This window comes from Temnothorax nylanderi, unplaced genomic scaffold (assembly GCF_030848795.1).
Source record: "Temnothorax nylanderi isolate EJ_2023f unplaced genomic scaffold, tnyl_v1.0 TNYL_tig0024_pilon, whole genome shotgun sequence".
NCBI lineage: Eukaryota > Metazoa > Arthropoda > Insecta > Hymenoptera > Formicidae > Temnothorax > Temnothorax nylanderi.
The window spans coordinates 1-245,789 of NW_027249086.1; the positions used below are offsets into that span (position 1 = coordinate 1).

Here is a 245,789-nt window from a genome sequence, read left to right on the forward strand (position 1 = left end):
CCGCCTCCGGTTCGCGAATTCGGGTTCCGCCGGTCGGATCGTCTCGAAACTCGGCTGGGTGACTCACTTTCACCTCCCTGACGCGTTCCTAGCGCGGCTTCGCGATCGGACTTCCGGTTCGTGGATTCGGGTTCCGCCGGTCGGATCGACTCGAAACTCGGCTGGGTGTCTCACTTTCACCTCCCTGACGCGTTCCTAGCGCGGCTTCGAGATCGGCCCTCCGGTTCGCGAATTCGGGTTCCGCCGGTCGGATCGACTCGAAACTCGGCTGGGTGACTCACTTTCACCATCCTGACGCGTTCCTAGAGCGGCTTCGCGATCGGCCCTCCGGTTCGCGAATTCGGGTTCCGCCGGTCGGATCGACTCGAAACTCGGCTGAGTGACTCACTTTCACCATCCCTGACGCGTTCCTAGCGCGGCTTCGCGATCGGCCCTACGGTTCGCGAATTCGGGTTCCGCCGGTCGGATCGACTCGAAACTCGGCTGGGTGACTCACTTTGACCTCCCTGACGCGTTCCTAGCGCGGCTTCGCGATCGGCCCTCCGGTTCGCGAATTCGGGTTCCGCCGGTCGGATCGACTCGAAACTCGGCTGGGTGACTCACTTTCACCTCCCTGACGCGTTCCTAGCGCGGCTTCGCGATCGGCCCTCCGGTTCGCGAATTCGGGTTCCGCCGGTCGGATCGACTCGAAACTCGGCTGGGTGACTCACTTTCACCTCCCTGACGCGTTCCTAGCGCGGCTTCGCGATCCGCCCTTCCGGTTCGCGAATTCGGGTTCCGCCGGTCGGATCGACTCGAAACTCGGCTGGGTGACTCACTTTCACCTCCCTGACGCGTTCCTAGCGCGGCTTCGCGATCGGCCCTCCGGTTCGCGAATTCGGGTTCCGCCGGTCGGATCGACTCGAAACTCGGCTGGGTGACTCACTTTCACCTCCCTGACGCGTTCCTAGCGCGGCTTCGCGATCGGCCCTACGGTTCGCGAATTCGGGTTCCGCCGGTCGGATCGACTCGAAACTCGGCTGGGTGACTCACTTTCACCTCCCTGACGCGTTCCTAGCGCGGCTTCGCGATCGGCCCTACGGTTCGCGAATTCGGGTTCCGCCGGTCGGATCGACTCGAAACTCGGCTGGGTGACTCACTTTGACCTCCCTGACGCGTTCCTAGCGCGGCTTCGAGATCGGCCCTCCGGTTCGCGAATTCGGGTTCCGCCGGTCGGATCGACTCGAAACTCGGCTGGGTGTCTCACTTTCACCTCCCTGACGCGTTCCTAGCGCGGCTTCGAGATCGGCCCTCCGGTTCGCGAATTCGGGTTCCGCCGGTCGGATCGACTCGAAACTCGGCTGGGTGACTCACTTTCACCTCCCTGACGCGTTCCTAGCGCGGCTTCGAGATCGGCCCTCCGGTTCGCGAATTCGGGTTCCGCCGGTCGGATCGTCTCGATACTCGGCTGGGTGACTCACTTTGACCATCCTGACGCGTTCCTAGCGCGGCTTCGCGATCGGACTTACGGCTTGCGGTTTCGGGTTCCGCCGGTCGGATCGACTCGATACTCGGCTGGGTGACTTCCTTTCACCATCCTGACGCGTTCCTAGCGCGGCTTCGCGATCGGACTTCCGGTTCGCGGATTCGGGTTCCGCCGGTCGGATCGACTCGAAACTCGGCTGGGTGACTCACTTTCACCTCCCTGACGCGTTCCTAGCGCGGCTTCGCGATCGGCCCTACGGTTCGCGAATTCGGGTTCCGCCGGTCGGATCGACTCGAAACTCGGCTGGGTGACTCACTTTCACCTCCCTGACGCGTTCCTAGCGCGGCTTCGCGATCGGCCCTACGGTTCGCGAATTCGGGTTCCGCCGGTCGGATCGACTCGAAACTCGGCTGGGTGACTCACTTTGACCATCCTGACGCGTTCCTAGCGCGGCTTCGCGATCGGACTTCCGGTTCGCGAATTCGGGTTCCTGCCGGTCGGATCGACTCGAAACTCGGCTGGGTGACTCACTTTCACCTCCCTGACGCGTTCCTAGCGCGGCTTCGCGATCGGCCCTCCGGTTCGCGAATTCGGGTTCCGCCGGTCGGATCGACTCGAAACTCGGCTGGGTGACTCACTTTCACCTCCCTGACGCGTTCCTAGCGCGGCTTCGCGATCGGCCCTACGGTTCGCGAATTCGGGTTCCGCCGGTCGGATCGACTCGAAACTCGGCTGGGTGACTCACTTTGACCTCCCTGACGCGTTCCTAGCGCGGCTTCGAGATCGGCCCTCCGGTTCGCGAATTCGGGTTCCGCCGGTCGGATCGACTCGAAACTCGGCTGGGTGTCTCACTTTCACCTCCCTGACGCGTTCCTAGCGCGGCTTCGCGATCGGACTTACGGCTTGCGGTTTCGGGTTCCGCCGGTCGGATCGACTCGATACTCGGCTGGGTGACTCACTTTCACCATCCTGACGCGTTCCTAGCGCGGCTTCGCGATCGGACTTCCGGCTTGCGGATTCGGGTTCCGCCGGTCGGATCGACTCGATACTCGGCTGGGTGACTTCCTTTCACCATCCTGACGCGTTCCTAGCGCGGCTTCGCGATCGGACCTCCGGTTCGCGAATTCGGGTTCCGCCGGTCGGATCGACTCGAAACTCGGCTGGGTGACTCACTTTCACCTCCCTGACGCGTTCCTAGCGCGGCTTCGCGATCGGCCCTACGGTTCGCGAATTCGGGTTCCGCCGGTCGGATCGACTCGAAACTCGGCTGGGTGACTCACTTTGACCTCCCTGACGCGTTCCTAGCGCGGCTTCGAGATCGGCCCTCCGGTTCGCGAATTCGGGTTCCGCCGGTCGGATCGACCCGAAACTCGGCTGGGTGTCTCACTTTCACCTCCCTGACGCGTTCCTAGCGCGGCTTCGCGATCGGCCCTCCGGTTCGCGAATTCGGGTTCCGCCGGTCGGATCGACTCGAAACTCGGCTGGGTGACTCACTTTCACCTCCCTGACGCGTTCCTAGCGCGGCTTCGCGATCGGCCTTCCGGTTCGCGAATTCGGGTTCCGCCGGTCGGATCGACTCGAAACTCGGCTGGGTGACTCACTTTGACCTCCCTGACGCGTTCCTAGCGCGGCTTCGAGATCGGCCCTCCGGTTCGCGAATTCGGGTTCCGCCGGTCGGATCGACTCGAAACTCGGCTGGGTGACTCACTTTCACCTCCCTGACGCGTTCCTAGCGCGGCTTCGAGATCGGCCCTCCGGTTCGCGAATTCGGGTTCCGCCGGTCGGATCGTCTCGAAACTCGGCTGGGTGACTCACTTTCACCTCCCTGACGCGTTCCTAGCGCGGCTTCGCGATCGGCCCTCCGGTTCGCGAATTCGGGTTCCGCCGGTCGGATCGACTCGAAACTCGGCTGGGTGACTCACTTTCACCATCCTGACGCGTTCCTAGCGCGGCTTCGCGATCGGCCTTCCGGTTCGCGAATTCGGGTTCCGCCGGTCGGATCGACTCGATACTCGGCTGGGTGACTCACTTTCACCATCCTGACGCGTTCCTAGCGCGGCTTCGCGATCGGACTTCCGGTTCGCGGATTCGGGTTCCGCCGGTCGGATCGACTCGAAACTCGGCTGGGTGACTCACTTTCACCTCCCTGACGCGTTCCTAGCGCGGCTTCGCGATCGGCCCTACGGTTCGCGAATTCGGGTTCCGCCGGTCGGATCGACTCGAAACTCGGCTGGGTGACTCACTTTCACCTCCCTGACGCGTTCCTAGCGCGGCTTCGCGATCGGCCCTACGGTTCGCGAATTCGGGTTCCGCCGGTCGGATCGACTCGAAACTCGGCTGGGTGACTCACTTTGACCATCCTGACGCGTTCCTAGCGCGGCTTCGCGATCGGACTTCCGGTTCGCGAATTCGGGTTCCTGCCGGTCGGATCGACTCGAAACTCGGCTGGGTGACTCACTTTCACCTCCCTGACGCGTTCCTAGCGCGGCTTCGCGATCGGCCCTCCGGTTCGCGAATTCGGGTTCCGCCGGTCGGATCGACTCGAAACTCGGCTGGGTGACTCACTTTCACCTCCCTGACGCGTTCCTAGCGCGGCTTCGCGATCGGCCCTACGGTTCGCGAATTCGGGTTCCGCCGGTCGGATCGACTCGAAACTCGGCTGGGTGACTCACTTTCACCTCCCTGACGCGTTCCTAGCGCGGCTTCGAGATCGGCCCTCCGGTTCGCGAATTCGGGTTCCGCCGGTCGGATCGACTCGATACTCGGCTGGGTGACTCACTTTCACCATCCTGACGCGTTCCTAGCGCGGCTTCGCGATCGGACTTCCGGTTCGCGGATTCGGGTTCCGCCGGTCGGATCGACTCGAAACTCGGCTGGGTTGCTCACTTTCACCATCCCTGACGCGTTCCTAGAGCGGCTTCGCGATCGGACTTCCGGTTCGCGAATTCGGGTTCCGCCGGTCGGATCGACTCGAAACTCGGCTGGGTTACTCACTTTCACAAAGGTAAAGGTAAAGGTAAAGGTAAAGATAAAGGTAAAGGTAGAGGTAGAGGTAGAGGTAGAGGTAGAGGTAGAGGTAGAGGTAGAGGTAAAGGTAAAGGTAAAGGTAAAGGAAAAGGCAAAGGAAAAGGCAAAGGCAAAGGCAAAGGCAAAGGAAAAGGAAAAGGAAAAGGAAAACTAGAAGGAAAAGGAAAAGGAAAAGGAAAAGGAAAAGGGAAAGGTAAAGGTAAAGGTAAAGGTAAAGGAAAAGGAAAAGGAAAAGGAAAAAGAAAAGGAAAAGGAAAAGGAAAAGGAAAAGGAAAAGGAAAAGGAAAAGGAAAAGGAAAAAAAAAAGGAAAAGGAAAAGGAAAAGGAAAAGGAAAAGGTAAAGGTAAAGGTAAAGGTAAAGGTAAAGGAAAAGGAAAAGTGTGTGAGATCGTGATAATTCGGTTGCATGTCAGCGCATGTCACGCTTTCTATAAAATAATCGCCTAAATAATTTCGCGTTAAGGGAATACCTCGCGGCACGTTATAGCATGGATCTTTCGTTACTTTCCGAAAGTTCGCTAATTGTTAGCAACAACACAGCCACGGTCGACCGGTCGCATAAACAAAGTCGAACGACGACGCTCTCACAAAAGAAAGATCCCTGCTATAAACAAAACAGTTGAAACCATGTAACGACCCCGCCGGGGCGTCACGTGAAAACGGTGACGTCGGTTCTATGACGTAGGGCTCCGATGGCCAATCACCCTCCCGAAACTGGTGGTACCCAGCCTGGAGGGAGTTTCGCCTCGGAGGTGATAAAGGGATCGCCGCTGCGCCGCGGAATCGATTTCGCTCGCAGATCACCGCTAGTACACCGCTTTTCTAAACCGCCTTGCTATACCGCCGCCGTTTCGCACTCGCTTGCTGAACCGCTTCTCGCTGCGCTCGCCGTGCTCAACTCTGTGCGCGCTCACGGCACTTGCCTAAAAGTAACCTGTGTTAACTGTACATATTTGACATTATAAACGCTATTTTCTCTGTACTTGCTGTGTCTTCTCTTGTGGTTGTCTTTACCTCGCGCCATCCCGCGCTAACGCGTGCCCCCGAACATTCTGGTCCTTCGAGCCGGATCATCGCCGGCAACCGCGATCGGGAGTGCCTAAAACAGAAGACACCATGAGTCTTGACCATAGCGCCATGCTGAACAGCCAACACGAACTCTTCGTACGCATCTCCAACGCAGTCGAAAACCTGAAGAAGATGGGTCAGGCGAATATCACCCTCTCTGCCGTCGAGACTCGCATTCGCCTCCTCGACGACCACTGGGCGAAGTTCGAGAGCCAGCATGACCTTGTTCGGGCCTGCTACAAGGACCGCTACGCTGAGAGTGAGTACGCAAAATTAGACTTACTCGACCAAGCCGAGAGCGCTTACGTGCTCCAGCGTAGCATCCTGTCCGAACAGGCGAAGCTCTTCAAGGCCGCGTCGGCTTCCGCGTCCGTCACGGCGTCAGATCAGGGGGGCGAACACGCGCCTCGCGTCTCGCTGCCCCGTATCAACTTGCCGCAATTTTCGGGCGCCTACGAGGACTGGCCATCTTTCCGCGATCTCTTTCGGTCGGTCATCGGCGACAAGCCGGCGATTCCGCCAGTCGAACGGCTGCACTACCTCCGCTCGTGTCTCAAAGGGCCGGCTGAAAAATTAATAAGATCGTTAACCATTACGGGCGAAAATTACGATCGCGCGTGGGCGCTACTCTGCCAGCATTACGAGAACAAGAGGGAGCTGATACGCTCCAACTTCGCCACGTTTACCGCCGTATCCCGTGTAATAAACTTAATTCTACGCAACTATATCCTATGGGGTATGTGTGGGTGTTTGTGTTTACTTTATTTACAGTGTGTGTGTGTCTGTGTGTGTGTGGATGTAGACGCTCACGTCTTTACTCCTACGTCGCTCACTCCTTCTCGTCCGAGCTCGTCGGAATCGCCAGCGCCTCCGCCGTTGTCGCTGCCGGTTTCTTCTTGTCGCCGCCTTGCGGCGCTTCTCCGGCGTTCGGGCGTTCGCTCGGCGAACGCATTGGCGACGAGTCGCCGATCGTCTGGATCCCCGGGATTGGCATCGGTCTCAGTGAGCCCTCGGCTCGTCGCATCCTTAGTTCTTGGTGGATCGCCGCCTTGATCCTCGGCGAGAGGGCTCGCAGATAAGCCGCGGGGTTGATTTTAGCAGACGGCTGCAGCGTTACCACCCCCATCGATGTTTTTTTTCTTTCAGAGTCCAACGCCACCGGTCGCGATGCCGCCATTTGCGGTAGTTCCCGAGGTATTGCATTTTTTGAAAACCCAACTCCCATCACCGAGTTACTTGGGGCGGTGCGAACTCGGTCCTAGGGTTATTTCCCCGTGATTCCCAAGAGGTTACCTGGGATCGAACTGTCAAAATTTAAAAGCCACCCAGTACCGGTAGCACTTGGATATAATTTTGGTAATTTTATAAAAGTTACCCGGTATTGTTAAAAGCGATTTCGGTAATTTACAAGACACCCGGTACATGTTATGAATAATTCCAAGTATTTAGAAACCACCCAGTATTATTTGAAACGATTTTGGTAATTTAAAAGCCACCCAGTATATATTACAACTATTTTCAAGTATTTAAAAGCCACCCGGTATTATTTCGAGCAATTTTGGTAATTTAGAAGCCACCTGGTATCGTAAAAAACGACGTTGATAATTTAAAAGCCACCCAATACATGTTGGAATTAATTCCAATTATTTAAAAGCCACCCGGTATTATTTCAAGTGGTTTTGGTAATTTGGAAGCCGCCCCCGGTAGCTTTGGTAATTTTTGAATTTTTGAAGCCTTCGAGAAACCCTTTGATATATTTTGTCGTACGCTACCAAGTCGATTTACCAAGTTGACTTACCGCTCTACAATCTCTGTCATTTTTCTTCTTCTTCGTCCACTTCGTGTAAAGGCTACCGACGTATAGTTGGCAAACAAATTTAAAATTATTGAAAATTATCTTATCCAATCGTTTAGAAATCATTTGGAGATGATTGGAAAAAACTTTTCAGAGTTTGAAAAACCATACAATAATCACAATTAATTAAAATCAATTAAGCGTATAATTAACGTGTCTAAAAAATATTTTTTTTAAATCCAATCGCTCCAGAATCATTTGGATTAAGTGTCGATATAATTTTTATTATTTCGAAAACAACTCTATTCTAATAAAAATTAATTAAAGGCTGGCCAACGGCGGGTATGCTTCAAGGGCTTGGAAAAATTAGCGGAAAAAGAAGACCCTGTTGAGATTGACTCTAGTCTGGCCACTGTAAGGAGACATGAGTAGGTGTAGCATAAGTGGGAGACCGGCAACATCGCCGGTGAAATACCACTACTTTCATCGTTTCCTTACTCGGTTAGGAGGAGCGCGTGCCCCGAGGGCTTCGTGCCCCGGCGGTTACGGTGTTCTAGAGCCAAGCGTGTCAGAGTGGCGTGAGGCCTCGGGGCCGATCGCCGTTAATACTCCCGCGTGATCCGATTCGAGGGACGCCAGGTACTACGTTTACGCGAGCGTTACTTCTGTAGTAACTTAAGATAATTCACCCGTTTAAATTATCGTATGTTACTACAAAATCCAGTTTACGCGAAGGAAAATCCCGTTTACGCGAAGGAATTATCGTAAGTAACTACAGAAGTAACGCTCGCGTAAACGTAGTAAGGGTTTCGTTTTAATGTTTGCACTATAGTGTAGACATTTATTTAATCCTGCCCTTCCCGGCCGGGACTTCGGGCATCTTTATTTAATCCTGCCCTTCCCGGCTGGACTTCGGGCATCTTTATTTAATCCCGCCCTTCCCGGCTGGACTTTGGCATCTTTATTTAATCCCGCCCGGACTTCTTGCATCTTTATTTAATCCCGCCCTTCCCGACTGGACTTCGGGCATCTTTATTTAATCTTGCCCTCCCCGGCTGGACTTCGGGCATCTTTATTTAATCCTGCCCTTCCCGGCTGGACTTTGGCATCTTTATTTAATCCCGCCCGGACTTCTTGCATCTTTATTTAATCCCGCCCTTCCCGACTGGACTTCGGGCATCTTTATTTAATCCTGCCCTTCCCGGCTGGACTTTGGCATCTTTATTTAATCCCGCCCGGACTTCTTGCATCTTTATTTAATCCCGCTGGGAGCGAGGGAGCGAGGGAGCGAGGGAGCGAGGGAGCGAGGGAGCGAGGGAGCGAGGGAGCGAGGGAGCGAGGGAGCGAGGGAGCGAGGGAGCGAGGGAGCGAGGGAGAGAAATAGCGAGGGAGCGAGGGAGCAAGGGAGCGAGGGAACGAGGGAGCGAGGGAGCGAGGGAGCGAGGGAGCGAGGGAGCGAGGACGCGAGGGAGCGAGGGAGCAAGGGAGCGAGGGAGAGAGGGAGCGAGGGAGCGAGGGAGCGAGGGAGCGAGGGAGCGAGGGAGCGAGGGAGCGAGGGAGAGAAATAGCGAGGGAGCGAGGGAGCGTAGGAGCGAGGGAGCGAGGGAGCGAGGGAGCGAGGGAGCGAGGAAGCGAGGGAGCGAGGGAGCGAGGGAGCGAGGGAGAGAGGGAGCGAGGGAGCGAGGGAGCGAGGGAGCGAGGGAGCGAGGGAGCGAGGGAGAGAAATAGCGAGGGAGCGAGGGAGCGTAGGAGCGAGGGAGCGTGGGAGCAAGGGAGCGAGGGAGCGAGGTATAGAAATAGCGAGGGAGCGAGGGAGAGAAATAGCGAGGGAGCGAGGGAGCGAGGGAGCGAGGAAACGAGGGAACTAGGGAACGAGGGAGCGAGGAAGCGAGGGAACGAGGGAACGAGGGAGCGAGGGAGCGAGGGAGCGAGGAAGCGAGGGAGCGAGGGAGCGAGGGAGCGAGGGAGCGAGGGAGCGAGGGAGCGAGGGAGCGAGGGAGCGAGGGAGCGAGGGAGCGAGGGAGCGAGGGAGCGAGGGAGCGAGGGAGCGAGGGAGCGAGGGAGCGAGGGAGCGAGGGAGCGAGGGAGCGTGGGAGCGAGGGAGCGAGGGAGCGAGGAAGCGAGGGAGCGAGGGAGCGAGGGAGCGAGGGAGCGAGGGAGCGAGGGAGCGAGGGAGCGTGGGAGCGAGGGAGCGAGGGAGCGAGGGAGCGAGGGAGCGAGGGAACGAGGGAACGAGGGAGCGAGGGAGCGAGGGAACGAGGGAACGAGGGAGCGAGGGAGCGAGGGTAAAAATAGCGAGGGAGCGAGGAAGAGAAATAGCGAGGGTGCGAGGGAGCCAGGGAGCGAGGGAGCGAGGGAGCAAGGGATCGAGGGAGCGAGGGAGCGAGGGAGCGAGGGAGCGAGGGAGCGAGGGAGCGAGGGAGCGAGGGAGCGAGGGAGCGAGGGAGCGAGGGAGCGAGGGAGCGAGGGAGCGAGAATGCGAGGGAGCGAGGGAGCGAGGGAGCGAGGGAGCGTGGGAGCGAGGGAGCGAGGGAGCGAGGGAGCGAGGGAGAGAAATAGCGAGGGAGCGAGGGAGCGAGGGAGCGAGGGAGCGAGGAAGCGAGGGAGCGAGGGAGCGAGGGAGCGAGGGAGCGAGGGAGCGTGGGAGCGAGGGAGCGAGGGAGCGAGGGAGCGAGGGAGCGAGGGAGCGAGGGAGCGAGGGAGCGAGGGAGCGAGGGAGCGAGGGAGCGAGGGAGCGAGGGAGCGAGGGAGCGAGGGAGCGAGGGAGCGTGGGAGCGAGGGAGCGAGGGAGCGTGGGAGCGAGGGAGCGAGGGAGCGAGGGAGCGAGGGAACGAGGGAACGAGGGAACGAGGGAGCGAGGGAGCGAGGGAACGAGGGAACGAGGGAGCGAGGGAGCGAGGGTAAAATAGCGAGGGAGCGAGGAAGAGAAATAGCGAGGGTGCGAGGGAGCCAGGGAGCGAGGGAGCGAGGGAGCGAGGGAGCAAGGGATCGAGGGAGCGAGGGAGCGAGGGAGCGAGGGAGCGAGGGAGCGTGGGAGCGAGGGAGCGAGGGAGCGAGGGAGCGAGGGAGCGAGGGAGCGAGGGAGCGAGGGAGCGAGGGAGCGAGGGAGCGAGAGAGCGAGGGAGCGAGGGAGCGAGGGAGCGAGGGAGCGAGGGAGCGGGGGAGCGAGGGAGCGAGGGAGCGAGGGAGCGAGGGAGAGAAATAGCGAGGGAGCGAGGGAGCGTGGAGCGAGGGAGCGTGGGAGCGAGGGAGCGTGGGAGCGAGGGAGCGAGGGAGCGAGGGAGAGAAATAGCGAGGGAGCGAGGGAGCGAGGGAGCGATGGAGCAAGGGAACGAGGGAGCGAGGGAGCGAGGGAGCGAGGGAGCGAGGGAGCGAGGGAGCGAGGGAGCGAGGGAGCGAGGTAGCGAGGGAGCGAGGGAGCGAGGGTGCGAGGGAGCGAGGGAGCGAGGGTAGAAATAGCGAGGGAGCGAGGGAGAGAAATAGCGAGGGTGCGAGGGAGCGTGGGAGCGAGGGAGCGAGGGAACGAGTTAGCGAGGGAGCTCATACTCAGCTCTCGACCCCACATTTTTCGACTATAACGCTATCTAGAATCATCAAAGTACAACTACTTCTATTCGATAACTTGAATCGAGGACTTGGACCGATTTCTAGCATCGTGTACACAAGGCTTAAAGCCCGTATCAGACTACGGATTGGGATTGAGATTGGATTGAAATTTAATCAATCAGAATAAAGAAAACTAACTTCAAGTTTAGTGAAATATGCTCTAATTGGTCAAATTTCAATCCAATCTCAATCCCAATCCGTAGTCTGATACGGGCATAAGGCTGAATTTCCACTGAGCGCGTCACGCGTCGCGTCTTCCGAATTAACCAATCAAAATATCCCATTTTATAACATTAAAGGTGCCTTTTCATGCTGACGCTCGACGCTCATTTTCAGCGGCAAGAAGGTCGCATGACCACAATTGACGCCGGCGTCAATAGAAATTCATGAAAAGGAAAACAGCGTCAAAATTTCGGCGTCTTCGCGCTGCTTTGGCTTTGACGCTTAAAGCTGAGAAAATCCAGCTTTCTTTGCTTGACGCTAGCGTTAGATCGAAATCACGTGATCTCGCGATACGCTGAAACGAGCGTCCCATGAATTCGCACCTTTAAGGTGCGATTTCACGATGACGCTCGACGCTGGATTCGAGCGTCAAAAAGCTAAACTGTGTTTAGCTTTGACACTCGACGCTCATTTCAGCCAATCCAGTGGTTAGGTTATATTTCGCGTCCCTCTGAATCTATCACGTGACCAGATTTGACGCTCGAATCCAGCGTCGAGCGTCAAAAAGCTAAACTGTGTTTAGCTTTAACACTCGACGCCAGGGCCGGTAAACTCCTATTGTTTCGCGTTGCCAGTGTTTGTAGCGCCTCTACAAATCTTGCCCCACCTTTGAGGAACTAAAATTCAATATGGCTGTCGACTGTTGTCAGCTGCTGTTGGTTGCTGCCGTGAACTTTTAGCAACGTGGTTCGCATTCAGTTCGCATTGTCTGTCGTGGTTTGTCGTCGTGCATTGTATAAACGTAAAACGTTTAAATATATTTTTAAAACATTGCCAAAGGTAATTAGAAGTAGTGTGAAATAGAAAAATATGGCAAGATCGTGCTGTGTACAAGGATGCAATTCGGGCAAGAGAGTGCCGTCATATGGGATTCCTACCAATAAAGAACGCCGCAAACGATGGTTACAGATTTTGAAGCTTAATATTACAGATGAAGACGTTATAAAATGGTTACGAGTGTGTCATAAACATTTTCATGAGAATGATTACTCTTGCAGTCCAAGATATCGAAGATTAATAAATACTGCTGTCCCATGCATGGAATTAGTATGTCCAGAAGAGGCGGGTACACAACTCCAGCAAGAAGAAGTATTCCAGCAACAGACAGAAATGACAATACCTCAAAAGAGAGAAGAAATTCAAGAGAGAATGGAAGTGCTGCATCAGCAACAAGAGAGAATGGAAGTGTTGTCTCAAAAGCGAGAAGAAATTCAAGAGAGGATGGAAATGTTGCATCACGAGCAAGAAGAGAGAATGGAAATGTTGTCCAAAGAGCAAGACAAAATTCAAGAGAGAATGGAAATGTTGCATCACGAGCAAGAAGAGAGAATGGAAATGGTGTCCCAAGAGCAAGACAAAATTCAAGAGAGAATGGAAATGTTGCATCACGAGCAAGAAAAGAGAATGGAAATGGTGTCCCAAGAGCAAGAAATTCAAGAAAAAATGGACATGTTGTATCACGAGCGAGAAAAGAGAATGGAAATGTCTCAAAAGCAAGAAGAAATTCAAGAGAGAATGGAAATGTTGCATTACCAACAACAAGAGAAAATAGAAGTATTGTCTCAAAAGCAAGAGAAAATAGAAAAGCAATTAAATAAAGACAATAAACATACTTTATCTGCAAGAAGAAGACCTAATCTTTTGAAAATTACAAGACAAAGTACATTAAATTCACAAGCCCGATTGTTTTATCAGAAAGTAATAAAATTACAAAAAGATCAAAGACGATTAAAGCAAATAATTCGGAAAATGAAACAAAAACGTACATCTAACAGAATAACACTTAGCACTACAGATCACAGAGGCAGAAAGGATAAAACTTCCTTAATACGACAACAAATACTAGATCTAATAATAAAACATGATAAAGTGGCACCTCAGGTACATTAATATCAATATTGTATATCCTTCGTCTATATCATTCTTCAATCATGTTTGCAAACTTATTAACAATATTTTTTTTATTGTTTTAGTTAATACTTTATTTTTTCATGCTATTTAATAATATTGTTTGCAATTGTATTTATTTTATTGGAAAATTATTAAAAATTGTATATATAAAATTAGACTTAAAATTAAAATTTTGATGCATATATTTTGTATTATTGCATTCTATGGATGATATTTATACAATCGGTTCTTTTATTTAAGACCGTCTTAAGTACAATTTTAAGACGGTCTTAAAATAAGAACGGACTATAAATATTGGCTTATGATTTTTTTCTTATATATGTTTATTATGTTATTTTCAACAGGGTAGACGTTATACTCTTGAAGAAAAAATGTTTTGCTTAAGTCTCTTTAAAAGATCTCGTACATCATATAATTTTCTTTCTACATATCTACACCTTCCTTCTCATGTCACTTTAAAGAAACAATTACGAAATATTCCTATTGATACCGGGTGTAATAAAAGTGTTCTACAATATTTATGTTTAATTAAGGAAGAGATTGATTGATGGCAATAAGATATGTTAAGAAAGGTAAAAAGGGGAAGTATTATGTTTACACTCGCAAATAAGGGAACATAGAATGCGTTATTTATTGAAACAATTATGTTTTTTTCTTGCAGGTACTTTATCCAGCAGGATTCGTACACTCGTTTAAATACTGAAAATGAAAAAAAGTGCAGCTGAAATAAGCGAACCTGGAGCCCTATTCTCGAATCGTTTTCATGAAATTCGCATGCGAAATTAAATGCTTTTCAAATAGAAAGTCGCATACGAAAATCATTAGGGCAGGCTCGAGAATACGGTCCCTGATTCGGAGTCTACGTAATGCACTTTGCAGGATCAGGAAGCGCCGGAGTAAGAAAAGTGCAACCGAGACGAATGGATCCAGGGGCGATTGACCCCAGCGAACGTTCAACCGATGTTTCTCTCTATCTTAAATACGCAGTACAATACAAGATTTGTCATGCCTCAACAACAATCACGCCCTTTCCGCAATTCTACATGGCTGTATACGCACCTAAATTGAAATATGTTTATACAAACACACATACATATACACACATATACACCGTACATACATATAAACACATACACATATGTACACATTCTATATCTATTTTATTATTTTTTATATTTTTCTTATTTCGAAATATTTACAATAAAACTTGTAATAATTAAATTGTAACAATAGCAGTGTAGCTTAATTTTTGCTTCCTAGCCATTTTTCTATCATAATTTTTATAAATAGCAATAATAATAATATGAAAAAATCAGCTATTATGTATTTAAATCGAGCGGTTCGACAGCCATATTGAATTTTAGTTCCTCAAAGGAGGGGCAAGATTTGTAGAGGCGCTACAAACACTGGCAACGCGAAACAATGGGAGTTTACCGGCCCTGCTCGACGCTCATTTCAGCCAATCCAGTGGTTAGGTTATATTTCGCGTCCCTCTGAATCTATCACGTGACCAGATTTGACGCTCGAATCCCCAGCGTCGGAGCGTCATCGTGAAATCCCACCTTTATTTGTAATGTAATAAAATTAAACGTTTTGATTGGATAACGTGACGCGTGACGCGCTCAGTGGAAACTCAGCCTAAGAATGTGGAAATAGACCAAGTTCCTGTAGAAAGATCGAAACGCGTTTGATTTTTGAGGTGCGTTCGGGGAGACGCTATTAGCGCTGACAACGTCATTCTATCTCTGGGAGCTTTCCAGCAAGCGACACAAGTCGACACAAACGTCGTTCTATCTTTCTATTTTAGCAATGAGTAACAAAGACAAAACGACACTTGTGTCGACTTGTGTCGCTTGCTGGAAAGCTCCCTCTGTTACTTACTGAAAGTTGAACAAGGACAGAGCACGCTCATAGCGCTAAAAGCGCGCTCCGCGAACCCAGCCTTTTGATAGGATCATTTGGAGTTTGGAGTCACTTCTTGGTGGATTTATCGATGTTTTTGACTTTTTTTACGGTAAGGGTTAATATATATTATATTACATTGCTTCTTTTCAAATTCTTTATAGGATTGAGACAAACTATTTCCATTAACGACATACACATCGCAATAGCGTTGATATTTATTTCGGTAACATTTCGAATTTGTCATTTACGATTTGAGGTTAGAAGTCGCATGGGATTACCAGCTTTCACGATTGCGATAATTAAAATTCGGTCAGTATGACAATTTAATGCATTTTTTTGCTTTTCTAGGTTTTTTGTTTGTTTGTTTGCTTAGTCCTCATTCTTTTTTACTTGTTCTAGTTTACTCCAGATGTTACAAGATGTACAATGATTATAATGTGAATTATCAACTAAACAGCTTATAAATGTTCAACTAAAATATGTCAGCTAGGACATGTTTATAAATTATTCTCTAATTTGTTTCATATGTTTTATCTGTTTTTGTCATCTTATTATTTTACCTCATATTATTTTTCAAGATTTTGTTGTATGCTTTTTGTCTTACCTTATGATATATTCATGATGTACTTTATATTTTAATTTGTCTATTATACAGTCACAAAGCTATATTTTTTCCCTAAATTAGCATATTGTCGTCATCATGCCACCAAAAAAATCAATGGAGCAGACGGATCGTTTGACCAGTATAGCGATTGTGAATTCAGATAAGTGTAAACCTAAACGATGTAGTCAAGAATGCAAGAGATCTTGTCCCGTAGTACAAATGGGAAAACTTTGTATAGAAGTTAATCCAAACAGCAAAATAGCAGCCGTCTCGGAGGAACTATGCGTTGGATGTGGTATCTGTGTCAAGGTGATTTTATTATATAATATAATTATATAACAATTTTGTATAATGACATCTTTGATAAAATTAATATATCTTATTATACTTGTTATTAAGTATTGAAACGTTCTTTAGAATGATAATAAACCAAATTATTTTTTGCAGAAATGTCCATTTGAAGCGATTTCTATTATCAATCTTCCTAGTAATTTAGAGAAGGAAACGCATCGTTATTCTAAGAACTCATTTAAACTACACAGACTTCCTATTCCACGTCCCGGTGAAGTTCTAGGACTCGTAGGAACTAATGGAATTGGCTAATCGACTGCCCTTAAAATTTTAGCTGGCAAACAAAAACCAAACTTGGGGAGATATTTTGTATGTAGTTGCTGTCTCGCGATACACGCAACATATATGTATATACATTTATACATATGCAAACTACTAAATGGATAGCACAGAAAATATGTATATATTTTTTTTTTAATTTTACTAATCTTTTGTTTTATATTTTTGCTAATGTATATTTTTCTTAGATCTGTTACATATACGTGATCGAAGTATTGAAGCACTTTCCGGTGGTGAGCTTCAGCGATTTGCTTGTGCAATGGTATGCATTCAGAATGGAGATATTTTCATGTTCGACGAGCCTTCTTCCTATCTAGATGTCAAACAGCGTTTCAATGCTGCTGTGACATCTCTAATTCATCCTGACAACCACCGCTCACAGTCCTCAATCTTTGTTAAACGGTATCAACAGATTTCTGGAACTATTGGGCATCACTTTCAGAAGAGATCCCAACAACTTTAGACCAAGGATCAATAAGAATCAATCGGTAAAAGTACGTATAACTTTTGTTGATATAACTTGATCTAAACAACGTAAAATTTATTAAAAATGTTCAATTGCTAATATATTTTTGATAATAAAGCATTAATAGCTAAGCTAGCTATCACAATTTGATTGGATAATATAAAATATTTGTTCATATAACTCTGTGCACTTTATATATATATATATATATATATATATATATATATATATATATATATATATAGGTATACATACAGCTGGTAATTTTTTTAATTATGTCTCAAAATCTCTTTTTTTATTTATAAAACATACGTATGCGCATTTTCTCTGTATTTTAAGGATAAAATTCTAATCAATTACTTTTCTTATAGGACTTGAATCAGAAAAGAGCTGGACAGTATTTCTTTTTGGAAGAATAAGATACACAGTGTCATAATGGTGCAAGTCAAATGCACGTATAAGATATTATTAAAGACATTTTTTTATCTTTATACTTTTTAAATGCCAGGAATATGAACAGACAATGTATTTCGTATTAAGATATTAATGCTATACGTTCTATGTAATTATTTGGAATATTATTCAATGAAAATGTCACTTTAGCAAGAGAAATAATTATTTTATTTTCCAAATAACGCAGAATATATAATTACGTATACAGCTACGGGATACTTAATTTATAAGAGGATGCAGAATGGATTATTTGAAGATAAAATTGAGAATGTATTGTAAAAACGAATTTCTCATATGTAAATTCGTCAAACTATATAATTTGCACATATCTAATATAGAATAAGATTCTAATATTCCCTGAGCATATTTACATGTACGTCCGTTATAAGAACGAAATAATATTAAATTGCAAACGATATATAAACAATCTCTTCAATTGTTTTTTTTTTTTTCTAAAATAAGATACAATTATCAGAAGTGTAAAGGCTCTTGCACAATGCTAGGTGCTAGGCAACAGGCAATAGAACAGGAGCTCGATTCTTGATTTCATTCGCAAGAGAAACGTATGCGAAAATTCTGCTCTTGCAGAAACGTTGCAAATTGATTGGTTAAAAGCTATGCGATAGCCTAGGCAATAATTTTTCAACCTATCGGAAGCCGTGTAGGCCATTCTACGATACGTCACAAACGATGGCAACTGCTATAGTTGAAGGTCGGTATTCGTAGTCGGATCTTACGGCTCTGTGATTGGCTTATGACATCTTAAGATAGTACTTAAGATGGTCTAAAGCCTTGTGTACATGGTGTTAGAAGACAGGTGTAACAGTTTCGAGGATGCGCAGTCGTCATTTTCTTTGACCAATCAGAACTTTATCCAAGATGCCAAAAGCAATATGGCTCCTTCAATATTATTGTGAAGTATATTATAGTTAAAGGTTATATATATATTGTGTTTAGATATTAGATATTCTATTTTTGGGGAGAAGCTATGCCAACGTGCTGTCGTCGTCATTCACAGTCCTCGTCATCATTGTCTTCCCGTTGACTGTTGTAATTTTCACTTCGTTTCAAGATACATAACCGACCTCCAGATGTACGCGGCGGTTTATTTTACCGAAAATGTACAAAATGTAAAATAAAAACATGTTCTGGAAAAATTGCATTTCTTTATTTATAATTGTTTTAATATAATATCACTCCTACACTTTCTTTTATATTACAATCAATTACACGTCTCTACAACTTAGAACGGTGCTCATAGTTCAATCTTAGATTTCAGATTACAGAAAAGCTTATCTTAAGATGCTGCAAAGGCTATTTTATTATAGCATTTTATAATAAACTTAAGACGATTTTAAATATAACATTGTGTCAGGAATATTGTTCTTACAGTTTGCAATACGAGTAATCATTTCTGTATACTTCCTTATTAATAACGTTTTCTAATTCCTTATTTGCAATATTTATTCTTTATTTACTTATTAATGTAGAAATTGTTTTTTTATCATTAGTATATTATGTATTATATTTTTTTAATTAATTTGTGAGGTTTCGTATTATATTTACAAATTTTTTATTTTTGTTTGCATTTTTGTCACTGTGACTAATGCTGCATTTAAATGTGGCGCCACATTTTGGATAAACATTTGATTGGTTGTCGTATTCTCCGGCCGCCATTATGCGCAATGTTACACCTGTTTTCTAACACCATGCTTGTGTACACGATACTAGAAACTCGGACCGATTTCTAGTATCGTGTACACAAGGCTTTAAATATAAGAATCGACTATAAATACCGGCCGAAAAGTGTTATTTCCATGTTGCGCTTGTCAATTGCAGTTATCAAAAGAGAGTTGGCGAACTTTTAACTTTTTTGGCGACAGTCGGGAAACAGTTGACGTCGAATCGACATTGGACGCCGATAAGACAAAATTGTTAATAGGCCTGTTTGTTTTAGCTGCACTTCTGAACTATTGCAATAAGTTAGAATGAAAGAAGATATATTTGTTTTATTCTAACTTATTGCACTAATTCAGAAGTGCAGCGAAAACAAACAGGCCTTTTCATTTCCCTCGTAATCACGTTCCTGTCGGTGAGTCACGCTTCCTCTGGCGGCTCTGGCTTCCGTGTAAAAAAGAATCCACCAGCCCGTCTATACCCGTTTAATCTATGGACAACTCGTGGGCGGAAAGGTTTTTACGGCGTAGGCGACGAGGAAGGGGGTGACAGGAGGCGTGACTCGAGATAGAGTTATCAAATCACGGCTGATCGCAGCGGACATTTGTCAGGGGAGCGCACAAACGAACCTTCAAACGGTAGCCTTGCGTGGAGTAAGGCCCTCCCCCCCCGTGATCGTCCCTGCGACCTGCGACTCGTCTCCCGTGAAGCGTCGTCGTCGGCAAGCGCGATGGAGACGTACGAGAGCGTTCTCCTGGTCAAGTCCGAGGTGTTTGTCTTCAAAATTCCGCCAAGGTCGACCAACAGGGGTTATCGGTAAGCGCGCGTGAGACGCGCCTGTCCAACGCGACGTTTCGCGACGCTGTTCAATATGTTATGAACGACGGATCCGTAGTTTCTCGTTGAGACGACCGTACGAGTCGTTTGAGTAAAGTAAAGCTAGAGTAAGGCGGGTGGACGGTACGTTTATTCCGTTTTCTCGAACCTGTTCGCTCACCGTCTCCTCCTTGATCTGTCACAGAGCAGCCGATTGGAACCTGCAGGAACCCTCCTGGACCGGTCGCATGCGATTGGTGTCACAGGGCGACAGCATCACGCTAAAGCTAGAGGACAAGATCACGGGCGAACTGTTCGCCAAGTGTCCCATCGAAACTTATCCTGGGATAGCGGTAGAACCGGTCACCGACTCGTCCCGATATTTCGTCCTGAGGATCCAAGACGATAATGGACGGTCAGCGTTCATAGGTGTCGGTTTCTTAGACAGGTCTGACAGTTTTGATCTGAATGTCGCTCTTCAGGATCACTTTAAATGGTTGAAGAATCGGGAGCAGATCGAGAAGGAGAAGGAGAAGCCAAAGCAGGAGTTGGATCTCAGATTTAAGGAGGGCGAAACTATCAAGATTAACATGAAGATTACCGTAAGGACCTTTTCGTCACGTGGTTGTTTCGCGACGAATGTACTGCCCGTTAAAATCTAAAGAATTAATATTTATTTAAATTGAGATTAAGAAAATATTGTTCCAAGATAATTAAAAGAAGAAACATATTAATTGTACGTCTGTTCAATGATTCTTTCTCAATTTTGAATGATTTTATAGAAATATCCTTGCTTTTGTCATCTATTAATATCCTTTTTAAATTTCTTTTAGAGCTGCATGTGTGTGATATGATTCGATATGGAAAGTCAGACTGTCCTGACAACAAGTATCTAGACGACGTGTCTTTTTATATGGTCCGATCTTTAAATAATTTTTCTACATATTTGTTACTTAGAAAAAGGATGGCAGCGAGGTTGCGTCCAAGTCCAGACAACGTAATCCGGCCGTAGGTCTACCGCCTCCCCCAGGTGGTGTCAAGATTGCTCCACCACCGGCAAAAACTCCTACTTCCTCACCGGCGCACAAGCCACCGCAAAGTCAAAATCAAGATGGTACGAGTTCAGAGTGGGGCGAATTTGCTAGTGCTTCTCAGTCAGCATCGGCATCAGCACCGGCATCAGGACCGGCACCAACACCCACAGTGGCCAATGCCAGTTGGGTGCAATTCTAACTTTTAGAATATATGTATATAATGTTATACATAGATATTTGCTTCGGTATATACACATAGTGATTTTGATATGGATGGTCAAGCTTTGGAAACATGTTCTACTCATTTTGAAAACTCCTGAAAATGGAGTTTTGCTGTAATGATGACTTCTCAAATCAAAACGTTCATTGGATACTAAAATCATTGAAAATTTTTTGACGTTAATATTATCTTAATTTTCCAATGTCTAAAGGGACTGATAATTTGTTTAAATATTGCTAACATACAATGCCAACATATAATACAATATTAGAAACGTATATCTATGTAAACTTTCAAAGCATTTTTGTACAACTTCATGACGAGGAGAGAGTGTTTATAAATTGAAAAGAAAGCGACTTCAAATCTATGCTAATACGATTCTTTTTCTTAGAATGGATAGAATATCTAAAATTTGGCCATTTATGCTGAAATCATTCTTGTATATTTAAGTAAATGAAATAATTGATTATACACGCATATGACATGATAAACGTATTAAGCTAGAGATTTTAAGGTGACTATTGGAAGTCTTTATGAATAATGGAAAAAGAGAGTCTGATGTATATTTTCCAATACTATATAGCGTGTGGTGAAAAATATAGTAACATTCGTGAGAGGGGTGATATTTTTCCAGTCAAAAAAGACGTTTTAAAGCAGTATTAAATCTTAAGGAAACCTAAAGCCTTCTAAGGAAGCCTTTCGTTATATTTGTTTTGTAATAAAACTATTTTTTAAATAATTTATTGTTTTTATTTCTGAACTTTTCAAGGAAAGAATTTTGCAAGGTCTTAAAAAAACTTTTATTCCAAACTTATGTAAAAAAAAATGTTTTAAAAAATAAATATACCGGTTATCATATCGATTAAAAGAGATGCGGTGTAATGTAATAATTCAATTCTTATGTTTAAAATTTTTAAGGATATAACAGTACGGAAAACTCCAAGTTAGCTACGAAAAGCAATATGAAAACATTTTACTTTGCAAATTGATATTTGTTTTTTGTTCTTCAATAGATTGCCCTCTTCTCGATTGTTGCATGATTCCCCAGCACTCTATATAATAGTATTGTACTTATAAATACCATTCAAAAACTCATCTCAATCGCTTTTGGACATTCAATGTATTTGGAGATAGCATAACGTAATTTTTTGTATGTGTAAATGTCGATATATATCAGATGCATTTAGTGCCTTGTACAGACTAGACCAATAATTTAGAAGCAAATTCGAGGCAGATTACAATAGTTAATTACATGTTTAGTATTTACAGAGGCACAGTACGACATTCGAGATTCATCTATTTTCTTTTTAACTTTTTCAAATATGAAATACTGAATGACTTTGACCTGGTTTACAAAACAACATTTTTCTTTTTAACATTCAAAATGAAATCTTTTCATTGTGGTTAAATGCTTTATTGTTTATATAATTTGATTCATAAACATTGTATATTAGGTAATGTCATCCAATATACATCTTATTTATTCATTATTATATTAATTAATAACTGTTGAGAAGCGATATTAAATCCTAAGGAAACTAAAAGGACTTCTAAGGAAGTCTCGTTATTTTTTTTAAATAATAAAACTATTTTTTTTTATGAATTAATTGTATTTATTTCGGAATTTTTTAAGGAAAGAATTTTGCGAGGTATTAAGGTATCGCTGATTTGCGATAATCGAGCAATTGGATATAAAGAGAGAATAATTTTCTTTCAATTAAAATCGACATTTTAATATATTTTATTATAAATTAAAAATTATAATAAAATATTAAATTATAAAATTATAAATTTTATAACAAAAATTTAATAATATTTAGTTAATTTTTCCAATATCAACTTGTTAGTTGTTCTTCCAGTATTTTCTATTGCACAGGCATTTTTTAATTCATTATTCAGTCAAGTGTATAACACATAACATATCCAATATATAATAACAATATAATGTTTGGCCTCGACCGTTAGCTTGCAACATTTGTAAATATTACGAGGCCTATTGTAAAAGAAGGCCTAATTCCCTCGTACACTGAGTGTCCACAAAGTTATTCATTCAATTTTAATACATTTGAGCCGAGCTAGGTTTTTCATTAAAGAAATAGCTGCAAAGTCGTCGTATCTTATTTTAAATTCATTATTCTCTTCTCTACTTGTTCGTTTTTCATCTCGCGTGTGCTAATTGATAAATTCTTGCCGAGAATAAGCTTAAATCAAGGAAAAAATATTCTACGATATTACAAAAGAAGTATTTTTATATTTTTGTGAGTTTCAAGATATGTTTTTAATCCCGATTGGGAAAACCAAATGATTCCAGAAACTAAGTCTTGAAATTTATAAATCCTATATTAGATTCTATAATTGAATAACAAAACGTATCTGAATAATAAGCACCGGAAATAGACATACATTTTTTTATGTTCCATTTAAACTTCTCTTTCAAATCTCTAAGAGATACTTCTTAAGCCTTGTGTACACGATACTAGAAATCGATCCGAGTTTCGGTTTAAGCCAATGAAACTGCTGTTTTTCCGATAAGAGCTGCAAGTTGATTGGCTTAAACTGAAACTCGGACCGATTTCTAGTATCGTGTACACAAGGCTTAAGAGAAGTATTCGCAAACAATTATTTTACATCTACATATCTCACGAGTATTATGTATAAGTTATTAGAAGAGGATGTTATACTAGAAATGTTTAAACACACGTCTGAGGAGTATATGTAAAAATTTCGACGTAATGAGAAACAATTGTGTCTCCGGTGAAAAGTAGAATCCTACTATATCTATGACTCGTTAATTAGATAAATTGTACAATGTTATTTACATCCCGTGCTAAATTTTTATGTAAAATGTAGAATAACCTTGTTAAACATATTGTTAGTGTGAATCTTGTTGAATGCGTGTTTAAATGCAATTTCATATTACATATATTATTTCTTTTTATTTATAGGAAACTGTCTTAAGCCTTGTGTCCACGATGCTAGAACTGCGTCCGAGTTTCGGTTTAAGCCAATGAAACTGCTGCTTTTCTGTAAGAGCTGCTAGTTGATTGGCTTAAACCGAAACTCGGACACAGTTCTAGCATCGTGGACACCGGGCTTTAAAAAGGTGCGAAGTGATAGCGGAGAATGTCACAAATTATACAGATGTTAGCAGCGAATCAGAGTTATTTTTATGTTTAACGTTGAACGTTAAAGAAGAAGGAAAACTTTTATATCATATATAAGAATTACCTCCTTCGAATAATAATAGTTATATGTGTGTATGTAATAAATGTTATTTTTAACAACTAGATGCAGATGTTAATGCAAATTTTGTTGCAGAATCAAGTATTAAGATATCTCAAATTATTCAATATTACAAACAAAATATAATTATGAGTAAAAGATACTTCATCTATATTTCACAAATAATTTTTTTTAGATTCCCTTAAAAATTATCAACAATTTAAACAAACATTTGCTGGTTCCAACGCCGCAGAAATAGCAACAATGCCGACTTACGAATATCCAAATGATTTTTGCGTCGACAGACGTATTTTTTCCAATAAAACAAAAATTTTCAGAATAAACGGTAGAAGAAAAAGTCCAGCATTTCGTTTAAAAATTTTTGTGTGTATAGCTTTACATCTTTCTGCTTCAAAAATCGTAATTCGAATTGGTTATTATTAAGGTATTATTAAGAACTTAAAAAATAGTATTCTGCTGCTATTTCACATCTTTCTTGGGACATCCTGTATGTTAAAAAGCTAATCTTCAGCTCTAATGAGGTACTAATATCACTTACAAGCACAATCGTATTATTAAGTGATATACGCGGAAAGCAAATTAAAAGTATATCACTTGTATCTATTCTAGTTTCGTGCATATGGCAATTGAAAGAAATTGTTACAATGTACTGTATTATATGTGTGATAGCAACTAAAAGAGAGAGAGAATTGTAATCCTGGTATATATATATATATATATATATATATATATATATAAAACATTCCATATTTTTTATTTTCTGTAAACACGTTGATAAGATAAAAATAAATATTGGATGGAAGTTGAGAATCTAATCTCGAAATTATGTTTGATAACGCCTAGGATCTCCGGTCTGAATAAAGTGGCGATGAAAAATTCTCGTATATTTCTTCATATATTTTTCTCCGGAGATATATAATAAACAGTTAGTGCATCCCGAGAATTATTGCGAGTTATCGTGTTACGAATAACTTTGCAGGGAGATAAGTCGTTATGGCATGACAAGTTATTCCATCACATGTACGAACGACTGATTCGTCAATAATGAGTCATCGTCCGCATCGTCATCATCAACAGCGTTTATTGCGTGCAACGTTAAGCCGTAAGCTGCGCATGGCCATAGCACGACTGAAATGTCGCTGTACTGGACGCTGAAGCTGTCCATTGACTAGAGTTGACTCCTCGTCACATTCTACGCTGGTCAATACAACAAAGAGTACACCGAGCACCTACGAGAACAGGCGATTATATCGGTAACAATTTCCAATCTGTTGGATGTCTCCGGAAGGAAACAAAAAAGATTTGTCTTTTCATAAAACCGTTTAGATATAAACTTGATTTAAAAAAGATATAAGAAAATACTAGAAACTTTATATTTAATTGTATCCCATAAAAATTGCGACCGTTTATCTGTTCTATTAGAAATTAGATTACATACCAAACCGACGATTATCAGCAACGTATACACGTGTATACTTGCAAGCGGTAGTGACTCGACCTCTTTCAATGCATCGGCAGCATCGGAAAGATCTGGTTTTAATTCCAGTGCGTGACGCAGGTGTACAGCTGCCTCTTGAAAGTGTCCATATGCCTATAACGAGAAGGTGCATTTAATATTAATTTTTTCATTTGCCACATCTTTTTCGACACGTTACCGGTTCAATGAAATTGCGCGCAACACCACCACGGGAAAAAGCTATCAAATTGCGTTAAATTTCACATAATGGATGAACAGCAACGGAAACGGTAAATGATGAAATAATAATTTGAACTGAGTTTAGTTTCTAAGAAACTAATCAAATCTATAGTCATCGTATATCATATAAATTCAATATCGAACAATTATTATTAATTATTTAATAAATCATATCAATAAAATGTTTAATTTTGATAATTTCAATTTTATCTTTCGTGCGAGTAATTTATAAAATATTTTGCACACACAGATGTTTATTAAGAATCTCACGAATATATTTTACACACAGCTATAACGCTATTAAATTATTGTTCGTATACCTTGAATATTTGTCCAAGCGTAAGATATTGCTCCCATGCATTGCGATCTGGAGGTTGCAACTCCAAGGATCGCCTGGCCAAGTATGTCGCGTCATCCAAGTAATGTTGTACCAGCAATACTCTAGCCAAATTCAAGAGCACTTCCGCGTTGTGCGGTGACACAGCGAGCGCTCTGCGAAAGCACTCGATTGATCTTTGCGCATCACCCTTTATACGCCAGAAATTTCCTATCTGGTTATATAGCTGGACAGATTTTGGTTTCTAGAAATGGAAATTTATTTCTCAAGAGAAATCACACGGAAGAGACTTGAGCTACATAAAACTTTTATTGCATTTGAGATATATATAAAAAGAGATAGTAAATCTGGAAGATGTAAATATTATGATTGCAATAATCTGTTTTTGTTTTGCAAAAAAGTGCTTTAGACTTAAAGACTGTAGCCCTTTAAGACTAAGAGAAAATAAAAATGCTAGAATCTTTGGCAATTTTGTGCACATATTTCTTCCGCTTCTCATCTAGAATTAACAGGTAAATGCTAGGCTTTGAAATAGGTACCTCTCGCTTCGCTTTCTTCAAACGTCTCTCTAGCAGGTCAATGTCGACGTCGATGGTTTTGCCGCCGTTCTTCTTGAACATGAGCGCCACATTGGGCTCCGGGACCAACGGATGCTTGTTTCTGTTCGCCACGCCGATCAGATTGTCGTAGTAGGTAAAGTTCACCGGCTTGCCACAGTCCAATATTATGTTGTCGCATTGCTGGCCGGAAGCGCATGTCACTTGCTCGCTCGACACTTGTGAGTCAAGTGGGAAGGACTCGCTGATATTTTGCGTGTCCTTCAGCACGTACGACGAGAGTCGTCTGCCAAGGGGACCAAAGTTAGGGCTGTTTTAATACTGAATCAACAGCAAGCCACACACAAAACGCTAACTACAGAAAGAAAAAGAAAATTATGTCACATAAATGGCACATCACTTGTTTACACTATAGAAACATTAACGGAAAAGAAATCTATGCATGCAGGTGGACTATAATGGTACAAGAGTTGCGGAAAGACTAAGATTCTTAGCTTTATATGATTTAAACAATTAACATGACCGTGCTCACTTTTACTTAGCTTATGAGAGCGCTCTACTTTATATTGAACGAGTGGTATTCGCAATGCGCGCGACATGGAAGAAAAGGAAAAACCAAAGGAGAGGAACTGAGGGCACAAGCTGAGCCACTTTATAACCTAATAGCGTGACCCTGAGCGACGAGATAGGTGCACGGCCGGTTCCTCACCTCTCCTGGCTGGCGAAGCCCTTGCACTCCTGACAGTATATCTGCACCTTCTCGTGCTTCTCGGACGTCGCGGTCCTGCTCCAGGCCTGGCCATTGCCGGCGACCACGCTGCCCGCGAGGATGTCGAAGATCGGATCGTCCTCGATCGCGCTCACCAAGTCGGTCGTCTTCACGACCTTGTCGGCGGCGGCGTTCAGGCGCCAGGACGTCCGCGAGTTCGTCAGTCTTATTTGCAGGATCAGCAGGCAGAGCGCGTATCTCCCCTCGGTCCACGTCAGTCGCATCCTTCCCGCGAGCCAGGGTCAGCCACAGGAGCCTTCCTCCACGCGCGCCGTTCGAATTGTTTACAATCTCGCGATCGGGAGCGAGAGCGAGAGAGAGAGAGAGAGAGAGAGAGAGAGAGAGAGAGAGAGAGAGAGAGAGAGAGAGAGAGAGAGAGAGAGAGAGAAGGAGAGGAGGCGCGACCAGCGCCGACGCAGCGCTGGAGCTGGAGAGGGAAGGACATGGCCACACGGCGACGGACGAAGCGGCAGGAGGAGCGAGAAGATCGGATACATGCTGCGCTCTCATTGGCCGCGTTCAGACACACAACTGTTGAGTTCGTCTTATCAACACTCTGCGTTGATTGGTTGGTTCTAAAAGTAAGAGCCAATCACGTTCGACTGCTACTGAGCGGCATGGTCTGCCGAACGCGGCCATTGAATATAAGAGTAGGAAGTGAGCGGGATATTATAAAGAAAAAGTCCAAATATAGTCTAGAATTTTAGCGATAAAACCTAACCGATTAAATACAACTATAACCAGTTGTACAGCAATTATTAAATATCTACGATAAAATTTAATAATTAATCATTATAATTTATTTGTCAACCGAATAAAATGTTGCGTATACGTGATTTTTCGCGTTCGTGTCTTTATTGACGTAAAAGATTATTTTTCGTTGTCTTTAATATGAAATCGTCGCAGTTGCATCCTACGCTTTCTTTCTCTCTAATAACTAGCGATAATTATTCGATACGTTCTCGGATGCCTCACGGCAGGATCACGTTAGGATTATTAGATATTTCTCAACAGTCCTCCCTTTTTCTTGATCCGTATAATATATTATTGCCACTAGATTACATTATTTAGTAAAAATCTTATTCGTTCCTCGTAGAGTTTCGAGGACGCTTAAAAAATATTTATATAATCATATTTAATATTTACAAAAAGTAGATAAATTTTAAATACTGCGCTTCATACGGAAACAAAATGACAAATGCGTTTGGTCATATCACAATTCAAATGTAACGTTATTAAGCGTTTGGATTCCTCGACATTAATTCCAAGTCAGAATCCATCATATCTTTTACAAGTTCCTGCAATATGAGTCAATTAATAGAATTATATATGATATTTAAAGACACAGAGTGTTAGCGCTTGAGAATTACTTTTTTTTAAATGGATATAAAAAATTACCTTAAACGTAACAGTCGGTTTCCATCCGAATTTATTTCTTGCTTTTGACGAATCGCCCAAAAGTACATCCTGTAAAAAAAAAAGAAAGAAACAATCAAACGTAAATAAAATGTAAAATTAGAGCATAAAATAAATCTCTTTTAATTTTCTAGTTTATATATACCGGATATAATAATGACTCACCACTTCAGTTGGACGGAAGTATTTCGGATTCACGCGAACTAATACTTGACCAGTTTGTGCGTCTTGTCCCGTCTCATTCATCCCCTCGCCTTGCCACTTAATTGTACGACCTACATATTGGAATGCCATTTCTACAAATTCTCTCACGCTGTGTGTTTCCCCCGTTGCTATGACGTAATCGTCCGGCTGCGTTTGTTGGAGCATCAACCACATTGCCTGCACGTTATACGTGGCGCAAATTATATCAAGAAATTTCGAGTGTCTAATTAATTTATTTAAGCGTCGCAAACTTTTTCTCCAAGTCATGAATTGTTACCTACTTCTACATAATCTTTCGCATGGCCCCAATCTCGCTTCGCATCCAAGTTTCCCAATTCGAGCACGTCCTGTAGGCCCAAGTGTATTTTCGCTATGGATCTCGTCACCTTTCTCGTGACAAAATTCTCTCCTCTTCGCGGGCTTTCGTGATTGAATAATATGCCGTTGCACGCAAACATGTTATACGCTTCTCTATAATTTACGACAATCCAGAAGCTGTATAACTTCGCACAAGCTAAAAAATTGGAAAAAGATGTATAAAACTATTTAACATGAAAATATGGAAAAATATTAATATAAAGAGATGATTTAATACAAAGATATCTCTTTCTCTCAATTACCATATGGGGAGCGTGGATAAAATGGTGTTTTTTCATTTTGCGGAACTTCCATAACTTTGCCGTAAAGTTCGGACGTCGATGCGTGATAAAATTTTACAGATTTTTCTAAACCGCACGTACGTATCGCGTCCAGTAATCTTACCGTTCCAACCGCGTCCACTTCCGCGGTATATTCGCTCACCTCAAAGCTTACCTTGCAACATAAAAAAACCACATATAATTACACAGAGCTCTCAATCTATTTAATACAAAGATTTTATACATATTTAATACATACCATGACGTGACTTTGCGCCGCGAGATTATAAATTTCCGTCGGCTGTATCGCGCTAATGACTTTGATCAAGCTACTGGAGTCTGTCATGTCGCCGTAGTGCAGCTTCATTTTACCCTGCCGATGGCACTTTGGATCCTCGTAAAGATGCTGAATACGCGCGGTGTTGAACGAACTGGCCCGCCTGATGATGCCATGCACATCGTATCCTTTCTCCAGTAAGAATTCCGCCAGGTAAGAGCCATCCTACAATAGCGACAAAAGACTGAGGACTGGTATAAACTTCTCTGTCACCTCACACAGGTAGTTCTGTAGTGAATACGTGTGGCAAATAGAATAACATCTTGGATATTTAAATCAATGTTTTCCCTGTTAAAATTTAACGCTGCGGTTTTAATTTGAATACTACTGCTACTACTGTTTGTGGAATCCACGTATTCTCTGTGACAGCGTCAAGATCTGAAAATTAAATTCATAAAAAGAAAAAAATAAATAATCAAGTACTCACCTGCCCAGTGATACCAGTTATTAGAGCGACACGTCTACTATCGCCAGTTGCCATGTCGCTTGTAGGTCGAGTTTACCTCTCAAATTTATTGAGTTACTATCTAATGCCACGCCAGAGCCATTAATATACTGATAACGTTTATCAACAGAAAAATCTCAGTGTTACTTTTTTCCTTATATAGATTATTTGTCACGTCTTCCTATTTCTTTTAACCGTGTCTCTTTAATTGTTCCTCTTCCTTTTTAATTATATCCTCTTAAATATAAATATCCCTCGCGTTGAACTCAAGTCTCCTTATCGCTTTCTACTGTGATTGTGAGACAAGAGGAGGAGGGGAACGTCAAAAATTAATATAGCATTGGAGAGATATTTTTCCGCGTCCTCCTTCCATCATCGTTCAAACACATTTCCAAGTTTTCTGTCTAAATTGATATAACGATCCGAATACCACCGAATATTCAGAATTTTTTCGGATTTCCCGTACGGTTTCCAGGTCGCGAACGTCGTGAAAACCGCCATGACGTTCTCCGTCAAGGAGTAACCAGGAGAGTAACCTCTCCCCGCGATGATTGGATACCGCTCTTGACGCGAGGCGCTATCTATGTCCGTGTAAAATTGTCTCAACTACATAGCCGCGAATTTTCTCGATGGCTAATTATGTTTTTCTTACCGGTGCAGGTTCCGCTTGTTGTTAGTGAAGATTCGAACCTTAGCTTCGAATAAGTTCCGAACTTACTATATCGGCGCTATCGGCGATTAATTCAACGGATTCAACCGGTGCACGGTGCAGTGGAATCTGTGGAATCATTGAAATCATTCACCGCTAAATTTTTAACTTATTCATCCGAGACAAGTCCGAGAGTGGGTTATGTAAATGGAACTCGTCTATTGGGTCGCCTCTGGGTCTGTATTGCACAAAACGTGTACATTGAACAACGCAGCCATGCACGTCCACGAATATTTCTCCAGGTAAAACGTCCACGGTCTTTGGTTCTGGTCCCGGATGGCGTCCTGAATTTTTCATTTTCTATTACTATGTTTACGCGAGCGTTAAGTACTTATACTTCTGACGATAATTCCTCCGCGTACATGGGGTTCTGTAGTAACGCTCGTTTAAACGTAGTATATGAGAAACCAACAATTAAAAAATTAAACAGAATGATAAATTTTCTTTCGCCCGTACATAGAATAACAATTAAAGTAATTTAAATCGACCTGCCAGTCAGGTCGATTTAAATTAAAAAATTAAATATGTTAGGATTGTTATGGCGACCGGGACACACTACTTGACACTAGAGCTGTTATATGTTCTCGAAATATTTAGCGGTTTATGAAATGATTTTTTTATAGGTCTTTACATGTAAGAAAACGCTTTCGTTCGATAGCCCTCTTTTTCTCGCGTTCTTTTGAATATATATATTTTACATGATCGTGCATATAATTAATGTGATAATTTATATGCGCGAAACTTTGCACGATTTTGCTCTAATCGAGCACTTCATTATTATGTTTTTTATGCGCAAGATGATGCGCAAGCAGTTTTATTTTTTGAAACGTGCGGCGCTATTCTATCTTTATCGGATGCCTATTTATCGCTACGATTAGATATGCTGTTCAATATATTTGACCTGATATCGAAGATATTAAACAGGGTGTATCCTCGGGTGTATCCTATCTCTCGCGAGGAAGGGATACGTATTATAGATAAACTACATCCGTAATAATCACACCACGCGATTTTTTTCGTGGTATATGATCTCACACGAGTGAAGAGAATCTTATCAGCTATATAGATTGCTGAGCAGCCCCTTTACCCCGCGTCAAGATAATTGTCACGAAGGAGTGAAAGTGTAGATGGGAGGGAATCTGGATTAGGTATGTATAATATATACATCTATATACAATCATTCTTACATCATTAATGGATCCAGACCAAGTTAACAGAGACGAACGATGAGCCAAAATATTTAATTATTTACGAGAGTTTCTTTTCCTTTGACGTATTGATAAGAGACGAAACCCAAGCGGAACAAAAAGTCACGATGACTCCAAACGTCAAAATGACTCCAGAGTGATTATTAATAATCACGTATAACGCCACTTCGTCACTTTGACATTTATCACGGCCCCCCTTGTGTTCTGCTTGGAAACACAATTTTTGTTTAAAAAAATTTGGAGACCTTTATCGTTGAGACTCTCGTGAGTTCGCCACCGTCACTCTCGAAACAAACTCGTTCGTACTCTTCGCTTGGTCCAGCTTGACGGGAGCTGACGGCTTCTTTTCTTTCTTCTCTGAAAGCGTGCAATAATATTTATGTTCGATTGCTTCGCATCGCAGATGTTCAAATGACGTATCATTAGCATGATACAAATAGCATGTCTTGTACTATTTGACTCGTAGAATCGAAATGGTGACGATATTATAAATGCAAATTTGTTATAAGGAAAGAATTTAAATATACATGTATGCGAAATGTTTGCGTGTGTGTGCGAAACCAAATTAGCATTCCGCAATTTATTTACCAAGTCATTCGAGAAATATTATCTCCTGTTTTCTTCAGTTTTAATTTTAATCAATAATAGCGGAAATTTTATACAGAAAAGTTTACAGATAGATATATCGATGCGGATCCGCATATATCCGAAATGAATAATTACGAATCAACTGATAAAGAAAAAAAAAAGAAAAGTTGTTGAAAGAGCACCTCAGCGCAAGCTTTTTTTTCTCAAGTTAATTTTTCAAGGATATCTATTTCTTTCTATTGTTTATCTGATTATATTATATTATAGTGCCTGTGTGTGACGCTTTGATGAAAATAACTGAGTTGGTTGTACTCTAAACTTTATTAACAAGTAAAAAATGAAAGTTTACAATTACTTCATGAATATGAAAAATACAATAATTATTGTGAATTAATTCACGCTTTTCACTGCGGCGCAATTATAAAATGAAGTAGATATATCTAAAAGAGAGAGGACACGTGTAGAGACACTGTGCAGAACCATTTCGTCTGTGAAGAAATGCTGCAAAGTGTAATTAAACAGTAGAATGTGTTTAATATATTCTAAAATATCGCATTAATTTGAATTCACGAATTGAAAACAGTGCTACGGCTGTTCTTTTGTCGACGGGACTTTTTGGAAATCTTAGCGGATGCGCTTTTGCGCTTTTCACTTTGGCGAGTAGAAGAAATTACATTAAACGCGCGTATTAGTCTCCTCAACTTCCGGTTATAGTGTTACACATTAGGGTACTCTTTATGCTAGAACGATAAAACATTTCACAATAAATAAAACTACTTATAATTCTGAATATATAGCACGTATAACGTCAGGACGCGTTCAGGATTTTCGGCTTTAAAACGGATCTTCTTGTTTAACATTGCCGATCAATGTTGTCGTTACGATGTCACCGAGGCACCTTCTAAAATAAGCGTAAAACTATATTTGCGACTCTCGCGTGGACTTCCGTAAGATGTTGTCGATGCTAAACATCGTCATTTTGGCGATACGTCCCGAGGAATCGGTACATTCGGTTTCGGTATCTCTCGCCACGACGTTCTCTTCGTTCGTTTCAACGACCTCACGTCGTTGCTCCTCTTGATGTCTCATTGAATTGGATAACAGTTCGGTCGATACCTGCAATCAGAGCCGTGCTTCAGCGGTGTTATCAGAAATTCTTCATTAACTTGCTTCCCAACTCGAGTGTTAGCTAGGTCAACGACACTACGACGTGTTCGAGCTGGGAAACCAGCATCGGATGTCGAGGGCATATAGGCACCGTCGCGTTTCAAAGAGCTAAGAGATAATCGCGCGCAGAATCCCTCATCCCTCGCGAAGGGGTTAAAGCTGTACCGGTAATCCTACGAGCTCCGGTCTCCCCTGAGCGATCACCCGTCGCCGTCTCGTCCTTCTGCGCCTGTAATTGCCGTGCTCGAACATCTCGCTGGCGGACGGGTCTAGGGTCCAGTAGCTTCCCTTCCCGGCCGTCTGATCCTCGTCGTCGTCCGCGCTCGTCCGGTCCCGCGGTACCTTCACGAAGCAGTCGTTCAGGCTGAGATTGTGCCGTATGCTGTTCTGCCAGCCCTGCCGGTTCTCCCTGTAGTAGGGGAACCGGTCCATGATGAACTTGTAGATCCCGGCGAGCGTCAGCCGTCGCCTCGGCGACGAGTTGATCGCCATCGCGATCAGGGCGATGTAGGAGTACGGTGGTTTCTCGTGTTGCGGCGCGGTCTTGTAGCCGATCGGAGGTCTCGCTAGGACCGGCCAGGACGTTAACGACGCTTGGCAAAGGGCCGGCCACGCGATATCCGCGCGCAGCATCTCCGGGACCAGGCTGGTGAGCTCGTACGCACGTTTCGCGGGAAACATCTTGTCGATCGGGAGGATGCACCAATACTCCTGGCATCGAGCGCGCAGACCGCACGATTGATCGTCCGCGAGGAGACCGTGAACCTCGGGACAACTGTTCGGCTGCATCGAGAATTCCTTTCGCGAACGTCTTCAATAACAAACTTTTTTTTCCGACGACGCGCGGTTGTCCTGTCGGGATGTTCTGTTCGCGACGCACCCAGGGAACCGTGAAATAAAAGTTACATCACGTTCTCTCTCTCTCTCTCTCTCTCTCTCTCTCTCTCTCTCTCTCTCTCTCTCTCTCTCTCTGCCTCTTTTTCTTCACGCGACGAAAACCAAGAGGCACCGTTGAATTCCACCGTGTATTCCCGCGGGAAACGGAGTCGCGGATCGCACTGATGGGGTAATCATCGAGGGACAGGACGCGACGAGGCAAACCCTGCCGATCAGGGGCGCGGACTCGCCCGGGACTCCCAGTTGCCCTAACGAAGGAGACTCGTTTAATTTAACACGTGGGGAATCATAGAGGTTGGCTCAACCCCGCCCATCGGTGGTTTTCCAGGGAACTCTCGTTTACGCTCTCGTGGGGAGGAGATTACCTATCCGGGACCGCACTACGTGTTTTATTGCTGTTTACACATATGCTGTTTCAACACCCACGCCGGCAGTAACCGCGCCAATATATAAACAGTGTTGCGATAATTATATCGAGGCCGAACGGCTTCTCGGAACGGTCTCTTCCTCCTAGCCGGTCCTCCTTTTCACGATCGACGCGAAGACGCGCACGTATACGGGGTGTTGAGAGAAATAGAGAAAAAAGAGCACAAGTCACCGAAAGTCGCTTCTAACTTTCTCACAAGACCGATTTTTCGATCCACGTCGGTTGAATGTTATTTAGTAATGTCTACATTCCTCCCTGGATAAGTTAATATATATGTAAATCGGGCAAGAATGAGTGTGACTACATTAAAGTGTAAAATGTAAATAATGTAGGCTGTATGATATTTTTAATCTAACATGTGATTATGATAATGTGATTGGAATCATTTCTGAATGAAGAGATAAATATGATGATTATTAATTTCTTCTCTTTCTTAAAAATTTTATAGAGAAAGGATTGTACAGAATCGTATATAAATTACATTTATTTCAGTATATAAAACGAGGGGTCTATCGCACTTCAAAAAAGTTCACACCTATTGCCGAAAACAGCGATAATGTTCCACATTTCTGCAGTTATTATTTTTATTTCCTATATTGCCTAAATATTGCCTTTATTTTACCATTATTTATATATATAGATATCTAATAATTTATATTTATATATATATATATACATATATATATATATATATATATATAATTTATATATATATATATATATGCATAATGAAATTTGGAACAAATCTACTATGGTACTTAATTTTGTTTACGTTAGATACAGTTAAAGCGCGATATCAGTAAATGCACATACATTTATTACTAGTCACAGATCAACGCATGGACGTAGGAATATTTGGACGGAGCGTAAGATATTTTCTTAGAGGGGAGTGAAGCCTAAGGGGGTAGGGAAAATCCATTGCGTCCATCTTGGTTGATCAGATTTTGCGTACATATAGCACACGATATATCTATTTTCATGTCCCGTTAACGTGATTTTACGCCCAAGTATCCCTGCGATTTAAGGTTACATATTCTGTAAATGAATATGGAATACGCGTAATCTTATCGTTGACTGATTATTTCGTGTAATTAATTATGATCATATTTTTCCTTTCCCCTTTGGTTTCAACCCCGTGGGAAATATGCTCTGTCCAGATATTTCAACGTCCATGAGTTCAAAGCATACATATATTACGGATCTAAAATAACCTACTTAACATAAAATGTTAAATAACTTAAAACAATACCTGAATTATTGCATTAGGTTCATTATTTTAGATTTGTATTTTGTGTAAGATGCTTTGACTAGTAAATGTATATATTCACGGAGATCAGATACCTTTACCGTGACATTTATATTACATAGCCGTAAAAAAGTTGAAAATATTAAAATATAAACTGATTATTTACCCATTTTTACCCTCTGATACACGACGGAATACTAAAATTCTCGCTAAAACTAGTTAAATTATCAAGAAAATGATTAATTACAGTTATTGCCGACAAGTAGCAAGCACAAGAACGATTTTGATGGCGAGATATTACGTCTATTTTCTATTTCTGCACTAGTTTAGCTATTCCCGTTGTATTGCTTATTTATTTTCTGTTTATTTCTTCTATTGCTGCTTTATAAAACTGTTACTTTTTATTTCCGCCTATTGCCGTGTACTGCCTACTGTTGCCGCTTATTTTCCAATATTGCCTATTTCCTTGTTTTTGCCGTTTATTGCCTAAAATTTGTACATCTATTGCCGAGTGCGATGGACCCCTCGGTATGAAAGCGTCAGATTTTAATTTTCTTCACTTGTCTGCATTGCTCGTCAAATCCCGTAGTATCATCTCCTGGGCTGCTGGATTGTCCTTCGGTACCTATGCATGTTAATTTTTTAAACAAATGTCAACGAGACATTATATAGTAATCAAGTAAAACATATACCGCACATATATATGTAAGTTTTATCAATTTATCAATCAATAAATATAATTTAAAATAATTTTGAATAAAACGAGAAAGAGAAGATTAATAATAATTGTTAACAACATTCTGGAATATTTTAATTGGAATATTTGCGTTCGTGTAGCGCTGAAAAGAGCCTCGCGAATTTCACGCGATAATTAATGACACTTAATTAGTCGTACGTCACTTTACAATCGCGACGGATGTAAAAAAAAAAACTTGCTACTGTGACGAAATTTTTTTTGCATAAGTTACGGGAGCGAACAAGAACAAATCGAACGGCATAACGAGGCAGCGGATGTAAGATCTTGCGTTATAGTCGCGTCGGTTTAGGATTCTCCTTGTAGCAAATTAATCCCGGGCTTACCGCTTTCGTATAATAAATACGAAAGCTACGAGGGAAGAGAGAAAGTGCCTTGTATGTGCGTACCATATGTCCGGCTCTGTTGACCCAATACATCCCGAAGTTATCTTGAGCCTTGAAATAGCCCTCGACGATGTTCTCAACGACGAGCGGACGTCTAGCGGAGTTTTTCCAGGTGTCGGCGTTTTTCCATTTTAGTTTTTCGACCCAGAGAAGAGTGCCTGAAATATATGATATATGATAAGGACTTACAAGCAGAGAGCAGTGTGAGAACATGAGAAGAACGATGTAATAGCTCACAACGTGTAATCTAAACACATCAAATGAACTGGATAGTGACGGTATAATCGGATATAATTGTAGATTCCACGAAAAAGATGATAAAAAGCAGAATACAATTTTTCAATACGCGCAAGTTTATTTTCAAAATAAAAAAATTAATGATAGCTTTTAAGCTCAAAACTTGAGTAATTTTCCAACTATTAAAATGTCATTAAAATGCGAATAAAAATATTCAGCCTGTTTAAAGAAACCGTTTAAAGTTGCCGAGTAATTTGATTTTCCCAAATTTATATTCTCAAACGTGAATCAGAAAATAAAGCAACGACTTACCCGGTGTATCGACAATTAAATCCATATGTCCAGTGTACACAAATACGTTCAATTCGGTTTCGTTAAGTAACATTTCCACTGAAACAAGATTTTATATTTATTAGTAACCATATTATATTATAAAATGCAATTATTATGCAGAATAATTATCTTTTATATCATAAATAAAGTCGATTTAAGAATAAAGCGAATGTATTTAATCGCAGCAGTTGACAGTTTATACATCTAAGCAAATTATTTTGTATTTCATGAATTCATATGCTCATCGAAACTGATTCAACAATTTTTTTTAAGCCTGCAAGTTGTCGAGCTTACATATTGCCGAGCTCTCCATGGAAATAACACACAACTATTTCTATCAATTAATTTACATCAATTTCATTCTTTCGCTTTCGATGCAATGACGTTCTTTCAATACACCTGACTAATACCTATGTTAATGACAGGCTTCATAAAATCTTCTCTCAAGTAGGCGAAAACAGAGCCGGATTGGTTGCCATGAGTGGCTTTGATATCTAGCGCTTTCCTTACCGGACCGTTCATCAAATTTTCGAGTGAGACATCGTCAGATTGACCGAGATATCGATACATGCCACCTGCAATTATACAAAGAAAAAAAATGCATAGTAATATATAATAATTATGATAATCCGAAAACAGAAATCTTGTGACATTTTGAGTGTCCTCTGTATTTTTATGTTAATATTAAAAATGAAATCAAAATTTCGTTATCTTTAATCTTATGAAATTATAAATTATTCACTTGTATATACCTTTAAATAATGAGGGCGATGCATTTAACGAATTCGGATTCGTCTTTGTAAGAATATTGTAAAAGTCAACATTGTAAGTCTCCTGTAAAACGACCTGTTGCGTATTAGCCCACTCTGTAGTCGCTCGTGCCCATCTTCCACGTTCGACGTTGGCTCTCGTCATTTCTGCTGCACTGGCAATTCTGTTGAAACCTTCCGTGTCAACCATACCCTGCGAAGCACAGTTTTCCAAGAGTTTGATAAAAGTGCTTTGTGTAATCAAGATGGGGAAATTTCCATGCAAGATCAATGAAGAAAGAATGAGAAATGAGGGAGGAATTTAACATTATTGGATCTCGTGGCCTGATTACGTTGCGTATGTTTTTTTCTCTCGGTGGGGTATTATTTATTATCGCGATTGCTTTTTTAAATTTAATCTGTTGTGAAATAAATTTATTTTGTTAATCTCGTATGATCTCGTACAGGTGTTACACAATGGCGATAAATAATCGAATTTACCGTGCTGAGTAGAAATGGTGCCCACGTCAATACGGAGTCGATAGGAGAGATCCAAGCGTCCCCGAGAGCGACTCCCTTTAGATTACTCTTGATGGTGCCAGCTTTCTGAGCCTGCGGAACATTCATAATACTTGGATACGTGAATTTCAATTGACAGTCTCTTTCCAAGAAATTAGAGTTATTTCATCGTATTTGCCACGATGCCATTACCGCCACGATTTCGACATTATCTGCAATTTTCTCAACTATTAGATGACAACGTATATAAATATTATGGTTGTACATGTACGGAATGTTTTTCTCGTCGTCATCATCTTAAATGTTTCTGTCGTTTTTGGCAGTACGAAAATGTGTCACGGAAAGAAACTCCTCGTTTTAAAGGAACGAATTTTACGATTAATAAGAATTTCTTCTTATCACACTTTTCGAGATTTTAATATCGCCGATTTAATAGAACAAATTCTTTCCTTTTGTTATTATTATTTTTTTTAATTAGTGTTTGTGTTTGCTTACTCGATCCCAGGCTAACGCAAACTCCGCCCCCATTTTTCCGCCGTACGATTCGGTCGTGATGTACGTCGGGACATTCTCGAATTTCGGCAATTTCTTGTAGAATCCTCGCATGCATTCTACAAGATCCTTCGCGATCTCTGTGTTTGTCTTTGTGAATGCCGATCTGGTTTCGACGTAACTGTAGCCAGTACCGACAGGATTATCGATGAAGAGAACATTATAGTCCTTGACCTTCAAGTAAATTATCTACTGAATTATAAATCTTCAAGTTTAGTCGAGTGAATCTATGTACAAATTTTAAAAAGTTTACATCTTATTCTACATTTGCTATATTTTTTGCGTGTAGAATTGCTTTTTCTCTCTTTGGTTGTATCAACAACCAACTGTGATCTAAATATTTTAACGAGTTGACTCAACAATTAAATATTTATAAATTACGACTGGCTATTACGCTAAATCGCCGAACAAAATCTACTTCTGTATAATTTCTTACCCAAGTGTAATTCCTTGGATTCAGTTTCACATCGAGCGGCCCTAATTCCTCGAAATTTCCAAAACTGGTCGAAGATCCGCCCGGTCCACCTTGCAACCAGATGACTAACGGCCTATTGTAATATGAATTAACGTTTGCCGTAGTATAATAGAGCCACCAGAACATGTTCGCCTGGGGACGCACTTGAACGTAATCCCATTCTTGTTCCCCTGGGCCGAACCCCTTTCTTCCTTTAAAAAAATTTTTAATTACTACTTTAGATTTAGATAAATAATTGTGTATAGCGCGACGCGACATCGCTGTTAATCCTTGGATATGTTTGTCCCTACTGTTTTTATAACAACAAAATACTTCTTCTTTTATTTTTCTTTTTTTACTTCTTTATTTATTTAGATCAAGGGACACGGTCGCGCCAAGTACACGCGAAGCGAGACCGCACCGTGATTATTTACAACATCGGAAAAGAATTCAAAAATTAAAGGCATATAATATAGCATATATCGGCAAGTCATTTCAGGAACTGCACACAAACGTGAGAGAATATTTTTTCTACAATTTAAATAAATAGCGTAATATTTGTGATATATTAGATTGGAATTACATTATCTCCTGCACCGAGCTTCGAGGCGAGGAAGCGTCTCAGCTATTAACAATGATTCGAAAGTCGGTGACGTAAAGACGAGTAGCTGAAACGTGTGTTTGCCAAGCAAAGACCTAGGTAAATTTGCCAAGTCTTAAAAGAAATCGCAGAGTAAACGTTTCCCGCGTCGCTATGGTAAAAGCTAGGAATGCAACGGTCCGACACTTTGTCATTTACCTGCACTAAAATTCGGCAAACTCGCGGCAAGTAAAAATGTGTGCGTGAAGCGTGGCAGGTGGCTTAAAATTTAACGGCCCAATCTGTGCTACTGCGTTCTACGAGTTGAAGAGAGAAGAGAATATTACACAAACATTACGCGTTATTGTAACATTCCAAAAATATCTTATCAAAAAGATAACAGCGAGTTGGGGAAACACAGCTTTATTAATGCAAGCCTGACGTCGATACTCTGACCAAGCTCGATCGATTCTTTATCTTTCAAGATCACTGGACTTTACGCTATTACATTTTTATTTATAGAGAGCTACGCGAGAGTATATATCCAAATAATCAAGTATATATACAAACAAGACATGTACATACGTGACAATTTGTATAATTTCTCATCAGCGAGACATTTTTTGACATGTTTATACTGTTTATAGACGTAACATGTTATTTCTACACAGGAACTGTCGGCAGCACTTTGTCAAATTTTGATGACTGTCTAAATTTCTATAAACCTAGAATGTAGGTCTATGCGTAATTAATGTATTTCATACACTCTTATATTTCCACTTATCCTAAATCCACTTTCGAAAGTTTCAACTGTTACGAAATCTATCATTGACATAACGTACGTTTACCTTGCCATTTGTGTGTTTGTATTGCATTATCGCATGACGAATGTGACTATATGTCAAAATTTATTGCACCGATGATTGTCTCATCTTACCAATACTGCCGGAAACAAGGCACAACGCGGCGAAAGTGTAAACAAGTGGACCCCGCATTGTCTCGTCTCTCTTGCAACCTTTCGGAAACTAATTGCCGCGAGAATCTTCATATATATATATATATATATATATATATATGTATGATTTTATTGTCTTTTATCTGTCATGATCGTAGATTAGATATACGTACACGTGATAATCATCATACAATTTATATCAGTTGCATTCCATTGCTTCGATTTCAATGTTTTGTCTCGTCCGGCTTTGTCATCTTCGGTTAATCTTTAAAAGTTATTCAGCCAGACAATCTATTTCTTTACCATATTTATCGATTTGATAATGGAGATAGATAATGGATTGCAATCGTGATTTCTTTATTTGCAATATCGAATACTACGCAGTTTTATACAGAGTATCTCTATTTCTCGCTAAGCATAATTTTTTAAAAACACTACCGAAGAAGAATTTGTCATTATTTATTACTTTTGCGTTATAATTAATTTATTTGTTTCCGCTAAAAAAATCGTACGGTTAATTTTTGAAGAACTTTTATTAAACTAAAAATCTGCTGAAAAGAAACGTCATAAAATTAAACATTAAACTGTTCAGGTTTTTTTCTCTACTATACATTACCAAGTATGTGACAAATTGTGTGACTCATAAAATTTTACTTTTTTTTTTAATTTTGATTATTCATTTAGATATTGCTATGTTTCAAAGTTGTCGTACAAAGCCTCAAATATATATTGAATGCATTTTATTGTTCTCAATATCATTCGTATTTGACTGCATTAAGCTTTTAAGTAAAACGCATTCGCGATTCTTACAAGTGTTACTCCACTTTAGCGATATCTGGGTATTGAGAGATTTTCACACACATTATATCTATGTATATGCATTAAACTTAATTCTATCTCTAAATAGCTACCAGTGCGTAACAGCGACGATTCAGAAGACCGATAGAAGGATTTAACATTCCGCGTGTGGTACATAGGCGCATCGACCGCGGGAAATAGTTACGAAGGAGAAAGTAGCGCCGTCATCGTTCAAGCATTCGGCCGTACGCGACGATATAAAAAGAAAAGAAGAAAAAATGAGAAAGATTGCGAAGAAAAAAAACCAAGGCATCAAGACGCGCGACGAAACGAGGAGAGTAGGAGACGCGGGACGAGCGAGAAAGAGAGAGGACGCGTTCTATCCTCCTTTTATTAATTTGATTGTCCCGTTACCGTTCGCGAAATCGTCGACCCAAATTGACTTTCCATGCTCGGGCTTTAACGACGTCCGACGGGAAAACGGGAGGACGATCAAGTCGACTTCCTGCCGCCGGCGCCGATTTCAGGGATAATCGGCCGCGTCGCGTCCGAGAAGAAAGCTCGCAACAACGGCACCAACTCGTTAGTCGTTACGTCATTACGAAGGAAAAAAAAAGGGTAGAGAGGAAGTGTTATCGAAGCGATTTTACAATGAATTTCCGCTCGAATTTGGCAGGAAGTGAAAAAATCTCTCGTCGCGAAATTCTCTTCCGTTCTCAGAGGGATTTTTGCGAAAGAGAGGCGCGATCCATTCGCACGTTTTCACGTGCGCATACACACGCGCGCTCGTCAAATGCCGCTAATTGACATTCGTGTCATGTGCTACGCAAAAAAAAGCACGCGCTCCTCAAGCCCGGTACGGTATTCCTGACAGGTTTTTCAGTCTATTGCTACTCCGGAAATTATCGGCGAGGCATGAAAAGGCCGCGTAGACTCTCTCGATGCTGTCGAAATCGAGAACGCGCGGCCTGTAGCACCGCGAGCGCCTTGCGTATAGTCCATCTGTTTATTCAGAACGACCGTTTAAACGTTCGCGGTTACGTGATAGCGTACAAGTAAAACGCGAATGAAATCTGTACGTCGCGCGCGTACGTGATTTTTTTCATTTGTCCGCGGCGAGGAAAGGATCTATTCGAGGGAATCGATCCAAGTCGGAGGAGAGCCTCGCGGATCTCCCGGCGCAATAAAATTGACTCGTTAGCGACCTAATTGAGCATCGACAAGCGGTATCCGAGCAATTAGACAGATCCATCAACTCCGTGGATGTTCCGTATGGCCGAATCCGTGTAATAAAGAGATAACAGAAATAATAGCCGGCAGCAGGATGCGCTTATATGAGAGACGTTAATGAGCGGCTCGATCAACGATCGCTCGTTCCTCGCGGTCCTCAAAGTCGGCGAATCGTTACGGGAAACGCTCGTAGCTTCCTATTATGCAAATTTATCGCGGATAACGCTAATTAATACACCGCCGTTGACGGTGTTGACGTATCGTTCCGTGTCCCACGCGGCTCTGTTTGCGGCTGGCGACTTCGCGCGTCTCTCGGCGTACCGTCTCGACTTGCCAGAAGGCGTGCTTTTCGCGAAGACACGTATCCGGCCCAATCTGTATCCGACTTGCGCGCGTAAACAAACCATTAAAATTCGCCAGAAATATACGTTTGCTCGGTGCGGCGCGACGGCCTGTTGGACGTGTCTGTTTTAGGCCCGGTCTACAATGGATGTCGTAACTGTCGTAAGTCGTGAGTCGTAAGAAATTGACCAATCATTAGTTGATTATTCTCCTCAAATTCGACTGTGATTGGTCAATTTCTTACGATTAACGACTCACGACAGTTACGACACCCATTGTAGACCGGGCCTTACGCCTCGAGAATAAAAGGGGTGGAGCCCTCGCGACGCGAAAGTCGCGAAGCATCTTATATAAAGTATACATTGTGTTAAATATATGTTATTATATATATATATATATATATATATATATATATATATGTATATAGATAATGTAAGTTATACATATCATACATGTCTATTTTCCTAGGTTTCTTAGATTATAGATTAGACTAAATATTAGCCGTATCGCATGCACGAGTGAGTGCGCGAAACGCACGACGTCGAAGGCGAATCGCCGGAAGAGAAGATTCCGCTTCCTCTATCATTATGATGAGAGAAATGGTCGCAAATAACGCGATCGTATCTTGTTTTATCGCCTGGAAAAGCCTTAATGCGAGCCGGTTAATGATCGTTAATATAACCCGTTGGGACACGGTTCGGTGACGATAACGTCCTTCCGATATGACCCGCGTAACTTTCCTTTTGACATAACGCGATTGCGATTTATTGGCAGAGAGATGGGATACGCGATCGCGCAATTGTTAATTCGCTTCACGATCGTCGTCCATCTATCCTGCCTGAAATATTGCGGCAATCGGCTGTCACGGGTCAGCCAAGTCTGAAAGTCTCTCGATCTAGCCCGCGAGCAATTCAATCCGCGCACACAATCGACGATCCAATACACAATACGCTCTATATGATATCGCGAATATGCGAAACGTTTCGCGTTTATACGTAACGACGCGGATGACCGAGTTGTGTAACGTGCCAGCAGAATCGCCCGCAGGAGAACCGTTAATGGATTTCGAATGAGACAAAGTGCCTAAGCCAGACTTCCTGGTGGGAAAGTATATAGTTTTTTTTTTCTTGTTATTTTTACAAATAATGGCATTGGGTGCGCGGCACAATTTGTTTTCATCGCCGCATAAAAAAAGGAGGACGAGTGGATTCTAATATTGATAAATTACACGCGAGTATCGACAAATTACGCGTGAGAAGACCTCTGTCAATGCCTGGGTAATAATAATATTTTACGTTTCTACGCATGTAAAATGACGTTTTTACGCGAAGCTTCGCCGGCACGAGCAGCGCGGAGGTGAAATCTTTGACTCCAGGAACGTCGACTTCTTTGTCAGTCTTAGTGAAAATTCATTACTCCGAGGATGATCTCGGAGTAAATCTCAATTAATACAAGTCGGCTGCTACCTCATCCGTAGTAATGAATACAACCTTATATTAAATCCTCTCTACCGTGCAATGGTTCGCAATGATTACTACTTTGTATATAAATGCGGAAAGAAAGCGGGCTCTCCGTGACGCCGGTTTTCGCAAATCTTCTTGATAGTGTATCGCGAAATTGTATCGCAACTAATCTTCAATTTGTCGTTTAATTATTTTAATTATTTTAATACCACTCAGACCGAAAGTTTTTTATACTCGGCGTATCTTCCTTTTTCCAAGTTTTTCGGAGAGATTCGGAGATGTCGGCAACTCAAACTACTATGTATTTAACGAGGAATTACCGTCCAATATTTGTGCTCGCCTAGCGGGCGATGTTTTATCTGTTTTAACAAGCTTTAAACGAATTGAACACACAACACACGCGAGTCTTGTCCCGATCGTGTGGCGGTAACAGAAATTGCACATTCTCGAGACACAGTGAAAGTAACCGATTCGATTATCTCCTTGAAGACAAAAAAATCGAAAAGGCAGCTGCCGCTGACATCGTATCGGAAGAAAGTCAAAGTAATTCCATCGTGAGGCCCGGGTATAACGACTCTCGCAGTTTCACGCTTCTTCGCGTCTCTCCTGCACGACAAAAAAAAAGTCAAAAATATTCTTCGCGTGCGACAAGTTGCCAAATTAAAATTAACGTGACGAGATTGTACTTGCAGGAGGAAAAGAATATTTCTGTCAGTTTTGCAATTGTCTAAATCAATTTTCTTAGGGCCACTTCGACCAAACTCCGATTAACGTAATCGTTGATTAAATGGTTGCCAAAATGACAAAATAATTAGTATGACCACTTGTATTTCTGGCGATATAATCGTTCTAACCCAATCTTTCGTTACATATCTTGTGTATTGTAGAAAAGAAGTGATTAAATCAACGATTACGTTAATCGGAGTTTGGTCGAAGTGGCCCTTAAGTGTGCCAGCCTCGAAAAAGATGCTTTCCCATTGCATTTTTTATTTGTTTTTTCACGCGAAATTATCGCGGTTTATACAACCGTTTATACAACGTTATAACGATTACGGAACACTCTGTACGTGACGGACGATAATCGCGGTTTTTGCTTCCCGATCGTCTAGCGTCGATGCAACCGGTGCATCTCCCCTGCGTCGGGGCATGCCATACGGTGAAAGGCAACCGCGTTGCATGCACTTCGCAGGAGCGACAGTAACCCTGAGGAAGAAAGTCAGAGTGAGAACCACGCAGGTGGCGAATGCGAGCGCAAGCGCGCGTGGCGAATCGGGTTTCGCGCGCGGCGAAATTGTTCTCACGTGCATTACGAAACCGCGCTTTTCCGCGTTGCTGCATCGTGAGACGCGCGACGCGCCGATATGAGATGAGAAAGGCATTTCTCCGTTCCCACCTCTCGTTCGCGAGATCTGAGAACGGAGATGGTCGTTTTTGTGTAGAGTTACCGGCGTTAATTCATCTCCACGCAGACGGCTGGCACGAGTATCGTTTATCGTTGATTACGTTGCTCTGCAGCGGACTCTTTCTCGCGAAACTTTTTAGCCGTGCGGTAGACTTATTCTCGTGATTGCAGTTACACTTGTTGAAATAATAGATATCTATTATCCCAAGATGTGTTCCAGCTGATGAGAATGAATTGTTTCTCGGGGAAATTGTTTTAATATACATGTAGAATTAATATTATCCTTTTTGAGACAACAATGTACGTAACGAGCAGCGGTATAGAAAGTTTATTCTCCTTGCGGTAGAGCGTTTAAAAGACCCTGATAATAATTACCGAGAAAGTTATCAGTAGTACATCGCGTGTCATCGGACACTGGCTGGTTTCATATAAGCTTCTACGTTCGCCAATGCTGTCATCATGGATTTTTTATGTCACACCTGTATTTAAATCAACAATTTTATTCTCTTAGTTACAGAAGTCAAGTTTTGTTGGATTAATCAGCCTTATTAGCATTAAAAATCTTGCAAGCGTTCCTTCGTATAAAAATGTATACAAAAACTTTTTCGTAGAAATTTTATGTTAATTATATTAAATTGATGAAGGAAGTAAAAGCGACGTTTATATTCCGCAGGAAGGTTATTTCAGGTTTGCCTCATATGTTAAAATTCATTGAATTGCATTACGTTTCGTGCTACTCCTTGTCGCCCCGCATTCGCTATGAAGCATGAATCCCCTCCCAATCCCAACTGAAGATGGTACACGCAGAGTTGGGACCCCCGTATGGCACCGTGGCACTCTTTTGTACCCCTCCTCGAAATATCTCTATGTCTAGAGTATCTAGGCGTCTAGGCAGAGAAGCACTCGCTATAAAAGCCCGGCATGTCACGATGAACCCGTCAGAAGAGTGACGAACCGTAAAAAAAACACGGTGGTCGTTGCCATCCTTTTCACACGGTGGGCCACACGGTACCCTCGTCGAGAGAATGCGATTTATTCTGGTCAGTGTTCATCGTCGCTCATTGCACCGTGCGCTCGTCCTTCGCGTTTTAATCTATGTGCCAGTGCTAGTCTGTGATATATGTGAGATTCCTTTTTGGACGGAAAGTGATAACATTATCGGTATAAGATCTTTCGCAGAAATCGTTCGTACATCACTTTAGATTCGCGGTCGACGATACGTATCGCGCGACACGCGATACGTCTTGTGCCCATTATCTCCTTAGTTGTAGCTTCGTCCAGTGAAATGTGCAAGTACAGTGCTTTCTTTAGAATACGTATCGCTGATCAAAAATCTTTTATGATCTTTGATAAAGTCGGGAGATTTTCTTAGATTCCCCCACGTTCCTTCTTATATTTTCACATAATAATATCGATAGGATTTTTCCAAATATTGACAATTTATCTTTCTAAATATAGGTATACGTACAATACTTGGCAAATTTATAATATTACGTGGAACGTTACGCTTATTTTAACATTAGAATAATTATGTGGACGAAAATACACAACGTTTTTTTTTTATTAACGAGCAACCGATTTTGCATCATTGCAACTAAGATTACGTCGCAAGGCTAATATTGGATAATCATTGTAGAAAATTGTAAAATTTTATATGTTTCATGGAAGCGACATTTATACCGATAACGCCACGTAGCAGTTTATTTATGCCAACGCCGAATGAATATAGAAAGAGAGAGCATATTCGACGCTATGACCTTTTAGCCATCGAGACAGTAGCGCGGTCATGTTAACGCAAATGGTTACAAACGAGTCGGTAAATCACTGCCATTTTCCAATGGCAACTGCTGTAAGTGGGCACTCTTGTCACTTTTCACTCCGCGGAATGGAAAGTTGCGCAAATAGGAGCCGTATACTGGGGATACGGGGGCATCGAATGTCGCGTGCGAAATTCGACAGGGTCAATGTTACAAAGTCGAGTAATCGAGTCAATGTCATCGGCATTCTATCTGGAGCGTCCCATTCTCTCGCTCTTTTAATTTAGCTCTCTCGCTACAGCTGTTGCATGATATATCGCTTCCTTAAAACCGTATTCAGATATCTTATATAATAAGTATTCGGGGTATCGTATCTTGGGCATTCACACGAGATACCACCATTTAGATAATGTAAGTGATAATATTATGCAACATCTTTTACAAACAACGTTTTTATTTTCGTCATTGAGGTCGTATCTTATTGAAGAAATGAAGCTAAAATCTTGTCGATATCTTCATGTTTCGCTATTAAAAAGATATACCGGTATTGAATTAGAGTATCGATGTACGGATAACGTTTATCTGATTTCTCTCGTAGACAAGCGGAAACGTGGTTACAACGGCTACTAACTAGATAAAGACAATAAAGATAAAATGAATTAATCAGCGAGTAATTTCGCATGCCAATGTCAACGTGAAATAATATAATATGTATGGTATGCAAAGTCGGATCGTGTAAAGTCGGATTGAAACGAAAGTGAGCCAAGGTTCTTATTACTATGTATGTAGATAATATGCGAACAATTATTATTGTTATGTTAATCTGAGAAAAGGCAGAATCTGTGACGTTTGATCGGTATATAATGACGCGTAATTAATGAAATTTCTGTTGAAACGTTACCGGGCAATATCCGGCGCAACAAAACGAAGCAAAAAAAAGCGCAGCAAAGACTCGCGATTTTTTATCTTTGACACATTTCATGACCCGGGTTTCAATGAATATTCGACCACTTGGACACTTTCTAATATCGTTGTTTAGATATCTAAATATCTAGATGGAAAAATATTCGGCCACTCAACACCCAATTATCCTAGTGAGCAACTATATAAATGCATAATAATATCAATTAAGATTCATATCAAATCGAATATCCAAGTAATTGGATTTCTTACGCAAAAATTCTTTTCTTACGCAAAAATTTTTTCTTAGCTATAATATCGAGAAAAATCGAGCAAGCTTTCCGACTTTTAAATGATATATCTTTGCAACTAATTCCCAAGTTGTCACGAGTTTATTCAAGTTTTTATATTTCACTTAATGATTTAATAAAAGAAACAAATTTTTTAAGTTGTATTTCTGATGCCAAGTTCCTTGCACTCGACCGTTTATAATTTAACAACTTTCCATGTTTTTACTGAGATAAGGTCGATTTAAAATACGGAAATCGAGAAATTTGTAGATGAAAGTACGTTTGGGACATTCCGTATATCTGAGTGTGCGTAGATAGTCAAACGGATCCAGAAATCTTGTGAAAGAGCGAGAGGAGAGAGCGACAGAGAGAGAGAGAGAGAGAGAGAGAGAGAGAGAGAGAGAGAGAGAGAGAGAGAGACAAGTGGGACGACTAAAACACTTGATATCCTGTTGCCGCAGGGCTAGCTACAGGTGACAGGTACCGCCTAAGGGTAATGCTTCGCGAAAAAAGAAAAGAGGAATCTCGAAGCCCACTTTCCTTTAATTTAACCACCGGTACAGGTTTTACGGTCTCGGTGGCCCCTTCTGGAAATACGTGGACAACGGTAGGGAGGAGGATAAGGGGGGGTCGACCCAATTCGCGCCGGTGTTTACGTCGGCCGTGTGTTCACACGGTGGCGGACACTTTCATTTTTGAGAGACGCGCTCGTCAACGCGTAGAAATCTGTCCGCAGGATTTCCGACGCGCGCGCGATGAAAAGACTATAAGAGAACCGGCGGGAAGCTGATGGCGGGTGATCGCGAAGACAAGATAATTGTGCTACTGTGACGCGCTTGAGAGAATGAAGACTAATTACCCGGCGGCGGGGCATCCCTTTTTCACACGGTCGATCGCACAATTAGCGTATCTTTGCTCTTTTACGTGTAGATGTTTATCACTCATTTATCTTTGCATCATGCCTGCAAAGAAAAACTACAATGTATCCCTTACACAAAGAATTAATTTTCTTTTAAAAATATTTAATTATTTCATTCATTTTTTGACTCGACGTATTAATGTCAAAGTTCGTCATTATCAGTGATTACTAGATAACGAATTAAACTATTTATGTAGACTCTTGTTCGTAAAACTAATGAAGAAAAATTCTTTCAGACAATATTATGCGGCCTCTTTGTTATCTCCGCGCTTGGAGACCCGATTAGAACAAAGAGAGAGTGAGTATATAAATAAATTATTAAATACTTACATGAGATGATAAAAAATTCGCTTAGAACTTTATATATTAATTATCTGCAAAAATGTCTCAATTTGCGCAACGTAATATTAAATGGCATTAGAATCGTTCAAGTTTTAATTTTATCTTACAATGTGCGGTGCTCTAATGGAAAAAATACCGTAGGCCTCCCGTAAGCTCACAGTATGGCGCACCACCAGCGACGTCTTACGGATTACCGGACGTAGGACCGTCTGATTCTTATGGTCCACCACCACCTTCGAGCTCCTACGGTGCACCCTCTGATTCGTATGGTGCACCACCTCCGCCGCCGTCGTCGTCTTACGGCGCCCCGTCCGGGCCCTCGTCATCTTATGGCGCGCCTCCTTCGTCATCCTACGGTGCGCCTTCCCCGAGTTACGGGGCACCGTCAGGCGGTGACCACGGAGGATCCTTCGGGGGTGATCACGGTGGAGGATCATTTGATCTCGGCGGTGGTGATCACGGAGGATCCTTCGGCGGCGGTCACGGCGGAGCATCATTTGGCGGTGGCCACGGATCCTTCGGTGACGATCACGGTTCCACCGGAGGTGGATCGTTCGATGATCATCACGGATCGGGCGGTTTCGGAGGAGGTGACGGCGGTTTCGGCGGGGGTGGCGGTCACGGCGGTGGTGACGGTGGTTACGGCGGGGGTGGCGGTCACGGCGGTGGTGACGGTGGTTACGGCGGCGGCGGCGGCGGCGGCGGCGGCGGCGGCGGCGGCGGCGGCGGCGGCGGCGGTGGTTACGGCGGCGGCGACGGCGGCGGCGGTCACGGAGGCGGTGGGGGGTTCGGAATCTCTGATTCCTACGGTCCACCGTCGCCACCCTCCGGATCCTATGGACCTCCGGCGCACGATCACGGGCCGAAAGGCGTGTGGAAGAAGAAACTAGTATGGAAGCCCGAGTGGAAGCAGATCTGGAAAACGCAGTCGAAGATGATCTGGAAGCAGGAGTGGAAGAAGGTACAGGTACCGGTTTGGAAGGAGATTCAAGTGCCCGCCTGGAAGGAGATCAAAGTACCCGTCTGGAAAAAGGTCCAGAAGCCTGTTTGGAAGGAGATTCAAGTGCCGGCTTGGAAGGAGGTCCAGGTGCCAGCTTGGAAGAAGGTATGGAAACCCGTTTGGAAGGAAGTCAAAGTTCCTGTGTGGAAAGAAGTCCAGGTGCCCGATTGGAAGAAGGTCTGGGTGCCGGAATGGATTAAAATCGGCATACCGGGAGAGCAGTATGTGGGCAAGGATCACCACGGTTGGCAGTATACCAGTCACGATCTCTGGAAGAAGAAGCTGATATGGAAGCCGGTCTGGAAGAAGATCTGGAGAACGGAAAAGAAGCAGATTTGGGTAAGCGACAAAAAATTAGAATGGAAGGCCGAATGGAAACAAATCTGGAAGACGGAGAAGAAGCAAATCTGGGTGACGGACAAGAAGCTGGTCTGGAAGGAAGAATCGGTGCAAGTATGGGTGCCTGAAAAGAAGCAGATCTGGGTCACGCAGAAGAAACAGGTGTGGAAAGACGAATGGAAGAGCAAGTGGGTACCGGCTTGGAAGGACGTGCAGGTACCGGCTTGGAAGAAGATCTGGAAGCCCGTCTGGGAGAAAGTTTGGGTTCCCATCGAGTCCCACCACGACGACGGTCATCACGGTTACAAGTAGACCGTCGTCGAGAGTCACGCTCGGCCGGCTCGATCTTGCCTCTGCGACTGTCTCGTGACATCCCAAGGTCGAAAGGTCGACTCGGAAAATTGTCGAAGAATCGCGTCAAGAAAGTCGGTCGGATCTTATAATGCCTTGTGATAATGGATTATTCGCCTAAATATATATAGGTATGTCTCGAAAGGAGAAAAGGGAAGGTCGACTAGTAGACGTGTACCGCACGAACAAGAGGAAAGCCTATAACTAACAGTTAGAAAGCATCGCAACTATGAGATATGCACGAAAGTGGATGATGAAAATTGATCATCTCGACGACGGAGCGACTATAGGTAGCCATCCAAAGTCGCCCGGTTCTTCGTTAAGTATCGCACGAGAAACCAGAATAATTGATCAACGAGATATCATCGTGACGGATGTGAAGATAGCACTATTTACACAGTATATTCTCCGAGAAAGCGAGATGCGTACTAATAACTGATCTTTATCGATTAAATCTCTAACGACGCACCTTTCTAGAGATTTATACGATTTGCTAAATTAAACATTAAGCAGATCGTCGCCAAGGAAAATGACGTTTCTCAATTTATTCATTGGAAAATAATATCGTAACCTACTTATCATTGGAGAAAACATTTGTCCCTTAAATCTATATCTACATTATTTGTTTACAACAAATTACTTTAGCTATTTGATTTCGGATTAAATGTCATAATCAGAATGAAAAATACACAAGAAAAATTACATTTCTTTCTCGTTCATCTTGTTCTGGTGGATAATCCATAGCTTCGGTATGGCTACGTGCGTATCTATTATGTGTAATTAATAACTTACTTTGTAAATATCGTTTGATTATTGGGATGCGTACATGTGAATATTTTTTATACGTAATAAATATAATTTTGTACTACGCTACGAATTAATTTAATTTCCTTCATATTTAGACGAATATTTTCTTTTTGTTGTTGAAACAAAATTTCAATTTTTAACTGTAAAAAGTGCTTTAACAAAATATTTAGATAGATGTAATGAAGTAATAATTATATGAATTGTTCGTCAAGTTTTTACTGATGGAAGCTCTGCATAATCTTTTAAATAAAAAAAATACAATTTTAATTTCAAGTAAGATTTGTTTACGGTGCATGATTGGTAAAACACGATAATAGATTCAGCACAATTAAATCAAGTTTGTTCGAAAACAATAAAACCAACTGTAAATTACGTTTTTTTGAGTGTAAAAAGCGTAATGTACTGTTTTCAAAAATAATATTGCAAAATATAAAATATGTATGGTATTACTTTCATATTTTTATAAATTATTATTGACATTACGTTTAATTATACTTTATAGATATGCATGCAATGAATATGTAAATGTAATGAATAAGGTTTAGGAAGCATTTAATCTTTGATTGAAATTATGAAAAGCAATTAAAACATTGAAATTATGAAAGGCGATTAAAACACTGAAATTTATTCCGAACGATTAAACTTACAGACGTATTTTCGGAAACGGTTAATAAAATTATGTTTTTTTTATTCATTTAAAATTGTCTATACGTTTTGCGGAACAAAAGACAAAAAAGAGCATGAGACCTCTAAAGAAAAATAATTGCGTAGACTTTGAGAAATGAGACTTTTAATCATGACTGTGATTCTTTTTAAAATATTTATCGATCGTGATAATCGTACGTTTGAAAGTATTCCGTGTCTTCCGCAACATTTATTAAGATATTTATTATAAGACCCGTGAATACGATCCCCGGTCGTCCGTGAAGCCATTAATTCACATTAGCTTATATGAAAGTACGGTGGCTTTCATACGGAGGATGCGCTATGCAACACGTAGAAGGTAATCAGAAGGATGACGAAGCGGAAGAACGAGGGGAGGCACGATGCTTTCTAAGGATAAGATGAGAATCGAGTGAGCAAGCGTGTCTCTCAGGGTCTTCAGGGTCGCGAGACGAACCCACGACCTTTACTTTCTCCATGATCGTGCTGCAACAACGTGCTGTGGGGGCGAGCAGGGCGAGCTTCGTGAGGATGCAATCGGAGTGGTAGGGAGGGCACCGACCGGAAGTGGTACACGGCTGGTAAATCTCCCATGGCAGTTTAATGAGGACGTATACAAACCCGAAACGGGGGTATCGAGAGTATGCCAAAACTACTTTCGATTCAGACCCGAGAGTAATCGATCAATCGGCCATGCACTTTCATCTTTCGGCACGGCCGATGATTTCGACGGATCGTCCGAAATTATTGCGAAATTAGAGGCGAAACGCAACAACTCTATCAAGTCTCTATAACTACTTCGTGCCATTTATATAACATAATTGTAAATAGTACAATAGCCATTTTAAACTGCAAATAAGAAACCTCTTAAAAATTGAATACCGGCCTAAGACTCTTTAAAAATCGAAAAAAAACCAAGTAAATAATAAATTAATATATTTCGGCGAATTTCGTGTGCATTTTACAGTCGATAGTAAATTTTAATTCCAGGGGCTTAATTGCAAGGATGTATAAGGTTGAAAATCGACGTTGCGATAAATGAGCTGCTTCGACTGCTTGGAGGAAAACTTACGAATCGTCCAAGGAATTCACGGTTGAAAGGAAACAAGCTTAACGCGCGGGTCATCCTGCGCTTTTCGCCAAATTTCTGCTACTCATTCCACGACGGCGCGGCGCCGCGTAGCGAAAGTGCAATGCAGTATCGTCCAATAAAAAGTAAAAGTAAGACGTTATTGCATTGCCGAGACAATGTCGAAATCGGTCGCGAAGATGCGCGTACGAGTACTACAAGCCTCGGCGGATGATCCTGCCTTCCTCATTACCACGACCTTAATTACAAACGTTCCGGCATTTCTCTCTTTCTTCCACCCGCCCGAGGGGGGGAAGGACGGCATTAAAATCGCTTTCGTGCCTTTCGCCCGCAGCGAGCCGCGCGGCAAAAGCCTCGAGCGGATTCTCACAGAGGCCCGGCCGCATTAGCATATAATGACGCGAGTATATAAACTTGAGGAAAAGCTCCGGTTAACGGATTCGTAAGATCCGTCCGGAGAGTGAAAGTAACTTGTGCGAGTACTCTCTCGGGACTAGCGAGCAGGTATATATATCGCGGCGCGCGATCATCGTACACGTTTATAGTGTCGGACTCGCCGAGGCGAGCAAAGATCTCGATTTTTCCACATCCTTTCTCCGGCGAACGAGTCTAGACATCTATTTATCACCCTCGAGTCAAAGCCGCAGTAGCTGGAAACTGGTCCACCGACCAATAATCGGATAATGACCTACGCATAATCTCTCTAAATCTCATTAAAGTCGTCGATAATCTTCGATAAAATTGTCGTGACGTGTCCACCCTCGGTCATGCGTCATGCTGATCGCGCTAAACTAACAAACCATAAATCAGCGACAATCACTTGGACGGAAAGCTGTAGCTGAATTGTAAATTAATCGATGAATGCGTGACGATCTTTTGCAATTAAAATTCCTTGCAGCTCATAAAACGGCGATGGTCCGCTGGAAACAACTCTCGTTGACAACTCGCATCTCCCGCGAGGACCCCGGCAAGATTTACGTCGCTTTAATGAATCCATAAATTTGATTACATCAAAACATCGAGCGTGTCCGTATTAATCAACCGCGCATAATGAACCGAAATAAATATCCGTGTGTCGGGAAGCGTAACGGAGAGCGTTTCTTCGAATGTATTTCCGGACCACGTGCCCCGTTCCCACCCAATTGGGAGCGGTTCGGTTAAAAGTCTCGGCTGCGGTCCACTCGCTTTAAGATTTATCTCGCGGATGGTCTTAAATCTATTGACCTTGACCCTTGTCTCATTTCTGCCGATAACGTACCACGACGACAAGGCGAATCTTATCCGCAAAATATGACATAAATCGAATCAACGAACTTTGCAACAATATTACCCGCTTTCGCGTAACGGGTAATCGCGCGGACCGTTTCCCCGCGCGAGAGAGACGTATCTGATCCCGCTTGGAAAGTGAAATTCGTTCGGATTGCTGTGATCAGCGAAGCGTTATCTGGGTGAAATTACACGCCCGATGATCAATGTCGTAAGCAACAATCATTATTCCGCGCGCGTCTCTTTCATTCGTAATATCGTTTCTGTTTCTTTAATGCGCGACGCAGGTATACTTGTGAATTTTATACCAACAATCTTAAGAGTCATTCATCATTGAGAATGCCGGCGGATGTAAGCACATTATACATAAAGGACTTGCGATAAAAAATATTTTTTAAGATATTCTAATTATCAGAAAGTGACACTTTTTCTCTGTACACAGTGATGGCTTATAAAGTAAAATAATGTTTCTTCTTTTCTACAAGGACAGAACTCTATTTGACATGTTTTGCCTTTTGTAAAATTATATATGTTCTTCTCTCGTCCCGCTTTGAACAAGATCAATTCTCATTGTTTCATTTTGTTGAAACAATGTTTTCCGTTATCATTTACAACTATCGTCATGCTGCCATCTGGTAATATTGTCGCAAAGTTGGTTGATTCTCCCATTTGTCAAGTATGCGTTTGGAATCGCCTTTCTCCTCTAGGATAAAATGCCAACTGATTTTCAAACATTTCTTCGGCAATGCGTGTGCAGAAGTAATTGCGCTGTACTTTACTCGCAGCAATTTTATTTTAGTTATTTATTTTATTTATTATAAGAAATGCTTGTATAAATAAAAGTGCGCGTAAAAATAAAAATATTAGTTATAACGAATGATTCAAACAAATTGGAAGAAAAAGTAATTCAAAGGTAAAGAAAGAATTTATAAAGCTAATTAAATTTTAAAAAATTACAAAAAACATTTCTACATATTTTAAATATAGTACATGCCTCTGTAAAATCTTCACCTCTCAATGATCTTTCTTCAGCACTTTCATATCTATAATAACAAAAAAATTAATTTGTAAAAAAAGGAAATTTATGAAGAAAAAGGAAATTGAGTAACTTTTTGAATACTTGGCTAAAAAAATTTATCTAAAAGTGTAAATGTACCCAAGAGTGGATTCCTTCCAGTTTTTATTTTCAGCACTTTAATTAACGGATGCGCAAAGGACTATACGTTTCGCAGGTTGATCCAACACACACACGTACGCAGATTTCACCTAGATAGGGCGCATCGCCGATCATCGAGTCAGGACGAATTTCACTTTCGAACCAGGCTCGTCTCGAACGCATCGCTCGCGCTCGAGCGAACGATGCACCCGTAGCTCTCTACTCATCCGTCGAGTACCGCGGAAGGTCGTTCCGCGGGTCGGAAACCTGCTCTCGCGGCCACGTTTCTCTGGTTCCGCTGGCGGCAGGGCCGCAAGAGTCACCACGCATCGTAACAGGTGCACGCGACACAACGACCCGCGTACCGATACTCCGTTTTCCGAATTAACGCGCATTAAGAAAAAAAAATTAACAGAAAAAACCAACTTTCTCGATTCGTCTTCGCCGATTGAATTCAAGCGCGAACGTATACGCATCGGAATAGAAATTGAGTATCAAGGTCAGATCTGACAGAGCCGTCGTTTTACGCAAGGAACGTCTGCGGAATGCAGCGTGGCGGAATGTACGTCGCCGGGCGGCGCGGCGCGGCGCATCCATCCCTGACGGAAAAACCGCTGGATCCCATGCGGCTAGAAGTTGTCTTACGACGATCGTTTCGTCGACCGGAGCTCTGTGGCATCGTCAATCGCGGATAAAGCGAAAATATATATGCGTTTTACGATCGTGGGGCCCGCGACCACTTTCCCGCCGTGGAAACTCGACTCAAGTACCTCACCGCCGCGCCGCGCGCCGCCGCGGCCGTCGATCGAGAGACGCGAGATCGCACGGGATATCGAAGCGCGGCGTGGAAAACAGAAACAGCCAAACTCGGTTGAGCAACCTCGCAGCTATATGCCCGTCGTTTTCGAAAGCAAGTCTCTTCCGGAATTAAATTATGTACACGGATCTGTAAAATCACCGCGGAGACGCGTGCGTAGCTGAAAAGGAATTTCAGGAAGAATCTCGTTATTGTGCAATGAATATTTTAAATACGTTTTATACGAGTATTTTATACGCGCTTTATACGCGCAGCTTAAATTATAACATTCGCAATGTCCGAAGAACAGATTAGAATTTTAATACTTACCAGCGATTTGTGTGCCAATGTTGCAAAATAACGCAACATTGAGAGAAAGATGAAACTCCTGATATCAATGTAAATGCCTTCTCACTCGTGTGTGGGAAGAATATATATTTTATCGTCTCTTACTTCGTCGGAATCGTGCTTCTTCTGCAATCGTTTGCAATTTATAAATTTCTTATGCCTCAGTATTTCCGCAAAGAAAAGAAGTCAATTTTAAATTTATTGAAGAATCCATCATTCTCAGTATAATCATGAATTGTCAAACACATTCTTTTCCCATTAATTGCAACGTTTGTCATGCAAACTTTCGCGATTGCCTCATGAATAAATCTATTCAGAATAATTAATCAGAATGAATAATTGTTCGGAAGGACACGTGACGTTATCTATAATAAAAGCAATTCGGTGTCGGTCTTTTTTTTATCAACGTGTATTATGCCCGATCAAATAACCACACGCGTACGTGCACAAATGCAATTAGATTCACGTCTATAAATCGAACATCCGGCCGTGACAACGTGGGCGTAGGAGAGTTCGGTGAAAGTGTTAAATGGCCGAGTATGTGTGATGTAAGAGACGGACTTCGCAATTTGTCATGATCCGTCTAGTCATTGCTACATGCTCCCTTATAGATCGCGCTCTAATCCCCTCGGATATTGTAATAAATTGTGATTAATGACAATTTAGTGACATGAATATTCCCATATCTTTCATTCCTCTAAAGTCTAATCTGCCCAAGTATTCAAAATTGTTTGCATTACCGATTGCATAAACGCCGCGCCGCTCCCAAGTTGAAAATATTTTTCTAAACATGTACGAAATATATGGAATAAATAAATCCTCATCAACGATAGTTCAGAGGTGATATTTTTTTAAATCTTTGCACACATTCATATACGGAGTGTGAGTATTTTCATTCTTGTTCGCGTGGGAATATGTTTCTGATTCCTGAATGAAAAGTATTTACATCGCGTGCAGCGTAAAAACTGATTGCGTGACTAAGGCGATTATACCTGTTTAGAGAGCTGTTTGAAAAACCGGAAAGAATTTGCGTATCTCGTATCACGAGCATCTCGTGGGACTTGCGATTTTTTCGTCCTGCAAAGAAAGCTGTCCGAATTGCACGGATGAGCGGCGCGGCGTCGGGATCGTTGAATTCTCGATGCGCGAATAATTCGCGAGTAGTTGTCGATACACGGACGCGATATATGCAGACGTTGCTATATATTAAAAGTTAAGAGGGCTAATTTAAATTACGTACGTGATTGATTAGCGAGGTCTTGGCGTAATCGCGGTCGACATACATAATTAATAGCGGGCGAGGACAGACGCGGACGCCGACGATTGCGTAACGTGTCTTTTTATAGTCACCGCAACGCGGGACGCAACGTCATTACGGATGCTCGACGTCATTCGCGGTTATTCGGAGCCATCCCAACGTGACTTTTCACTCGCGAAATAATATGCCGCTCGCACGTCACCAACTAGAGACGATCTCTCCTCCCCCTGCAACATTTATCTCTTAATTTAACGGCGTCAACTGAAATACGACGAATCTTGTAGCATAACTTGTACTCTTACTGATTAATTTAACAATATAGCTCGCAATTAAAAGCTCATTTGTCCTCACAATTGCATGTTATATGAATAATTTACCGCAAAATAAAATCTGACAAATTATTTTAATATTTATTTAACATTGGAGAACATCGGTCGTTTGTTTTGCCAAGTGTATTAATCAATAGACTTAGCAAAACAATAATGCTTTTATTAATAAAAGATTATTTGTATTGGTTGTGAATCTTAACGCTTGATTGAATACACATGATTATTGACAGGCTTTTGATTTAGGTATTCGGAAGCATCGATCTTTGGAGCTTCGAAGAAATTTAAACGTAAATTATCTTTCTCGTATCACGATTTCGAAAGATTAACTTTCTTCCGCGAACTTTCTTCAGCGGTGTGCGCAGCAAATTGCATCGGGTATTTGAAATCAAGCACTTGAGATGCTTGCGTAGATCGATAAAGTCGGTGTAAAATTGTAAAAGAATTTTAATAGCCTGACCGCAAAATAACAGGCAGAACAACAGGAATAAGAAAGGCTAATTAAGCATTTAAGGCACTTGAGAACTTGTTCCGGTCTTCGGAAACAAATCGTCAGTTAATTAGACCGCAAAGACCGGAATAAAAAAGTGAAAATCAGTCAAGAACGTGATCGATATACGTGAATGAAAAGTTCACTTTAGTCTTTTGTAAATGGAATATGAGATATTAAAAGAAAAAGAAAAAGAAAAGTTTGTACAGCCAAACGGTATTGGCGCGGACAAACGGATGATTGAATAATAAAATAAAAATGGAACGAGTTCACGGTTGGGTAAACATGCCGTTTCAAATATTGATTTATGCGCGATTATCTAATAACGGTGCCACTTCTAACGAGTCGGCAAAGGTTTCGAAGCATGAAGGTGTCTCCTCGCGACTTCGGTGAATGACTTCGTTTACACATGGACAGTGTCATTGACGTTTGAAAAATCCCAAGACAAGTGTAAATAGAAAATTCGGGCCGGAATTTCTACCTCAAGCTGGCATCGACGTATCGGCCAATACGCTTTTGCTTTCTAAATGTTCCGACCCTCGAGAGATGTACGGAGATACCGGGCCTCTCTCGAGCAACGTCCTCTTGTACGTTATTTGGGTTACTCGCGCGGTAGAGCGCACGAATCCGTTTCCTATCTCGTCCATTGCGATTGCCTATATATTGCCGTTTTATCTCATCTCGAGTTTCAAATTTCTCCCTAATTATACACCGTGCCCCATGCGAGATTCTGAAAGATAAAAAATGTAATAAAGGTAAGAATAGTACCGGGAGAGATGTAAGACGCATTTCGATGGAACGAAAGTTAATAATAATTTATGCGTACGACGATTCCTCACAGCGCGGTGAGATTTCATCCGGAAAGGTCAGAATATTTTTATCTGATTGTATGTAAAGATGTAGGAAGAATGTTCAATTTTTTACGCAGAGTGTATATCTAAAGGTTGTTACCAAACTTAAGGGGGGCCTAAACGAGTTGGAATAAAGCAACTTTCGATTAAATTCTCCATGTTCTCCAAAGTATAAATGATGGCAAGAGTTTAAGATAATATACGTAAAAAATGTTGGTATTTTCAAGGAATTTTCTCCATTTCTTTAACCCTTTAACTATGGCTGTCGTCAATAAGCGATTTTACAATTTTAAGATATGCTGCGATGCGGGGATCGCTTATGAATACATACCTGTGGTTAAAGGGTTAACATTTTTAAGTCTTTCGTGCGAAATTATATTAATTATGAGCGTACTCGTATAAGCGATTGAAAGCGAATATCCCGCGGCGCAGGAAACGGTCGAACGTTCCCCCTTTCGAGCGTTTTCGCCTGGATTGCTCTCATGCCTGTGGGTTCGAAAAACTGGAGCAGCCAACGGGCAACGCCAACGGGTGAGTGATTTACGAACCGGAATAGCGAGAACGTGTACCCCGTCGAGTTTCATGCGTGAGGCTGTCGAGGCTGTCGACTCTCTAGCGGTCCGCGCGAGGGAATTCACTTTCATCCGTGAGTCGACGCGACGCGACGCGACGTGTTAAACGGATATATGCACTTAACGCAGTTTAACGTCTACCGTTAAACGCCACTCGAACGCGCCTGCCGATCTCCGATGCCTTTTCGTTTTCTACTCCTTGTCGCCCCGACGGACGTTCCTCCCCGATATCGCTCTTGATATCGTTTCCCAGCGAGCGAGAGTGCCCGGGTATTCTCGCTATCACTTTGGAATCTCACGAACGTCGCGGGCGCCTCGTTAGATCTAATTTTCCCGGCTGCTCGTTGCCGCAGCCGCGCATTGTTGTCCCCGCGATAAAAAGCGGAAAATGCGCTTGCACACTCCGTATGCACGAAACCGTTCTCCGGTACGCTTTCTCTCCGTGACGCCGCGCCGAGGAGCCGTCGCGTCGTTGTTGGAAGAAAATCGCGCGGTCGTAAGCTTCGCGCAAAACAGAGCGATTAGGCGCAAGGGCACCTCGAGATCGTCGGTAATTCCTCCTACGTTACGGGACGGTATCCGAATTGCCTCTGAACGATCCCCGATTCCACGCTCTCCCCATTAAAATACCTATTCCGTTTCACAAGCAATTACGCACTGTATTTGGCAAAGTCCATTCCATTTCACCATTATGTACGCGTACCTTTGCACAAGTAATGTCAAGTCTGGGATTTTAGGGTTTCACTTTTAAATTAACTATATTTTATCGAATTTTTTTCCTAAAGAAAGAATATTTAATATTTATATAGTATTAATCATGCTCTACCAATGTTACTTGGCAGTTCATTCAAGATGCAAAACAGAGATAACTGTGGTACATATGAAAAGTAAAGTTACACGCTTTTTTTTCCTCGTATAAATTTTCAAACAATTAAAATTATAATTTCATAAAATTTTCGAATAATTTAAACGCACAGTTATGAACTGCGTTAAATATAGTGTCTAAAAAACTATGGTGTCTGAGATCTTTTTATGTATTTCAACAATATCTGCCTGCCATGCTTGGAGAATTAAAATGTATCAATTTAATATAAGAGATACATGTCTTATATGAATATGTATATAGAAACATTTGCATACTATTACATAGAAAAATATCGTTTTAACGCAAGAAGTGACTGAACGATCTGAAAACCTGTTTTGGAACCATGGATTATCCAGTTACGGCTTAGAAAAATATTACGGCGTATACTAAGCTATCATTAATAATTTATTAGATTCCATCTGTATCGCTGTATTAACATCATTATCTATTAATAGGAAACCGATATAGTGTAGCTTTCGCAGCAGGGACATGAGACAGCGACCGGTTCTTTCGGCTCGAAAGAGAGCGAGAAACTCTGTCTCTAGATATCTAACGTGTAAGACATTAGAGGCGTCGACGTGTGCTTCCGTTCTTTCTCTCGCCGGCAATATCGAAATAATCTGGAGCGAGGAATAACCTTGTCGCGTAACCTTGCGAGGCTTGAACTTCACCGTTGAAACACAGGCGCGGGAATAACTGGAGGACGAAATCGCTCTTGCTCGCTCGACCGGATCGTGCTCTCGATCACTTTCTCCGAGTGGATGATACATGGCTCGGCTGGACGGAGGTCTGGTCGCGCGCGCCCGGAAGTGGGGGTGTTAGAAGGAGGACAATGGTGGAAGAAGAAGGTGGTGGAGGAGGAAGAGGAGGGTTCAACCGTAAGGGGTCCGGGGCCCAAAACTGCGGCGGGCACTACCACCACCTTCCACAGGTGGAATTCTCCGATTTCCACCACGTGAAGCGCGGACGGAACCACTTCCACCGTCGACGGTTCGCCGCCACCACCGCCGGCGCCGACCGACCGCGCTGCTGCTTCCTTACCACAATGCTACCGCGGTGATGCCTTCGGGGGAGGATACGCGCCTATATAACTACGACGTTCCGGTGATTGGACCAAGTAAGCTACGTTTTCCTGCGCCCAGGGAACAGGAGTACGCGTCCCGACGGGCGGCACTGCGAGAAATATGAGGATTCGCCCGGGATGCGCGGTCAGTTGTTTCCATCAATTTTTTTCACTCTTTCAATCCGGTGCGATGTCGGTGCGATGTTGGCGTGTCGCGCGCGTTGTGCCCGCTACCACCCTGGTCGAACTCACCACCGCACCGCCTCGCGCGGCTCATCTTCCGCGATTAACTGGCGCGATCTTGATAATCGCACGCGTGATGCATACGGAAAACGGAAAGATTTTTGAAAAGTGCGTCGCTTCAAGTTCGAGGATGCCGTCTTCTTCGACGTTTGTCGTTTATTGAGCGAGCGTGGTGCTCGGGGCCTGGTGGATGTAATAAACCGTCGCCATTTCGGACAGGACGTATCGATCTTTTGCTAGCGATTTAACGACATTGCGATATGTGTTATAATCAAGTCAAGGCAAAGAAATTCGACGTAAACACGCATCAATATTTTTGCGGACTGGTAAACTTATATATATTTATAGATCCACGGATTTATAAATCAGCTTATAATTTTTCCTTCTTTCTTTCTCTTATTTTAATAGATTTGTATATAAGCCTAATTAATTTGCGAAATTATACGCGACTTTAAATTCCAGGATTCCATTTATACGGATTTATAAATCTCTGGATTTATGAATTTGAAATTACTGTCGAAAATCTTTTTATGCATAAATGTCAATCTCTCTTTGGATTTTAGCTCACTTTATTTCAAATGTTTATTACGTTCCAATGGATATATCATTACTGACTACTAAATATCTCGTCATTAGCTACTAAAATTATTCCGTTTACGTATACGATCGATCGCAGATAAATTTCGAAAGTTATTCCACTTGTCAACGTTAATACCAGCGTTTTTATTCCAACTTGCTTAGTATGATTTTAATGCGATGTTAAAAATTTATGAGAAACGAGAGTCAGAAATAGATTTCTTTCATAAATTGTTCAATAACTGAATCCTCGTGTCATTTCGTTGTTTACAGGCTGTACTAGCGCTGCTACTGCAGGCCGTTCTTGTGGCGAGCAAAGCCGTAGTTCAAACGCAACTGCAGCAGCAATCGCAGCAAACTCCGTATGTATGACAATTTACCTTAATAGAAACAGCAATCTTTTACTTCAACCTATGTTTGGTAATAATAGCGTATGATGCAAAATTTATTTTTAATTTAAGATTTAATCCGCAAATTATGAGATTATTAATGATGCGTTTCAAAATTTCTTTTTTTTTTGTTTTTGTATTTCTGTACATTACATTTTACAATATCGTCGTTTTATTTTAATTGATATGGAAATAATCTATAAACCTGGACATCATATTATGCAGATTTCGAAAAGTTTCTCTATATACCATAGAAGAAGATTAAGGTAACGAATGCGAATATGAGATTTATTAATTGTTTAATGTTGAATCAATGTCGTTGTGATTACAGATACGGTACAGAAGCACAAAAACGATGGGGAGGCGACGGTGGTGATTACGGCGGTGGTTATGGGGGTGGCGATATCGGTGGTCACTTCGGTGGCGGTGGCGGTGGCGGCGGCGGCGGCGGCGGCGGCGGCGACATCGGCGGTCATTTTGGAGGTGGCGATGGAGGCGGTCATTTTGGAGGTGGTGACGGGGGCGGTCATTTTGGAGGTGGCGACGGGGGCGGTCATTTTGGCGGTGGCGACGGGGGCGGTCATTTTGGCGGTGGCGACGTCGGCGGTCACTTTGGGGGTGGTGACATCGGAGGTCACTTAGGTGGCGGTGACGTTGGTGGTCCTTCAGGTGGAGGCGGTGATATTGGTGGTCATCTAGACGGAGGAGGTGACTTTGGAGGTGGCGGAGGACTCGATGCGCATCACGGCGGCCATGACGATCATCACCATGACAAAGGGTACTGGAAGAAGAAGCTAGTTTGGAAACCGGGCTGGAAGAAGATCTGGAAACCGGCGAAGAAGCAGATCTGGAAACCCGCGTGGAAGAAAATCTACAAGCCTATCTGGGTGCCAACTCAGAAAGCGGTGTGGAAGGAGATCCAAGTGCCCGCTTGGAAGAAAATCTGGAAGCCCGTGTGGAAGGAGATTCAAGTGCCGGTGTGGAAGGAAATACAGGTGCCGGCTTGGAAGAAAATCTGGAAGCCGATTTGGGTGCCGATCAAGGTGCCCGCTTGGAAAGAGATCCAAGTGCCCGCGTGGAAAAAGATCTGGAAGCCGGTTTGGAAGGAGATCCAGGTACCGGTATGGAAAGAATATCAAGTACCTGCTTGGAAGAAGCTCTGGGTCCCCGAATGGGTGAAGGTTGGCATACCGGGTGAGCACTACCACGGTACCGATCATCATGGATGGCAGTACACCAGTCATGATCTTTGGAAAAAGAAATTGATCTGGAAGCCGGTCTGGAAGAAATATTGGAAAACGGCGCAAAAACAGATCTGGGTCCCGGACAAGAAGCTCGAGTGGAAAGAGGCCTGGAAGCAGATTTGGAAACCGGCGAAGAAGCAAATCTGGGTGGAGGACAAGAAGCTGGCCTGGAAGGAAGCGTGGAAACAGATCTGGAAGCCAGGCAAGAAACTCGTCTGGGTCCCCGACAAGAAGCTCGAGTGGAAGGAGGCTTGGAAGCAAATCTGGAAGACCGACAAGAAGCTGGAGTGGATCCCTGACAAGAAGCTCGCTTGGAAGGAAGCGTGGAAACAGATCTGGGTGCCTGCTTGGAAAGAGATCTGGGTGCCAGCGTGGAAGAAGATATGGAAACCGGTCTGGATATCCGAGTGGTTCCCCAGCGAGGACCATCATCATCATCATGGCTGGGACCGCAAGGACACGCAGGCTCAGAACACGCAAGTTGTGCCCTATAGCCCCGAGAAGGGGGTCTTGCCCCAGCAAAAGAGGCAAGCGCAGCAGCAGCAGCAGCAGCAGGGACAACAACAGGCGCAGCAACGTCCGACGGACAGTAATAAAGTCGCCTGGGACAGGTCGTTCCAGGCGAATTCGCCGACCATCACGCAGGACTTGGTACCACCGCCGGTAAAACAAAACGGAGGCCTAGCCAACTTTGCATTCCCTAGCCGTTGATAGAGTTAGATTTCCGTGCAGAATAACCGCACTGTAATCCACAAAAAAAAATGCTTGTACAAACATCTCCACCGGGAGAGTGCTGTAACATAAGCCGCTGTATATATTACATCTTAGGATTAAGATAAGGTCGCGATAAAACTTAAGTTACTCGAAATTGCTCGACTGACGCGCTCCCTGTCCTTCGGGGCGCCACCATCCTTACCTTTACACGTCGTAACCATTATCTCTCTTTTGTTTTTTTCCATGTTTTTTATATACGTGTTGTTGTCTCTCCAATTGTTAACTAATACTGTTACGAATAAAGTTTATAAGTATTTTGTTAAATCTCTGACTTATTTCACCCTTTAGCCTCTTCAGATATGTTATCTCTCTACATGCAAGAACCGTAACACAACTTTCACTTGGTTGTTTACTTGACGTACGTGACAATAGAATAAAGATACATTTAGATATACAGAGCGGAAGAGGAATCTAGAAAACACACATCTTCAATAATAAAAACAAAAATTGCATGCAAATTTTAATTTCTTACAGATGTAGGGAAATGTGTACGTCGAACGAATTCAACGGAGAAAACTTAAGATATCGAGTGCGTTCGGTAAATACGGTTGAATATTCATTGCGCAGCAAGCGTATATAATTGGCATACACTTTCAAAATTTAGACAAATAATCGCGTTTGCTTTCTAAAAGTCGATTAGTCATTTTTCTTCTAAAATGTAAATAAACATATTCGACAACTGTTTATTCTTATCGTCTCGTAAACAAGAATCTTTAAATTTAATTTCAGCTATTTTAGATTTCTAGAAAGATGTATAACAAATTACCATTGAATGGGAGAAAGCATTGAGATATATATGTTACACATTCAACTTTATCGCTTCGTATAATTTGATTACGGAAAAAGGATAAGCGCGAGCAAGATAAATTACGCCTTATGGGAGATAATTGAGCGACACAAGAAACATTATCTAGAATTACTTTACACGAAAGAAAGCATTTAAGTGACGCGTGCGTCTCTTGTAAGCTATGAAAGTTTAAAATATGGCAACCTGACAAACTTAATGGAACAACTAAAGAAGATAAGCAAGCTGCATATCGTTTATATAATCTAACGAAATAAGTATATTGAACAACAATAAAGTTAATCCATTATTTTTTATTTTAAAAATAAAAATAACCCTGAAAATTGCTTTTTTTACAGGTGATTAGTCGGATGTTGATTTTATTCTTTTACATCGAAGAGAAGAGCCCAAGTTAAGAGCCTTATTATCATCTTATTACCTCGATACTCGTTTCCTCAGGAAACGAACTATCTAGATGGTCATTCTAATTTCAAAGTAAATCGCCATCGTTGCGAGCTTATGAGGATGATGCAACGCGAATACGCGCACGTATCCCTGCGAAATTGGAGAAAGTGGAGTCTGTTATGGTAGGCAGAGGCGACCAGCATGTAGAGGACCCCGACCATGGAGAAAGTATCCGTGCACCCACACAGCGGCATAAATTAATCCATGCCACCGTGCTGCCCGTCCCCGCGGTACTCCCGGTAGGCCGCACCACATTGCGCGACGCAGACTCCGCTCGATTGATGACGATGACAACGAGATTTCACTGGCGTCCAACTATACGGAAGAGTGGATTTTTCTCCGATCGCCTGGCGACCGAACAAGGAAATAAAAAAAAAAAGAAGAGAATTAGAGAAATCGTGATACGTTTCCCTGTGCGTCGTTTCCCTGATATGACAGACAGGAAACAAATTTTCACTTTTGTCCGACGTTTACTTTCGTCCGACGGGTTTTCGCGCGCAAGCAAAATTTCGTGGGAGTTACGCGACATCGCATCTTCCGTCTTCTGCCCCGTCTTCCCTTCCGGGGAAGTTTCGTTATTATTTCGTTATTATTAAGTGCGAGATACGTGAATGACGCGTAGCTCTCGCATATTACGGCTGTTCTTTTGTATCTAATAGCTAAACGTATCGTGCTTTGACTTTCCTCAAAGCGTTGCCGACATAACAAACAGTTGGACAAACATGCTCAAGGTTGTTTCATTTAAGAAATTTCTTTTCTACGTTGTTTCTGCGTCGGGCATTCGTATGTAAATTGTGGTCCGTAAGCGCGGTGGCCGATTATCGTGATAACAGACATTTTACAACATAATAGGAGATTTCTAGGTATCGCGCGCGCAAAGGCTTCACACGGGTGAGAACAATGCGCTACCCGCATTCACCTCGACTTGATTTTCACCAGAAATTACGATCAAGGATATCACTTGGCAAGCTTATTATTCCCAAACAAATTAACCTGAATTCGTTTTCTCCTCGAGAACTTGCCAAAAGAATTCATCCCAAACTCGCTAATTAACTCGCTTAATTTCAATGTAACGTTCTTAATTCGGTCTCTTATTTAATTTCTGATACTGTTCAAAGAACAGTTAATATGTAGCACATATTTTAAATTTAATAAGAATTAATATTCTTATTTAATATATCATGTGAAAAAACGAATTTTTTCGTGCTCGCGTCTGATGTAATTCCAAATACGCACAGTCCTTTCATCGCCAATTTTATTTTATTTAGGCACGACTCGGTCGAAGAAAAATATCGTCGTGTTTCAACGAGCCAGCTTCCATGCGAGAGCGTGCGTACTCCGAAAAGGTAGTCAAACATAAAACGATATTTTTATCCGGATCGTAGGGGTCATATATCGATAAGATCATAGCTAGTTTTGTTTTGTTATCATATGTACATGTATTGTCCATGCACATATATATATAGCACAGCCGATATGAGTTACCGTGGCAGAAGTTACGAAGTGGCGCATCTCGATACATCCAAAAATGCTGTTCTTGATAATCTTCTCCCTTCTCTCCGCCCTCGCTTGCCTCTACTGCATCTACGATTGTATCAAGCCGAAAAATTATCCACCTGGTGAGTGAAATAAAACTCGACTATAATATTGACACTCTCGGAGTGTTCAGTCTGACGTGTTACGTGCAATTAGTACCTAAACACAATTACTGTATTTTTATGGCTTTCACATACATATCTTTTTCTACGCTTCAATTAAGAAGTTTCACGCTGAAAGTAGATGTTAATAGCTTAAAAAGTGTCTTTCTATTACATATTACGAGTTAATATTCCTGAAAGTACCTATTTCAGAAAGCCGATGTTTCGAGAGAAAGTTGTAGGGCACGCGAAGTCTCTTGAATATTTAATTTATTTTCCTAAATTTTAGTTCCGCTATAAATGACACGCTTTCTTCTTAAATGGAATTTATTTCCGACTGCGAAAAAAATTTATCACCGAAATTTTTACGTTTGTCTAAATTTAGAGTTCTTATCTCTCCGTATAATGTCATAGCACCAAAGATGTATCCATAAACATCAGGCTAGTCACTCGATTGAGGAATGCGTGTATAGCGTGACAGAAATATATATATATATATACATATAGAAATAGTCGTTATAATTGTACTTTTGTGGACATGCGGTGTTATAAAAATGATATCTGATGCGTTCATAGGCGATTATTAAAAGAAATAGCTTAATTTATTTTACTTTACGAGAATCCTTTAGGAAGATTAATCTAAAATTTAGATACAAAGAAAAGATGATCTAATAATGTTAATGGCAAGTAATGGCATACGACGCGATCTCTTTCGACAATTTCGCTGAGCGAAAATACCATAATGACTCTAAATTAATGTCATTAAAGTCAAGCCTCTAATTGCGGGACGCTAAATTGACACTGCACAGGCCCAGCGTGGATACCGTTCTTCGGATGTTTCTTCAAGTTCAAATGGCTACGTTCGAAACACGGATACATTTATCTGAGTATGCAAGAACTGGCGCGAACGTACGGGCCGGTATTGGGATTAAAGCTTGGAAATCAAAAGGTGGTGGTGATTTCAACGTACGATCTGGTGAAGAAGACGCTTCTCCAGGATGAATTCAACAGCCGACCGGACGGATTTTTCTTCAGGGTACGATCGTTCGGGAAGAGAAAGGGTACGCAGCGCTACTTATATATATATATATATATATATATATATCGGTAAACGAAAACTCGGGATTAACTCCTTGAAATTAACACGCCCATCAAGATTCTGAAAATTACCCGCTTTTTTCTTTCAACGTTCTAACAACGTTTCAACGTGAAGGATAATATATCATCTTCATGTCGCTTTCATTCAACTTTATATTATTCAAGCGCGTATTTGTTATTAAAGGCGTTCTGTTCACCGAGGGCCCCACGTGGACGCAGATTCGCAGATTTACGATGCGGCATCTGCGAACGTTCGGCATAGGTCAGTCGATTTTAAAGGAACAGATGACTCTGGAGGCTCGGAATTTCGTCGTTCATCTGCAGGAGATGAGCGAGCGCGGCGCGGTGATGATGCACACGGCATTCGACGTCGCGGTACTGAATTCTCTGTGGTTCATGATAGCCGGGCACAGATTCGAATATGAGGACCAAAAGCTGCAAGAGGCGCTCGTACTGGTTCACGATGCCTTCAGGTAAATCCTGCAGACGAGAACCCGTTGTTTTAACACGGCGAAATAAGACGACGTAAATATATAATATTATTTTTGCAAGATAAAACATTATTTGATATTTTATACAGGCTAATGGACACCCTGGGTGGAGTAATTTCGCAGATGCCTTTTCTACGTTTCGTGATCCCGGAGTTATCGGGATATAACGAGCTAATGAGGATTCTCGAAAGTCTATGGAGCTTCCTCGATGAGGAGATCAAGATACACGAGAGGGAGTTATCCGATGAGCCGCGCGATCTGATTGACGCGTTTCTCTTGGAGATCCGTAGAAACACCGAGAATAAAGACACGATATTTGATCGTGAGTTAATACGCCGCGTAACATGAAGCTTACTTAATAAATTATCTCACGTGATTTATACAATTAAATTTTATTTGCGTCAAAAATCTTAGAGTGTTGGAGTTGTCTGAGATATTTTCGCCAAGTTTTAGAAGACATTCGTCCCTTCTCCTCTCTTTCTCTCCCTTTTTGGAATTATGTCTGTAGAATAATTGAAATTAGTAAGAAATGCGCGTGCGCAATCGTGTTAAATATTTTTCTTCCCTTAGATTGAGTAATTTTCACATTGTGTAACGACCTAACGACGAAGTAAGTAATAAATTACCATTAACATACATGCGCACACGTTTTATGCCGCAGGTGAGAATTTATTGATATTGTGTCTCGACCTTTTTCTGGCTGGGTCGAAGACGACCACTGACACCTTAGCAACTACGTTTCTCTTCCTATCGCTGAATCCCGAATGGTTGAAGGTACTTCAAACAGAGTTGGATGGTGTCGTCGGTAGGTCGCGAGCTCCAACCGAACAAGATTTACCATCCTTGCCGATAACGGAAGCTTTCTTAGCCGAGGTAATATAAGAAAGAGAAATATATAAATTACATAGACATAGACTGTTGGGTGCAAACGCGTTACGACCAAGTATATAACTCACTGACGGTTGATATTTTCAAGAGAAACCTTGTTACAAAATATGATGTGTTGTCAATAAATAATTTTGTTTCAAATATTTCTATATTAAAACAAATGTTTTACCATATGCTAGCGAGCTTCCTATAGAGAATCTGATTTTAATAACAATTAGAAAATAAATATTACTCTGATTTAATTGACATTTTTTTATGACGGTATAATAAATAGGCTTCGATTAATAAAACATATAATTTATCAATAAAAATAGATTATGATAATTGAGAAAATGCTTAAATGCGAGACGATATCGATGTTCCGCAGCATAAATGAAACATGACACGAGTACAAAATTGGTATATTTAATGTAGGTCCAAAGATATCTAATTTTGGCTCCACTCGGCGTACCTCACAGTACTGCGAAGGACGTTTCTTTGAACGGCTATCGAATACCCAAGGTAATAAGACCGTATCTGATTGCGGATAACTAGCGAATTTCGATATACATAAGAATCAATATTTCTAATTTAATTCCTCTTCAGAAATAAATAATATATTTAGCGGTATGCTTCGTATTTTTGCCGAGTTCTTTCAGCACTCGTCGGCACGTAAGAGAAGAAATAAAATATTAGTATACCTGTTCGTGTACCTATATCAAAGTTCGCCGATTTTATCGATAAGCCTATTGCATTCAAAATTGGCGCTTATTACGCGTCCAAATTGCAAGCGAGCTAATATTTTGCAGGGCACGATAGTTCTCTTCGATTATCATAGCGTCCACAATGACGAGACGTACTGGGATCGACCGGATGAGTTCCGACCGCAACGATTTCTAGACGAGCAGGGCCAATTCTGTCGGAGCAACTACAGCATACCTTTCGGTTTAGGTAAATTTCAACAAAGGAAACTTCGAGAGACGTAATCAACACGTCGGAATATAGTTTATGCTAATGTCCCACTTTCGCAACCATCATTCTCGTAAAAGTCATTTCTATACTCTCCGAGCCTCTCTCCATATATATTGCGCAAATTTTTCAGCCTTTTGCCTTCACGAAGGTACGGCGCGCGGCGAGAGATAATCAATTCCCCATTGTTTGGAACTAATCGCGGGCATGCCGGGTGGATTGTTTCAGGCAAAAGACGCTGTCCAGGCGAGCAGCTGGCGCGCTCCTCGCTGTTCCTGTTCTTCACCTACGTCGTGCATTACTTCGACATGGAGCTAGCGGCCGAGCACGGCAAACCGAGCCTGAAAGGCTACGACGGCTTCACCCTGTCGCCGAAACCGTACTACCTCAAGCTGACGACGAGGACGACGCGTCCCCGAACGCCACAGGGACGATCGCCACGTGACCCGCGCGAGAGCACATGACGGTACATTTGGACTTCTGCGAAGGGGCACGATTTCGTCGAACTCGTAAAGCGTGCGCGTAAAAGCAAGACTTTCACGGCGTAGAACCAATAAACGCCATTCGCAAACGCCGGGCCGCGCCGCGCCGCGCCGCGCCATGTACGGGATCGGTTAACGGAAACGAATATCTTTTTTGTCAAACAGCTTGGGCCGTAACGCGCATAACACATAACACATTATACATAATACGAGGCAAGTCGTAAGATTACTAATAACCGTGCGGCGCAGCCGATTCGACTCGAAGCGATAACGCGTAATCGTGTCTCCATTTACAGCAGAGATAAAAAAAGACTTCGGACGAACGTACTTCCTCAGGCAGAAGCTATTATGTCCTGTTAGACATCGAATAGTCATTTCCAAGCCAAAGATTAAAACAATTATTTTTAATATTTTTACTCAAATTTTAATATTTTTAATCAAAGTCGGAAAATCATGTGTTTTAAAAAACTGCTGTCTCGTGCTCGTTACTTGCACGTCCCCTGCGAGCGCTCTGGAACGTGCGAGGAAGCACGCGATTTCTGAGAACTAAATATATCTTATTCGCAGCACGTGGCATATTGTAGAGCATTTCATGACAAATGTAGCGACGCGCGAGAAGGTGCGATTTCGATTACTTATTCGCGCGGTTTGAAATGCTAGACGCGAGTATGAAAGGTAGATGACAGCCTCAATAAACGGATGTAAGTTAATAGAAATGTGCCGCGAGCATTTCTAGCAATTTACTAGCTCTCACGCGGCTACGTGAAAGACGTGTGTTTCACTCGAGGGTCTCTATAGATACACAGCCGATACTTCTATCGCCTCCTAACATGGTCGGTTTGTCGTCTCCTTTCAGCATGTAGGACGGCAGAAGCTTAAAAAAAGGTCTTGTAATAAAATTGTACTGGAATGGCTTTTAAATAAAACTGCAAAAAAAAACTCGTACTTAATATGTAATCTGCAATATTTTAATTGATAGTAAATTCGTATTTACATTTATAATGTGACACCAGCTCGGTAAATTCTCGTATACTATTCTAGTATAGTGCTTTTAGTACTATTTAAAAAAAATAGAAATTTCGAACGCGAAGAGAGAAGATACAAGTGTACGTATGTGTAAGATCTGTGTGTATATAATACTTTCGTTCTTTTGCTTTTTTCTTTTTTCTTTTTTCTTTTTTCTTCTGACGTTTACGTATATACATATCTCAAAAAAGTATAACGAAACAAAGAATAAAATAACATTAAAAGAATCGTAGCGTACGCTAACGCGCGTCAATTTGATAATAAAACTAACGCGAAACGTTTTCAAAATGAGAGCCTCTCACTTACCCAAGTGGATACCGTGCAATGTAATCTTATCTCGGAACGACTAACATTTCATAAGGCTTCGGTGCAATTATCAATCCGGTAGTTAGTTCCATTTTAATGGATTTTTTACCTGGCACCGGGAGTAAACGATACTTCTGCATTACCCCGACAAAAATTAAGAATATAGCCGATCTTGCCAAAGCTGCTCCGGGGCATCTTCTCTTTCCTAAGGAAAAAAAAAAGATAAAAGAAGATTCCTCCTTCGGACGGTGAAATATGGGACAAGATAATTGATTCACGAGATTTGATCGCTATTATTCGCAGTTATTCAGAGGATCCCGTGCGAGCATTAAATTCAGAGAGTACCGTTCGCCTTTTTCCTCAGCGTGAAAGGCATTCCTCGACCTTCCGCCGTCGCGCCGTCGCGCCGTGAAGCACCCGGAAAGAAAACAAGAAAGAGGTAGGTATCGTAATTATGTACATGCGTTACGGCGCGACACCGAGAATGGCTTAAACGCAATTAAGCACATTAACGTCGCACGTGAACGAAGCGATCATTTCCGTTTCGTTTCGCAAAAGAGAATTCCATAGCTGTTATTTCTCTCATAACAATCTCGTTTTTCTTTAAACCTCGTAATAATTTACTGACCTTTTCCGAACAGTATAATACTGTCATGTGGTTGATAAGCTCCATCCTTGTTTATATATCTCTCCGGTCTAAACCAAGTCGGATCGGGGAAGAATTTCGGATCCATATTGTTCGAATACACATTCATAAGGACGGTGGTGTTCTTTGGTATCTCGTAACCGTCGAGAGTTGTGTTACTAAGAACGCGACGTGGTCCGATTATAGGCGTGACGAGCCACATGCGTTGGCACTCGGTTAATATCGCCTCCGTGAAGGGCATTCTGCGATTAAGTTGAAATTCAATATAAATTAAATAATTTCTCGAATAGAAAAACCATAAGAAGAGCAATGTTCCCTTTCCTTCCCCCCCCCCCAAAAATAATAACAATTTGAAAAAGGAATTGCGCCCTTCTTAAAGATACAAAATTACGCCGTTATTACTTGACTCTGTCCTTCAGATTGGGAAACCTGTGGGGACCGATCGCGGCGTCGATCTCCTCGTGCAGCTTGCGCTGCACATCCTGATGATTGGCCATTTGCAAGAAAAGAACATCCAACGTCGACGTCGTGGTGCTAATGCCGGCGATGAAGAAGTCGATCAACGTCACGAGCAAATTGTCCTCTGAAAAGAACAGAAGAGATGATGCACGTATGTCGGGCATCGCGGTGGCTCGCGACGAGAACTTCGCTTTCTCTCGCGCGCGCACGGTGCTTTCATTAACGCACCGACGCGGACGGGGCACGCCGGGAGGAAGCGTTAATTTCCTCGCGAATAGGTACCCCGAGAAAATTGCCGCGCGGCGTTCTTTAAACGGCCGCTCGGTGATAGAAAGCAACTGGGGCTCGCACCTGTAAACAAGGAAACTTTGTCTCGATGCTCCTCGCTGTTGTACATCTCATAGAGGAACATATCGATAAAGTCCGCCTCGTTTCCCTTGACGTACCGCTCCTTGTGCTCCTTGATAGTGTCCTGCGGATAACAAAACATGAGATGCGACGCGATCAATAATTTTAAGTATCGGACGAGTAAGAATTAGCTGAAATTGTATTGACCACCGCGTGGGTCATTGAAGGGGGTTACGTATATGTATATGTATATACCATTAGGAAGTTCTTGAGCTCGTTGTTTAACGCGATGAGGATGTTGTATCCCGACATCTCCGGCGCGACGTAACGTATCCAGGGGAAAGTGGCCAGAATCCCACCGGTCATATCGAACTGTTGCGCGCGACGATTCAGCAGATCCATGAACTTCTGTAACCTGAGGAGCAATCGCGGAACCAGTGAGACTTCCTCGAGTTACCCGGAAATAAGACTCGCGGAAGTGCCGCGCGCGAGTTGTCGAGGAAGTGTAATCTTCCGATTGTCCCGGCGACGATTTCACGTTACCTCGGGAGATTCTCGGATGGCTTCCGTCCCGTGATCATTAGCCAGAGGACATTTATCACCGCGGGCGCGATCGCGGGTCGTATCTGTCGCACTCCGCCGTCCGCCAGCCTCTCCAGGATGAGTGTCATTTCGTCAACGAGCAGGTCCATCATCGCCTGCTTGGCGAAACCGACGCTTCTCAGAGCTCGTACCACCCAAACGCGCAATTCTCTCCACTCAGTCCCGTCGTTCATCGTGATCCCTGATAACTTCTGATTAATCAGTGATCTTTAACGGCTCTTACAATACTTACTTTCTTTCTTCTTGTAATTATTATCGCATCGAAATCTCTTCTTCGAAGCGCTGATATAGCGAATCAGATTGTTCTCTATTTCTTTCAAGAAAAATTAAATTTGAAAATAATAAACCAAGTATAGGCTCTCCTGAATAAGTCAATAAGATAAATTTGTTTACACGCTGAAGATGACACAATGAAAGTGTCGCAACGTCCGAATATGTATTGACTAATATATTTCATCTTATTTTGACTATATTTTGATTGCGCAATTATTACCGCGCGTGGCTCCGATTGCCTCTCTCACTATTCCTTATTTGTTAAATTTGAAAGTTTCATATGTTCTAGATTTTGCACGGCACTGAGAAAAACTTAAATTTATTTACGTTTATTAAAATCTATACCGTTAAATATTTAAGGACTATAAATATTAAAGTTAAATATTAAATATTAAATTACTCAAATTGAGTATAATTTGACACTACGAATTTAACAGTGCAATGTATACTCTCATTTTTGCCTAAAAATATAAATATTAAAGACCGGCAACATACATCCAAGTAAGACGAAAGATACAATAAACACGCGCTCGTGCATGTAAGTAATTTGCTTGGGCATTAATACATAAAATAGAAAAAAATCTCATCTTTCTCTTACTTTTTTCTCTCGACGAAAATATCGATATCGATCTGTTTGATAAGACTATAATTCTTTATATAATTCTTTATTGAAATATAGAAATCAATTTTCAACCAAATTCTAAACTTCAATATGGCAAGTTTCAATCGGATTCGTTACCTTTCCTCATTCCCATGTTTCGTAGCTTTATGAATGCGTTCCAGGGACGTCCGTCGTACTTCTCGCAAAGGCACATTTCGTGTATAAGCTTGCTGTCCGAGACAACAATCACGTCGCTGGTACCCAACCGTAAACTTACGACGCCGCTTTTGTACATCTTGCTGAGTTCCAGAAAGGCAATGTGTTGTCCACCGAGTTGACGCGTTAATTTTTTTAAATAATATCCATTTCCAATAAACGGCCAAGGAAAGGGACCTAAAAATTATAGCTCCTTGAGTGGAAATTAGAATTTAAGGTTCTTAACTATCGTCGCAGGTAACTCAAAAGTATACGCTTCTTTAATTACTTTGAATTCTTGGCCGATTCAAAATCCGTGTTTTTCTCGAACGTATTCCCGAACCACAAATTCTGATTTTCTGACTATTATTTCATATATTGGCTACGTTTACACCCATTACCAGCGGGGGTGCAGACCCGCGACCTGGGTCGGGTCACTAAAATACGCGGCCTGACCTGAAGCCAGGTCCGATTGCCTATCAAGTGTTTACAGCAGGCGGCCTAAATAATTTAGGTCGAATAAACGCAACGATTAGCTTGCGCAGTTTTCACAACATTGAATTTCTGCTTATATTTTCATTCTCGAAAAGTATATCCGACACGCATTGAAACGCACATCGTGTTTTCCTCGAACGTACCTATTCTCGAACCGCAAATTCTGATTTTCTGACGATTATTTCATATGTTATCGCGTATTCCCGTTTTATTTACTCTAATCTTTGAAAAAAAAAAAACAATTTACTTTTTAACGATTGTTTTTTATTATCAGTAGTTACACACACTTTATACATGCTCTTAGTATCTCGCACGGGTTTTTACGCTAATTTGCTCTCATTTTATGAACAGTAAATTATTAAGTTACATCTCTACTGTCGTTTTGTAAACATTAATTTAATTAACAGATTTTGCATCAAATCTGTCATTTTTCTACTAATGAAATTTGTTGCAGACGCTTGACAAAATATGGTTTTTTTTTCAGATTTGGCTAACTAGGTATATAGTGCGAATTTTATTTTACTTTACTTCTATTAAATCGAGACCAAGATATTTAATAAACGAAAATATTTAAGCGTCAAACCTTTAAGGTAATTTGTTGAAAAATAAGTTTTAATGAAAATGACGTTTACATAATATAGAAGTGGCCAATTTGTAATATGTTATTATTTTAGTGTAGGCAGACCTTTTCCAATTATGTGTGTGTGTGTGTGTGTGGACCTCGAACTAAATACACAATTACATTCATAGAATATCGGAGACATCATCTGTTATCTTCTATATCTCGTTACATACCTCGCGTTCTACATACCTCGTTATTTTCTATATCTCGTATTTGTATTTGTAACTGTGATGAAAGTAATTCTAGGTTTAACCTTGAATTTTCAAGCCTTCTTTTCTGTTATTCAGTGTGACTAGTGTGAGTACGTTTGTACTTATATAGCTTTATTTACATTTGTACTTAAAAAGTTTCATTTTAAATTTGTTAAAAGCAATCAAAATACTATTTTGTACCAATTGACATTTTGTGAACAATGTGCTATATAAATCTGATTCATATAAAGTCGCTGAACTATTCGTATTTGGAAAACGAATTTTCGACAAGAGAAAGATGTGTTAACTTTAGATAAAAACGTGCCGTTTTTCTTTTTGAATAATAATAGATAGCATAGCAGAACCCAAAATTTTGTATATCTTATATAAGGACAGCTGAAATAAATTCATCTAGTTTATGCTTATAACTTAAAATTTCGTAATATCTATTTTGAATTTATAAATCAAGATTTCCATTAATTTTCATCACCAAGATAATAAAATAATGTACTGAAGTAGTGCTAATACTAAAGTACCGAAAGAAATTAATTACGGCTTAATATGAATCTAATTTTATATTTCATTCTGATATATTAAAAATAAAATATATACAGCAGCAAATACATATATAAAGTTTAGAGAACAGATTACTTTTAGGATCAATACTAAACTTTTTAATTTTATTTGATTACTTAGGTAAGAGGGAAATGCATGTTACGCAGTATACATGTCTCTATCGTAATTTTTAATTAAATCGTCCAGGCTTCAATATATCGATCTAATTTAACACCCAACGATCTCTTCTAGTCTCTTCTTTGTAAATTCTCTGTCCAAGTGTAACGGTTCACTTTACGTAGAACCGCCGTTTACACACACACACACACACACACACACACACACACACACACAACACACACACACGCACACGCACACGCACACGCACACGCACACGCACACGCACACGCACACGCACACGCACACGCACACGCACACGCACACGCACACGCACACGCACACGCACACGCACACGCGCACGCACACGCGCGCGCACACACACACACACACACACACACACACACACACATATATATATATATATGTATATATATATATATACTAGCTGGTTAGGAGCTTCGCCCGGGCGTCTTTTTTTTTAAACGACTTTATTTGTGTTATTACATTTGTGTTCTAGCTAATCTTATCCATCAATGTATGATTCATAAACACATATTTTCAATAGCTTTCCACGTCACCCAGGAGGTACTATTATTAACGCGTTTTTTTTAGTGGTATCCCCAGTATTTTAAATTCTTTAAAAGAGTCGTACTTAATGACTTTTCCTGTTCAGATTTTCCTAATCAACCAAATCTTAAAGAATTATATGTGAAATAGAATAGAATTATATATGAATATCTCGCATATGAAATATTTGATCAAAATGTATTACACTTACTGAACGTTTCCCCGATAGTTGACAAATTAAAATTAATATACGACGCGATGCGTCATCTCTGAATCCGTTCTCATACAGAAAGAAAAGGCCAAATTAATGAGTATCAATGAGTAAATTACCTGGAGGACACTTTGGTCTCTGTCGCAAGAAGACAATAGTAAGAAGAATAGTTAAGATCGCCAAAGTCACAGCCACAATCATCGTGCCTCGCTCTTTTCCTTTATCGTGCCGGGCACGTGCTTTCCGAAATAGATTGTCGCGTTCTGACTCGCCTGAAGGCTCGCCTGATTCCTGAATAGCTCGAGTAGGCGAGTTTCAAGAAGTAGGAAACTGCCGATCACGACGTTGATTTGGCCAATCAATAACGTCCACGTGTCTAATCGGATAAGACATAGTGTATAGCTCAAACTAATATGACCTTCTGCCTACGGGAATGTTCTCGCAGGAGGGAAAAAGAAAAGAAACTGTCGGATCGACACACAATGGGTCGCGCAGGTCAATTGACATGATTCACACACGCGTGGGGATCGCACGTACGAATGACGAAATTGTCTCGACACATGTGGACCGACTTGTGTAACTGACTAGTGACCGGATTAAATCGTCAGACTCATCCGGCCAACGACGCGGTGCCTCTCAGCCTCTACCGCTTCTGCGCGCACAAAAGAAGCTTCTCTTAAACGAGACCGGGTTGAGGTGCTGATCGGGGCCGAGGGTAATGGTAATGCGCAAAATATAAATAAAAACCACGCGCGTGTCGATCGAAAGTCGAAATTATGAGCGATTAAGTAAGACTATTACGTGCGCGGAATTGCGATTTCACGTACGACGGTGGATCCAGAATCCAGAAGAAATTCGCTAAAGCCAGCACCGAACCATGCGCGACTCGAGCGCGGCTCGAGGTAAAAATGAACGGACGTATTTTCGTCGAGCACTCGACGTTTAAGTACGCATTTGTGTCAATTCGCGATCAACGGAACGGTTTTTTTTTTTTTTTTTTTTTTAATGAAATCAAGGAAAGCGAATCATCACGAATGTCGCTTTTCTTTCGGAATGCTCGAACCGAAAAGTGTTATCATCTAAAGACGTTCGCTACATCCAAACCAATTCCTCTTCCTTGGTCATTCATGTCGATAGCGAAGAGAAGAGAGTAGGTACTTTACCATTTTTGTTTAATATTGCTAACTGGCATAATTTTTGTTTCTATACAATTTATACACCTCTACTTATCTTATCGCTTTTCGCGTTTCTTTACTGTTTCGTTTTTCACATATTTTGTTACAGTTAAATCTCTGTTAGCGTATATATGTGCAAATTTTACTTATTTGCAGGCATAATTTTTATTCGTGTCTCTACATTGTGTTAAACTTCTGGAGAAAAACAGAATGAGTTCTCTTTTCAAATCCTCTACGTTCTCCATGAGATTGTACAGAAAAAAACATAGAGATTTCTCTCACAAAAATAATAAATGTCAAACAAAAGATGATACAGAACACCGAGTTCAAAATTTCGATAATTTTATCGTGAGTTTTCATTTCGGTCAAACCTATATTTCCGGCGGTATAAAAAAAACATCAATTTTTTTAAATAGACGAATATCTATTTTTATATGTATTTTTAATCGTGTGTTAATGAAATAATTAAATATTTATTTATTAAAATATTTACATATATTAAATTAGATAAAAGAAATTGAATAAACTTGCATATCTTTAAATATATTAGAAAGTAGTAAAGTATTTAACAAGCATATTGGATATATTAGATTGACAGGAAATCTATAAATTTTGATTCCATGATATCCGTATTGATCTTATATCTGTTTTTAAGCAAGAAGGAAATTGCCTTGTTAAAGCAGTTTTCTCGGTTTGATTATCGACTTGAACGTGAACTTGAAGACAGTGCGCAAAGAGTAGAGAGACAGCGTAAATCAGCGCAAACCATTCATGCGACTTTTATTGCATATTATAGACAATATAGATACTAGGCCTGCTTAATTTTTTAATTACGCTTCTGACGCGGTGTTTTACTCACGGTCTGGACACTCCGATGCCGTAAAAACAGGAGAGAGTGGGACCCAAAAGTGAAGCTCGAAAACCAACATGACGTCAGATGTAGTAAAACCCTACCAGGCATGCGCCGCGAGATTGCTGCATGCTTTGAATGATAAAGATAAATAATTTATACATAAAAAATGTAAAAACATGACATGACACTCTTGTTCCCTTTCAAGCATGAATCTACATTCCTTGTGTCTCAAATTGAAGAAAGCATGAGTAACACTAAAATAGCGAGTTCGGTTGGACGCACTCAGTGCATATTAAAGCCGTTGTACACTGATTTAATCTCTAATATTTAAAGTAAAAATGCAAATATTTCGACTGATAAAATGAAACCAACACAATTTTATCAAATAGTACAATAAAGAATATTAAGGATTTCGTGACTTAACCCGTTTACATTAAACATACACTTTACGTTGATTTGTGTACGACGGGTTTAATGTGCACTGAGTGTGCACTGGTGCATCCAACCAACTTCGCAAAGTTATCATGGAATATCATGGTTTTCCGATTATCATGCATATGCTTCGAAAACACGAGGTATTTTCATAATTTGCGGATAGTCATTAGAATTGCAGAATCAGAATATTCTGTGTATGTAGATAATGTGTTAGGAAATAACAACATGTATGTTGTTGTTACCGCGGTAGAGTCTACTCGATTTCTCTCACGATTGTAATAAATTAATATGGTAGATCTTCCTCGGTAGAGAGAGAGAGGAACCTTTCTCTTCTCACATCAACCAACATTAGCTTACTTTTTTAATTTTAAAAGCTAATTTTGATACAAATTTATTTGACATTAAAAATTGTTATATTAAAAAAAACAATATTAAAATATTAAATGTATAAACATGTGCCAAACATCTGGCATAATATCTAATACATCATACATAATGCAATATGCATTATGCATTTGTAGAAAAAATTATACACTAAAATGTTTAGTGCTCAACAATTATATACACTATTTCTTATCAAAAATTAAATCTTAAACCATTTTTTCCCATAATGTTTAACAATAAAGCAATAATTATTAGGTAAAGTTAGGGCCACGTCAAAAAGACACCCTGTATATATAGACATACTATTTATATGATGATAAAGAAAATGAAGAAATAAATATATATATATATATATATATATATATATATATATATAAGTTGATACATATAGCCATTTACAAAAATACAAGCGATAAATATTAAGTGACCAATTATAGTCTGTTTCAAAATTGCTATTGCAATTACCACACAATTACTTTTTTATTGAACGTTGATTAATCAAAAGCTATTGCTGCCAAAAAAGTCGACTCCAAATTGTCTGAGATATGGCGAGATTAATATTCGATGTAAAAGAGCAAAAAAAGTAAATGGCATATAATCGATTGTCATAAAAAACAAATAATAATACAGAAAAGAAAGTAGAACAGAAAATTAAACACGTGGATTGATTTTACTTTCTTATATCATTAGTCTTCTCTTAAAGAAAAATAAATCCTCTACATAATTACGAATTTAAAGTGTTAAAAATTTTAAATCGGAGAAATTGAAGGCACTCTACACTTCTTGAAAAGAAATGAAATGAGAAATAAAACTTTGAACCATAATGACGCGATTTTCTTAAAAATATATATATCCGTATGTAAAAATAAATTATAAATACGACATATTTGTTGCATAATACTTAGTTACACATATTATGTATGTTTAAACATTGACTATAAAACTTGTCTATAAGCGTTTGTATAAACTTCTGGAAGTAAATAGTCGATAAACTATTTAATTCATACATATTACATCGCTTTTATAAATATTTACAAGTAACAATCATCTATATAAATTATTTATTTATTTTATATAGTTTATATTTAAATTGTAAAATTTGTTGTCTAATTATATTACAGTATAATTACAAATCATCCAGTTCTACTTTCTTTTTACGTTTTTTTGCTGTTTTCCTTCCCTTTATAGTGTCCAGTTTTCTTTTTTTAGCCTCTTTCTTCTTTTGTTGTTTAGCCAGTTTACGTTTAGCCGCCAGGTCAGGATCAGTCACAAACTGGTACAAAAAAATAATACATATGTATATAATTCTTCCGAGCACACTTATTCATAAAGTTCAACGAGTTCATAAACATGAATATCCTATACTATAAAAATTAAAGATGTAAAATAATAAAAATAAATTTACTTGTTGCGCACGAACTCTTCTTCTTTCCGCTTTCTTAATGTCCAACTTTTGTTGTACTCGATTCAGTAATTTGACATATTCCTCATTTCCTAAAGACTTTTTAATCATGGTAGCTACTTCTTTGGCAAGCCGACGTAATTCAGCGTTCGTTTCTTCTGTCGTAGTCATCTCCCGTACCAATGGAGACATAATATTGAAAAGTATCGCGTTTAGATATTCCATAGGCACTGTAGTTACTATACCGGCGATAAACTTGAACATTGCAGTTCTCTGAAAACATGTATCATTCGTATGGTTTATTTTAAAATATAAAATATGTATTCATGAAATTTTTCGCAGAAACATAGATATCTGGCAAATGAAGATATTCTTACCACTGATGTTGACTTAGGGGCTTGCGTTATTTCTATATTAACAGCTTTTCTCAGTCTCCTGATAAGCCAAGGAAAAGATAAATTATTATTATTTTTCGCTTTACTTCCATCATCTTCCTCATCAGTTTTCGCAACGGATCCTGTGACCGATTTTAACATCTTTGCGATAAAGATTAGGTTCTTCACAACCTGATCTGCTAACTCCTCGAATGTCATGTCCGGATAAAGTTGAGCCACTAAATCTAGAATCAAGCTCTTTAAAGTTTCAACGGGCCTCGAATACATGTAACCCTCGTGTACTCTATCGCTCTCTGGATTATTTAAAAGCTCCACGACTTTCTCAACGTCAAGGACAGCCAAAATAAAGCCGATTAATTGCGCTGCTGCTAATCGAACCCACAAGTGTGGATGCGCCAACAAAGATTGGCTATATTCTGAAATAAAATGTAAATATGCAATACTTATCGAAAAATAAATGCTTTCCAACGTTTCGGCGAAAATAACTTACCGGCAAACGAGTCAATAGAATCCTTGTACTTTTCATTTGTGAGGAAAGATGTGTGATGTGCTATTTTTAGTAGTAGTTGCAACACTTGAATTAAATGATGATCTTTCGTTCTTTCTTCCTTTGAATCAGGATCATCTTTCTGCGAGCATTTTGCATTATCTAACTTGTTGTTTTTTCCGAATTCCGCGTTGTCAGAGGCAGAGAAATCTGCCATCTGAAACTGCTTTAATAACAACGGTAAGACTTGAGGCAGTCGCGAATCGAAATCATTTTTCTCGACGGTCACGAATATGCCGCACAACTGTGCCGCCAATGTCCGGTACCTTATTTTGGAGTCACTTAGCCATTGAAGGGGCCATTTGTCAAATAGCTTATTCCTATCATTAGAGGATATCCGCATAAGCATTTCTTTTATACATTTCGCGCAAAGTTTACGGCAAGTTGGGTCGTCGTCGTCTATCAATCTTGCACCGGTCATTACAAATATGATTTCTGACCTCCTGGTTAACGTTTTCAACGGAAATCCCGTGACGATGGAATGGATCATTTCCAGTGCGCTCAATCGGCCCGGCTGCATTTCGTAGCTCAACTGAGTGAGATAAAAATATATGTGTTTATCCAAATGCTTGCCGAGCGGGTAACCCATGAGATAAGAGTAGAACAAAGAACGGGATTGCAATTTAACGTGTTCCAACTCCGAGGTAATACTCAGCATAGCTACTTTCTCCATGACGGTGTGCATTTCAGCGACAATCATCTTTCGATGTATTATAGCCTTGAGCAAGGTAAACGCAGTACCGTACTTGTCGCTGTCGTGTAGATCCTGCTCCGCGTATAAGATGAGAATCTTCAGCTGATCGGCATCGATACTGAAGTGTTTCACGTCGCGGACGAGGACGGACATGCATTTGAATGTGGCCATTACGAGATCGAAATTATCGCCTTTGCTTAATCCTGCGGCAGCATATTTATGCAAAATGTCGAACATGGAGGTACAAATGTCTGATATCGATGTGTGCATCGAAGGTAGATCCATCTTAAGCATCCAATTTAAGCATTGCAGTGCTACGGTGCACAGCTTAACATGATGGGACTTTAAACAGTCACTTAAAACTGATACAAATGGTTCCAAGTAACGTTTGTATTCCGCACCGGAGACTTTGTCCCGTTTCAGCAATATATGATACAGTCTCAGACCGAATTCTATCATTACATGAACGTTGGCATGCTTGGTAGTCTTTGCAGTAACTTTAATACCCATTCTGTTTTTGGGTTCTGGCGGTATGAGGAAATAATTCGACTCCTGCGGCATCGGAGCTTTCGTTTCACCTTTTCGCTGTTCTTCCGCGAGCTTTTTACTATCCTTCTCAGGCATAAGACCTGGTATACTTTCCGAAATAATACCGTAAAGAAATATAAGCATTTGTTCCAACGGTATGTAAGCATTGTCCGCCAATCCCAGAGTTACATTTCGGAGGCATTCCACAATCTTGTGTATCGTTTTATGCGAGTGCGTCTTCAATAACATTTCTTTTAACGGCAGGATTAAATCCAATAAGCAAGATTCTGTTATAAATTCCGCCAAAATATGGAAAATATCAAAGCTCTTGGTACTCTTTGCCTCCGACACATTTTTGATGATACCAGCTACTTCCTTTTCCTCTGCGGTCAATCCAAATAAATCCACTTTGCACACCTATATAAAAAATAATTATTTAAAGATATACATAGTGTTTCTAAAATATTTGATCAAACTTTACCAATCTTTGTACTAATTTTTATTGACAAAAGTATATATTATACAAACATAAGTCCATAAATCTTTTCAAAGGTCAAGACATTAAAAAACGTTAGCAAGTATTTCCAACATTCAAATTGATTGTTGAGAATATAGATATTATTTGAGATTGCTTGAATATTATAGCAGAGAAAGAATCATAATTAAATATCGGACAATACGATGTATACTGCGAATACAATACGAATAATGCAAACTTTATTATACTGATATATTTTTTCATTAATATACAATAATAATATTAATAGAATATATTGGCAAAGAGTTTGTATAATCAAACATTTCAGATATAATACTTACAGACAGAATGCTTTGTAAATTATTATTGATATCAAGTTTCTGGAAATGAGGCTTTAATGCGAGTAATACAGCCTGTACTGTATACACGAGAACGTGCACTTGGAAGCCTTTTGTTAACAGCGTATTCAATTCGTTCAAAAGATGGTGAAGATACTTCGGTCCTAAAGTAATCATAATTTTCTGTAGTGTCTCGCGAGTCGCACGTCGAACCGATTCCATACGCGACTTGAGGAACGTACACAGTTTCATGAAAATTCTGAAAAAATATACATGCGTTACACATTTGCACAAGACAATTGTCATATATACATTTTCCTTCTCTTTTCTTCAAATTTCAAGATTTTCAGAATCTTGGATTATTGCTACTTGAGTGAAATAATCTTCAAATGCAATAAAAGAGTACAAAATATCTCTGACATCACTTACCCTGGCAGATTTGTATCCAGAAGATTCTCGGGCATTTTCTGCAGTAACTTAACAAGCGCGAGAGCAATTGGAACTCTCAGTAAATCGTCCTCCTCGGTCTCGGAGGCTATTTTCTTCTTGTTGATTTTATGACTGCTGTCTTGCCGAGTTTTTGCCACAATCGATCGATGCAGTTGAGGCAACAATCCGTTCGATATGCTAAACACCACTTTTTTCGCGCCGTATTGAGAAAGCAGCGTTTGCCTTTCAAGTATCGGTGGTAAGTCTTCCTTTATCGCTTCCTTATCCGTCTCTATTATTTCTTCAACACCTTCGACATTCTCATCGTTTAGTGCTTCCTCCAATTTTTCTTCATCTCCTTGTTCCGTGTTTTCGAGGTTCCCATCTTTACCAGTCGCATCATTGGCTTCTTCTCTTTCAGTGACAGAAGTTTCAGTAACAGCATTATCTTCGGTTCCTGTCGAAGAAGCTTTGGTTTTCGTAATTTTCTCTGCCGGCTTGTACTTAGAAAGATCGTAATGAAAGGAGTCTAGTATCGTTACTACTATTCTAACGACTTGCTTCTGGAACTCTGTGGAGCTCCTCAGTTTGTTTAAATAATACTTCAAGATGATCTCGTAGTGGTGCCACGGTAACAGCTTGCACACCACTCCGACGGTCTCGATAGCGGCGTCAACGAGACTGTTCTTGTGAATAAAAGCCTCGTTGCATAAATATGATGAGCAGAGGGGAAGAATAAATTGCGTCAATGTTTTGGGATTAAACGGCTTCCGCAATGTCTTGGCGAGCGTGCAGAACTTGAGTAAGGCGCGAGCTCTCCTGTACAGTTGCAAGTGTTGCATATTCTCGAAGAAATCGACTTCAGGATCGGCTCGATTGGCAAGCAGGGACAAGTCTCGTAAAACGGGATGTACGTCCGCGCACTCCAGGGCCATGTGTCCCAAAAGCGCTATCGATTGAAGGCGAACGGTCTCGTTCTTGCTCGCGATGCCCTTCCTCGTGAGAGCTAAGATAGTGTCGTCCATTAAGTAACGCCTGTTCAAGACGTTACTCTGGTGCTCCCTCGCTAATTTCGCCGCGACGAGCTTCAGGCACTGGCCGGAGCAGTCTCGCATCGCCAGATCCGACACAGTCTTTAGAAAATAAAAGCAGTTGTGTATCACAGTCACGCCAAATTCCAGGGCAATCGCGTTCCTCCCGGCCATGTCGCTGATCAGCTCGAAGGCGTCCAGCCTCTTCTGGAAGTCCGGCTGATCGACCCATCTGTGATCCCACGCGTTGAGAGCGGCCAGAACCTCGTAATCCTGAATCATCGCCTCGCGATGCTCCTCCGCGGACCTCTCGGCGATGGTACGATAAAGCTGCAAAAGAGTTTTGCGAGCGGGCACATCCGACAGGAAGCCCATCAGCGGCGCGATAGAACGCAAATGAATCTCCGGCTTATTCACAATTTTTATGAGATTCGTGACGGTTGTCAGCAATCCCATAACGACCTCCTCGTTACCGCCAGATGTAACCTTCTTGATTAGCACGGGTATTATCAGCTTCAGCACCGTGTCGCATGTCTCGGCATCCGTAACGAATTCGGAGATTCGCGACAGGATGATCAGCTCGGTCTTGTTTATGCTCTTGTGAAACCTTTTAAGTCTATCTTTGATGAACTCCAGAACGTTAGGGACATGCGGCAGGAGTATAGCGGAGCCGTAGTTGATCCCGCTCGAAAGTACCTTCTCCTCCACCTCGAGCATGTTGGTGAGTATCGGCGTTAGCGGTAAGAACGGCGCCGCGTCCACCTGCATCGCATCCTCGTTGGATCTCCCCCCGTAGTCCTGCAGTGTCAGCATCTTCTCGATGATCTCCAGAATGGCGTTGACGACGGACTGATGCGTCTTGGGATTCGACAGGAGTCGCATGATATAAGGGAGAGGAGTGATCGACTGGTCGTCCTCCTGATGCTTCGCGAACAACGGATAGTACCGCGAGTTCTGGCCCCACGCCATGAATAACTTGAGCAAGGCCGTAGGACTGTGTATACCTTCGATAGGCAGTTTCTGCAACAAGGGAAATATCGCAACGTGAAAGATCGCGTCTATCTCGTGCCGCTGCGGCTGCCAGTCGTAGTCCTCGAAGTGCGTGAAGAATCTGGCCAGGATACCGACGCAGCTCGTCCTCACGTTCTTGATCGTCGACAGGTATCCCGGGTAAACCTCCCCCGATCTCCGCAGAATCCCGTTCACCTCGGCCAGGATGCAGATCAATATTCTGAGCAACCGCGGTAACAACTTCGCCGACATCTTCCCGCCGAATTGCTCTATTACTATCGCCAACAGATTCACGGCGCTCTGCATGCGTTTAGGCGGCATGACGTTATTCAGATCGACGGTATCGACCATGTTCCCAGCGTACTTCCTCAGGTCAAACGCCTCGTCCACCTCCAGCGACACGTATTTGAACGGTCTAAATGCCATTTTGACGAATATGATCATCTCGTCCTCCTGCGCACCGCCCAGGAAGCGCAGTATGATCTTTCTCCGTGCAAATCCACCGGCTTTTCCACCGGTCCTCATGCCGGTCTTCGTAATCATTTTGGCGTAAATAATTCTCATTATGATCGGCATGAGATTCTCGCGATGCTCCTCGTCTATCATGCTGCTCTCCCGATCCAGCTTGAAACGCGCGAGCTCATTCTTCAAATTCTTCTCGTTTATCAAACTGCACAGAGACTCCTTGTACGGCAAAAGATACTTGTACTTGTACGCGAAGAGACAATTCAGAGCGGCTCTCTGTATGTCGGCGTTCCTCGAAGAAATCAAGTCCAGATAGATCTGATGCAGCTCCGCTTCTCTGTGCATCATTTTCGGATTCTGCACCTTATCAAATATCTCCATCTGGGCGAGTAAAAGTTTTACCTTGTAATTCCTTTTCATCGCGTCCGCTTGCGCGGCTTTTACGCTCCTCTCGTTACGCTCCTCGTTCTCGCTCTCGTTCTCGTTCTCGTCATCCGTGTCATTGTCCGCATCGATTAATTCTTTACGTTTTTCGACGTCGCAATACTTGCCCTCGTCGGAGTTGGATCTAAAAAAATTTGCATTTACGAAATCGATGAACAATCCGGTTAAGTCTCTGTTTTTCGTCTCGGCGTAGGGTGAAAAATGTGCCATGCATTTCCAGAGAAGGATCTTGTAATTCTCGAAATCAGGCTTATCGTCGTCGTGCCTCTCGATCAGCGATTCCAACGACGAAACCACGTGGCAATCGAACGACGATCTCCGTTGTTCAATCTCCGGCATATTGTTAGACGTTAACTCGGCCAGAAACGTCGGCCAGAACTGTGGGCATTCCTTGTTACCGTAACTAGCTATGATTGTACTCACGGGCTGCCAGAGCAGAGAAAAATTGACGTACAAATTGCCCATCAAGCATCTTAATGGAAATTCGTGATACTTCGGATCTAGATTAGCTATCGCGTGAGTCTGAAATCCTAAAGCTTGTAAGTGCAACAGCTTGCTGCGGTAGTTTTGCATTGTCACGGATTCACATTCCACCAAATAGACAAGCTCCATAGCGTTTTTTCCATCACCTTGCACCGAGGGCCCCTTCGGGTCTTCGACATTAGAAAACAAAGAGTACAAGTGTGCCACGATTAATCGAACGTTGCTATAAGGCGAACTACATTTTTTTACTATATTGTCGTTTAATTTGTCAAACGACGCTGAATTTATGTAGTCCGCACGATGCTGCGACGCAGCAAAGTACGTTAAGCAGAGATCTATCGCGTTTAAGATACACTTGTTATCGTTGTTAACAAGATCAATTATTTTTATGTCAGATTTCACGAAAAACTCGTGGAGACTGCTTGGCTCCGACACGTGCACCAGCGATTCCAGTGTTAATAAAAATACGAAAGCGGTTTTATTGATGTCCGCAGCATCATCCGCACTGTCCGGTTTCAGTATCTTTTTATATAAAAATAACAAGCCATCTCTCAACGTATCTTTAAATTCTTCGCGTAACGGCTTCAGATGTGGTAAAATTATCAAAATTCTCAGTGCGTCGAGCGAGACGGTATCGGTAGACAACGTTCTCAATTCTCGTAAGAGATAATCGATACTCCCGCTTCCGATATTCCGTGTATCTAAAATGTACTTTTTCCATTTGTCCAAAGTTATACCGCTGAGGCAAGGTGATGCTTTTGCGAGAATTATTTTAGCAAGCAGAAGCAACGTCTTACTGTCAAATCCAGCAGACATGCTGCGCCGCAATACATGAGGCAATACCAAAGCTTCGAACGAAGAGTAATGTATTAAATTTTCAACGGAGGAATACAATAATTCCATATCGTTTACCGTCATAATTTTCAGCAATAGTTGACTCGAATTCTCCTGCATTAACTTGACGTTGGATGCCAAGAGAATGGCTACAGACACGTTGATAACTTCTCGCAAGATATTACTGTCTTCGCTCAATACGTCCATCATGTTGGTAAATCTTTTCGTCAAGGATACAGCGTCGGTTAAAAATCTCCCATTTTTACAGCTGACAATCATATGTACGAGACGCAATAAAAGAATCAAAGCGTGTTTCCTCTCAGAGAATTCCAACGACTGCTTCAACTTTTCGACAAACGTGTCTATTATTTTAAGTATAACATTCCACATGACGTCACAGCACTTTTGTGGATGTATGTTTTGCAATATGCACGTTACGATTTCACGTAGTACTTGATATGTGAGCTTTCGGTCAATAGATTCGTCTTGCAGAGCGTTGAAATAAAGAAGTAACATCTGCTCGGCGCAGGAATGGAACTGCCCTGGAGTACCGGACACAACTTGAAACAATAACTTTCCGCAGCCCGGTATCCCATTCTCCTTATCATTTTCATTTCTATCCTCGAGAATACGTAGCACCAATTTCAGGAAGGAGTCTTTATCCTTGATCTTGCGAACTACAAATGCAAAACTTTCGGCGGCGAACCTGTTTATATAGACCGGCTGCGTGTCAGCCAGCAGCGGCAGCAACAGAGGCACCACAGTTCTTATGTTTCTTGTGAGATATCGCCACAGAAATTTAAACAGATATGCCAAAGTGGTGAACGTGTACTCTATCTGCTCGGCGTTTTTCGTTTGCAACAGGCAGATCATTTCCGACAGAAATTCTGGAAAATAATCGTAGAACTCCTTCTGAAGATCTCTCGCTACGGCTACTACCAACCTGTGGGAAACAATGTGAGAATAGAAATAATAACAAACGTCTCTCGATGCTACACATGTCTATCTACATGCCGTACGCGTACGCTACTTACTCCAAGATCGGCTGCAGGAACAAGGGATCTCGTTTCCTCAAATACAACATAAGCGTGTCGATCACGTGCTGCTTCTTGTGAAGGAGCTGAGGCAACGTGACGATGTCCCGTACTTGCTTCTTGAAGGCGGTGTAGCCATCCGTCAGGTTGAGAACGTTCCATTTCTGCAGCGTCTCGTGAAAGTGAGTCTCGACTTCCTCGGCGTTGTCCTCGTTCCGATGTGCCACACGGTGAAAAACGTCGACGTCGATCTCCGTCACTCGCTCGGAAAACGGCTTAAACTGCGGAGGAAAGAGCCGGTTTCAGAGCCACGCGCGCGCGCGCGCGCGCGCACGCACGCGATTAGGTTAACCTCGCGTTCCCCCACGGGAAACGACTCTACTCACCCGGAAGACGTTCGCCTCCTTGTGACGGGTCGGTTTATTCTTCATGTTAACAGATTGTCCTGGTGCACGTTCGAATCGGATCCGATCAACACATCGTTCACTTTATTTAAACTGAAAACATTTCAAAGGAGTCAAATTGAACGCGGAACGTGTCCCACGTGTAAACTTATAGCGTTTTTCACTGGCAGAGCTGGTGCGCATTCAGTGCACATTAAAGCCGTCGTACACAAACCAACGGAAAGTGTGTATGTTTAATATAAACGGGTTAAATCATGAAATCGTCAATATTCTTTATTGCACTATTTGGCAAAATATGTACTGGGTATTTTATCAGTCGAAATATTTGCATTTTACTTTAAATATTAAAGATTAAATCAGTGTACAACGGCTTTAATGTGCACTGAGTGCGCACCAGTTCTGCCAGTGAAAAACGTTATTAACCAAGCTGACCAAGCTTCCTGCTTAACCCTACACGGCTGGCCTGTGTTCGAATGCGCATGCGCGAATTTGTCACCCCGACCCCCGACCCCCGACCAGTGACCAGCTGCCGAGCCGACTGCCGACACTGCCGATGTGACGGATGACGGGTTGTCAAATGTTGTTATGAATGGAACAGATTTAGATTTTACTTACGTGGTGCAGGTACGAAACGCCGGCGCCGCGCGTTCTCGCTCTACCCGACGACGACGTGGAGAGATGACAGGATCGGTGACCGGATCGGGGAGCGTCTAGGTACCAAGTCCGAGGTCCGAGAGAGAGAGAGAGAGAGAGAGAGTATCGTCGAAAAAATCGATGGCATAAATGCGCTCGGCTATCAGCGCTATCCTGTCGAGTCCGGTGCCCGACAACAAGATGTCCCATCCCGACTACGAGCAGACCGCTCACGATCACGCCTCCCTGTTGCTGCTGCTGCGGCCGGTCGGCACGCAGATCAAGCCGAAGACGGTCAGTAGGTTATGCGAGCGGATCGTCAAGACTGGCAGCAGGTTCTCCGTGTCCGACTCGAGCGGCGGCACCCGGGAGATCCTCGCCCGATTTGTCCGGGAGCATCCCGTGGAGAACAACGACTGGGGGGACTTTCAGACGCACAGGAGGCTCCTAGGCCTGATCACGTTCGGCAAGTACGACAATCAGACGGAGCTGAACGAGCTGTGCAGAGTGCACGAGACCCTGAAGGTCAAGTACAGCAGCACCCTGTACGACTCGCGTGCCATCCTCTTCGGTCCCCTCGAGTCGAACGGCACGAGCCGTCACGAGCCGCCGCCGGGCTACACCACGCCCGGCAACTTTAAAACGCGGGCGATATTCTATGCGGACGAGGCGTGCCCCGATCTCGAGACGCAAACGGCCGAATATCTCAATTTTCTCTTCTGGATCTTGGAGTCGAAAAGGCTGGAGCGTTCCAGGGAGAAGATAGACCGTGTCTCTCTTCTGTTGGCTCCGTTTGAGAAGAAAGATTTCATTGGGTTAGACCTCGAGTCCAGAAATAATAAGAAGAGATGTGTAGGCCGCATGACGAAGCATTTAGGTGATCTGTGTCTTCAAGCCGGACTTCCAGCCGATGCCCTCAACAATTATAATTCCGCAGCCAACATTCTGCAAGCCGTCAATGACTGGTTGTGGCTGGGAGCAGCGTACGAAGGTCTCTGCGCTGCTTCGGTCTTGGTTCTTTATCCTAATATGTGCCGAAGTCTTCCATTGCAAAGAAATTCTTCCCTGCAAGAAGGAAGTCCGAGTAAGCAGAGGTATGGATAATCTCTGAGCAAAAACATAAAACTGTCTTTTTTCACAAGTCATTATACATATAATTAAAGCATCAAAGCGCCTCCACTTTTGTTAAGGAGTTTAGTTTGAGAGATATGAGAGAGCTAATGAATCAATTATTTGTCATTTTATAGACGAGGATCACAGGCTCTTACAGTTTTGCCATCTCCGCCCAGTATAGACATGGTAAAGGCCAGCATGCCACATATTTTACTACCCGAGGAAATATCTAAGAAATATCGCGAAGCTATAGTGCATTATAGTAAATACCAATACGCAGGAATAATTGAAACTGAAGCTAGTTTCAAAGCTACGAGAATCTCAATAGAACAGAACTGTACCTTGCAAGCTGCGTCATATTTAAATAATGTTGTATTGATTAATTTGCCTCTGAGCGAGCAAGAAAAAGTACGTGGTATTAACGTAACGCAGAAAACTTGAACGTATAAAGCTTATCGAGGTGTTATATAGATCAAATATTTCAGATTGATCGATTTACTACATTGTCAGATCTATATACGAGCTTTGGTTTTGACAGAAAAGCGTCATTCTGTTTGCGATTGGCCGCCACTCGTCATGTATCGCAAAACAATCCTAATCCAGACTGGCAACAATGTTATAATTTGATGTTGCAAGCTACATCTGGATTTAAATTATCTTTAGATCCTGTCGATATGCCACCAGGTTACTGCAATTGTGTTAAATTTTGTAAAATTTTACATTCCAAATATATTTTCCCGATTATATACATTATTATACTTTTAAATTATAATTTTAAATAAAAATATATGTGTTGTATCTTTTAATATCAATTTTATCTTTTTGTTTCAATTGTTTTGTGATGTTTAAAATCGTACTGTTCTCTTACAGATGGACAAAGAGGATGGCCGGCTATACAGATTCAAATAATAAATGAACTTGTTGCTGCTGCCAACCGAATGGGCCATCCGGCACTCGCTACAAGGCATCTGACGTTTTTGCTTCAAACAATGTATAATCATCTGACGCTTACCGAACGGAAGGATATTGCACTACAGTTACAAAATGTATCTCAACAGTGCGAGGGTGCACCAGTCCCTCTTGTATGTTAAAAAATAATTATAATGATATGAATAATTATATTAAGTGTTTCATATAAAATAAACAATGTTTTTTGCGATAGGTTTTAGATTCTGGTACTGTCATACCACCGGCTAATTTATTAAATATACCAAAAACAAAATCGTTTGCTCTGAAAAACATGCAGCCACACTTGCAGCCTCAAAAGATAGAAAGGGTGAAAGAAGATCATGGTCCATTTTTATTTACGCCAATTAATTTCGGATCGTTGGAGCGCAAAAATACTTCGAAAAGCAAAGTTGGTATGTGCATACCTAGATGTTGATTGATTGCCATCGATAAAAGTGTAATATCATTGAAGATAAACTTTTTCCAACAGATTATTTGTGGGTGGAAGGAGATATCTGTGAGGTGTCAATGCTGCTCATAAATCCTTTACCATTTGAATTGCACGTGTCTAACATGAGACTTTTGACAAACGGCGTAGTATTTGAATCGATACCAGAAAGCATTAGCCTGCCTGCCGAGTCTGGTCCGATTGCAGTTACGTTAGCAGGCAGACCCAAGGAAGTTGGAGATTTAGAAATACTCGGATTCAGCACACATACATTAGGAGTTAAATCTAACTGTAGATTGAGATACATGGAGAGTATGTTACATCCTCAATATACGGTCGAAGTCATTCCAGCCTTACCAAGAATCGATGTCGCAACTAGTTTGCCTCAAACTGCTAGTTTCAGTTCCGGCGACAATATAGTTACCAGCGCGAGTATATCTCTCTATGGCGGTGAGAGGTTTGTGTCTACTGTTAGCGTTACAAAATTTTTTCCCTCAATACTATTTTCGTGTAAAATGGTTTCGCGCCATTTACTGTTTGCAGCGCCGAGTGTACCGTGACAATAACGAACGCCGGTCAAGTTCCTATTGAAATGGTCGAGTTATCGGTACAATCCACTCTGGATGCTGTAACTGAGAGTAAAATTTTCAAATGGAGCGATGAGAATTTAATGACGCAATTGCCTTTACAACCTGGCAGCAGTGCGAGTCTTACTTTATATCTGTACGCAGCGACGGATTTTATAGCGCCTTCGATCAGAAATGGTAATACAATTATATCGTTAATTATATTATTATGGTAACATAATTTTGAAATTTTAATAATTTTTCCTCTTTGCTGAATTTACAATTTATTTTTCAGATGTTACTAGCAGTACCTGTCTTAGTCAACCAAGCAGTTTAATGTCACATTCAGGCCACAGTTCTTTACCATCTAGGCTTAGTTCTCCGTCTCATACGAAAAGACAATCCGAGCTGACCTCTTCCTTCAGATCGGGAATAAGTTCGCACTCCGGCCACTCTTCTTTAGCAAGCACGCGTTTGTCGAAACTTGCAGTACCTTTGCAGACGTCTAATATTATCGAAGGTCAATTGAGGATAAAATACTCGGGAGGTGGAGGCTTAGTAACTGGATACTGCAGAATTTCATCTGTTTTTATAACCATTGAGATGCTACCCAGTGTGCAGATTACTAATTGGGATGTATTGCCGGCTGAAACGTAAGTCACGAGAATGCAAATACTTGGTAAAAAATAGTATTTATTTATGCAATTTGTATCTCGTATGTTGTCGTACATATTTTATCTATAAAAATTCTTTCGCTAACAATTTTCAGACCATTGCAATTTTATCTCGTACTGGACGTGACAAACATGACAAATCACGAAATGGAATTGCACTATACGCAAAATAAATGTATATACATGGAAGGTAAAGAACCATGTAGAATTCCTGTTCCAGTTGACCGATGTCCACTTAATAAATTATCTATGGTAATAACGGAGACCTATGGCCTATTCGAAGATATACCACCGCAATGTAATACTATTGTACTGTAATGTAATACTATTTTTTTTTTTTTTTCACTTATAGTTAAATGGTGCTGGTGACACAAGTGAACTCCAAAAAATATGTGCTGAACATATAGCTTCGTTGGTTGATCTACGCTGGCAATTACTAGGTACCGAGTCAACAGGAAAAGCAACTCTATCCGGCATTACTTTAACTCAGGATATGTTAGATCTGGTCAGAATGAGTCCTCTACAGTGGGGTGCGTATATACTATTTATGTGCTATTTACTATGCATATGTATAAAAAACTTAAAAAATTACTAAACAAATTCAACATTTTCCAGAAATAACTATTAACGATATTATTGTAAAAGCACAAGAAGAACCGTCGTGTGCTTTGGGTGAATGCATAAGTGTCGGTGTGGGAGTGTGCAATGCTCTGGAGCATCCGCTGAGTGATCTTACATTGTCCATTAATTTCTATCAGGACCATCATAATGGAGTGAATAATTATCAGTTGGAAACAAGATTATCCATAGCTGGAGCAAATAAGGTCATGCTGCCTACTGTGAGTCACAACTTTCATAAATACAATTTATAGCTGTATACACCCTTGTCTTACGTTCCCGATTTTATGAAGAAACAACAGTTACAGGAATCCGGCAGAGCCTATCATGAATGTCGCGTAGTATTTTTCACTGCTGGTCAGTACAAAATAGATATTCAATGTAGTAGTAAAGAATCCGCTCCAAATTCTCCAATGCTTTATTCGGAGCTCGTAAATGCGGGACATACATGGCGTTATATACCGCCCATCGAAATAACTGTCGACGATTATTAATATAAATCTTATAAATATAAAATACAAATCACCGTCTACACTACAATAAACTGTAAGATTTGTAAAAAGAAAGAACGCGCAACGTTGTGTATTAATTATATACATAAAAATAAAGAAAAAATATTTACTTTAATAAAATTAATAATTTTTATGTAATGTTCTGTGTGCATGCGTTAAATATAAATTGTTTTTACTTCCAACAAGCTATATATGTGTAGATATTATAAAAAATATAAATATTATCGTTTATTTCCCTCTAACTTTATTTTCTTGCCGAGAGGAATCATTTCCATCTCTTGCACCGTCCTCCGGAACTTTTTGTAAAATTCGAGTACAGCTGTATTAGCCCACACCTGTTGGCTATTAAAATCTAAAACGCGTAAACTTTGTAAGCTCTGAGCTCTTGAAAGTGCTACGTAAGACTGACCAGCGTCAAATACCCTCGCCAAACACATTTCCACACAGTCCAAAGTTAAGCCCTGACTTTTATGAATCGAAAAGGCCCACGCTAGCTTTAACGGAACTTGTTTTCGGTGTACGACAGCACCGGAAGTAGTTTTGATAGCCCATTTTTCCATCTTTGCCTCATAATGAGTTCCAGATCGCAACTGAATCACCGGTATATCATTTTTAAAACTAACAACAACACCTCGAGCTCCGTTCACCAATCCACTGTTAACATTAATATTTTTCAGCAGCATAACTTGCGCGCCAACTTTCAGTACTAATTTGCCAGGTATAGGCAGCTGCTGATCCAACATGTACGTCATAGAACTATCGGAATCTAACGCTGTATATACTTTACTCTCGCCCTTAAGTTCATCCAACTGAAATTCATTAATCTCATCGGCCTCCTTCACATGCGAACATAATCTAGTTGCCAATACTCCATTGCTTTCAATTTTTTGCTTCGCCGTTTCCTTCAAGATATCTACGATGTCATCGGTGACTCTACCTATCCTAACGCTATTTAATATTTTCACGAACGCCTTGTCCTTTTGTCGATGGACCGTCTGTAATTCAAAATTAAAGTGAACACATTTTTGCCAGGCCTCGCTTTGAAAGCAAAACTTGGCCTTGTCGTCGTCGGTCCCGATCCTCGAGACGGGAGGTAACTGAAAGAAGTCACCGCACAAGATCAATTGTATTCCTCCGAAGGGTCTTTCCGTTCTACGCACGTGTCTCGCCACCGCCTCGATCTTGTCAAAAAAATCACCGTTTACCATAGAAATTTCGTCTATCACCAAGTGTTTCGTTCTCCTCCATATCGAAGCTGCGGACGGACGGGAGGCCAACTGGACGCATCTCTCCTTGGTGGCGGTACCCAGACCGATACCGGCAAACTGATGCAACGTAATTCCACCTATGTGACAGGCCGCTACTCCAGTGCTCGCCGTGGCCATTGTCACGTCCGGGGGAAGGGCCGAGATTATCTTCCTCAGTAGAAACGACTTACCGGTGCCCGCGCTACCAGTGAAAAACACATTCTTCCCGCTGAGTACCGCATTCAGAATTCGCGTTTGCTCCTCAGTCAGCTCTCCCGCGGTAGGATTCTCGTACAGCTTCTTTGCCGCGGGTACCTTAGGGCCATCGTCGCTGAAATGCTTCCGCTTCCTGACCACGCCCGGCGACGGAGTGGTGACCGTCGCGCGTGACACAGCCATAGCTTTCTCCTTCGCTCTGTTGACCTCTGTGCTAGTAGCTGGACTGATGTCCTCGCCCTCGCCACCGCCACCGCCACCGCCACCGCCCGGTCGCACATTCGCAAAGAGCTTCTCCCGCAAGGGATCCTTCGGGACCTGTACCACCGAGACTTCCTGGCCCGTCAGCTTGACGAATATAGTCTTCAGGAACGTTATCAGCTGGGAGGAGGGTGCGTTTGACAGGAACAACGTGCAGTTCTGCTCTTTAAACTTGATGGACGCCTTCCCCTCGGTCATGAATTTATTAAATACCGATATACCTCTTAGGGGTAGCTTCGTGAGCGCGTTCGCCTTCTCGGCGCGTACCTCGACCAGCAGCTCGCGCTGATTGTCTCGAATCAGGCGCAACGATGCCGTCCGGTGAGTCGCCTTCCTCTGGATGGATCCTTGCGCGTTTAACCATTCCACGGCAACGGTGCAGGTCAACGAGCAGCTGTCCCCCGCGGAATCCATGTCCCCCGCAAGTAGAGTCGTTTACCTAGGAAACGCCACGAGCAGTTGGCTTGATAACAATGCGACGACGACGACGACGACGACGACGACGACGACTTAATGTTTTGTAAAGATATTTTAAATTGGCGTCACACCTGAACGCGACGTGAATACCGGCCTCACCGGCAGTCGCAGACAAACGCGAACGCGCCGCGAACGGTACACCAGAAAAGCGCGCGCAATATCTCGGCGCAGGATGCCTAACCTTATAGGAGTAACAAGTAACAGAAACTCACTGGATGGACGTAACTAGAAAATGAATTCTCCTATTGGCTTGTGGCGTGGCTCGTGTATCGTGTATATAGAGTGTGTTCCGAAACTTCCGAAACGTATTGAAAATCTATAGCATTTTCTGTCATTTTTTTGCAGCTGGAAATGATGATGTACTTATCAGCTGATCTTGCTGAAACGTTTCGATGAAAGAGCCAGAAAGAGCGCGAAATCGATCAGCTGAAGATCGCGCTCATTTTTGGAACGGCGGACGGCCATTGTTCGAGCCGGTATACCGGGTACTGCCGGGTGAGTGCCGGGTACGTCGGGTACCGTTACGTAGTGAAAAAACGAGAGTCATTCAAAGCATTTGTAAGGTAAGCCATAAGCGTCAAGTAAATAAATTGACAGTCGTTGACAATTGTTGACAATCGTTTGGAATAGCTTAAGCTTGAGACAAATCGTTCGGCTATCAAGATCGACAAGATCCACTGGGACATCATGGTCCTGATGCCAAAGGAGTCCGCGAAGCTGGTTGCCGGCTTGGCGAAGGACGTGTTCATCGAGCAGGCGGGCGTGAAGAAACTGGCCTTGGCGATCCTCGATGGCTTAAAAACCGGTAAGATTCGCGAGGGCAATTTCTCGCAGATCAAGTTTCATCCCAAGCCCGACGATCCCAGGGCGGCGGACTGGATATTCGTGCTGGACACGTTGAACTTCTCGTTCTGGACCGAGACGGGCGCGAAGAAATGGAGAGTCAACGGAGAGACCGGCTACTTCGCGTTCTGCGCCGCAGTCAGTCGGGCCATCGACGACGGGAAACCCATGTGGGATCCCAAGTATTACTCGCAGATAACGCAGGCGGATGCCGAGGTCATTTTCCGTGGCGACGACGAGGTCAGCATTCCGCTTATACACGAAAGAATCAAGGGCCTGCACGAGGCCGGAAGGGTTCTGTTGGACAAGTATAAGGGCACGTTTGCGGAGTGTATCGAGTCGTGCGAGGGCTCAGCGGAGAAGTTGCTCCGGCTGATCGTCAAGGAATTCGACTCGTACCGGGACGAGGCCGACTACGAGGGGCACAGGATCAGCATCTACAAGAGGGCCCAGATACTGATCGGCGACATTTGGGCCTGCTACGAGGGACGCGGGCTCGGCGAGTTCCACGATATCGACAGCATCGCGATGTTCGCGGACTACCGTATCCCTCAGGTGCTCGTGCATTACGGCGCTATGCGCTACAGCGACTCGCTCATGGGCAAGCTGAAAGCCGACGAGCCGTTGAAGCAGGGCAGCAGGGAAGAGGTTGAGATACGTGCCTGCTCGATCGAGGCGGTCGAGCAGGTGCGCGACGAGCTGCGAAGATTGATCGCGGCCGATCCGATATTGGCGGGCCTGAACCCGTCCGATGTCAACACGATCGTGATCGACCACTACCTGTGGGACTACCGGCGAGAGTACGCGCAAGAGTTGGAGCACATCCCGTTCCACAAAACGAGAACGATATACTATTAGAAGGCGCGCACGGGACGCAAACGTACCCCCCCCCCCCCCGCCTGTTGAATGGAAAAAATATCAGAAAAAGTTTTTACATACCAAATACTACATTCTAAAAACCAAATTTTATCTGTTCCTTTTTAGCTATATTTTATTATATTTTTATACTGCATCATATGTACAAAACGAGAGAAAATAGAATAAAGTTTATTACATGTTTCAGGCCAAACAGCTCTTTCATGTTATATAACGAGATCGATTAGATAAAATTATTGATAAGACATAAAAGATATCGTCATGTATCGCGTACCGCGATGTGATATTACGGCATTACGCAAGAATGAAAGAGAGTGGAAAGAATGTGTGTGTGTGTATATATATATAAGGCAGAGAAGAACTTCAATTACTTACTATACAATAATATGAATGTATTTGATGAAAATATTTACATGAAATGAAATATATTTCTTTTTAATACTGCTCTGCTCACGAGATAAGTCAGTTCAATTCAATTCAATCAACGAATTGGTTTATCAGGAAGTCCTCTGTTATCTCATTGTAACAGAAAATCAAAATTGTGTCAAATTATAAATTATCGATATACAATCGCTCTACACTCTCTCTCGTTACATAATAATTTTATTACGAGTTTAGAAAGTATTTTTAGGACTTATCAGAAAAATATACATTGCATCTTGGGGTTACGGTTTCTCATAGTATTATTCGCATAATCGTTATTTTTGAGAAGCGATCAATACAGTTTACATATATTTTGGAGAATAAAGCTAATAAAAATGTTTATGTACATTTTAAAATTAATGAATTAGATTGTACTTCTTGCTGTATCGTTACAGATACAAAAACAAAAGATAGAAACTTACATCTCTAGATACAAAAGTTGATGGAATGAGATTATTAAGTTACATAAATACTACTTAAAAAATGATTTAATTCTCGCAATGCATCATATACATAGATCAGAAATTTCCCTCAAATATCAGCATCGTTTCGTACCACATGCGCGCGTCTAATTATTAAACCTCTAATAGATTTCATTAAATTAAACCGAATATTTCGGTCTTGGTCTTCTATAATTCTAGTTTCACATATAGATGAAATTAAACCTGAAACACAAAAAAATGTAATTTTGTAATATGTCATGTCTCATTTCTTAGCAAAATATAGAGATTTTTTTGTTTTTAACACATACCTGCACAAAGATTGTGGCAAAGATGAGATTATGGGACCGTAACCTTGCGAATTGTCATATAATTCGAATAATGGTGCAGCGACTAACTTGTAGTTCTTCGGTACAGCAAAGAGAGCTGAATACAAAAATAACAAGTAAATACACACGGCCATGAGATGATAAGATTAGACTAAAGTTTTTTCTGATATGTCGTTATACCTTTCTCTTGTAGCTGTACGAGGAATAGTCTCTTATGTTCTTTCGGTTTTGTGATGTGTGGCGGCACGTACGGATACTGAGGTGGTTCAAAGTTTGGACGCCACCAGTTTCCAATGGTGTCCTCTATAACCCATTCCTGCTTCACCCCGTCCTGCCGTCCGAAGGTCTAGAAAGCAATCCCATTTGCTGTCTAACATTGTATCATATTGAGCTTCGAGAGTAACTATGAGAATAATATACATTCTTCCTCTGTCAGTCTACTAAGAACATGGTTGCACAATATTTATTATATTTCGAGACATTTACGGCGGTCACCTAATAGCATCAATTCTAACAATATTCAAGTTTATCGACGATTGACACGTAGCAATGAATCTCTTTGAAATCGAAAGCTGATATGGATATTCAAACGTTTGCAGGGTTTTATACATGTACGTTTTCTTTCACCTATGATATCTGTATGATGTTGATATGAATACCTAATGTGAAACCGTCACATGTGTACTAAGTTTTAGTCAAGAATATGATAGAGATTACAAATCTCAAGTTCATTAATTGTCTTGTGATCTGACAATTGCGAATAAATTCGTAGGCCCACATATTATGCCGCGCGATCAGATATCTCTTCCTTACAATATATATATATATATATATATATATATATATATATATATATATAATCGGTTCTCCGACTTATAAATTTCAAAAATTCGCGATGTTTATATACAGTCTTCTTGTCACTATTTTACATTCTTGCATTTCATCTTGTCTCTCTTCGATGTTTCTCTCTGTGCTAAAACATACACCATCGAAATAAGAACAATGTTCTTAGCCAACCGGATACAATACGTGCGATATCTTTTCAACATCGAAGTGTCCGGGCATGCAGCACGCCAAAAGTACAAAATATTATAAGAATAAAAGAGCAAGCCCCTATATGGAGCTACAGGCCCGGTTACATAAGTTCTACAAACGTTTGCAGGGTTTTATACAATAATGATGATGTTTATAAAGACAATGGTTACAATCTAACGATATAAAAGTGCCACTCCTAGCCAGCCTGTAAGGCAGCGTAAGGCGTCGTGCTAACTGTTACCTCTGTAAGGAGCCGTTTTAGGCCCTCTACCTCATCTTCTCCTGTATTGAGTTCTCCGCCAGGTCTGAAACAACAACAAGGAGGAAACGTATGAAATTTGATATCTTGTTATTAAGCTGCATAATTTTTGCAAAGTTGTCGAAACGTACAATTTGAAGAATGTTGTGCCGAGTTGCAGAAGAAGAACGTGTGGCAGTCCATGCTCGTGTACCAGTAAGACGCCTTCTACGCTTCTCCGCATGCCGATCTTGTCGAATTCATCTCTCATGCGCTGAAACCTTGCTGGTACTGATGGATCTTTCTCGAAGAGTGGCTCTTTTGTTCCAAACGTATAGTTTGTCAAAGGATATCTATGATAAATGATTTGTATTCTTTTGTTAGGCTCCTGTATATGCTTAACTTAATCCATCAGTAATTAAATCCAGTTTCTTCAAATACAGCTTGATGCGATATTACAATATTCACAGAAACTATGTAAATATACACAATATAACAATTTAATTTTTTTTTTCGCTATTTTCATATTTCAATATTAACAGTATTTATGTCTTTGTAATTTAAGCAATAGATGTGTAGATATTTAAATTATAAAAAGAGTTACTTTATTATCAAAGAGCCTTTATTATTATCAAATATTATCTCTTTGTTAATAAGTATACATTAGGTACATAAAATTTTGTAATAAAGTCTATAATTTTTTTATTTAGAATTTTAACAGAACAAAGTTTCCAATCTTCACTCTATTCTTTTTCTTACATTGCTTAATAACGATTTCTGTATTTGTATTTGTCAGATTTTAAGTATAAACATAGAACAAAATATTGTTGTGCAATGTAATATACGTCTAAATGTTCCATATATAATATGGAATTTCTAATTATATTTCATATATGATAGCTTATTTGTCATAAAAATATCGCTTTACGTTCAGCTTTTACATGTATAAAATACGCATGTATAAAACATTTCAACACATAACTAAAGTTCTGCATTCACATTGAGAACACCTGATATAATCAAATTAAATATAAATAACAGGCAAACATAATTTTGTTATTTGTGACATTACAATCGTATCTGCACAAGTAAATACTTTAGCAAGTACTCGATAAATAATACAAATATTTCATCATATTCTTAGATTTCTACCGTTACTTATATATTACTAATTGTGATTGCTTTATAAAATTATTTAAATTTGTTTCTTTAACTTTTATGCCAATAAATGATATATATCAGTTTATTAATATAATGTGACATATTGCAACGATGTATGAAGCTTGTTTAAAAAAGATAATATTTAAGAGCTTTCAAGAATACAATAAAAGAATTAGCCATTAATATTTGATAAATACATGCAAAGACTCGGCATGTGATGCCGAGATACATTGATATATAAATATATATTCCGTAACATTTTGATTCACAACACAAGATGCTGCAAATGTAACGTTATAGATGCACATATATAATCATGAACACAAATAATTCAATTATGATTTTATAACGTTACATAGATCTCGTTTATAATGATGTTTGTTTTAAGAAGATTTGTTTCACCTTCTTATAACAAACCAGAATAATCGCAATATTTGTATTATATTAGATACTATCTTAAAATGTAATACAACTAGGTGTATGTATGTATGTATATATATATATATATACCTATATAATTGTGAACTACCCCCCCCCCCGTACAAAATGTAGTACGTATACATATAATACATATAGATATAGCGTGTCTTACATGAAATGGAAGAGTGAAATCATGAAACATGAGAAACATGAATCATAAAACGTATACAGGGCTCTCCTGGCGAGCGTACAAACTTAGAAAATAATATACAGCCTTGTCGGGATCGTACGATCTGCGGTGCGCGAAATCTTAAGATACAAACTGCACTGCTTTAACAATCAAAACGAAAAAGAAAAATGAGACGGACAGGGCGGGGAGCCTCCTCGCACGCATATTGAGAATCGACACATTACGAGTGCGAGGACTGCGAGGGACAAAACTGAGGGGAGCGGGCCAGCGGGCTTAGTTTACACGTCGTTTACGACATTGCGGAGTGTTGTGCGGAGAGGAAACGATGCTCGAGAGACTCGTCTCACTCGAGACGCTGCGCGCGAATCGAATGCCGGTGAGGATACTGAGGATCCCGCGTCAATAACTCGTGTGCTCGACGCGCTATAGCCTAGATTCGAGAATCTTAAGCAAATGGTATCGTAAATCGTAAACGACTCGACTATCGCGCGTAAAAGTGCCTGCATCCTACATGGCGTGTGAAGAACGGCGGATACAAGTTGCTTAAAATTCCGGGGTCTCGGAAGGGGAGAGGAGAGAGAGAAAAAAAAGAAACAAACGGCCGATCATCGCGAGAGGGGAGAGAAAGGGGTTGTTCCTTTCTCTCAACTTTTTCTCTATTAGAAGCGATATTTTGGATTGCTAGCGCGCGTCTGCCCGAGACCGGCGCGGCGCGGCGCGGCGGGGCGCGGCGTCGTGCCCGTGGTTTTCTATAGAAGAGAGGCGGTCAGAAATCACAGTTAACTCTAAAAGGATAAAATTCTGGCTCGCGCGTCACGTCGCGCCACTTACAAATTGACGGTCCTGTTGATGGTGACCGACTGATTCTGCACCACCTTCCCCTCGAACGAACTGTTGCTCGCCCGCCGTGGCCAGCCGCTACCCTTAACTTGGTTCGTCGTCATCGCCATTTTTGTCCCCTCGAGCGGACCGTTGCTTGCCGTTGCTCTCCCACAAGTTTTCACCGACAGCCGACAGATCCGAATCCTCGCGAACGATTGCAGGCAATGGATTGTGGAATGGGAATGGACGTTATGGACGCCGAAGTCGCCGAACCCCGATGCCCCGAACCGCGCCGGAGCACCCACGGTCCTCGGTCTCGGTTCGGCTCGACAGCGCTGGGCAGCGCGACGGTCGACCGGCTTTATGGCCGGTCCTAATTAACGCGACGTGTCGGCCGTGTTGCCCAGTGTTGCCTCTCGGTCTCGTTGGACATATTGGACAAAATCCAGGCAGCCAATAACCGCCAGGCTGCGCAGCGACGAAATACTCTTTTTTGTTTTCCTCCCGGTATTTTCTCTTCACTCTGAAAAAAATCAACAAGTTGCCTCATGTCCATTTCTATCAATGCAGATTTTAACTTTAATCTTGATTTTATTTACTTTTAATTTTTTCTAATTCTTAGAACTAAGAAAAAAAATAAAAAGTAAGTTAAACCTGGTTAAACCAAGATTAAGGTTAATTAACCTGCATTGATAGAAGTGAACATTGAGCCAGCTACAAAATGTTTTGCTACAATATTTTTTTATAATTAAAATAAAGAATATGATTGAATAGCATGACCCTTTTTTCAATAGCAGCTGACCTTTTGGCAGGCAAAGTTGATTTGAAAATGTCTACTATCGTTCCACCGGATAGAATCTTGAGATTACCTAAGATTCGGCAATGTTAGATCTGTGGGTTACGAATGTCGCTCTGTAAAGCTGAGGCTGAGAATCTTTTGTCTTTCCTTTTTCTTTCTTCCAACGTCTAATTATATCTACTCCGTTTTAAGGTCTATAATGCGGCACAGGGCACAGTTATAAAAAGCAGGCCTCATGTTCGTTGTCCTTGTCCGGTTGAATTTCTTGCGCTTCCCATCTTTTCTCTTTTTCCCTCCAAAATATAATATATAATTGTATATCTTATTTTCATTTTAAGACATAACGTGGTGCTACGCTACGTACCACTACGTACAAAGAACAGACCTCTTGTCAACAATGCGCCAAGTCAGGTTGGGCTAGGTGATAACGCTGTCGATCTGGTCCATCTGGTCGATCACAGTCGACCACACGAAGCGTCTTTTCGACCTGTCACGGCTGTCACCTGTCAAAGGAATTTACTTGTAATTCACGTCAGTTAGGAAACGTTATTAAGGTAAATGTATGTATCAAGTTATCACTTTAGTTTTTAAGTAAGTATAACGCGAATTAAAATCAAAGGTAAGAATATAATACACGAAAAATGTTTTCATCTTTCATTCTTTGATTTTAATTCACGTTATTTAACGTTAACTTATTTAAGGACTAAAATGATGAAAATGTCCAGACATAGGTACGTGTCCAATATTGGTATACATTTGCAGGTTTCGGAGAAACAACATACACATAACGATGAAAATTTTCCGATGAGGCGAGCGTCGTTGTTGAGCGACGTTTGTAGTTTCTAGAGGGCGAAAAACAGGAGGAAGAGGACGTACGTGGGCTTCTCGATACGCCACCGGCCACCTCATCTCCGTTTAATCCCCAAAAGTGTATTGAAATCATGGAAACGGCTCCGACCGACACGGCAGAAGAGAGCGGAGAGAAGATCCACCAGACCAATCCACCGGTCCAGATAGTGCGGGTTCCAGTGAAACACGCCAATCTTGGGATACGAAGTCACGCCATGTAGGCTCTCTCGTAGAGAAGAATCGTGCCTGTTCATTTTTTTTTTATAAATGTTTCTATAAAATTTCCAACACTTTTGCTTTACTTAGGGACATGAGCACAATGGTGGAACTTACGTCATTCAGCACGCTGGGGAAGATACAGCCCTTTTTAGTCACCATCACAACCACCGCGGCCCTGTTAGTGGACCTGCACTGTCACTTAACGGACAAGGAAGTCTGCGGCTACTTGGGCGGCCACTGGGACATCAACTCGCACAGTACATTTCAAACTGCGTTTAATTACATAATGCACATGATTATTTTATCCTGCGTACGGTTGGAATGTTGAGTCATCGCGAAATTGATTCATCTACTTGTCGTAGATCTTTCTATAACGTGCGCGTTTCCGTGCCGGTATTCTGGTAAGGACAAGTCAGCCGCGGCAGCCGTTGAGGCTGAAATCGCAAGAGCCATGGAATGGAAGCGTGTTACGCTGGTAGGCTGGTATCATTCCCATCCGCGCTCTCACGCGTCGCCTTCCTTGAGGGACGTGGACTCTCAATTGGATTATCAGATCAAGATGAAGGGGCCTAGCGATAACGGATACATACCGTGCGTGGGATTGATATGCTGTGAGTGTTTCAAAGGCTTTCTTCGTCGCGCAACGAGAATGTAGAAGCTGAGAGCTGAGTGATCATTATCTTCTATTTTACAGCACCTTACAACATGGATGGTAATTGTTACGAATCGAATTTCAATGTCTTCTGGTCTCTGCCGCCACCTGAGAATAGACCCCACGAATATCCTCGACCTATGCTTCTTAGTTATACATTGTCGCAGGAGCACTTTCTCTCCCAGGACACCTTGGAGGAGATTGTAAGTATTTTTTAATAGCTAGCTCGTAGTTTCAGTATTTCTGTGCATAATTCGAGTACAACTAACAATAAGTAATAAGATATAAGTATGTGTAAAAATTCGAAAATGAGACGATTAGATCCCCTATGAAAGATCTTATTTAATACACTATCGTGTTCGTTATTGATTTTTATTCACCATTTATATCTTTATAGAGAAGAAGTATAGAATATTATAAGAGCGAAGGTGGAATCGACTTTACTGCCAATTTTAATGGTAATACGACGTATCTCGAACGTTTAAGGGTGAGTACTATCAGTGATGAATGCAAGCAAGTTCTTGTTAATTATATAATATATACTAATAAGTCTAAACGTCTTATATAGTGTTCCTTGGCATCGAAATTGCCCGGTCGAAACAGATCGAACAGCTCATACTGGGACGTGATCAGAGAGATGATCTGCCCAGGCTCCGAGGATGGTAATACGCCCGACTTCCTGACTATGAAATTTCCCTTGGTATCTGCCTCGGAATCGCTGGTGCCGCCAGTTCCGCCTGGCGTAGGCCTCACGGCCGGTAACGCGGCTGTTTTCCTCGCGCCGGTCAACTTCAAACCTGACGGCGGTGCCATAATCACACCCACGTCCAAGCCCTTCGTGCTACAGCCGTCGACTTCTCGGGACAGCATCAAGAAGGACAGCAACTTGGGCCCGAATGACGCCGCGTCTATCACTCAGATAAAGGACAGCAGTTCTGTCGTGGGTTCCAAGCATATATCGCCATCGGAGATAATACCGAGCTTCCAATCGGGCGAACTCACGGTGTCGGTGAAGAACGCCAAGTGCGACTATGATTTCGCACCTGCGGACTTCTCGAAACTGCCGAATCTGGTTGGCGACGGCGGCAGTACCAAGTCCCGAACGTCGACGAATCCCGACTTTCCGCTAGCGGATATCACTCAACAGATCACCAAGTTCTCGGATCTGACGAAATTGGCGACTTTCCCGACTACCGATCTAGCGAAGCTGTCGAGCTTCTCCATCGCGGATTTCACGCGAACCTCATCGCCCTCGCCGTCCACGTATATGCGCAACATCGCAAACCTGTTCGGTCCCCTCAGCAAGATCTCGCCGGCAAAGGACATGGACGGTAATGAACGCAAGCCGGGCGATTTCGTCACCGTTGACGCGATTCCGTCACCCTTCAAGGGTGTCAGCTCGTCGGAGACTTGCAGAAATTTTTCGGTTAGCGCCGACGATTATGCGAACGATCGAAAGAAATTGGACGCGCAAACCGACCCGACGAAGATCGGCAGACCGGGCGAGTATCAAGGAACGGAGGATCTAACAATATCGAGCGTTAAATCTGATTTCGGAAGCATGCTGGACATGACGGCGTTGCATAAAAAGCAACAATCATCGCAATCGGCCGACATGGGAGATTCCTTGAATCTTTCGAAAGATCGGTAAATCCGTTAATACTCGAGAAATATATGTATTGGTACAAAATTATTCGAAAACTTGAAATTTGCCAATTTTCGAGATTATTAATTTTCGAACAGAATATCAGGAATTGCGCGCATCCAAATCTCGTTTGTATTATTAATAGCTTTAAAAAAGTATTATCGATATTTATCAAATGTGTCAAGAACATATTTACATTGCGCGTAATGTTATTTTAAATCATTTACATTTTAAATTAGGATTACAGATCTTATTATCAGTATTTTTTTAATACATATAAGAAAGTGTATAGCAATTATATTGCTAACCTTGGCAACAAGACTTATTAATGAAATCTCTATGTTTCATCTAGTGCTCAAATTTATTCTTTGCATTTTGTGCTGTGGTATGAAAATATATGAAAACGTATGTAAGTTGTGGACATTAAATGACTTCTATAAGTAATTTTTTATACAAATAGCTATTCCGTTTAGATTAATATGTAATTTTTTATATGCCTGAAAATATTACAATTATACACAAAACCGGCGACTTATAATTGCTTAAAATATTAAAATAAATAGTTCATTATATATAAAGAGAAAAATTATAGTAATTATTTCTAACCGTTTTACTAGAAACAATTAAAATATGTTGTGCAACTTTTTCAAAATATGTAAAATAAGAATTAATTTTACAACATAAAATATGCCTGTTGAAAAATGTAAATTCCTGAAATTATCGACATTAAAAGATTTCCCAATTACTGATGTTTTTACATTAAATTTCAATATTAGAAGTATTAATTACAATTAAAAAAATGGAAAACAATTCTAAAATGCTAATGACTGTTTAGATAATTTGTAATCGATCATATTATAGTGTTTTCTTTGGGATATATATCTCACTGATGTTTTTCTCTTTTAGTTTATCATTGAATTGAAGAGAAGATCCGAAGCGGATCGAGATATTTTTACCGTTGCCTAGTCGTTAGGAACATATTAATATTAATTTATGCAAAACCATGTCTGGCATTTCCCATATCCCCGTCTACGTCAAAGTTTATAGATACCTGTACTTCTCTATCCTTCTCAACGGCATTCTCGCACAGTCTCGTCTGAGATATAGCAAGGATGAAGTGTTTATACGTCGGAATTGTATTTCTCATGTACAATTACATGATACGGGGCCAGGATTTGATATTCCCGACTGACGAAGAGACGTCCCACGTCAGCGGTGGTAACTCTACGGTAATATACATATATGTATAATATTAATACAGAATTTCCAAGAGCCATTTCTTTACGTATACTCATTCTCGCAGATGATAACGGATCGTATACCTGTGTCAATACCGGACAGTTGCCCGAAGAACATGCTCCTTTACCCAGGCAGTGGTGCAAGGAATTCCTGGGTGTGCGACTGCAGGCCACGATTCCTGTACTTTCCGTTAAACGACGCCTGCCACGAAGCCTACAGGCAGGGTCCCTGTTCATCCAAGCATTACGTCGTACTTCCCAAGAACGAGGTGCTCCCACGTTGTGTGGAGAACCCTTGCTCGGAGGACGGCGTGGTGCCCTACAACGGTACGTGTTATCCTCTCAGAACTGTAGGCGGTCCGTGCGCGCCCAAAGGGGTATTAGGTGTAAACGAGATCAGTTTTCAACTGGAATGTGTACCTGTGGACACTGCGCCCTTCGTGATAATAACAACCATTCCCCAAACGACGTGTCCGCCAGGCGGTCGCAGGAGCATGCTTGGAACATGCAGAAAAGTATGAATATATACAAAAGTCCTAATCCAGTTTCTCGTCGCTATTTCCATTGTTCATTTTATATTTTGTATACTTTGCAACGTCATATTTCCTATTAGATATAGTACATGATATCAGGATACTCTTGTGTGATATATAAAACTTAAGAATAATCCTGAGAGAAAATTCAAGATAATTTTGACATCAATTTTTCAGTTTTAAGTATGTAAAATTTGTATAAGTTGCATTAATGATGCATTACAATACGTTTATGTATAACAAAAAATAAAAGTATGAGGCATACAAATAAAAGTTAACATAATTGCTTTTGATTGTTATACATATATTAAAATTGAGCTGCGATTCTCTTGTTATTAAACATCAATAGCAAGGTTGCAAGGTTGTTGAAAAACTTTCCTCCAACTGTAAACGAGAATTGCAGTATTATGTTCGTGATGTTCAAAAAGTTTGACACATTTGACAAGGGTCTTATATTCTGATCTTATACCTTACAAAAAAATAAAAAAAAAATAAAAAATAAAAATCGATCGATTCTGCATTTGTCATGCTCGCATGCAACTCACGTCACTCACGTGGTGGCACGATACGTCATGAACCTCTCGATGTCTCGATTGGCTATCCGATAAAGAATTCTCCTGACAGCCAATCAGCGCGTAGAAAAGAACGTTCGTATTCGGCGCTTCACACAGTTCACACTCGCCGCGCAGTCGCCGCTGTTGTTTCGGCAAAACACGGTGCTGAACTGAACAGTGCTGAAGTTGCGAGGTGCAGCGAGGTGTTGCGAGGTTAGAACGTAACATGCGAGGCATGCGAGCTCTTGGAATACGTGGTTTACCTTCATGAGAGCAGCCGCAGCGGCGACGATTGAGGATGTTTCGGTCGACAAGGAATTTGATCTTCGCGTTGCGTCGCGCGAAGGATCGTCGTCTGCACACGTGCGGCCGACAATTGTCGGAGGTCACCGAATATGAATGTGAGTGTGCTGACGGTGTTGACACTGTCAGTTGATGGGTGGTTTAACTAGCAGTTTTTAATAGCGATCGCTTGTTCGATGTAGCTCCCATCACGGACGAGTATAAAAAGGGCCCGATGGAAGGTAGAGCTCTTTACTTGGACGCCCAAGCTACTACTCCACTGGTAAGTTCAGCTTGTGATGTCATATGATGTAATTCATGTACGCGTGCAAATAACGTACAGGATAATGAATTGCTAGGACCCCAGGGTGTTGGATAAGATGATGCCGTATATGACGGTGTACCACGGTAACCCACATTCCAGAACTCACATGTATGGCTGGGAATCGGAAGCAGCAGTCGAGCACGCTCGCCAGGTCGGTATTTTTAGATTTTTACATTCTACGGTTACGTGATCTAGAGAATTATTCGTCTGCTTTTAACAGCAAGTCGCAGATTTGATAGGAGCGGAAAAGAAGGAAGTGATATTTACGTCTGGAGCGACAGAATGCAATAATATCGCTGTAAAAGGCATAGCAAGGTTCTACAAATCCAAAAAGAATCATGTTGTGACGACCCAGACAGTGAGATATCTTTATAATAATTTTTTCCTTCTTAATAAACGTGAATCTACAAATGGTTGCTTGTATCTAGGAACACAAGTGCGTACTGGATTCATGTAGAGCCTTGGAAGCGGAAGGATTTGACATAACGTACCTTTCTGTCAAGTCAAATGGTCTTATCGATCTCAATGAATTGGAAGCAGCCATTAGGCCATCCACATCCCTGGTTTCCGTAATGATGGTGAATAACGAGATCGGTGTCAAACAGCCTATCGAAGAAATTGGCGCCATTTGTAGGCGAGTATCAAGATTTCAACACTATAATTATTCTGTTATAGTTGTCTCTTAATTCCTTTTGCCTTTTAATTATATACAGGAAGAAAAAGGTCTTTTTCCACACGGATGCTGCGCAAGCCATAGGCAAAGTGCCAATCGATGTTAACGCTATGAATATTGATCTTTTATCTATCAGTGGTCATAAGCTATATGGCCCAAAAGGTAAACTTTATTATACAATTTATTATTATGAAAAGATTATATACCTATTTCTCTTTACTATATGTTGCTTTAGATAGTAAATAGTATTATGAGAAAAAAATATAAACTTGTTTTTAGAAGTTATATATTAGAAGTTACATGAGCTCTCTCTTGTCTACAATTTTCATTTGCAATAAGTTATAAAAATTGTTCTATATTCATAAAAAAAGCTGGGTACTTCTCTAGTCTTTATTTATCTATTTTGCTAATAATTCATTAAGGTATTGGAGCCCTGTACGTTAGAAGAAGGCCGCGGGTGCGCGTGGAGCCGTTGCAAAGCGGCGGTGGACAAGAGAGAGGGATGAGAAGCGGTACTGTGCCGACACCTTTGGCTGTAGGATTGGGTGCCGCTTGCGAGTTGGCGCAGACGGAAATGGACGTAAGTGACAATGACAAAGTCCCGCTACATATGATCGATGCCATTTAAGGTATTAAAAATCTACATTCTGTATTTTCCAGTACGATCACAGATACATCGATACGCTGTCGAGTCGCCTGATCGAGAAGTTAATGTCAAATTTGCCACAAGTCGTGCGAAACGGCGACCCCGTAGCCTGGTATCCCGGTTGCGTGAACCTATCGTTCGCGTGCGTGGAAGGTGAATCGCTATTAATGGCTTTGAAGGATGTGGCGCTGAGCAGCGGCTCGGCTTGCACCAGCGCGAGCTTGGAGCCTAGCTACGTGCTGAGAGCGATCGGTGCCTCGGAGGATCTGGCTCATTCCAGTATCAGGTATAATACTTGGAGATAAAGAAACTTCGCTCTGATCATTAGCAATAATGGCTTCATACTCTAGCGATATAATTTACGACTTGTCTAACTAGGTTCGGCATCGGACGATTTACGACACTCGAGGAAATCGATTACACGGCGGACAGTACGATACAGCATGTGAAGCGACTTCGGGAGATGAGGTATAACGCGTTTGTCAATTGTCATTGTCGTACAAACGTTCATTTCGAGAGTATGAGATTGAGACGTGAGATGGAGGATCTACTTTAGACTTACGTACACGTTATACTTTGGCGTTAACGAATCGAAACGGTTGTAATCTCGTTTCGCGGAGGGAACAACTTTGTCGTTGGACGTTTCGTGAGATCGCGATTATCTCTCTCTATCTCTCTCTCTATCTCTCTATCTCTATTGTACATTTATTAGCCGGGACGACGTTACACGAAGGCGTATACAAAAATTCTAATATCCTCGTTTTCTTGCAGCCCACTGTGGGAGATGGTAGAAGATGGCATCGACTTGAAGACTATCAAATGGACACAGCACTAGTGCCTCGTTATCGTGTAGCCTTTACAAACTTAAGTATATATAGTATGTATATTGATCAAGTGTATAATATAATACCGATCGTAAATCACGTTAATAGGTCAAGCTTAGTCGATTAAGATATAATTTCGCAACGTGTAATAAAAATTTTAATCGAAAAAGTTTTTGCCATCGCGTATCCTAGAACTGATCCGATCGTGACACGCAACTTGCGTGTGTATAGGCCTGTTCATTTTCGCTGCACTTCTGAGCTACTGCAATAAATTAGAATGAAAGAAAATTATATTTGTTTCATTCTAACTTATTGCACTAGTTCCGAAATGTAGCGAAAACGAACAGGCTTTATATTATGTGCTTCACGTTCATAGATTCTCCCTCTTCCTCTTTTTTTCTCCGCGAGACGCAACCTTCCCTCATAGGAAAGTCACGCGTGACAAGGGCTCGATATGAAAGGTTTCGCTACGTTTCCCTTTGTTTCTCTTACAATCCGCATCGAGCCTTGAAGATTCTCAAAGACTGGACTCGCGTATTCGCAATTATTAATTACAGATTAGCACAAACACGATGGGTCGGTTGCCTCGTCGACATACGAGATCTTAAATCGATCCTTGTCCATCTCGTGAAGCTCCATTCGCGATCGATTAGCCTCAACCAGATGTTGCGCTATATCCTCGAACATCTCGTTCACCCCTTCGCCGGTTTTGCACGACGTTTTGTATATCCCCGAGATCAGATTGTGACATTGTTCGCTGGAAGAGATTTAATTTCTTTAGAATTTGTTACTCATATCTATATATATATATATATATATATATATAAACATAGCATACACTAGGAAACTATTAGAAACTATTCAAGTACCAGAATTGTTCCATCTCTGCGTCTGTGACTTGCGGCGCGACGCTCTCCAAGTCGCTCTTGTTCCCGCAAAGGAATATCTTGGCGTTCTCCGCATACGTAACTATGTCGAGCAAATGTTGAGACAACAAATGAAACGACGTCGAGTTATCCAGGGCAAACACCAGAATGGCAGCTTCTGCAAACTTGTAGTAACTCGAGGTAACGGACGCCACTCTTTCCATACCGCCGGTGTCCCATAGTTGCAGCTGAGAAGAATAAAAGGTGCAATGTCAGAAATGTCAGAAATGTCACCATGCTATATTTATTTTCTAAGAGTACTTTGACGAGCATTGTTTACAATGTATAAGCGTCAATTGAGTGAGGCAATTCGCGCAGGACTTATTAGAGCCTCATGTTCACGGTATCGGTATGTAAATTCAGTCGCGCGACTTTCAAAGGATCAAACGCTCCAATATTTACATACATACGCTTACTGATTTCAGTCTGTTACACTCTTGGAACTAACAAGTGAAAACATGCAACTTGACTTGATCAGTAAAGGGAAAACGATGAAAAGAGGACAAAGCGGAACTTTCCAAAGTGATCAGTGCACATGCACAACTCGCACGAAAAGAAGCAACTGACCCACATGCACACATGTACATCCACGCATGGACGCATGTAACAAGTTGACACTCACGCGTATTCGTCGGTCCTCGACGACGTACTCCTTGTCGATGTTGTCGAGGCCCAGGGTCGACTTGCGGTCGCTGCTGGCGACGAACGTGTTGTTGGCGAAGCGCCGGAATATCGACGTCTTGCCGACGCCGTACTCGCCGCACAGGATAACCTTCTGCTCCGTTACCTTGACGGTCGCCATGTCGTGGCGCGGCCGGCTACGATCACTGCTGACGGCAGGTCATCGTGCGACGTGCACGCGCGCGTCTCTCATTCAACGGGGTCCCTGGGGTCGACCCGTCAACAACCTGGACTCACCGTGGAACCCTCCGACGGATCGCTCCGGCTTCGAAAGACCCGCTGGCCGCTTTCCTTCGGCGGTTCCGTCAGCGAGCTCCGTCAATTAGGTCCGCCAGCCGCCTTCTACAGGGCGTATATCGCGTATCAGCCGTATCAGGAAAAGCGAAGAAATAGGCAAAATGGGCGCACGAGCTTCACTTTATCTCATTGGATATCAAATCGCCCTTTTTTTTTATCTGCTTATCTATCAATCACGAGGAATGATCTTTGCATTTCTTCGAGAGCGACGAGAGCAATAATCATTGTTTTGGTTATCATATGTGAAATGGGAAAAAATTGGTTTCGATGTACTTTTGTTTATATTTTCGAGAAGATATAATATGTGATGTATTTTTGCATAATTTAGAAAAGGGAGGAGGAAAAGAAAGAAAAAATTATTAGGTTTAATAGTCTATAGAAGAGAGTCTTCTTATCTCTTTTCCAAGTAAATAAGAAAGAGAAAATACGAATTTAAAACTTCGCGTCCTTACGACTATTTTTTTACAATTAAGTTATTCTGTCGTTTTGTAATTTTTCGTAACTCTGCGTATGTTGCGTTTTCTCAAAATAAAACGGATAGGTAATTTTTAAAATTAGAGGAACTTAAGGGGAATGAAGAATATTGCACACAAAGAGTGCAGCAGCCAGCAGCTTCAAAGAACGATCTTTATGTAAAATTAAAAGGAGAAAAAAAAGAAAAAATTTAGCTGCGCTTTCTCGTATTTTTTATATTCGCAATTTAAGGAAGGAAAAAAAGAAAGAAAGCAGGGCAAAGGATAAAGCGAACTGTTTATTCGGGCAAAGTGTCGAGAGCTTGAGAATCGACGTCCGCAATCCCCGCATTCAGAAGTCGCGCGCGACTCGCCGTCGCCACTGATCGCTGATCGGCACGGCTTTCAGATCCGCCAATCAGGAACTGTTTTTCCGCGAAAGGCTCGACCGTGCGCGCTTTCCGAACGCAATTTTCCAATCGTGTTCAATCGTGTTTTTCGCGCGTGCCAAGTAGCTCGACGTGACGCGTGACGCGTGACGCGCTTAAAAGTTTGAAATGTAAGGGCTGGGGGAGACCCTTGCGTCGCGTCGCGACGGAACCGCTTCGTCGAGCCGCGAGCGAGTCCCCGAGTCCCTGTCGTGGCCGTGAACGATGCGAGCGTCGAGGGGTTATGTGTACTACCTGAAGACGAGTGGCATCTGCGTCGTGGTGCTCGGGTAAGTGACTGTCAAGTGTCAAGACTGTCAAGGTGACTCTCGTCCACTCAAGATCAAGGTCGAGTGTCTCCGACTCCGAGTATTTGAGACTTGGAATTGTATCTCATTGTATCTCGTGCAGGGGCTGCTGGTTTCTGTATCAACTGCGGCAGATATCGCGGATCATTCGGTCGACTTACAATACGAGCGTTCTAAGTTTGGAGCAAGCCCGCGCACAGTACATCTACGTCGATGACCCTCAGTTTAAAGGTAAGTTGTCTGTGACGTGTCGGAGCGTGACGTGTACGTCTATGACGGACATGACAGTCACACAGCTGATGTGTGCAAACGTTGATCGGTCCTGCTCCGGTTTTTCAGATATCTTCATGTTTAGGAAGGACGAGGATCTACATGGACCTGCGTCGGAGAAGCCAAGAAGCCTCAGCGATACTCTGGCGAGATGGTGGAAGGAGAAGAATCACAAGTTTGCATACAAGTTGTTGTATATGGCGCAACACGGAGACAGAAACGAGCGATATAAAGCGGTGACTGAGCTTGGTGCCTTGTTACATTTGAAAGGTAGGTTCTCTCTAGCCTACATCACAATGTTTCTCTGGCATTAATTGTAATTTTCCCCTTTTAATATATAGAATAAAACGCTTAAACGTTGAATAGATATTAGATTCACGCAATCTTTCTATAGAATACAAAATCTTTTAGATTGGCAGTATCGTCACTTGGCACAGATGATGGATGCTAAAACAGCGGCAGCTCTCGCAAGAATGCCAAATATTAATTCACAGTTCTTTTTGCAACCACCGTATTATCATGTGCGGTACAACTTAAACGTATGTGATAATTGTTTTAATTTTAACACTTTCAATTATTTTAATTTTAACATTTTTATAGTATGTAGACTTGTGTACAAATATAGGATAACATACGTACATGCTATTTGCCAATATTCTCCAGCATCACAAAATTACATTTATATTAATGAATAAATGAGATAATTTTTTACAGGATGTATTAGAAAAGGTACATTCGCTGCTGTTAAGTCTGAATGCTTTATGTGGCAACACACATCTCTGCCTTACACAATTTCTTAGCAAAATGTTCAAAGATTCGCATCGAGTAAGTATATAAAATGGAATGTATATAAAAAAAGTATTAAATTACGAAAAATAATAAATTAAAAAAAATGTAAACATAATTAAAGCGTAATTTAATTAAATCTTCGGAAGATAATGCTAAATATCTACAAATTAAATTATTATTTCTAAATTATAATATTGGCTATGAATATTATAATAAAATCACACATGATATTACAGTTTTGTAATTGTAACTTAATAACATCTCTATGCTGAAACTATCTCTATTCAATTGATGTGCAGTATCTTGTAGAATGGTTTGATCATGACCTGGCAAGCGTGGGCCTTTCTATGGAAACGACGACAGTTCGGGATGATGAATTGCTCAAAAGTTGCATTCGTGCGATCTGCCATCATTCCTCCGTGGAACAGTACAGCAAACGTGAGATATAAATTTTGCGCAATTTTACAGACTGACACACACACACACACACACACTCTCTATATCTCCTGTTTAATTTTGGGATTTTAGACTTGATCGATGCCGGAGCTTTGCCAATATTGACAGCGATACAGAAAATTTGCAGTGATGACGTAGAAATGTGCATACTACTCGCAAGGATATTATCCAACATGTGTCTTCATTCCGAATATTTAGAGGCTATCTATGAATCCGGTAAGATAGACTTGATATTTCCGCGATTGATATTATTGTACTACTAATATAACTGTTTCCATTTAGGATGGATTGGCATATTGTCACGTTGGTCCCACAGCGACGATATTCGTCTGTCGGCACAGGCGATCAGTGCATTGATGAATCTGGATAGGGATGGGAACGAGAAAGCAAAATATGCGCAGAGTGTTTATCTTCTTTATCCTCTGCACAGAGTTCACGCGGCAACAAAAATGGACGTTGTATTTCTGCATGGATTGTTGGGTGGAGTATTCGTTACCTGGAGACAACGTGACATCGATACGTCTGCGCTTGGAGTTGTAGGTTTGTCAATATCTGTAATATGATTAAAACAATTCCTCAAGTTTTATTCATCTTATCATCTTGTTGTCAAATTATATGTTTAATCGTAGATGATAATACAGCGGTTGAGACCACAGATTACTTGTCTACTATGGCCGATGACGATCGTCCTCAGGAATTCTTTAAAGACTTGGCTCGCGATCTGCACTTGCGCGAATGGAGAAAGACGGGTCAAGATTTTGAGGTGGTGTTGGACGATTGTCCGCAAAACACAAATGCTCTCGCGTGTGGACCTTATTTTTGCAGAGGGTAGGTTTTCGTGTATTTAACATTTTTATATATTTAATCTTAACGAATGATACTGATGAAAGATTCGCTTGTAAACCGCAAATATCATGTCTTTAATTATTTGTAAATTTTTACACGCGATATCTTTATAGAGATGACGCCTGTATGAAGAATGATCCTGACTCTAAAACACTTTGTTGGCCTAAAGACTGGTTAGCTGTAGACATACCATCCTTACGAATCATAGGTGTTAATTATGGTACGAGTTTATCTATGTGGACTCCTTTCTGCCCAATAGAAAGCATGAAGTAAGTACTGTACTTCATTTATTATTACATGGAAATGTTTCAGCTTTCTGCGTCTGATAAATTCAGGTATTAAATATTTCGATAGTTATGTTTGATGCGTCACATTAATTTTTATTAGGAGCACTATTAAAGAGAGAAGCGAAGAATTTGTTACCAAATTGACAACGGCAAACGTGGGCCAGCGGCCACTTATATGGGTCGCCCACTCAATGGGTGGATTATTAATTAAAAAGATGCTTGTAGAAGGTATGTATAAGTTGAAAATTTACACTTATTTTTTTATATATACTTCGATAAATGTACTTCGATAAAATTATTACTATTGCTATTATTAAAGTCGTTATATGTTATAATTACGCTTGTAGAGTGGAAAACTGGAGATAAGCACGGCATCTGCAAGAATACCAAGGCTATCCTATTTTACGCTACTCCTCATCGAGGTTCGCACGTGGCGGCTCTGAAGCAAGCAACGCAAATGCTGCTATGGCCAACGGTCGAGGTGCAAGAACTACGCGAAGGTAATCTGATAATCGTCAATCTGTCTTTAGTTCTAATTAACGCGCAACGTAACTTATTGTTCTAACGTTCCAGAATCGCCGCAATTGCTAAGATTGCACGCAGAATTCTTAGAAATGTTGAATGAATATCGCATAGAGATTGTGAGTTTTGCCGAGGCCAAACCCACGCTTGTAACCGCACTGAAGTTTCCCTTCCAATTCGTCAGCCTTAATTCAGCAGGTAATGCTTTAGATTAGATATATACTGTTGATATTCCGTTTTCATACGTCGTTATCGATTATAGATCAGCTTATCTTGATGGTATGCAATTGTAGATAAATCTAACTTATCTAGATCCTTATCAACAACATATACTCTATACACAAACACATATGCATATAAAACAATATACTGCCTATATCTTTCAGATCCTGGCGTGGGAGAGTTCTTCGAGATTCCGCAGGATCATTTATCGATATGCAAGCCAGCTAGCAGGTAATATTTAGAATGCGGTACGGTTTAAAAGCATCATTGGATAAGAGGAAGACGTAGCTTCACATTACATCATCAACAAAGACTCGTTTTTTGTCTGACTGCCAATGATGTTTCAAAACCGTATAACTGTCGAGTATGGTTATGTCCTTTTACGTAATTACAACACGGAAGGAGGGATGCTGAGTAAACTCATGCTATTCCATTTTTTTTTTTTTTTTTCGGACAGGCAATCGTTCTTATATCAGAAACTTTTGAGTGTGCTCAGACACCACGTTAACACTCAGGAAGACACGACTGTCTTGTCGATTAGGAATCTACTATCCATGTTGAGTAAGTTATTTTAGGTTTGTGTACAAGAGATAATATATGCGAGTTTTATATATTTTTTTATGTGGAACCAGATGAATGTATGTATAATTATAAAAAAGAAAACTGTGATAGAGAGAGCATACATCATGGTTTGATCTTTACTCAGTATCTCATTTCATTTATAAACAGGAAGTATTTCGCTGTCGGTGTAATCGCCATTTTCTTTTCGCTTAATTCTACTTTACACACCTACGATTTCAAACGCATCGCGGCGTCACATACATTGGCGTCACGGTAATATCGGTTCTGATGGAGAACGACCGATTATAATATGATTACTTATTATTCTGACTAGAATAAATAAATCCCTTTATTAAGGCAAACAATGAAGAATTAATAGGTAATTCGATGTCGCGAAATAATGAACACAAGGTATTACTAGATGTACGAGAAAATACAAATCCATATGTTTAAAATATAATGTAAATATATCGATGATCTCGTATCGCGAGGTGAACGCGCAACGTTGAAGAATAGAGCAAATATTCCAATGGGTCTCGTAGCTCACCTAAGGCGCCGAATAAATTAAGTGAAATCTCGGTATTGATAGAAGAAATTGCAGTTTATTGGCCGTTTAGAAATTCGTGTCGTAATCGGGATGGTGACGGGTCGACAGGTTCATGGTACTGTCGTAACCGTACTTGCTGCTCGTGTGCGAGGGATTGTAATAATAACCGTTCCACTCAGATCGCCAACTGTCGTACATATTGTATTTCTTGTTATCGTGGAAGGATTTGTCAACCAGAATCTGAAAAGGGACGAGTCCAGGGTAAGCACATTACGTCCGATATGCAATCGGCTTATGACATTGCGTCGCGCGCGCGCGCGCGCGCGCGCGCGCGTTCATTCACCTTGTTAGAAGTCGATTCGAAGGACTTGTCGTTCCAAGAGACGTCGGGATCGGTCCATATTGTGTGCACCGGCTTTGAGTAGTCGCTCGATCTGTGACTCGACGTGTGCTTAGCCACTTCTTCCTCGTAAATGGTGGACATGGTCGGCTTCAGCTTCGATCCGCTTTGTCTGTTGACGAGCTGGAAAGTGAATTCATTCATTATCTCTGACTGTATGACTGCGCGAAGATCTTGAGCAATCTTGACACTTACCACAGACACACCAAACACGATAATAAATAGTAAACCTCCGACACCTATCACTATTACTGCGATCGCCCATTGAGGTATCAATCTATCATCTTTCTCGTATTGTGGCATATTTACTTTAGGTATGACTGTAAAGAAAAATAATACATGTAGGTATAATTAATAACAATTAAAATATTAAAGAGAAACAAAATTTTGATAACATACCTACGAAATCAGTGTACTTAGGATCGATAGTAAACATTCCCATTCTTAATGGACCTTTCGTGGTCGTTTCATTCCACCGATTGGCGTTGTATGTCCTGAGCGAGTCGTGGAAAATCACTTTAAGTTCCTGCGTGTTCACTTTCTGCTGTAAATTGTTTAGCTCGACAAAGTAGTCTACTAGGATGCTGCCTTGACTGAAAGTGAACCATTATATCTTTGCTGAGACTTAATACGAAATCGATTAAAGTATGATATAGTGATGTCTAATATACGATTCGCAAAAAATTCTATGCGACAATGAGAATCTTACTATTTATGCAAATAATGATTATACTTCTAATTATCTTCCATGCTTATTTTGACACCATTGCTCCAAATTATAAAAAATTACCTGAAGGAGTCAATCCTTATCTTTTTGTACCAATTCATTAAAACGCTGGATTTCGAGAATATAAAATTCATCTGAAAAAAATATATGATTTAAATGTGACAAACATGTTTCGTAAAGATAATGGGAAGCTTAGCCAAAGGTGTACCTCTCGTTCCACGTGATTCGCAAGTTCTTGCCATTCGCGAGTGTTCCGATCGAGCAGTTCTGGCATCCACGTCGCGTTTCCAATGATACGTATCGTGCCGGCGACCTCGCACTCGTCGTCGCACACGCCAGGAGTTGTCGGCCTCGGTGTCGTCGTCGTCGTCGTCGATGTCGACGACGTGCTCGAAATCTCGTTCGTGCTAGGAATGAGCGATATGTTCACCGATGCTACCGTAGCCGTGCGCGCTGCTTCCAATAACTTCTCGATAGAGATCGGCGTGGTGGACGGAGTTGGCCATCCGGTAAACTCCGTAGTAGCTCTGAAATTTGTCTCTCTCTTAGCACGATTGTTATTAGGTACGATACTATTTTGCACTACTTTGTAACATGATTCTTGACGAACGAAAAATTGTAATTCATAATGAATGTGAACAAAAGACGTTTCCGAATTTAATTTCTGAAGAGATGACTAAAAGAAGCTATTCTTTTAATAATAATTAAGGTGTAACGTTGTAAGACTGACTTACCGAGTCGGCCATCCCTTTTGTATTTTTGGCGTCACCGCGCCTGGACCGTCCCCACGTGGCGTTTGCGGAGTGGTTATTTTGTGAATCGGCTTTCGACCGCCTGGTCTGCTGGGAAACACGATCTTCAAGCCGCCGGCTTTCTTCGTGGTAGCCTCGGAATCGGTTCGTTCTGTGACCGTTACATTTTGCTCGCTGTTCGCGTCGCCAGTAGGTTTGCTGTCCGGCTCAAGGTCCTTCTTCTTTTGTTCGTAATCCTTAGGTAATAAGGCGGAGATATCGACTTTGGAAGACGCGAAGAGATCCTGGATAGACGGGGCGATCTTTTCTGGAGAGACGCCTGTACTTTTCGCTGTTGTTGTCGTCGTCGTCGTAGTAGTAGTATCTTTTGACTTGGATTCTTCCTCAACCTTCTTTTTGTCATAGCCAGGTGGTAGAAGAGACGAAATGTCGACCTTGGATTTGGCGAGGATTTCACGGAGGAGGGAACTCTCCGTGGCAGCTGTCTCTTCTTTTTTTAGCTTGTATCCTGGCGGTAGGAATGCGTTAATATCTTGGACGACAATGCTGGCTTTAGGTTTCGTTCGTGGTGTCGTCGATGTGGTCTTTGTCTCTGCTGCTTCCGTGGACGTCGGTTTCGAAGAAGGCCATCTGAAAGAAAAATGACAATAACTATCATCGGTAACTTGTAACTATCAATTGAATCTTGATTCAATTCATCAATACAATTACAAAGTCTAATATAAGCGTACTTTGTCGTTCTTATTACTGACAATTCAGAAACTTATATGTGGATAAAACTCATTTCCGCCAATTATTATTTATCTGATATGCGACTATATAGATAAATATGTATTACACTCGCAGATTTATATCTTATAAATCCTTTCAAAAATTTATGCTACATATCCAACCTGAAATTTATCTTGGAAACCGCACTTGGAGTGGTTCCTCTCGACACGTAATTTCGAGGCAGCAAACCTTCCAGGGAGTCGAGCGTGGTCTCAAATCGCGGCTTCGCCGTGCTGGTGCTAGTGTTGTTTAATTTTTTGTCGTTGTAACGTCGTGGTATAAACTTGCTAATAACCGGCGTCTTGGCTGTGGTAGTGAAACTCCTGCGAGTCGTCGTCGTCGTCGTCGTCGTCGTGGTCGTGCGATCTCGCTCGGCTAATACGTCCAGTTGCAACGTGTTGCCGGCGTTTCGGAAGCCACCGGTGCCCAGGATAGCCGCCGGTAAGAGATCGCTGGATAGCTTGGATTGCGCCCAGTCAAGCTTGTCGATGATGCTCTCCGTGGACGGTGGTTGCGACGTCTTCTTGCCCTCGAGCGACCCGCCGTGCGCCTCCACCTGCTTCACGCGATCTATCACCGGGAACGGTAGGAAGCGCGCGCCCGATACGCTGCGGCTGGTCTGCACGGAAGCTAGGATCCTCGCGGAGTCCTCCGTGGTCACTTCCGGGTGTCCCTCGGTTGTCTCGGTTGTCTCGGTTAATGAGGACGACGACGACGGAGGCGGCGGTGCGATTTGCTCCGTGGTGGCCGGCGAGACCGTCGTCGGCACCGATATCGTGCCGTTCACCACGCTCTTCGTGGTCACCACGGACACCACGGCACCGCCTATCAGGATGGAACTGACCTCGGCGGAGACGTTCTCCGGCTCCTCCTTCTCCTCGAGGACAGACGGTGCACCGAGTGTAGTGAACGTTTTGTCACTGCCCTCCATGGACGAGCCTTCCTCCAACTCCGTCGACGATACCGGATTGTCGACTTCCTCCTCCTTCTCCTCGACGATTCGCGACGAGTTGGAAGTCGACTCGTGCGAAACGTCTTTATCTCTCTTCTCAAGAGCGCCGTGCTCTGATTCCGACGATAAATTCCCTGATGTGACATCCTCCTCTTCAGATTCCATGTTCAGATAGTCGTTTTCGCCGTCTAAAACCGGGGAAATAGGAAGAGATTATTATTCGAAGAATTTTCGATAAAAGATCTGAGATCCTTTATAACACGCATCAGATTAGAAACGACCGATTCGAGACTCACCTGCGTTGTCGTATCGGGTACGATTAGCGTTTTCGTACTCGTCGTAATAATAATACGTATTGTCGTCCTGATTCGTCGGGAGATCTTCGAGGTAATCCCCATCTCTGTCTATCGCATCGGTATTCGACACGCTGCTAGTTTCCGGCGGAGATCTCTCTTTCTTCATTGCGCCATTCACGGTATCAGAGGGATCTTTCTTCTCCTCCTCTGCCTCTTCTACCTCTTCTACCTCCTCCCCCTCCTCCCCATCCCCCTCGACCTCTTCCTCTTCGTGCTTATCTTCATCTTCGTATTCCTCGGCGTCGTACGTCAGCTTAGGTTCCTTTTCCTCCTCCACCTCTTCCGTCTCCTCGTGATCGCCTCCCCCCTTCGATTTCGATGTGTCCATCACATTGTTCTCCGCCAGCGAATGCGCCAGCGATGCATCGGCCCCGTTGCTGGACGGCGATGCATTTCGGTCTTGCTTCTCGTACACCGAATTCGTTGGTATCAGCTGCGAGAGCCTGTCCCAGGATCGAGCTGTTTCTGAAAGTCAATCAGACAGTAGACATGATTTATAATATGTTATCAATAAGAATGTGATTTTTAAGGCGGTCTCAATTTTTTTTTGCATAGCAACTCTTTCCTCTGTCGCAGGAAAATGTTTTTCACAGAATTTGATATCGAACGTGCATGTTTTTCAACAGCAATTTACGCACGTAGGGATTTGTCTCGCAAAGTCGAGTTATACTGCTTGAAAATCTTGGAAAAAGAGAGGACGCGCTTTCTAATATTGCTTTCTGTGCTCCGTAAGTACATCCGATCCACGAAAAGAAACGACCTTAATTTCTTTACTTTGATTGATGTATATGTATATATTGAGGACAATTCTTTCTCTCAGATTGAACTGCTTGTGCATCTGTGACAAAACTTACAGGAGACAAATCGCATTCTTTGCTGATATATTCTTTCTACTTGCGAGATATCACCAGCGCTTTCTTCAGCGACATACAAAAACGTGACTTTTACTCGCTCTTCGTTAATCGCGGGAAACCGCGACGGTCTTCAGCGGCCGATTTTCGACGGCCGTTTCCGCGTAATTGTTGCTCGAGGTACGGCATACGATAATACGACGGCGCGGCGGTTATCCCGACCGAGCTCACAATGCACGAGACAGAATGCATTATCGTAAGCAAGGTGAAAGGCGAAGTATCGCGCATTTCGCCGCGGCACCGTGCATTTAAAGCCGAGTCGCGCGGGCATAATTTATTAGCGGTTTGCGCGATATACTAGCGGATAAAAATCCCGCGGGATGGATATTTACTTCGGTGCACGTGTCGAAGGAGGCAAGCTTGTGGATAAGCCTGAATGGAAGATAGAGAGCAGCGAGAAGTAACGTAACGAGCGCGATATTGCATCTCGCGCTATAATAAAGGCACGAGATACACATCAATGTGTCAAGTGAGAGAGGGAAATATAAATCGCGTAATACATTCTACGGAACATACATTTTACGGAAATAATGCAACAATCTAAAATAAGGACAACGACACCTTCTCTGATTAGATCTCGACAAAGAAATCTGCTACATAGATTAGTTTCCGCTAATATATTTTATATGGTGAACAAATGATGTAATTGTTATCGAAAAAGCAAGTTGAAATTGCTTTGCACACATCACAAAAAAAAAACATAACTGATATATTATAAAATTACAGTTAATTATATTCTTCTCGAAAAAAAAAAAAAAAAAACAATATTTCGAGTGTTTCGACTGCGCTTTGCTCCTTTAAAAAAAAATCAAAGAAAATAGACGCGAAGGCGCTCGTTTCAGTCACCCTCTATTGCCGCAATTATTTTTCGCAATCATTGCATAATTTCTGATCGGTTATGGACCCCGGCGGTTGAGATAAAGTCCCCCCCTCTTTTCTCTTTTTGTCTCTCTTTCTAGCTATCTGTTGCTCAGCATTGAAATAATACGAGCAACCTCCAGGTATACGCAATTCAATCCCGAAGTCCTTTTGTTGTCCACGCGGTCGTGGTGCGCTCGTATTGTGTTTCAGGGTGTCGTAACTAGAATAGTTCCGTAGGCGTAAACGGCGCGATCGGATCTCGACGAGGAGATCTCGGAGAAAAAGTCCGAGGGCGAATATAAATTAAATCGGGATCACAAGCTTGTTTAATCCCGCGAGAAATTTCTCGCTCGACCGCGATACGGCCGATTGTCGCCGCGCGCAGATTTCGAGATAATTAATCATACACGGCAATCACGGCATATAACGTGAGTAATTCGCGCTCTCTGGAAACTCGCGCGCATGATGAAGCGTTAATTGAACAGCTGTTGAAATCGCTCGACGAGTGTGTAGCTCGGCAACGTCGAGCGTCGATCTCCAAGCGGGACATCTTATGAGGCAAAAGTTGGAGAAACGGGGGCAATTTTCCTCGCGCCGATTGCGTTTCCGCGCGCGACGGAGACCTGGGCGGAAATTTTCTCTAATTTTATAAGACTCGCGAAGAATTATGTGCAATTTCTCCGTAACTCGTCCATGGCTTTCTCCCTCTTCTCCATCTCTCTCTCTCTCTCTCTCTCTCTCTCTCTCTCTCTCTCTCGCTTTTCTCGCGCCACTATGTAATCCGCAATAAAATTGAAAAACGGGTTGCAAAGCCGTGCTCGCGTTATCGTACGCGTGCGCACATTAATCACGGCAATCGCGCGTCCCGTAACGACCGCCGAAATGATCTATCGCGTTTTTACCGCGCGTCGCCGTGAGTTATGCGGCCGCAAATAGCCGGGATAATTATAATTACGGCCGGCCGGCCGGCCGATCGCATTCACCACGCTTCACAATCGGTCCGGGATTAATAGATCGGCGCATGGGGCGAGTATAAATTAAGGCGGGGTTCCCCGGCGCGGCGCTACCATGGCCGCGCGGCCAGGTTGGCTCTTACAAGGTGTTTAAGCTTATCTCTCTCTCTCTCTCTCTCCCCCTCTCTTTCTCTCTTTCTTTTGCCTCTTGGCTCCGCTTGATGCATCGCCGCGAATCGATCGCGCACGACCCCGAGGCATCGCTTAGGGCGAAACGTAAGAATGAGGCGTAAAGAAGAAAACGCAAACGACGCGCGGTAAAGTGATGATTGTGAGATGTGCGCGGCTCCCATCGAGAGGCAAATCTGATTAAAGGATAAATTGGATTAGTAATTCCGTGTCCGTCGGAGATTGGCCGGTGCAGCAGCCGGAATGGACGAGGAATAAAATACAACGTTAATAAACGATAAGATAAAACCGGCTAGGATGTACAAGCCGGTGTGTATATAATAGACAAGTGGTGTTCCACGAACGTGAATGAAATAATTGGCTGAGGTAATCTCCGCGATAAAATAGTAAGGAACATAAATATTCCGTCTTGCGTTAAAAATCGCAATCTTCTCCCATTGTCCCGCGCCAAAGATGCGCAATGTATCGCCGCAGTATCGCTATATCCTTAAGCGCTGTTATTTTAACGGTGGGCGTTTAAGGTCGCGACGCGCAACGCGAGGATGCCGCGGTCGAAGAAAAATCCACCTCCGTAAAACGCTAATTACATCTGTGCGCCGCACGATGATTGCTACCTCGCCGGTAGTAATCGGCGACGCGCATCGACGATCTGCTATCAAGCCGATCCGCGGAGGACGGACGGCCGCGATATTCGTGCGTAAATGTAAATATCAAATAAGAGCAACGCCGCGAGTAACGAGCGAGCGGATTAAAGTAATAAACCGCGCGCGCGCGCGCGCGTTTCGCGTTGTTCCTTTTTAATCTGGGCTGTCCGCGCGCGCGAGAGAGAATTCATCGCCGATTCGATGCGTGCTTTAATTATCGGTCGTTTCGCGAAAAGAGGTCGTTTTCTTTCCCTTTTATCCTTTTTTTCCGTGTCGCGCGGAACGTCGCGCGAAGGGGCTGTTTGCATACGCATGTTTGCGAGACGACGAGCTCGGGGATCAGCTCCGTGCCTTATGCGGCAGAGATTCCACTTGGGACGCCGCGCCGCGCCGCGCCGCGCCGAAGCCTTCGCCTTCGCGACTCCAAATAGGCTATATTTTACGCTTTTAACGCCGGACATTATCGCTCCGCCACGGGCAGCGATATACATGTACGCGCGAATAATGAAATCACGGTAATAGATAATCAGTTCGCATTACTCGGGAATGGGATTAATGACTCGCGCGGGCAAAGATCCTTGTTCAACTCACTTTCAACGGGCAAACGGAGCGCGACCGCGAATTCGTTCGCGCAATACGTGCTTTGTTACGTTTCCACTCGACTTGCTCCGGAATTCTTAACGAAATTCTTAATCCACCCGAAGGGTTTCTCTCCGTAAAAGAAGAGCAAGATTTTTTTATATTTTGCAAGATTTTTTTTACGAATTTTGCATTTATAAATAAAGAGAGAGGATTTTTATATGTAATAAAACAACATCAATTTACATCTACGTTATTTTTTAATTGTTATAATATTACCAATATCCTATAATTCCGTCTATCGGCGTCTATCTTTCTAGACAAATCTAAAGAATGACAAGGGCGATGTTACGATCTGAGAATTAAAATTCTTAAAATTTCAAAAGGACCACCGATAAAGTGCTAAATGCCATTATTTCACGTCGCGAACGCGCGCGGACAAGACATTTTGAAATGAGTTTAATTTTCCGCACTGATGAGATAATGAATAGAGACAATGCTATGAGAGCGTTACGAGATTGTTATGCGTAACTTATGTAACTCGGTAACTTCTCAAAATATCTCACGCAATTCCACGCGTCGTGAACGTACCGCGAAGGCACGGGGGGTCTGATTTTTAGCGTCCGTTTATGAGGGGGGGGGGGGAGGGACCCGCGGTGAATTCTAGTCGCACGTGGAAATATCTCGAGGAGAGTGTGTCGAGAGCGTGTTTTCGCGGTTCGCGTTAACGCGATTATTCAAGCGGATCCTTCCCCTTTTCGGGGCCAATCCGACGAGCGTTTCTCTGGTTTCTCACCCGACATCGAGTATCAAACACGCGTATCGGACTGATCGCCGGTGCGCTGCGCGCTGGCGTGATTCGAAAACTCTTACATGGTCAGTTTAACGTGCACTTCTCTCTCTCTCTCTCTCTCTCTCTCTCTCTCTCTCTCTCTCTCTCTCTCTCTCTCCCCGTGCGAGATATACTTTCACGACCGGGACACGGCGAGGAAGTGCCCGCTCGATCGGAGTTGTAACCGAAGGCTTAGGCAACGAAGCCTGCGGCCGCTCTCCTTTCGATCGTCCTTCGTTCAATTCGAACGCCTGCCTAGTGCCTGCATGAATTCCTAGATCGCAATCGCGATGTATTACCGAGCGACGGCTGCGTCTTGTACTTAAATTTATTATTATGCAGTTACATTATAATTGAACAACATAGAGTGTGTTTAGCGCATTCAGCGTTTCAATGAAGAAAGCGTTAAAATCCGATGAAACATCTTATCGCTGTAGTAAAAATGCGATAAATTGGATTTTACTACAGATAAACATACAGATTAACTTTTTTATACTTTAATGGTAATGGTTGGAAAAGTAAATCGACTCTCCTTCGGGAAAAGCTTCGTTATTTCGTTTAGTAATTAAAATTAACTATAATGAAAAGTATGTCGAGAAAACATCGTTTTCGAGTCTATAATTTCTCTTTGCTTCTCGCGTTTGCATTTTGATGTCAACGCTTCTAGCCCATCTACATATGAAAAGCAAAATGACGAGCCACTTTCTACAAACTTGCTTTGAATTTTATCGAAGGTATAGTTTGTACCAGTTATTTATATTATTCTCAGGATTTCGTATTATTCTAATTTTCTTTGTCTCACCGATATGCGACTTAATAATCTCCGTGTCACATTAAAATATTTGTCTCTATATTTCTAAAGCTTTTTTCTTGAATATATATTGCTCAATTTCTCTTTCTCCTCCAAGTACCTATTTATGCACATACTGATGAAAAAATAAATTCAGTTTTGACTTTTGCGAATCTTCTAAGATTTAATTATTCCCCATCTATTACGAGAAAGTAATTTCATTGCATTTTTTGATACCTAAAATACCGATTTCTGAAAGTTTCCGTTTAGATATCGAGAACATCCTCATGAAATCGAGGAATCGTCCGACGTCGCGAATAGCATATTCAAAGGTTTCTCACGCTTGCCGAATGCTCGGATTGCTCGACGATTCTTACCGGCGCGGCGTGACGATTTCGTTACTCCAGTTATGTTAATAACTGGGCAAAGTGCAAAACTCGTTCTCGTTCGAGAGGGAGATGGGGAGGAGGAGGGCGCGTTGCACGATTATGAAATCACCAGACCGGCCCGCTCTGATACCAAACAAACTCAGATCCGTTTAAACTTTGCCACTGACACTTGGGCACAGATCTCCGTCGCACGCGCGGAAACGTTGGCACGGCAGCCGCACGTTGCCACACGTGTGGCAATCGGCTTCGAGAGTCCTGATTCTCGCGTTTATTATACCGTGAAGCCTGTTGTCCTGTTATCTAACCCGTCCGCGGGGCGCACGCGAGCGCGAGGAATTGCGCGGAGTTGCAGGGAAAAAGGAGATGTTTTGCGTATGGTACGCACGACCACTGGTTGCCGTTTCTTCCGCGATAGCGAAAACGAGGCCCAAATACGGAACACACACGCGGTATGTCGATACGAAACGTGCTTGCACGCACGAAGCCACGAAAGAGGTACTTTCTAACTCGGCCGCTCGTTGTTGATTTGAATGAAAGCTATCTTTTTCAGCGGTTGATTTCGTCGACGATATATCACAGCTAACGGTATTACAGCAGTTTGGCGTATAGTATAAATAATTAAATATCGTTGAAAAATATCAGGAATAATTTTTAAATCAAGATGCCTCTAAAAAGAATCTAATGAGGTATGTCTCTCTAAGACTACTTTTATGGTTTTTATCTTTATTCGGTGAATATTTGTGTATGAATTAATGCGAAGACAAATTTGCGACGGAGATGATCGAGCAGTAAATAAATGTTTTGTCAGTTAACATTATATTATTTGCCTCTCGCAAATTAATATTAAATATAAGTCAATATTAATGATATTACATTGCAAAAGTTGGTAATTACTGCAATAATCAGTAGCAGAACACTGAAAGAAATTGCGTTAATTTGCGAATAAAAAGTGTGTTATACGTTCACCCGCATGTTTAATTAAGGCAATCTGGAAATTTCTTAAATGAAAGAGAAGCGGCAGCGAAAGAACGTGAGGTGAAATAGGGTGTAACGAGTAGACAGGTAGTAAACACGTAGCTGGCACCTTAGCATAGCTGCACCTAGCTGCAGAGCGAGAGAGAGAGAGAGAGAGAGAGAGAGAGAGAGAGAGAGAGAGAGAGAGAGAGAGGCGGGGGGAGGGAAGGGGAGTAATAGACGAACAGAGTAAATACAACATATGTGCACACCTCCTAGATTTTATTTTTTACTTATCTATATGACTTTATAAACTTTCTCTAAAATCTCCTCGAATGCTACCGCTACTCTCTACAGAAAAATCACGTTATTGCTATTACGTAGAGAAATTTGCTACGCATATGTTATTACACTTTCTCGAGTGTGTAGTTTTCTTTCCGCAGAAGGAATTTTCTAAATTATATCCCAACGTACGCGATTTTAATATGATAAAGATCCCATCTCTTATAACGGGGTGCAACCATATATTGCGATTAAATAAGTATGGAAACGATCAGCCTTACATAATCCAAAACCGTTTTCTTTTGCCAGTAAAAAGATCTAGGTTTCCACAAGTCGTATGGATTTTAAGCAGCCATTACGCGAACAATTTCTTTACGTTCTAAGTTTAATCCTAGACATACTTAAAAGGTCAATTTCATTGACATCCAAGGTGTGGCCCAAGTAGCTGGAGGCCAATTTGTAAGTAAAATCTCTAGCATCTTAGTTTTAATCGAGCTAAATGTTATAAGATTCAAAGAAATAAGCCGACTGATTATTAACTCGAGATGAAGAAAAGAAAAGAAAATTTTAATTGTATCCTTGACAAATAATTCGAGCTTTACGTGAAAATTTTGGCCATGTCTCAGTTGTTATACTTCATAGTTACAGATATTATAATAATTCTCTGCGGGAAAAGAAATATCTAGGTATATCGAATTTTCAAAAACTACGTAGACGATGTGGGGGAGATTGGGGCTGGTTGTTTACAGGGGTAAAATGATACAGCTATATATAAAAAGTAGGTTCATGAAACCGCAGGTCTAAGAAACGCAAGATAGCGATAAACGCATTTTGAAGCTAAATAATCATACATTTCATAATCGTTAGCGTTTCTTAGACGGTTTCATGAACTTACATTTTATAGCTGTATCATTTTACCCTTGTAACAACCAGCCCCAGTCTCCCCTACTGTCGGACTTTATGTGAGCTCTATATATCGAAGAGATAAACGATCGCGCGTCGTTGCGAATGTGGAGGAGTCCGGCTTCGTAACGCGAATTTCCGTTGGGCAATCGGCGTTTCCTTCGGGGAGCAGAATTAATACATACATTCTTGGCCTCCGAACGACGTGTCGGACTTTCCCAATCTCACGATTTCTCGCTCGCGATGTTGCGAGGCGTCTCCGATAACCACCGCCCGTGGAGGATCATCGGATGGGCGCGTCGCGCGAATCAGATCCGATTGAGATAAAAGGCGTCCGCACCTCCGGGAAACGAGATGCACGGGGAAGGTCATCCGCGAGCTCCGCGCGCTTGCAGTATTTCTCAACTCGATATCGACGCTCCGAATTCCTCGATCGCACGCATGAGAAACGGCGAAAATGAAAGAGAGAAAGAAGGCGCGCCGCAAGAAGGCGCATTACGACGAGGCGTACGCGTGAAAACGGAAAGCGCGGAGGATCTAATACCATCCTCGAAGTGGGTCAAGTATTAATCAAACATGCATTCGATACGGATTAATCGATCATCTCGTCAACTACTTAGCAAATGCATGCACCGTAACGGATTTAACGTTCATCTCTTATTTTCAATTACTATAATACCTTTCGTTCAGAAATATTTTCATATTTTAATTTGTATAATTACATATATTTTTGAATATTATATTTATTCTCCGAAACTTTTTAACGTCGGATTATTATTATTAAAGATATTTATTCGTCGTCGTGCAAACAAGACTTTTATCACGATCCTCCCTTACAATGCGCAATCCCTGCAATTTATATTCCAGATCTGCGTACGTATTTGGCGTTTCAAGGTGCGTGAGGACTACTCCTCCGCGCGGCCGTGACAAGGCAGCAGCGCGCGCGATTGCGATTGCGACAAAATATCATCGCGATATCGGCGCTGCTCCTCGCCGAAAGCGAAGAGACGGCGGAAAATCTCTCGGTCGGGAATGCGTTCGGTATTTTTACGCTGATCCGATACGTTCCATTCAGCTGGAATCGCAATCGCAAATTTTTTCCCCCCGTCGCGCGTCGTGCTTGTCCCGGCCTCAGGAGCCAACCCGTTAGGACAGTCTAAATGTGGAAGGTCGTTCGTTGGCACCGGCCGCGGCCCGGCCCTTAACACCGTCGAAATTCCTGGGACCTTTAGCGCCAGCCTCGAAACGCCCTCGTGCCTCGTGATGAACAAAGACGCCGAGAAAGAGACAAGAGGGAGGTAGGAGATCAAGAATTGGAATGCGAAGCGGAGCGAAAAGGAACCTGGCCGGACGACCGCGCTCGTCCGCGTGACGTAGGGATTATTTTGGGATCGCGCGCGGATTCGAACAGCAGATCAGAGGAGGACCCGCCGCGCCGCGCCGCGGTCGTTTCACTTTCATACCGGATCGGAAATTTTCGAGCGCGAGCCTTTCGAGCGGGGCAAAAGTTGCCTCGACCTTTTCGAGGAAGCCTCGCGCGCCGCGCGAGATTTCATTAAAGTCACGCGCGATTGCGAGAAACTTTCACGGATTGATGCCTCGTCGTAGTCACCGATTGCCGCCGGTTTTTCAATTCTACAAAAAATAACGGATCCTGACTTGGAAATAATAGATTCAAAGATACGATTTTTTCGCTTCTCTCTTCAGGATAAAAAATATCAGACATTTCTGTTTGCGTTTGACATTAAAAAGATGAATCTTGATTGCTTTTTAAATACTTTTTAAATGCTTTTTAAATGTTGCGTTAAATTAGGCAACTTCTTTAGCCTGGATATTGATGTACGTCTTGAGCAAGATCGTCAGTGGAGTGTGCCTCGATGCTTCTCGGGTAGAAAAAAAAAATTTTCTTCATTAAACCACGAAAGACGTCCAACATTGAAAGATGAGAAGTTACGACATGTCCAGCGACATAGCTTCTGCGAAATAATAATCAATTTCGTATCCAATTGCCGAGAGACGGAGAGACAATGTAATACTCTGAGATAATCCGCGTAACTGCAGAAATCTGCAAATTGTGCAAATTCGCGAGACCTTAATGACAGCGTCGCGTGCGTTCACGTTCACCTCAGAATGCGAATAACGAATGCGCGTTTCTCGCACGTCCATGCGTAACGCGTGGCGCGATTGTTCGACAATCATTTGCCAATCCGTCGTGTTCGCGTGCGTCCGACGATAAGCGTAACAATGGCGAACAAAGGCAAGGTTGCGAAGGATGGCTGCGCCCGCTCGGTATTACAAATCGCGACGGGTGGAGGGGGGGGGGGCGAGAAGGGGGGAAAGGGAGTCCGTTCGACAAGGGCGCGGTACCGCGATAGCCCGTCGTCCATTAGGCCCCCGACAATAAGGTCCCGAGTCCGGGGCTCGCTGTGTCGCTGTCGCCACTCCGCAACCGTATCGCAATTCTATTGTATCGCGGATCGCGCGCTTACCACTGCCGCGGAATTACGTGGCGCGGGCAAACATCGCGGTCGGCTTGTGACCGCCGACCATTATCCGCGCGCGAACGACGCACGTTCCGTTCTGCGGTTGCGGAAAGGGGATATTTTCGAGTATCGAGTGGCTACGGCCGCGTCAGACGCCGGATCGAGGGAACGAGTAAGACTCCTGGCATTTCGCAAGAGACGCGCGGGTTGTCGCGGATAGATTCTGTCATTTCCTGACGGTGATTCCTACGCTGTTAATTAAATATCAAAGAATGAGATTTCATCAACCAATACCTTGAGTTAAATAACATTTTGTTATTTTTAACCACCACATTTTTGTGTGTGTCGAAATTTATTATTTTAACACAAAACAGTATTATTTTAACTCCATTGGTTTGAGTTAAATTAATATTAATTGTTTTAATTAAATTAACGACATATTGAGTAGAAGCAGTGGCGATCTATAGGAATGGTTAAAAATGAAAATGACTCAAATTGAGTGTACTTGAACAGTGTATGACTAATGTAGATCAATCTTTCATCTGGAAAGGTCCAGGCACTTTTCCAGCTACTAGTGATTAAAGGAAGTAAATAAGGAGACCCTAAATTTTATCAGAGGCTACCAAGTAATGATAGTATTGTATATTTTGATTTCGATCAATTTGAAGAGCGGACCTCGATAGAATTTTCACTTGAGGAAACTCGCGTTGGACGACGACTTCCCTCGATATGCACGCCGAAGAAGGATTGGCGTCAAACCGACCATCTGTCATTCAAGTATAATGAGGTAAAAGTAGGACACGCCGCATAAGTATGAACAATACGTAGCATCGACTGTAAGGCGGATTTTGAGATTCCACCGGTTCTTAATCCTGATATAAGCTCGCTTTAAGTCAGCGGGCGTACGAATTTACAAATCCTCAAACGTTCGAAGACTGCTAGCGTGCGAAAAAATTCGCACAATTCGCCGAATTTACGGATTCGTAGCCGTAAGTACATCTACGCGCGTAACGAACGAAAGAATTCGAGGAGATATGCACACGAAATTATGGAATAGAAGATTGAAAAATGTATGAATATTTGGCACGCACAATTTTGGTGCTCGATTAATCTTGATCGTGGGAACAAAAATTCACGCGTGTCAACCTTTCTCGAAGATTATGGATTATCCTAATCACGCATGAATTTGTAGAACACAGTTAAATATTAAAGAATGAATATTAAACTAATACCTTGAGTTAAACATTGTGTTATTTTCAACTACCATGTGTGGTAGTAGATAGTTATCAAAATTTATTATTTAAACACAAAATAGTATTATTTTAATTCCAATGGTTTGGTTAAATTAACATTATTTAAATTAAATTAACGACATATTGAGGAAGAGCAGTGGCGATCTATAGGAATGCTTAAAAATGACTGAAATTAAATTTGACACTACGCATTTAACAGTAAAAGACCCCTAATCCACGCGCGCTGGTGCATTCCAACGATAGACCATAACGTTCAGATCGTGCATGCGTGCAAAGGTCCGAAACCTCTGACCAGTCGCTATCGTCCCGTCATTCGTGCTCGCCTCGGTTAAATATCCTTCACATTCACCGAGAAGCGTATCCATGAAAGGCTCGCGAGCGTCATTATAATCTCAGCGCGCTCTGACAAGCGGAACGCGAAGCGGACGCGGGTGCTTTAAATCAGTCGCGGCTTAGCACCGGAAGTTTCTCGGCGGGGTGGTCCACCCTCGTGAGAACTTACCCTCTTGACGAGCGGCGGCGACGAGCGCGCAGACCAGCAGCAGACGAAAGAGGAGGACCTGGCCGCGCGAGGCGGTCGCTCCTCGTCGACACCTCGGCATCTTCGCGGACCCCGTCCTCGATGAGTGGCTTGCACGCGGCGGGTGCCCTACGGGGTCACTCGCAGCTCATCGCGCGACCAAGAGCGACCGACCCCGGTCCCCATTCGACGCGGGTGTCGCGTCGGCGGATCCGCGCGCCAGCGGACGTGTGAACTGTCAGTGCCGTTAGCCGCACGCGGCAAGGACCATCGTCGTCAGGCCGAAGAACGGCGCGTTCGTACGCGAGCGCGGCACGCTTGTCACTGGCCAGGGTAGAGCGTAGAGCGGGTAGAGCGGGTAGAAAGCAAAATCCGACTTTCACTTGGCCGAGGCGCGAGCGAGCTCGAGGCGGAGCTGGCACGTCGAGGCCGCCAGGATCCACCGTCCCTTCCAACGGCCTATGGATCCCTCCTCCGTCTTCTCCTCCTCCTTCTCTTTCTCCTTCTCGGTAAAATCGACGGGTCTTGCCCGCTGCGTTTTGGCGCTCGTGAAAATGATCGGGGACAGGAGTCGACAGCAGGACCGACGGGCAAAGGGGAACGTCGACGACGATTTCCCGATGACAATGGCTGGCGGTCCATCCGCCCTGATGACGTTCTTAGCGCCTCACGGGAATCGCGCGCGGGGAAACACCAGTTCTGCATCTCTGCGCCTTTCCATTTGCATGACTTTTAGCTTCGCGCCGGGATTGGAGTTAACTCGAGTCGACCGACGGCTCCGATAAAACGGAAAGCACTTATCGCACGCAGAAGTCGATGTGCACCAACGTCTCGAAGAACTGACAAATATATGAAGATATAATTTATATATTTTTTAAAATAAATTATTTGATGTAAACGTATACTTATATATCGGTTTACAATTTAAACTTTATTGTATTCTGTATGATCTAATTCTAATTACATGAATCACTTTCAAGTTTCTTATTCTCTGTTTACATATCACGAAGAGACATATTTTTGTGTTTCGGATTTATTTTTCCCACCCCTCTACTTTTCAATTCGTTACGAAAGCAGAGTTAATCGGAGTCGACACATGATACAAATTAAATGGAAAGTAGATATGACAAGTCGGCTGGATGGAAAGCACCTGTCGCGTTTCACAGCGATGACATATAAAGTATCTTAAAAAAAATGTTTTTAAAAAATGTTCCATTATTTAAAAGCAAGATCTCTTTCTCTCTCTCTCTTTCTTCACATTCAGTAAAAAAAGGCGCAAGGACTTGAATATAGAATAAAATTACTAAAGCAAATTTTGTCTTCTTTTTATATACATAGAATACATATATATTAAGATTCTTTATTTTTCAAATTAATTTTACCAATAATTTTCAGTGCGCTTTATATGACAAATCGATACAAATCGATTTATTCAATTTAGATGTAATTTATATATCTTTCTGCCTATGTTTTCGATTCTTTAAATCTCTTAAAGATACGGATCGGCACTTAATTATACTACTAGTGTACGTTCATGCATGCGGATATCGCCAAGTATTAATAAGATCACCTTGTTACTTCCAACTTCCAACTGTTCACCTTGATTCTTCATTTCTGGAAACAGGTCCAACGATGAAGCCAAATGGCTCTCTCAGGATCGACGACCATGAAGGCGAAGACACGCTGAGAGATCGCTATTTTCTCGGTCGAGCGAACGGCCGGTGAACGTTGAACGAACTCTCAAATTCTATAGCGAAGACAATCCTCTTGCTTGCAAATTATTCGTCGCGAAAACGTTCTCTCCGCACAATCTCTCCGAGAGCGACAGTGTTGTTTTTATCCTAAATATAATACTCCTGCAACAAAGGTGTGTGTCTTCAGAAAAAGAAAAAGACTTCAGTTGTGCGAAAGAAACATTCAAGATCTATAAAGACGATATAACGATGCCGATTTGCACTCCACGTGGAGCGAGCCTCGATTGTACTAATAACAGGAAACGCTGCTGCAATAATCTATCTAATCGATCGCGTTACTCGAACAGTAAGAAATACGATTCGCCCGGCGCGGCGAGCCGAAGAATCGGATTTCAGGGTCTCCCACGGCATTTCCTCGACCTCCGGGCAGGCCTTCGCAAAAATCTGCTCTCTCAAGTCCATCCTGTTACCCCACCCGTTCGTTAACCCTCACCGGTCGCGCCTGACCTTTACCGGGTCCGCCCGTAACGTCGAACGTATACAGATTGATTCACATCCGGACAGAGGCAGAGGCAAAAAGGCGTAGCAAGGTCGGGACAGCCGGGAGAAAGTCGGCGTCGTCGCGTGATGTAATTCGATCGGCGATGATCGCTCCGGTACCCTTTCTATGCATCACGCTTGGTCGTATGATTAAATCCGAAGTCCGTTCCCACTTTTGTCGCCAAGTGGAAGATCATTGCGCGTCGTTCACGCGAGATTTTGTTTTCCCAATAGATAATCAGAAAAACTTATATAATCCTCAATTATATTATTATATAATTCCCCTGATCCCCTAATTATATTGTCAAGTGAAAAATTACTTCGATCGCAGTTCAGTTTCAGTGAGAATGCACTTTTAGAAATGCTGAAAAATAATAACGTTTTTAAACAAAGTTGAAGGCAGCCTCTCTTTATAAAGAAGATGAAAAGATTTCAGACTGATGCTTACTCAGCAAATATCTCTACGACGCTTACACAATAAAGGCAACGAGTATTAACTAAAAGCAAAAGAAATAATTGCCTTCTCATTAAGACCAGTGTCACTCTCGACTCTCGCGGCATCCCGAATATTTTATCGCTGTAAGAGAGGCTTTGCTTTTTCCACGAGTGCCGCGGCGGTCTTCGTCGCGAGCACGCAGGCTGGGATGTTAAAATTTCGTAAGGATTCCGTGAGAATCCCAAAGTGAGACTCTGCTCCACTCTGCTCTCAATTGTTTCACGCGCGCGTTATACCTAATGACGTAACGCTCGGCTACGTAGGAGTATATAGGAGTTCACCGGCTGTTTAGCTTATACCGATTTATATTCTTACCGCGATAGCAGGAAGTGCAACGCGCCGTTGTGTATCGTAACGGTATACCGCGAGGGATATATAATGTAGATATCCGCCTGGCGTTTATTAGGCAACGATACCTGTCGATACCTGTCCCGATAAACGTTATCGCGAACACATGAGAAATGTTCCACGGCTACAAATTTTTATGTAGGCACTAGATGGAACGTGTGTCTGCGCGATCGAATCTGTAAGTAATAACGTACACGCTATTGAAACAATGTACAAAAAGGGGAACAAGACAGTTACATAAGAAATATACATACGTATAAAATATATATGATACAAATAAAAATATAATTGATTTAGTGACAGCATTCTGCTTGCTATTATTTCGTTTAATGTTATTTGGAATTTTTTTTAGGATTCTACATTCGGAATGTATATATATGTATTGTACGTTTTGGAAAAATCAATAGTGGTATAATTTTCTGTCAATATATTACTCTCATTTTCAAACAATTCTTTTTTCAATTACCGTAATGCTTGGCGTTTGAAACATCAACAGGCGTAATGTCCGTCGGGAAATCGTCTCGCTTCATATCCAGCATTGAACTCTTCGATAAGGCACACGTTTCGAATCAAAATCATGTTAGTGTCGCCATCTAAGAAACATCACCAGAACTAACTAACGAAACTTGCCATCTTATCAAGTTAATTCCTGTAAAAATAAATTAATAAATTAGATACCTATTTTGTGAAATATAAGTATTGTAATAAAAAAATTTAATATAAACTGGAACAGTATCCTTATTGATTAATCGCGCTAACGAGAAAAAAAAGAAAATTCAATTGATTAATTCTCCTTGCTTTATAAATTAAAATTTTTATCCTCACGCGTTTGTCTTTATGTAAAAAACAAAAGCATTTGGCTGATGTTACATATACATCCTGAACAAAATACTAGATCATGTATTTTGAAAATAGGGTAGTGTCAAGAGCCACAGGATTACTGGAATAATGTAATTTGTTTAATGACAAAATAGTAATATCTTTTAATGATTTTACAATAACTATTAACTTTATTATTGGAAAATCAGTACGACGTTCTCCCAATCTTTCTTATTCCACTTTAATTCGCGTAAATTTAGATGAGACAAGCGTATCGAATACATTGCAGTTCTTGCACCGTAAAATAATTATGTTACACACGTTTACCGACATTCTGTGAAGTTTAATATTATTCAACAATAATATATATGCTTGCGCTACAATATCTCATAATGCAATACAATCTCACAGTTGTGTAGAATTGGCATTTAATTATTTTATTGAATCCTATACAGGCGATAATTCAGTGTGTAAAGTAATTCAATTTAACTACAGCTAAATTCATTCATTTCTGTTACTGTTATGTGTCATATATGTATGATATTTCGATGTAGATCATTCTTCAACTGAAACAGAAACAGATGTTGCATTTGTTTAAGAAAACAAAATGTAAAGTTTTGTTATCTTTGTTCTGTGTATTGAAATTTACTTTGTAGTTGATCTTCTCGATGGTTCTGAAGCAGTAGGAGGTGGTGGAGGACCCCTACGTGCTAACTCTTCCAGATAGCCCATTAATAATCGAGTCCGTTCAGCGGCTGCAGCCTCGAGCACGAGAAATCGGCGATCCTTTCTAAGAATTTCTTCGATCTCTGCTAAATGCGAACTATTCTCTTGAACCTTTTTGTACGTTTTGTCAGTGATTAGTTTCGTTTCCTGAAAAATCACATTTTCTTGACCAACAGTTACATCGGGTTTTTAAACGGTGTATCGCGAGTTAATTAAACGCACCTGTAGGAGCTCCCTAAAGTCAGCTTTGGCAGCAACGAGTTTGTCCTTAATATATTCCTTAAACTCCTTTTCGCATTTCTAAAACAATAAAAAAATATATGGAGTAAGTAATAATATATATTCAGAATCTTAATTTTTTTTTTACTTTGAAACCAATGATTACGTACTCGATCGCTAGAAGAAAATTTTAAATATCTAGGATCATCTTTCAACAGTTTCTTAATGTCTTTCCAGGATGCCGTTAGCTCGGTCGACGCGCCTACTTCGTCGAGCAATTCCCGAAATTTGTCGCGCTTCTTGCGGCCCAATTGTTCAATGTGTTCGTTAAACAATCGTTCTTTCTCCTCGCGATCTAAACTTTCAGCCAACTCCCACCTATGATCCTTCCTCAATTGTCGTTTCGCTTCTCTCCATGCCAGATCGCCGTTCCTTACCTAAAATTGAAACAAATATTTCAGATATTGTAATCAGAGATATACCAATAATTCTCGTAGACTATTACGCAATTTACACTAGATGCATACCAAATCAGCTAGAAGAGCACTGAAGTGTTGAACCGCCTCTGTGTGACGGTGATGCTGTCTTTCCTTATCCCTATCGCGAAGATGTGTAGCTAGAGTCCTTTGCACTTCTCTTTCTCTCTCTCTGATACTGACTTCCGCTCGTCTTTCACGTTCCCTTTTCTGTTTCTCGCGATCCTCCTCCGAATCGGAATGATCATCTCCCTCTTCCTTCTAAAAAAAAAAAAAAAAATATATATATATATATATATAAGTTTAAAAAAATTGTACAAGAGATAGATATTGTTTATTATACTTACGTCATTCTCCTTTTTAACGCTTTTGTCGTCAGTTTCTTCAATTTCCCCACTCTCTTTCTCTATCACCATCTCTTTTTTTTCCTTTTCGCTGTCCTCCGTGGATGTCTCGCTCTTTCGTTGCTTCTTTTCCCTTGTATTATCTTTGTCAGGTTTGTCCTTGCTGGACTTTGTTTCTTTACCTTTATCCGAATCCTTACGATCCCTATCCTTCTTGTCCATCTTGTGATCTTTCTCTCTGTGCCGATGGTCTTTGTCTTTCTCCTTTTCCTTTTTCCGCTCATCCTTCAGCAGGCGAACGTAATCTCTAAACCAATCTTCCCGCGTGCTTGCCGACTCTACGACTCTGTACCTCCAATCCGTTTCCAACTTTTTCTTACAATCGCTCCAATGCGAATGCCTGTCGATGTCTTTGTGCTCACGTAGCATCGCAAAGAATTCCTTTTTCACCTGAAACGCATTTAACATAAGAGTTTTCATCGCTGAAGAACAATTACTGCTTGCTTATGTACTATTATACAATTCTTTTGCTTTTAAAATCAAATTTTTCTTGGTTCTCTTATATCATGCACGCTTTAATGATATTTCCAACCAATTATTACACGCTCTCAGCCACATTACAATCACTTTTATAAATATTATGATATAATGATCTGTAATGTGGATCAAACTATTTCAACTTGCAAACCTTTTAAATGGTTTTCAAACTATATTTCGTTAGGGGTAGAAGAAATAGTCATTCGTATTCGTTCGTGTCAGGAGGTATCACAACGTTAAGGACTCTATTTGTCGGATTTTTTTTTTATGAACTAAGCTGGTCATTTTTTTAGCTGAAAAAAATTATTAACTCATTATTCCTGTAAAAATAATTATTATGATCATCGTCATCATTAAATGTACAGTATTCAATTCGCTCGCATTAAATGTATAATGTATAATTAACTTAAACTTTAATTTTTAAGAATCATCGCATGCCTTATGAACATGACATACTGCCATTTAATGATGACTGAATGTGTAAGGTAAGTAAATGTTTAACTGCCGTCCTTGCTGAAACGAAAAAAATATGGTTAGTGCATTATCATTAACTTCGAAAACATTAGAAGCTCGCAGCCGTCCAAATTACGAAACGAGTTTCCATCTAATTTCTTTTTTTTTCTCCTACTTGCTCTACACTCTAAAATACCTCTCGGAGAACGCATAATTTTAGCAAAAGCATCACGTATTTCATAGCACATCGCACCGTTTACAAAAGTTGCAACGCAACTGTTCTCTTGACAATTTTCTTGATGTTTTTTACGTAAAAGTAACATAACAGATAGATTATTAAATTAATGCTTACTAAAATGTTATCCTATTAAAATAAAGTGTATCTCTTTTTCTTTCTCTCTCTCTCTCTCTCTCTCTCTCTCTCTCTCTATCTCTCCCTCTCTCTCCTAAGCCTCGATACTTTTAGTTCGCAATACTGAAAGTATTAAGCGAACAAAATTAGCTACGACAGACAGATGTTTTTTGAATTGTCTAATCTACGCAACGTGTGTGAAACCAAGAATCGTCCCATAAAATAGCTTTCTTTCCAATGTCCCCATTGCGTAATTTGTAAACGACTAAAATAATTTGTATATTCTTTGTTGCATTAAAAAGAAGAACGTTTAAATAATATTATTATAAACGACAATCGAGAAATGATTACAGCTCAGACACTGGCACAATTTCATCTTCAAATTACACATAACATTTGTTACTCGGATCCTATAAGGATTTTCAAGGTACTTAGAAGCCTGTGCTTACACAACTGCTTAAACTTACTTCTTTATCTCATTTTAACTGAAATTGATATAAAAATCCACTTGCATTATTATTAGAATATAAATAGTTCTCAGATGAGATGATGCAAAACAAATACTTTTATAAAAATGTAAATTACTCATTCTATGCCAATTTAATAATTTTGCATTATAACTCTGTACTGCAATTTATTGCGATCCTCTAAAATGTATCAGGATAAAGTTAATTTTATATGTATTATTGCCGACAACAAGAAATTGTTTATATCTTAAAGTCGACTTAAAATTACTTGAGAGTTCCATGTGTGTTTTTGTATATCAAATTTGATGTATCATGTATTGACATAAGAACAATAGATAATATATGATTTTAAGATAATAATTCGCTGCTTTTTGGGAATATAAGATATTTTACCTAATGACCTATATACGCAAAGTAATTTTTCGATTGATAATACTAGCAAACAGAAGTAATGCTCGAAATGACTATTACTGAAAAGTAAAATAGCAAATTAAACAAATAGTCCCTTATATCGTTAGTGAATTTGTTTTTATGTCCATACATTTAATGTAAGTTTTGTGGTAGCATTAGAATCGAATCTTTATATTTCTTTATAACCGGAATACATAAACTATGAGAAACTGTTCTGCGGACTAATGCTACCTCGGGCTTTGATATATCCTTTTTTTTCCTTTCAAATGAATTAACGTGAAATATTTTTTTTTTTTCCCAAATTGATTTTGACTCTGGGGAAAAGTTAATCTTTTGAAGTAACGTGGATTACGAGTAATATACAAATACCGAGTTTGTTCATTCTCATGACACTCTGCTTTGAAGTAAAGAATGCGGCGCGCGAGGGTGTGCCAACAGTGACCCGCAGAGAAGGTGGGAATGGTAGATGACATCATCCATGCCACCAACCAGCTTCAGAACCAAGCCACTCCACATACGGAACCTGTCCTGCCTGCATCCTGACTGAAGTGGAGAGTTCAGAACACATAAGTATATAAGGAACCGTCACATACTAAGATTTTATTCTCTACATCTCCCATCTTAGAGCTACAAAAACTTTTCGATTTCGATCGAGCAAATCTACTGGAGTAGAGAATTATTATTAGAGAAATATCTCCTGGTATATGTGTTCTTCAGCCGTTATAATTTTAGGAATTCGTACTATCTTACAAGTGGAACAAAATAATAACATACCTATGAAACCTGAAAGAAATTAATTAATTATCGCTGTAAAAACATAAACTTCATTAAACACTTTACTAAACATATCCTCTCCTATATAAGATTAAAAACGCTTTGCATCTATTCTTAATTTCATTCTTATGCTATCGCGCATTGCAAAGCCTCGCTTAATAAGGTGAAATAATTCTTATTGAAATTAATGAAATAATATAGTTATGTAAACATAGGAGCAAGCGCCGAATAAATAAATATATTCAGCCCATGCGCAACTTATCGCGGACGTATGGTGTATTACATTTATATGCTGCTTCAAATATTCTTCAGCAGCATTTATGAAGCAATTCACTATAAATGAACGACATCTGCCTGGAATGGATGGAAAAAGGTTTATTGGAAAGTAAGGGAATTAAAAGTAGGAAACACGGTTTGTGATACTTTTCTTAAAATATAAAGGACTTTTAGGTACACTTTGACATAAAAAAAAAGTTCACACAAATATTAATTATTTAATAAAGTAACTTTAAGTATTTGATCAATATGTAACCGCGAGTAAAAGAAATATTTTTAAATCTTCAAACTCACAAGTGATATAAAAATCCTATGTGTGTGTAATACTAACTTACAATATAAATTCTAAACTTTCATAGACTGATAATAAAAAGCTGGAGAAACTGAACACATTAGCTTAAAATATATATTAATGAAATTGTTGGAATCTATAATAATTTATCATTTCCAGAATATATCTGAAATTATTTATAATCGGTATTGAAAAATATTAGTGTATCTAAATCCTCTATATTTATTAAATATATATATATATATAAATATACTTCTGATGGAACCTTGGGGACGGGGATATGTCGCTATAAATCTTACTTGTTCTGTCGAATGTTCTGTCAAAATATTTATAATTATTCGTATTATAATGCATGATGTCCTGAAAATCTCTTTTGCATTGCCACACAATGCGCGCGCACATTCAGTGATGTTAATAAAATAAAAATACCTGTTCTCGTTTCGCTGTTTTCTCCTCTTTCTCCCTCTTTCGCACTTCCAGAAGATATTCGTTGAAAAGGCTTTCTCGTTCGCGCATCTTTTCTACATTCTTAAATCGTTCATCCCTTCCATGTTTTTGAGCAAAATCACTAAATGATGATCTACAAAAGAACAGAAAACATAAATTAACATTTTATGCAGAAACACAGAAACAAACGGAATAAAAAAAATGCTCTCTTTGTACGCGTACTTTCCATGAAGTCCTGCCTCTTCTAAAAGCTTCTGGAATTGCTCTTTTCGTTCTTTCATTTTATTCCTCTTTTCTCGCCTTTCTTCTTCCGCCCTCTCCTTCACGTATTTCTCGAAGACCTGTTTCCTCTCCTTCGACGTTAGAAGTAAATAGCGTGGATCAAATACAATCTTATGAAGTTCTTTTTCCCAGGTGCTGAATGCAGATACCTGAAAACGTAATAATTCGGTTACTCCCGGTACAATAAAGTAACATAACGGTCTGTACAAATGATAATAATGTAATAATTTACATCTTTCTCTGCAAGCATATCCCTGAACGATTTGATCCTCGTTTCCAATGGAACTATCGCCCTCTCCCTCGCTGCTCTCACTTCGGCCTCTATTGCAGCTTCCTTGCCGATATCGATGGTCTTCTTCCCTTCCTTCTCCTCTTCTTCCTTGATGGGTGTTGTGCCTGAATGATAATATAGAATTTTTATATAAATCCTGTATTAATCCAATTTTGTATACATCATTCATCAGAGTAGCAATTACTTTTGGGTTCCTCGTGTTTCGGTTTTTTGGCTGGTGTGGGTTGATCTTCATCGCTGCTTTCGCTGGAATCCGACTGACGTACTGGTTTTGTAGCACCAATCGCGTCCGGAGGCGATGATATCATCTTGTCCACATCCTGACGGCCAACAAGATCATCCGGCCTTTCCCAAACTGATATCCTCGAAGAAGGATTGTAGAAAAATACCCGTCCGTCTCCCGTCCAAACAACACACCTTCACATACAAATATATTCGCTAGCTCATGTAAATATACACACATTATGAGTATATAGCAAGAAACAATGAAGCACAATATGAAAAACAAGTATCGCTAAATATACCATGGAGTTCCAGGCACTGGCGTACTAGAAATTGGTCTAGACTTGTCTTGAGGCTTTGCAGGTTCCTTTGCAATATTTTCCTCCTTCTTCGGTTTAGCGCTATCCGCATCTTTTGTACTATCTTTGGTTTCATGTGCGTTCTCTTGCGGCTTTTCTTGCTTGCTAGGTTCAACAATGGTGGTAGTGTTGTTGGTAACGGCAGTGGTTGTAACAGCGGTAGTGGTAGGGACAACATTTGCTTCCTCGTTTTTCTGCCGTAATGTTAATTTCGCATCTAACAAAACAAAATTTCAGAACATATCATTTAAAACTTACATGACATTATTATGTTTCAAGATTCTAAAATCTTCGTTACAAATCTTTGCTTTACAAAGATAAATGCTGCAAATTACGTATTACGTACTCTCGAGATCCTTCAAGGCTTGTGGCTTTTCCCACACTGATTCTCCTGCTTTACTGTTGTAATAATAGAATCTGCCATCTGGTGCACGATGCTCGGTCCAGACCATAGCAGCCGCTACTAATTCAGAATCAAGCTGTGCAAGTATGGCAGGATCTTCAGGGGGTGCTTGAGGTGTCATTACACCATGAGGCATTTGTGGCATACCTAAAAAAAGAAAGCAGGTGCACTATAAGTTAATCTATAAAAATTGTTAAAATATTTCTTTTTTTCGTCGTATTCGTCGGATATCTTTTTCAATTGCATATTTTATATTACCCCAATTTGTTTGTGGTGGCCCATAACCGCCAAAAGGTTGGAAACCAGGCGGTGGCATCCCAAAGGGTGCTGCTCCGAATTGCGTTGCGATCGGATTACCAAACTGATTTGGCATTCTGTGCTGCATAGGGATCATATTTGGCGGCGGTTGCATCATGTTCGTATTTACTGCCGGTGTATTTATCGGTGGCGTATTGGTAACTGTCGTGGGTGCTGTACCTGACATTTTAAATTTTTATCTTTTAATGACGATATTTTGATAAATTTAAAGAACTTGATTGCTAAGATATACACACAAAGCTCGAGAAACGTTTTCAAAATTAAATAGTGTTAATACCGTTCAAATTACCGTTTGACTGATTTGTCTCGGACGCTTGATTGTTGACATCTGGGGCGTCATTCAATGTAGGAGGTGGTCCAGTGCCAGGAGGCGCCGTACTTAATTGATTAATGGCATCTGTGTTGTTAGAGGATGATTGCTCGCCGCCTTGAGAGATTCTGTTTTCACTCATCTTGGTCGGCGTACTACTTGACGGTGTAGGTGTGGTAGAACGCGTTGTCGCTTGCTTTGACGCACCATGTACTAACTGTTCTAACTGCAAAACCGTGAGATATTTTATCTAGAATTGTTCTAAATTAATCACATCAAATCTTATACAAAAGAACAAAATAAACTTGCGATTTCATTGACTAGCGAATAAACTTACCGAGCTTTGTTACGACATTGCTAATTGTCAATTTTTTGATATACGCTTCTTTATTTACACTTCGTTCTTGTCCCTATATTTTACGCGTAAAAATATGTCATAAAATTGATAACAAAAAAAAAATAATAATTTCGATGTCGAGAAGATATACGGCTTAGATGTGTAATCATGACGAGGGTAAGTAAAGAATTTAGGATTACTTGAAAATAATAATATAAAAAAAAGCATTTAATCGATTATATATCGATTTAGATATATTATAATCATGACCAGAGTAATCAAAGAATTTAGATTACTTGCAAATAATAATAAAAGAAAAGCATTTAATCGATTACATTGGTAAGGGTCGGAATTCAATAGGTATATTTACTTACCTGATCTTGTACCATGACCTTTACATTTGGTCCCTCCGGTTTAGTCCATGTGGTATCTCTCGTACGAATATTGTAATAATACGACTTTCCATCAGCCGCTTTCGTCTCTACCCACACTTCTCCGTTGAGATCTAGACCTGGAATGTTCGATTGTTGTTGCGCTTGCTGGGGTGGCTGTTGCTGTCCTGGAATCTATGGCATATATATATATATATATATATATATATTTTTTTTTTTATTCGGAAAGGTATCTTTAAATGCTCTTTATTGAGTATCTATTTTCTCAAGAACAACAAGCACGACGTGAATAACATATATAATGTGCTTTCTATAAATTATATTACAGAAAACAAGTATAAAAAGGTATTCCAATAATATGGCAACACAGATTAGTAATTAAGGATTAAGTTTTTTCATTGCACGTAACTTACGCTATTCATGTTAGGTGGCCCCATGCCAGGAGGTGGTCCATATGGGCCTGGTCCTGCACCCATAGGGCCATTCATCATGTGTGGTGGTGGCTAAAGCAATAAGATTTGAGAATTAGAAATCTAATAATTTCGTAATTATTGAGAAAGATTAAATGACGCATACCATTCCTGGAGGTCCCATTAAATTTGGAGGGCCCATAAAATTGGGTGGTCCCATAGGTCCCCAACTGGGATCAAATGGCGGCGGTCCTCGGAATCTTGGGCCTGCCGGACCAGGCGGACAATTTGGCCTTGGTGGGGCTTCGAAGGGAAAGCCATTGTTCGCGCCGCGGAACATTGGCCCGCGCGGGCCAAATCCTCTTCCTCGAAACCTTGGAGAGCCACCTCTCATAGGGAAATCAAACCCACCTCTGCCACGACCCCTTAAATTAATTTTTAAATGTTGTGACTAGATATCTTACAGCTCTACCATGCCACTTAGAGGAAGGAAGACCAGAAGTAGCTTTCCGAATCTTGCTTGACTCTTAAGAAAAACAAAAAGATACGCTCCGCTCCACACCACGCTGCAGATTTGATCTGCTCGCGTCAGGCACCGCGCGTACTCGCGCTGTAACGCCGCTACAGAGGAATAGAATGTCGCTTGCAAAGAGATCATTAAAGATCAGTATTAATTAAAAGATTAATTATAAGAAGATAATTAGTTAAAAGATCAGTATTAATTAAAGTATTAATTAAATCTCGTCGTCGGTCCAAAGATTTTTAAAAAAATCCGACATTCCGCGCGTGTCATCTGTCGGGGCCGCGGTGGGGACGGGGGACGGGGGACGTTGGAGTCGGGACGCCATCGGCCATCGGGTCCTCGGATCAGACGAAAACGTCGCGGAAAGAGCGAAATCGAGCGAGCATGCGAGGCCGAGAGGCAGCGCGGGGAACGGGGAACGGGGAAGGAAGAGACGCGGGGAGAAGAGAACACCGCGAGGATCCGCGGTGCCGGGAAGCGCGGATCGCGATACGTACCGAAAACCGCCGCGGCCGCGCGGCATAAAATGCCTGTAATCCTCGCCCTCGTAGCTGTACTCCTCCGTCTCCTCCATGGCCTCGTCATTGTGCTCCTGCTCGCTGGCGGAGGCGGACTCGGCGGCCGCGATCGCGGCCGGCTGCTCGCTGCTCGCGTCCATCCCGTGGGCGCAGGCGGACCGTCGCCGTCGCCGTCGCCCCGAAAGCGCAAAAGGGGAGAGAGATCCCGACAAAAACTGGGCAGTCTGGGCACGCCGTACTCCGTAGTCGCCGTACGGTCCGTACGGAGAGAGAGATCCCCCGTCTCACGTCTCACACGCCCATTCGCTATCGCTTCTCTCGCTTATCGGCCCCGGCCCCTCTGGCGCGCAGGAAAAAAAAAACGCCGCGGACAAATTACTATTCTCTCTCTCTCTCTCTCTCTCTCTCTGCGCGGATGTGCGGGCGGTGCGGGCCGTAAACACGTCGCTGCAACTGCAAACACGCGCGAATTCCCCTAAACGCGCTGGCGTGGCAAGGGCCGCAAGGGGGCCCCTCGTTATGGAGGATTCACATCGCGTCCGATACGACGTCCAATATCCAATGGGAGAGTTCGTTTTCTAGAGATTCTGCTAGAGTCTCTAGAAAACCAACTCTCCCATTGGTGTGAATCCTTCTTTAGGCCCGTATCATCGGCTTTGCTTATCGAGAACCACGCCTATTGGCCATTGGAAGCTTGTCTCGTGGCGCGAGGCGCGAGAACCAGGAATGGGAGAAATAAGATGGCAGATTGGACTTTTGGAACTTGGTCTATAGTGTTTTTCGCTTCTCTCGAGGCTCGTCGCAGCCGTGTCGTTCTGACGTCAGAGTCAGAAGGCGAGGGCGAGAAATCGATCGCCGTATTTGAGAGAATTTTGAGAGCACGATTCTACGTCGCTCTGCGTCGCTCACTGCCATTGAATTTATTACGTTCATTCCTGTGTAAGTCGGATCTCTGAAATCAGTATGAATCTGTGGAAAGCAAATCTTTTTGAAATTAAAAGTTTATTAAATAATTGTTAAATTAAAAATTATTTTTTATTGCAAACAATACTTTATGTCAAATATTTAATTAGTATTTTTATTTAGAAATTTTTATAGTGATATATGACCTATATAATATTGAAAATATATTTAAAATATTTTTTATTACATTAAAGTACTAATCCATTTTTTACATATGTTATACATATGGTATATATGTTAATAGGTGACATATCTCCAGCACACAAGCGATTACATTATTAGATGCATCCATTCTTCTGCTTCTACGGATGTTTTTGCGCTGTAATTTCTTGTTGCTATCATTACAAGTTATTATACAAGTGAATACAATTTAACGAAGACTATTTGTTGTTAAAGGCTTTGGCAATTATGAGGAAAAGACGTAAAGAAGAAAAGAGAAGGGAGAGCACGCAGAGGTCCATGCAAAGATGAAATCGGTGAAGATATACAAATATACATATATATATATATATATACACAAATGTTTTGCGTGAAATATTAATTGCGTTATGAAAAGTTTCACGCTATCACTTACGTATTTATGTCATGGTTCAATAAGTAACAATAATTTTTCTTTTCTACGTATAAATTATGCAACATGAACTTGTCATTATCAGATTCAATACTATGAAGATGTAACATGGCCACGTGATATTCCTAATAAGTTCGATATTGCAAAGTTTTGTGACTGTACCTCCTTAAAGTTATGTACAACTTAATATGAGCATAATTATTTGGTATCATTATGCTGTAGGGTTTATGATGTATCTCTCCTGTCTCGCACTATCTAGAACTGCTCGAACAGTCATTGAGTCGCACAGAACACAAAACTTCATTGTCGATTGATACGTCGCTTCATTTATGAGTTGCTTTACTTAGTATATCATTTTCTGCATCATGTAATTCATCGTACTTTTTCTCATACTTTTCACAAAAGGCGGCATTTTCTTCTTCCTGGCTGAAAATTTCTGATAATTTTGGCCATTCTGACTCGGAATATGATGTTATTTCGAGACTTTCAAACGAACCATCCTCTTTTCGCACAGCTAGGCCTAATACCGCAGGCTGTATTACCTTTGCCGTCGCTGAATTCAGTCCACAGTCGGACAACAATGCAGTAGAATCGGATAATTCCTTACATTCGTCAAGAACATCGTTTGCAAGCACAAATAGCTGTTGATCTTCTGGCTGTACTTTCAATATAGCTGTAAAATATATTCATCTCAATATTAACGTCTCTACTGAAATAATAATCGTGTAACTCATCGCGAATAAATCGTAATGTAACTCGTGATACGTCAAGAAAATGGTTTTGCCATTACATCTATAAATATTTCTCATGAAACATACGCTTTACCTTCAATTATTTTCTTGAGCTCGAGAACTCTGACATTCTCCTGTGTGTCGAGGTACAATGTCATCTTTTGTCGTCTGATTATTAAGTATATGTTCTTACCCATATTTTCAACAATCCCTGTAGCTGAATCATCATCACCGACTGCCCTGCTTTCCTAAAATGCCCTTAGAGATTAATTGATTTGTAAATAAGATGTATTTGTTAGGCACACATCAAAACTGGATTTGAAAAACTTACCATTGAGTCTAATTATATATAAAGTGTCTAATAAAGCTCGATTAATGTAGTTTCCCAAGGATGATAAACTTGAATTGTGTTTATTGGCTCTGTTGACAGATACAGTGTGTTGTCATTTGCATACTTTTAGGACTACAAACATCGCTAATTATACTTTTTAATAAAGATTTGAACAATAAACTCAATATATTCCTTTAAATCTTTACAGCTGTTGAATTGTTATTAATTTTACGTTGTAATAAAATATAATTCCCCGTTTATATTTTTTCTTTCCTTTAACGTTACGTTCCATGCCTTCGTGCGTTTGAAATCAGACATTCATCAGACAGTAAAAAAAAAAAAAAAACGTAAACACTATTTGAAAGGCTGTCGCTCCAACCGTGGAAATTACATATTCTAGAAATATCGACGCGGCCAAGGAACGAAGAAACGTCCCTCGAGATAATAATTTTACATAATTTTGATTCGTGTAAAAGAGACGAATTTACATCCACGTCAACTTGAATCACTTACAGGTCAAAGTGGTCAAACGGTCGAAATAACTACATATGTAACAAAGTGGCGAACATTTCGTCACGACGCGCTGTCGCATCGAGAAGCTGAAAGATTCGAATTACCTTCTCGTGAATACAATGTTGCGCAGCTTTCGCAGCTACGGGGAAAGAAATCTCCTGGAAAATATACCGGTCCTCGGGACGCCAAAAAAATTATCTACCGAAATTTTTGGGTTCCGTCAGCGGCACTTGGAGAGAGTGACCACCGATGATTAGCCATCCCGCATGAAGAAGAAAAGTCAAATTTGGAGAAAACGAATTCATTGGATTGGCTGTGTTACGCCAATCTCACCACGTGCGTAATGGCGTGATCCCGAGTCCCGAGTCCCGAGTCCCGAGTCCCGAGTCCCGAGAGCCCACTCTCTCAAGTACCAACACCACGCTGACCGTTGACCTGGCTGACCACGCTCCGTCGCTCCGTTGCTTCGTTCGATACGTCTCAAGGACGGAAACACGTGTAGAATATGATGACGACACGACCAATCGGATTCGTCGTCTCGCTCTTCTGTCTTCTCCCAGGAATCTGCTCCTCGTGCACCGTCGCGTGCTTCCTGCACTTGAAACGAACCAGCGTCGGCAGCGTCACCCAACGTCGCGCGATTCGACGTCGGCGGGAAGGCCGGGAAGAGGAGAAGAGACGAACAAGAGTAAAAAAAAGTTCATCAACTACAAGGAACGAACCCTATTCGATTCTTAAAATTAAGATTGTTTTAAATACAATCCGAAGACGTTATTTTATTAGTTGAACTTGGTTGAACGTAATCTTGGGGTCACCCGAAAGCAGACTTAAATTTAATCCAACTGTGAGATACCGTCCTTATTGCGTCCTTCTCTCCTTCGAGAACAGGTGCCATGCTTTGCGAGAATGCGAGGGCGAAAAAGGCGCGAAAGGCTCGCAGTCTCGCCCAGTCTCGCCCAGTCTCGCCTCGCACTCTCGCAGTGCTCGCACACGTGCTTTCCTCTTTTGGCATGCGGTACCGCATTTAGATAAACATCGTGTATCTGTAAGTAAACAAGAATTAACGTTGAAAATATCGAGAAGCAAGGACCCTTGATATTTATAAAGAATAACGAAAATGGTGAAAGAAAGATTTTTGTTTAGGTTTGTGACAGGACTAATTTTATCACCGGTCTCCACAACTAATTGCTTCAGTTTTTTTTTACACAAACCTTTTAGCACAAATCTTTTCCTAAATTCTTCTCAGATCGCCTTTTTGGTTTTTTAAATATATATACTATTCTCTATGCTTTTATGTTGATCTCTTGGTGAAAGGAAGTACGGACATAAAGGTTAGAATTGAAGTGTGTGCTGAAGTACGACTGTAAATAAATAGTATTGTTAGTGTACAGTGTCGGTCACCGAAAGGTGACACTTTTTTTTCGATGGATTACGATTATTACGAAACTCACGTGCACACTTGCGTGAACACGTTTACATATTTTAAATACATGCAAACACAATAACGTAAATAGATTGGGGTACATTATTGTGTCAAGTTAAAGCGGTGTCTATATCAATTTGAGGTTTAATAGATAATTAATTATTCTTTTTATTGTACATAAGATATTGATTAATAATAGGTATGCGATTCTTTTTATTATGTACAGAATATATTTGTAAATGGTAAATATGTCTAACGACTCTGCTGGAGACCTGCTTTCCAAACCAGGAAACAAAGAGCCACAGGAACTTAAGAGGCAGCAAGTACAATATGAAGACTTGACCAGCAATTTCGATGACAAATTGATCGATTTCTCTAAGCAATTTTGTAGCATATATGCAGCGAGATTGGCAGAGTTGAGAGAGACGTTGATACCACGAGTTGTTGCAAAATGGGGTGAGCTTTATACAGTGTTATTTTCAACAAAATTCTACTCTGTTATAAGAATTTTAAGATTTTTGTACACAAATATTTTGTGATTGCGACCATAGAATTAAGCGAGCAAAAATTTTATTGTTTTTTTTTTTCCAGGAGAAGTTCCAATATTAAAGTTAGCGGAATTAGAAGATTTCGAAGGACAAGAATGCGTGATAATTGGTACGCTCTTTAAACATCAAAAATGGAAGCCATCGATATTACGTGAATTAAGCGAGGATCATCAACTCTCATTGTCTGAGCCAAAGTCGAATTACTGTTCAGAAAAGGATCAATTGCTCTTGGAGGACGAGATGCTGCGTATCAAATTAGTAGTTGATGACGCTATTTTGAAGAACTATGTTACAGGTGTCGTATGTGCCATTTTAGGCTACAAAGACAAGAATGGCAGTTTTGAGGTAAGTAAAATTGAAATTAAAACACAGGTATAGCAAATTAAAATATCATATTATATTCAGATCAAGGAATGGTGTTTTCCTGGTTGCGTGCCTAGAAGTTCACCGGCACATCCAAAATCCAAAGGAAAAGTGGTGTTCCTGTCTGGACTCGACTTGGCAAATACCTCCAAGACCTTATCATTGAATCTCTTAACCGAATGGATATGTGGGATGGCGGGAGATATGACGACGCAAGAAGACGCCACTGGCATTGTTCGAGTTATCATTGCTGGTATATTGAATCTTTAATACTTGTAATCGTATAGTCGTAACATTGCCCATTTTCACCCTGGGATATTGGATTCTATGTAGGTAATTCTGTCAAAATTGTCACTAAGACAAATACCCTAATGGGACACGCCGAAGGGAAGGCGCAGGACGCCGCTATAACGAAGGAAGTCGCTGTGGCAACGACACTTGTGGACGCATTTCTCTCCGAAATAGCAGAATGTTGTTGCATCACTTTAATGCCAGGTCAACACGATCCTACCAATGCAATGTTGCCACAGAAACCGCTGCATCCATGCATACTACCACTAACGTCTAGGTATTGTATACCTACACGTTATATACATACTGATTACAGTAGATATACATTCCGAGACTTCTCAATGAACAAGATAAGATTACAGCTTTTTAGAGCTATTTAAAAAATTTTTCTCTATCGTTGCACAGCAAAGAATACGGTTTTAAAAGTTTTTTGCTATCTTATATCTACTAGAAGATTTTGCGGCATATTACAGCAATTCAGAATTATATATATATTTTTTTATCTATTTTTAAAAATACAAAATAGATAATACGGATTTATAAGACTTTCCATCCTAAATCCACATGCGAATACAGTCCCGGATAGAAATAATGTGGCATTTTTTAGATTTCAAAGTTTAAAAGGTGCGACTAATCCGTGGGTCGGCAAAGTCGCCGAACGTGTAATAATGGGCAGCAGCGGACAGCCTATTGAAGATATTATAAAAGCAACCGGTGATGCAGACATCTCTCCTTTAGACTGGCTGGAGAGAACGCTGCTTTGGAAGCACATGTGCCCGACTGCTCCAGATACATTACCGGTACACCCTTACTCTGCAAAAGATCCATTTATCATTAATTACTGTCCGGATATATACTTTGTGGGTAACACAGATGAAGCCGATACAAAACTGTGGGAAGGTAAATATATCTTAGAAAATATAAATATTACATTTAAAAAATTGTTAAAGTTATTTTAATTGCCTCAAAAAGTACTATTAAACACGAAATGTTCATGCAGTACGATATATTATTTTCCTGCGTCTGACGCTACGATAATCATTCGTACATATTTTGATGATACTCGATGTCTTCTTATATTTGCGATATTATTCAAAGTACATTTAACACTTGTAGGTGAAGAAAATCAGGCGGTCAGGCTAATTTGTATTCCAAAGTTTTCCTCTACGTATACTGCAGTTGTGGTGGATCTAGACACCTTGGATACTGAATTTATTTGTTTTGGAACTGGGTGAAGTACATGCAACTGAATTTGTTCACATTCTAATATTTATCTAGATACAATTATATAAAAATGGATGATCTAACGAGATATGTGACATATTGTTAGATTGTGTCACTGTCGTATTTTCCATATTTTTGTACTTTTATATTGTATTACTTTTAAAGTGTATTCTACGAAAATTTGGATATAATAATGTTGTATTTTGATAATAGTAAATATAAGCCAGTTGCGCAAAATATATATCTATAATTATTTATCGGTTACTATAAGTTAGTGCATCAAAAATTCAATAACTAAAGGATACTTGAATTGGAACCTAAAAAAATGCAGAATTATCGTAATAAAAGTTTGTTTCGTGGTGTTAATCGTATTGTCAAGTAGGGAATAGCGAGAGAGGCAATCGGAGCCACGCGCGGTAATTATTGCGCAATCAATATATAGTCAATAAGATAAAATATATTAGTCAATACATATTCGAACGTTTCAACACTTTCTTTGTGTCATCTTCAGCGTGTAAACAAAATTAATATACATGAAAATTACAAACGATATAAAATTAACGGTGAAAAGCGATAAAATGACATAGTCGATCGGTCGACAAGCGCAGTCAAATCAATAACGTAAATGTATCAGATACGACATTATACCCTCGCACATCTCGCACTAATTGTTTAACGAATTCGTATGGTTTTTATTATTTTATTGATTTGACTGCGCTTGTCGACCGATCGACTATATCATTTTATCGCGTTTAACCGTTAATTTTATATCGTTTGTAATTTTCATGTATATTAATTTTGTTTACACGCTGAAGATGACACAAAGAAAGTGTCGAAACGTCCGAATATGTATTGACTAATAAATATTATCTTATTGACTATATATTGATTGCGCAATAATTACCGCGCGTGGCTCCGATTGCCTCTCTCTCTCTCTCTCTCTCTCTCTCTCTCTCTCTCTCTCTCTCTCTCTCTCACTATTCCCTATTTGATTTATTCAGGAGAGCCTATACTTAGTTTATTATTAATCGTATTGTAATACTACAAAAATACTGATGACAGATAAGTACATATATGTATATAAACGAGTGCTTGCATGAGAATTTGCATGTTGTAAAAGAAAGAACAATTTCTGTTGTCACCTATTTTTATTTGCATCTCGTAAAAGTGATGTACAAAATTGAAACGCATGCGACTTTAAGAATTCGTAGACATTTTGCCTGGTTATAAAACTTTTAATACGAAAGAAAATACATGTAGTATCACAGACTATTAGAAAATTGCGAAATCACAGTGACACAAGACTTTATTTATATGAACGCTTAAATTAACAAGTGAATATATACTTCACAAATTATACCAATGATAAGAACATAACAGTCAAAATACAGAGCATCAGAATATTTAACTGATAACACATTTTAATATTAGTAGTTTCTGTTCTACATCAAATTTTCACACGCTATGTCAAGAATATCTTCTATAATACATAAATTTACAATTTTTCTTTTATAATTTTAATTTTTATAACGTTATCCTTACCTGTATAATGTAATAGTAATATCTTAAGACACGACTCGGTCATATACGAAAATTAAAATGGGATTACCTTAAGTCTAAAAAAAATCCATGCTTAAGGAAACTGATTTTGACTGTTACATAAATTACGTTTGCGAAATTAGGTGCAAGAGTTATGTAACGGACAATGTACAAGGATTTAAATACGAGTTTTGACATAATGGGGTAAAATTGTAACATACATTTAAGCATTTGTAATATTAACATTTCTAGAGTATGTCACGCAGGCTGCGGTGTATTCTCTCACAAAAATAGAAAAAGCACGTATATATTGGAAGTGCTATAGAATATTTCGATTGGCACTTTTATTTAAAGAGTGAAGAATTCTGATCGCAACATAAATACAGTTTTGTACAAAACCACTCAATTTCTCATGAGATTCCACTTCTTTCGGAGAATTAATACTATCTACTATGTATAACAGAGCAGGGAAATCAATAATGCGTATTCTAAACGTAATATGACGCTAGAATTCTAATGCTTTGGCCAAAATAGCAATACTTAAAAAAAGCAATAATTAATTAAGGTTTTTCCATTAATTTAAGCAGAGAGAATGAAGTTATAAAATTTATATTTATAATACACTTTACAGGTTCGTAATTAACTTAAGGTGCAATGTTACATGACCGACAGGTATATATAACAATTGACAGGTAGCTTCTGCATATAGTAACGACGTAGACATACTGTACTTATTAAGAGTTTTATATCCTATCTCTTAGCCGTCGGACGTATTCTCTCCTTTTCAGTGTCTCTATCGTCAGCTACTGTCCATTCAGGATCATTGGGATCCTCACCGTCTATATCGCAACAAGCCGATTCGGTCGAATCCGATTCGGGAGAATCCATTTCGCCTTCCTAGAAATGTAGAAATACGAATAGTTAAACACAACCGTCGTTGTCGGCAATCACCTATGTCCGATTTTGGTCGCTTTGCGAAAAAATTCTATTTAAAATTGCAAGCTCTCATACGGCAGCTGCGTGAACCAAGGAGCAAACTAGAGTCGTGTAAAAGATTCTATAACGCATGGAAAATACTGTAACGATCGCTTTAACTTAATGCGATACTTCTTCTCGTCATTCAACATTTGCTAATTGCGTGTGTCTATGTGTATGTGAGATGAAAAATAAAATTGAATTACGTTACAGAAGTATGAAGCGTCAAGTGGTTACTGCTTACCGGAAATAGCCTCGAGAGGAGCCGTGAAAGTTGGCTCAAAGTGTATATTAATAGTCAGTACTAGCACCACCCACATACATTTTACATATATAATAAAAATTTCTCACTTAGATACTCGATGAAAGAGGTATTAGTACAAGTGCAATGTACGTACATCATCGCCCTTGTCTTCGTCACGGGAGCATAAGGATGTTGATGAAGCTTGCCAGTGTCCGTCCGGCATCACCTCCAACATCTTGTCATAAACTTCTTCGGATAATGGAAATACTCTTGGCTCATACGGCAATATCTGTACGAAAATTTCAGGGACATTACGACATCACGTGATATTGATTTAAACGATACGAGATATCGTTACCGCGCGCGTACTTACCTCGTTATCATCTTCGGTAAATGCGGCCGTGGCATCGTCTTTCCCAAGTCTTAAAGCGGGCATGGTGCGACGTCGCAAAGAATTTTGTAATGCAGACGGCCGGTGCGAATCTAAACCTGATGACTCTGTGTCCTGCACCTGAGACGGAGTGGCAGGTGGAGACGTGATCGGGGATGTCACATCTCCACCGAAGTCACTGCTCGCGTGCGGCGACATAGGATCTAAAAAAGAGAAATATTTTTTTCTCATAAAAGTATATTAGATTTATTGTTAGACAGTTATGCCCAATACATTGAGAGAGAGAGAGAGAGAGAGAGAGAGAGCTATCTAAAAGATATCTCGAAAGAAAAAAAGTATAGAGAATAATAGTGAACAGCTTGTAGTAGCGGCGTGATAAAAATTCACGATTGAACGCGAGGACGGCGTACCTGGCGTATTCGCACCGCTGTCTGCTCTGCTGTCGATACGACGATTACGAATACGCGGTTGGTTTGGCGTGTTGAGATACGTCATGAAACGTTTATATTCCTCACGTTCGCTACGCTCGTGCCTCAGGGCGATCGTTTCGTCCGACATATCTTCAAACTGTCAGAGTCATACGGTCATTGAATTAACATAGTTACGAAAGAGAAAATAATAGTTTACTTCATTTTACCGTGCAGCTTTTTATATCATATAAGCGATTATCTCTCATTATTTACTTACGTCACTGTCCTGACCAGGCCTGTGCATCACACCGTTCTTCACATCCATTTTCGAGGGTTCGTCGCACAATCTCCATCTTTAAGAAATAAGAAAATACTTTAATACAACACAGTAATAGTTAAATTAATCATATTAAATTACACATTTATTTGGAAATTGGAACCATGAATTGTAGATTATGTAATATCTTACTTTGGCGTTAATATCTCCTTATATTGTAACTTTTCAGGTCTAGTTGAAGCAGCAACGCTATAAGGGATGACTATATTATCGATGTCGTACGAATTTTGTCGCAAACGCCTGAAAAAAATATCACGAATGAATCATGGATAGTTTGTGAAACACTATAGTATCTTCTGAATGTACATGGACGATAAGCGGCTGACGATTTCATGAATAGGAAACATAATCGTCCTCCATTTCATACTCTCCGTATTATGCAAGCACTCCGTATTATGGAAAACTTTACGTGCGGGATCGATATAGTGATCTCGCTAATGGAAAAGCAATTGATGCGTGAACGTTGCATCGCTTACCCATGTGAATTGGAACTTTTCTCTTTAACAACGTTTTTCTCCGACGAGGCAGTAACGTGTTGCAATGGAGAAGGCACTGGGGATGAGTGTTTGCTGGAACTTGAAAGCGCGCTAACGTCGTCGTCATCCTCAGTCGGCAACTTCGATACTTTTTTCTTACTCAATCCAGGCACGCTTCTCTCGTGACTGAGTCTATTTCTCTTTCCATTTTTCAACATTTTTCTCTTGATCCCTGTTACAAACGGTACATGTTATTTCGCAACGAAAAGAGACAAACAAGAAGAGTGATTCATTCGTTTAACAGGCAAGAATGATAGATTGCAAAATGACGTCCTCGCGATACGTACTTGCAGTAAGGATGGTCGAGGACGATTTCTTTAATCGCGCGGTATACTTTGTTCTATTAGGAAGTTTCTTATTTCTTCTTTCGTTGCTATCTTTATCTTTCACTCGGGTAACTCGTAAATTGCCTCTCAACATTTTCTGCTGCCACTCCACTGATTTCATAATAGCTTCTAAATGTGTTCCATGTACAATTTCTACAATAAAGTAAAACACGTGAGAGATACAGCCAGAAAGTTTTTCGTTGTTACTCAACAATTTCGAACTTTCATTCAGATATTAAATAATTCAACATTGCAGGGAAGAGTAATCTATGAATGTATAAAAAGTATGAACTGTCCTAGATTATATACACATATTAAGTCCTATCAAGATATCAACATATCAGTACTGAACGAAATTCCAATTTAAATAGTGGATTTTTTTTTCTATTCACGACTAAACGTACCATCAGAGAACGACAACACCGGATGAAAACTGGGATCAACAAGTGCTACACGTTCCTGTACAGAAAGCTGTTCAAATGGTTCTTGTGACTGCATTGGATCTAGCCTTCCTGTACATAAAGCACACGCAGGCAACACATGATCACAATTGCATCTGACTGTTGACGCTTTAGCTGCACGCTTTGAAACTTCGTGTAGCCTGTCCACTTGCAAAAGCTTTCGCTTTCTATAAAAACTCCATACAAATGGACGCGTCCTACTAGCTGGTAATTCACCCTCGGGTGAATTGTATCGTCCAGTGGACCCTGGTAGAGCGCCACTGTATCCATTAACGGTCTCCGCATTTTCAAGAACGACCAGACCCTTCGTGGCCCTGATCTGCCGTTGCAGTTCGTTATGCTGTCTAATTCTGTACTCTAAATCTGATATCTGTGCCTGTAGCCAGGTCCACCGTGATGCTACACCTGCACGATCCTGTGCATATCTCCATGCTGCTCTTTTGGATCTGTGCAAATAACGTAACAATACGATTGGCCTACTTATTTGCAAAATTAAACATACGTTGTGTAACGAATCAGTGTGTAGCCTATTATCGCAGAAACTATATAGAATGCAGAGACCTTAAGAAGCGTGGACTCGATAAATGAAACTAAATAATAAATTACTTTCAATCTTATATCGCCTCATTTTACAGAATCACTCAACTCGAATATAATATGCACAATACTGTTGCAGCCATAGAAACCAAATACACGTTAAATCCGAGTGCCAAACGTCAAACTATCACGAACGTGTTTTCGAAACAAAGTGTTTCATAAATAAGCAAACGATAAAGAATCCAGAACCGAGCCAAAAAACATATTTCGGTCCGTTTTCTTCAACGCGCGGTACTTATTACTCTTGTACTGTTTATACAAACTAAAAAATTTCAAAACTTTATATATCAGAGGCCAAGTTAAGAAAATTCCCGCTTATTTTTATATCGAGGCATAATTCTCGAATTATAAACTATCAAAAATTAGAATTTTAGAAAGTCTATCTAAAAATCACATTTAGAACATTTAAAGATATATAAATAATAAAATTATACATATATAGGCTTTCTAGTATGATATTTAATAATGAAGATTGAATACTTAAAACGATAATATTAAATCAAATTCCTGCTAAGAGAATATCAAAACCAAACATAATCGATTTCAAAAGAAGAATAACTGATGAACTCAAAACTCATAATTATGAATAATTAAGTTAATATTGTGGATTAAATTATCTATTACAAAAACTCTAGTCAATTATTTTAACACTCATAGAACTCAATTACTTATAATAACTGCTTGTCGCACTTGAACATAATGTATATGAAAAAATGCGCTTGTTTCAAAATAATTCAGAAATCTTTCGAATACTTTTTATCACAAGTTGAATAAGCAGCCTGTTTCTTTATACATTCTTTTTCCTCTTAAAGCGTCATAATTATATTTAACGTATATTTTTTAGATAAGCACAACGTAAAAGTATGAATCAATACTAATGTTAAATCTCCTGGTTTAACGTAACTTACATGGACAGACGTTGTTGTTGCGTATTGTTGAATGTCTGCATTTCATCGCAACTTTCTCCACCACTGCTGGATGCCGTACAGTCCGAATCCAAGTTAGATTCCACAATATGTAATTGCGTGGACAAAGATCCAGCGACATTTTCCACTTCTTCACCGTTTAGTTTAACCTGAGGGGTACCAAACACTGGCTGGCGATTACCGTTATTGCCGGACGTACCAACCACGTTATCGCGCGACCCTCCACCAAAGTATCGACACACTCTTTGACGATTCACACTGTTACTCTGGGCAACACACATTTTCTCAATTTTCTGCAGAAACGAATGTAAACTGCCGCTAATTTCGGGAAAGTTTCTCACATTGGATTTCGAACCGATATTAACCAATTCTTGTAGAAGATATTTTTTCACTCCGTGATGAGCCAATTCGAGAACGCCGGTGTTCTCTTCCGCCACGTGTCTGCCCATTATTCTCGTCTGAAGTTTCCTCAGTCTTCTCAATAAAAACGCGCATCTCCTTTCGCTCTCGAACTGTTTCTGCGCTACAATGTCCTGTTGCGATCTCAAACTGTTCGACTTTTGCTGGTCCATCGTTTCCACTGGGATATTCATATTATCGTTGCAAAGACTCATTACGTCCACGTCGTTAAGTAAATCCCGCTCGAAGGACGCGAATCCCTCCTCGGGCATGGCAAACATCTCCACGCTGTCGACAGCGCCTTGTACCGGCTCACCACCGCTCGTGGAAATGTTCTCGGTGGAAATGTTCTCCGCACCTTCTATCGAACTAATGACCTGCAAAATCTCCTCCACGTTGTGCCCGATATCAGCGACATTCGGCATACTGCACTGCTCGGCCGTGATATCGGTACTGAAGGCCATGATCTGATCGACGTCCAGATTCTTATTGTCTTCCGTTTCGGTCTCGGTAGCCACCAAGGGCAAGTCCACGCTCGATTTCAAGAAACCCATGTTGTTCGTTTGATCACCCATAGATGGGTCGTTCATTATAATGTCGATCGCCTTCCTCTCGGCGTGACCGGCGTCCGGCAGCGTGACCGGTCGCTCAAAGTCCTCCTCCTCCTCCTCCTCCTCTTCCTCTTCTTCCTCCCCCTCCGCCGCCGCCGGCGCCGCCGCCTGCTGTTGCAAACACGCCGCACCGTTTCTCGATCCGATCAAGTCGGACGCGTTCGTAAACGCAGATAGCGAGTCGAGGTCGTTTGCATACTTGGAGTTAATGACATCGCGTATGAGGTCCTTTGAGATACCGCGCAAGCACTGCTCGTCGATCTTCGACGGTTGCACGTTCGCCGGCACCACGAACTTGGTTAGGATCTCACGGTTCTGGCACACCTGCGTGGCCTGCTCGGCGGACAGAAAGCCGCTGGCGGCTGGTAGGGTAGGGAGCAAGTTTTCAGGCTTTTGAGGACCGCCTTCCGTCAGAGCAGGGGCCATCACTGCCACTGACGCTGCCGGTGCCGCGGCCTCCACATCCAGAGGCTCCCACGACGTGCCACCAAGTGCGCGTCCGCCGCTCCTGCACTCCCCGTGCCCCGCGCTCACTCCCATTCATCCATTACTACGGCTCTGTCCTGCCTCCCTTACCGTCAGCCGCCCCTGTTGACCGTTCTCGACTTGACTCTCTGTGTCCTGTTTCCACTTTATTCCAATAAACAGTTTATCATTGGCCCGTCATCATCCGCGGCCACATAATTACGTCGTTTCCACAGTATCTCCCATGTCGTCGAGCATGGATTTCCATTGTCACAAGGCAATACCGGTTCCCTGCAAAAAGTCGAAATATTACATCATGCGTTTTATCGTACAAATTTCAAGAAATAAATAATCGAAGCACGCGAGAGTTACGCGGAGCTTGAAAAAATAAATAAATAAGAGCTCTAAATAAATTCAGATAACAATATTGTCAACTTTGCAAACAAGTGCCGTGTATCTTTCAATGGAAGAATTTCGAAAAAACTCAATAGTGCCAAGCCCTTTAATCGCACGCTCAAACGGGGTTATCTGTGCGTTACGCAAAATTACATAACATTTTTAAGCCACATAGATAACTGCCGTGGAGCTGTGCCACGCTCGCAATAGACTTTGTTCCGAAAGGGGCAGCGCGAAATTACGGAGCGGCAAACACGAAACTCCAACTCACTTCGTTTCCACGTTTGAGGAAGCGTAGCATACTTGACGTCGGTCCTCTTAAGCGTATCCCAATGTGTCCTCTCGCAACGTAAACGAAAACGTCTCACCACAACAACGACCACCACGACGACGACGACGACGACGACGACGACAATGAAGAAGACGATGATAACAACGGCACGCTTGTAGCCGTTGCAACGACGTTATTTAGTTTTAGGGCGACAACTTCCCAGAGTCGGACTTTGTGCCCGCGCAATAATTCGCGGCGGTCTCTCAGGCCGCTCGCTACAGTCGGCGACGTGGCGCTATTAAAATATTTCCTCGCGCGTCGGGACAGGAGCTATCCGGTGCACCACGTTCCGCATGCCGTTCCTCTTCCGCGAGTGCGTCCTGGAAAAGATAGAAAAGAAAAGGAGATAACGCCAGGTCCCAGGTCACAAACGTCCTTTACGCCGCACGCTCGCGTCTTTCGCGAAAGACCCCACGCGCGCGTTTCTGCAGCGAAAGCTACAAACTACGATCATTAGCTTAATTCCAGGAAAGCAATTTTACGGTCGAGTAAGTCGCCGTCCGAGTATACTCTCCATCGAGCTCGGCGGCGTGGATCAGCGAGATGCGCTTTGACGCGGGAAAGAGGTACACGCCGCGCCGCAACTTTCATTTTGCGCGCGAATTCGCTCGTCGTGCTTCTTTCTTTTATGAACTTTGCTTCCGTCTTGCCCCCAATGCCGTTATCAACGCTTCTGAAATTCCACAAAGATTTTAGACGGTGCTCGCAAATCCTGGCGAATCTCGAGAGTAGAACGGTACATTGGGTGCAATTGGAATAGATTCCCAAGCCGTTCGATAGATGAGTCACGCTTAACAACGCGTTACGTTTTAATTTTCAACAGACAATTTTATCTTATCAGATTTTTACAGTGTTATAAGTATCATTAAGAAACTCTGTGTTTAACTCTACAGTTTTTTACATTCGCGTTGCACTCGATACTTTCCAGCGTTCGCTCTACATACGTCAGAGAGAACGCGTCTGAAAAAAATATCTTATCGTGGCAAATTAGCAAGAACGATTCTCGATCGCAAAATTGTGCGGTTTTCTTCATCGTTCGAGGCTTCGCGTTCGAGGACGATCTCGATGACGATAAGATTCGAACTTTCCGAAGTGTGTCCGACGGCACGACGTTGCTATAGTTACAATGTTTGCGGCATTTCAGCGTGGATAATATTGCGCAATAAACGGTCAGCCGGATCTCTCGCGGCTCGCGGGCGACTCGTCGGGGAAATAAAAAACGAAATCGGCAAATATCGGGGCCATCGGGGGAGCGATACGGAGCGTCGAGAACAATTGATATAGCAGACGACACACACCATCAAGCGCCCATCGGGATCGGAGGCGTCCCGATACATACAAATGACTCACACGATTACCGGTGATAAACAACGAAATCTCAATAGATACGAGGTAGCGTAAACTCCTGGCTACGTCCACAGATGTATTTTCTTTTCTTTTCTTTCTTCACGCTCTCGAGAAAGACGCTCGGCGGGGCCAGCTGATTCGCGATCACTCCCGTTTATCAATCAAATTCCTCTCTCCTTATTCTCCCCCGGGCCGTGCCGGGCGAGCCTCTTATCGAGGCGTTTCGCTATCAACGCGGAGCTCCGGCGCACGCGTCCTCTTCCAATTTGTCGCGGCGCAAAGCGGAATGTTGTTAAACTTTGGAGTTTTTAAAGATCGTAACGCAAGGTAATCTCGGCGAGACGAGATCTACGGCGCGGGCGTTCCCGCCGTATCCACCGCACGTCGCACGACGAAAAACAACGACGAGGAAGATGAAGCGCGCACGAACGCGTTGCGGCGCGTGCAATCGCACCGGAAGCAGCCCGATATTTCACCGCGACGGGGCAATCGGGCGTATTGTCGGCCGCGACCAAGTGAGACAAAGGGAGATGGACGCGAGCTTCGTCTGCTTCGTCAGCGAGCGGGGAAAAAAGGGATCGAGAGAAAAAGACGGCAACCTACGGAACGAGGAATCGAGAGCGGGCAAAAGCCCGAAAGGAAAAAGGATTCCGGTGGGAAGGAGAGGGGGGGGGGAGGAAGAAAAGGGAGACTTCGACCGGGAGTGCCGGCAGGAGGACGGGCGAAGGACGGGAGGGAAAGGAGGAGGGCGTCAGAGAGAGAGAGAGAGAGAGAGAGAGAGAGAGAGAGAGAGAGAGAGAGAGAGAGAGAGAGAGAGAGAGAGAGAGAGAGGAGCGGAGGCGAGGGAAAGGGACGGCGAGCCAGGGCTCTTCCGAGGGTGCGAATTCCTCTCTCTTCTCCGCGCTCACGGGAGAGACACGCGCCTTCCGGCGCGACGTGCCGTAATTTTATCATCGCCGCCGCGCGCGGCGTACGCACACGCAACACGCACGCACACGAACGCACCCGAACGCACGCGCTCGCTCGTAACGCAGGCAGGTAAATTAAAGCAGCGGCACACGGTCTGACGCATTACCACGTGATACGCTCGCGGCGAATTAATGAAAAAGAACGGATCCGCGAGAGAACTACGAGAGTCGCGCCCCGCTGCTGCCGCTTCCTCCACCACGTCCTCGTCATCGTCATCGTCGTCGTCGTCGACTGCGCGCCGCGCGCCGCGCGCGCGGCGTCTATTGCATAACGCGCCGCGTCGCGCCGCACATTTTTTTTTTCGCAACGTGTGGCGGAGCGTTCCGCAAGACGCTCCGGGAACGCGCTTCAGCACGCGGTGCTCAGGAGCCGGCTCGGTTCCGCCGCTGCTGCTCCGTCTAGGTCTAGCTAACCGATTACCGACGACTGCAGCCGCGAGAGATCCGGAGAATCTACGAGGCCGGCTCGAGAACTCACGAGTACTTACATCCGTAACGGAAAGCGCTCGACGACAATGACGAGAAGCGGAGCAGGAGCAGGAGCAGGAGCAGCAGCAGCAGCAGCAGCAGCAGCAGCGCGAGGCACCCTATATTCTGGAGGGATTTCTCAGCGCCGTCGCGCGCGCGAGAACGCGGAGCCTCCTCGCGAAAGGACGCGCCACTCTGCTCTACGAGGAATCGGCCACTATTGCCTCCTTCCCCTCCCCGCCGCGGCCGCTGCCGCGGCCGCGCCGCGCGGCTCCCGCGTTCCGTTCCCGCAACGACGGCGAGAGAGTATCGAGCGCCGTTTTACGCCGTCGTCGCGTCGAGGAGCAGCACGCCCGAACAACAACACGCGAACACGCAGGCGGAGTGACCGGGGGCCGCGACGACCGATATCCTCCACCTCCACCTCCTCTCTTCTCCTCCTCCTCCTCTCTTCTCCTCTTCCTCGTTACCGCTTACGAAGACGCCGTACAGGAACACGCCCGCGCGTCATCCGTGCAAAAACGAGAGCGGCTCCCTCCACGGTTGCCGCCACCGAGACGATCGGTCGGACGGTCGGTCGTCTCTCGTCTCGCGATGGTACAATGGCGGAGCAAAAAAACAGGCCTCGAAGGTAGTCGCTTCCCTCGGATTCACGGGTTACAACGCACGCTCTCCTTCCTTTCTTGCTCGCTCACTCGCTCGCTCTCGCGCCGTCTCCGTCCCTCTCTCTCTCTCTCTCTCTTTTCTGTCTCTCCCTCTCTCTCGCGCGCTCAAGCTCTCTCTCTCTCTCTCTCTCTCTCTCTCTCTCTCTCTCTCTCTCTCTCTCTCTCTGATACGCTCGTGCTCTCTCGCTCGCTCGCCCGCTCTCTCCCTATCTCTATCTCGCTCGCTCTCACCTCTTCGTGGCCAGGCTCGGCATGCTCTCGTGGGATAGCGCCGCAGGCTTTAGCGAGGGAACGCTGCCTGGGCCCCGGCCCTACGGGGGCCCACTCTCGCGCACAACACCACCTCGTGCACGATGTCGACGGTAAAGAGACGCGCACCGATACTGGACTGCGAACCACCACGTCCCGTCACACCCAGAAACGCGCACACGATAATCCCGTCGTTCGTGCTCGGCTGCTCCCGTCCGCCGCCGATCTCCGTTTGCGAGGCGACGCGCGCGCGTTCTCTCCTCGCTCTCCTTCTCTCTCTCTCTCTCCCTCACTTCCTCTCTCCTCCCGTCCTCCGTATCACTCGCTCTCTCTCTCTCTCTCTCTCCTCCTCACGTAACTGTCGTCACGGTACGTCGTATGTACGTGCACCGCGGCCGTCCGTTGTCCGCCGCGCGGGCCACCACCGCTTCTCTTCCTTGGCTTCCACGCGCGAGGCGCGAGACGGGAAGCACTCTCGGGGCTCGGGACACGCACGAGACACCGTCGCGTCGCGCGACACGACTCCGCACACGGCGACGAGGTTGACCGACGTTGTAGGACCACGCGCGATCGGCCAACGCACCCGCGCACCGCACCGTCGGCTGGCTTCCCCGGGGGCCGCTTCACGGAAAAGTCGCACTCGACAACGAAGCGAGCTATTTATCAATAATGTATATAGGAAATTCGACCAACTTCGCTCGCCACCATCGCCGTTGATGCCGTCGCGCGCGATCGACCAATACTGCGGCGCCGCCGACCGGATGTAGCCTTCGTGGGCCACGCTGGCCAATCGGATTCGTTCGTCGCTACCGCAACGTCCGATGCTAAAGTCCGACCCGCAAGCCCGCCGCGACGACGCGTCGGCGCGTAGGCGCGCGACCTCGCCGCGCATGCGCCCCGATGCGCCCCGACCTGGGATTGGCCGGTGACGCGCGCGCTTCGCGCGGGCGCCAGTTTCGACCCGAAACTCGCCCGTCTCGGTGCTCCTACGCTCGATTACGCTCTCGTACCTCTCTCTCTCTCTCTCTCTCTCTCTCTCTCTCTCTCTCCTTCTTTTATATAGATCCTGTATAAACTTATACAGTACGTTATTAATATAAAGTTTTGTCCCCGATACGTTATCGCAAATCGCGACCTCGTTTCGAAGCTTCCGCGCGTTCCAAATATGGCATTACGTCGCGCCGCGCGGCGTAGGCGTAAAATTGCCGATCGAACGACGATCGCGAATCGAGATGAAAGATCGGAGACCCGTTTCGCATACAACGGCACTCCATATGTTCGTAAAGAGGAGGCGTGATTTGCGTTGACAATTAACAATTGATAATCGGGATACCTACTAATGCTTCGTGTTTCCGGCTGCCTCGCAGAAGCGTACGACGTGGCGCAAATCGATGGGATTGCTCCGTTTACTTTTACGCGGTAGTCGAGTCGATCGTGCGTCGTGCGTCGTGCGACACCGGACCGGACACGCAACGTATTGCACCTGTCGCCTCGAGGCTTGCATCAGATACGGAATTCTCTGATTTATTCGCCGACCCCCGATTTGCATAGTGCCGCCGTCAGATGTCGCGTCGAGTGCCATCTGGCGCCCCGACTGGCCCGACTGGTCGATCGATACGAGACGCTTCGGCACTCGGCACTCGGCACTCGGCACCGGCCAACCGGCCACCGAGGGCACCGAGAAGATCCTGCATAAAGATTATCAAGCATGGGTAAATTTTCACGGTTATTAATAGAGCTCGGAGAGCCCGAAGATAATTCAAGTATTACGACTGTCGATATATCCTAAACTTCTCGACCTTTGATGGGTGCTTTCCATTTAATGACACAAGTCGACACAAACGCGACGACGTTCTATCTTTCTTGGCATTCAATAAATAACAAAGCCAGAACGACACTTGTGTCAGTAAAGGGAAAGCGCCTAATAAATACTGCAGCAATTTATAATTTATAATGCAGTATTAAATTCGTTATTTATTGTTATACAGATGATATTTATTATATAAGATTGCAATGTCGAATAACTTTTGTTGCTACTTTTTAGAACGCACGACTGTCGGTACACGCGTTCCCGAGGTTGGTAGACGTGTCGAGTCGTCGAGTGCGAAAGATGGCGACAGTGTGATTAAAGCCGCACAACTTCTGGAGAAGGGTGCGGATTGCGGCGATCAATCTGTTCGACCAAAATCGGATTCTTATTTGGTAATCACACACTTTACATGTTACACTCATGATCAATCTCAAGAATATATCTTTATTTTTTACATTAAAGCTAATCGATTGTCGAATGTCGAGTTTATCTTAGATCCGCTCTTTGCGGCTAAACTTTCTTGTATTTTTTATTTTTTTTCTTTCCTCGACGTCTTGTCGGCCATTTTGTTTTAAGTGCGGAAAACGTAACGTAATCAAGTCGTAATGCAGCTATAAAGAATAGCATGCCTCTTGATTCACGGTAATCTTTATTTCTTTAACGACCATAGCGAGAGGCTTTTCCCTGTCAAAGATGTTTCGAGTAATTGGAGTACGGAAGGCCGGAACCTATAGAGAACTACTCCGCGTACGAACTCGAATCGCGATTTGGATTTCGGTAGAGGAACGCGATCCTCAGACACGTTTTATCGCGCCGATCGCGCGGCTTTAGCACGGTATTCCCAGAATAATTTGCATAAACCCAAACAATTTTTCTCGCGACTGATCGTTGGAAAATTAATTATAAATTCCTTCCCCGGGGGTGGCGAGCGCGCGGCCGCTGTTTTTACGACCGTTTCGATTATTTGATGCGAATGATACGTACATACGTATTTTTGCGAAATTTCGAAATGTGTGATTGCAAAAACGCGCAGGAACGGGCAAGGACGGTAAAGAGGGAAGAGAGAGAGAGAGAGAGAGAGAGAAACGTAGACGCGGATAAATTGAGAGGGAGGAGCGGGAGAAAGGGGAAGAGGAGGAAGGGTGGAGCGGGAAGGAGGGAGGGAGGGAGGACGAGCGAGCGAGCGCGCGAGAGGGAGATATGGAAGCTAGCGTGAATATTTTTACCCAAGCCTGTTAACTACACTCTGTTATTTTATCTCACGTACGCGGCTTTCCTACTACCACCGTCGCGCCGGCGCTGGAATATAAGTTTTAAGGCGTGTTTTGATAGCGTCAGGGCGTGTCAGCCGGGGCTTCCTACCTAATGGATCGCTTCTTCGCTCGTTCGTTCCGTACTTTTTGAAGAGTGCACAGCTCATGATACCGCGAAACCTCCCTCTCTTTCCCTCCCCTTCGCCGCCCCGGTGCCCCAGCAATGCACCTTGCGCTTTCACGAAATTTCGTGGCCCTTATTCTTTTCAGCGCACGCGATGCTTTGGAATGAACACTCATATATGTGTCTCTCTTACAGGGAGCGAGAAGTGTAAAAGTCTTGAAAAAAGAAGATATACATTTATACCTATGTATACGTCGTGCATTGATCTTTGAGTGGGGAGGAAATCAAAATGGACGATAAGAGAACAACGCGATTGCTGGTGAGTAAGTAGTCACAATGACGATATTTAATTATAATTAACCGTACATTTTAAAACGTAAAACGGACCTTTCGGCTCCGCTTTGAGCCATCTTCAGCGGTAAATGGTAAATGAAAGCTAATTCTCAACGTTCATTAAGTCAACAATAAGTGTTTTTTGATAGTGTGATCAAAAAGTCATATAGATAAAAAAGTTGACATTAAAATTGACTACTTAAAGATGGTCAAGATGTTTCAAGCGATATATGTACGTATGAACGTAGAATAGTCTTGTTTTACACCGGATAATCGTTTTTTTTTCCTTGCAATAGTTGCGATTAAAAGACGATGGTACAATCATGTAGAGATCATGAATCGAAATCGTAATTATATTTAAGAACGAAGTAATAAAACTGGACGTTCACAGATCCGAAGAAATTTAAAGGGAATAGTAACCCTAGAGATCTATCTTCCTGAATTTTACTTTCTAATATATATGTTAATTTTAATATGTAATCGATTATACATATAATACATAATTTTAATAATATATAATAATTTCTATCTTACCTGCTGTCTGAAGAAAATACATCTGCAGGACAATTAATCTTTCGGGAATTTACGATTCTATATTTATTACACGTTATCGCACGTTTTACTTTGCATCGTCATAGAGATTTTCTCAAAAATATATCTTTTACGCGTGAATAATTCTACGCCCTGAAAGAAGTTAACACTTATATGGAAGTAAGTTTTTTTTAGAGAGAAACACTGAACTGACAACACAAGATGTCATAGTAACTTATGTATTTTGTCTTCAGACTCTCCACTTGTTCATCATCATCACCATTGTCAACATATTCTTGGAATTTTCCCCAGGTGGTCTCCAAAGCCCTGAAACACTTCCATACAGTCTTAAGTTACTTCTATATGAGTGTTAACATTTTTTTTAAGCACCTGTATTTCAGGCAAACGCATAATTTCCCTCGCGCGATCCCGAAATCAGTTTATCTCTCGCAATACCGCGTGGCGTACACGCGGCATAATGCGCGTAACAATTAATAATGACTGGTGACACCTGCAGACGCACGATCGGGTCCCAAGCTGCCGGAAAAACCGCTTTGCCGTCGATTATCCGTTTCGATGATAATTTCTCGCCGCGGAAGGATGAATGGGAATGGCGGTGGGCGCGGTGAGAGCGCGGATGAATGAACCGGCGTACACGCAGAAACGCGAGCGCGTCGTTGTTTTGGTTATTTTGGCAAACCTAACATAACACGGCTTGTTGTTTAACAAAATAATTGATTTTGTCGCCTCGTCTCCGTGCTGCCCCTCGCCCTCGTCACCGTCGTCGTACCTCCTCCACCTCCTCTCTTTCCTCGTTCTTCGCGTTCGTCAGTTCCCCCGTCCATCACTTATTCCCGCATCCCCTTCGCGTCCTCTCTTTCTCTTTCTCATCGACGATACCCTTCTTCTTGCTCCTCCCGATCTAAGCACGCGCGCCGGATAGCGGTCGCTACTTAGCCGCCGTACGAAAACAAATTGTTCGATTTCGTTTGTTTGCCGCCGCGCGATGAAGATCTCGCGTGGATTAGTCCCACCGCGAACAAGGCCTAGTCTTGGCGCCGCGGCCGCCGTCGGCTCTCGGCATCAATACTGCGTCCTTGTTCCTCCTCGTCCCTCACAGTTTTATCATCCCCGGCCCCGGACCTCTCACTTGGCATCCTTCAACTTCTTCCGGGTATTAATGAGAGCGCGAGAGCAAGACGCGCGCGCACGCGGTGAAGACTCGGAAATTTTAGAGAACGTGTTAATAGTCGTGAATACGTACGTGTAAGAGAAAAGATGTAAAAGACATCGTCGTAATTATAGAAAGAGCGCGCCCATCATGGTGACGATTTAAACGAGAGAACTGTCGTCGCTCATCGGCATCGGCATCGGCGCTCAGCTCTTTTTTTTTCGCCGCGAATGTTTGCTTTGGTAAAAGCGAGCGAAAGAGTCGCGTCGCGACGTTAATACTAATTCGAGATTCAACCCCGTGTCGAAGATCCGTCGGAGGATACCGGCGCCGACGACTGACGATGTCCTCGCCGCGAGCTTCCTCTTCACGTTCGTCCCCGGGCGGACGAAAAAAATGGAGAACGAGTACTTGCCTTTTCGAGCAAGAAAAATATTATTTCAGATACGCGTAGTAAATAGGTTTAGAAGGGCTGTGTATTTCGCTGTCGCTAATACAATTACGAGTCGTGACCCGATTGGTACTTGTGATGATTAATGCACGCGCAGAAACGAACAGCGACGTGAAAATTACATTAATCCTTTATGACTTGGCTTTATTACTACGAATAACTCGCTGCGTTACATTTGAGTAAACGATATGGTTACGTGTCTTATTAAATATTCAAGCAAATATTTGCAAGTTATCTAAGCCGCTTAGAGTGGTTCACATATGAAGAAGATAAAGGATCGGATTTTTTTGGCACCGGTATTGGGTGATGGACTGTTACGAACAAAATCGATACTTCAGCGGCGTCGGCGGCGCGCGTTTTCAGAAACGCACGTACGGGATCCCAAAAATTAGGCGTCGCTCTTCCGGATTGGAAGGAGGCCTTCTCTCTTTGTGCCTGAAATACACCCCGGGATCCCTGAACGAGCGGCATCTGTAATAACAAGGCCGTTCTTACGGTCCACTCTCCCCCTCGCGTGCGCGAGTACGCGAACGAGACGCGCGAGTTAGGCTTCGAGTGTTCGATTAGGCCGACCGAACATTACGCACTTAATGGGAGCATCATTGTCGCGAAATCCCCCCCCCCTCCCCGGCCTTCCAGCTTTCCTCGTGTATGGATATGAACTAATATAAAAAATAACTGAAATTAATCGAACATTGACGAATAAAGCTGATTCAATAGCCATGGACAGATTAAAGTAGAGACATTGATATGGATGACAATTGAATTTGGTCTTGTCTTTTCTACCTAAAAATAAGAAATTATCCATGATATCTTCCTGCAACAATCTCTTGTACCGCAAATAATTTAAAGAATATTAATATTAATATATTTTAATATTAATATTAAATAATATTCCAAAGATTTGTTTTAGTGTGATTAACTCTGCAACCGTACATGCGGGTCGTTTCAGTCGTTTGCATCCTCGGCATTTTGACTATGCGGTATTTTCCAAAGGTTTAACGATTAAATTAACAATTGCAAAATTAATTTTATAATATTATTATTGTTTAAGCTTATAGTTGAGATCTCAAGGAACACCTATGAATTTTTTCAGACTTCTTGGTCTAAAGTTTTAGGTTGTTTAATATACCGCGGACGCAAACGTTTCCATATACCGTTAGTAGATGCCGAAAAAGAGTGTACGGTTGCAGGGTTAAATATATCATAGCGGTCGTATTTTACTCATTATTAATTTAAAGAATGTTCGAAATTTTGCAGTAACAGTTTTGCGTACATCACACGTGAACCGAAATTGTAGTATCCATCAAATAAAGCGTAGTGAATGCTGGTGTCTAACTTCTTAATTTTAATATTAATTAGTTTTATATAATCAAGCACTGCCTTCTCCCCAAGAATAGACCACAGATCCGTGAAACAGATTGTTGCCGAGTTAGCGGACGTTACGTTCGTCGCAATTGTACGATCGCGGTTCTTCGCGAGTCGATCAACGACCGGCCCTCGTCTCGGCGCGGAAAATAAATTTCTCCGGCGTCGCAGCGCGATTATATCGCTCCGCTTAATTCAATTCCGCTTTTGTGCGCGTATGTGCACGCTCGTGCTCGCTCGTCCGCTCGCTCGTCACACATGCGCGTCGCAAGTGCGCGAGTACTTAGCACCGCCGTGGCGGCGGCGGCGACGGCTGCGGCTGCGGCCCCACGGTCGATATGTGGTCACAATGAAGGGTGTGGCATTTGAGGACCAGAAGCTTCTCGCTCTACCGTCCGCTTTATCCTACGATTGGCTGTTGCCAGGTGTCGAGAATGGCGGACCTCGGTGGCGGCCCTGTCGAACCCCTTTTCGCGCCCCATCTATTCGCATCCGGTCCCGTTGGACCGTGGGCTTCCTCCGGGATACGGATCTTTTCTCTCCCGGGGGTGTTTCGCGTAAGAAACGCGAAGGCCCCAAAGCTGTTTCGTTCTCTTTCGTTCGCCGCGGTCTCTACGTATTTAATTGTTGTCGACGTTTTCCTCGAGATTTTAATCGGGCTACTCTGAAACACGTGAGCTTTTCTTACATAAATGTCGAACTTGAGACAAATATTAATATTATTCCAACACTGCGAAATTTTCACGCAACAATCGAATTTTTCACACAAATGCGCGAGTGAACATGGAAAATTGAATTGCGTCTTGAGTAATTAATGGATCAAATTTTCTTCTTTAAAAGAATCTATGCTTTTAATAGAGGAGGATATTTTAGAAACATTTTTCGATTTTTCTATATAGTTGGGACGGGGGTGTTATCTCCTCTTGAATTCCAGATTCGAAATATACGATGTTGAAACAACACATTTGCATATCATATACGATTCATTAATTACTCTGCTACGCATGAATCAGAGTATTTTATTGTTGCAATTTGCCAACATGAGTGTTCATTATACCACAGCACAACATTTCAGATTGCATTACGCTTAAACCTATCCTCATTAACTATGCAACAAATGAAATACGAAATTATTAATATTAAAATACTTGTCTATATACCAGAATATACATTTGCAAAAATTTACGCTCATGTACCAAGCTTCTATTGGAAGTTTGGTACATGAGCGATATTGGAAAATTAGAATGAAAGATCAGGATTTTTTTTGTTTCTTTCAAGGTTTCTGCTGCTTTCTCGGCAAAACGGATGGCGTGGGTACTTCCGCGGTGTACAGCATCCAGTATTTTAATGGATACACGTGTCGCGGGTATTTTGGATCCGCGGTACATCGCGCGCCGACGTTCGAGGAAGATTGATGAGGTACGCTTACTACTAACTAACCCAACTCGCTTGTGCTACCGTCTGGCTAATCTTTCCGCGGCGGACCACGTTCTCTGCCATCGTCGACAAATGATCAGAATTCCAAGACGACGATCGTTACATTTAATTGTAATTGAGTTTCCGCGAGGAAGACGTTGCTCTTTTTATTTCTCGTGTTACCGAAGCTATCAATCAAGAGAGCTTTTCTTTATTCGCTTTCACGGATTCGGAAACTTCTGAATTTTTCCCATTGACTGATTGTCCCATTGACTATGCCAATTTGTAAAGTAAAGAGTATGCGAATCTTCCAATTCATAAACGTTCGTATTCGCGGATCGATATTGAAATCTTTTGCAGCTTATTATATTATCAATTCTAGATTATTTTAAAGGAAACATAAATACGCAGATACTTCCTAAAGTATCAAAATTAATACATAATATACATCATCACAGTTTATTTTTTCAATTTCTTCTTTATTTTATCTATCGGAATCACTTCCCTTTTATTCGCAACGGCATGATTAATAAACAATTGAAACTATTCGATTTATCAATGCAAGATGCAACATCGTTTATTTTGGAGACTAAACTTGCTCTACCGTGGCAGTTACGTTCAAATTTAAATGCAACGATCGTAAGTGAATTCTCACGTATTCGCGCGTTAAGCGGACGCATCGGCACGAAGTCACGTTGATTTTCGATGGGTGCAATCGTATCTTATAAGCTTTGTTGCAACCGTAAGAAAATACGGAATCCCGGAATAGATTACTTTTTTCGCGGTCAGTATTGCCGCTATCTGTACCTCATACCTGATGTACGGATAGTTTCCTTGATTGTGATAAAGATTGACAGGAATACAGAGGATCTTGTCCGAAACAGTTGTACGTTTCGCCAATTTTAAACATTAATTTTTAAATGAGGAAAATCATTCTTTGGTTTTATATATAAGAATAACATTTTCTATAGCAATCGCGATTACAGCCGATTTATCATTAACATTAAACGCAATCTTTATTAGAAATCCGAAAGCAGATATTATGCGACGGGGATATATCGATCGGCCAATCGAAACTTCTCTAAAGGTCTATAGACACAATATTGAACATATTCCTCTGTGGGCGCATTTGACACGTCCTCAACGTGGGCTGACGACTGAACTTTTACCCCATCAACGCGACAATCAGAATGATAGCTCTCTCTCGCCTCTATCCCGGTGTCTCGGTTTTCTCTCGTCGCGCGTCTATGGAAAATCCGGGAAAGCAATAATTGCGACGAAAGACGAGGAATGTTTTCTTTTGCGGGCGGGCGCACGAAATGCACAGGAGAGGATAGGGGGCGAGGACGCTCTCGGATATCTATATAGGTGGAGAGAAAGAGAAAGAGGAGAGGAAGCGAGAGGGGATGAAAAGGAAGGAGACGGAGAGAAGGGAATTCGTGCTGGAATAACATTGGGTGACTGTGGTATTGTCAACCCCTGTCGCGTTGCTCTCGTGCTCCTCTTATTTCTTTCCCCGGCTCTCTCTATTTGTCTGTCTCTTTTCCTTCACCCTCTTCACTGCCGCCCACCCTTTCCGCTGCCTTCATCGTCCCCTTCCGTTCTCCTTCTCTCCCTCTTCTCTCCCCCCCTCTCTCTCTCTCTCTCTCTCTCTCTCTCTCGCTAGTTTTGATCTCGCTTTCTCCAGTTCTACCTATCCTAGCCGCGGCTTAGTTAGACGCTGGAGTACAGTAGAGCAGAGAATAGACGGTTACTGGGAGGGGTGAAACAACACCCCGTTCCCACCGGCTACCCCTCCCTCCCGACCCACTTCTTGCTCTTCCTCTCGTTCCCTCCTTCTCTGTCTCTTTTTCCCTTTCTCTCTCTTTCTCGCTCCTTCTCCTTTATCCGTTCCCTAAACGCGGCCAATAAAAACAACACTACGTCGACGTGGCGAGGGGATGTACGGGGGTTGCGGCGAATTATAAAAATAACACTACCAACCAACCCTCTCCCCCTCTTCGATCGAACAATCGCTGGATCTCTCGCGCGGGCCGTTGACGCTGACGTCGCTGACGTTTTGTCGCTTTGGAGCTGTGAAAAGTTCGAGACCCACCTCGCACTTTTCTCCTCTCCTTCTCTTATCTTCTCTCTTTCCTCTCTCTCTCTCTCTCTCTCTCTCTCTCTCTCTCTCTCTCTCTCTCTCTCTTTCTTTCTCTTTCTCCTCTCTTTCGCCCTTTCCTCTCTTGTCTACCTTTCATCCGGAATTCTCTCGGAGTCGCGGTTGTCCGGATACAAGCGACTACGTATGGTGCATGGCTATGTACGCTTAATTGGGAGCCGCGCGCGTACGTCCTTATTTTTCTTCAAATTGCACGACGACCATGTTTTTCTTTTGCGAGTATTCACTTACGTAAACCGGCGTTCCTGGGGAACTTCCGATAACCGTTTCCTGCGTTTTTTGCACCGCGCGTTACCGAGCTCTGATCGGAATTAAAACCCCCTGCCATTAACGGAATAATTTAATCTCATTTCTTCACTTGTTATGGAAATTTATCGCAGACGTTTTACGAGCGTTTTCATCGTTGTACTTCATCATCGCATGATAGAACGCGCAAAGCTTTCGCTTAGTTAGCAATTAATAATTGGGCAGCGTAAATAATATATAATAATTTATTTTCACAACACCTCCACGGAAAGTTCGACTTTCCATGCCTGTAGAGAGGGGCGAAAGTGGCCAATTTCACGCCAGGGCTTACTTTCCTCCCTAGGGAAGAAAATTGATACTTTCCGCCCGCTATGCCGGGTGGAAAAAGCTTTCGACCCGAGGTGTACACAACCTCCATCGAAAACTGCCAATCGTTTGATAATTTCATCATTTCATTTTTTTCGTTGAAATCTTCCGACAAATAGTCACTTTCTTGTCTCCGTTTAATATTTTGTTTAAAGCGCTATAACTAACAAGTACTTCATACACGAAATTTTTATGCTTCCAACATTTAAACTTATCGAGACACCGTGTCTCTGAATTTGCTATTAAAACAGTGATTATATATCTAAATTAATTGTTTCAACGTCCTATCGGTTTTTTTCTCATTTAATTCTTATTATTAGTCTCGATTGCATTATCCGACTTTATGTAAACTTTTATATGATGTTGAAATGGGATTTATTTCTACACGTCTTTATTCAATCTGTGTAAAAAAAATATTAATAATTTGCTTATTCACACTTATTATTACTCGACCAGAGATGGAATAAAAAATTCCATCTCTGACGTTTTCATTCGCTTCTTTCTTTGCTTCAATTCACACTTGCTAGAGAATGCCGGATTTTTTCGGAGAAAAGAGAGCAGAATCGACGTAATCGAGGCCAATGAGCGAATCCTCGAATCCGACGTCGCAATATTCGCGAAAGATGACGTGAAACGAAACGACGACGTCGACGCTCATCCCGCAGCCGCTCGTAACTGTCCCATTACGAGGTCATCGTGGCATATTTCGCGTCCTGTCTCGCATTTTCCCTCTGTTACCTCTCTCCTCGTCTTCTCTCTTTTCTGTCGCTTTCTCTTTTTTTTTCGTACTGTGCACGGATATGCACGCGGACGCCTGGGCCGGCATGACGCGAGGCGCAGAGTCAAAGGGAGATAAAATCTATAAATATGTGGGAGGCGCACGCGACCCATTCCAGTGTTTGTTCAACCAGGAATAACCTCCGCGTTTCTTCATCGCGCGCGAGAGCGGGCGCGGCGGGCGCGCGCCTCAGGACCCCGTACCAAGAGAGGCTCTGGTTTTGCGGCTTGACGCAGAGGCCTCAATCTCGGGGTGATGCTTCACTAACTACCGTCCACGGCCAGCCTTCGGCCGTACTTTCGACACTCTGATTTACGCGTCGTCCGACTTTCACCACACTGAAAGCTGAAAAACAGTAATAATTACTGTATTTTTGCTCACTCTCAACTTCCGATATGCGACTTTAACGATTAAAAGAACCAATTTCACCAACCACGGTTAGCTTAACCGACGGTTAAAGTTAGCAGGATTGATCAATAGAAATGAATCCACCCTGCTAACTTTAACCGTCGGTTAAGCTAATCGTGGTTGGTGAAATTGGCTCTAAGACTAAAGAAGATAAGGAGTAATTACGTTTTTCAGCGACGGCACGATAAAAATGTTAGCTTTGTAAAATAGCGACAGAAAGAGAAAGAAATGAGATTCTAAGTTAAAAATTCTCTCAGTTTTGCTCGCTTTTTACAAGTTATATTCTACTAATTCGTAGGAAATTAATTTCTTCAAAGTTAATCATTGCTATTTTATATTCTCTCGCCATTTTATTAGCAAAAAATTTTGTAGTAATATAATATTCCAGACATTAAGAGCATTCGTATGCTTCGATCGGATAAAAGCCGCGCGATACGTAGAAACGCAAATAAGAGAGAAAGAGGAATGGAGGAGGCGAAGAAGCGCCGTTTGTCGACAACGTAATAACAAGGTGCACTGAAAGAGAAAGAGAGAGAGAGAAGGCACCATAACGATTTTAATAAATTTGGCGCTGGGTAAGCTGCAACAACAGGCCGTATGAATTAAGGTGGACCGAAACGGCGCTTGGATAAACATCTCGAATTAGGCGCCGAATTCTTTTCCATACCGTTCGTCCGAAACACACAGCGGTGACTACTTTACGAGTTCGGCATGCATGCCGCGCGAACTGCGGTTAATTCGGCCACAAATTTTCGACAATTGATGAGCTATTTTACAGTTGCGGGATTTTCGCCGGCAATTTGCGGGATTATGCTTATGTCCTCGCGATTAGCGTGACGTATAAAACGCTTTATCTTCAAAATATTATTAAAGTGAACCACTTTATGGCCACACGTTGATACAATGGAAAATACAAAACGTATTAAAAAAAAGAAAAAGAGAGAAAATATATCTCTTTATGTTTTATTATTCATATTTAAGACGAATTGAGTTGCTACCGTGGCGATCAGTGAACTTAAAAAAGAAAAACGCGCGCTAATTGGCTAAATAAAAATGATAAATGAAGATCTAGCGAGGTATGACCGATGGGATTATCTCCGCATTAGGAAACACGAGGGGTAGACCACCGTGATCGAAGTTTGTGGAAATACGCGTCACGCGTGTCTTCTTACGGTTCCAACCGTGAAAATGTTTCCAAACAGTTTTCGGGGGGCTCAAGAACCAAATCGACGATCACGCGGAATCGACAATCCGGGTTATAATATGAAATCTTCGACAGGAATGCAGCTCTTGTCCGAGTTTATCGAATGGGCACGGAATTCTCGCTCTATCGCCACATTATGTTCGAATTTGCGGCGTAAAAGGAGGAGGGTTTCTCGATTCGTCTCGGCACAAAGGATCCTCCACCTTTGATACGCACCTGTTCCACGTTGCAGGCTTACGTCACGAGTAAAGGGAAAGGAGGGAAAGCTCGTTGGGTACGTGGCGTTGCAGCATTGTCAACAAAAGTCCACATCAATAGGAGACGAGATCATGGATTATCGCGTTTCGAATTGATTGTTCCGCACAACTGCTTGCCCTGCTCCGATGCAATTAAGCTCGACGTCAGAATCGACGTCTGACTGGCCAGAAATTATCCATATCGCGGTGCTGACTGACTTTAAACTTAAGGCACTTTTCTACCTTCAAAATGTAATTGTTAAATTTAATGTATTTGCCGTTAATCTCTCAAGATAAAGATCGCGATGCACAGAAATAATATAAATTGTTTAAAAATTATGTAACGGCACACACATTTTCACTTCTCTCGCGATATAGGTAGTACGCTAGATATAATTCACCGCAATTCTCGGCGTCAGATCTCTCCGTTACCGGAAACCGTCGGTGCTTCGCGAATTCACGTGCTCTTTTTTACGTGACGCAACCGGGTCGCCTCCTTTTCAGGGCTAGCAGGTGTACCGCGCGCCCTCACGTACCTCGGGAATATTATCTCTGTCAACCATCCGCATGTTTATCCGCATACATATTTGACGAACTCGTTCCTTCCCAGGAGCGAGGATACATACGCCCCGAAGAAAGCACCAATCCCGTCGCGGCGGCTCGAGTGAGATAACATTTAGGCGTTGTTACTTATGCGGTATCTGTACATCGTTCTTGCTACCTACCTACTTGCCTACTTGCCTGCCGGCCTACCCGCTTACCTGCCTGCTTGCTTAACTACCTGCCTGTACCTACACTTCGCATTTGTGGTGTCAACTTTTGTCTCATGAGCTAGGTCAGGTCCATTATTGGCCTATTAGGATTTTTGTGCCGTCGTGTTTGAAGTCAGAAAATCCTGCTTCGGGTCGGTCCTTTCACAACGTCCTTGGCTTACCCCGATGGTGACACCTTCTCTTTCTTTGTGTTTTACATGCAAGGTGAATTTGAAGCAAGAAATAAAAAAGAGTACTGTTCTTAAATCATAGATGTCCACACCATTTTTTTTTTAATACACATGTTACTTTCCTTAAAAAATTTTAACAAACCGATTAATACTTAGTTAATGACTGTCTAATTATTTCTTTTTTGTTCTGTTATATGTCTAGATTGTGTGTATGTGTGTATATATATATATATATATAAGGATATATATATATATATCCTTTTTTCACGATATATTACCTCTATCGATTACGCTAAACCTTGCCTGTTTTCGTTAAACAATATTACAGGGAAATGAAATTCTATCCAAGCCCTAAAGGGTTAATCGAAGAAAGGAATTAGACAAAGACGGAGGGAAAGGGAGCGAGCGAAAGGATACGGTAGTGCGAAAAATAATTTCCTGCCGCTGATACGCGGCGCGTCGAAGGCGGGGGAGAAAAGTTCAGAGGGGCTTTCGGGAGATATCAAAATATTATTCGAGGGTTGCCCGCGGGATACCCTCGGATTCTCCTCGCGCCATATAGGAGCCTGCACAGGATCCGAAGTGGTCAGTTATTGCTCTTAGCCTCGATATACGAGCACCTCGAGCGTATCTGTACTGAGAATCGAAAAACAGTAGGATAGTCTCTGAATTTTCGTTTATTCTCAACTTTTAATCTCAATACACAGATGCTTACTTAAAAAAAAAATGTTTGCTGAAAAACACAGCAATAGATAAAGATTAAGATCGTAAGCGATACTGTCTGAAAGAAATAATAAAAAAGAAATAATTACTGAGAAGTTTCATTATTTAATCATGTGCGATTCTGTAACCATTACTGTTGGCTCTCCATATTCGTTCTATCACACGAATTCAGAGAGATATGAGATTCAGAATAGTTACTGTTTTCTCTTTCTCTTTCTGTCATTTTCTGTAATTTTACAAAGCTAACATTTCTATCGTGTTATCGCTGAAAAACGTAATTACGCCTTTTCTTCTTTAGTCTTAATCGTTAAAGTAGCGTCGCGAGCATTTAGGAACTTCAACGCCACACGCACGCCGTACATTTAACAGGCCGAGTTTTTTTCACCCCATTATCCGATCCGGAGGTCTGGTTGAATGACGTTTCGAATGTTTCCGATTTCTTTTTCGTTGCACGGGCGACCCATCATGATGCATGTACATACATAACGAACGAACGAACGAACGAACGAACGAGCGAACGAGGATGAGATTTACTGGTCGACGACCGACGAGATTCCGTTTTCCGTCGGCGAAGCGACGGATGCAGGCTGCAACTCGTCATCGGCGCGACTGGGAGAGACGCTCCTGGAAGATGGGTTTCTTGCAGCTTTCCGTCGGCATTCGTAGGCCGTTTGCAACAGAATCGCTCGATCGTCTCGGAAAGGTTGGAATAAATTTCCCTTGCAACCTTTATAACGTACGTATAATTGAATGGAGTTGCTACGGTACGTTGATAGACGAGTTTTATTCTGTTGTCATGAAACTGAGTTTATGAATCCTAAATCGATAGCACTTCTCTCGACTGTACATTTAAAGGTCATGATAACTCAATTATCGATCAGTCATTCGCTGCCATGTAGGTGCGCGGTATATTTTGGCGAGGATTAAGCTTCGCTGCGGGGAAGGAGAGCGGCCAACTAAATAGGAAATAATGCGGCAAAAGGGGTGAACAAACGGGATCCGGCCTGTGAAATTGTCCGCTGCTCGAGAAATCGGGAGTGCATCCGATGTGCAAATCGGTTTAACGTGTGCGCCCGCCGCGCCGCCCCCGTCGCTTTGCTCCGTCTCCCCCTGCCGTAAAACAACAACAGGCATCGTTTCCGCACGTCGCATTTTCAGCTCGACGCCATTATCCGACCTGCGGTCTGCCTCTGCGAGCTTATTTCCGCGTCGAATTACGAGCCGTCGAATATCGCTGCCAAATTAGTTCCCGCGATTGATCCCCCTTTTTTATTGAAACAGTCGCGTTTTGTAATCGGTAGCGATATTTTTTATCTTTAAACTCTTCTGTAACTGTGTGCAGTCGGTGTTAAAACGATTATACATTTCTTGTTTTATAGCTATTATTTGCAAATTCCACTGAAAAAAGCGGCGTAAAAGTTACGTCCTAAAGTCTCGTTTGAAGATATAAATTTAGAAGCACATATATTATTTTTATAATATATCGATATATATTGTACATATAATATTTATTATGAATTTATATTATATTTATAATATATATTATATTATTTTTTCGCATAAAATGAGAGCTTCCTACAATATATGCTACTTTCAATACGTATGAACATTTTTCCCATGAAATAAAATCTTGGAAAAAATTTGGGGTACGTCAGATTTTATGCTTGACGACAACGGCGATTGTTAAACGTTAGATCATCATCTTACACACGTAAGGGACAAATTCGGGTACCTGCGGAATGTACCCGGGAATGGCTCAACCATTCTGACGCCGATTATACGTATCCGAGCGATCGCACGAGGCGGCTACTTGGAAACGCATGTAACCGCGTGTGCACGCGAGTCTACCGCCGCGCTCTCCGCGTGCCGCACAAAAGATTTAGAGAAGTTGCGGCTGAATAAACACCGTCGGCGCAAGAGCACGTTCCACCCTTCGGCTTTTCCTGGTCCTAGCCGTGTCCGTTATATACGCGCGCAAATGCCCGGCGCGTCTCCGCGGTGCGTCGCGACGCGCCGATAAAGTTCGTCTCCAGGGCGGAGGGTCGTTCACGTTCATCTGTCCGATCAGCAACGTGGGCGAGTTGTCCGCGGATTTCCGCGGATCTTAAACAGAAAATCGTGTAATAGATAATTTTTGTTTATTCTTGAAGAAAGTCCCGTGATTTTCGGATCGGAGCCAAGTCAGAACGGTTCGGCATCCTCTGATTCGCGGGAATATTTGATATTTTGTGTTCTTCGATTTCTATCGCGAGGCGATTGGCGTTCTCCCGAGTTTTTGGAATATTTAGCTGTTTAACATGCCGCGTGTATCAAAATCAAACAAAACTGTTATTTCCACGGACTGAATTATTCCGTAAAATAATACGCGTGAATTAGAAGCGGAATTTCTGGTGTGAAACAATGGGAAAAAATCTTTGGCAACGATCGCATGAAAAAAAAAACGTGTCAATGGACGAGAACGGGCAATGAAAACACAGATGTGTATTGATGACAAATAGCGAAATTAAAAGCCGCCGATTCGGATGGACGATTCGTAATTCGTCCGTGTATTTCAGTAAAATATACGTCGCGCTATCATCTCTCCCTACCTATGAAACCTAATCTCGTTGCATGTAATATTTTTTGGCATGATTATAGAAACAGCTCTAAACTCTTTATTTAAATAATTGATTACGCGGGGTTTGTGTATAATCTCATTAGAGAAAAATCCATCAAAATTCAAAGATCTTGAGAGGACGATAAAATAAACGTGAGAAGGAGCGTTTTGTTTAAAGTTTAAACGCATCGTAAACGTCGCTCGCGACATTTTATGCATCTTGAGATTTTTCGGGAATAACGTTTTATATTTTGACTCGCATTGTGCTGCTGCAAAATATTTTCTTTCTAGTGCGCCACAGACGTGTTTGGAAAATTTCAAAACTTTTCAAAATAAACGACGTCTCTTGACCTATCCCACGCGACCGGATTCTGAACGATATGAACGTCTGTGCCCCTCTAAGCTCTCTCTCTCTCCTCTTTCTCGTCCAGAAACAATAAACTTCTTATTTCGGTATGACGTCGTCGTCGTCATCGTTCTATCAACCGATCCAATCGGTCGCAATTTCCGCGAAAGAAAGTACATCGTGACGCACACTATATGCTATAAATAGCGTCGACTAACGTTATCGGTATTTTGCGCAAATAATTCGTCTGCGGATTGCGCGGCGTTTATTGTCTCGCGTGTTTTCTTCGCCGAAGCAGTGCCATTGCTTGACAAGCACTTTGCGTGTTTCCCGTAACTCTTACTTGCGTCAATATATTATCCTTATAACTTTCTTTGTATTTGTAAAAGCATAAGTTTTTACACGAGATATTTCACGGACGAAATCGTCGTTTCAATACGCTGCTTTAATATCAATCTCTCTGACATATTATTATTGCATATGTTTCCAGCAAGATATTTAATATTAATTAAAAATAAAGAAAGGTAGTCTTATTATATCTATGAAAAATTATTTAAAAAATAATGATAACAGCATTTGCTGAAGAGAACGTTTTAAGTATTATGAAAGTTATAAGAGAAAATATTAAATTTTATGTTTAAAAAGAGAAGAAATAAAGATATAGAAATAAATATCACATAAATTCATATTAGCGATAAGTTAGCGAAACTCTAAAGTTTCAGGTTTCAAAACAGTGAAGAGATTCGCAAAATAATTTTTTAATTTTCCGACGCATAGTGGAAAATATAACGAAATTTCTGAAATAGTTTCGATTCAATTTTGAAACAAAATTTAATTTTGCCATGATATGAAATATCGTCCTCCTTTTTCTTACGAGCGCTCTTATTACTCTTGCTCGCGCGACTCCATCCGAAGAAGCGCATCGCGCGATCCGATTAACTCGAGGAGAACACTCGTATTCCGTTCGGATTCCGTATGTTTCTCGTCTCGGTCAACGGCGGCGGTGTTTACATAGCGCGGTGAAATTTAATTCTCGGGACCTTCGAACCCACAGAGCCGAGTGTAAACCTATACTCGCTCCGGCGATATCTGACGTCGGGGAAAATGGCGCCGTCCGTCGTCGTGGAAAAAGGGACTCGAGGAAGAGATAACGCGCCGCTCCGAGACGCCACACCGAAACCGTTTCCGTTCTAATTTCCAGAAGCCCGACGGATCGGCGTGTCCAAAGAAAACAGACACTATTAACCCCTCTGATTACCGCAATTCGTCGCACGCCCTCCCGCTCCCTCCGCTTTCGGAGAAACCAACCCCTAAGTAGGTCTAGTTTCTCGCCGTTCTCCAAATTCGTTATTCAGATTAAGAGATTGATTCATTCGTTATTGGCCTCATTACAATTAAATTACAATTACGCTGGAGCGACGGATTCGCGACACGTGAGCGCGTTGGCGAATACGTTTGTCAAGGGATACACGAGCCGAACTTGAGCAGCGCAAAGTGGTCTGGTCTGGTCTGCCAGCCGCGTTCTTCGCGGCCTCCGAATTTTCGCGAGTTTTCGCTTATTTATCCGCGCCGCACCCGCCGAATTTCTGCACCGTGTCTCGCGATGCAATCCGTCGGTTTACGCTCCCATGAGTTTCTGCGCGCGGCCACGACTCATGCGATCGTGCATAAGGATAACAAACATCGAAGCGTTGTGCGTCGCGCCTGCTGTTTCTCAAACCGCTTCTGAAAGAAAAGAAAATCCGGCCGACGCCGACGTAACCGATTCTCCGCTTTCGGTTTGCTGAAAACGTTGCTCAGACTTTGCTCTCCGTCACGGGATCTGGCCTCGTTTCGGAGGAGCTTTTTTACGTACCTTCGTAACGTTCCGTTTGTAATTAGCTTGCAATTTGTAATCAAATTGAAAATCACGAAAGCAATTCTAATACGAATTCACGTATCGAAGGATATTCATTCCGTCGCGATTGAGTTATCCAAGATACGCGAAGTGATTCGTGATTCGACGATTCGTCGTTTCGGGGAGGAATTCTCTCGTCTCTCGGATGAATTTCTCTGTCGCGGCTTGGGAATCGAGAATCTCGCCGTTAAAAGCGCAGGAAACCTGCGGGGTCGCCGATAGGATTGAGTCGTGAGCGCACGGCGACGGCGGAAGGCGTGAGGGGAACGAGCTATGAAGAGAGAGAGAGAGAGAGAGAGAGCGGTACCGAGGCGGAATTCGAGCGAACAATGCATACCGGGTGGCAATTTCACGCGACAAGTCCCGCCATCAGCATATCAATGGGCCCGGATGGGATTATCTGGATGTGCCGCTGCACAGTGATACTCCGCGGTTGGCACCGACAGATAGGGTTGCGCAGTTTCGCCTCTCCACCGCGTACGTATAATACGGCGAATCAATCCGCAGCATCCCCCAAAGAACGCGCTCACAAGCGCGAGATTAAACGGAGACACATTTCATACGCGAGATGACGAGGACCGGTGGTCTATTATCTTCCCGCATAAGGATATAATCGATTCTAGTTGCCGTCTACTTGCCAATTCAAGAGAGAAAGAGTAAGATTTGGCGGATATTATGTATTATATCTCTTTTATTACGTTGTTACTTTATGACCCCCGAAAGTGATAAGAGCGGCCAGTAAAATATTGATTTAAAGATCGACAATCGTCGTTTCTGTTTCTCTAATGACGTATTGCTACGTCATTGAGCTATTGTACGTTGAATACTTGAGGATGGTAGCGGCATCAGGTCGTCTTTCATTCTTAAAGTTGCGACGCGTGCTCTCTCTCTCTCTCTCTCTCTCCCTCTCCTTCTACGATAGACGGAACGTCGCTAATATTTTGATTCGAGCTTAGTTACGTTACAATGCGACCGACTCGTTCAGGACGAAAACAAACGGCGCGGTGGCGCACAATCCGGCCCCGTCGCTTTCCTCTCTCGAGAAGCGACCGCGAGTCGTTTATTTTTCTTGAAAACGTATCAGCCGCATTTCCTTCCTCATTGTCTGGCTTAAAGAAATAAATCCACCGGCGCGGCGCGGCGTCGACTCAAATCCCGTTTCCTCTTTAGTGAAGTTTGCACGCTCTAACTGCCACCGCTTCCGATTGCCATCAACGCGCCCCATTTCGCGTCCTTCTTTCCGGTATATATTAATCGATCTGACTCTGTAGAAATCGACAATGATGAAAATCGTTCGATCTCGATCGAGCGTAAAATTCGCAATCATTCGTATCATAAAAGCAGATTCGCTCTTCTTTTCTCGTTTAAATCAGATATATCTGGAATAACATTGTATTTTTTACTTTTTTACATTGGAGTAAAATCGTGACAATTAATTGCAGCTTGCCAACACACGATTCACGGGAAAGGCCGCGAAACACGCTCATCCGTGCACGAATGCGGTTTTGCGCGATGATCAGAGGTGCTAGTCGCAGGAACGGGCGATTCCGTCGTAACGCGTTTCGACTTCCGTTATGGTTGACAGCGCGGGGGTCAAAAAGTGGTAGGCAGGGTCGGCGGTGGAGCAGCGGAGAGATAATAGCTGTGGAGAGGAGTAAACGGTGAAAGCACCAGTTTTCTCTCTCTCTCTCTCTCTCTCTCTCCGTCTCTCGTGGCCGGCGTAACGCGGCTAATTCCGACTGTTTGGTTAGCAAGCATTTAAGGTTTGTCTTGGCTGTTGCTTCGTGTCTTTTAGACAGCCGATCTGTGTTCCGACCAAATGAAACGGAAGCTAAACGGCGGTGCTCCCATGACGAGGTGACGAGCTGACGAGGTCCGCGTCCGCGTCCACGTGATTAGCATGCCACGCGCGACGAGGATCTGACCGGCGCGGCGCGACGATGCCGACACTTGGTGAACCTGTCGCATGAACGTTCTGTTGATCCGTTCGATCGTAGGAAGCCCGCTTGATCGCGAGAAGAGAGAGAAAAAAGGAGGCAGTCTGGGATGTAATACTTTGCGATAAATACCCTTTTTTCTCGTCTAACATTATTTCCGAATTTTCGCTTCTTTCGACCTTACGGATCGTCTCTCTAGATAGTCTAGATTGTTGACCGAACTGTCTAAGAATTCTAGATGGTACGAGAGATTTCATTTTTGTTTATCAAGTTTCTATTCAGAGTTCATTACAAGGGAACACTTCTGTTTATATTACTTGAAAATCAATCGCGCGATTGATATTAAAAATCTGCGCTGATGTATTTTTTTTCAAGCAGTCAGGATTCAAATAGTAAATAAATAGTGTAAAATACATCTCGCACAATGAATTCATGCGCGTCCTGGACGATGGTGCGAAAAACGTAGCTGCGCGTGGGCATAAACAAGTAAAAGTTAACAAAACAATCCACACGTTACCGTTCGCGCCATGTGTTAAAATGTCGAGCAACTCGAGCTTGCAAAATGACCATTTGTGTATTAGTGCCGTTAAATGCGCGTTAAAAATTGTTCGTGTCGCAAAGGAGGGTGCAATTTTTGGGCGTTTTTGTGGCCGCTCGGGGATCGTTTTGTTCCTACATTTTCTTATGTAAATTGTTACATTGAAATAAAGTGAATAAAATTCATATTTGCATTGTTATGAAATCGTTGTCAGTTACGCATCAATAATTTAAAAATTAATTTAAAGAGCGACCAAATGCAAGTAATGTTGCGTCGCAAAATGTTAATTACATTATATTTTTTACTATAACACTTGTTACAAAAATTATGTTATGATGAGAAACATAGAAACTTGACACTATAACGATAATACATCAATTATTGCTTTCCAACTAATCCTCTTTACGAATCATTTTGTATTTCTAGATTCGATTTATATCGAATATAATATATTGATAATTGAGAGCAAATAAAAATTGTCTCATTTGAAAAAAAAAATGACTAACGAAATGCCCTCCTTCTTTTCATTCGGACTTGAGACCGACAGTGGTGAAGTTAACAATTTTTCCTTAAGGCTGGCGTTATTAGAATAATTTTTTTCGGTTTCTACGAAGAAAAATACATAAGAAAATGTAGGAATAAAACGATCCCCGAGCGGTCACGAAAACACTCAAAAGTTGTACCCTTTTTTAATGATATCTCGGGCGTCAGTCTAGCTTTAATGACGACGCCACGGTTGGAAGCCGATAATTATTTCAATAATTAATTTTAGTTCCGCCCGTTTAATCGATTTCGGGCCCCGGGGCGATAACAAATATGCAAATCACTCGTGTACGCCCTACGTAGAATCGACGCTGATCCCGATTACGAACAAACTCCGCTTCATGAAGCGATCTTATTAAGTTTAACGTCGGCTAAGTAAATCCGGCCTTCTCGAATATTGCAGACATAGCCTGATCGATTGTTTGCGATGATCAGGTAATATGGTGCATTGAATTTCAATGAACTGCAAAATCTGTGATTGATTAGTTTAGGAATCTGTCAACCAGTACAGACGGTGATTTTTATTTCTATATTTTTATTTCTTCTCTTCAGACATAATTTAATAACATTCTCTCTTGTAATTTATATAATTCTCTTCAGCGTTCTGATTATCTTTTAAATATTTCTTGATAAATTATTTTGCAACATGATTTGAATAACGCGAAAGAGAAAATCGGAAAACAGGTTGCCATATCCGAAATATATATATATGAGACAGCGAATTTTGATCTTATCGGGCGGATTATAAATTGTGCTACGGGAGCACGTGCTCTCGTCGGTGCGGAATCCTAGATAGAACGCAAGCAAAAGACAATTAAACTTTCGCCAGAACTTCCAGAACGTTTTGCATCTTGGTTTTGCGGCAGTTAGCCCGCGGGCAAGGGAAAGAGATCGCGTGGATCTGGAGGTGGGATGCCTACAGCGCTCGCTTGTCGTTTCATTTAAATGAAAATTAGCCGCCTGGTAGAGGCGATGATCAATTTGACACTCGCGCGCGGCTCAAGAAAATATACGATAACGCGATCGGGCGAATGAAAAGTTGCTCTTTGCGCGGTTTTTATACACAAATTGCAATAAAGAGTCGTAACTTATTGAAACAGAGTACGTAGTTATTGATATGTATTTGTTGATACGTAGTACATAATATGTACTACATATAATATATGCCATTTAGAATGATATATATTCTATATGTTCTAATTTATTACTTTATTAATCAGTTTATTTATGAAATGCCAAATTTTAATGGTGAAGTGTTTTACATATAAAGAAAATGAAAATTATTTTCTTTTAACGAAAATTTCGTTAAAACAAGCAAAATTGAATATTATACTTAAATGCTTGTAAATTTAGTGAGATCTTATATGGATTTAAGGATCTATAAAAATATCGTAAAGACATACATATATACATACATATCTTATTTCAAATTATATTTTTATTAAGAATTTTTATATGCATGAATACTTGCCATTTTTCTTTATTAATATCTATCATTAAAATTATACATGCACTATATAAGTATGTATGAAGACAATTAAGCACGTTAGATGAATCGTTTTCGACGGCGAATTTATTCTCAGTTTGTGCACAACTTGATTTCGATAACAGACTCAGTATTTGCGTCGAATCAATTTAAATGGCGGAAAGTAGAACGTCTGGAAGGATCGAAGGTATTTTGAGAACCTGGATAGCGCGATTCGGACGGAGGCGGAAACTTGGTGGCGAGAAATGGAGGGTGGCGACGTGTCCTGTCGAGTGTTTTCGCAAGGCGGGAGTCGAACCCTTGGAAAAACAGACGCTAAATTGAAAGTGTCGTGCTGCAAGAACGCGAGGCTGCCTCTTTTCCATCTATTCACGTGACATTATCGTCGTGACGTCCTCAACGTCCTCATCGAGTTTCTTGGTTGCATAAATTTGCAAATTATATGATATTTAACATTGCCGTGGATTGCTCTAAATATACGAAGAAGTAAATTACTAAAGTAAATTATTAAAATTTATTGGCGTTTAAAAAGAATAAGATTATACTTTTTCAATTATTTGTCTAGGATATATCCAAAATTATTTTAGGGTAAATTTTTACAGTTATTTTTTGTAAAATATATAAAGTTTCTATTGTTGATTTTAAATCATGTTCTAATCAATTAAAAAATGAAGGCTTATGTTGAGCACATGTTTTGTAATTGGCATCTTTTACTTGAAATTCAGAGTTAAATGATTTCTTAGCTAATTAAAACATTTCGCAGAACTCGTTTAAATATAGCTCTGTATCTGTGCGCGCGTAACTTGCGTTTAACGCTAAATTATCGTTTCTTTCATTTGTATCATATCAAACTCGTACAAATGTTATCTCGAGTTGAACAGATTTAACGTTAAATACGAAATATGAATATGGACTGCTATATCCTAACAGCCTTCATATAGGTTATTGGAACTGATTTTACGCTAAAGCCAAATTGATCCACGTGTAATGCAATTTATTGTAATAATATTTGCCATTTAAAAAAATCCAAATTTTGGAAATAAACTATTTTACGTTATAGAAATAAAAACAAGAAATATTGAGGATCAAAAAATAATTTCTTTTTTAATTAGAAGTTAGTAAACTTTGCAATGAGTCCAAAATGACCCATAAACAGCTTATGAAGGATAAATTTTTAACTCTTTTAATATTCATAAAGCACTTTCGCGGAACTACGAGCTGCATCGTATAACAAGGACATAAAAATACTTCACAATCAATGAATCTCACACGTAACATCAATGCTATCTTCGAATTTAATCTGATTTCGCCATTGGTGTCTTTTAAGAAAAGAATTTAAAAATTTCGAAATACTTGATGAAATAGGCATCTCCGTTACGCGATGACGTGTATCGCTCGTTTTCCTTGAGTGCTATGAAATCTCAATCACACGGTCGTCTGAGACCATTATTGTCACTGTCACCCTAAACATTCTGGACACTTTCTCAGTTTCTGGCTAAGGCACCGCGCGCATGCAACTATCACTCGCTTCCGCCGTTTCCGCTCTTCCGGGCAAGGTCCACCGAGATCACCACCTTAATCCTCGTGCTCGTTGTCCGTGCTTGGTATCGCGAAAAGTATCCGACGGCCGATGGCCGCGGAAAAATTCCGCATCGCGGCGTGCGGCACGGCTGGTCACGGCCCTCCTGAGCCCTTGCGCGAGGTGACGAGGGCGTGACCACGCGAGCGACTACGGCACGATTATTGGCAGGATCATATTCAGGGCGGTCGTTCGTAAGAGCGTTCGCCGCTCCGAGCGGATTGGTCCTGCGATGTGGGCGGAATCACGCGCGGCTCCGCTGCCGCGCGGCCAATAGTGTGGTGCGACGTGTAGGAAACCTCGTGATTTTTCGAAGACGCACGAACGGCGCAGCCGTCCTCCGGCCGCGCCGAGCACTCCGTTCCGCGCGCGACGCCGAGCTCCCAGTGTGTTTTTACTCGGGGTTGAGTAAACTCCGGCCTGTTGTGTATCATAATACCGTAGCGTGCACACGCGGGTGCTAACGGGGTTAGCGTGCGTCCTCGCGCTAGCGGCCGAGTCGCACTGTTCAACTGAATGCACCTTCGTCTCCTGTCTTCACCGCGGCCTCGCATATCCGTCCGTCTTTCGTGTCTGAGATGAGAAGATGATGAGATTTTCGGTATACGGTCAACAAAATACTATCACGCAGCAGCGGGACGCGCCGCAGACTCCATGAACGACGACGCGGTAACGCGGTAACGTGTTTTTCGGGATATCTCATGAGCGTGATCGCTCATTAGAGATCTATCGATCTGCCACAGGTGCCGAAGATACTTTGGATTGCGTGGTCCGCGGTGGTACAGTGACGGCGCTCCAAGTGCTCCAAGCGACAGATGAGTGATAGTGCGAACGCGAGTTTTACCACGGCAACGATTCATGAAAATAACGTTCGATTGAAAAATTAAGGAAGACAATTACATCAATTCAGAATATTTAATACTTGCCCGATAAGTGATACGAGTGGAATTAATACCGCGCGAAGAGAGGACTTAATGATAATACAGAATAAATGTATAAGAAAAATATAACTTGGAGAAAAATAATGGCACTCTTAGAATAAACTTTTAACGTTCAAGGAACACGTTATTTATTATTTATATATTTTAATAGATTAACGATTATAATTCTATCTATAGTGAATTGAGAAGAAAGACTACAAAAGTGGCTTATAATTCGAAAAAGAAAAAAAATATAACCGCTATCTAAAGATCAGTTCAGAATTTCAAGAGAAAATAATTCGGAGCGAAAAGTGATGGACAATAGAATAGAAAATAAAAGACTGTGTAAAATAAAATTTTAAATACAAGTGTCACTTCCAAATATAACGAGAAAGCGACACTCTCTTTAACATCCACGAAGAATAACAATTGTGTGAATCAGACGCTAACAACGGCTTCGAGAAACATGTGCTCTACAGGATCGCCTCTGGAGGAATAGTGACGTTATTGTAGAGAGAACAATTACCCCCTTGCTCCAATCGGAACAAAGTGTTTCGATCGCGATCGTCGCCCGTGGATCGTACCGAGAGCGGGTGCGCGAAGATGCACACGCTCTTCAGCGAGCAGAATGCGTACTATCGGCACGCGGCGACGGTGCCGATGGGCATGGGCGCGCCGTCGTACCCGACGGTGGGCGCTCCCGGGAGTTATTACGACCAGTATCGGTACGGCGGCTACGCGACGGCTACAGGATACCCAGTGTCGGGTATCGGCCAGCAGCACATCCATCACGCCGGCAAAGATATGGTAAAGCCACCTTACTCGTACATCGCGTTGATTGCGATGGCCATCCAGAACGCGACCGACAAGAAGATTACCCTGAACGGCATCTATCAGTTCATCATGGACCGTTTCCCGTACTATCGCGAGAACAAGCAGGGCTGGCAGAATTCCATCCGGCACAACCTTAGCCTGAACGAATGCTTCGTAAAAGTGCCACGGGACGATAAAAAACCCGGTAAGGGGAGTTACTGGTCCCTAGATCCGGATAGCTATAACATGTTTGACAATGGTTCTTACCTGAGACGTCGCAGGCGTTTCAAGAAGAAGGACGCGCTGAAGGAGAAGGAGGAGGCGCTGAAACGGCAGGGAATCCTACCGGAGAAACGTCAGGAAGACGTCAAGTCCGGCAGCAGTCAGGTTACGTTGCCGCCGCCATCGGACACTCCGACGAAAAAGCTGAGCGCTCTGGAGGCTGCCACCGTTCTGTGTAAGCCCAAGCGAGAACCGGTCAACGATAACCATTGCATGGCGGCGGCGGCGGCTGCAGCCGCGGTGGTTCAAGCTAGCAAATACGGCCTGCACAGCCCGATACAAGAGGACAAGACGACGACGGCGACGGTCGCACCCGGTCAGAGCGTCATCCAAACCGCCCTGGGTCATCAGGTGCATCAGGCGCATCAGGTGCACCAGGAGTCGATCCAAGACGTGTCGATGGCCGGCCTGGATCCGACCAGCTTCAGCGTCGACGCGCTGATGACGACGCGGGAGAACAGCGCGATGATGACGCGCGACAACCAGCACCACTCGCACCATCCGCACGGGCTCCAGCATCCGCACTCGATCATGAGCAGCAGGGAGTCCATGGGCAGCGGCAGCAGGGACCTATCGTCCGCAGGCCCTACCACGACTACCACGACGGCCGCGGTAGCGGCGATGATGGCCACCACCGGCTACGGGCACACCAGCACCGTTTCCAGGGGCAACGCCTCGCCGCCCGGCACCATGTACACGCCGTACTGCGCACCGGCGGCCGCCGGATACGCCATCATGGACCACGAGTACAACACGGCGCGGAATCACGCGAGCAACCCCGTGGGCCACTCGCAGTGGTATCAGGACGCCAGTCCCGATACCGCGATCTATCAGGACACCCAATCCCCGAGCTGTCAGCTTTACAGGTACGAGTACCAGAATGAGTACTAGCAACGAGTACCTAGATCGTTTTCCGTCGGTCGAGAAAACGCTTGACGCTCGTCTCGAAATTCCAATTCGACGATGGAAATCTTGTGCTCGTACGATCAATAGACGCAAAATCTATTTCTCTACGAAGAACAAATGACGTGGATTTTCATAGAATTTTATGATGGATAAAAAGATTATTCCAATAAATGCCATCTTTAATATAAAATTTTAAATAACATAAGCATCTAGATAACACTGTAAAGTAAAAAGTGTGCCATTCACGCCAACACGCTACCCACGAGGATATAGTTTTATTTCATCATATTACACAATATTTTGTCATTATATTCTTATGATAACGAAAATTCTACTGTAACGTACAATTCTTCGAACGGATGACACGTTAATACAGAAAAAAAATAGTCACAGTATTTGCTACCAAGAATAGTGGCGTGTTAGATTCTCTTTTTTGAAATTGTTGACAATGTAGACAATAGATAAGATTACAGAAGAGAGTTGAGTCTTCAGACTCAATCAGTCACGGTCTGATCTATCGTAGGTCCAGCCCGCCGACGCCGCTTTCGACAAGCGCGTCCCCGCCGCTATACCACAGATATTACCAAGACTGTAACGCCGTCAACACCAGTGGCAATCTACCGATAACGTTGCAGAAGTACTGAGAATATCGGAATTCAAGGTCCCATCAGCGGAGCCTTGAAGAGCACCACGGCGATCACTATGATCCGGGCTTGATTTACGTGAAGCAAGAGTGGATACCCACGACGGACGAGCTCGCCAAGGAATGGAACTAGACGGGTCGTAACGAGCTCTGGTAAAAATCTAGTTTCCCGTATCGGATCGAACCCTCGTGTCACACAGAATCATCCGTACATAGGCGATTAACTAATGCGACAACGTAATAAATCACGAATGTCTCCAAGGGCGTCGTTAATCGACGAGCAGCCCTCGGTTTAACTTCTAATTTCTACCGAAATCTCTTCGTGAAGTTATACATCAAACGGACCCACAGTACCGATCTTCTTCATTATTTTGCATTGTATGTAATATTTGTAACCGTCTTTATTAAATTTACATTCATGAAAAACATTTGTTAAAAGGCAGATTTTTTGTAAGCGTTGAAAAATTGAGATGTCCGATTAAATTAGATTCGCGAAGAAAAAAATTAAAAAATTTCGAAAACTGTAAAACCAGAATAATTAAAATCCATAGATTCCAGCGCGATGTATAATGTATATTAAAATGTGCGTGTACGAGAAAGAAAAAATTTTTTTAAAAGAATATTAGACTCTGAAATACATGTTTATAAAAGTTAAAGGAGGGACGTTAGGCAGGACGTAGAAATCAGTGCGCGAAGAAGAAAAAATTCAATTTGTGTCACGAAATTAATCGAGTAACTGATGGTTTTATTATATTAAATGAACATTTCGATCTAAATTAGGATCTTTCTTAGCGAAAAAAGTCAACAAGTGAAGAAAAACAGTTCCAATCCTAATTTTAATCGAATTTAAAACAATTCCGAATCCATAATTTTGATCGGTGAATTTTCTCGTCTTCGTACGCTGAAAGATGATTTGCCATTTTCAACAGCATTGTAAACTCCATAATCACGTGCGAGATGGTTCTCCTTATTTCAGTCAAAAGCTTCGCTTTAATGAATGATACGCGAGTGAACGTCCGGGACGAGGAAATAAATGCGAATTTCAGCGTAATCGCTTCCATCTACGCAAACATCGCGAGACCGGTCGCTGACCTACCTGATTAATTTTTTCTTTACTTCGGCCGTCGTCGTTTTCGCGGCCATCTGTGCAAATGCAAACCACCGTAAATCGCGCGAAAATACCAAGACGTCTCCGCCGACCGTCTGTTTCCGATAGATAAGGACACGCGTCGGAATCATCGTCTCAGATCGTTCGGCTCGCGATCTTTCGCGTGACTCACATCACGGCGTCGAATCACGTTATTCCGATATTCCACAAATGCAACCGCGTTTGCACGCGTTTCCGCTCCTTCCGCCAGAATGCCCTTGGAACGGGTTGAAAAAAGTCATTGTTTGCTTTGCGCGGCGCGTTTTGCATCGAGTATTTCCCGATCTCGAAATGTCCGCTTTTTTTTGCATGGTGGCCGTGATTATTTCCGAACGAGCGGTCCCAGAATTTTCGCATTTAATGCGACGCTATATCGTCGGACGCATGACGAATAAACGAGTCACGCGAGCAGCTTCGGGGAACAAACGGATATATATATATATTGGAATATTGATAGGTTGTTTTAACGTAAATAGAAACTAACGTTTTAATATTTTAGAATGCAGAGTCCGCGGGAATTCGTCTTATATTAACGTTTAATAGCGACTCACTACTATCTAACAATCACTTCGGCAGTATGCAATGTAACTTCCTGTATTTATTTATACTTGCTTTGACGGAAACATACGCTCGCGATTGATTGCAAATTAAGATACCCCGGTAAATTTTAACGCGAACATTTTAATCGACGGAAATCGCGAAAGGTGATAATTATCGCGATTTCAAGCGTTCCGATAGAGGTGCGAAATTAGCATAATAATGTATATAGTACGCGCCGAGAAAAATTAATTGTAATCTCCTAAGTTTTCAATGTCGGCGATGAAAATTTATTGTGCGCTTTAGTCTTCACCTCCAAAGGAATGTTTGAAGTTGTCACGACGATGGAGGCGACGAGAAGTATTGTAAAAAGAATAATAGCTTTAGCGATTAGTGAGATATTGTACTTTCTTCGCAAAATTGCATCGCGTCCTTGTGCATTTAATCACGTGATAACCTTCCTCGGTGCCGGAGATTCGTGCGGTATTCGATGAAAGAGAGAATTGAGATAATTATATATGTATATATATATATATGTATATAATATATACAGAAGTATATTTATATATATATATATATGTATATAATATACATAGGTATATTTATTGATTTTAAACACGGATCATGTGAATAATAATTAGCGTTAATAATGCTCGAATCTGCGTGTATATTATTACGAAGAATGAAGCAGCATAGATAAAATAAATAGAACAAATCTATATGTATACATATACAATATCTTGTGTATATATGACGTATATATATATATATATATAACAACACATATGTGCATGTATACTCTTATACGTGCGGAACATATTGATATTATTATTAATATTATTATTAGTACGCTATTACGTATCAGTACGTAAGACACACCTACGAAATAAACGGAAAAAAATCTCGAATGATGTTTCACCTCTCTTTCACACCCCGCCACGAAATCCATTTTTGCATCACGCGCATCACCATGTTGTTTGCACGGCGTGCACTTATGAAAGTATTATTAGTGAAAACGCGAATGTTTATTACCTGCCGCTCGTGCGACGTTTCGTGTTTGGACGCGAAATATGTTTTTATATTTGTACTTATCGGCGAAACTACCGACGGAAATATTGATCACCGCGCTGTGAAAATAAGCTAAGTAGACGTGAAAATAATTCGATGTTTAATTGTTGCATCGCGGCGGCCGACCACCCATCGTTGCAATTTTGCTCGCCCGCGTTTATCGTTTTATATTTATATTTATCATTTAATAATTTGTACTTGTGCACGTTTTGAAAACAAAGGATGTTAAAAGAATAAAGGAAAATTGGTCGCGTATCGACGAAATACGCATTGTTATGAATATACGCAAGGCATACGAATATTAAAAACAGAAGAAAATTATTAAAAACTTCAAATGAGACTCAATTCATTCGCGTGGTATCCGTAAAGCCGAAATTTTTCTTTATTGAATCCCCACGATATTCCCTTCTGCAAGATTTTCCGTTAATATCTTGTTAAAAATAACGTTTCACCTGCATACCGCTGTATATTTTCCGACACATAATTCTACATAATTAATTTCTCACATTAATCCCATGTTTACATTCTTCGTGATAAACGAGCAGCCCCAGACATTTCCGCGTAAAATCCGTAGCGAAATTGTTGGCGAGGAAAATGACAGAGCTGAGTTTCGCGGAATCCTCGATAGATTAATGTCGCGTCTCGTAACACGAGAGCGGAAACGTTTATGCCGCACCAGCGTCCAACCAAACCGAATCGGCATTCCGTCTTTTCCGCACCGCGGGATTTACGGCGATCGCGCGGATCTTACGCGTCGCGCGCGCATCCGCCTGATCCGCCCGCGTGTTCCCGATCTGTATTGCTCGACGAGAAACATTAATTTTGGTAACGATCCGAGAATCCGTTATCCCGTCAACGGCGAGGGCGCATTGTGGCTGACCGGATATCGAGCACCGAAATACCCTCGCGACCGTAATTATACGTTAACATAATGATGTAGACATTGGGAACTGAAACGTTGATTAGGCGAACAGATCGTGTAAAAGGAACGACCCCAAGAAAGAACACAACATGTTCGACATCCTTTGACCGATTATCCGTGTTCTCTCAAGTTTCTGCATAAGCCACTTCATAAACCGCATTCATGAAAAAACTGTCGACAGACAATGGAACGAAAATGATTGAAGTGGCCTATCGGAGACCCTGAAAATCCTGGAAACTCAAGGGATGGTAAAATATTCCGTAAATAAACATTCTGCAGGTCAAAATTTGGTGGTAGAAAAATTTGGGTTTCGAAACGCGACAATCGCACGAATTTCAAGATATAAGTACAGGAATGTAGGATTTCGCGAACTAGAAAATTCCTGCGATTTATAAGACATAAAAAAAAGGGTCACTCATAAGACATAAAACGTAAGTTCGTCGAGACACGCAGAAAGAACTGCTTTGGAGCTTTTGGCGAGCCGGGCGAGACGATTTTTAAGTGGGGAGGATCAACGGGAATTGACATACTCGAGAGGGGATCTGGAATCTGGGATCCCGGCGACGACGGTATGCAGGCAATAGGTGCATATACTTTTAGCGAACGGATTTTGCTGGTCCCGCTCGAAACGTTGTTCCAAAATCCGTCTGCTTTGTCCGGGGCACGTGTTTCGGCAGATGGGGCTAAGTCCAGCCCGGGGCAAAAGGCACCACTCCGGTCGAGTCGTTTGCAGAATGTAATTTTAAACGAATCCGCGGCTGCTCTCCACGCAGACCTCACATTAGCACTCGTTCGACTATGCAACCTCGTGGGAACTGTTATATTGCGCTAATATAGTTTGCAATTAACGTCGGATTGAATGTTACAGGGGCTCACGGATGCTTTTCTTTCGCTCGCATTCATTTGTGTACGTATTTAATTAAATAATATTATATACACGTATTATTTAATTGAATATGATATAATTTATTACGCTACTTACGTAGTGGCGACATTGTGTGAGCGAGACGTTTGTTTAATTTATAAATATTATATTAATATTTAATCGCTTTTGTGAGTCACTGTACATTTGTCTTGTAAATTTCACGTGCATAAATTAGTCCCCCTTTGTGTCTCTCGAGACATATATAAAGCATATTCGATCCATACGATTAATTAATTTGTATCATACACATAATTATACATATAAAACTGTTTATCTCCAATTGTATAGCGATCAACCAATTGATGTAAATAAATATATAAAAAGATGCATATATTTATTACATGTGTACTCGTTATATTTATGCAGCTGGATAAATTAGTGTCGACGAGCGAGAACGAACGAGAAAGAGAGAGAGAGAGAGAGAGAAGCGTCTAAAGAGCTATTTGCACTGCGCGTAAACGCCCATGCCATTATTGGCTTTCCAATAATCCAGGCAAACACACAAATTCATCCACCCGCGCTAAGAACCGCGATTCGAGGGTGAGAAAGTCAATGCAGCAGCCCCTCTCGTCCTTTATCTCCACGGCAAACATTTCACGTTATCCATCCGAGGTTGTTCGCGCGATGTTACTTTCCACTCGACAGGGCAAATATTGCGACGCAGGCTGAAATTTAATCTTTAAGTTAATAAATAAAATATTGATTTTCTAGATAGGTAAAAGTGGCGTTTGGGGAAAAATGGAAAATAGATAATATATATATAAGAGTAGTAATACGTTTTGCACTAATATAAAATCCCGAAAAATTAGAAAGATATAAAAAAAAACATGTTGCAGTATTGAAAATATTGTATAGAGAATCGATATAATAGTTGCTGTAACTAGCATTTTCGTTTTTTTTTTTTTTTTTAGAATTGTGATAAAAAAAACGAACGACGAACTGAACGCTAAGCGTCAAAGGATTGAAATGCTAAACACATGGTGGCAATGAAAAGGATGCGACTGGTCAGAAAAGCGTTTTTCAGAAAGTTGGAACGTAAAATCCTCTTCCCACACATGTGCACTGTAAACAGACGGAAAAATTGCTTCGAATATTTCGGTGTTATATGACGAGACAGAAATATGAAAACAGCATTCGGGGCACGTATTTTTTAAATCTTTTAGCATTTCGTAACGTATAAATTATGAAATCATTTTTGCATAAAGGCATGCTAAATAATTAATTTTTATTTAGCTAATATCCAGAAAAATATTTATATACAAAGTATAATATTTATAGCTACATGTATATATAAACAGTATATAAACTAAAAATAGTATTTAACGAAATCTATCACTGGCAGCTGTGATTAAGTTATTCATTACATGCTATTTGCAAAATTTATAAAAACAAGATTTTAGAGGCGGCAACTTAACTTGCAGTTTCGGCAGTTATTTTTTAATCATATTTAATAAAATAAACATAGTCGACGAAGAATTTTCTGTGAAACAAAGTTTTAGAATTTGAGAGTCAAATTCAAAAATTTGATTGTCAGCATCTCTCTCTCTCTCTCTCTCTCTCTCTCTCTCTCTCTCTCTCTCTCTCGATGATTATTTTGAGATTGCAAAATCTCTCTCTGCATAGTCTGCGCATGTCATCGCATCCTCTTCTTCCTCGCTTTTTTTTTCTTGCCCTTCGTTACGCGTAACCGTTGTGGCCATATTAGCGGTGCGCGCAATCATCAATTTCGAGCAAGGAAAAGACAAGTAAAAAGAGTTTGGCTCCGGGCTTACTTAAACAAACATTTTGCTCTACGAAACTAACGTAGGGCGGCGTGTGCGTGCGTGCCTTCCCTCTCCTTATGCGCTCGCGTGGAACCGCCGACGTCTTTTTATTTCCTGCTCTTTTTGCGCGGTGCTCCCTTCTTACGCGAGATCGTAAACCGAATAAGCCCCACTATGTGGGAAAGCCCGTCAGCGATCATACGCGTTCCCTCGATTAGCCTGAAAGAATATTGCGAACGCAGAATGTTACAGTTAGAAGAGTACGGAGAGTACGGATGATAGTAGATAGATCGTGGAATGTGTATAAGAATAAATTTTGGAGTAGTATGTGTAGTCGCTGGCTCATTGTATCAGCTCGTAATTCGGAATTTAACAGATGTATAGCCCGTTATATCGTAATTAATTAATACCAGGAGAGTGTAGAGGGAGGATGGCAGCGGATGTTAGAGGAGATAGAGGCGCGGCGAGACGAAGAAGCCCGCATGGCTGTTGGCGGCGGACGAAGGGTGAAGGGCAGTTAGTGGGAGGACGAGAGGCGAAACTGTGCTGCTCCGCCGTCGTCTGCCCGTTTCAGCGGAAGGATCGCAGGTGCGCCGTTTCCCAGGGACCCGCGGCGAAACGCGAAACGCGAACTCGCTCGAACTGATGAAGAGAGAGAGAGAGAGAGAGAGAGAGGAGAGAGAGAGAGAGAGAGAGAGAGAGAGAGAGAGAGAGAGAGAGAGAGAGAGAGAGAGACAGAGAGAAACAGAGAGAGCGAAAGAGAGGGAGAGAGAGAGAAAGAGTCATGACCTAACCGCGATACACACCCTCGTATGTACTATACGTGCAACGGCGATTCGCGTCCTTTTCATTCTGCCTCCCCATCCCTTTCGCAAAAATCAGCGACGAGAGAGAGAGAGAGAGAAAGAGAGCAATAATTCCGCGGAAAACCGAGATAGGAAAGAAGGGGGAATGGAGGGAGAGAGAAAGAGAGAGAGAAGGAAAATTGAAGGGTGACAGAGACGAGCCCTGGAGAGCGGCGGACCAATGGAAATTGGTTCGCGTGTCGGTACACAGGAAAAATCGAACAACCAACGCGCGCGGTCTCTCCAGACGAAAATTGATAGAACCCGCGAGAGCGTCGTGTGTTACACGAAGACAAGGGGGAGGTGGAGAAAAGGAGGGTGAGTTCAGCGTCCAGAGGATGCGTGATAAAGCGAATGATGAGATAGCATCATCGAGTACCGTCGCGGCGCGCGGCGCCCCGACTCGAAGCTGTATTGAAGATTCAGTGAATTTACTCAAATATCTGCGATTATTTTGCGCGAAGATACTTTATTCTGACTTTGAAATAACTTTAATATCGATGTGGCTCTCTAATAACTGTAATACGGACGCAATCGATCAGCACGGGCGGTCGTCGAATTAATGATTTATAGCAACCCAATCGAATGGGTCTAGTATATACATGTATGTACTCTAATCAGCTTTTATTGTATTTTTTAATAGTTGCGCAACCGTTTTGCGAATGCGGTATATATATATATCATACTATAATATAAAACCCGACTGTTTGTCTGTCTGTCTGTCCGCGAACTCCTCCTACATTAATGAACCAAATCTTAAAGAATTATATATGAAGTAGCGGTAGAATTTTTCGGGGATTGCCAAAAAGTGTATAATTTTTTGTTACCGATTTTTTGGAAACCGGTTCCGGTTCTATGAGATGAAATTTTGATCCAATTTGACATTGCAGCATTATCATTTACAGCATTATCGCCCACCTCAATCGTCGTTACGATTTATCTGCTACTCGCGATAACACCCCAAATAATACCCGCAACTTGTTATTCAACGACGGGGTTACATCCTTCCCTCTCCTCTCCTCATCCGTGTCGAGTCCTTCCGCAGAGTCGAACGTGCGCGCGGGAAGATAAAACCAACAATTCTGTTTGCCCCACTAATTTATTTTTCTATACATTGTCGCGAGCAAGTTCTTCACTCGGACACATAATCGCGAGTTTCTACATCCGTACCGTACAACATGCGTACGTACGTGCATATGTATGTATGCGCGTGTATATCGTTCGATGTAACGTTGAAACAGCCGGGGAAAAACGTAACGAGATATCTCGCTGACGGGAGAGCTCTGTAGAAATATAATCGAGAGTATGGAAAGAAAAATAGGAAACGCGCGTCGCGATAACGTGTTTTCGTTGAAGAGTTTTTGTCGAACGCGAGACGTCGCCGCGCCACGCGGCGAGAAATATCGAATTAATGTTACGAATATATATTCGGACGCGCGAGTCCACGCGACGGAGAGAGACGCGATCGCGACGGCTGCTTAATCGCGCTTTAATGCGAAATAAAGTAAACATTGGCCGGAGCCCGCGCGCGAAAATGCAAACGTCATTATGACATTAAACGCTAAATGGAGCGCGCGAGGCGGATCTTGTTTATGGGCCAACTATCGGGACCGTTTTACCCGCTAATTTCGTATTTAATTGACACATCTACCACGATGAGAGGGTAGACGCGCCGGATGGTGGTTCGCGTCCGCCCGAACGTTCATCCCACCGCTATAACGAGGGCGGTATATATGTGCCCGCGGCTATTCCGCGGCACACAGGTACAAGTGCGATACGTAATTCGAATTTGAAATAGGCAATTAATTAACCGCGTGCGCGAACGATGATCCTGCCGCGCGACTCGGTTACGCCGAATTATAACACGCTCGTGGGATACTTTATATCCAGGTGACATGACAACGCGCCGCTTTATAATATCCGCGTTCACACATTTTTAGATCAAATTCAATTAAATTCCGACGAATCGAACATGATATCAAAATATCATTCAAGTTAGAGCGACGGGAAACTGGATAAATACCGAGAGAGTTGGTATCATGTGAATGTGAGTAGTATGTCACATAATTATATAGACATTTATAAAAAAAATTGATTTTATTACTCTCGTTATTCGATTACCAATGAATGTAGTATTAATAACTATTGTAACGTGCGTAATTTAAAGTGTGTATCTATAATTTTTATTCGAGTCAATTTATTTTACGTTCTCATTAATGCATTAAAAAAACAGTGAAGAGTGGGCAGTCATAATTTCTACGAAAGTGGTTATTCGCTTTTAATTCTTCGTTATATAAGCAAACGGCGCAATTAAAATATCATTGGAGCGACGTCGCGTTAACGATCTTTTCTCTCGAACTTGGTCGAAATTCTTCCGATCGCAGCAAGTGTCGAGTTCCCCCGACCATAAAATCCGTCTTCGGAACTTGCCTGCGGTAGTCTAATTCAGGGCCTTCGGTCGACACGACGCGCGACGCGACAGGGCTCGGGCGGCCCGGCAGTCGCGCAGCGACGGAAGCGAGCGGAGAGTGTCGATTACTCGAGGGCCACCCGCAACGAGCGTCGCGCGTCGTCCGCGAGGTCGGTCGGGTGTTTACGAAAATTACGGATGATAATGTAAGCATTTTTTCACGCTCTCCGACGCGGGTGGGTGCGGACGGGCCCCGGGCGGGCCGCGTGCACGCGGTGTCCCGCTCCCGCGGGGCTAATTTTAGGGTGCTTCACCCCCCCGGTCGTTGCATGCGCGCGCGTCGACCGACACCGTGGCCGACGCGACGCGTTGTTTACACGTACGTGCGTCCCAGGGAATTCCGACACCCGGGTTCCCCGACGCTGTTAAGTTTTCGGAGCGAGGGAAGCCCGTCGCTTCTCGGAACCGACGCGACGGCCGCGTTACGAGCGCCGGTATCCGCGGAACTGCTCCTCGTTTCCTTCGCTTGATGTGTTCCTGGCGTCGTTAATGAGGTGCCGTTATTCCTCGATGGATTCCTCGAACTGGCGACCTTTGTCGTCAAAAAACGTATCCAGAAAAGCGATAGGTAATAGATGAGAAATAGAATTATAATGGAAATTTGAAGCTTTAAAAGCTCTAAATTAAGGCTGCTGCCTCACTGCAGCTACCCCGAATTATATTATCGAGGAAACCGTGTGAAGCTCTTACGCTATATACGTCGAAACGGAACGCAAGAAACAAGAACGATGCTTTCACATAAAATTCAAGATTCGTGCTTCTCTCCGATATAATCTGTCAGCAGGGTACGCCGAGATCTGTATAAGCCTGACCGTATTATAAATAATAGCGGAACGAGATTACGCGCTGTGGAAATGTTTGCGCAAGAGATATCTTTAAAGGATACAAAATGCATCAGGCTGCAGGCGCTTTCTCGGAACGCCTGTGCGTCACGTAGACGGAGACGGAGGTGTAACCTATTTTGCCCTGTATCCCGTTAATGGACGGAATACAGGGAGTATTCCCTCCCGGTTCCGTGCACCAAGCACGCCGGCGCGGCACGGCGCGGCGCGCGGCATCCTCCTCCCAGCTAAGCCGCATCAAAGGTGGGTCGATTGAGTCATTATAGAACCCCGTTGTAATTCCATTTGCCAAGATAGCACACGTCGGCCGGCGTTCTACCGTGACACCGCAGGAGGCATTCGCGCACAATAGCGTTGCGTAACAGCAACGTACCCGCCGTTAAAAGCGCTCGATTTACCGTGAAATCTGTGTACGCATCCGCGAGCACACGTTTCCCCCCGTTGGCCCTCGGGGCCCCAAGGCCCGAGGCCCGTTGATCATTTTCGGAGATCTGAGCTTGTCTTCATTGGTTCTGGTGTGTTGCTAACAAATAGAAACACGCTTGCATCTGATAGATATAGATACGCGAATAACTTTTATATTCCTTGCGTTTTGATACATCTGATGGAGCACAGATCTTACATCCTTGAAACTTTTATTTTTGACTACATCTTTTATGATGAAGTAGAAAAATCCTTTGTTAAGTACTTATGAAGATTTAAGTATTTATCTTGTAATGTAAATGCGTCCGTGCTTTAAACACTCATGGGACGGATAGAAAAAGGAAAGCGAGAAACAAAGCGATGAGACGTGACAACGAGACTCGTCCGACCGCGACGGCTGAAAAGCGACATGCGACGGGGGCGCGCACCCTCTCTCTCGCTCGGTGCCCCCGATCGAATTGAGAAACAATGATCGGCATTGTGGTCTGCCGGATTTCTCGGTTCTCGGCCCGCGAGAATAGGGATCCCTTAAGGTGCGCCCCGCACAATGCGCGATCGTTTGCGACAGCGGGAGATAGAGCGCGCACGGCTGGACAGCAGCAATGACTTAATGCTATTTGGGGCCCGCCCGATGCACATATTGTATACGCTCGGCTGTGAATGGAGCAACGTAAAGAGAGAGAAAGAGAGAAGCGAGAGATCGGGGAGAACGAACGCGGGCATCCGCGGAATTGTTTACTACTTGCCGCGAGCTCGAAATAGAGAACAATTCTCTTGTTTTGGACATTGAACTGGTGTTTTCGTATCCTCCATCGCGATATCCTGAAAAAAGAGAAAAAATACGCGTTTCTCGCGGCGTTTCGCTCCGCGTCGATGAGGACTTTAGCGGGAAATATACAGCGAGAAAGATTAATTCTCCAAAGTGCGACGAAAACGATGCTTGAGAACTGGGAGATTACATTGTGGGAAGGAAGGTAAATCATTATGCTCGCGTGGAGAGCTTGTGTTTCATCATAAATCATTATTCGTTTAAAAGTGGCAGACGTCCAACAAACTCTGAGGTGGTACACGCGTGTCCCGTACAACGGATTAAGTATTAATAATAGCACGGTGTAGTCGCCGGATAGTAGTAGGGTGTAATTACGGGTTAAAGAGCTGGTGAGTCACTTCTTATTCCTACCCGTTCGCCGTCGCTCGCGGATCGCGCGTATAGCCCGCTCTTTTACGATATAACGTTCTCCTTTTATATTATTGAAAGAAAAAAAAAATTAATTACCGCGTCGTGGCGATTTTACGTTATTAATAAATCAGGCGGAATCCTGCTCTTCCGCTTTCGCAATATGAGAAATAGGATTACGGGGATGTGAGAGCGATATTCCCGGAACCGGTTATTTCAGTAACTCACATAATAATCTGCATAATTAATCGTCGTGTAATCGCGCGCGATCGTTCGAAAAACGGCGGAAAGGAGTTAGCGAGATTAAGGATCGCTCGATCGTCGGGCGCGGAAGGGGTGACGAGAGCTTCGAGGGGGCCAACGGCGGACGGTGATTTAATATTTTTCCTGTTATGAGTATAAGCTCGCCGGTTTGTTCTGAAAACAACGTCGGCCGCGGCGCGGCGGTTCGTCCGTGTCCTCGCGCAAAACCACCTGCACGGACGAACGAACTATACCGCGATCGCGATCGTCGTTCCCTCTTTCCTTCCTCCCTTTTCCACCTCCCCCACCCCCCCTCTCGTGCGAAGCTCTTACTTATTTACTCGCGCGTTTTATCCGGAGTGACTCGCTCCTCGTTCCTCGCGTCTAGTCCCTCGCCGCTCGTCGCCGCATCGTATGCAGATCCACGCACGGAAGTGGAGTTGCAACACCCTTCAGAATTCGCTGAATTACATCACGAATTGTTTTCCCGCTCGCTCGAACGATGTCGTGGCCGATCGTCCGTTGTGCAACGCGTTACATAATGCCCTGCACCTAATCCCGCCGCGATTATTATTGTCAAAGTTAAATGTCCTATGTATGCATGTATATGTATTATGTGTCCATTATAAATGCATTGCGTAAAGATACGCGATTAGAACTGTAAATAACAGAAAAATTAGATTGCGATTAATAAACTTAGTTATTGATATATGTAACGGTTGCTTACGGTTGCGAAGGTATTTAAAGATCCCGATTGCAAACCGATTTGATATATAATTTCGATATGCGAAAGTCTTCTTTCGTTCATAGAAACTTTATCATTTATTGAAAGTAATCTCTCTCCACACTTTTATCAATCAATATTTTGGATATAGAAACCTTAAAATACTTCAACCGTTAGTATTATCAGACTGAAGATAAAAGAAGGCAGAGTGAAGAATTATTTGTCGGAAACATCTCGTATCGCGAGAGCACCGACGATAAATCAATTACTGCCAAAAATGCGAGATTTAACAGGGCGATAGATCACGCGGGAAGCTGTACGCTCGCGGTGGAAAAGAGGGGGCGGCCGAGGGAGCGAAGAAAAGACGAGGTCTATATTCTATGCGCGCGTCCGCGCGATTATTTCGAGAAGCCAAGGCGCCGAGACGTGTCCGCGGCTGTGACGGATGCCGCTAACGAGCTCCGCCGACGATTGACAGAATATTCTCAGTACGTAACAGCGAGCGTATATCTTTGCGGCGCGGCGCGTGGAATCTTTGACACTTCGCGAGTCGGCGAGTTCCGCGCCGCGATATCGGGCACGCGTGTCTAACATTAAATAATTATTATGTGGAAGTGTAACATTGTGTGTGTGTGTGTGGTAATAAGGACGTTATCGAATATTTAAGCGTAAAAGCGTACGGAAGTATAGGCTTTCCATGAGATTAGATGGAAATTCAACGCAGGCGTGCGCGACGTTAAAATCGCGGGGTATCTTGCAAAAAGATGCGAAGGATCAGCGAGGTGCCAGACATCCTCGACGCGAATAATGCGCAGGAGGTGTTGAAGTAGGAATGCTAAGTTAAATATACGCGTAGGACGTGGAGGTAGAATAAAAAGTACTCTCTGGTACTCTCTCTCTCTTGTCCGACGTGTACACTTTGAGCCTGAAGGAAGCGTAGGAAGGCTGCGATATAAAAACTTTCGATTCCTTTATAACACCCTTCCCTTTTGTCTCTGGTGCGAAAATAATATCGTTTAATGAAAAGGACGGAGAAATCCTTGATTTGAGACAAATATTCTCTTATCCTTCAAATATCCAAAAAGAACCTGCCCATTTTTTAAATTTAATATCAGTATATGATCTTCTCTTCCTGTAACAAAACTTTAATTATAAGTAATTTAATCTAAAATAATATAAGCGATGAGTTATCTAACTTGAATAGAAAATCTCATGCCGCAATAAATATAGAATTAAATCCCTGGAGAGCCAGTCTGTTCTGTATTCCGATTTAATCTTTATTTAACATTTCAAATATTTAAAATTTGGAAGTGTAAAGTGATTTACACAAACTGCGTGCACGAGAAAGGCGATAAGTTGCAATAATTACGAGAAAGCTAATAGTGGCAATATAATATATTGTGCAAACGAATATGTAAGTATCTTGCGCGATAATTAAGCTGTCGGTTATTATACCATAGACGCATTCAGAAGGTTGTAGAAGCATTTTCTGATCTAGGTACGATAATGTCCTGCTAATGATGACAGTAAGCCATGTTGACTTAACCCGTCGCCGTGATGGACGTTGCAGTATATTAGGAACAGCATTTATGACAGATACGTCACGCGAATATGTCGACCATTCGTAGCGGAAGATTGTAGTCGGTGGAGTATAGCTTCAGAATAGACTTTGAATACTCTATATCATGGTCTTTGCAATGAATTTGACCACCGTCTATTGTCATTTAAAGCCGAAGTGGCGTCGACTGCGACCTTGGCTCAACATTTTAATAATCCGCCGATGGAACGGAATGCGATTATCTGTCGCGCCAAAATGATAAAAATCTTTTCTTTATTCAAGTACTTGGAAAAACCTTTCTTATCATTTTTCTTATTTAATACATTTTTGCACACTTACACTTTGTTATTATGTTTATTATCGATTAACAACCTGTTTGTGCGCCTGGATTGGAGATTAAGAGAACCGACTTGGATCGCTCTGTCGATCTAATCGTGGATCTCTCTCCTGGAAAAGAGTTAGTTGGCGGGTCAATAAATAAAGCGTCAGACATTCGTAGTCAGGCCGACAACTGTGCGCCTCTGAGGATTGCGATATCACGATTTTCGTGACTATAAGATTATTCCGGATATTATTTCAATCATCTACAGACACGATTGCTTAATCTTTCTTTCTACCGAGTTAGTGTAAAGAAAAAAAAATATTAATATCTTTTCAAAGCGATGAGTAGTAGCAATATCAAAACAATCAGCGATGACCAGGTCTCCCTTTTAATTGTACTTAAACCTGAATTCTTCCGATCGCGGCCAATATTGCTCGAAGAGCGAACACGACGTTAACGAGCCACTCAAGAGGAGGGAGGACTCAGCCAGCCTTTAAATTAAGAGATAACTTCTCGTGGAGGAAGCTACTTGGTTGTCGGCTCGCCGTCTCGTAGCGGCAGGGAGCTAAAGGAACACGGTCGGCAGCTTTTTGTGGAATACGCGCCGCAACTTTTGCGAGGCCCGCCGTCGAGCGGGCTCGGCGAACCGCGCTGCCAATAATAGAGCAATAAAAAAGCTCATTGGTCCGCCGTGGCGGGTTTCAAAGCGGTGGTAATGGGGTATGAAAGCTGGCGTGTCTTTACGGGAGTCAGGAGGAAACGGAGGGGGAGGATGCGTGCTCGACGGAGAAAGAAAGGATCAGAACGACGAGAAAGAGACGAAAACTCGAGGGTGATGCGGGACATTCGTCTTCGGAGGCGTTCAGCCGTTTGATAGCAAAACCACCCGACGCCCTCTTTTCCGCTTCTACTCGAAAAGCCGTAAGAACACCCACCGCTAAGTCCGAAGGCAAACCCTGCGGACCAATTAACTCTTCCAACCCTCGCAAATAACTTTGTTGTATAGAAGTAGGAGGATAGAAAATCGACGGCAGCGTATTCGGATCTATCGATACATAAATAAATGACTTTAAATAAATTAATAAAATATTTATATTTTCTCGCACGAAGAGTATATTTCCTTTCGTCTTTAAAATTACCATTTGACGTCGACAAGTGAACCGCTGTAAGACTTTTCAACAAATAACTCCAATCACTTTAAAATAATATTTTTTGAAGAAACAGGAATTAAATAACATGTATTATTGACTTTCGCAAGCCATTACTTGATTATCCGGCGCTTTTATTTCTATGTATTAAATGCCATTATCTGTTAATCATTTTAAAAGTGATAATATTTATTTATTAGAGACGTAGGCTTACATGGATTTCTCGGCCTTCGTTCGCTTCCTATGCCATGTTTTCGTCCGGTCGTCGATCGTAAATCGGTCGTTCGCCGCATTTCTGCAGTTCGCTGCCGGACGAGAGCAAACAGGCGATAAATCAGCACATAAAATGGACTGGCGATCGATGAGTCGACCGGAAGAATAATACTCGGGCGTGTGCCGCTCGATGATGGCACCGTGCGCGCGTGGTGCCAAGCCGTCTGCTAGTTACCTCGGGAAACGGGAATAAAAATAAATGCGGCGGGTAACGAATTTTAACGACGGCCGCAACGGGGGCTCGAGAAATTGGATTAGAGACGAGCGCGGTGGCGAAGCTATCGAGATCCTACGCGAATTCTAAATTTTCTCTGGATAATCTTAATCCTCCTGACCGGTTAACAGTTCCTCGACAAACTCAAATCACGATCTCCGTGAATCTTTCAACATATTTATCGTTAATTTTTCACAGAAGTCTAAAAGCAGAATCGTACGCGCGTACGGCAATTCCCTTACGGCATAAATTGAAATAAAGACAACATTATATTGCAAATACATTTAGTAAGCTGTTTACAATTGACTCTCCCGTGGCGGGATTCGCGAAACTCTCGGAAAACTGTATTTTCCATGAATATTTCGATGCATAAGTCGATGCATCGTCGCATAAATGTATGAATAATAAATCTCGAGGACCATAAGAAGATCGGTCCGCCCCTAGCCGCGGATGAAGATCATCGAGGCGAACTCTTCAAGTCACCCACGTGGAGTTAACACTAAGTTAAAAATCATCGTCAGCATTCCCGAAGCCGCGGTGAGGCGTCAAAGCGCCTCGAGTACCTCGCGAAAAAGCAAATATTTGACGGAGTAAGGTGAAATTCCACCGAAATTTCCTGTTCTCGCGTTAGACAGCCTGGCTACTTCAAGATACGCCATACTGACGTTGACCGTCTGTCGCACTTACTCGAATACGTGATACTGAATATAACTTTTTTTGTATAGAATTTTTTCTCACACTAAGGACACCAAAAAGTAATCTCGTTTCTCTCACAAACGCAGAAAGACTTTCTTTCTTAAAGAGAAAATCAGATAGATAAGTAATTGCATTTTAAATGATCCCGTTATATAATAGATTAAGCAAGAAAATATAAAAAAAATGTTTATCTTTTCTGAAGAAAGAAAAGAACGGCATCTTTTTTAGTAGCACGAATAATAACGAATTTTTTATTATCGTAACATAATATTCAGTCAGTATCCTTGCTCGAATCGAAGCAGGAGAAGATAAATGATTTCGCGGAATAGACTTGCGAAAATCATGACGATGTTTTGTTACTCCGATCATTAATCTTTCCATCGCAAGGTTGAATAAGATTCAGCATCGAATTACATAACGCACAATTATGACAAAAGATTAACTCTATCATTGTTACGTTTTAATCGTAGTTCCGTCGTATTTTAATAATCGTATTTAAACTGGAGCGCGAATTAACGAATTACTTATAAATCAGAGAATATTAGGCGATATATTAATAGTAGATGACGGAGATAAATACGACCAAGTTTTTACCTTTCTTACAGGATGAAGGAATTTTCGTGATATTTCAGTAATTTTCGTGATATTTCAGTACCGTTATCTCTCATTATTAATCGATCTACTATTCTTTGATACGTCGACAGAGGAACGCGTACCCGTTAATATACCAACACACAGACACACACACCGGTCCGCGCCATTATCGGGGTCTACCTTCTCTTCTCGCTACCTCGCGGTCGACGCTACCCGCGCGGATCATCTATATATCGCACGGTGACTATTTATACAGTAAGCAAAATGCCTGCCTTCGGTATACTCGTAATTCGAACGAGCGAACGAGGAGGAGCGACGGCTGTCAAGGAGTGAAATACCATCCGGTCCACTTCGCGCGCTCGAGTCCTCCACTCGAGGTCCGACTGGTCCGAGTCCGAGGCCCCGGGGCCCGGTGTGGCCGGCATTATGAATGAAACCGCGCAAAGCCGGTTCGGTGTGCGGGCCCCGGGGCAGCTCCGGGTATGCGAGCGAGAGGGATCCGTCCCGAGGCCCTCCAGGAGGAGCTCAATGGAACTGAGTGAAAAAAATTCGTGTGGTCATTTTTCGAAGGCAACAATAAAAACGCGTTCCCGCGTCCCCGCGTCCCCGCGTCCCCGCGTCCCCGCCGCGCCGCATCGCACCGCACCGCACCGCACCGCAGCCACCGCCGTCGTCGCCACTTCGACCTGCTCTGCGCGCAGGTTGCTGCGTCACAGGCAGTGACACATCCTGCGGGATTCCTGCGCATCGAGAAGGGCGCAACAATGGAAGACGCGCGGCGACCGGAGAGACGATGACTAGTCTCGAGTCTCGTCGTGGAAGACGACTCACGCGCGCACGGCCATTTATGCGATATCATTCCAAGGGGCGACACGGGGCCCGTCGCCCGTAAACAATGCGACCTTACGTCGACGAGCGGAGAGCCTCGCGCGATCGAACGCGACCGGGCCGGACACCGTCCACACAAGATCCAATCCTCTCAGTTCATTATATCAAGCGACTTTTTATATCGTACTTTGGTCTATCTCGCATGAAAGTCGATGGATCCTCGTTGAAATCGTTAGATAGTTGTTGAATTCCTTCGCGTCGTCAAATCATCAGATTCTTAAATTTTTATGTCACTGCCTTGAAAGACGATGCAACTTGAACAAACGGACAATAAAAGTTCGGCACAATGCGAGATGCGAGGAGGAGTGAATGGATCTAATTTTATGCCCGATGTGTCTTCACCGACGTGACTTCACCTTATAGCGCGAATCACAAAAGGGTTAACACGAACGCGAGGACCCACTAGTCGACGATCGGAGAAGCGTCGTCACGGAGGTTCTCGATCGATCACGCGATCCGGGATCCGGGTGCGTCGCGGGTCGCGGCGCGGGTGCCGTCATTCAGGCACGAATTCGAGAGAATCCGAATCGTCGATCCATCGGTCAAGTCGTTGACACCCTATGATCGGAGCGCGAGTGGCGCGTCTGGTGTGTCACGTAAAAAGGCCGTTCTTCTTCCGTAATGCGGGAAGAACGTTGTTACCCGGGACGTCGTTGACAGGACCCCGTCCGCCCTCGCACTCACGCGGCACACGAACCCTCAAAGACTGGACACGTACGCGGCATTCCACCGGAGGCACTTTACGAACACATGGTTGAAAATGTGTGCCCTCGTTGCCAGCTATCGCGGACGCGTTTCTGAAATCTACACCTAGAATCAGTTCTTCAGAAACGGTTCCTCCAAACCCGCGACATCACGCGACGCGATTTCTTCGGCAAGCTTTGTATAACAGAAAGACGAACTCTTTTGACATCTTAACTCTTTGCCCGTATTGCGCAGCGTGTGTTGTTTTATGTGTTGTTTTAGGTTGAAATAACAAACACATGGGGTAAATGTTTATATTTTTAACTACATACCTGTATCCCTAAAGAAATAACAATTATATATAAATGTATAAAATGTTTTGCTGGTTAAGCGCAATTTGAATGAGAAGGGTGAGTTTTAGGTGACTGCAGATTATCTTATTACCGATTAGCGGGATGCAGTTGGAAGTTAGGAAATGTCGATCAGTCCCCGCAATCCCGCGAAGTCGCCATTAAGCTCATGTTGTCGCGTGCGTCAAATGTGAATTCTAATCCCGAATCTATGCGGATCCTAATAAACGAGTAAATAATTTTGGTCACGTTCCATCGATTTCCCTCCCGAGTCCCACCACAATGGCCGTCTTCTTAAATAGGATTATATTAAGCTGTTTCACCGGTGCTGAATGGCGAGTCAAATGGAGGATCGTCGAGGATGTTTTGGTAGGCACGCTACGTGAGCCAGCCGATGGCATTGCCGATGTGCCACCGTGAAGGAGAACAGAGGAGGAGGTGGAAAAAGAAGAGCCAGCGAGCGCGCAGCAGCAGCAGCAACAGCAGAACAGAGCAGAGCAACAGCAGCGTCAACCGATGACGGGACACGGGACACGGCACGGAGGAAGACAGTTGACAGGTGAATGGTCACGAGCATCTCGCTCGTCCCTCGTCCGCCGAGCTTTCCCACGTCTCGCGCGAGTCCTCTTCTCCGACGTCCCTTTTTTTCCGCGGACACTCGCTAACGGGGAGACGCTGAACGGACGCCGTCTCTCCTCTCCGTCGCGCTATCACGGTCCCCGGATATACACGTGACGTTTACGTCGCGATTCAATGCGTCGGCTTATGTCGCCGACGGTAGTCATTGCGCGCGTCCGCGCGCGGATTTATCGGCATGGAAAATGTTTTTGATTCGGGGGGGGGGGGGGGAAAAAGAAAAAACACGCGCGCGACGAATTCGCCACTTTTAGGCGGCGAATCGCACGCGATTTTTTTCAACTGCCGATCTCTGTCCCTCTCTTCGTTTCAAAAAGCTGTCACGAATTTCTCTCTCACGGGAGAGTAATACGAGATAAACTCTAAAATATAATGCAGAAAACGACTCCTAATTTTGACCGAGATTAGGCCGAGTTCTATCCGCTATTCTTGTGGTACATGCTTTGTTAACTTCTCGAAGCACGAGCCTGAAAACCTTTTCAATACTCACGTTCTTCATACCTATACTTAATTCTTGAAATAATATATTTTATTCCATCCTGTTCTTTAGTTTCTTATATTTTAATACAAATTTATTTGTTCTTTTCTATTGGAGTAGCAAATCATCTTTTTAACTTATTATAACGGCGTGAAAACGTAGAAAATTAATTGCCTCAATCATGTTTTCCACCTGAATATCTTTTTGACTCTAACTAATGAGAAAACGATTTGAAATTTTTGCCACGTATGTAAAACGTGTGAGACCGACCAGGAAATATGAGGTTTCAATCGGGCTGCTTTTAATGCACTCCGGACGCAATCTGTCGGGCAGGATGGTTATCTTCGGTAGGGAAAGGACTCGTCGATCGAGCATTCCGCCGAGCGAGCGTGTCGTTGAATCGCCGTTCTTTGTCGTCGATTTATTTTAGCGGCCGATATTTCCATCCGTGCCGCCGTCGCCGCCGCCGCGCGCCGTCGCCGAAATTGGAGGCTGCGAGCCAAAGTCAACACAGAGCGGTTGTGCTGTCTTTCTCTCTCTTTTAATCTTTGCCCTCTTCTCTTCCCTTCCTCCTCTCCGTTCCCCCATAGCTTTTCACCATCTTTTCACCATGAGTAAAACTAAACGCAACCCTACAATCCCGAGGAACCCGGGTATTTCGCGCACTTATCGAAATGGGACTTTACTTCAGAAAGGTTTTCATGCGTTTAATATCTGAAGTTAGTACGTAATTATTTAGTGCGAGAAACTAAAGATAAAAACTGAAATAGAAATAGAAGAAATTTGCAAAAAGAAAAAAGGAAAGAACAGATCATGAAGTTAATATCTATCAAATTAGAAAATGATTGAAATACATACATACTTTACTATTTATTATATTATTATTTGTTATAATTAGTGAGCACACATCACAATTTATTTATTGAAACGTGATGGATGCTAAATCTGTAGTCTTTACAATACACCGGATATAGACTTTGAATATTTCCTGTTTATGGAAATCTTCATTCAATCTTTTTTGGTTTAGACATGTATAATTCCAACCTTTCTTCGTTTAGACGTGCTTAATTCAACCTTTCTTGGTTTAGTTCAACGTGTCAGTTTAATCTTCTTTATAACGCAGGTATACTGGACAGTTATTTAAGTATTAGGAGAATAAGAATACTTTTAACATGACATTTGACATGACAATTTTACAAAAAAAAAAAATATTTATTCCTGATATAGGGATAACATTTTCTCTCAGTTACAGTCAGGAGATAAAAGAAATTGGCAACATTCGAGATGCGCCACAACCGTCTTGTCGCCGCCGTCGGAAACGAGATTTCTACGAGATTCGACGTGATCCCGTCGATTCCGAGTCAACGGAGCGGACGACGCTCGTCCTTGCTTACGTTCGTAACAGGCGGAAACTCGTATAAATTCCCTTGCGCGGAATCGCGCGAGGTATCGAGGAATTATCCTGGATAAATGTAGCAAGCTAGACCGTGAAACTTTTCACAGACTCCCGAATCAAATATCACACGTGTCGCACGCCTTCGTACGTAAAACTAGCGAAGTTGCAAATGCGACGGATTTAAAATTGCCAGTTTAGAATCTTGGAGCGTTTTATAATCTCGTAGTATTTAAAATAAAAGGAAAACTTTTTATGTCATATATTTTGAAAAAATGTATTTTTTAAATTTCTCTAGAAACGTGCGTTTATTAGTGCTTACGTCGAGACAAAATATCCTCGTAATTCGTCAAGTACAAGTCAGAGTGGCTATCCCGGCGCCGCCGGCTGCGCTATCGAAGATCACTCGAATCGTTCGTCGAATCGCCCGGCGATTAGATAGAATTATCTACGGTGATTTCGCGGGTTCGACGCTTGCGTTTACACTCAGATCTGGCCGTATAGCTTCGTTGTGTTAGATGGGCCAACATAAGCAAACTCCTCGAGTCGAGGCACATGTGGCCAACAATGGGTCGAGTAGAGCGCTGGTGGTTACATGTGTAACGTAAGATAAGGGCCGGAAACGGATGCCGCGAAGTAAAGAGACAAAGGTTGTGGCCACACCACGGCACGACCTGATAGACCCTCGAAGCCTGTGGATTTTCCGCTTTAACTAAAGATGCCGATAATGAATCGTTCTTTTGCCCGCAGACCCACCGACACGTCTCCTTGTTGCTTTGTTGTTGCGCTCCTCATGGTACCGATTGAACTTGTGGCAAACTAAGAATCGCTCCGACAAGTGTCACAATAAGTAAATAATATCAATGTCGTGAAATTTTCCAAGTGCGGTCGTGTTTCGTTTAGGGACCAATGATAAATGCCCTGCTCGATTGCTATTTGTTTTTCAATGTTCTAAATAAGTTTTAAGCATCGCCTATATATAAATGGAATACTGCCCTACAGGGCATTTCTGTTATGTTAATGCGACAAAAGAAACAATTAGGTGCTCAAAACTTTCCGAATTGTTTCCAACGATTTATGTTCAGCTACTTATCGAAGAAACAATTCGTCTGAAAAATACACATCGAAGAGATGATGTAGAAATATAGATCCTTGAAATGATATGTTTAATATAACGTAAGAAATGCACCATACAAAGATTGCAAATGTTTTTAAGCAATGTTTATTTTCTGTAAATTTTATAATTAATTTTATTTAATTTAATTAATTAAATTTAAAACCTATTTAAAAACCGTGTACCTTTCTGGAATTATTGAGATAAAAATTTAGGGATGATATGAATGAGTACACAGGCAACGTGTCTCGGAAGATCTCGAGATTAGAAAGCATCTTTAACGATACCCCTCTCCCCTCCTCCTAATTCGATACTTCGCAGCTTTCCACGATTCTCGACCGTCTGACAGACGGTTCTGTATTCGGATATCGGGTTATAGGCTCGCACCAGGCCTCGTTTTCCAACGTGCACACGCGTTTATTTCTGTGTGAATGTGCTCGCGTGCGTTTTGTCATATAAAGGTAGCATTGTGCTTCGAATTCCGAACAAAAAATAGAAACTTTAAGAGCAAATTATTTCGAAAGGGATAACACCCTCAGCCGTCTTCTTAAACACAGTTACACGGAATTTATATTACCCTATACTTTGTTTTATTTTTCTAAGTCATAATTCCAAAATAGATCTTGTACGTTATATTATCGCAATATATATATAATAAGATCATATAAAAAATAATTTCTTTTTGATCATGTTTATGTCAAGAAAATCTTTAAAGAATTATTTTTTGGGGAAAAGGAGACGGATAATCGAAGGAAGGTATGTTTTCACTTAAATCCTGAAGCCGGCTGTATCGATGTAATTAATTTCATATTAGATCACTTTCTTTTTTTTTCACCTATTACAGCTTTATCGAACTGTGAAATGTGTAATCGAATTTGCATCGACATCAACGTTAATCAAGGTTAACCTTTGATCGCTCGGGAAATAATCAGTCTATAATTCCTTGGGGAATGCTAATCCGACAGTTTCCGGCTACATTGTATCCGGGCGCCCACCGTGCTAAAATTTGACCACGTCCGGATGAAATATTATTGTAAAGGAAGATTGTGGGTGAAGTGACACGACCACCCACGTATGGGGATTAAAAGAAGGCTCACCACAAGTCGTAAGTGCCAAAATACGGAAAAGATGATTTGACTTTGACTAGGGTGATTATAATGGGGTAGTGAAAGGTAAAAATGTAAAGGGTTAAAGGCGTATAGAATTAGAGACTTAGGACAGACACAGAAAAATTTAAACGATAAATGGAACGACCAATTACTGTCACAAGTTGTTAAAAATCCAAAGTTGTAGTCAAAATTTCGGCTATGTGTGCGTGTAAAAGAGAGAGAAAGAGAGATATTGTAAATTAAGAAAGGAAGGGTGTCCAAGAAATTATAACATTAGTTGACAATAGATGCATCATTAAAAATCCATTAAGCGTGCCATTAAACTGGCAATAAGGCAACCAATAGTTTCGATAAGATTACGTAATAAGGTTTAATTTTCTTTTCGAAAAATAAACAGTCAAGTTCGTTTATTTGTAATCTTTCTCCCTGTAATCTTTCTCTCTGGCAATTTTTCAACAAAATTATGATGTCTTTTATATTACCAACAATAATAGTAATAGCTTAAACATGGTAATGCAATGACGGCGTCTAGCAATTAAAAAGATAGCGTTACACTGAATTAAAGTGGTCAATATAATTGCGAGAAGAAAGTAGAATTCTTAAAAATTTTAATTATTGAATTTTGAATTTATCTTTGATCGTATATAATATGTTACTTTCATTTCTAAGAAACGGTTGATAATTGCTGACACTGTCAATCAAGATAAGAATTTTATTTTTATAAAATCGCAATGGAAAGGTCACAGTCGAATTTCAGATTCATATTTCGATGCGAAATTATAATACTGATTAATTAGAATTTCTTCAAACTCGCTTTGACGTGTCAAGTAATGAGATATTCTTCGCGCATGGTCCCGTATAAAGGTTTCGTAAAATAGAAACTGGCGGCCATAACGTTCGCGATCATGGCTTCGAGCTGCCTCTCGATTCGAGGCATAATAATCGCGTAGGCGTAACGTGAAAGGCGCGTGCACTCGAAGCTTCCTGTTAACGAGGCCGTCGTGTAGCCGCCAAGTCGATGCACAAAATTGCATTTCATCCGTGGCGCCGTATAATCTATATCGACCTAATAAGAAAAAAAAAATGTATGTAACTCATCCTGCAGCGGTACATACCGTGTCATGGACAATAATTTTGACGTTATATTATACGCGCGCAATTATTATTAATTCCGTGTATTATCGTATATTACGCGGGATTAATATTCTTAATTCAATCTCCCATCCGCCGGGGAGTCCGGGGACTGCCGTGCGTGGAAAAACATATGGAATTCTGTCGAGTAACGTCCACGCACACGCAAACGCTCCACACAGACGCGCGCGGCATGGCTACCGAAGCGGCCATTGTCCAGTCCACCGGTGTGCGCCACCGCTCCGCGAGAAGGAACCCCGCTGACAGTCAGCTCCATTAAGGCCCATTATGGCCTTTTCTTCGTAAGATACACAATATTCGACTCGCCGGACGAAACTCTTCCGTCGCGCGTCATTCGCGCGACGACGGACGAGTCGTTAATCCGAGACAGGTCGCCGCTGCTGATTAACGAGTGCGAGGAATAACGGGCCGGCGTATTATGAGCCCCGTGGGATCGATAGTGCGCGATGAATTATTTGACACGTGGGCGACCTTCGGTCGTAAAACTCGATTCCTTTTGACGCGACGGTGGGCGACGATGGGCTCCGATAAAACTTCCAAAATGCGTATCGGAAGTGCGAGCGCGATCAACAAGAGAGCAAAATTACGCAAAGATAAAAAATTGTAGAGTTTTATATTCTTTTTTTTTTTAACTTTTATCTAACTAATACCACACGCATAAGAGCGTGCTGGAAATATTTCCGTGAACGCCCGGTACCCTCTCAAGAAGCTCCAAGTTGTTTCCCCTGTTTTAGAAGTTTCCTAAGACCAAGAGGAAGCGAGTTTCGTGTTAATCGCCGCCGGCTTTCGTCAGATCGTTAATTAGTCGGCCACCGCCCATTGCCGACGTGTCGGTCCAATTTTTTTTGACCATCGGTGCCACGCTGTCTGGCACAGCGACGAGAAGAAGCATGTTCCTTCCATTCTCGATGCGGAAACTGCACGCTATTCACACGTGAGATCATTCTCATGTTTCAATCGTAGAGACAGATGATGATAATAAATAATTATACATTACAAAATTAGTAAATAACTGTAAATTATCGGTATAATAATTTTAGAATTGCATTACACATGGAATCAATTTAATTATAGCGAATCCTATAATTATCCGTCATTATAGCGATAATGATTAATTATTAATAAGACGGATTAGAAAGCCAATTATTCCTGGAATATTGGAATATTTAGCAAGGTCCATCAATTATAATCTACATATCTAAGGTAAAATGGAATAAAATAATTCTGTACTGTAACAAAGGATCACATATTGAAATATAGACTATAATTAATAGACCCTGCTAAATGTTTCGATATTGAGAGAATAATCCGCTTTTTAATCAGCCCTTCGCGATTGATAAGAACAATAATACGCGAGCAGCAGAAACGTCACGATTCCTCCACAGGATTCCGAGAACATTTCGATGTTTTCTCAGGCACTCGGTCGGGCCTATCCGGTATTGGCGGCTTTTTGTTTTCTTAAGCACGATTCCACTTCCTTATTGCCACGCCCGGGAGGAAAAAAATAAGAAGAGACTTTCGGTGCCACGCTGTCTGCCATAGATAGGTTACCATTATATAGATTTTTCTTCCTGCAGCCGATGGATACACCGTGTAATCTGTGATAATCGAGTCAGTCAGATCTCGCCGTTAAGGGTTAAGGACCACCCGATCCTTTTCTGTATCGATCAATCGCGTCTCGAGCGACGCGCACCGAATCAGTTAACGCTGATCAAGTCTAGTAAGAAAAAAGAAAGTGAAGAAATTTTAAAAAATTCACAATTTAACATGCTTCTAACGATTATCTAAGATAGGGTTAATCGCGTACAGCCGCATATTATCATATAAAGTGTCGCGTATAGTCGAAGAAATGCAGCGGATAGTTGCCACGAAAAAGTAAAGTAGGACTTTGATAGAGTTGGAGCTTATTAGATTAATGCACTTGCGGGACTTGCGGGAGTGCCGATTACGAGGCGGTGCGCGGTGGCCATCTTGAAAGCGACCTCTCCGCAACCACCCTAGCCCGCAAGCGCCCCACTCGCCCCCGTACTTCCTCGCGGGGGCTTAGCCGAAGCTGTGCGATCGAAGGAAGGTGGAAAGGAAAAGGAAGGGTGGGATCGCCTGCGCGCGAGCGGGCGGAAAAGGCCAGAGAGGAAAGAGGAAATATCGACAGCGACGATGTCGGCGACGAGGACGACGATGACGGGGGAGAGATGGGTTTCTCTGTGTTTTGTGTAAAAACACCTCCGCGGGGTGACGGACTGTGGCATCAAATCAAACTGAATATTGCGTCCCGACGCTTACGTAGGCGGCTACCGGCGGTTATGTCCTCGTGCCCACGTAGATAGGTAGGTTGCTGGGTAGATAGGTAGGTAGGTAGGCTACCCCTACGCTCGAACGGAGTGGGCGGAAGAAACGTCGACGTCCTTCTCGAACGAGCGGAAACGAGATAAGACGTGCCGCCTGCGTAACGATCGATCGCGCGTGAGCGAGAACAATATTCGGTGAAAACAATATAAAGGGCACGATAAAGGCTCGAAAATACTTTATTTATAATTTTTTTTTAATCACCCTTTTTCTCTCAATTCTTCTCAGCTTATATTTCTGTACGGACAAACGCTACTGGCTGCACCACTATAGCGCATATAAAAAAATTGTTTTGGTAAATAATATTTAACACCCTGTCAGGCGACAAATCCTCGCTATCCAGTGACGACAAATCACGCTAATCCATATTCGCTTATCTTCGACGAATTCATCGTTTCCTCTTCGCGGGCAATCACAGGCGTGTTAACGCAAAGAGAAAGAGAAAGAGAGAGGAGATGAGCAGTGAGAGAGAGAGAGAGAGAGAGAGAGAGAGAGAGAGAGAGAGAGAGAGAGAGAGAGAGAGAGAGAGAGAGAGAGAGAGAAAGGGACGAATTCCTAAGGCATCTTCCGCCCACGTGCTGCAAGGGGAACGAGAAGAAGACGACCGCGCCGAAGAAGTAGGAGAGAAGAAGAAGCGTTAAACCGGAACGTTGTGGGGAGAGGGAAAAGAGAACGAGAGAGAAAAAAAGAAGTGCATCAACCCGCGCACGCGAGAGAAAACATATCGAGACGTAAATCAGTCTGTAATTAAAATTAGCGAGGGATTCGCGCTAAACGGCCCGGTTACATTTATCCGTCCGCGGTTCTTTGATGAGCTTTTCCCAAGAACGCTCGCCACGGTTAGCTACTCCTAACCGCGGCGCTCTGTCGGTTTTTCGGCATTCGCGCGGCCCACGGTTTACGCATATCCGTTGTCGCTTCCCTTTGATGTTACCTCGGCCTTCCGCCGCTTTTTCTCAGCGCCTGGTCCCCCGACGGCCGTGCTTCCTCTTCCTCGAGCACCACAGCCACCACGTGGGGAACCGACGCGGTGCCTGAACTCTTTAGCTTTCGATCCTTTGGTTTCGCACGGCTCGATCTCTTATTTCAATTATCGATTTGACGCTCTCTCCTTAAAACATACCGCGTTAGATTAAAGGAATTTATTTAAAGAAATTAGAGCGGTTCGGAGAAAAGCTGTATTTTTACCGTGGGATATACATATATTCTCTCGCAATTTTTGGGGTGCTATATATGCGTAAGTGTATTAAGTTTTTTCGCTTTTTTAGATTTACAAACTAAAGATCTGAAGGCTCGAGAATCCAAAGGTCAAAGAATTAAAAAATCCGAAAAACAAAAAAGAATAGAAATTCGCCCCTTGATAACAATAGCCACATCTCGTGACATGTGTAATTATATAAAAAATAGAAATCAAGCAATCTAAATGGAAATTTTATAAATATAAAATATTGTTTTTTTTTACGAGTACCTATATATTTAAATATTTAAACTAACTGCATTTATTACCAGTTTTATCACCCGATTTTATGTCTACTCGCGTCACTTTGAAATAATTTTCGTTTACGAAATCACCTTACTCGCGCGAGTACTCCAGCCACTTGACAAAGATGTTCTCAAGTCCTCGACGATTGAGAACTATTGCTAGAGATATAGAAACGTCATTGAGATTTTATGAACAACTTAGAGTCATTCACAATTGACTCTGTCATAGTCTTGTGGATTGTATCGGCGAGAGACATTTTAATGTTGGACCGAGTAACGTCAAACGTACGAGATGCTGATGAAAGCTAACTAAGATTAGTTTCCTGTCTCGTTGATAATATATAATAAAGCGAGAAAAATCATTTAACATAATTAATATATCCTAGTTTTTTTATTTATGCTGTTGAAATTCGCGCGGTGTTCAAAACGTATGTATGTGTGTTTTAAACCCTGTTTCTGTCGACAATATTTTACAATTACCGTTCGAACAAAGAATTTTCATTATTTCTAAACAAGTCACTTATCAAAACTTTCGATCATGCCATTTGGTGAATTTGGTCTGATGGATTTGCTTGTCGATCGTTCATAAACTGGATCGATTGTTAAGGTTGAGATAAAGATGAATTATTGATGGAACCGTTGACACGTCGCGTGGCTTTAATTGTAAAATTTAATCCGACGCCGGGGAAAAAATATTTGCGAGAGTTCTTCTGGCCTGCATATGCATTTCTCTCGAAATCGCAATCAATCGGCTTTGACCTTCGTCACTTCAGTGAATTTCATGGTTACATCGCGACAGCTGCACCTGCGTCAAAATCAATAAAACGTCTTTGTAAATTGTTTTTATAAGATGCATATAATCGTATGACTTCGATCCGTTTCCGCACGTGTCTTAAACCGATCGTTATTTTTCTGCAAACGCTGTCAATCTTCGAAGAGAAAAGAACGCAAAATGATAAATGATTTATTATGAAATGAATTAAAACAGAGAAACGCACAACAGATAGAACATATTTTTTGTGAAATTTGACTCTATAGGTACAAAAAATCTACTCATTTTTTTTATCTTTGAGTTTTTATCTTGAGTCAACAGACGAATCTGTCGACGAAGAACTGGAGTTGAACTGTCAACATATGAATTGAAATTATAAAAAGAAAAGACTCTAATAATGAAGGCTGTTGGACACACTTTTTTCAGTTTTCAATATGTTTTAAATCCTTCGAGGTAACCTTTTTTTAGATTTTTCTTTCTTTACTATTAACGAAGGAAATACTTCATGCAGAAAATGTTTCAAGCCGAAACAAATATTTTTCATAATAATAATCTGCCACGTTAAATAAATATGCAACGCAAAAACTTTAACAGGTTACTTTAAAAATTAATAGAACCATGAAAAATCAAAATGTAAACTTTTTAAATAATTGCAGAATGTGATGTCAAGACAAATATAAATGATACAATTATAAATATGATTGTAAACTATATATATATTATAACTCCTAAATTACAAATATACATCCTTGCATTTTTTCCGCAATTGTAGTATTTTCTTTTTGTTATAATTGTCATTAATTATAAAATGTATTTGGGTTTTTATCATCTATAATCTGGTTTCGATTTTTCACAAATACTTACAAAGTTGTGATCTAACATATTTTTGTCATGGAACACTGAATTTGTTAAAATATTCAAAAAAGAAGAAAAGAAAAGAATCGAAGAAAAGTTTTTAGATAAATTCTTCATAATACTCTCGGGAATTTAGACAACAGCTGCATTATGACGGATTGTGATGGATGATCCGGGGGATGTCAATACCTACAATTCCACAGAGATAATCCTTATTGTGCTAATTTTTATCTTTTTTTTTGTACAAGCATCAAAATTTGTCAAAATTTTATAGACAACAGACGCTTAAAGTTCCGGACGCACATGTATGGCACATTGTCTCAAAACGGAAGTAGTTGCGTATGCTCGGAGTACGTGCTTTGACTGCTTTCGAAAATTACACGCGAAATTATTGTATCCGAGAAACAATGGCAGCATGCGATTGTTTAAGATAACAGATCAAGTGACGAATAGAAAGAGCTAGTGCTGAGAAAATATCGCCGCGCTCATTGCATCACATGCGAATCTATATTGACTATTGACGTACAAATTACGTTGCGCGGCGAGGGAAAGGACAGAAACGTCGTTCTTAAACTATTAAAATTGAAAAATAAAATGCGTCATAAAATCGCGAATCAGTGCGAGATCCGGATCAAAAACAGCGATGAAGAAAAGAAAATGAATCGGGGGAGGATACGTTGCAACTAAGCGTGCTACCTGTTATACCAAGGTCACGCGGAAGATTCAATATTGATTCAGAAAATATACGAAATCTGTCCGCAAGAACAGGTCGTTGTCGGGATAGGGAGCTCGAGGTGCACGGTGTTTTTATTTAGTCTGGCGTTAAAGCGTTTAAGAATTCAAACTATAGGGCGCGGCATCTATCTCTTTCTCTTCAACAGATTGTTCTTAAATGGGTTATTAAAAGATCTCGCCAGTCCTTCGAGAAACTCGGAAATCAGGTCTTGTCGGTCTTGAACACCTGAGAACGTAAGGAATTCGAGGAATTTCGAGCAGATTGAAGATACAATGAAGACGCTAGTGGATTCAGCCTTCTAAAGAGCTCCTAGGATACAAGATGGCCGTCAGAATGAGGAATCAGACTCAAGATATTCCGAGATTCGAAGATTAAAGATGCAAATGCTCGAGACGCTAAAAGTTAATAAGTCAAGTTGCTGAAGAACCATAGATTTAATAATTACGCGGAATTTAGTAAAAAAATTTAATATAGACGAAAAAAGAAAATGTTAAAAAAATTAGATTTATGAATGAAATATTGATCATGAAGAAATTTAAAAATAAAAGACCGATTATATACGTATAAAAATTGTATATAAATCGAAGATTTGTTTTCTTGATTTGGCATCTCTCGTGTAGTATGATCTCTCGAAGGTAATTCTGATTTCCTTGGAGACCTCGTACGATACATTCGAAAAGCTACTGAATATGAATTGACTGCCGAGCCGATAACGAGATTGCGACGTAAGGCGAGCTGTAGGAGATATTATTATCGACTGAAAGAGGAATCTGTTTCGTTGACTGCAGCTCAAAGCAGTTTCCTTTCGACTTCCTTCTCGACTGCAGGTATCTCATTGTACGTTGGACGATATCGATGGACAGTAAAGCAGAAGATAGAACGTATTCAAAAGTGTGACCATATAATATATTCCTTTTTCAAATGCGCGTTATGATATTTCATTGATATGATATAATGATGTTAAATATTTTATTTAACGCAACCAGTTTTTATATTTTTAAGCAGCTACTGAAGTCATTAGCATACAACACGACTTGAAAAAACATAGTTAATTTTCGAACAATATATTAAAAATAAAAGAGTTTTTCGATAAATTAAGCTACACAGATATAAACCTTTTATATGATAAAACTTTGTTCAGTTCAGTTGTAAGTAGCCTTGTGCAAGCTCTGCTTTAACTGAATTACTTTGTGATCTTCAAAATTTTAAATAAGATAAAAGAAGATTTTTTTAATTAGATCGTTAGTCAGGCGTGCAACATTAATCAAATGGCCATAAAAGTAGTGGGCATCGAGAAACTATATATTTCCTTGTCTTTCACACTTTCTGCATCGCGCTGATACTCGTCCGGTGCTTCTCTCTATATGTCTTTTCGTCGCTTCCTTATCATCAATATTTAATGTGTCGGAGGATAGGGGCGCAGTCGAAAAATCATACGGAGGAGCGCCGGGCGAATGCGAGTGCGGGATGGAAGGCGAGGAGAGATACTTTTTTTGGTATCGGTCTCTCGCTCTTCGCTGGACGTCTCAGACAGATGGTTCACGTCCGATAGCTCGTAACGATACTCCGTCCTGTAAACACCGCGCCGACGGAAAAGAATTGTCCGCGCGTTGCGTGAGATCGAGGCGTGTCCCGTGCGTGAAGGTCGGTCTTCAGAATCCCCGACTCGTCGTGAACGTTTGAAGGTGGGAGAAAGAGTTGAGATTTATATCTTCCGGCTCGTCGCGAACACGGTTCCCGGAAGATGCTGCGCGACGCGCGAAAACCATTGTTGTAATTGATTTCATAGACGATATCGTACATACAAGTCGATTATCCGCTCGATTAAGCGATATTATATAATTCGCTGATTGGATTCTCATCTGAGTTTAGTAACAATCAGATCTTTAAATCTAACTAAAAACACAAATTAATGATCGAGTTAAATCCCAAGTTTATCAGTAAAAATTAAATTACTTTTATATATTCTTTTTTTCAAGTCAAGTTGTTTTGGTCCGATTCGTCTTTTGGTATAGACGCAAATGAATGAAAAAAATTGAGCTACTTTTAGTTATTCTTTTTATTAAGCTAAACTGTTTCAAGCTGGTCGTCGGTGAACGTAAACGAATCGAGCGCATTTAGCGGGTAACAATGAGTATCGGAACGCGGAAAGCTGAATCGCGAATCGACATCAATGATTCACGGAGTAAAAGCCGCGTTGCATTCGCGGCTCCTTGTTCTATTCCGGTAGCTCGAGCCTTCTAACAAACGGTCGTTAATGTTTAACGAGGCTGTTAAGCTCCGAGGCGGCAAGATGGCCGCAGCTGTAATGCTTCAAGTTCCATTTGGATCGTGTAAGAGAAAAGCAATGATAATTCTTCACCTCGTGCTTGCACAATGTTTGCTTGAAGTAATTAATCATAATTATTATACCCTTATAAGTCAATTGTTAATTATATGATGTTTGACATCATTAATTGATTTAACAGTATATATAAAATAATTATTGGAAGAACATTTTATATTAATATTATTTAAAAGATTATATTTATGTGTTAATATATTACAAATTTTATTTTATTTGTATATTATATTTTTTCTGTTTTTTTTTTACATGATGTTTAATTAGTACGAAGATACATATTAGCTTTGTTGGCCGCTACAGATATATAATTATTAGAAATAAGTTATATAAAGGTTATAATTTAGAACAATTTGAACGTGTTAAGATAAAAATGTCATTAGGAGACAACGAGAATACGCTATTAGGCTACGTCCGTAGTCTGATTCCTCGGATCTTCATTTTCATCAGATGTCTTATCTCGCGCAGCAGAAGTATCTTTCGCCTTGAGCACATCCGTGAGGACCTGCTTTGCGTCGATGAAAGAAAAAAGAGAGATGCCAGAGGAGAAAAAGTACGAAGACCCAGGACAGAACGTCAGAGAGATCGTGTCGGAACAACCCCCTACGGTAGTCAAGATCTAAACAGTAAAACATGGGATTAAGTGGGGTACACACGTTGCGTAAACAGCCGTGCTCTACGGGGGTGCGGCCACGAATAGTGAAAAATCTCAGCGCGTTCTTAGGGCGCGTCGCGAGATACGAGATCTAATCCTATAAATCACTTGGTAGAAGCAACAAACACGCCCGATAAATTATTACGTCGCTTATAGAACGGTTTTCCCGCGTTCAGGGTGTGCGGGGAAAAATGTCATCATAGTGATTCATTCATTTTTTTAAGTATATTATATTAGTTTTTTCTTAGCGGGATAATTTAATTACGACAATAGGACAAATCGGGACTTTAGATTAATTTAACTTTTAGCAAACGGAAACCGGATGCAAATATTTTGTAAATTCGCAAAGATTACCGCCTTTTCCTTTCTCCATTCCTCTCTTTCCCTCTTCTAGAAAATGTGTCACTAAGGACGTGAATAAAAAGCGGATCGATCTAGGACGCGCGGTGGTTCCATAAATTTCCACGACTCGTCTGCTCCGCTTTTCTCAAGCGCCGTAATTTCTCCCGATTTCTGCGGCTCGTCCTCGGCGCACGCAGTGTCTGGATCTGGATAGTGTTTCTTTTGCGTAAGATCACGGTGGAACACGCCGAGAGAGACAGCGAGAAAGAGAGGGAAGGCTAGCTCTCAAAATAAGACACGTTTATCCGGCCATGCTGGTTATTTCGGAAAGCGCAGGGTTCTTCTATACGCGGATTTCTGTCGAAAACCACAGATTCGCGCCGTAGGTGGATCGTGCACGTTACCTGAGCGCAACGCATCTGAAATTGTTAATACGCTGTTTAACCCTCGATGATAACGATTATAGTAGGAAAAGCCTTTTATTTGTAAATTTGCGGGATCTCATATTTAAAAAACAGAAATATAAATTGCGAGATTTCCGAATTTGCCGATCGGTAAATTTATGGAGTTAAAACTTTATAAATGGATCGTCGAATTTCCACGTGTTCCTGATGATCCTCGCTCCTGGCGATCTTCAACCGTGATATAATAAACCACGGGGAGAGATCGCGTTAGGATAACAAACACGGCGAGCGCCGCCGCGCCGTAGAAATCCGCGTCAAGACTTTCGATGAGCGTGACGAGAGGTGGAGATCGACGGTAGATCCGTGAAAATGCGTGAGGGAATTAGCGCGATTTTCAGTGGAAAAACAATCGGAAAAAGCGACGCGGATACTATAAATACGTTGTTGGGGCTATTGTCGTGGAGAAACTCGTCCGCACGCTCTCGGCTCGGCTTGACTCGGCTCGCTCGCCGCTGCAGCCTCCGGCGCGGCGCTTGCGAAGAAACACGTGAAGCTCCGGAGCCGACGGCCACCCAGGCCGCCATCAGACGCGCCGACGAGATTCTCTGTTTACACGATACCGTAATTTTATACCGTCGCCCGTCGATCGTGGTTGCCGCGCCGTCTTACGAACCCTCTCGTCGTCTTTTAGCGCGCATCCGATACGCGCGTGTTACCGCGCGGCGCGGCGCGGCGCAGCGCGGCGCGACGCGTCGGCTTCGTTTCGGCCATTCACAGATGCACCTGTTGACGGTTTCGTCTTACCGCGCGTCTTGCCGCTCCAAAATTCATTTGGAACGTCACCCGGAATTCGCTAACGTTTCATTAGCTTGCCCTCATCACGCGGCTGTTTATTGATCTTTTTCCTACTCAAGCATGCGTGACAAAATAGACATAAGTATAAACAATATCGCACAATTTATATTGCATAGTGAAAATATTGATTCGGCTACCAGTGACGTAGATACATTCTAATGCAAAATTATGTAACGCAATATCTCAAATGGAGATAGTGTGACGCTGGAAATAGGAGAAATTATAGAAATAGAGGAACGTGAGAGAATGCTTCGTTGTGCATTGTAAATTCGCACGATTGCGAATTTACTAATCCACGATGCCACCCCAAGTTGCGCATTTATATGTGCCATGCAATCCTTTGCAATCTCGATCGAGGCTTGACGTCTCTCATCCGAAAAACGGAGCTCAGTTTCTCCCACGAGAGCTTCCCCCGTTAATTTCTCGTGCGGAGCCGCGGTGCAGTTTAGAATATTAAAATTCCTGTGATCAGGTGCACTCGAGCCCGGTTTCTTCGTGGTTACGAGTCTAGAGCTTTATCACTAGATCACACTGCTCAACAAAACAATATAAAGTTATAAGAATACTGAAACGATAACTTTTAGAAAAGAAAATGTCACCACAGAATTATGTGGATAGCAGAATAGTTTACCCTTCTTTTCATTTGGAAGAACATTTTTCCCGCAGTAAATTTGCATCCAGCGGGGAGGGCGGCATCTCATAATCGCTCTCGGAAGCAGCCGGGGTAATTAAAAGTACCGCCCTGTCATATACGTATAAACGTGCGGAAGCCGCCCTGACCGTAATCTCTGGTTCCGGCCTGCGGTTTTCCTATGAGCACACGTGCAACCGACACGGGTTTTTCTGGGGTGGTCCCGTTTTTTAAGGCGCTTTTATTTTAAATAAAGCATCCACGACCCTCGCAATAAAGTCGCTCGAGTGACTACCGATCCGCCGCGCCGACTGCAGTTCTTCGAAATCTTGCTGGAGTAGCAATAAACACATTTTTTCGTTATATCGTAAGCAATTGACGAATAATAGAAAACAACGGAGTGGTAAATTATGTCGATACATTTTTTGCAGCGTAAAGGCCCCCGCACAATGAAAAATATAAGGAACAAGGAACAGATATTAGCGAATAGAAATAAGAAATCAGGAATAAAGCTGGTGTAGGCGCATTAATACACGGCTTCCGATAGGTTAAAAATCTATTGCCTGTGTTGTGTTATTCCCTGTTTCTGTTGCCTGTATTTTTCATCGTGCGTCCAACTTTATTCTTGATTCTTTAGTCCTAATCGCTAATATCTGTTCCTCGTTCCTTATATTTTTCATTGTACGGAGGCCCTTAGAGTCAGCAATCCAAGTACTTTGTGTACAAATATTTGATTGTCACCCGAGATGTGCCACGCATCTTCCCACTTTCCTCCGGTTTTTATGGCGGAAGCCAATTTACTTTCCCTTGGAGAGGCACTTGAGGCTGTCGCAGAAAATGTCACGGGAGGGCTCGAAAGTAGTAAAACGGTAAACAGGCGGTGCCACGAGGGCTGCTCTTCGGTTTAAAGGAGGAGGAGAGGAGCGATCATCACGAGGACCAAAACACTTGACTTTCAACCCTTAAGACACGAGACCCATTACTGGCGCGTAAGCAGTCTCCACTGATTCCAGCCAATGTTCGTTTAAAGACATTTAAATACAAGCGTAATTATAACATGGGTATCCTTTTTCTTTTCCACAGATTTCTCTTCAGAGAAAGTTCTCTTTACGTAAAAAAAAGTTCACAAATTACTAATATCCAATCTTGAGTTCTGAATTTGTATTCTTTGAAACAATGTTTTCGAGTTACAAGATGTGAAAGAATTATATAAGATTTGAGTTTAACTTAAGGACAGTTTTAAAATTACAATTGACACAGACTGACAAAATTAATAATTTATGTATTTTTTTAAAGATTAGGTCCCGTTAAAAAGTAATGTAAATTTTTTAATAATACGTTGTTAAGAAGAATCTTTCAATTTTTAAATATTAAACATATACACATAAACATATAAGAAAGCTAAATATAAAAATAATTATTGCAAAAGTATGGAGTAAAAAAATGAACTTATTTTAGTATTGACGAACAAAGATTATATTCGCGTGCCGACTGATTGAATTAACTGATTGAATATTCTTGTTTTGTATTGAAGTAAACCGTTTTTTATAGAATTTCTGAAGTTCCGAAGAACTTAAAATGAAGAATCAACATCGGTATTCGTTATCCTAATTACAGCAGAC

At 42.2% G+C, this 245,789-nt stretch overlaps 24 protein-coding genes, 2 long non-coding RNA genes and 1 pseudogene across 52 annotated transcripts; 14 read left to right on the top strand and 13 right to left on the bottom strand.

Annotated features, from left to right (window-relative positions):
• Window positions 1-11,780: 11,780 nt before the first annotated feature.
• Window positions 11,781-17,579, top strand: LOC139769670 (uncharacterized). Of its 11 annotated transcripts, none has more exons than XM_071700934.1 (8): window positions 11,790-13,064; window positions 13,439-13,666; window positions 13,756-15,108; window positions 15,161-15,308; window positions 15,399-15,912; window positions 16,051-16,353; window positions 16,422-16,727; window positions 17,071-17,579. In XM_071700934.1, the coding sequence occupies exons 1-2, from the start codon at window positions 11,994-11,996 to the stop codon at window positions 13,640-13,642; spliced, it is 1,275 nt and encodes a 424-aa protein (XP_071557035.1). In that variant the 5' UTR covers window positions 11,790-11,993; the 3' UTR covers window positions 13,643-13,666; window positions 13,756-15,108; window positions 15,161-15,308; window positions 15,399-15,912; window positions 16,051-16,353; window positions 16,422-16,727; window positions 17,071-17,579. The 11 variants fall into 11 exon arrangements, with proteins under 11 accessions (XP_071557045.1, XP_071557035.1, XP_071557036.1 ...); XM_071700935.1 differs by having other exon boundaries at window positions 15,685-15,912; XM_071700941.1 differs by having other exon boundaries at window positions 15,256-15,308.
• Window positions 17,580-19,352: 1,773 nt separating this feature from the next.
• LOC139769674 (NECAP-like protein CG9132) lies at window positions 19,353-24,186 on the top strand. The gene is made up of 3 exons (XM_071700947.1): window positions 19,353-19,645; window positions 19,851-20,247; window positions 20,603-24,186. The coding sequence occupies exons 1-3, from the start codon at window positions 19,560-19,562 to the stop codon at window positions 20,876-20,878; spliced, it is 759 nt and encodes a 252-aa protein (XP_071557048.1). The 5' UTR covers window positions 19,353-19,559; the 3' UTR covers window positions 20,879-24,186.
• Window positions 24,187-25,018: 832 nt separating this feature from the next.
• Window positions 25,019-27,832, bottom strand: LOC139769672 (uncharacterized). Its single transcript, XM_071700945.1, has 5 exons — window positions 27,442-27,832; window positions 26,715-27,018; window positions 26,159-26,419; window positions 25,581-25,733; window positions 25,019-25,371 (listed from the first exon to the last, which is right to left on the bottom strand). The coding sequence occupies exons 1-5, from the start codon at window positions 27,723-27,725 to the stop codon at window positions 25,213-25,215; spliced, it is 1,161 nt and encodes a 386-aa protein (XP_071557046.1). The 5' UTR covers window positions 27,726-27,832; the 3' UTR covers window positions 25,019-25,212.
• A 686-nt stretch (window positions 27,833-28,518) lies between these two features.
• Gmd (GDP-mannose 4,6 dehydratase) lies at window positions 28,519-31,054 on the bottom strand. Its single transcript, XM_071700946.1, has 7 exons — window positions 30,524-31,054; window positions 30,019-30,261; window positions 29,742-29,934; window positions 29,403-29,635; window positions 29,083-29,298; window positions 28,900-28,968; window positions 28,519-28,799 (listed from the first exon to the last, which is right to left on the bottom strand). The coding sequence occupies exons 1-7, from the start codon at window positions 30,575-30,577 to the stop codon at window positions 28,737-28,739; spliced, it is 1,071 nt and encodes a 356-aa protein (XP_071557047.1). The 5' UTR covers window positions 30,578-31,054; the 3' UTR covers window positions 28,519-28,736.
• Window positions 31,055-33,354: 2,300 nt separating this feature from the next.
• On the bottom strand, window positions 33,355-35,813 carry LOC139769677 (uncharacterized). Its single transcript, XM_071700950.1, has 2 exons — window positions 34,379-35,813; window positions 33,355-34,162 (listed from the first exon to the last, which is right to left on the bottom strand). Exons 1-2 carry the CDS (start codon window positions 35,000-35,002, stop codon window positions 33,965-33,967), a joined length of 822 nt encoding a protein of 273 aa, XP_071557051.1. The 5' UTR covers window positions 35,003-35,813; the 3' UTR covers window positions 33,355-33,964.
• A 131-nt stretch (window positions 35,814-35,944) lies between these two features.
• Window positions 35,945-42,387, bottom strand: LOC139769676 (retinoid-inducible serine carboxypeptidase). 2 transcript variants are annotated; one of them, XM_071700949.1, is made up of 10 exons: window positions 42,285-42,333; window positions 41,567-41,664; window positions 40,750-40,979; window positions 40,257-40,487; window positions 39,744-39,854; window positions 39,246-39,456; window positions 38,904-39,068; window positions 38,473-38,550; window positions 37,927-38,081; window positions 35,945-37,408 (listed from the first exon to the last, which is right to left on the bottom strand). In XM_071700949.1, the coding sequence occupies exons 3-10, from the start codon at window positions 40,912-40,914 to the stop codon at window positions 37,340-37,342; spliced, it is 1,185 nt and encodes a 394-aa protein (XP_071557050.1). In that variant the 5' UTR covers window positions 40,915-40,979; window positions 41,567-41,664; window positions 42,285-42,333; the 3' UTR covers window positions 35,945-37,339. The 2 variants fall into 2 exon arrangements, with proteins under 2 accessions (XP_071557050.1, XP_071557049.1); XM_071700948.1 differs by lacking the exon at window positions 41,567-41,664 and having other exon boundaries at window positions 42,285-42,387.
• A 9,055-nt stretch (window positions 42,388-51,442) lies between these two features.
• Window positions 51,443-54,303, top strand: LOC139769823 (uncharacterized). Its single transcript, XM_071701247.1, has 3 exons — window positions 51,443-51,466; window positions 51,601-51,701; window positions 51,887-54,303. The coding sequence occupies exons 1-3, from the start codon at window positions 51,443-51,445 to the stop codon at window positions 53,394-53,396; spliced, it is 1,635 nt and encodes a 544-aa protein (XP_071557348.1). The 3' UTR covers window positions 53,397-54,303.
• Window positions 54,304-64,958: 10,655 nt separating this feature from the next.
• Window positions 64,959-68,476, top strand: LOC139769648 (uncharacterized). The gene is made up of 3 exons (XM_071700910.1): window positions 64,959-65,131; window positions 66,079-66,167; window positions 66,526-68,476. The coding sequence occupies exons 1-3, from the start codon at window positions 65,108-65,110 to the stop codon at window positions 68,147-68,149; spliced, it is 1,737 nt and encodes a 578-aa protein (XP_071557011.1). The 5' UTR covers window positions 64,959-65,107; the 3' UTR covers window positions 68,150-68,476.
• A 2,459-nt stretch (window positions 68,477-70,935) lies between these two features.
• LOC139769688 (methyl farnesoate epoxidase) lies at window positions 70,936-75,957 on the top strand. The gene is given in 9 exon segments (XM_071700969.1): window positions 70,936-71,080; window positions 71,908-72,159; window positions 72,381-72,669; window positions 72,777-73,009; window positions 73,349-73,560; window positions 73,990-74,076; window positions 74,364-74,505; window positions 74,752-74,933; window positions 74,935-75,957. Coding segments are annotated over 9 exon segments (1,590 nt in total). The 5' UTR covers window positions 70,936-70,989; the 3' UTR covers window positions 75,037-75,957.
• Window positions 75,952-85,925, bottom strand: LOC139769689 (probable cytochrome P450 305a1). Its single transcript, XM_071700970.1, has 9 exons — window positions 84,258-85,925; window positions 82,343-82,599; window positions 79,406-79,660; window positions 78,334-78,574; window positions 78,046-78,205; window positions 77,794-77,914; window positions 77,386-77,566; window positions 76,966-77,225; window positions 75,952-76,542 (listed from the first exon to the last, which is right to left on the bottom strand). The coding sequence occupies exons 2-9, from the start codon at window positions 82,422-82,424 to the stop codon at window positions 76,364-76,366; spliced, it is 1,479 nt and encodes a 492-aa protein (XP_071557071.1). The 5' UTR covers window positions 82,425-82,599; window positions 84,258-85,925; the 3' UTR covers window positions 75,952-76,363.
• A 189-nt stretch (window positions 85,926-86,114) lies between these two features.
• On the bottom strand, window positions 86,115-96,315 carry LOC139769678 (small subunit processome component 20 homolog). Of its 2 annotated transcripts, XM_071700952.1 has the most exons (9): window positions 96,203-96,315; window positions 95,570-95,680; window positions 95,184-95,464; window positions 89,882-95,092; window positions 89,456-89,711; window positions 87,358-89,053; window positions 86,850-87,283; window positions 86,476-86,745; window positions 86,115-86,343 (listed from the first exon to the last, which is right to left on the bottom strand). In XM_071700952.1, the coding sequence occupies exons 2-9, from the start codon at window positions 95,612-95,614 to the stop codon at window positions 86,197-86,199; spliced, it is 8,340 nt and encodes a 2,779-aa protein (XP_071557053.1). In that variant the 5' UTR covers window positions 95,615-95,680; window positions 96,203-96,315; the 3' UTR covers window positions 86,115-86,196. The 2 variants fall into 2 exon arrangements, with proteins under 2 accessions (XP_071557053.1, XP_071557054.1); XM_071700953.1 differs by lacking the exons at window positions 86,115-86,343; window positions 86,476-86,745; window positions 86,850-87,283 and having other exon boundaries at window positions 87,366-87,577; window positions 87,681-89,053.
• Window positions 96,316-96,370: 55 nt separating this feature from the next.
• Window positions 96,371-101,330, top strand: Brun (trafficking protein particle complex subunit brun). The gene is made up of 12 exons (XM_071700956.1): window positions 96,371-97,314; window positions 97,468-97,741; window positions 97,819-98,017; window positions 98,204-98,415; window positions 98,496-98,694; window positions 98,772-99,186; window positions 99,273-99,493; window positions 99,591-99,948; window positions 100,065-100,221; window positions 100,322-100,499; window positions 100,585-100,808; window positions 100,890-101,330. Exons 1-12 carry the CDS (start codon window positions 96,371-96,373, stop codon window positions 101,079-101,081), a joined length of 3,573 nt encoding a protein of 1,190 aa, XP_071557057.1. The 3' UTR covers window positions 101,082-101,330.
• On the bottom strand, window positions 99,969-103,434 carry LOC139769686 (ATP-dependent DNA helicase PIF1 pseudogene; annotated as a pseudogene).
• Window positions 103,435-103,568: 134 nt separating this feature from the next.
• Window positions 103,569-105,463, top strand: LOC139769692 (queuosine 5'-phosphate N-glycosylase/hydrolase-like). Of its 2 annotated transcripts, none has more exons than XM_071700976.1 (2): window positions 103,569-103,863; window positions 103,964-105,463. In XM_071700976.1, the coding sequence occupies exons 1-2, from the start codon at window positions 103,693-103,695 to the stop codon at window positions 104,999-105,001; spliced, it is 1,209 nt and encodes a 402-aa protein (XP_071557077.1). In that variant the 5' UTR covers window positions 103,569-103,692; the 3' UTR covers window positions 105,002-105,463. The 2 variants fall into 2 exon arrangements, with proteins under 2 accessions (XP_071557077.1, XP_071557076.1); XM_071700975.1 differs by having other exon boundaries at window positions 103,571-103,863; window positions 103,931-105,463.
• Window positions 105,464-105,912: 449 nt separating this feature from the next.
• Cpsf5 (cleavage and polyadenylation specificity factor subunit 5) lies at window positions 105,913-111,082 on the bottom strand. 2 transcript variants are annotated; one of them, XM_071700977.1, is made up of 7 exons: window positions 110,947-111,082; window positions 110,087-110,600; window positions 107,637-107,837; window positions 107,488-107,551; window positions 106,392-106,557; window positions 106,194-106,308; window positions 105,913-106,107 (listed from the first exon to the last, which is right to left on the bottom strand). In XM_071700977.1, the coding sequence occupies exons 2-7, from the start codon at window positions 110,203-110,205 to the stop codon at window positions 106,086-106,088; spliced, it is 687 nt and encodes a 228-aa protein (XP_071557078.1). In that variant the 5' UTR covers window positions 110,206-110,600; window positions 110,947-111,082; the 3' UTR covers window positions 105,913-106,085. The 2 variants fall into 2 exon arrangements, with proteins under 2 accessions (XP_071557078.1, XP_071557079.1); XM_071700978.1 differs by having other exon boundaries at window positions 110,880-111,015.
• A 725-nt stretch (window positions 111,083-111,807) lies between these two features.
• Window positions 111,808-114,827, top strand: LOC139769687 (uncharacterized). Its single transcript, XM_071700968.1, has 6 exons — window positions 111,808-111,942; window positions 112,032-112,201; window positions 112,307-112,555; window positions 112,639-112,799; window positions 112,994-113,083; window positions 113,165-114,827. Exons 1-6 carry the CDS (start codon window positions 111,818-111,820, stop codon window positions 114,245-114,247), a joined length of 1,878 nt encoding a protein of 625 aa, XP_071557069.1. The 5' UTR covers window positions 111,808-111,817; the 3' UTR covers window positions 114,248-114,827.
• Window positions 114,828-115,332: 505 nt separating this feature from the next.
• Window positions 115,333-116,000, top strand: LOC139769695 (uncharacterized). The gene is made up of 2 exons (XM_071700980.1): window positions 115,333-115,470; window positions 115,545-116,000. The coding sequence occupies exons 1-2, from the start codon at window positions 115,354-115,356 to the stop codon at window positions 115,998-116,000; spliced, it is 573 nt and encodes a 190-aa protein (XP_071557081.1). The 5' UTR covers window positions 115,333-115,353.
• A 709-nt stretch (window positions 116,001-116,709) lies between these two features.
• On the top strand, window positions 116,710-119,485 carry Nfs1 (Nfs1 cysteine desulfurase). The gene is made up of 10 exons (XM_071700981.1): window positions 116,710-116,967; window positions 117,052-117,131; window positions 117,208-117,324; window positions 117,394-117,531; window positions 117,602-117,811; window positions 117,891-118,008; window positions 118,269-118,426; window positions 118,507-118,778; window positions 118,871-118,960; window positions 119,264-119,485. The coding sequence occupies exons 1-10, from the start codon at window positions 116,865-116,867 to the stop codon at window positions 119,325-119,327; spliced, it is 1,350 nt and encodes a 449-aa protein (XP_071557082.1). The 5' UTR covers window positions 116,710-116,864; the 3' UTR covers window positions 119,328-119,485.
• On the bottom strand, window positions 118,116-121,343 carry Rabx6 (RAS oncogene family member RabX6). Its single transcript, XM_071700979.1, has 3 exons — window positions 120,865-121,343; window positions 120,186-120,430; window positions 118,116-120,073 (listed from the first exon to the last, which is right to left on the bottom strand). Exons 1-3 carry the CDS (start codon window positions 121,042-121,044, stop codon window positions 119,875-119,877), a joined length of 624 nt encoding a protein of 207 aa, XP_071557080.1. The 5' UTR covers window positions 121,045-121,343; the 3' UTR covers window positions 118,116-119,874.
• An 806-nt stretch (window positions 121,344-122,149) lies between these two features.
• LOC139769684 (protein SERAC1) lies at window positions 122,150-146,792 on the top strand. 4 transcript variants are annotated; one of them, XM_071700963.1, is made up of 16 exons: window positions 122,150-122,390; window positions 122,512-122,639; window positions 122,748-122,948; window positions 123,090-123,217; window positions 123,393-123,503; window positions 123,767-123,905; window positions 123,996-124,139; window positions 124,206-124,463; window positions 124,553-124,751; window positions 124,883-125,038; window positions 125,157-125,284; window positions 125,404-125,556; window positions 125,630-125,776; window positions 125,965-126,031; window positions 126,258-126,361; window positions 145,034-146,792. In XM_071700963.1, exons 1-16 carry the CDS (start codon window positions 122,326-122,328, stop codon window positions 145,132-145,134), a joined length of 2,229 nt encoding a protein of 742 aa, XP_071557064.1. In that variant the 5' UTR covers window positions 122,150-122,325; the 3' UTR covers window positions 145,135-146,792. The 4 variants fall into 4 exon arrangements, with proteins under 4 accessions (XP_071557064.1, XP_071557065.1, XP_071557067.1 ...); XM_071700964.1 differs by lacking the exon at window positions 145,034-146,792 and adding an exon at window positions 126,530-126,733 and having other exon boundaries at window positions 122,151-122,390; XM_071700966.1 differs by lacking the exon at window positions 126,258-126,361 and having other exon boundaries at window positions 122,151-122,390.
• LOC139769681 (uncharacterized) lies at window positions 126,942-144,246 on the bottom strand. The gene is made up of 10 exons (XM_071700957.1): window positions 143,392-144,246; window positions 130,807-131,331; window positions 129,681-130,698; window positions 128,770-129,417; window positions 128,244-128,562; window positions 128,099-128,169; window positions 127,708-127,901; window positions 127,504-127,628; window positions 127,252-127,431; window positions 126,942-127,148 (listed from the first exon to the last, which is right to left on the bottom strand). The coding sequence occupies exons 1-10, from the start codon at window positions 143,489-143,491 to the stop codon at window positions 126,975-126,977; spliced, it is 3,354 nt and encodes a 1,117-aa protein (XP_071557058.1). The 5' UTR covers window positions 143,492-144,246; the 3' UTR covers window positions 126,942-126,974.
• Window positions 146,793-147,531: 739 nt separating the features above from the next.
• LOC139769679 (transcription elongation regulator 1) lies at window positions 147,532-157,842 on the bottom strand. 2 transcript variants are annotated; one of them, XM_071700955.1, is made up of 18 exons: window positions 157,426-157,842; window positions 156,572-156,818; window positions 156,409-156,498; window positions 155,978-156,169; window positions 155,246-155,492; window positions 154,897-155,115; window positions 154,582-154,785; window positions 154,179-154,452; window positions 153,839-154,071; window positions 153,595-153,758; window positions 153,303-153,511; window positions 153,063-153,213; window positions 149,075-149,521; window positions 148,779-148,988; window positions 148,422-148,688; window positions 148,255-148,332; window positions 147,956-148,179; window positions 147,532-147,872 (listed from the first exon to the last, which is right to left on the bottom strand). In XM_071700955.1, the coding sequence occupies exons 1-18, from the start codon at window positions 157,584-157,586 to the stop codon at window positions 147,869-147,871; spliced, it is 3,621 nt and encodes a 1,206-aa protein (XP_071557056.1). In that variant the 5' UTR covers window positions 157,587-157,842; the 3' UTR covers window positions 147,532-147,868. The 2 variants fall into 2 exon arrangements, with proteins under 2 accessions (XP_071557056.1, XP_071557055.1); XM_071700954.1 differs by having other exon boundaries at window positions 156,572-156,830.
• Window positions 157,843-158,217: 375 nt separating this feature from the next.
• LOC139769699 (uncharacterized) lies at window positions 158,218-160,241 on the top strand. Its single transcript, XR_011717616.1, has 2 exons — window positions 158,218-158,385; window positions 158,654-160,241. It is a non-coding gene; the product is annotated as an uncharacterized lncRNA (long non-coding RNA).
• Window positions 158,573-160,998, bottom strand: LOC139769698 (uncharacterized). Its single transcript, XR_011717615.1, has 3 exons — window positions 160,660-160,998; window positions 159,523-160,131; window positions 158,573-159,406 (listed from the first exon to the last, which is right to left on the bottom strand). It is a non-coding gene; the product is annotated as an uncharacterized lncRNA (long non-coding RNA).
• A 132-nt stretch (window positions 160,999-161,130) lies between these two features.
• On the top strand, window positions 161,131-164,643 carry LOC139769690 (DNA polymerase delta subunit 2). 4 transcript variants are annotated; one of them, XM_071700974.1, is made up of 7 exons: window positions 161,131-161,243; window positions 162,205-162,434; window positions 162,570-162,871; window positions 162,932-163,142; window positions 163,223-163,457; window positions 163,788-164,080; window positions 164,297-164,643. In XM_071700974.1, exons 2-7 carry the CDS (start codon window positions 162,218-162,220, stop codon window positions 164,413-164,415), a joined length of 1,377 nt encoding a protein of 458 aa, XP_071557075.1. In that variant the 5' UTR covers window positions 161,131-161,243; window positions 162,205-162,217; the 3' UTR covers window positions 164,416-164,643. The 4 variants fall into 4 exon arrangements, with proteins under 4 accessions (XP_071557075.1, XP_071557073.1, XP_071557072.1 ...); XM_071700972.1 differs by having other exon boundaries at window positions 161,221-161,886; XM_071700971.1 differs by having other exon boundaries at window positions 161,221-161,600.
• A 1,893-nt stretch (window positions 164,644-166,536) lies between these two features.
• Window positions 166,537-178,514, bottom strand: Nsl1 (non-specific lethal 1). Of its 5 annotated transcripts, none has more exons than XM_071700960.1 (12): window positions 178,383-178,514; window positions 173,289-173,668; window positions 171,129-172,912; window positions 169,567-170,069; window positions 169,124-169,315; window positions 168,777-169,008; window positions 168,433-168,540; window positions 168,241-168,316; window positions 167,964-168,120; window positions 167,536-167,756; window positions 167,317-167,451; window positions 166,537-166,840 (listed from the first exon to the last, which is right to left on the bottom strand). In XM_071700960.1, the coding sequence occupies exons 3-12, from the start codon at window positions 172,694-172,696 to the stop codon at window positions 166,694-166,696; spliced, it is 3,339 nt and encodes a 1,112-aa protein (XP_071557061.1). In that variant the 5' UTR covers window positions 172,697-172,912; window positions 173,289-173,668; window positions 178,383-178,514; the 3' UTR covers window positions 166,537-166,693. The 5 variants fall into 5 exon arrangements, with proteins under 5 accessions (XP_071557061.1, XP_071557059.1, XP_071557062.1 ...); XM_071700958.1 differs by lacking the exon at window positions 178,383-178,514 and adding an exon at window positions 177,028-177,783; XM_071700961.1 differs by lacking the exon at window positions 178,383-178,514 and adding an exon at window positions 176,602-176,920.
• A 25,388-nt stretch (window positions 178,515-203,902) lies between these two features.
• On the top strand, window positions 203,903-211,989 carry Croc (forkhead box protein crocodile). 2 transcript variants are annotated; one of them, XM_071700983.1, is made up of 3 exons: window positions 203,903-204,482; window positions 204,608-206,370; window positions 206,934-211,989. In XM_071700983.1, exons 2-3 carry the CDS (start codon window positions 205,013-205,015, stop codon window positions 207,052-207,054), a joined length of 1,479 nt encoding a protein of 492 aa, XP_071557084.1. In that variant the 5' UTR covers window positions 203,903-204,482; window positions 204,608-205,012; the 3' UTR covers window positions 207,055-211,989. The 2 variants fall into 2 exon arrangements, with proteins under 2 accessions (XP_071557084.1, XP_071557085.1); XM_071700984.1 differs by having other exon boundaries at window positions 203,903-204,090; window positions 204,233-206,370.
• The last annotated feature ends 33,800 nt before the right edge of the window (window positions 211,990-245,789 follow it).

Excerpts from the sequence above, each read along its gene's own strand:
- LOC139769670 (XM_071700933.1), top strand. The coding sequence starts at position 11,994 with ATGGCAAGATCGTGCTGTGTACAAGGATGCAATTCGGGCAAGAGAGTG. Across the intron at positions 13,065-13,438 it reads ATGATAAAGTGGCACCTCAG|GGTAGACGTTATACTCTTGA; the intron begins GTACATTAATAT and ends TATTTTCAACAG.
- LOC139769674 (XM_071700947.1), top strand. The coding sequence starts at position 19,560 with ATGGAGACGTACGAGAGCGTTCTCCTGGTCAAGTCCGAGGTGTTTGTC. Across the intron at positions 19,646-19,850 it reads TCGACCAACAGGGGTTATCG|AGCAGCCGATTGGAACCTGC; the intron begins GTAAGCGCGCGT and ends GATCTGTCACAG. Across the intron at positions 20,248-20,602 it reads AGATTAACATGAAGATTACC|AAAAAGGATGGCAGCGAGGT; the intron begins GTAAGGACCTTT and ends TTTGTTACTTAG.
- LOC139769672 (XM_071700945.1), bottom strand. The coding sequence starts at position 27,725 with ATGCGACTGACGTGGACCGAGGGGAGATACGCGCTCTGCCTGCTGATC. Across the intron at positions 27,019-27,441 it reads GGCTTCGCCAGCCAGGAGAG|ACGACTCTCGTCGTACGTGC; the intron begins GTGAGGAACCGG and ends TCCCCTTGGCAG. Across the intron at positions 25,372-25,580 it reads TGCTGATAATCGTCGGTTTG|GTGCTCGGTGTACTCTTTGT; the intron begins GTATGTAATCTA and ends CTGTTCTCGTAG.
- Gmd (XM_071700946.1), bottom strand. The coding sequence starts at position 30,577 with ATGGCAACTGGCGATAGTAGACGTGTCGCTCTAATAACTGGTATCACT. Across the intron at positions 29,636-29,741 it reads TTATCCACGCTCCCCATATG|CTTGTGCGAAGTTATACAGC; the intron begins GTAATTGAGAGA and ends CCAATTTTTTAG. Across the intron at positions 28,969-29,082 it reads ACTTCCGTCCAACTGAAGTG|GATGTACTTTTGGGCGATTC; the intron begins GTGAGTCATTAT and ends TTTTTTTTACAG.
- LOC139769677 (XM_071700950.1), bottom strand. The coding sequence starts at position 35,002 with ATGCAGCCGAACAGTTGTCCCGAGGTTCACGGTCTCCTCGCGGACGAT. Across the intron at positions 34,163-34,378 it reads CGGAGCTCGTAGGATTACCG|GTATCGACCGAACTGTTATC; the intron begins GTACAGCTTTAA and ends CTCTGATTGCAG.
- LOC139769676 (XM_071700948.1), bottom strand. The coding sequence starts at position 42,342 with ATGCGGGGTCCACTTGTTTACACTTTCGCCGCGTTGTGCCTTGTTTCC. Across the intron at positions 40,980-42,284 it reads CCTTGTTTCCGGCAGTATTG|GAAGAAAGGGGTTCGGCCCA; the intron begins GTAAGATGAGAC and ends ATTTTTTTAAAG. Across the intron at positions 38,082-38,472 it reads TTTAATTGTCGATACACCGG|GCACTCTTCTCTGGGTCGAA; the intron begins GTAAGTCGTTGC and ends CATATATTTCAG.
- LOC139769823 (XM_071701247.1), top strand. The coding sequence starts at position 51,443 with ATGCCTGCAAAGAAAAACTACAAT. Across the intron at positions 51,467-51,600 it reads CTGCAAAGAAAAACTACAAT|ACTCTTGTTCGTAAAACTAA; the intron begins GTATCCCTTACA and ends CTATTTATGTAG. Across the intron at positions 51,702-51,886 it reads CCGATTAGAACAAAGAGAGA|GCCTCCCGTAAGCTCACAGT; the intron begins GTGAGTATATAA and ends AAAATACCGTAG.
- LOC139769648 (XM_071700910.1), top strand. The coding sequence starts at position 65,108 with ATGAGGATTCGCCCGGGATGCGCG. Across the intron at positions 65,132-66,078 it reads GGATTCGCCCGGGATGCGCG|GCTGTACTAGCGCTGCTACT; the intron begins GTCAGTTGTTTC and ends CGTTGTTTACAG. Across the intron at positions 66,168-66,525 it reads CAGCAATCGCAGCAAACTCC|ATACGGTACAGAAGCACAAA; the intron begins GTATGTATGACA and ends TTGTGATTACAG.
- LOC139769689 (XM_071700970.1), bottom strand. The coding sequence starts at position 82,424 with ATGATTGTGGCTGTGACTTTGGCGATCTTAACTATTCTTCTTACTATT. Across the intron at positions 78,575-79,405 it reads AAACATGGGAATGAGGAAAG|GGATCACGATGAACGACGGG; the intron begins GTAACGAATCCG and ends AGAAGTTATCAG. Across the intron at positions 77,567-77,793 it reads CAAAGTTTCCTTGTTTACAG|AGGACAATTTGCTCGTGACG; the intron begins GTGCGAGCCCCA and ends TGTTCTTTTCAG.
- LOC139769678 (XM_071700952.1), bottom strand. The coding sequence starts at position 95,614 with ATGAAGAATAAACCGACCCGTCACAAGGAGGCGAACGTCTTCCGG. Across the intron at positions 89,054-89,455 it reads ATTTACAAAGCATTCTGTCT|GTGTGCAAAGTGGATTTATT; the intron begins GTAAGTATTATA and ends TTTTTTATATAG. Across the intron at positions 86,344-86,475 it reads GAAGAGTTCGTGCGCAACAA|TTTGTGACTGATCCTGACCT; the intron begins GTAAATTTATTT and ends TTTTTGTACCAG.
- Brun (XM_071700956.1), top strand. The coding sequence starts at position 96,371 with ATGCGCTCGGCTATCAGCGCTATCCTGTCGAGTCCGGTGCCCGACAAC. Across the intron at positions 98,018-98,203 it reads TCCTGTCGATATGCCACCAG|ATGGACAAAGAGGATGGCCG; the intron begins GTTACTGCAATT and ends GTTCTCTTACAG. Across the intron at positions 100,222-100,321 it reads CACTTAATAAATTATCTATG|TTAAATGGTGCTGGTGACAC; the intron begins GTAATAACGGAG and ends TTTCACTTATAG.
- LOC139769692 (XM_071700975.1), top strand. The coding sequence starts at position 103,693 with ATGAAAGAGCCAGAAAGAGCGCGAAATCGATCAGCTGAAGATCGCGCT. Across the intron at positions 103,864-103,930 it reads TCATTCAAAGCATTTGTAAG|CTTAAGCTTGAGACAAATCG; the intron begins GTAAGCCATAAG and ends CGTTTGGAATAG.
- Cpsf5 (XM_071700977.1), bottom strand. The coding sequence starts at position 110,205 with ATGGCGATGACGACGAACCAAGTTAAGGGTAGCGGCTGGCCACGGCGG. Across the intron at positions 107,838-110,086 it reads ATCAACAGGACCGTCAATTT|ATATCCTTTGACAAACTATA; the intron begins GTAAGTGGCGCG and ends CATTTATCATAG. Across the intron at positions 106,108-106,193 it reads TTGCCACAATCTTTGTGCAG|GTTTAATTTCATCTATATGT; the intron begins GTATGTGTTAAA and ends TTTGTGTTTCAG.
- LOC139769687 (XM_071700968.1), top strand. The coding sequence starts at position 111,818 with ATGGAAACGGCTCCGACCGACACGGCAGAAGAGAGCGGAGAGAAGATC. Across the intron at positions 111,943-112,031 it reads GGGATACGAAGTCACGCCAT|GGACATGAGCACAATGGTGG; the intron begins GTAGGCTCTCTC and ends TGCTTTACTTAG. Across the intron at positions 112,556-112,638 it reads GTGCGTGGGATTGATATGCT|CACCTTACAACATGGATGGT; the intron begins GTGAGTGTTTCA and ends TCTATTTTACAG.
- LOC139769695 (XM_071700980.1), top strand. The coding sequence starts at position 115,354 with ATGAAGTGTTTATACGTCGGAATTGTATTTCTCATGTACAATTACATG. Across the intron at positions 115,471-115,544 it reads TCAGCGGTGGTAACTCTACG|ATGATAACGGATCGTATACC; the intron begins GTAATATACATA and ends TCATTCTCGCAG.
- Nfs1 (XM_071700981.1), top strand. The coding sequence starts at position 116,865 with ATGTTTCGGTCGACAAGGAATTTGATCTTCGCGTTGCGTCGCGCGAAG. Across the intron at positions 118,009-118,268 it reads TAAGCTATATGGCCCAAAAG|GTATTGGAGCCCTGTACGTT; the intron begins GTAAACTTTATT and ends TAATTCATTAAG. Across the intron at positions 118,961-119,263 it reads AAGCGACTTCGGGAGATGAG|CCCACTGTGGGAGATGGTAG; the intron begins GTATAACGCGTT and ends GTTTTCTTGCAG.
- Rabx6 (XM_071700979.1), bottom strand. The coding sequence starts at position 121,044 with ATGGCGACCGTCAAGGTAACGGAGCAGAAGGTTATCCTGTGCGGCGAG. Across the intron at positions 120,431-120,864 it reads TCGAGGACCGACGAATACGC|CTGCAACTATGGGACACCGG; the intron begins GTGAGTGTCAAC and ends TATTCTTCTCAG. Across the intron at positions 120,074-120,185 it reads GCAGAGATGGAACAATTCTG|CGAACAATGTCACAATCTGA; the intron begins GTACTTGAATAG and ends AATCTCTTCCAG.
- LOC139769684 (XM_071700963.1), top strand. The coding sequence starts at position 122,326 with ATGCGAGCGTCGAGGGGTTATGTGTACTACCTGAAGACGAGTGGCATC. Across the intron at positions 125,777-125,964 it reads CGTCAGCCTTAATTCAGCAG|ATCCTGGCGTGGGAGAGTTC; the intron begins GTAATGCTTTAG and ends TATATCTTTCAG. Across the intron at positions 126,362-145,033 it reads GAATCTACTATCCATGTTGA|GTCCAACGATGAAGCCAAAT; the intron begins GTAAGTTATTTT and ends TTCTGGAAACAG.
- LOC139769681 (XM_071700957.1), bottom strand. The coding sequence starts at position 143,491 with ATGCCGAGGTGTCGACGAGGAGCGACCGCCTCGCGCGGCCAGGTCCTC. Across the intron at positions 127,902-128,098 it reads ATAAGGATTGACTCCTTCAG|TCAAGGCAGCATCCTAGTAG; the intron begins GTAATTTTTTAT and ends GTTCACTTTCAG. Across the intron at positions 127,149-127,251 it reads TCGAATCGACTTCTAACAAG|ATTCTGGTTGACAAATCCTT; the intron begins GTGAATGAACGC and ends GTCCCTTTTCAG.
- LOC139769679 (XM_071700954.1), bottom strand. The coding sequence starts at position 157,586 with ATGGACGCGAGCAGCGAGCAGCCGGCCGCGATCGCGGCCGCCGAGTCC. Across the intron at positions 153,512-153,594 it reads ATATGCTTGCAGAGAAAGAT|GTATCTGCATTCAGCACCTG; the intron begins GTAAATTATTAC and ends TTACGTTTTCAG. Across the intron at positions 148,989-149,074 it reads GCGTTAAAAAGGAGAATGAC|AAGGAAGAGGGAGATGATCA; the intron begins GTAAGTATAATA and ends TTTTTTTTTTAG.
- LOC139769690 (XM_071700974.1), top strand. The coding sequence starts at position 162,218 with ATGGTAAATATGTCTAACGACTCTGCTGGAGACCTGCTTTCCAAACCA. Across the intron at positions 162,435-162,569 it reads ACGAGTTGTTGCAAAATGGG|GAGAAGTTCCAATATTAAAG; the intron begins GTGAGCTTTATA and ends TTTTTTTTCCAG. Across the intron at positions 163,458-163,787 it reads ATACTACCACTAACGTCTAG|ATTTCAAAGTTTAAAAGGTG; the intron begins GTATTGTATACC and ends GGCATTTTTTAG.
- Nsl1 (XM_071700960.1), bottom strand. The coding sequence starts at position 172,696 with ATGGGAGTGAGCGCGGGGCACGGGGAGTGCAGGAGCGGCGGACGCGCA. Across the intron at positions 170,070-171,128 it reads CAACAACAACGTCTGTCCAT|ATCCAAAAGAGCAGCATGGA; the intron begins GTAAGTTACGTT and ends TTATTTGCACAG. Across the intron at positions 166,841-167,316 it reads ACGAAGACAAGGGCGATGAT|GAAGGCGAAATGGATTCTCC; the intron begins GTACGTACATTG and ends CTACATTTCTAG.
- Croc (XM_071700983.1), top strand. The coding sequence starts at position 205,013 with ATGCACACGCTCTTCAGCGAGCAGAATGCGTACTATCGGCACGCGGCG. Across the intron at positions 206,371-206,933 it reads CCGAGCTGTCAGCTTTACAG|GTCCAGCCCGCCGACGCCGC; the intron begins GTACGAGTACCA and ends GATCTATCGTAG.